The sequence below is a fragment of the Dama dama genome, chromosome 14, assembly GCF_033118175.1.
Source record: "Dama dama isolate Ldn47 chromosome 14, ASM3311817v1, whole genome shotgun sequence".
NCBI classification, from domain to species: domain Eukaryota; kingdom Metazoa; phylum Chordata; class Mammalia; order Artiodactyla; family Cervidae; genus Dama; species Dama dama.
The window spans coordinates 28,048,634-28,254,996 of record NC_083694.1 but is presented as its reverse complement, the minus strand read 5'-3'; the positions used below and the strand labels follow the sequence as shown (position 1 = coordinate 28,254,996).

Below are 206,363 nucleotides of genomic sequence, written 5' to 3'. Positions count from 1 at the left end.
GCCTGCAATGCAGGAAATGTAAGAGACATGGGTTCAATCCCTGCGTTGGGAAGATCCCCTGGAGGAGGGCATGGCAACCCACTCCAGTATTCTTGCCTGGAGAATCCCATGGACGGAGAAGCCTGGCAGGCTACAGCACATTGATTGCAAAGGGTCGGACATGACTGAAGTGACTGAGCATGCATCACACGTTAACAAGTCTATAAATTTATGTTCAGTTTCTGACTTTGTTTTTTTCTCTAAAGAATATTAAATATTAAAACTTATCTGCATATTTGATGTCAATAAACTTATACTGGCTTAGATATGACAAAGTGACTCACAAACTTCTTTGGAACTAATTGTATTGTCATCTTGTTACCCAAGCTGCTATGAACAATGTATTTTCAAAGAAGACAAAATACACATAGATATTATTATAGCTGAAAAAAATGAGAATCATTCTTGCATTGTATTTAGTAGATAATTCTAAATTATACTCTCCACTATGGACTAAAATTACAATTAAACCTGAATTTGTGATGATTTCAGCACTGACCAAAAATGATTAGCTCATTAAGGTCACAATGGGTTGTGTTTTGGTCAGGATACATGTGTGTGACTATAAAGAAGCAATGTCTGGGTATGGGTTATAATAATTAACATGGAAACATTGTTTGAAGGGTTCTGTTGGCTTGTTTGGTCTCTGATCTAATGCCTTTTTGCTAAAGGCGTATGTGTGTTGACAGAGTAAAAGTAATAACCCTGTTGATAACTGTTTCTATCATTGATGTTTGGCAACTTATTAAGCATTTTTCCACTTCTCAGTGGGCATTGGGACTGAGCAACCTGTTTTGTTGGGCACTTGATGTTCATCAATTATACAAAATGCCTTGTTTTTCCTCTCTCATGGTGTGTCCTACTGCACTCTGTCCTGTGAATCCCACAATCCTAAGCGTTTTCAATGCTGACACTCATGTCCTCATGACTCAATCTTACCTTCTTTCCTGAAGGAATATGTTGGGGAGGCAGGGGAGCACTTAGCCCCCAGAGTTTCCTCTTGCTGTCTCTTGACTCCTTATAAACACTGTAACAAATATCAAAAATAGTATTTGCTATTGTATAATGAATCTTGCCAAGTAATAGGAAATATTAAACTTTGGAGGAAAACATAAGCAAAATATCTCCTTAGTTTACCATAGAAATATTTTACATATCTTGGTAGTCTCATTCAGAATTTTTTTAAAAATTGAAATATAATTCTCATATCATGAAGTTCACCATTTTAAAGTGTACAGGTCAGTGGTTTTTACAGTATTCGTTAAGTCCGATGTAAAAAACAATTTATTTTTCTGCTTCATTTTCATTTTGCCTAATTTTATCTTCATATTTCTGTGCTTTCATGTAGTTTTCACATTTATCATTTTAAATTGGTGTTGCCATATCTTCAGTTACATAGTCATTCTCTATTCATTGGACATGTGGGCATTCTACTTCTAAAATTATTATAATTATTAATCTCATTAATTTACAATAGTTATAACATTAATTTTGTCAATATATTACTGAAACATTCATTTTAAAATATAATATGTTGTATAATTATTAATAATGATAATCTTAATAGGTATGATAATGATAATCTTAAACAGGTAAATCTTTATTTTGAATCATTTCTTTAAGAATATACTTGGAGGTATTAATTACTGAATAAAGGAATGTGATTATTTTAAAATTCTTTAAATTTTTTTCCTTAACTCTTGCAGTAAACTGAAGATGCTAGCAATGTTGCATATATCCATATTCAATACCTGACCAGTACTAGGTTTCATTACCTCATTTGTTTTTGCCAAATAAAGTGGTATAAAATGGTAAAAGAATTAATTTTAAATTTAATTGCTTTAATTACGAGAGAGGAAGCAAACTTTTCTGTACAATGATTGTAGGTATCTAAGAATTGTCCACATGTGATAGAACTGTTCCCATCATATCACACTACTGCTCAACAATCTACAATGCCTAATCTCTATTTGAGTCAAATCTAAACACAGCACATAAAAGGCGTTAAACACTGACTGGCTGCTTTATTGCTTCTAAATCCAAATCTAAGTAAATACTTCCCCGGCACAAAGTCATTATTTTAGGTATTGTGTCACTTACGGATTGAGTGATTCTCAGTTCCACATTATTCATGGTTTGGGACTAGCCTGTGAAAATGGATTCTGGTCTAATTTTTCCTGCGGCGCTGGCGCTGAAGTTTTGTCAATAGAGGGCGCCAGAGAGACAATACAGAAGAAAAAGGACTTCCCTGGTGGCTCAGACGGTAAAGCACCTGCCTGCGTGCAGGAGACGCGGGTTCGATCCCTGGTTGGGAAGATCCCCTAGAGACGGAAATGGCTACCCACTCCAGTACTCTTGCCTGGAAAATCCTATGGACAGAGGAATCTGGTAGTCCATGGGGTCGCAAAGAGTCGGACACGACTGAGCGACTTCACTTTCACTTTCTTTAGGGTGCTTCCGCAGCGGTTTTCCTGCACCTGCGGGGACATCGTGCACCAGGTTCCTCCAGCGCTCAGAGGTGCCCTGGTGCCCAGCCTCCGCCCTGTCCTGCCCTGCAGCCAGCAGCACCCACAGACCCCACCTCCCCGACCCCATTCTAGGTGTCTCCACACTCCCATGCAGTTTTATAGTGGAGTGCCTCTAGTGATCAAGACCACTGCCCATGAACACTTTTCCTTCACACTTCAGAGGGTAGCTTTCTAGAAACTTCCACCGTCGGGCACCAACAATAACTTCTCTACCATTGGGCGAGTCACAGCTGCACAGATCTGGACCTCAGCCTAAAGCTGGGGTGGGGGAGGGGAAACTCTTCCTTGGATGCTGCTTCTCTTCCTATGGGTACTGGATGGTCTTTACATCTGCTATTTCTATACTGGTTAAGGTTCTCTTTATTTGTTACTAGTCAGTCCCTCATTGGCCGCCTGATGCGAACTGACTCATGGAAAAAGACCCTGATGCTGGGAAAGATTGAGGGCAGGAGGAGAAAGGGAAGACAGAGGATGAGATGGTTGGATGGCATCACTGACTGGGTGGACATGAGTTTGGGTAGACTCCGGGAGTTGGTGATGGACAGGGAGGCCTGGCATGCTGCAGTGCATGGGGTCGCAAAGAGTTGGATACAACTGAGCAACTGAACTGGCTGACTGTGATGTAGAATTCTTTACCTTGAACTTTTCATGTTAGGATTACACAGTGATTTCTCTCTCCTAATTGGACCCTGGTGGATACAAATACTGACATGTGCAGGCAGTAGCTGAGAACACCAGTGAGAGCTGCCTGACAGCAAGGTGTGGGTGTGTAGACTGGGAACAATGCATGAGGAAATAAGTATATGTATTATTACATGTAACATAATAATCCTCCTTACTCATCCTGGGGTTTTAATTTTCATAACTTTTATCCAGAGAGAAGAAGTAATTATTCTACCTGGTGGGGGCGGGGGGCAAAGAACTTTTAACTTGTGATGCCAATATATTTTCTGCATTATTTTGAAGCCAACCTAGAAACTGTATCATTGTATCAGTAAAAAAATTCACTTGGAATCTCTGCAAAAAAATATTTTTAAAATATTTAACTACAGTACCATTGTCACATCTAAGAAAAATAACATCAGCACTTCAATACCATCAAATATTCAGTGTTCAAATCTTTCCAATTGGCTCATACATTTTTTCAGATGTTTTGTTTTTAATAAATTTAAACATTTGTTTCAGTAAGTGTTGACAGAATCATTGGATATCTGTATAAAAATGAATATTGACACCCTGTCTGACACACACACTCAATTAAGGTGGATCACAGACCTGAATGTGTAAAGGAAAACAAAGTTTTTGATGAACACATAGATTTGGAGTAGGCGAGGTTGTCTTAAATAGAACACAAAAGGCACTAACCTTAAAAGAAAAATGATAAACTGAGCTTCCTGAAAATTAAGAAATTCTGTTCAGGAAAAATACTATTAAGACAGTTAAAATGAAAGCCACAGACTGGGAGACACTTTGCTTTCTTATCTCTGATAAAGCACCTCTGTTAAGAAAGAAAGAACTGCAAGTCACTAAGAGACACACAACTAAATTTAAAAACTGGCAAAACTATTAGGATCACTTGGAGTCCCTTCAAAAATACAGTTGATCTAAACAACATGCTACTAAAAAACTAATAGGTCAATGGTGAAATCAAAGAGCAAACTTAAAAATACCTCGAGACAAATGACAATGAAACCACAGCCATACAAAATCTATGGGATGGAGCAACACCAGCCCTAAGAGGGAAGTTCAGAGCAATACAGGCCTTCTTCAAAAACAAGAAAAATCTCAAATAAGCAACCTAAGCTACTACCTAAAAGAATTAGAAAAAGAATAGACAAAGCATAGTCAGCAGAAGAAAGGAAATAACGAAAAGGAAATAAATAGAGAAAAAAAAAATAGAAAATAGTCAATAAAACCAACTGTTTTTTTGAAAAGATAAACAAAACAAGCCTCTGGCCAGGCTCACCAAGAAGAAAAGAGAGAAGACCCAAATAAACCAACTAAGAAACCAAAAAATACGAGTGCCCATTGTACTATCACTGTTATAGCTTATCAAGGCAAACATTATCAATAGATGGTAACACCACTGAACCAAATATTCATACAGTCTCCAAGTCTCTCCCCACAGATCACTTACTGATGACAAAGGAGAAAAAGGAATCTTTCAAGTTGAGAATTAAGGCAGATATCACCTAATCAAGTAATCAAACTTAACATCATCGATAAGACCAAAAAGTTGGGGAAAGGGAATACTTTCAACACATTCTTCACAAGTGAGAAAATAACTGCTATAAGCAAATGATCAATAAAAATACAAAAAGGTGATCTATATCAATAATTACCATGTAAAGACAAAATTTAAAACACAATGAAATGCCACTATATGCCAACCAGAATGACTTAAAAATTTAAAAGAACAACAATACCAAGTGCTGGTAAGGATATGGAGCAACTGGAACATTCTCTTAAATGATTGGAATGTTAACTGAAATAGCCACTTTTGAAAACTGTTAAGCAGTATCTACTATAGCTAAACATATACCAATCTTGTAACTCAGCACTTCACTCCTAGATATATATCCAGGACACGAGGACACACAAGAAATTAGAAATATGTACAAGAATGTTCATCACAACTATTGAGTGAAAGGACAAAGGTTGTTGGGGCACAAGATAGCATAGCATATTACATAACATATTATCAGGGCTTCCTAGGTAGTGCAGAGGTAAAGAACTCCCCTGCCAATGCAAGAGGTGCAGGTTCGACCCCTGGATTGGGAAGATCCCCTGGAGGTGAACATGGCAGCACGCTCCAGTCTTCTTGCCCGGGAAGTCCCATGGACAGAGGGGGTCTGGAGGGCTACAGACATACGGTCACAAAAAGTTGGACATGATTGAGCATAGTAGCATTTGGCTCAGGGAACAAGTGTCTTCTTTGAGACACACTTTTTCAGTTGGCTTCCAAGATGCCACACTCTCCTGATTTTATCTGTACCATTCTAGTCCTTTCTCATTCTCCTTTGCTGATTTCTTTTCACCTTCCTCCCCTCTAAATCCAGACTGGCCAGTGGGACTTCCTGAAATTACAGAAACGTCCTCTATGTGAACTGGAAAATATAGTAGACACATGTGGCTATTAACCACACAAAAAGTGGCTAGTCAGGGTTCCCTGGTGGCCTAGTGGTTAAGATGTGGAACTTTCACTGTGAAGCCCAGGTTTGATCCTTGGTCAGGGAACCATCCCACATTCTGCATGCTGCTTGGCCAAAAAAAAAAAAAAAAAGTGACTAACTTTTAGAACATAATTTTAGATTTAATTTAATTAAAAATTTAATTGTAATAGCCACATGTGGTAGAGACTATTGTATTGAACAGGGTTACTCTAGAGAATGGCATATCCCAGGGCTCAGTTCTTAGTCCTCTTCCTTTTTCTGCCTATACTCATGATCTTGATAAGATTATCCAGTCACATTACATGGCTTTACATAACAACATACACCAATAACTCCAAACATATAACTCCAGGCAGATCTCAGCCCTGAGCTGCAATTCGCTGTTGCTGTTGTTTAGTCATTAAGTTGTGTCTGACTCTTTGCAACCCAATGGACTGTAGCCCACCAGGAACTCAGCTGCAATAGAGAATCTCTAATTGCTTACTTGACAGTCCTCACCTGGATGTTACATAGACATCCCAAACTTAACACGACCAAAACTGATGCCTTAATAGCTACCACCATCCCATGCCAACACAAATCTTGAGCCCCCACCCCTACTTTTTTTTTTGCTCAAAAATCAGAAACACTGGTTCTGTCTTTATTTTAAATTTTCATATTTTGTTCATCATGGATTTTTGCAGTAACTTTCATTTTAAAAAATAAAATAAAAAATGGAATAAAGACCTAAAGGTAAGACCAGATACTCTAAAACTCTTAAGGGAAAACACACAGAACCGTCTTTGACATAAATTGCAGCAATATTTTAAAATATTTTCTTGATTGGTCTTTCAACAAAAAGTAAAGCAAAAATAAACAAACAGGACCTACTTAAACTTAAAGGTTTTTTCATGGCGAAGAAAACCATTAACAAAACCAAAAGACTCCCTCCCCCCACAGAATGGGAGAAAATATTTGCAAGCAATGCGGGCAACAAGGGATTAATTTCCAAAATATACAAAAAGCTCATGCAACTTAACAACAAAAAACAATCCTATTCAAAAAGTAAGCAGAAGCCCTAAAAAAGACAGTTCTCCAGAGAAGACATACAGATGACCAATAGGCACATGAAAAGATGCTGAACATCACTACTTATTAGAGAAATGAAAATCAAAACTATAATGAGGTATCACTGTCCCTCTTTTCTTCTTTGTTGAAAAAAGGCTTTAGTCTCCTAGACCTTCTCTAACTTTCAAAGAGCAGTTACTAATTAAGGAAGTGAGGAAACAGGGAAAAAAAGGAAAAGCAGTCCAGCAAGAAAATTAATGACAGCTTAAACAATTCTTCAGGGATAAAACAAAGTTGTAGTTCTTCCTCAAGGGATATATATAACAATCTGATGAATATTTTGGGTTATTCTGCAAAAACTAAGCCCCTCACCCAGGTGGAGGATGGTGCCTACATGCTGACCACATTATGTAGACCCCAGACTGAGGGGAACCAGAAAGCTGATGATTAAGATTCCCAAAACAGCATCTTGTTACCTCAACACCAACCAATCAAAATTAAGCCCATGAATTGCAACACTCATCCCAAATATTGCCTTTCAAAAGCCTGCCTTGAAAACCATCAGGGAGTGTGGGTCTTCTGAGCATTAGCTGCCCATTCTTACTTGATCCTCTACATTGTGACTACATTGGCTTTGTTGCACATGGGCAAGCCAACCCAAGTTCAGTTTGGTAACAATATGAAAATTACATGTGTAACTTGCAGAGCTGTAAATATTTGTAAAGTGTTTGGCATGTACTTGGTACATAATAGGTAGCTATTATTACTGTGAGTCCTCTGGAAATACAGACCAAATAATCTAACTGCCCATCTTACCAGTAAACTGGCAGTGTGGTATGCAGAGTTTCCTAATAGATCAATGTTTCAAAATTTGATCTTTGTAATACAAGGCTCAAAGGTTGACGGGAGAACTTCTGTTCACTACAGCTTAATAAAAGTCTCTACTTGCTGGCAGCAACAGCAGTGTCTAAAAGGGACGTGCATGGTTCCTATAACATAGTAGGTTCTCAGTTTCACATAATGTTAATCTTAGGCTTTTTTTTTTTTCAAGTATCACATGCACCAAAAATGACAGATAGCAGTACAAAAATATCAACTCAGTACTCTTTATAGATGGCATGGTGGTCTCCTGTGGGCCTCAGCGGGAATGTCATACCATTTGCTGAATACAGAAGCACCTGTGAGATTTCTGTGCTGGCCTCTGATCTCTCTGAAGGCTCTTTGTTTTCACTGTTGAAGGGTAGAAAGCTGTTTGGTTTTTGTCAGTTGGCAGGTAGATATGAGTAAAATGTTTCTGAAGGATGAAGTTTTTGAGCATATGGGAAGATTAAGATATTATGTATTGCTTCATGGGACATTGTCTTTGCAATCTTTGGTTTTTTAGTTTAGAAATAGGCAAATTGAAAAAGACTGCTCAGGATACCTCAGGTCATTATTTGAGGATGACACTGCCTGACAAAATTGTATCACTTATAAGATCAGGTACATTCACTTCAAAATAGAAAATTATCACTGCTTAAATACATATATGCTTTCAGTTCGGATCAGTTCAGTTGCTCAGTCGTGTCCGACTCTTTGCGACCCCATGAACCGCAGCACGGCTTTATCATATTTTTATTAAATAAGGGCTTGTCATCAGGTCCTATTATCTTTCTACCCAAAGGAAACTCAGAAACCAGAGGTTGAATAATTAGCCTATAACAAACTGATTCATTGACAGGGTCAGGAAAATTAGATTCCTCTCTTTTAAACTGATCTTTAATTTTATCATCAAAGAGCTTTTTTCAGACTTCTCTTGCTTTCTACAATATTCTTGATTCTTTACTTTTTTTTTTTTTTTTACAATGTTTCTGGTGATATGCTGGTGAATATTAACAGTCTCTTAAGGGAAAAGTCCAGATTTCTAGTGCTTTCCAGTTTTCATAATGTAAATACTCCCACCATGGCTGATTTCAAATGACCAATACGGCTTCAACTGGCTCACAAAATCTCTGAAAATTTAATAACTGGTCTTATTGCACCACTGGCTACTTCATTTGTTAAAAATAATAAAGCACAGATTTCTGAGGATTTGTACAAAGGACTTTTCATTAACAGACATATCTTTAGATTAACTGTAGAAAAAAGGAAGAAATCATACATAATAAAGGGAAGAAAAAAAAGAAATAGCTACTTTAGTTGGTAAAAAAAAAAAAAAAAAACCTTAATTTCTTTTGATTTGTTATAAGATCAACCCAAACTAATTCCTTTTCATTGAGTCATTCCAGCAGGATGGGCAGAGGTTGGTTGAAAGACTGGACCTGTGCTGCACCATTCTGCAGCTTTCGGTATGCTAACAGCACAATGTGTTCTAAATGCCCATGAGGGAATTTCTGACTTGGATTTGTTGCTTTCCTTGCTTTCTGCTTATGTTTAGAGGCATAATTTACTCGCTGGAGCTCAGCAGGTAATTCTGGCAATCAAAAAACCTTCTAACCAACTCCCCATCCTTCTGCCCCTTCACATTTACCCATAACAGCCACACCATGTCCTCATATGGGTCGTGTCCATGTCTGCTTTCTGCCTGCTGGGCCCTAGAATGCTGCAGCCCCACCTGCATAGTGCAAGTTGGTTTTTCTCTTTTTTCAGCTGCAAATGGACCCTTAGGATGACCTCAATGTTCCTATATTTATCTCTTTCTGGTTTACTACATCAAAGATGAACAAAGCCAGATACTAGTTACTGTGTAAGGACAGATTTTAATCAGCAATACATTATTACAGTTGGGAAAAGAGTCCAGTGTAAACTGAACTCAACAGAGGTGTCTGGAAAATTAAAGGGATCAGGAGGGACTACGGAGGGAGATGAACTCAGTAGAGTCAGGGAAAAATCACAAAACGTGGTAAGCAGTTGGTCTGTGTGCTACCAATCTGGGCTTGCTAATCAGCGTTTACTGAAGTCAGGCTCCTACCCTTCAACTGAGGCTGGGAGACAGGAGCCCTGTCTTCAGGCATTGGTTGCAACACACAGTAGATTATTTTTGCAGCCCTGATCTTTCTCCTGCAGGCACTTTAAGGGAGTGTAGTGTCATCCTAGGGCTGTATCTTTGAGCTGTTATAAACTACATCAGTGTTTGCCCAGGTCTTTGTAGGCCAAGGTTGAAGCCTGGTTGTGAAGAGGGCTCAGAGGAGCCTGGCTAGAATTTGGTCAAGGAGAAAAGCTTTGTTACCTAGCAACCACTCCCAGCTGATGGTCAAGGAGAAAAGCTGTTACCTAGCAACCACTCACAGTTTAATTCTCCCTTCTCACTCCCCTTCTCTGCTACTTCCTACCCTTCACCCCTGAGCCTCAGAGGAACAGGGTCTCCATCTCTGTGAAGGTCAGCAGCCTTGTCCACAAGTCAACGCATCTTCTGTTGTAGGGGGAGGCATCTTCCCTTCTTGGTGCTATGTTGGGGTTGAAATGAACCTCTATGCTGGTCCCTGGAGAGAAGGAATTCCTTGGAAATCCATCAGATAGAGGATTACTTTAAGAACAGCCTGAAACTTCCTACACTGTTGGTGGGAATGTACAGTGGTGTAACCACTATAGAAAACAGTAAGGAGGTTCCTTAAAAAACTAAAGAGTTGCTGTATGATCCAGCAATCCCACTCCTGGGCATATATCTGGACAAAACTATAATTTGAAATGATACATGCACCCCTATGTTCATAGCAGCACTATTTACCATAGCCAAGACATGGAAACAAATGCCCATCAACAGATGAATGGATAAAGAAGATGTGGTACATACATACAATGGAATACGACTCAACCATAAAAATTAATGAAATAATGCCATTTGCAGCAACATGGATGGACCTAGAGATTATCGTACTAAGTGTAATAAGCCAGAAAGAGAAATACAAATACCATGATGTTATTTATACATGGGATCTAAAGTATGACACAAATGAACTTATTTATAACATAGAAGCAGACAATTATAGGCAACAGACTTTGTGTTTGCCAAGGGGAAGGGGAAATGAGAGAGGGATGAACTGGGAGTTTAGGATTAGCAGATGCAAACTATTACATATAGAATAGATAAAGAAACAAGATCCTACTATATATCACAGGGAACTACATTCAATATCGTATAATAAACTATAATGGAAAGAATATGAAAAATAACATTTATATACGTACAATGAATTACCATGCTGTACATGAGAAACTAATACAACATTGCAAATCAACTCTAGTTCAATAAAGTAAATTAAAAAAAAAAAAAGAAAAGAGCCTGACCTGGGACTGCTCAACACAAGAGCAAATCCTTCCAAGACTCCTGTCACCATAGATGGGTTTTGCTTCATTCTGAAATTCAAATAAACGGAATCATACAGATGTATTCTTTCTTTACCCAACTTTCTTTATTCAAATTAGTGTTTATGAGATTCATTCATATTATTGTGTGTGACAGTGGACCAAAAATCCTGTCCAGGTGGCAACAGGAACCGGCCTCAGCAGCAGGACTGCAAATGATCAGGATGAGCCCCACAGCTGCTCCCTACCCCCTTCTCAAAGCCAGCTCCTGTTCCTTTTTTAAAAATTCTGATTATAAAAGTAATATACTTGCTGTTTTAAAAAAAAAAGTTTAGGGACTTCCCTGGTGGTCCAGTGGCTAAGACTCCGCACTCCCAACGTAGGAGGCCCAGGTTTGATCCTTGGTCAGGGAACTAGATCCCACATATTGCAACTAAGACCGGCACAGTCAAATAGATAGAAACAAAAGTTATTGCAATATAAATAGGTTAAAAAGTGAAAAGTACAAGTCCCTTTCCTCCTCCCTAATTCATACAAACCCATTCCTCAATAATTATTGCTATTACTATTAACAATAGCTAATGTGTATTGACTAAGATGTGTAAGGTGTTTTTAAGCATTTTACAGCTCTTTAAAAAAAGAATTATTTATTTTTGGCTGTCCTGGGTCTTCGTTGCTGTATGGGCTTTTCTCTAGTTGCTCAGAGCAGGGGCTACTCTCTAGTTGAGGTGCCAGGGCTTCTCATTACACTGTCTTCTCTAGCTGCAGGGCACAGACTCTAGGGTATGTGGGCTCAGTAGTTTCCGCTTCTGGGCTCTAGAGCACAGGCTCAATAGTTGTGATGCATGGGTTTAGTTGCTCTGCAACATGTGGGATCTTCCCAGATCAGGAACGGAATCCTGTCTCCTGCACTGGCAGGTGATTTCTTTACCACTGAGCCACCAGGGAAGCTCCCACAGCTCTTTTTAAAAATAAAGATTTGCCATATATTCTAACATTTCATATGCATACAGTCAACTAAAAGTTGTCACTCGCCATCTGGTTCTACAAGAATGGAATCACTAGCCTCTGCAATCACTGACCTTCAACACCCCCCCCCCCCCCCCCGCAAAAAACACTCTGTGTTCTGGGAAACGTTGGCAGAACAGATCTTCAGATAGTCAGCTATTTGGAAGAGATTTTATGAGCCCAATCTCTTACATTTTCTCATACCTAGAAAAGCACTAAAATCATTAACGGAGACATCTCTGCCTCCTAAGTAGCAGCAACCTTCTGCCAAAATGTGTGCTTGCTTCCCCTTCACTAAAGTCCCATATATACTGACCTCTCCCCATCTCTTCAGAATAGCTCCTCAGAGGCATCTGAGAGGCTGTGTCCTGGACTATAGTCCTTATTAAGTGGAGCTTCACCATTAACTGTGTTTCGCTTCACCATTAACTGTCTGCCGCATCACCAAGGAGGGTCCCTGAGGTGACCGGAGGGCACTCAGACGGTGGAGGCGGAGCCTGCGGCAGAGGGCGCTGCAGAGTCGGCCCTGGGCCCTGGGAGGGGGACCCAGATACCGTGTCCACCCTCCACTTCCACCTGGCTTGGCAGACACTCTGGGTAACGTGCTTCGTAAGCAAACAAAAATATAAGGGTTTTCGGCGTGGGCAGAGTTCCCATCCATCAGGTTTTCGCGAACTCTCGCTTTGAGCAGCCTCCTCTTACCAAGAAAACCAACCAACCAACCAACCCAGGAATAACGGGCTGCAGCCGCCGCCCCCGCTACCCTACGGAAGAGCGAAAAGATGCGACACCTAAGGGGGTCAGAGCTGTGCCAGACCATCGACGGGTCGGAGGATGGCCACCGTCTGCTTCCGCCAACCTGGGAAGCGGGCCAGGGCCCCCAGCAGCCCCTCGGGCGAACACCCGTGAGGAGTGGGCGCGCCAGCCCCCGGGCACCCGACGGCGTGGGCGGGGCCTCGGGCCTGGCTGTGGCGAGGCGCGCGCGCGCGCGGGACTTCGGGAGCGCGGCGCGCCAGCGGCTGAGACCGCAGCGGCCGCGGCGGAGGCGGTTGCTGCGCCCGGTACTGCGGTCGCTGCCTGAGGCGCAGGCGCCGTGGGCTCAGCCCGCCCGGGCCTTGCAACGCTGTGGGTTCGTCATGGCGACCCAGCAGAGGCCTTTCCACCTGGTGGTGTTCGGCGCTTCTGGCTTTACCGGCCAGTTCGTGACCGAGGAGGTGGCGCGGGAGCAGGTGTCCCCAGAGCGGACCTCCCATCTGCCCTGGGCCGTGGCGGGCCGTTGCCGGGAGAAGCTGCTGCGAGTGCTGGAGCGGGCTGCCATGAAGCTGGGTAAAGGGGGTGGGCTGGGACGCCCCGGGACCTCGGGCTCGGCCCCGCCGCCGCGGCTCTCACCCCCCAGCCCTCTTCTCCCGGCTGAGGGGTTCCCGTCGCCTGAAATAAGCGCTTCTCTCCCTTGGGTGCCCCTTGAGGTCCCCAAACCTGCTAGAGGCCAGGAAGAAGAGAGCGATGCTTCAGATGATGTCAGAGAGCTTTTCCCCATTTCCTAAAACAAAGAGAGAAATCCCCCCTTCAGTTTCTCCCTTAGGGCATGCCCTCTGGCGAAACAGGAACTTTAGTTTTTCCTTTCTGCTCCCTCGCCGTCTAGAGCAGGGGTACCTTGTACCCTACTTCCAGGGTTCAGGGGCTGGAAATTCTAGATACTTGATCGGATACAACAGTAGAGCACTGGCTTCTTCAGCATTGTTTGTACTCTCTCTTTGCCGTGTTTTGGAAATGGGAGAGAAAGCTTAGGACTTTTAATGATAACATTGTTGTGGCTTTAATTTTTTTTTTTTTTTTTGGTGGCTTTAATTTTTAATTTCATTTTTGCTTGTAAGAATTCTCCAGTAGTCCCACTATTAATCCTTCCCCAAGTTTTTTGGTGTGGTTTTGTTTTGGGCGTTTCCTTACTCCTTCCGCATTCATTGGAACGTATTTTTATTGAGTGGCCTTTTAAATGTCAGGTCCTATTCTAAATGCTGGTGGTTCAGATGAGGAGGAGGAGTCACATATACACAGACACTCTAACCTCTTGGCCCTGGGGTTGCAGGGAGACCTTTAGGTTAGGAGTCGGTTGCTTTTAACTGTAATTTTCCACCCTACTGCCCCTTCATACAGACAAATAGCACCTGTTAGAGTTCTGGATATTCTTCATTCTTCTGTTTAAGCTTCATCTCACTTCCTTCTAATTCTACACAGAGCCCTGTTATGGTGGGAATTTGGAACCTATTTTGTTTGTGGTCTGTACAGCAGATCCCATGTAGGCTGTCTCTTCTGCAGCTCTCCTGCTGCCGCTACCAAGTACAGAATCTTTCCCAAAGAGCTTTTTGGTCTTTCTTTACTTTTCCAGAAGAAATACTTTCATTATTAAAATTTCCTTTTAAAAATTCCTCCTTTTTTTTTTTCTTGTTCAAGAAGATGGTACGGATACAGCCTAGTTAACTGCCATTTACAGTACACACATCAAGTTACTGCAGGGAATACATCTTGACCCATGAAACCTTTGTACTCTACTGATTCAGTTTATTCCAATTATTTCCTTATTATGAACCTGAATGTTCTCCCCTAGACTGTGTTTTACACTTCAGTCCTGTTTTGTTTCATTATGTTAATGTTAACTCCCCTCCACCTCATAATTTTATCATATGTAGTTATTTAATAGTTGATAAGAAACTGCATTTATAACTCTTCCTGGCGAGGAAGTTAGGAAAATCCTCTTCTGAAAACTTGTAAAATTGGCATTTTACATAGAGTTGTCATTTACATTTTTCTTTTTTTTTAAATTATTTATTTGTTTTACTTTACAATATTGTATTGGTTTTGCCATACATTGACTTGAATCCGCCATGGGTGTACATGTGTTCTGCATCCTGAACACCCCTCCCAACTCCCTCCCCACCCCATCCCTCTGGGTCATCCCAGTGCACCAGCCCCGAGCATCCTGTATCATGCATCAAACCTGGACTGGTGATTCGTTTCACATAGGATAATTTACATGTTTCAATGCCATTCTCCCATATCATCCTGCCCTCGCCCTCTCCCACAGAGCCCAAAAGACTGTTCAATACATCTGTGTCTCTCTTGCTGTCTCGCATACAGGGTTATCGTTACCATCTTTCTAAATTCCATATATATGCGTTAGTATGCTGTATTGGTGTTTTTCTTTCTGGCTTACTTCACTCTGTATAATAGTCTCCAGTTTCACCCACCTCATTAGAATTGATTCAGATGTATTCTTTTTAATGGCTGAGTAATATTCCATTCAGTATATGTACCACAGCTTTCTTATCCATCCGTCTGCTGATGGGCATCTAGGTTGCTTCCATGTCCTGGCTATTATAAACAGTGCTGCGATGAACATTGGGGTGCACGTGTCTCTTTCAGATCTGGTTTCCTCAGTGCATTTACACATTTCTTATGTTAGATTTTCTTTTAAACATTAATAAGTTATTTTACTAGGGAGCTTCCCCAGTGGCTTAGTGGTAAAGAATCCCCTCAGTGCAGCAGACAGGGGTTCGATCCCTGAGTCTGGAATATCCCCCGGAGAAGGAACTGGCAACCCACTCCAGTATTCTTGCCTGGGAAATCCCATGGACAGAGGAGCCTGGCGGACTACAGTCCCTGGGGCAGCAAAGAGTCAGACACAACTTAGCAACTAAACAACAACAACAATAATGTTTTATTAACCCTTAGCATTAACTCCATTTTCCTCATAGTCTTCTCCCTTTTTTAAATTACCTTGTTAAAAACAGTTTTATCTTTTGTTTGAGAGGAAGAGTTATCTCTTAGTACATTTGCCATCACTGGTTATTATGAAAGGAAGATCTGGGAGATCTAATACTGTATTGGGATTTGCCTAAAACAATTTATTCTTTATTTCAGGAAGACCAACACTGTCATCTGAAGTTGGAATAATAATTTGTGATATCACTAATCCAGCCTCACTTGATGAAATGGCTAAACAGGCAACAGTTGTCCTCAACTGTGTAGGCCCAGTAAGTAATCTGCCCTTCTTTGTGTCAGAACAAAAAATCTATTCATTTCTAGCAGAGTCTGGTATTTTGTATTCCAGAGAAACATAAGGGCAAGGGACAGAAGAATTGATTCAGAACCTTAACCCCTTATAAGGAGTTTTTACTTCTCACGAGAAGCAAATGAATACGGCCAAAGTCTCCTGAAAGAGAGAGTGACGCTAGACTCTAGGACTGTTGCTGTTTTATTCAGTGGCTACAGTTATAATTGCTTTTTTGTGTGCTATATACCCGTTAACTAAAAAAGTGAGCAGGTACCCACAGTCTTCTTTTTATTTATTTTTAAAATTGCATTGTGTTGTTAATGCATGTGCAAGGAAAGATATTTTAAAAGGACTCATTCATTTATTCAATAAATATTTATTGAAATATATATATAGAAAATACACAGAAAATCTCTCATGGAGCTGATAGTCCAGTGGGGAGACAGAAAAATAATGTTGTAATAGTGAGTAAGTGACCGGTGCTTTGAAGAAAAATACAACAGGGAAGAGAGAAAAAGATTGACACACCAGTCTCTATTGGGTGGATGGTCAGGGAAGGTCTCTATAAGGAACTTTGCAGAGAGACCTGAATGCAGTGAGGGAATGAACCGTGTGTGTATTACTTTGCAGAGAGACCTAAATGCAGTGAGGGAATAAACTGTGTGTATATTGGAGGGTATTGAGTTGCAGGGAAGAGCAAATACAAAGGTCCTGAGATGAGCATGTTCTTGGAGAGACGGAGGAATGTGAGAGAGGCCAGTGTAGTTGGGCGTGAGCAGGGCAGAGAGGTGGGGAGTTAGATTGGAGAGATATCCAGGAGCTAGGTGGTTAAGTCTGAAAGGTCAAGGTTGGGGTTTGGATTTTTCTTCTGAATATGACAGAGTTATTGAATGGTTGAAAGCAGGTTGACATAATTTGATTTACGGTTTTGAAATTCTTTGGCTTCTGAGAGGAAAAATAGATGGTAGAGAACCAAGAGTAGACTGATGCAAGCAAGCCACAGACAGGGTAGGAGTGTTAGAGGGGGAGAGACGTGGTTGAGTCCAGATATTTTGACAAGAGAACCTCTGGCTGCTGCTGTTGGCCTGGATGAGAAAGAGATACTTGTGTGGTCTGTGTAACACTGTGAATGTTGGTGACATTTACTGATCTGAGGAAGCAGTCCTAATTGTCAAAGCATTTAGGAAATTGTGGATAATTTTGTGAAATGAAACCAGAAAATTTTTGATTGTCATAAAATATATTTCTATTGTTTATTTCAATTTATTTTGTTCTTAACTAGCTTAGAATGTGGCTCTGTGGTTTGTTGGCTTGAATCACTGTCTTATACACATCCTCAACCTACTTGTCCCTCCCTACCCATATTCTGTAAAGACCAGAGCCCTGATTGTTCCAGCTCGTTGCTTACTGTTTATCTGAACATGTGTAACCCAGTGTGGCCGAAGAAAAAATGCATGATGATGCTGATTGGTCCCACTTAAAATATGTGATTACAAACCGCATGTGCAGTCTCAGTACTTCGAGCAGTTCTATCTCCCTAGGCTATTTTCTCTTCTATTCTCTGAAGCAACAGTTTTATAACTTCTTTTTTGTCATACTTTTGACATCCCATTCCTTTTTTCCTTTTTTCTCACTCTTACCTGGTAACTTTCTTCCTTTCTTTGTCTTTCTTTCTTTCTCCTTCCCTTTCTCCCTCCTTCTCTCCCTGCCTGTCGGGAGAATTTATACTACCTACTTACCTGCATTATGCCTTGACTTTGCCTTACCTCCTTTTGTAAGGAAAAAGTGCCCCTGCTTCTGTTGGGCACCATATTCAAAGACTTTATAGTTACAGGTTGATAGTTACATGTTTTCTTGTTATCAAATTTTCCGTCTTGATGGATTATTCCTCTCAACATACAAATATGGGATTATATCTCTCATTTAAAGAAAAACGTCCCTTAGTTCTACATACCCTTCTAACTACTCACATTTTTCTGTGCCTCTTTTGTAGCAAAACTCCTTGAAAGAGTTCTCTTTACTTATTGTCTCCTCTTCCTCACCTTCTCCTCTCTCTAGTCTTGTCAGGCTTTTATACTTAGGCCTTCAATGAAACTACTATGCCAACATCCCTGTCCTGTCAAATCCAGTTGTCAGTTCTCATTGCTCACCTTAGTCAAACCACTCAGCATTTGTTCCAATTGATCACTTTTTCCTTTCTTCATTTAGTTTCTAAATTCTTGCCCTTTCCTAGTTCCGCCCAACCCGCCCCCCCCCCCCCCCGCCACCTTTTTATCCTCCTGTGAATGCCGGAGGCCTCAGAGCTTAAGCCTTAGAAACTCTTTTCTGTTTACATTTGCTGGACCATTTTTAAATGTGATTATGATTGTGGTAAAATACATATAACATTGAATTTAGCATTTTAACCATTTTTAAGTATACACTTTAGTAACATTAAGTACATTCAGTCTTATAGAACTATCAGGACTTTATTCCTAGAACATTTTCATTACCCCAAACAGAAATTGTAACTGGGCCAGTATTTTTTAAACCTTGTGAAATCAATTCAGTGGGTTAAGACCAGGCAGTAAAAAGAAAATAATCTGACAGACTCAAGTAGAAAATAGGATGAATTGCACATAATAAAGGTAAGTATTGGTTCATGAAGCTTTCATGTCAGGTAACATTTGTGTATGGAGTCACTATGTGAAATGAATTTCTTAGGGTCATAGTCAGAAAGATTAGAAATCCATGGCTTTCAATACCATCTGTATGCTGATGGTGCCTACATTAACTTATTTCCACTGAAAACCTACCCCTTAAACTCCAGACTGGTGGATCTAATTACCTTCTGGATGTTTCCAGTTGGATGGTTTACAATCTTCTCTAGCTTTTTGCCTCCAAAACATTCTGCTCCTTAACCTCCACTCTGAAGGTTGTTTTTACATTGTAATATGGATTATTCTCCCAGGGTAAATGCAAGTTTGCTAGTTTGGGTGTCATAATTTGTTTCTTTGAAGGTATTTTTTAAAACCCGTTGCTCTACTTTGTGAGGGTCTCTTTCGTGCAAACTAAATGATACGTGTAGTACTAATCAGGCATTTATAAACAAGCAGTATGTCAAAATATACAGAAAATGACTGAATGAATACTTTTAAGCATTATTCTTTATGGTCTTCTGCGCTCGGAAGTGGAGAGGGGAAAACTGCTTTTGAGAGATAGATGATGAATCTGATTTTGGATATATTGAAACTGAGGTGTATGCTAGATATTTTTAAGTTAAGACAGGAAATACGTAATGGAATTATAATGGAATTATTTTCTGTAAATAAGTGACGAAATCAAGATGAAGAGGAAATAGAGGAAGGAAAATGAAGCCTAAGAGACATTAGTTTTGCCACATGTTCTGTGCTTTTGTGGATCCTGAATTTTATGACAGAAGCTGCAGATGAGGCAGCCTCATCAGTGAGCAGCTCTGAAGATAGGAGTTGAAAGTCGTCAGCGTACATACTTTAATCGAAATCCAGAAAGTAGGTGAGATTTTCTGGGGAGAATGTCTAGGGAGGCAATTCTCTACCTCTGATGTACATTGGAGTCATCAGTGAGGCTTATTTATAATGATGGTTCCTGGAGTCTACCCCAGAAAACTTATTACTGGAGGATATTGGGGTGGGACTGAATAATCAGCAGGCTTAATGAGGGCCCGGGTGATTCAGACACAAGTAGACTACTGGTAACTTGAGATATTTGGGGGTAAAATAATCAGGAGGCCAAGGAAGTCACTAAATGAGTTTCAGATGGATGTGTGTAAATATTGCCTAAGGTGATCCATTGAGTCCAGGAAGAAAATAGAACTTTGACTTTTATGTATGTTTAAAAATGTATATTAGTATAGTAATCCATGCCCGTGGTTTGTAAATAAATTCATACAATTTAGTAGATGATGGATTTAAAATGTGAACTTAGGTCTTGGTGCCTGGAAAGCCCTTGTTTGTTCCACTGTGCCGTGTTGCCTCAGAAGTGAAGTGCTTCAGTAATTTTAGTGTTGGCTAGTGGCAGAGGATGAACTAGAACTTAAACACACTTTCCCAGTCCTGTCATTCCAGTGTCATTTGCTGTTTTTAAGAAGGGGGAGAGAAGGCTGTGGAGTTAGGTAGAGAGGAACCTGTAACCTGCTTGAAAAGGTCAGTCCCTGCAGTGCCCTCTTTTAAGTGTCCCTTTACCTGTTTCTTAAAGTCTAGAAGAAGCAGACCATCTCCATTCTCCATCTTTTGCTGTGAGGAATGAGAGAAGCAGAGGAGCTTATTTTTCTCCTACCCTCCCCTCAAAAGGAAAAATTCATCATGCTTCTTTTGAAATGGGACTGACTCTGATGTATTAACTATTATATACAGTTTTTAAATGTTTAATTCCTTGAGTTTAAGCAACAAATAGTTTGGGAGATAAAATCACTCAGATTATCTACTGTGTTCCGATATTAAACTTATCCCTTCCAAATCTCTTCATCCTATTTTTATTTTGTCTAATACAGCCACTGGTGTTTGGCCTCCATGTCCTACTAATCAGGAAGTCAAATCTTTTCTCTTAAGTATATCTCACCCTTAGTAAATCCTTCCCCTTCCTTAGTTTTGTCCTTCATTTCTTACCTGCCATAAGTTTTGTTTTCTAATGCCACAGGCAGAGTGATATGTCTGTGCTATAAATTTTTCATCACTGTCCTATTTCAAATCCTCCAGGAGGGCTCAGCAATGCAGAAAAGATAAAGTTCAGTCTTGATAGCATGGCACTTAGAGTCATTCCTGATCTGGCTCAAGTATTTCTTTCCAGACTCAGCTCTTACACTTCCCTCTCAAATATTCTGTGCTTCAGATATCTTGAGCATCACTCTTCTTTACACTTTTACATATAATTTTTCTTTTGTTTGGATTTTCTTTTTCCTGGCAAATCCTTACTGTTCTTCAGAATTCAACTCAAATGAGTCATTGATTCTATGAAACTTCTGAGTTTATCTTCAGTTAGAGATAATTCCAGCAGTCCTTTATTTACATTGTGAGTGTCAGTATATTGCAGTTATATTACTTTCTCATTTTCTATTAGACTATTAATATTTGATTTCTTGATAACCAAGACTGTACCTCCAAAACTCAATGGTATTCCTTCATTTAAGCTTGCCAAATAAGAATAAACTGTTGGTTTTCTTTATTCCCCCAGTACCGATTTTATGGAGAACCTGTAATAAAAGCATGTATTGAAAATGGAACTAGCTGTATTGACATCTCTGGAGAACCTCAGGTATGTAAAATGAAAAGAGAACAGAATTAATAATACAACTTCTGTTCACATGAAAAATGATGCAATTTTGCAGACATATTTTAGAAGGTAATGATTCCTCCCTAGCATTTAAAGATGGTATTTCATTAAAAGCTTGAAAGGAGAGCATGGTGATAAGGTATTCGCTTCATTTTTTTCTGAATTTGTCCCCAACAACCTGATTTCTTTCAAAGCCTTTGTGTATAGTGTGTGTTGATTTATATCACTACTGCATGCTGTAAACAGAATTAATTAAAACTTGCTCATACAACCATTAAGTTGAAAAGCTAGGACTTGAATTGAGGTTTGCCTGACTGCAGGGAGCGGAGTTTGTAAGAACAAAGCTACACTGATTGCTTTATAACTATAACCTGCTATGTCCCTATAATCTCAGTCCTGTCATCGTGTGCCAATATAGTGTATACATGCTTAGAGCGTATCAGTTGGTGATACTGAAAAGTGCTGAGAAAGTGTAACTTACCAAGACTGATGCAAGAAGTCAGAAACATGAATGTAAGAAAAACTGACTCTTATTTAAAATATTCTAGAACAAAGAAAATGGTGAGAAGCTTCCAAGTTACCTTGTAAAGTACTATGAATGCGGTATCAAAACCTAATAGTGATCCAGAAAGAGTGTACACCGAAAATGCAAATTTAAGTAACTCAGTTTGAAAAAAGGGCAAGGGAGGAAAAGAGGCAAATCTCCTGTGCAAAAGAATTCTGTGCATTTCAGGTAGCTTCTCTTCCCTCAGAGGTGGAACCTAACGCCTGCCTTCTTATGTGTGGGCTGCACACAGTCGCTTCCTTCCAGGGAGTATAGTAGGGAACGGAGAAGGAAAAAGAAAAGCTCTACAGTGGGGAAGCTGGAGAATACTAGCTCAGCCCGGTGCTCAGGGTCAACATCATCAGTGATAAGTTATGTTGATAGTATGTACTCTTTTCTTTTAATTGAAGTACAGTTAATTTACAATATGGTGTTAGTTTCAGATGTATAGCAAAATGTTTCAGCTATGTGTATTTTCAGATCCTTTTCCATTATAGGATATAGTTCCTGTGCTGTAGAGTAAATCCTTATTGTTTATCTATTATATATTGGTGGTGTATCTTTTAATCCCATGCTCCTAATTTATCTCTCTCTCCCACCCTCCCCCCCGCTTTGGTAACCATATATTTGTGAGACAGTATGTACTGTTGATAATGACATCATGAAGTGGCACTTTACCCCTGTGATCTTCCTCCCCAAAACCTATAACTTCACTATAGTAATGAGAAAATCATGAAATAAATTCCAATAGAGGGGCATTCTACCAAGTACCTGGACAGTACTGTAAAGGTCATAAAAAGCTAGAAAAGTCTGAGAAACCATCACAGCCAGAGGGGCCTAAGAAGACATGACGACTAAATGTAGAACAGTATCTTGAATGGGATCCTGGATGGAAGAAGGACATTAGGTAAAAGCAAAGGAAACCTGACCAAAGTATAGACTTCAGTTAGTTATAATGTATCAACATTGGTTCATTAATTATAACACATTAATGTGCAAGATGAAATGATAGGGTTAGCTGAGTGCAGAGTGCCTAGGAACACTCTACTACTCAATTTTTTCCCCTATAAATCTAAAATTGTTTTTAAAAAGTAATTATTAAAAAACAGGCAAAGAATTTGAACAGATGTTATTACCTTCTTGCATCCCCTCCTTTCTGACCATTCTTATCTTTCTATTTATATATGCGCATAGATACGTGTTTGTAATGATGTTCATCAGGAAGATGTGATTTGGGGTAGCTTTGTTTGGCTTTCTTTGTATATTTTTATGTTAATTTTTCATAATAGCAATTACTTTTACATTTAAAAATAGTTCTAAAAAGTGAATTAATTCAGATCAACATATCTCTCACCTGGAACAGAGTAGGTATGTTTGCTGAATAAGTGCCAACTGTTTTCACAGTTAATGTTTTGCTGCAGAGGCATCTTAGTTAGCATTTTCACAGTTTAATTGCTTTGTTTTTTAAATTGTTTAAATTTAAATTTGCTTTTTAATTGCTTTGTTTTTTAATATTGATCTAGATGTTTCTATGTAGCTCTGATTTAGATCTTTTGTCTTGAATCTTTAGTTTCTGGAACTAATGTATTGGAAGTATCATGAGAAAGCTGCAGAAAAGGGGGTTTATATCATTGGAAGCAGTGGCTTTGACTCCATTCCAGCAGATCTGGGAGTAATATATACCAGAAATAAAATGAATGGTAATTATTGATCAATAAGCAATAATGGAATTTAAAATAGAGTGGTTTCATGTTGGTAATTGTGATGAACTCAAATCTGCTTGGGAAAAGAAACATAATTATTAATGGGTAATATTAAAACACATACTTTGTTTTAATGTAACTCTGCATGTTAGAAAATGCTACTGACACTATTGGTTTTTGAGGTATGGATAGTACTATAAGTGTTCTAAAGGAAGGAAGTCTCCATTTTTTGAATCTAGTTGTGGTTATAGTTGTGGAAATCTAGTTGTGGAAAAATTTTTTAGCAAGCATTATAAATTCAAACTTGCTTTGTTTAGGAATTACTACATCTTAAAGTATCATACTAAATTGAAAATTTTTAATTTTTTAATGAACAAAGCTGGGAAGTATTGAACAAAGTTTTTGATATCTTTTTTTTTTTTAGTTCATGTATAAAAATGGAGACAATAAGAATGGTAAAAAATTACTAATGTAGTAAAACAATGGAAGTTACTAATGTCATACATATACAAAAAAATGTCCCTTTAGGAAATGATCTGAAGCCTGTAAGTCCAGTTCTGTATAAACCATTCCAGAGCTTAAAAAGATGGAATGTGTTCCAGTTTATGTTAGAAAGGTAGCTTTGATAACGAAGCTCCACAAATGTAATGCACATGCATACTATTTACTGATTTTAGATTTTTAGAAATTGAGGAATAGAATACTTTGTTAACATAATGAATGTCAGAAAGCAGTAGCTAACATCATACTTAATAATGAAACACTAGAACCATTCCTAATAAAGAAAAGGGCATGAATTGAACATCTTTAAAATACTTATTTAGTCTTCCAACCCATGGATCTAGTATATTTACATTTATTAAAAAACTTACTAGAAATCTTCATTTACTAAAAAAGCTTGGACTGTTTTTCATGATGTTCCTACACGTTTCTCATTGAGATTATTCTTAAATATTTAGTAGTTGTTATTTTGGATAAGTCCTTCTTTTTTACTTTTAAAGGAGAAATACTACTTTGAGATTTAAAACTTTTTTTCAGATACTGAAAGCTAGGAATCAGCATTTTAGCAAATACCCCAACTAATTGTTGATTCACGTGGTTCACATTTTATTACATACATACATACTAGGTGGTGCATGTTCTTCCTGTGCTTAGGGTTAGATCACAGAGCCATATATTCAGGCCACATTCTCCTTTTTTTTTTTTTTTTTTTTTGGGCCACATTCTCAACAACTCTCAGAATCCTCTCCAATGACCTAGACTTTAATGATCTATTTTTGGTTTTGACAGATATTTTAAAGTTATTCAATTCCTGCCCTTCTCTTTATTAGGAATGATTCTAGTGTTTCATTATTAAGTATGATGTCGGCTACTGCTTTGTGACATTCATTGTGTTAAGAAAGATGTTCGTGTGGCTTTAGTTCTTCTCTGGTGTTAACATCTTTGTAGATGACATAGTTATTCATCACCTTACTCATTGTCAGCTTTCTAAGGCTTCATGCTTTAATTTTTTTCTTGGGATTAAAACTGGGAATACTGTCTCTTAAGAAATGGATGTATTTCGTTTTATCACATTTTAAGAATTAGCTAGCCCATTATGTTTTTCTTTTGTCTTACTGCTCTCAATAAGCTCAAAGACTAATTAAATTCTTAACCACTCTACATATATATTAGTTCTCATGGTTAATATAATTGATTTCTCCCCTTTTTTTCTGGCCTTGGTTTTCTACTTTTATTTTTACTCTCTACATTTTTATTTCAATTAAACAGCCTTACTTTAAGTATTTAATAAGCCATCACAAAGGCCCACTTTGGTAGGGTTTCTGTACATTTATTATAAGTCACTACTAATGAGTCTTCTTGAAAGCTTTCATATTGGAAAATAGAATAATTCCCATAGGTGTAGTTTTGAGAACTGATGGGCTTCCAGAATGAATGAGCTAAATTGTTGCCTTATTGGAAAAGATTTTTTGCAGTGGCAGTTTGACTGCTAGAAAACATTTTGCCAGTACCAGCAGTTAGTTTATGTTAAAGTACTTAGTTTTGATAATTTATCTGGCTTTAGCTGCTCCTTAAATCTGTTTACAGTAACCTAATAATACTGTTATAGCACAGATTTCCCTGATTATGTCAGGTACAAGCTTAATAAAGATGTTTCCTAAGTGAATAGGAATAGCTTATTATTATTTGTCGTGGGTTGGTGGATTTTTCCTTGATTTTTGCTTTTACCATCCCCCTCTTCTAGGTACACTCACTGCTGTGGAAAGTTTCCTGACCATACGGTCAGGGCCTGAGGTTAGTTTTTGTTTGTCACATGTTTTCTAAGTTAACATGAAAAAACATTTTGGAAATGATACTTGCCTGTTAAAAAGGTTTAGGTTAATTAAATTGTATGTACAGTTGTAATTTTTAGGGCATGAAAGTCACTGTGTTTAATTTTAAAAATTAAAGATTGCTGAGAATTATTCTGACTTAAAATAGAATTTATTTAAAACAGTTGCACAATTCATTATATTAGAATGAGCTACCTTCATCCTAACACTAAGCATTTGTCATTGTTATGTGGTGAAGTGTTGTCACCCTAGAAAATTATCACCTTACTGCAGATCAGTGCGTTTGTATTATGTGCCTAACTTGGAGTTGGATGCTCTTGTGGCCATACAGGAAATATATGATGTAAATGTAATCTTACTGAATTTATGGTCTATTTGGGAACAAAAGATAATTGCATTTTAGGAATAGGACCATGTTTTGTGGTAGTACTTTTATTGCCATTAGTGTCTAACCCAATTCTGTGTCTATACTTGAGGCTTCATAAGTATTTGTTCTCTTTTAAAAAAAGTACTCAGTATTTCAGGTATTGTGTAATGCAAGTATATGTAATAGTGCAAGATAGTGTGACATATCAATGAACAACATGCAAACCCTTAAAGAGGAAATAACTTAGACTAGCAGGAGACGAGAATTGTTACTAAAGAGGTCAGGTGAAGTACTGTAGGATTCTGCGACTGGGGACTGCATCTTCCTGGGAGGCCAGAAATCATGGAGTTTTTGGAGAAGCTGGGATATGGAACTGAATTTTAAAGGTTGGTGCTGAAATGTAGATAAGGGAGAGGAAATACTTTAATCAAGATGTAACTGTGGGATGGTGTGGAGCACATTTTAAGTAATGGGTCTGTTCCTTTGAATTATGGGTTCAGATTGGTGAACACAAAGAACTCTGTAAAACATGCTAAAATTTGTGTTACAAATAATATCCACTAGAGTATCAGAGGGAAGGGAAGTGATAGTAGGACTGAATAATTTGAGAGTGCCTCATGAAGGCCTTATTAAGTTGAACCTTAAAAAGTGAATAGCATTTGGAAGGTGAGAGGCAGCAACCTAAAACAGAAGCACAGAAATGAGAACGAAAGATGTGCTTGGAACTCTGGGGAACATGAGTTTAGAAAGCCAACTCAGCCTGGTTTAAACAAAACAGAAAGGTGTTTACTGACTCTTGTAACTGAATGTCTGCAGGTAAACAGTATGGCTGGATCTGGATGTTCTGATGTTATCAGAGCTCATTTTTTCCCCTTGTCGTCTTGGCGTCTCTTCAGTGATTCTGTGTTCCTCAGTGGAGGCTCTCTCAATGGTGGGGAAGTGCTGGCGGCCGCAGATACACATTGTACTTAAGGTTCATGATCTCCCAGGAACAGCTGGCAGAGTTTGAATATGCAAAATTAGGGAAGATTACTCAAGTATTGGTTTATTTGGTCATTCTTGAGCCAAACAGTGAGACTTGGGGTATAATGGAGTACTCAGATAGCCCAGGCCTGCCTGGGTCATGGGCCTCTGGAGGGGGGATCATAGGAACAAGCCCTTCTGAACACCATGGAACAAATTCCAAATAGGAAACAGAGTTTTGTAAGTAGAAGACAGGGTAGCAGAATTAAAAATTTCCTGCAGGAGACCAGTGTAGAACTGACAAAAACAGATGTCCACTACAGGGAGATAATGAGAAAATAAGTATAGCTTAAAAAAAGAGACTTCTTTTGAAAGAGCAGCAGGAGATGATCTGTAATACAAAATGATATACTGTCTCCTTCATATAACTGTTTTGAGGATTAAATTGGTCAATGAATATAAATCAGAACAGTGGTTGGCATTTAGTAATCACTCAATAAATATTGTTAAGTCCTGTTATTATAAGGACTCAAAGTTGGGGCTTAATCCAGACCAAAGATTTGAAAACATCAAAGTCAATGCAGCGTCTTCTCATTCCCCTTAAAGCAAAATATGGAGCCTTAATTTTCCAAGGTTGGACAAAGATAACTCCCTTGATTCTATGCATCCCTTGACCCAGGATTGGTCTCCTCCTGCTCTTTCTCCTACTTTTCCCCTTAAGCTTTATTACTTTACATAAAAATTGAATCATAGACAATGTATTGGACCATAAAGCAAGATTCAAAGAATTTCAGAGGTTTCAAATCATATTCTTAAGACAGTGCTGTCCAGTACATCTTCCCACGATGATGCCAGTTTTCCATATGTGCTGTATAATGACTTCCATACTGGATAGTGCAGCTCCAGTGCAGGTGTCAGCCCACAGCCTGCTCTTATGTGGCTGCAAGCTAAGAATAATTCTAATATATTTAAACAGCTGTAATGGAAAACAAAGAAGAATGTATAACAGAGACCATATGTGGCCTACACAGCCCAAAATACTGAGTTTGACCTTTTACAGAAATAGTGTGCCAGTCGTCGTTTTAGTGTATGTTTCAGTCTATAATACGATTATAGTCTAGAAATTATATACTAGAAATCAGTGAAGAGATAACAAGAATTCAGTCTCTTCACTTCTTACAGGTTTTTAGGATTTTCTATATACTCCTAAGTCAGTTTTGGTAGTTTGTGTCTGGTTTAGTTTCCTAGGACTGCCATAATAAAGTACCACAAGCTGGATTAAACAAGGGAAACAGTGTTTAAGGCCAGATCTAGCTAGCAGTCTGGATCTAGATAGAAGGCTGGAAGTCCATGATCAAGATGTTGGCAGGGTTGGTTTCTTTTGAGGACTGTGAGGGAGCTCCATGCTTTCTCCTAGCTTTGGGTGTTTGCTGGTGCTCTTTGGTGTTCCTTTGTTTGTAGATGCATCACTCAGACCTCTTTTTCATTGTCACATGGTGTGTGTGTGTGTCCAGATTTCTCCTTTGTATAAGGACATCAGTAATTTTGGGTTGGGGGTCCACTTCCTCCAGTATGACCTCAACTTAACTAGTTAAACCTGCAACAACCTATTTCCAAATAAGGTACATTCTGAGGTGCTCGGGGTTAGGCCTTCAACATACAAATTTGGGGCAAGGACACAACTTGATCCATAACTGTGTCTTTCTGAGAATTTGTTCATTTCATCTAGGTTATCTAATTTGTTTGGCATACAACTGTTCATAGTATTTCCTTATACTCCTTTTTCTTTCTGTAAGATTGGTAATGCCACTTCTTTCATTCCTGATTTTAGCAATTTGAGCCCTCTCCCTCTCTCTGTCTGTCTCTCTGTCAGTCCTGCTAAAGGTTCTTCAACTTGATGGATTTCTTTAAAGAACCAGCTTTGGTTTCATTGACTTTAAATTGTTTTTCTTTGTTTTGTTTATTTCCACTCTAGTCTTTATTATTGCTAGAAGACTAGAATGGAAAACAGAAATATAAAAATCAGTTGCATTTCTATATACCAGCCACAGTTAGAAAATGAATTGTTTTGAAAAAGAGACCATTTATAGTAGCATTAAAAAATCAAGTACTTTAGGGGACTTCCCTGATGGTCCAGTGGTTAAGAAACTGTCTCCCAATGCAGGGGACGCAGGTTCAATCCCTGATCCGGGAACTGAGATCCCACATGACACAGGGCAACCGAGCCCATGCATAGCAACTACTGAGGCTGTGTGCTCTAGAGCTCGGCCCCCACAACAAGAGAAGCCCACACACCACAGCTTGAGAAGCCTGTGTGCTGCAACAAAGAACTGTTGCAGCCAAAACTTTAAAAAATTAAAATAATCAAATACTTAAGAATAAGTGATACAAAATGTGTAAGAGTTCTATGAAGAAAACTATAAAGTGTTATTGAGTGAGCTTAAAGAAGGCAAGTAAATATAAGAATCCACCATATTCATGGATTGGAATACTCGATTTTGCTAATATGTCAGTTTTCCTTAAATTGATTTATAGTCCCATATAATTCCAATCAAAATCCCAAACAGGTCTTTTTTTTTTTTTTTTTTTGCTTGTTTTCTTTTAGTGTGCAGCTTGACAAACTAGTTCTAAAATGTGTATGAAAATGCAGAGGGCTGAAAATAGGCAACACTTTCTTAAAGGAGAATAAGGTAGAACAATGCTCTTGAATATCAAGTCAGTGTAATATTGGCAGGGAGATAGCAATAGGTCAACAGAACAGGATAAAGAGCTCAAAGTAGTTTGTGCATATATGAGCACTTGATTTATGGTAAAGAGTTTTCAGGAGATGATGGGTATGGAGAAACAATGAAATTGGACTCATACTTTGCACCATGTACAAAATCAAGTTTAGGTGGGTTATAAGACCTTAATGAATAAGGCAAAACACTAAGCTTTTAGAAGGTGACATTTCATGGCCTCAAGGTCAGGAATGGCTTCTTTTTGCCCAGAAATATATTTTATTAATTTATTTTTATTGAGGTGTAATTGATATATAACATACTATTCAGATGTACAACATAATTCAGTATTTGTATGTATTACAAAATGATCACCACTAGTTAATATCTATCACCATACTTAGTTATAATTTTTTTTCTTGTGATGAGAACTTATAAAATCATCTCTCAGCAAATTTTTAATATGCTATATAGTATTTTTTATACATTTAAAAATTTTAAATTGAGTATTTTTTTAATCAAAGAAAATGTTATGGTCAGCTGCAGAGTAAAGAGGTATTTCTAACACATGATGAATCCTGACATCACAATTTTGAACAAAAGAAGCAAAACTCAAGAAATATACACTATATATTTCCATTTCTATAAAATTTAGAAACAGGCAAAATTTACTACACTGTCTAGAAATGAATTCTTAGGTGGTAAAACTGAAAAAAAAAACAAAACAAGAATTTTTCTTGATTATCACAAAGGCAGGAAAGAAGGAGGGCTTTAAAGGGCTTAAATAGATGTTAGCCTCATAATCACATTAAATTATGCTTTTATGTTCTGTGCACTTTTCTATTTTTTAGCAAAATAAAGGAAAAGGTTTTTTAAAAGAGATGTAGTTTTTGTCTTTTTAATGGCTTATTTGTATAAGAAGATACTCAGGTTTTTAAAAAATCTGTTTTCCCCTGATTTTAAGATATCTTTGCAAATAGGTCAAATTGGCTAGGCGCAGATTGAGAATAGTTTCACAAATTAAACTCGGAAGACTTTTAGCTCTGTTTTAGTTTTAGCAAAACAGAAGTGATTAATCTGTAACAAAATGGAAGTTAGATTGGTATCTCTCTACCTTTCAGTTTCATCAAAGCTGTTATGTGAAAACATGAATCTTCTGATGGTTTTATTATTTCTTTTTTCCTGCTTAAAGCAATCAGTGATAGTTAAGTGAAAATGATGAAGTGAAACTCACTGGCTTGTTTATAGAGTATAAATAATGGTAGGAGGAAAGAAGAAAGGGCACATGTTGTAAATATGTAGTATGTAAAAAGGGTGTAAACAGTGAATATGATTGTACTAATGAATGTTACTGCTGCCTGCTGCTGCTGCCGCTGCTAAGTCACTTCAGTCGTGTCCGACTCTGTGCAACCCCATAGACGGCAGCCCTCCAGGCTCCCCCGTCCCTGGGATTCTCCAGGCAAGAACACTGGAGTGGGTTGCCATTTCCTTCTCCAGGTACTGCTGCCTAGCCAGTGATAAAAATTCATCTCAAGATTATTGAATTAGAGATTATGCCTTGCTCAAATAAGATGAAATGTTCTTTGTATCAATTATAAATGACTTGGTTTTACATTTTAGTAATTATCCCTTAAGACATGTTTCTTTTTAATATTTTAATTTTTTTTTGAGTGCAGTTGATTTACAGTGTTGTATGAGTTTACATGTTTCTTTAACTCTTGAATTATTTTGTTAGGGGTTGTGCATTCATGATGGTACCTGGAAGTCAGCAGTTTATGGTTTTGGAGATAAGAGTAATTTGAAAAAACTACGAAATGAGTCAGATATGAAGCCTGTCCCAATTGTTGGACCAAAATTGAAAAGAAGGTATATTATCTCAAAATCTGTTCCTCAGTTTATCTAAGCCTGTTGTTGTTTACCTGACTGTTAATACCATATGCTATTTAAAAAGCCTGGAGACTTTCGTAGTGAGTTCACTGTTGTTTTCAAAGATAAATAAAATATAATTAATATGTTACACTAAGTTTAACTACTTCATATATAATAATACATTTGGATTCTGGGGAAAATTAGTTTTATGACTCTTCACCATCAGTATCAAAATTAAACATCAATTAAATTTTATACAATAAAAATCTGATGATCTTATGTATATTAATCAATATATTAATAGTATTTATATGTGAGAACTCTGAACTCAAGAGTTTGGCTATTGAAATGAGTGTTCTTTTTATCATTATCTGGGGAAATTGTTGGGGTACAAAACATGGTTAAATTATGTATGTGTTAAGTGCCCATGGTATGAAGAATACTAGTGTTCTAACTTGTCACTTATTTGGGTGCAAGTGTAGAGAACAAAGGATGAATACTAAAGTAAATTTTAATGAAGAGCAGATCTGCCATCATTATTGTTATCATTAATTGCCTCAGCAAGAGTTAAGGTTTTTATTCAGAAATTTACCAGTTAAAGTTGTGGTCACTGTAAATGGAAAAGATGCAACATGGGTCTGTCTTGCAGGTGGCCAATTTCTTACTGCAGAGAACTCAACAGTTATTCCATTCCTTTCTTGGGAGCAGATGTGTCTGTTGTAAAGCGAACTCAGCGTTACTTGCATGAAAATTTAGAGCAGTCACCTGTAAGTGTATATGATTTATTTTTTAATAAAGAGTATTCTAGTTTGTTTCAGTTCCTCTATCAGTTTAATGTAGGATTTTTATGTTTATAAATCCAAGAGAGAAAGAGTTGAATAGTGCATGATTCAGTTTCTGGGAGCATAAAGAATTAGTAGTGTAGAGCATTTTGCATTTTATGTGGGTGGTAATAGCCTCCTCCCACAATTCAGATCTGACCTTCTGAATATATTTTTTACATGAGACAGTAGAAGCAAGTTCAGTGCAGGAAATCCTGGTGTTGTAATCACCCAGCAGTCCTGTTGAGAGTTTCAGCTGCTAGAATACTCTCTCTGTTGCTTATGGAGATGACTGGGTTCTTCTCTCTTCTCTCCTTGCTACCTCTGGAGTCCCATCCTATCACCCCTCCTCAATTGGTGAGGGAAGTCATTATTCCCACTGCCAAGACTTGAAGAGGAAACTATTTAAGTTAAAAAAAAAAAAAATTTCTTAAAGAGGTTGTAAGTGGAGTATACATTCTATAATGTATAATTGTTAAACTCAGGTATATGGTTATGAACTTTTCATATTTGTATTCAAGCAGGAGGAGCTAATTATTGTTTGCAACAATTCCTTTTAAAAAATGTCCCTGTAGTGTCTGTTTTCTGAACAAGCTTTTAGAACATAACACATTCATAAAGTGAAAATTGCTTTCATTTGATATTTCTGACTATAGAGTAAGTTATTAGTAGTAACATTTTTGTATTACTTGGTCTAAGAAAGGCATAACATCCTGATTTTATATTCTTCATCTAGGTTCAGTATGCTGCTTATGTAACTGTGGGAGGCATCACTTCTGTTATTAAGCTGATGTTTGCTGGACTCTTCTTTTTATTCTTTGTGAGGTTTGGCATTGGAAGGCAACTTCTCATAAAAGTAAGTAAGTTTTTATGAAATTAAACCTATAGAAGTATTTTCTATGAATTTTAAAAAATACAACTAAAGGTATTTTTTTCCCCCCTTTAGTTCCCATGGCTCTTCTCCTTTGGTTATTTTTCAAAACAAGGTCCAACACAAAAACAGGTAACTCTTTCCTTTGTATCTAGGTCTCTAAAATAATATTTTTCTTAATTTTGTTTTTACTTTTCCTCAGTGCAGTGATAATAATAGCTAAGACTTGATGAAGCACTTACTGTGTTTCAGACATTCTTATGTTCTTTATATACATTAGATTACTGAATCTTTTCAAACACTCCTTAAGGGAGGTGTTATATCCATTTTATAAGTGAGGAAAATAAGTAACAGAGAAATTTGCCAAAGTCCTGTAGTGAGTAGATGGCCAGGCTACAATGAGAACTGAGCTGTTTGGCTCCAGAAATTGTGCTCTCTTTACATCATAGAAATTTCAGATTTTTTACTCTTCAGTTTTACTCCTTCATTATCTCGTCCTTTTTACCTCCTCTGTCCCTCTCCCAAACTTACTTCCTTTTTCCACTTTCACACACCCTGGATTCCCATGGTAGGTAAATTGAGTTGTCACCTGTCCAGTATCTTCAATACGACTGCTTTGGGCACTTCAAATATAACGTGTAAAATCTGAACTTCTTTCCATCAGACCCTCTTCTTCCTTCTATGTTTCCCATGTCAGTTGGTGGCACTATCATCTGCCCAATCAAGAACGTAGGCATCACTCTAGATTTTTCTCCAAATCCATCACAGCTACCTTAGTTCCCTCTCTCTTCTCTCCTGTCTCCCTTCTCCACCACTTCCTTCTAATTGTAGTAAAATTAAAATATGCATGACATAAAATTTCCCATCTTAACCATTTTAGTTCATCGGGGATACAAAGGGCTGATTGTATATACCCTATTTTGCTTATCCACTCATCTGTGCATTGACATTTGGGTTACTTCTATCTTTTGTCTATTTTGAATAATGCTTTTATGAAATTGAGTGTGCATTAACATCACTGAAGAGCCTTCAAAAAGTCCAGTGCCCAAGCCACATTCTACACCTGTCAAACCTGCATCTCTGGTCATCCGTTTTGGGCTCTCTCCCAAAGCTGAGATCTCTGCTGTGAGCTCCCACGTCACACCTCCTGAATCAGAATGTCCAGATGCCAGGGTCACAACGTGTATTTGAAAAAAGCTCCCTGAGTGATTCTGATATATAAAGTCCCAGGTCTAAGAGTCATTGCCAAAGCAGTAAGTCAGGGAAGTATTTTAAAGAAGGTGATAACAGGGTCAGATTTAATTGTTTATTGAAGTGTAGTTGATTTACAATATTGTGTTAGTTTCAGGTATATGGCAAAGTAACTTATTTATATATATATTTCACATTATTTTCCATTATAGGTATTAAATATAGTTCCTTCTGTTATACAGTAAATCCACGTTGCTAATCTATTCTGTGTGTAGTAGTTTGTAGTTGTTAATACCCTACTCTTAATTTATCTGCCCCCGCTTTGCTCTTTGGTAACAATAAATTTGTTTTCTACATCTGAGTTTGTTTATATTTTGTATCAGTTTTTAAATTCTACATATAAATGATATATATTTGTCTTTCTCTGTTTGACTTACTTCACTTAGTATGGTATTCTCTAGGTCCATCCGTGTTGCTTCAAACAGCAATATTTCATTCTTTTTTTATAACAGTAATATTTCATTGTATATATACATATCACGGGCTTCCCTCATAGCTCAGTTGGTAAAGAATCTGCCTGCAATGCAGGAGACCCAGGTTCATTTCCTGGGTCTGCAAAATCCCCTGGAGAAGGAAATGGCAATCCAATCCAGTATTCTTGCCTGGAAAATCCTATGGACAGAGGAGCCTGGCGGGCTACAGTTCATGGGGTCGTAAGAGTCGGACACGACTTAGCGACTAAACCACCACCACCACCATACGTATCACATCTCCTTAAGCCAGTTGTCTGTTGATGAACACTTGGATTGTTTCTATGTCTTGGCTATTATAAATAGTGTTGCTATGAACATTGGCATGCATTTATTTTTTGAATTAAAGTTTTCCTTTATTCTGGATATATGACCAGGAGTGGGATTGCTGGATCATATGGTAGCTGTTTTTAGTTTTTTTTAAGGAACCTCCATACTGTTTTCTATGGTGGCTGTACCGATTTACGTTCTCACCAATGAGAGAACATACAGTGTTTATCTGTCTTACTTTACTTGAAGTCCATCCATGTCATCACAGATGGCAGGATTTTGTTCTTTTTTATGGCTGAATAAGATTCCTCTATGTGTGTGTGTACCTGTACACACACAGACACACAGACACACACACACACACACACACTACATTTTCTTTACACATCAGCAGACATTTAAGTTGTTTCCGTATCTCAGCTATTGTAAATAACGCTGCAGTGAACATGGGGGTGCATATATTTTTTCAAATTGGTGTTTTTGTTTGCTTCAAATAAATATCTGGAAGTAGACTTGCTGGATCATATGATTTGCATTTCCCTGATGATTACTGATATTGAGCATGTTTTGTTAGTCACCTGTATGTATTTTTGGAAAAATGTCTATTCAGGCCCATTTTTAATCAGATTGTTTGGTTGAATTGTATGTATTTTTATATATTTTAGGTATTAACTCCTTATTGGATACATTTTTTGCAAATATCTTCTTCCATTCAGTAGGCAGTCTTTTTGTTTTGTTGATAGTTTCACTGTGAAAAATTCAGTTTAATGTAGTTCCACGTGTTTATTTTTGCTTTTGTTTCTCTTGACTAAGGAGACATCCAGTAAGACCAGGGAGGGGGGATCGGGATGGGGAACACATGTAAATCCATGGCTGATTCATGTCAATGTATGGCAGAAACCACTACAATATTGTAAAGTAATTAGCCTCCAACTAATAAAAATAAATGAAAAAAAAATACTGAGACCAGTGTCAAAGAGCATACTACCTATGTTTTCCTCTCAGGAGTTTTGTGGTTTCAAGTCTTATATTTAAGTTCGTAATCAATTTTGAGTTTGTTTTTCTATATGTTGTGAAACAGTAGTCCAGTTTGATTTTTTGATTTTTTGCATGTAGCTGTCCAATTTTCCCAACACAGTTTATTAAAGAGACTGTCTTTTCTATTGTATGTTCTTGCCTCCTCTGTTGTAGATTAATTGAACGTGTAAGTGTGGGATTATCTCTGAGCTCTCTATCTGCTCCATTGATCTATGTGTCTGTTTTTTTTGTGCCAATACCATACTGGTTTTGGGGGTTTTTTGGCCATGCTGCACAGCTTACAGGGTCTTAGTTCCCCAACCAGAGGTTGAACCCATGCTCCCTGCAGTGGACCATGGGGTTCTAACCCCTGCACCGCCAGGGGGTTCTCAATACCGTACTGTTTTGATTACTGTACTTTTGTACTATAATCTGAAATTAGAGAAGATGATACTTCCAGCTTTGTTATTCTTTCTCAGGATTACTTTGACTCTTTGAGGTCTTTTGACTTCAAATTTAAGAATTATTTGGTCTGATTCTGTGAAAAATGCCATTGGTATTTTGATAGGTATTACATTGACTATGTAGATTTTCTTTGGTAGTATTATCATTTTAACAATATTAGTTCTTACAATCCAAGAACATGGTATATATCTCTATGTGTCATCTTCAGTTTCTTTCATTAGTGTCATAGTTTCTTGAGCACAAGTATTTTACATCCTTGATTAGATTTATTTCTTGGTATTATTCCTTTTGATGGGATTGTAAATAAGATTGTTTTCTTAATTTCTCTTTCCGATTGTTGTTAGTAATAAATAGTAATAATGCAATAAATTTCTGTATGTTAACTTTGTATTTATATCCTGCAACTTTACTGAGTTCATTTACTAGTTTTAATAGTTTTTTGGTGGTACCTTTAGTATATTCTATATGTAATATCATGACCTCTGCATACAGTGACAATTTTACTTCTTATTTTCCAATTTAGATTCCTTGTATTCTGTTTCTTGTCTGATGGTTGTGACTAGGACTTCCAAATACTATGTTGAGTAGAACTGGCAAGAGTGGGTGCTCTTGTCTTGTTTCTGATCTTAGAAGAAAAGCTTTCAGAAAAGCTCTCAGCTTTTCACCATTGAGTATGCTGTTAGCTATGGGTTTGTTATATATGGTCTTTATTATGTTGAAATATGTCCCCTCTATATACACACTTTGTTGAGACTTTTTTTTAAAATGGATGTTGAATTTTATCAAGTGCTTTTCCTGTGTTTGGGATGACTATATGATTTTCATCCTTTATTTTGTTAATGTGGAATATCACATTGACTTATTTGTGGATGTTGAACATGTTTGTATCCCTGAACTAAATCCCACTTAAGTATAATATGTGCTGTGTTGTGCTGTGCGAAGTCACTTCAGTTGTGTCCAACTCTTTGTGGCCCTATGGACGGTAGCCCACCAGGCTCCTCTGTCCATGGGATTCTCCAGGCAAGAATACTGGAGTGGGTTGTCATGCCCTCCTCCAGGGGATCTTCCTGACCCAGGGATTGAACCCATGTCTTTTATGCCTCCTGCATTGTCAGGCGGGTTCTTTATCACTAGCTTGATGGCCAGATCCTAATTATAGCTTATGGTCCATTCAATGTATTGTTGAATTTAGTTTGTTAATATTTTGCTGAGGACTTTGCACAGGAAGCTGAGGCTTCCCTGGTGTCTCAGTTGGCAAAGAATCCCCCTTCAATGCAGGAGACCTGGGTTCAATTCCTGGGTTGGGAAGATCTCCTGGAGAAGGGAATGGCTACCCACTTCAGTATTCTGGCCTGGAGAATTCCATGGACAGAGGAACCTGGCGGGCTACAGTCCGTGGGATCGCAAAGAGTCGGATACAACTGACTGACTTTCACTTTCATTTTGCACTCATATTCATCAGAGATATGGGCTATAATTTTCATTTCTTGTAGCCACCTTGTCTGGTTTTGCCTTTAAATAATGATTTCTCCTTTCTGGTACCTACCTTACTTTTCTTTGTAATAAACTTCTGTATTAGAATGTATGTGTGCTGTGAGGACACACACAATTCAAAACCCTGGCCTCCTGCTCAGTAAGTTTAATAATGCTGTCCACTGAACTAGCCCTGTACTTCTAATTCATGTTTCATATTGTTACTAGATCTCGTGTGTGTGTGTACACACACACACACACACACACACACACACACACAGTCTTCCCCCTTCCTCTAAACTAAGCTCTAGAAGTGCCATATATTTTATTTTATAAATACTTTATGTCTCAGGGCCTAATATAATGTCTGACCTTTGGTTTATACTTAATAAAAATTTGTTCACCATGGCTTTGTTACCTTATTTCTAAGTTTAGTGATTATGACAGATGCTTGGATAAATCTTTTATAATTTAATTTTGAATCAAATTTTTATACTTCTAAATGGAGCAGTTTTGTGTCTATATCCTAGGCCCATATTACCATTACTTGCTATTTTTGTCTTCTCATCTCAAACATATCTAAAGCCAGAGTAACATATTCTGTCCGAAAATAAAAACTGCCTCCAGCTTTTCCTCTGAAACTCCCTGTTTTAGTGATGCTGTTCTTTCAGCCACAGCCTAAGATTCATCTTTATTCTTCATTAAGACTCAGCTTTATTCCTCACTACCTCTGTCCCCAGAACATTACACCAGTCAACAAAACTTACGGTTCTTCAAAGAATTATTTGTTGTTCCATGCTTAGTTAAGGATGACAGGATATTCTAATAGAATATTGATTGTTGTTATCTATTAAAAATGTCTTATATGAAGTATAATGTTGATAGAATGTTTTATTGTGTTCAAGGAGGAAATGACATATTTATTTAATAAACTCTTTGCTTTCTCTTCCTCAGATTGATGCCTCATCATTTACGATGACATTTTTTGGTCAAGGATTCAGCCAAGACATTTCTCCTGTTAAGAACAAACCAAATATCAGAATTTGTACTCAGGTGAAAGGACCAGGTATTTCACATGTGACTTAAGAACGTTTGGGAGTTTTATATTGTCTTGAGCTATAAAGTGGTGTGTTAGTCATAATTTCTTTCTAAAAGTTGTTTTAGAAATAAATTTGCACAATTATTTAAGTTAATAATGATAAATAATTCTGTCAAAAGAAGGATTGGAATTATTGGTATCATTCAGTTTTATTGTTGTATCCCTCTCTGATTTTTTTTCTTTCAGCATGATTCAGTAATTCTGAATGGAATTTTTAATATAAGAAGACAGGGGCTGATTGATATTTATCTGTTCTATGCTCATACTCAAGGGTCACTTTAAAGCCTTTTACTTATAACAGTAGTATAATTATATTCAAGGCTGTGGTCCAAGCTTTCTTTGGAGTCTGTGATCACCCTGACATTGCTTGTAAAATTTGTGCACGTGTGTGTTTTTCCAGGGAGGGTAAAAATTTTCATAGGTTGTTAAAAAAACTGTCACCCCAAAACATTCAGTAACTAGTACTGTAAATTTTAGAGAACTATACAGAGACAGTCCCACTGTGAGTTACATTTCATTACCGTCCTTCCTAATAGATCACAGCCATCTGTTGTACAGGTTTAATCAAGCCCAATAGCAAAGATATCTTTGCATCTTGCATTTTTTTCAAATTTCCACTTGGGTTTTTAGGATAAGCTATGTTCTTATTTGACATGAATATAAACACCAATGTTCTACTGGTTTGTAGACTTCTTTTAAAGTTACTTCTTAAAGTTAGACTTCTTTGAGAGTTACTCAGTTGTCCTTTAAGAAACTGAGTCTGTTTTTCAAAGTGAAGTTTAGTGTATTTGATTGATAAAGGTCAGTTTAGTGTATGAGTTGGGCTTCCCTGGTGGCTCAGATGGTAAAGAATCTGCCTGCAGTGCAGGAGACCAGGGTTTGATCCCTGGGTCGGGAAGATCCCCTGGAGAAGGAAATGACAACCCGCTCCAGTATTCTTTCTGGAGAATCCCATGGACAGAGGAGCTGAATGGGTTGCAGTCTAAGGGGTCGCAAAGATCGCACAGTGTATGAATAAATCTAGGATCGTTGGTAAGAGTGTTGGCTTGAGCTAGCTGCCCGCATGTGATTCTGGTTCAACCACTGTCTAACTCTGTGAATGTGAATGAGGCACTTAACCTCTCTATGCCTCAGTTTCCTCATCTGTAAAGTGGATATAAAATAGTACTAACCATGTATGATTGTTAAGAGGATTAAATGAGTTTAATAGATTTAAAGCACTTAATACAGTTCCTAACACTTAGTAAGGACTATATAAATGTTAATTGTTATTTCTGTTATTTCATGAACAGAGTATTAAGGAAATTCTGTACACTAAGATATAAAATCTACCATTTGATTTTTGGGTGCTGTTGAATGTCTAGTTTATGGATACTTTCTTTTTCTTGATCACTGGTTTTCTGCAGAAGCTGGCTATGTAACTACCCCCATAGCCATGGTCCAGGCAGCCATGACTCTTCTAAATGATGTCTCTGATCTTCCTAAAGTGTAAGTCTGATTTTCTTCAAATTTAAAGATATCTTTTTCATTTATATTTTAGCTTATTTTAGTTCAGTTTTCAGGCATTGGGTTTACAGTATGTTTGATCTGAAGAGAGAGGTGAACTTAAAATCGCGAGGACAGTTCCTTACTGACTTTTGGAACAGTGCAGAAATAAATGAGAGGAGACAGAAGTTGAGAGCCATGTAAGTTGGCTTCAGTTCCTTCGAAAAATAACTTAGATTCAAAGTTAGCTACTCAAAAAAGGTCCCCGTAGTTCAGTGTTATTGGCAGGAGCCCTTAATCCATGCTGAATGATACCCAGCTGGCAGTGAATGCCTTGATTCATGGCATCCTGGCTAGATAATTATTAAGTGCACTATCTTACTGGAGGATTTAGCTGTTAGCCTAAAAGTAGGCCAGCTTTACAAATAAGCATAGGCTTGCAGGCTTAGAAACAAATCAGGTATGACCTGAAACTAGTAAGTAATAAACATAAAAATTATATGAAGTGAAACTTAATTACATTTTCTTCAAATATTTGTATACCCTTTGAAAATATTTAGCATTTTCTGAATGGTAGCCATTACATGTAAAAAAACACTTCTTTTTCATCCTGTTTGTCCTGTTTATGCTCTATCGGGAATTGATCACCTACATTTATTTTGTCCACGTGTGTATTTAGAGGCCTCCCAGGTGGCTCTGGTAGTAAAGAACCCGCCTGCCGGTGCAGGAGACAGAGAAACGGGTTCAATCCCTAGGCAGAGACAATCCCCTGAAGAAGGACATGGCAACCCACTTCAGTATTCTATCTGGAGAATCCCAGAGGAGCCTGGCAGGCTACAGTACATGGGGTTGCAAAGAGTTGGACACAAGTGAAGCGACTTAGCACACACGCATGTGTGTATTTAATCTTCCCGAGTCTTAGGGCTGACTTTATAAACAGCAGCTGTTACTTGGGTTGATAACCCTCCATGTGCCCCTCCCAACACACACACCAGCATTGTGGAAACAGTCTCCTTATCACTGAACCAGTCTAGACAGGTTTGCTAGGTACTGGTTTCCTCTTGAATAATAGCTACTGTTCACTTGGCTGGTTTTAGAAATGGAACCGAAAACAGTCCATAAGAAAATCAAGAATCAGGTTTTTATAAGTCTTGCATTGATTTGAGAGCTAGCTGTCCAGCAGATCATACTAGCAGAGGAAGGGGCTGGAGCTGGGCATTGTGCACTGTTTTCATCCTGATGTCTTTCAGGGGTGGAGTCTTCACACCCGGAGCAGCTTTCTCGAGAACAAAGTTGATTGACAGACTCAACGAACGTGGCATTGAATTTAGTGTCATTAGCAGCACTGAAGTCTAAACATTTTAATAATTAATTGAAGTCATAAGATGTATTAATTAACATCTTTTTAATTTGATATGTTGAAATGCTTCTTTAAACCTATCTGACTATATGTGGAAAAGATTGTCAAATCTAAAATATGTATACATTAAAAAGCAGGAAATTGTACTAGCTTACCCTAAATTTCAAATCTTAGCTGATTTTTGTGATTTTATTGCTTTTGAGAGAAAACTTAATATTTGACTGACTTTTTCATTGAAGAATTCATGGTCATTTTTTATAAGTGAGCTGGCAGATCAGAGGATGGGATGGGTGGCTCTGTCTGTGTTGCTGACGCATCCAGGCTGGTGGTCATGTGAGATAGTGGCTGCTGTTTTCCGTCATAGTATCAAATGGGATCTTACTTTCCCATGAATTTCTCTGTATAGTGTAGGCCTTTGCCAAATGAAGCTGCAGTTTTTGCTGTTTTAGCCTAGTTTTTCACCCATCTACACTGACTGATTTTGGACTCCTACCTAAGTTTAATAATAAAGGATTGTCAATTGAACAGTGGATTTGTGTTTGAACATGTCTGTATAATTGAGTAGTGGTAGAAATATGCTTCCCAAGTGGTCTCTGTCCTTCTAATAACTGGGTTTATCATTCATTTTCCCTGGTTCTATACCTGTGGTTAGTTTGAAGGATGTAGCTGGTAAGTTTCTACTGATTTTCACTACCTAAGCAAAAGTTTTGCCTAATTTACTTTTTATATTTAACTACATTTTCCACTGAAGCCCAAAAATAAGGCAAAGACTTTTCCTTTTGTAATCATACCATAAACACAAATAAGTGTTCTGTTACATTCATCATGTAAAGAGGACAACCATTTCCTTTATGGAATTTCTGCAATACAGTGAGAGGCATGAAACTGATAAGAATCTTACTCATGTTAGGAGACAACTCTGTCACTTTTCACTTTCATGCATTGAAGAAGGAAATGGCAACCCACTCCAGTGTTCTTGCCTGGAGAATCCCAGGGACAGGGGAGCCTGGTGGGCTGCTGTCTGTGGGGTCGCACAGAGTCAGACACGACTGAAGTGACTTAGCAGCAGCAGCAGCTGCACAAACTGTATAGAAGAAAGAGGGTCTTTAACTTAAAGAACAGATAAGGAAAGAGGCTTAGAGAAGGGACATCGCTTGCTCCAAACCACAGAACTGATTAGTCATGGATTCAGCTCCAGGCTGTTGATCCTCTTGCTCAGAGTGCTAACCATTCTCTGCTCATATTTTCCACCTCACCTTCAGCCTGAATTCATTTTTACATGATTTTAAATAAAAAGGAATTTTGCTTGAAAGCAGTGTAATAAGTTGTGTGAGTGAGAAATGGGTTGACTAGGTTGAGTCCACAGTTCAGCTCCGATAGCCAAGTTAATTAAATAATCTTGACAACTCAAAGCTCAAATGTTTTCAGTTGGTGTATCCTCTGGGAAAGATTGAAGGCATGAGGAGAAGGGACGACAGAGGATGAGAGGATTGGATGGTATCACTGACTCGATGGACATGAGTTTGAGCAAGCTCCAAGAGTTGGTGATTGACAGGGAAGCCTGGCGTGCTGCAGTCTATGGGGTCACGAAGAGTCGGACAGGCCTGAGCAACTGAACTGAACACTATTCCATATGCAGTAAACATTCTTTCTTCTGTTTCACTATAAGAGCAACATCATTTTTCAGTTTCCACAAGCTGGATTCAAGTAGGTCCCCAAAGTCCTTTAGCATTTGTGACTGTTGGTGTACAAATGGCCGAAGCATTTGATCATCTTCCTAAAAATAAATGAAAGAAAAAAATGATATTGTCAAACCCCAAATTCATATGCCTGATGCACAGTGAAGCCAAACAAGCTGAAATAGTGGAGTCTGGAGCAGAGAAGCTTATATTAGTTAAGAAGGCGCCAGCTCTGAAGATGAGAGACCTAGACTCATCTCAGATCCATCCTGCTGGCTGGCCAGGGTGCAGGGGTTTTAAAAGCAAAAGTAAAGGGGGTAGGGTGGGGGTAGTATGTGATTTCAGCTCCCCTATAAGACCTCAGTTGCAGACCTCCGAGCATCATCTTGTAACTTGCATCTGTCATTGAGTGTGATTGATCTGTGTGTCCTAGCAAACTAGTATATCATGGTCTCGTGATCCCCTAACTTCTTTTGGAGAGAGAGCAAAAGCAATGATGGTTATTTACCTCATGATGGCTGAGGAATTCAGTTCTTAATTGACCCAGGTTACTAATTTTAAGACTGCTTGTGTTGCAGGAAGGGGAACCCCTTCTCAGGCCAGAAAGTGGACTCTGGTCTAATACTCGGAAATGAATTGTCAGAGGAGACACATGTGTTGCCAAAGCAAGAGATTTTATTGGGAAGGGATGCCGGGGCAGAGAGCAGTAGGGTAAAGGGAACCCAGGAGAACTACTCTGCCACATGGCTCGCAGTGGATTTTATGGTGATGGGATTAGTTTCCGGGTTGTCTTTGTCTTCTGGTTCAGAGTCCTTCCTGGTGGTGCGCACATTGCTCAGCCAAGATGGACGGCAGTGAGGATTCTGGGAGGTGGTTGGACACGTGGTGTCACCTTTTGACCTTTCCTGAACTCTTCCAGTTGGTAGTGGCGTATTAGTTCCCTGTTCCTTACCAGGACCTCCTGTCGTAAAATAACTCATGCAAATGGTAACTATGGTGCCTGACCAGGGTGAGTGGTTTCAGTCAGTGTGATTCCCCTCACACTTGGGGCCATTTGATAGAGCATTATCTCCACAGTTTGGGGTCATAAGTCAACACATTCTTTTAAGCTGACCATCATGGAAAAGATGATGCTGGGCTTGTTTTTCCTTTGTGTCTGTGTTCCCTCACTCCCCTAGTTACTAATTGCTTGAATCTGCTCTTTGGAACTCAGGGAACGTCTAGGAGAGGAAAGTCTTTTTCTCCAAACAAGAAATGAGGAACATGGAAGGGATTTGTACTCAGAAGGGCCTGAAGTGTCCCGCTCAATTTCAATCTTAGTGGACTCACTTCATTACAGTAAAAGGATGATGTGTGTACATGAAGGGGTGCCCAGTAAGGTCTCCCTTTGAGCTGGAAAGCTGCATTTGAAAGCTGCTACCAGAGGCAACAATTCACCTAGGAACAGGTCTGGTCTGGTTACTTATTGTCAACAGGGAAAATTGGTGAGAGAATCCAAATATTGGGGACTGGTATAATACTGTAGACGTTCTGAAGTTTGCAAAGGACCGTGTGGGTGGGGATTCTCCCATCGATAGGGTTGACTGGTATACCCCTGCCCTATAGGAGAAGGGACTACTGCAGGTACCCCTGTGGGCCAGGGAGCCTGTGAGCAAGGTAAGAGGAGGTGACGGTGCTCACAGAGATGGGGAGTGGGCAGGGGGCAGGTAGTGTGTCAGGGCATCTCCTTTTAGTTTCTTTTCCCTGATGATTAGTGAAATGCCTGCTCAAATACTTTGGCCATTTTTTCCAATGTGTTTTGCCACGTGTTGTCTTTCTTATTTTAATAAAATAAATATGTAGTTGTTTGTTTATTCTGGATATTAACATCACTGACTCAGCGGACACGAGTTTGAGCAAACTCTGGGAGATGGTGAAGGACAGGGAGGCCTGGTGTGCTGCAGTCCATGGAGTCACAAAGAGCTGGACACGACTGAGCACCTGAACAACAACAACAATACAAATAGACTCTCCCAGGTTGTGGCTTATTTTTTACTTTAGTGTCTTTCACCACACTAGTTTTTCCTTCTTTCTTTATTGTGAACTGAGCACTGAAGAACTGATGCTTTATAACTGTGGTGTTGGAGAAGACTCTTGAGAGTCCCTTTAGACTGCAAGGAGATCCAACCAGTCAATCCTAAAGGAAATCAGTCCTGACTGTTCATTGGAAGGACTGATGTTGAAGCTGAAGCTTCAATCCTTTGGCCACCTGATGGGAAGAACTGACTCACTGGGAAAGACCCTGATGCTGGGAGGGGTTGGGGGCAGGAGGAGAAGGGGATGACAGAGGATGAGATGGCTAGATGGCATCACCGACTCGATGGGCATGAATTTGAGCAAGGTCCAAGAGTTGGTGATGGACAGGGAAGCCTGGTATGCTGCAGTCCATGGGGTTGCAAAGAGTCAGACATGACTGAGCAACTGAACTGAACTGATATATCCGAAAGAGTGCCCAAAATGTATGCATAGGTACAAATTAAACATGTCTGCTCAAGAAAACACTCTATCTCTTGATTGATTTCCTCCTGGTCACACCCATTTCCCCACCCCCAGAAGCAACCACTAACCTAAGTTGATCATCGTTTTCTTGCCACCTAGAATGCAGCTCTAAACAGCCCTATATTTTGCCTGTTTTCTGGCACTTGTGCCATAATTGACTTATCTTCTGTGGATGTGCATTAGGATATTTCCATTTGGGGGCTATGATGGAAAATGGTTAAAATACCATCTTATGCATACATGTGTGGGTTTCTACAGGATTTTTCACCTGGACCACCATCTGAACCACAGAACAGAAAATGACTTGAATGACTATCTTCCCAGTTCTCTCAGGAATGGTATATAACAAGGGCCATTCTAGGTAGGTAGGAGAAAAATTAATTCATTACATACATAGCATGCCAAGAGAGGTGGTTCAAACTTGAGTCGAAGGCAGAATCACCTAGAGGGCTTGTTAAAGCACAGTTGACTGGGCCTCACATCCAGAGATTCTGACTCAGTAGGTCTGGGAGGGGACCCTGGAATTTGCATTTCTGACAAGATTCCAGGTAATGCTGCAGCTGCTGACTGGGAGGACCACACTCCAAGACCCTCTGCCTCAGGGGTTCTCTGCAGAACCAGTTAACTCTGTGGAGAAGAGGAGTTGAATTGCAGGCTTATAGGGGAGGTGCATCTTTGACTTTTATTAGATAAATGGCAACAATTTTTTAAGTTTTTATACTGATTTATGGGCTTCCCTGGTGGCTCAGTGCTAAAGAATCTGCCTGCCAATGCAGGAGACCCGGGTTCAATCCCTGTGTCGGGAAGGTCCCCTGGAGAAGGGATTGGCAGCCCACTCCAGTATTCTTGCCTGGAGAATTTCATGGACAGAGGAACCTGGTGGGCTACAGTCCATGGGATCGCAAAGAGTTGGACATAACTGAGCGACTAACACATACACACACCCGTCTGGTTGTTGTGAGAACTCAGTAAATATAAAAACACTTAGTAAGTATTATGTTGTTGTTTTTAGTTGTCAAGTGGTGTCCAACTCTGCAACCCCATGGACTATAGTCCACAAGTTTCCTCTGTCCATGGGATTTCCCAGGCAAGATACTGGCGTGGGTAGCCGTTCCCTTCTCCAGGGTATCTTCCTGCCCCAGGATTGAACCCATGTCTCTTACCTCTAACCTGCATTGGTAGGCGGGTTCTCTACCACTAGTGCCACCTGGGAAGCCCCCAAGTGTTCTATAAATGTTTGCTATTATGATTATTACTTTTTATCCCCCTTTCCAATCTTTATACCTTTTATTTCTGGCCTTGCTACACTGGCTAGACCCTAAAGTACAATGTCAAAAAAAAGTGAAGATAGCTGACATCTATGATTTACCATTAAGATTATGCTTCCTGTGTGTTTAAGACTGCCTTTGTCAGTAAGAAATGCCCATTTTGTTCCTAGTTTGCTAAGGGTTTTTATTGTGGGAGGATGCTGAATTTATCACATGCTTTTTCAGTATCTATTGAAGTAACCATGATTTTTCTCCTATAATATCTTAGTGTGATGAATTATATTTCTTTGGTTTTATAACAATAAAGCAAATGTGTACTTCCGGGATATTCTATATGTCACAAAGTGCAGGAATCTCAATCCTGCAGGGGCCACAGCCTCCTTGAACCAACCAGATGTACACTAAAGTGAAAAATGGGAGCAGAGGTGGGTGGAAGCCTGAAAACAGCAGACTCACAGTGTTCCCGGCCTTGACCTGCTCTTCTTAAACACACACCCACCCCACCCTCGGGAAATGCCATTCTATCCAAGAGTTATATTTAAGGTAAAGATAATCCTTTGGCTCCCAGGATGCTGGATACTTACAGGAGGTTTATAATGTCTCAGTTTGAGAAACTGCCCTCTGGCCACATTCATGCTTTGGTAGAACACTTTAAGAGCTCTGGCAAATTCTCTGTCGTAGCTGGCTTGCTGGGTGGTGCACATTTGATTAATCTCTCTGGCTGCTGGCCCTTGTGCTGTCATCCAAGTGATCTTTCGGGTACTAGAAGGCTGATGTGCTGAAGGTGGAAGATAAGAGAACGTTTATTTGTTCATCTCAAACCAGTTAATCCTAAAGGAAATCAACCCTGACTATTCATTGGGAGGGCTAATGCTGAAGCTGAAGCCCCAATACTTTGTCTATCTGATGTGAAGAGCTGACTCATTGGAAAAGACTGATCCTGGGAAAGACTGAGGGCAGGAAGAGAAGTGGGTGGCAGAGGAGGAGATGGTTGAATGGCATCACCAACTCAATGGACATGAATTTGAGCAAACTCTGGGAGTTGTGAAGGACAGGGAAGCCTTGCTGCAGTCCATTGGGTCTCAAAGAGTCGGACACGACTAAGTGACTGACCCACAACTATTTATCCACATATTTATATATTTAATTATCTTGGTGGCATTGTACTACATCATCATTTATCAGGTACCAGTTGGGACCCATCCAAAGAAATCTTACAAGGAAAAAATGTTCTGCTTTTTTAAAAAAACTGAAACAAGATATGAACTCATTTAATAGCTCGTTTCTTAGAAAGAAAATACACATCACAAATGTAGGAGTTTAAACACCAAGATTTGAGCGGCCTCTCACCTTGTTGACTAGAACTGGTTCTCTCAACAGATTCTTTAAGAAGCACATTTTCCTCTCTGAGGACTCTGTTTATGTTTCTGAGCAGTTCCGTCTCCTGTTCTAACTTGAGCAGCTTCAGATAAAGCTCTGGTATCTGGTTTGATGTACTCTACAGAAACAAGTTGGGTTAGTCTTGTGTGCATTATTTGCATATCCTTTGAGACTGGCCCTTGTTCCTATCTTATGAAAACTGGATGGGTGCAGTGAGGGGTGGGTGGTAACCAAGATTTAAGACCCTCAAGATACACAGGAGTAAATCAAGAAAGAGGCTTTTTAATGGGAGGGAACATTGATGATCCCCAAGCAACTATTATCTGAGTTTTTTTTTTTTCAGTCATCTGTGACATCTATTTTTAATGTGACTTAAATAAACACACCTGACCTGTGTCCATAAGAGGGGGAGTTTTCTTCGTGTCCACCAGGATGTGGCCTTCACCTGTGATCATGAGGTTCAGCTGAGAGCAGCTCAGCTCAGCACAGCCTTCTGTAGTGTGAGGGAGAGACCCATCAGGAAAGAAATGTCTCATCCTCCACTCTCAGTGTTGTGTGAGGAGGTTTAAACCATGTAATCAACTATGGACCAAAACCCAGAGGCTCAGGAGAAGACACCTCTTGGCCTCTGCTGTCAAGACCCTGACAACCTCCCTCTGCAGCCCTAAGATACACAACATGACATCTGATGGAGGAATGCATCATGCAAAAGGGGAGGTAAGCATGGTACCTTGAAGACCCCATAAATCAACAATGAGAGCGTTTGTCTGTAAATAATTCAGAAATTCCTGAGATGCATTTAAGGTTGTAAATTGGACAGTCTCATCAATTTGGGGATTCACAATTTTCCATACAGCCTTGGTATATAAAGTGCTTGGAAGATCATAAATTCTGTACCTGAGAAAAGAACAGAAACCATAATTCGAAACCATAAGGGATACATTTCTAAAGGAAAGTGTCAGATAAGCCAAAGAATTGTAGGCTGCTTTGTTTAGTTGATAAGGTGTGCATGCTCAGTCGTGTCCAGTTCTGTGACCCCATGGATTGTAGCCTGCCAGGCTCTGCTGTCCACGGGATTTTGCAGGCAAAAATACTGGAGTGGGTTGCCATTTAGTTGATAAAAGATGACCTACAATTGATTCTCCTGATTGCCACCTCCAACATCTCAGCTATTCAACACAGATATCATCATTACATAGATAATACTTACTAAAAGTCTAAAAAAAAGAGAAAAGGATTTTGATACTTTCTACTTAGATAATCTAAAGTTATTAATTTTCCATAAGAGGTTGTGGTTTGTTTTTTGTCCTTCAAAATCTCTCGTTCTTTATTGCTTCATCTTTTAGTATCCTTTTAGCCTAATTAGTTTAAGCATATCTTAAACTAATGTGTGGTGCCTCTATCACATCGTCACACACAGTCCTTTTGTTTCCAACTAAAAAAAGAAAATAAACCCAATCTTCCTACTTTGATAACACAGGTTCACTAGATGCTCTTTCTGATAATTAAAATGCCTGACTCTTGGCTTCGACTACTTAGCAGAATCAGTACATGTTGACCTGTACACAGTGACCTGGAGGGACATGTAACTTCTCCCTCTGTTAAGCAGAAGGAGGAAATAGTCATTTGGGAGTTGAACAAGCAGAAAAACTTAAGCAAATTTCATGGTCAACTCATTCTTAAAACTTGAGGAAAGGCCCCCTCCCATCAGGGCACACAGGCTGGGTGGTTCACGTTCAGCAGCTCAGCAGGGCAGGCTGGTACCCCATCTGAACACCCCTCTCTGCATCTTCCTTCAGCCACTTGGTGCCAAGGCACTGCACAAGGCGAATCTGGAAATCCATCCTCTTGCCCAGCAGGTCCACTGGGTCAGTAACCACATCTTCCTCACCACGTGCTCTGTAAACAGAAGAGGTAAACATTGATCACAGGTTTCCCTGGGCCCAAGCAAGTGAGACTGATGTCAGTGAAGATTACGTAGACGCCTTGTGTGTGTCAGTCACTCAGTTGTGGTGGACTCTTTGTGACCCCATGGACTGCAGTCAGGCAGGCTCCTCTGTCCATGGAATTCTCCAGGTAAGAATACTGGAGTGAGTAACCATTCCCTTCTCCAGTCAAAGCTGGGTCTCCTGCATCATTGCAGGTGGATTCTTTGCAATCTGAGCCACCAGGGAAGCCCTAAGAGACGGCCAAATTCTCTGAAGGAAGGATGGGTAATATTACCAGCTGTAGAATTCACTCATTCAAGAGACATATCACAAGAGCCCACTTTGTTCTTGTACTTCAAGATATGGACTATCTCAAGGAGGAGACAGGAATATAATAGCTTCTTGCAATAAATGCGCCCAGGTGTGGATGCCAAACTGCCATTGAAGATTTAGGTAGGTTCCCCAGTGGGCAGAGGGTCTGCCACCTAGAGAAAGCCAGCTGGCTGGCCACAGGCAGCCTCTCCAGAGGTCATTCTCCTTGTGAACCCTTCACGGTCCAGAGTCAATTCCAGGCCTACAAGGCTCAGAAAACAGTTTGGACAGCTTTCCAACAGGGTACCCCTCTCACATCAACTGAGCTCACAGAGATTGAAACCTGTAAACTATAATGCCACTTTACTAATTCAGAGTGAGAAATATAACCATCAGGCAGCCTAGGAGCCTGGGGTAGCAAAATGCCCAGGAAGTTACTTAGAATTCCAATAAAGACAGCGAGGCACTGGTCATCTTAGTCTTTTAGTCACAAGACTTGGCAGTTTTGTTGCTCACTTGTTGACTGTTTCTTCTTCAGAAAGACAAAAAGTTTGCATTGGCTAGCCACTGAGGACACTGGCACCCAGACCAGGCCTGCCGGCCTCTTTACTTAGAATTGCTAAGAGGTGTTAGCTTTTGTAAAAACTCTCTCAACTGCCTTTGGCCCAAAGAGAGGAAACAGGGAGACATCCTCTGTGTGTGTAAGTCTCTCAGTCGTGCCCGACTCTATGTGACCCCGTGGACTGTAGCCCACCAGGCTCCTCTGTCCATGGAATTCTCCAGGCAAGAATACTGGAGTGGATTGCCATTTCCTTCTCCAGGGGACCTTCTTGACCCAGGAATCAACCTCATGTCTCCTGCATTGCAGGTGGATTCTTTACTATCTGAGCCACCAGGGAAGCCCCAGAGACAACCTGAAGGGACAGTAAAGGTTATACAGTGGAGTTAGCACAAAGATCAGATAACCCCTCAGAATGGGGCCACATAAGGAAACAAAGATACCACAGCTCCTTCCTTGAGAAAAGGAACAAAGAAATTAACAGAGTCTGTCCAGGGAGGCAGGGTGAGCTACAAAATCAGCTTCCTGCTTCTGGCTCTTGGGCCTGGTCAGCAAGGCTGAGGACTAATGCTGGAAAGAACAAATGTGTGTGGTGGGTCCCAGACCTCACAGGCGCCAGGAAGGGCGGGGGAGGGTGGAAGGTTCTATGGCACCCTTGGCTTCTCTACCAACCCAGCTCTCTGGGCTCATGTCCATGTTTCCTTCTACTACAGTCCTGCCCCTGCAGGGTATTCTCCTCATTCCTTTGGGCCTCTAGGGCAGTGTGAGCTGCTCAAAGACCGCTGGATGTGGGGTTTTAAATATTCCAGGGCAGCTGATTTGGCTGCCTTGGCAAAATCAGATATGATGAGGCCAAATTATGAATGAACGAGCTCATTTGTTTGTCTCAGGAGTGACCTCTTCAGGGTACCAAGTTCTCCCCTTCCAGGAGAACTCAGGCTTGCTGTGAGTTTTCTGTATGACCCAGAACTAGACAAGGGGGTGGGGGAGATACCCACTGTCCTGTCGGGGAGCAGGGGTTTATGTGAATATGCAACACTGCCTCTTCCAGCCCGTCACAGTTCAGAAATTCCACTTGTTCCTCAAACTTCATGCAGTAGGCAAGGGACTGGAGCCAGATGTGAGCAGAGCCCAGGTGAACAACTTCGACAGGATCCCAGAAAGGGTCATCTTCCTGGGCTACCTGACTGTCTTCTCCATCAAGAAAACGCTGGTAAAGTTCTTCCATTAGGAATTTCCTATTGATAAATTTGGCTTTTGACCAAATCCACACCTGGAAACACAAAGGTACATCATCAATATTTGATTCCATCTGCTGCTCTAACAATTCATTTCTATGGTTTTCCCAGCATGCTGTCTCTGATGGGTTGGGTTTTGGGTACCCAAGACCAATGACAGTGTCATCAAACTCAGCTTTGGTGAGGATCTTCAAGAGCACTACATTCATTGCTGACCTATCTACTTCAGCTTTGCTGGATCCCAGGAAATGACTTAGAGGAAATGATGGACTTAGAAAAGACTTTCCTAGGAGAGATGAAAGTTTGAGCTTGTGGTATACAGAAGAAAGACCTTCAGAGATATCCTTGTCCCAGTCTCTGGAACCTGTGAATATGTTATCTTACATGGCAAAGAGGAATTAAGTTTGTTTATCAACCAACCTTAAAATAGGGAGATTAGCTTGCATTATCCAGATGGGCCCAGTGTAATCACATGGGCCTTAAAGGTAGAAGAGGGAGGCAGAAGAGAGGGTCAGAGAAAGATAGATGGCAACAAAAGCAGGGTCAGGGATGCTATATGGATAACTTTGAAGATGGCCATGAGCCAAGGAATGTAAGTGGCTCTAGAAGTTTGAAAAAGCAACAAAATGTACTCTCCCCTCAAGCCTCCAGAGAGCAAAACGTCCCTTCTGACACATTGCTTTTAACCCAGCGACATCTGCATTGCGCTTTTTACAAATTCATTTATTAATTTTATTTAATTTTGGTTGTGCTGGGCTTTCTTTGTGTGGACTTTCTCTCATTGTGCTGAGTGGGGGCTACTCTTCGTTGTGATGCATGGGCTTCTCACAGCAGTGACTTCTCTTGTTGAGGAGCACAGACTCCAGGGCGTGTGGGCTTCAGAAGTTGTGGCACATGGGCTTAGTTGCCCTGAGGCACTTGGGATCTTCCTGGACGAGGGATCAAACCCATGTCCCCTGCATTTGGTCTACATGGAGAACAAACCAGTCAATCCTAAAGGAAATAAATGCTGAATATCCATTGAAAGAACTGATGCTGAAGCTGAAGCTCTAATACTTGGCCACCTGATGCGAAGAGCCGACTCATTGGAAAAGACCCTGATGCTGGGAAAGATTGAGGGCAGGAGGAGAAGGGGACAAGAGAGGATGAGATGGTTGGATGGCATCACCGACTCAGTGGATATGAGTTTGAGCAAGCTTTAAGAGATGGTGAAGGACAAGGAAGCCTGGTGTGCTGCAGTCCATGGGGTCGCAAAGAGTTGGACACGACTGAGCGACTGAACAGCAGCAATGACACTTGCATTGGCACGTGGATTCTTTACCACTGGACCACCAGGAAAGCCCACCTTCTGGAGTCTTAACGAAACTGTGCATTTTCTCATTGCTCAGAATGGTAGCCTTCTCTCTTGGGCACTCACACAAACACCATTTTCAGCTGGACAAATTTTCAGGCTCCCTTCGGATACTAAAACTTCGGAGTCATGATAAAAATAAACAGAAAGTGTTCACTGCCTGTGGGTGGGAAAGATCCCAGGTCTCGGTGTTGTGTGGGATAGAGGAACCAGAAGGGGAAACTCGGAGGGTCCTCCTCTCCCCAGAGTTGGTCCCCCAGAATCCCACTCATACTTGGACCCTATCTTGCCCCTTCACTGGGGCTCCACAGGCTGTAGCAGGTAAAACTAACCTGTATCCCTAGGAAACCTCCTCAGAAACCCCTCATGGAGTTGCACACCAGCCCCCAGGGGCAGCCTCACCTGATGAGTCCTTTGATGGGTCACCTTCACCGTGACCTCTTTTTGTAGGTCACAGCCCCTGGAATCTGATGAAGCTAAATTTTTCACTTTCAGTTCCATATTAAGTCCCTGGTAAGAAAAACACTTCTCACTAAATAATCCTACATTTCTCAGCATGTACCATCTTTGCAATTTATTTTTCATCCTCTCCACACTCAGACTTTCTGAAAGAAGATGATCCCACCTCTTGCTCCTTGGAATTCCCATCAAGGGAAATGACGAAGCACCCAGAATTTCTCAGCAGCATCCTGGAACTATTTCATGTGTAAGCCTCACCAAAGTGATTGAGTCTTATGCAAGTTTCCTGATGATTGGGATCCTGTGTCACCAGGGAGTGCATCTGAACCCAGGCCTTCTCTGGGGCAGAGAAGCCACCAAGGTGCGTGCACCCAGAGAAGGACTCTGGAGGACAATCTGGGGTGGGGTGACCATGGGGTGGGCAAGCACTGGTCTGGTGTCTTGGTGGTCCTGGAGCCATGGGGGCCAGAGGTAGAAGGAACGGACTTGAGGCTGGGACTGGGGAGGCCTGGGGTGTTGACTGAGGCCCTGCCACTAGCTCACTGTGGGGTCTCAGGCAAAGCACCTGCCCTCTCCAGGCCAGAGTATCTGGCATGTCTACACTATGAAGCCAGTTCGGGACAGTGGGGGAGAGGGGCTCATTGAATCTGTCCTCTGAGGTCCTTTCTAGATCTCAGATTTTACCATTTTCTGCCCTTACCTTCTTCAGCTCTTCGCTCATTTGATTTGCTTCTGCAACCAGTGGCATCAGTTTGACGTAGTCCTGGAATACAGCCAGGACACTGGGGTCCGCCTTCCCATCCCCACTGTTCATAGCACCTAGGAAAGATCGGAGAGGGAGGGGAGGTCACTGACTGGTTCTGGGACACCTTTCAGCCATGAATAAACTTGCATGCTCTTTGCTTCTTTCATTCAGTCAGTCATTCAACTGTTCATCAAATATTTATATTTTAAATTTATAGATGTGTAATCTTTTAAAAAACAAGAAAGAAAACTAAGCGGGGAAGAAAAGTTACTGCCTCCCTTGCCCATCCCAACCCATGAATCTTGGCAACATTGTGACAGGAGGTTCCCTGCCTCTGATTTTCAGTCTTGGTCTTGTGTTCTTGACCCAAGGTAGCTCCAGACTGTCCAGTGAGGAGCCTGGGGCAAGAATAATGCAGCTGGCTAAAGGAAGGTCTGGGGGCTTCTCCTGAAACCACAGCTGGCACAGAAGTAACTTGTCCTTACTTCTGTTTGGGGTGGCTTAGAGGAGGGGATTGTGGACATGATGGGTGAGCCAATCCCCCTGCCAGACCCTGGCTGGTGCTGCCTCCTGTCAAGAACTCTCAGTCATTTAGGGATTTCCTGTGCTGAGGTCTGAATCCTCAGAGCTGCCCAACAGCCACCTTGCTGAGGACTCAGTCTTTGCTGGTGCTAAACACTTTTGACCAGGGTCAGGGGCTTATTCAACATCACTATGCAGCTGGGAAATTCAACTCTGTAAATAAGTAAATGAATATATAGGGTGTGCAGGTTTGGTATTAGAGTCTTATTGACTTGTTTTGTTCAGTAACTTGCAGACAATGAACAAAGAGGTCACTTTCAAATCCATTTATTTTGCTAAAATTCTGAAGCGAAACGTTTGGTGCAGGAAAAAGGGAGGATCTATTCTGCACATATGTAGCTGCACCCACAACACTCTGCTCGTGAGTTTATAAGACAAGTTTGCACAGGCACGACGTGAGACGTTCCACCTTTGGGAGTTCAACATAGCCAGAGACCTCGGCAGAGCCCACACTCGCCTGACTGGGCGGGGTTGGGGGTGCGGGTGGGCAGCAGGTGGGCCTTGCTACCACAGCCTCCCCTGAGGGGAGTGACCTGGGGTCTGGGGATGAGAGGGGAGGCAAGGTGGTCAAGAACCTCCATCTGAGGCAAGGGAAGAGATGAACAAAGAGAAATGACAAAGCTCCTGAATGTTCCTGCGGACAAGGACTCCCAGGTTGTTGTGGGGGAGTTGAAATACAGCAGTAGCTAGAGGGAGATGTATCTAGATGGAGCTAGAGTAGCTAGAGGTCTTTTCTCATTGGAAAAGGCCGTGAGGCTGGGAAAGATTAAATGCAGGAGAAGGGAACGACAGGGAATGAGGTGCTTGGATGGCATCACCAACTCGATGGACATGAGTTTGAGTAAGCTCTGGAAGTTGGTGGTGGACGGGGAAGCCTGGCTTGTTGCAGTCTATGGGGTCACAAAGAGTCAGACAAGACTGAGCAACCGAACTGAATTGAGGAGGAGAAGGGGACGACAGAGGGCGAGATGGTTGGATGGCATCACGGACTCAATGGACATGAGTTTGAGTAAACTCTGGGAGATGGTGATGGACAGGGAAACCTGGTGTGCTGCAGTCCATGGGGTCTCAAAGAGTCAGACACGACTGAGCAACTGAACAACAAAAGGAGATTGTTGGGAGCCACCAGGACGAGAGAGGAACCTGCAAGGCAGCTCTTCCCCTCGAGGTTGTCCCAGGGGCCCGGTATGTCCCTTTCTTCCTTCTGTCTTACTGTTGTTGGGCTTTCTATTAATTTTTGGAAATTATAATATATAGTAATAAGGCCTCACTGGAAAAGTCCAAGCCTTTTTAGAAATGCTTAAGATTGCTCTGGCTCAGGACATGACCATAAACATCAAGTCATAAAAGAAAAGGCCACAGGTATAGTTTGGCTGCTTGCTTAAAAGATTATAATGTTCTAGAATAGAAAAGAGTAGAGGTGTTTAGATTTAGAAGTAGATATACTGCTTTAGTTTACTTTTTCCTTGGTTGAAAGGGTTTTCACTATTGCTATTTCCTTGCTGCTACTTATTCATTGTTTCCCTTTCTTTAAACAACATGGGATATTATGGGTATTTTTGTAAAGTTAGAAAATGGGGTATATAAGATTTTAATAGAAGATTTATATTAACCAGCTTTACTGCCATTATTTTACTATTAATAGAGGTGTTTTGCTGCTTTAGAGGTGTTTTTGCTGTTTAATAGTTAATCGTTGTAAATTGAGATTTTGTGGTTTCAGGTAAAAAAAAATATCAGGTTTTTCTCATGGTACTATTTTCAGAAGTGTCAAACATGTTACTGTAACCCTTCCCATGTATTGTTTTATTGTCCAAAGAGTTTACACTATACCTGAGATTTATGAAACATTGTTTTTGTTAGAGTGAGAATGTTAGGCCATTGAGGCAAGAAGATTATGTACGGGATATTTAAGTATAAACCCTGTAATCGGAAACGTTCTAGATGAATGCTTAGGGGAAAAACATGGGGAAAAAAAACATTGACGGAAGCACAAACCAATATCTGATGTAATATGTGGTGACTTAAGGGGGAGGTAACATTCATTCTATAAAAACTGAGCTATCCTAAAAATAAAAAAAAGCTACCTCTGCTACTCAGCGTCTGTGTGTGTGTGTCTGTCTGTCTTTTCTCGCCGACGCCGTTCATCCTGAGGGTTCCCCTGGATCCTCCTGGGGCTGGACCCCGGCAGGAGATGTGGGTCCAGGTAGGGCTTTCTAGGTTTGTTTTTATGGCAGAAAATAGTGGAACATATTTGCATGTGATGGAATGATCCATGGAGAGCCTTTAGTGACGCAAAAGAGAAGGCCCTTCTCAGAGACAAATGCTTGAGATAGTGAGAGGGGAGAGAATCCAGAGAACAGATGGAGGAAAATTGACAGACATATTATGTTTGCCCATTCAGGGAAAACTAAAATAAACTCTGCGTTATTGAACTGGAATTGGCCGTATGAGTATGAACTTACTGTTTTACAGAATAGGTAAAGCTTTAATATGTGTGGGGGAATACATGTATTAAGGTAGAAGTTTGCACACATAGCCCCAGATCTTGATTTATAAATGTAATTCTTTACTAAAAGTAACCAGGATCCTTGGGGAAATGATTGACACCTGAGGTGGGTGATTAGTATGGTGATTTCAGTCCCTAAGCTGGGACTGAAAGCCCACAAGATGCACCTGAAACATTTTTGATGTCAGAAAGGAAGCTAGTGCCTGATGAAGAATGTCAGGAAGACACAGAATCCAGCTTGAAGGGGTGCCCAATGACCAAAACGAGGATAGACTGCACATCAAAATGAATTATGAAAGCAACAGATAACTTAGTGAGTAAAACAGGACTCTGAGTCCACACTGACATAAATAAATGAATAAACAAATCAACAGATAAAACATTTCTTATACTAACTTTTGTTTTTTCAAATAAAGGTAGAGGAAATTGTGGAGCTAGAAATTCACCATTTGACAAAAATCCATACTAATCATCCAACAATCAAAGGATGATAAAACTAGTGGATGAAATTGTAATGAGGTATAGGATACCTACATATCAAAGTCTCTCCCCATAAAATATTAATTGAAAAGATAGGATTGCTCTCAGGTGGCCTCAGCCTGCAGCGGCTGGAAGCGGGGCTTCAGTTCCGCCACCAGAGACTGAAGTGGGGTTCTGGGGTTTTGGCAGTGAGAGCACCAAATCCTCACCGCTAGACCAGTGGACAGTGACCAGGCCCGTGGCCCTTCGGCTTTGCAGAAGAGAATTCCCACAAAGACAGAAAGTAGGGAAGCAAGTAAAGTATTTATCAGGAAAGAAAAAGAGTACAGGATGTGTGGATAGTGCTGGGAAAGACTAAGGGCAAAAGGTCACTCCCCTTTGAACCTCTAAGGAGTCTTTCTGCGCATGTGTGGTCAGGGAAGTCTTCTCACTGTGAGAATGAGAAATATGTGGTCTGGGCAGGGTCCCGCCTGCTCTCTTAATTGTCCTGCTATTCTCTCTTGGAGTTTTGGTCCACAGGGAGTGAATTTCCAGTCACTTAACCCTGGGGTGTGCTTGGGGGGCGGTGTAGGGGGGGGAGGCGGCATTTACCTCTTGCCTCAGGATAACTCATTTTACAATGGAGAAACCTGGTAAACACCTCCTTAACCAAGTGATCACAATTAACGCCATCAGAAATGGACAAACTGACACCAGGTGCCTTCTGATGCGAGGCACAGAGGATACATCATCACTTTGCTGGTGTTCCTGCCAAAAAACCTATCACCTCAATCCAAACATGAGGAAACATCTTAAAAACCTAAAAAAAAATGACTGATGTTTACTCTTCAAAAATGTTGAGGCCATGAAAGATAAAAACAGACCTGGTGAATTGTTCCAGATTTAAGGACATCAAAGAGATGTGACAACTAAATGTGGTCCTGGATTGGACCCTGTACCCCAATTTTTTAAAAGGGAGATTTTTGAAACAATTAAGTAAATATGCATGAAATTCATAGAGTAAATATCAATGTTAATTTTCTGGTATTGAGAATTGTACTGTAGTTATTAAGAGAAATTTCTTTTCCTTAGGAATAACAATGAAGTGTTTAAGGATGCTCAGTCATGTCTGACTCTTTGCGACTGTAGCCCACCAGGTTCCTCTGTCTATGGGATTCTCCAGGCAAGAATACTGGAGTATCCTTCAATTCTTCAATTGCCATGCCCTCCTCCAGGGGATCTTCCCAACCCAAGGATTGAACCTACATTAGCATCTTTACCCTCATAATTAATTTTATGAATTAAATACATCTTCCACATGTGCTTACTCTATATGAAAATCATACCTTAATTTTCTAAACATTGTATTTTGACACAGTCAAAGATTATTTTCTTAAGGAAAGCAGGATTGCACACAGTGAAAGCAGAGCTTTCACATCCACCCATGGGAAATGCCAGAAGCCTGGCCTGGGCTGCTCACCGAGCTTATCAGCACTCACTCCCTCAGCAGCCGCTCTCTCCAGCTGGAAAAAGTCATAATCAAATCTGCTCAAGTCCTCACTGCCTCGCTCGGAAGGAAACCCGATATAGAGGTAGGCACTGTTGGATCCCAAAATAATCCGGTCCTAGGAAGGAGACAGTGCACTCAGAGGGAGGCGGGCAGAGCGGGTGAGGTCAGCCGACTCCTCTGCGAGCATCACGAGACCTCGTGAATCCCCAAGCAGAGAAGAGACCTGTAGATGAGGGAAGTGGGGCCTCTTGCTTTTTCGTGCTTTCATTGACTAATCCTTTATTCCGCACTCTGTCAGCCACTGGGGGAGTCAGTGGGGACTAGACAGACCCATCCCTCCCCTCCAGGACTTGATAAACTGATTGTGATCACAGCCTGTGCGGGATGGGGAGGAAAAGGGCAGGGCTTCCACAGAGTGTACCGGGCTAATTCACACTGGGGATTACAGAGGACCTCTGGGAAGGTGCACTATTTAAGGTGACACTTCAAGAGTGCTAAGTTTTGGTGAGGCCAAGAAGAGTACTGTTGACCAGAGCCTGGAAGATCTGAGCATCAAAGGGTCCTGTGACTAAGGGAAGCCCAGGCAGAGCAGTGAGGCCAGAAAGGCAGGTGATGGGCTCGCTGTGGTCTCGTAAAAGGAGGGGGGGGGTCACTGAAGGATTTCCAAGAAAGGAGTAGCTTGCTCCAGTGTGCTAGTCTAAAAGGATCTCTGTGTAGAGGATTGGAATGGGTGGGGCGTGGGGGAAGGCTCAAGATTGAGGGGTTTTATATATATAATTATGACTGATTTGATGGACAGCAGACCACCACAACATTGTAAAGCAATTATCCTCAAATTAAAAAAAATAAAATAAAATAGAAGACTTTCTGTGGCTTCAGCATGGAGAAGGGACAGGAGAGGTGTCTGGAGCCCCTGTGCTGCTGGCAGGGTGGTGAGGAGATGTGGACAGCCCACTGTTGGCAAGGTGCTGGCAGTCCCTCTCCATGGCAGGTTTTTTTTCTTCTTAATATTTATTCAGGGATGGGGAATACGTGTATAACTCTATGGCTGATTCATATCAATGTATGACAAAACCCACTGAAATGTTGTGAAGTAATTAGCCTCCAACTAATAAAAAAAAATATTTATTCATTTATTTGGCTGTGTCAGGTCTTAGTTGCAGCATGTGGGATCTAGTTCCCTGACCAGGGATCGAACCAGGGCCCCCTGCATTGGGAGCTCAGAATCTTAGCCACTGGACCATCAGGGAAGTCCCTCCATGGCAGGTTGTTAAAATCTAAAATATCATACAGCGTTAGAGCTGGAAGGATCTTGGTGAGCACCTAGTTCACCCCTCTGTTTTGTAAGCAAGGTCCAGGGAGGTGAAATGACTTCCCCCAGACACTTGATGAGTTAACTTCAGGTCTCCCAAGTCCACAGCTGTGACCTCATCATCACTGGGACACGGTGGCAGAGGGACAGGAGAGATTTAGCGCCCAGCCCTGCCGGCCTCACTCCAGCTCTCCTGGTTGGACATAGAAAATCCTGTGGCTCTGCAGGGGAGTTTACCAAATGTTGCAGCTTCGTCTTGGTCGTGATGGGCACCCCATTAACGATGACCTTGCATTTGCCGTATGGAGTCACCGTCACTTTACCACCTGAATTCGTGAAGGAAGCATGTTTATCTGAAATTCTAAAAGGACAAGAATGTGTCTAAGTGACCAAATAAATCATAGCTTTGGTGAAGAGTGTAGGCAATTCTTTCTTATTTGCACAATTAGGTAAGGCCTACAGCTGCTATGGACATCCAATGGGGCTCCTGTGTGCTCAGTGGGTGGAGGTGGAGAGGTGGGTGCAAGGGACCCTGCCTTGAGCAAGAGGGGAGACAACAAAGCAATTGTTTATTTGTAGAACCAACCCCCACTCCCAACCCCTCCCCACCCCCCTGGGGCCAGGAGACACAGTCAAGCTGGACCCCGCAGGGACTCACAAGTCGGTGGGACGGAGTGGAGGGAAATGGAAAGAAAGGTGTTTCAGAGGAGACTCTTGGGAAGGAGATTTAATGACAAGCCTACATATCACCAAGAAGTTTAGGTCTGTTTCTTGGTCTTTATTTATACAAATCCAGACTTGAGATGTTACAAGATTTGGGGCCAGTGTCAGAGGCATCAGTTTGGCTCCCAACAGATGTTATCTGTGTGGCCTAACTGTTCTAGAATGTCCCTGGGCTCCTCAGCTGTTGTGAATGTTTGAGAAGCTGAGACAGACTCAGGCTCAGGGGTCCTCAGGAGCAAGGTTTTAACCTCAGCTCAGCTGCAGTTCAGCCAATTCCAGACCTGTGGGTTTTTGGACCAGGGTCCCCACAGGGAGTGGTCTGGAAAGAGGGATGAGGGGATCCCCAGGAAGAACTGGGGGAAAAGGGGCTAGAGGCCATAGGTCAGGGTGAGTTAGTACCAACAGGCCCCTCCCTACCGCCCCCCCACCCACCCACCCTCTGCTGCCAACTCACACATACAGCCACACACAAGGGCTGGGGTGGGCTATGCAGGGCTGAGGTCTGTCACGGGGGACTGGTCAGTAACGCCCCGAGTCTACTGGCTGGAAATCTGTGGTCAGTCATGACACAGCGGGGCTGGAGTTCGGGGCGGAACCCTGGAGCAGCAGCCTCCCCAGGAGAGAGGCCACAGAAGTGTGGCCCCCCACTCTGAGTTTATAAACCTGCCTTGGGTCCCTCAGGGAGGGATCAGCTCCAAGTCTGGGCTTTGTGTTAGTCCAGTTGGCAAGGGCTCTGAGCACAGAGATGCCTTTGCTCTTGGTGGTGAGACCGTGAAAGGCCCGCGCCACCGTACTGGGCCTGTCCTCTTAACTCTATTTCCTGCCCCCATCTACTCAGGTCCATTTGTGAGAATAAGTCCCTTTCTCCCAAGACCAGATCCAAGAAAACACACTGAGCCCAGCAAGAGGGATTTCGGTGAGAGGAGAAAACCCTCCCATGCGATCTTCCATAAGTATTAGAGTGGGTCCCGAGATACGTCTGGTCAGTTCTCATCCTTGGCTGTCTGGCAGGGCTTGTGGCCTGCCCTGACAATGACTAGATGAATTCTGAGAGTGTCCTCTGGATGCAGGGGTCTCAATTCTGTAATGCTGGACAAAGGTGCTGAGTCTGTCCACTTACCCCAAACCTTGAAGAGTAATGGCATTTGAAGCTGCCTGACCAGCATCACACGAACCTGAAAAGAATTAAAATAACTTTTGTTTTCAAATATTTTCAGGATTTGATCTTAGTAACACATCTGATGTTTGGGAAGTGCCATTTCCTCTCCAATTGGATCACTTGAAGGCATTTTCTCACTGTGATTTTCAATCATGATGCTACATGGACATCACCTTGCCTGGGGGATAATTGCTTTAATTTCTGCGTTTTTTGTGATATTCCTAACTTTCTGTTTGTTTGCTTAGGAAAATATTTTTAATTTAAGAGTGTGTCATTTATGTTAACATTTAATGGATTTATTGTTGTTACTTTAAATACATTTTCATTAATTTTTATTGGAGCATAGTTGGCTTACAATATTGTGCTAGTTTCTTCTGTGTAGCAAAGTGAATCAGTTATACATATACATATATCCACTCTATTTTAGGTTCTTTCCCCAGGTAGGTCATTACAGAGTATTGAGTAGAGTTCCCTGTGCTATACAGTAGGTTCTTATTAATTATCTATTTTACATATAGTAGAGAGTATAAGTCAGTTTCTATCTCCAGCCCCAACTACTGCCCTGCAAGAGCCTCTCCTGTCCTGAGTGTGCATAGGGCTAGAGTGCAGAAGCCAGATGTGACGAAATACTGGTGCCATTTTCCAGAGGATGAATGGATAAATAAATGTGGTAAACATGTAAAATGGTGTATTGTTCAGTCTTAAAAAGGGAGAAAATCCTGATACATGCTTCAGTATGGATGAACCTGGAAGACATTATGCTAAGTGAAGTAAGCCAGACACAAAAGGACAAATACTGTATAACTCCACTTATAAAAGCACCTGGAATGGTTAATTTCATAGAGACAGGAAGTAGAATGGTGGTTGCCAAGGACTAGGGGAGGGGATAACAGGGAGTTATTGCATAATGGGGACAGAGTTTCAGTTTGGGAAGACAAAAAAAATCTGGAGGTGGGTGCAGGTAATGGTTGCACAGGGCCTCCCAGGTGGCTCAGTGGTAAAGACTCTGTCTGCCAATGCAGGAGATGCAGGACACGTGGGTTCAATCCCTGGGTCGGGAAGATCCCCTGGAGGAGGAAAAGGCAACCCACTCCAGTATTCTTGCATGGCTAATCCCAGGGACAGAGGAGCCTAGTGGGCTACAGTCCATGGGGTCACAAAATGTCGGGCACAACTGAGCAACTGAGTGCGCGTGAGCATGTGAATGCACACACACACACACAAAATAGTTGCACAACAATGTGAAGGCACTTAATGCCATTGCACTGTACACTTAAAAATGATTAACACGGTGAGTTTTCTGTAATGTGTATTTTACCATAAAAAAAAATTAAAAAAAAAAAAGAAACATACCCAGAGCAATAGGCATGAACAGAACCAGAATCAACTTCTGAGGAAGTACCAGGTCAGTTAACATCACTCTGCAAATTAGAAGGTCCGGGCCCAGACAGTTTGGCCAGAGACCTTACGAACCAAAGCCAGCAGGCAAGTTCCTCTCGACTGTCTTCCCTCTGCCTTCCCACTGTGCGAGTTGAGAGGGGTAAGTACCAGCCTGAATGAAGTGCTTGAGAACCCCTGTGAGCTGCGGGTCTTCATTGACGTTGAGAAGGTGGGGGAAGGTTTTCATCATCTGCTGCTCCTGGAGGAGAAACAGGGAGGGTATCCTCACCAGACAGGGCAGCACAGCACAGAGGGCAGAGTTCCTTCCCATCCACTGCTCCCAGTCCAGTGACCTCATCACCCCAAAGGTGCTGATGGCAAAATGGGGCCTGTGGCATCGCCCTCTCTTGGTTATGGGAATGGATTTCATTCTTTAATACAGGTAGTGATTGGTATTGTGGTTATAGAGGATTGACAGTCAAACAGAACTGGAATAAACTATATGGGCACAAGGAAAGCTTTGAATCCGGAAGTTCTGATAAAGAGGATGAAAGTCCTTCTGGTTGTAACTATCCACACAAAACAAGAGTCCTAGGTTCTTCACTCTGGATCCCTCTTGACTCTTGCACTCCAGATTACACAGGAGGTTATTTTCTTGGCATTTCTCGCTGCTGTGTGCAGCCACATTATGCCCATACCTCTAGTGTCCTTGGACCCTAACTCATCCTGACCCCCTGCAGCCACAGACCTCCACCCCACTCCACTCCCAACACTCCCATCTATTTTGGCTCCAGGAACCTTCTGGAATCTGCACTGGATCCCTCCCACCACTGCTAAAGTCCTCCAGGGCTAGCCCATGACTCTGGAGCTTGTCCCCATAGCTTTGGGCAATAAGGTTATAGGAGGTGTAGTGTTGACAGAAGGTAGAGAAAGCATCTCCCTGGCCCAGGAACAAAGTTCACATCACAGCCCATTTAAGATCCGGAGCTGGTGGTGAATGCCAGATCCATGGTTCAGGATCACAACACAGTCCCCAGAAGACAATCACATTCCTCAAATTTTCTCCAAATTCTAATTTTCAACAGCTTTGAATTCTATCCTCAGCCTGATGCATCAGATGCACCAAGGCCTCTCTGCTTCCTTCCTTTTCATGCCCTGCTATTCTATCCCCAGCTCTGCCAATAATTTAAAGTCATATGTCATGTATCACTTGTCACAATCACACATTACACATAATAGATATATCGTCCGATTACCCGATTATCCACCTGTCAGCCGCCCAGGCATCACCAAGTGTCTGGTTAAGGTGTGAGGCTGCCCCATCCCCCTCCCAAGTAGTCGGCCTCAGCAGGTAGAGGTGGTGAGCTCACCTGGGCGATGGCCACATAGTGCTGCTGCCATTCCCGCCGGGCCTGCTCCAGCTGCTTCGCCCAGCTCATTTGGTCAGTGGGAGGCCCAAGTAAACAGGCTGGCAGCTCTGGAAGGAGGGAGGTATTTTAAGAAACTGAAGGCCAGCTTTAAGGTTTGCAGTGTCACAGGTGAGGCACAGAATGTTGCCATTCTGTTCTGAGTGAAAACAAGGGACTCTCAGCAGGAGTGGGACACGGAACTGCACTAACTGAGCCTGGAAAGTACTGTGAAGGCCAGGATCTTCATAGCACCACTAGACACAGTAGTCATGACATGGAAGCAATCTAAAGGCCCATCAACAGAGGAATGAATAAAGAAGATGTGGTACATATATACAAGGGAATATTATTCAGCCATAAAAAGTAACACCATTTGCAGCAATATGTATGGACCTAGGGATTATCATAAAGACAAATATTAATATCATATAGTATCACTTATATGTGGAATCTTTTAAAAATGATACAAATGAACTTATTTACAAAACAGAAACAGACTCACAGAATTCGAAAATAAACTTATAGTCATTCTTCCAGAAAATTGCAGAGGAAGGTAAACTTTCAAACTCATTCTATTTTTTTTCCTTCTTAATCTGATTTATTTAAACCCCATCCTGAACCCTCCTCCCACCTTCCTCCCCATTCCATCCCTCAGGGTCATCCCAGTGCACCAGCCCTGAGCACCCTGTCTCATACATTGAACCTGGACTGATGATCTGTTTCACATATGATAATATACATGTTTCAATGGTATTCTCTCAAATCATCCCACCCTTGCCTTCTCCCACAGAGTCACCACCACCCTAATACCAAAACCAAACAAAGATGCCACACAAAAAAAGAAAACTACAGGCCAATATCACTGATGAACATAGATGCAAAAATCCTTAACAAAATTCTAGCAAACAGAACATATTCCAACAGATTGCTTTGGCTATTCAAGGTTTTTTGTATTTCCATACAAATTGTGAAATTATTTGTTCTAGTTCTCTGAAAAATACAGTTGGTATTTTTATAACAGAATATATTCCAACACCATATTAAAAAGATCAGCCAAATGAAAAAGAACAATAAAAAAATAAAAAATAAAAAGATCATCCATCATGACCAAGTGGGCTTTATCCCAGGGATGCAAGGAGTCTTCAATATTTGCAAATCAATCAATGTGATACACCACCTTAACAAATTGAAAGATAAAAACCATATGATTATCTCAATAGATGCAGAGAAAGTCTTTGACAAAATTCAACATCCATTTATGATAAAAATCCTCCAGAAAGCAGGCATAGAAGGAACATACCTCAACATAATAAAAGCCATATATGATAAACCCACAACAAACATTATCCTCAATGGTAAAAAGCTGAAAACATTTCCCCTAAAGTCAGGAACAAGAAAAGGGTGCCCACTCTCACCACTACTATTCAACATAGTTTTGGAAGTTTTAGCCACAGCAATTAGAGAAGAAAAAGAAATAAAAGGAATCCAGATTGGGAAAGAAGAAGTAAAACTCTCACTGTTTGCAGATGACATGATCCTCTACATAGAAAACCCTAAAGACTCCACCGGAAAATTACTAGAGCTAATCAATGAATATAGTAAAGTTGCAGGATATAAAATTAACACACATAAATCCCTTGCATTCCTATACACTAACAATGAGAAAACAGAAAGAGAAATTAAGGAAACAATTCCATTCACAATTGCAACAAAAAGAATAAAATACTTAGGAATAAAGTTACCTAAAGAAACAAAAGACCTATATATAGAAAACTATAAAACACTGATGAAAGAAATCAAAGATGACACAAATAGATGGAGAAATACACCATGTTCATGGATTGGAAGAATCAATATAATGAAAATGAGTATACTACCCAGAGAAATCTATAGATTCAAGCTACCAACGGTATTTTTCAGAGAACTAGAACAAATAATTTCACAATTTGTATGGAAATATAAAAAAACCTCGAATAGCCAAAGCAATCTTGAGAAAGAAGAATGGAACTGAAGGAATCAACCTGCCTGACTTCAGGCTATACTACAAAGCTCCAGTCATCAAGACAGTATGGTACTGGCACAAAGACAGAAATATAGATCAATGGAACAAAACAGAAAGCTCAGAGATAAATCCACACACCTATGGACACCTTATCTTTGACAAAGGAGGCAAGAATATACAATGGAGAAAAGACAATCTCTTTAACAAGTGATGCTGGGAAAACTGGTCAATCACTTGTAAAAGAATGAAACTAGAACAATTTCTAACACCATATACAAAAATAAACTCAAAACAGATTAAAGATCTAAATGTAAGACCAGAAACTATAAAACTACTAGAGGAAAACATAGGCAAAAACACTCTCTGATGTAAATCATAGCAGGATCCTCTATGACCCACCTCCCAGAGTAACGGAAATAAAAGCAAAAATAAACAAATGGGACCTAATTAAAATTAAAATCTTCTGCACAACAAAGGAAACTACAAGCAAGGTGAAAAGACAGCCTTCAGAATGGGAGAAAATAATAGCAAATGAAGCAACTGACAAAGAATTAATCTCAGAAACAAACAAGCAACTCCTGCAACTCAATTCCAGAAAAATAAGCGACCCAATCAAAAAATGGGCTAAAGAACTAAACAGACATTTCTCCAAGAAGACATGCAGATGGCTGACAAACACATTGAAAAGATGCTCAACATCACTCATTATCAGAGAAATGCAAATCAAAACCATAGTGAGGTACCATCTCACACCGGTCAGAATGGCTGCTATCAAAAAGTCTACAAACAATAAATGCTGGAGAGGGTGTGGAGAAAATGGAACCCTCTTACACTGTTGGTGGGAATGCAAACTAGTACAGCCACTATGGAGAACAGTGTGGAGATTCCTTTAAAAACTGGAAATAAAACTGCCATACAACCCAGCAATCCCACTGCTGGGCATACACACCGAGGAAACCAGATCTGAAAGAGACACGTGTACCCCAATGTTCATTGCAGCACTGTTTACAATAGCCAAGACATGGAAGCAACCTAGATGTCCATCAGCAGATGAATTGATAAGAAAGCTGTGGTACATATACACAATGGAATATTATCAGCTATAAAAAAGAATGCATTTGAAACAGTTCTAATGAGGTGGATGAAACTGGAGCCTATTATACAGAGTGAAGTAAGTCAGAAAGAAAAACACCAATACAGTATACTATTGCATATATATGGAATTTAGAAAGATGGTAACGATGACCCTATATGCGAGACAGCAAAAGAGACACAGATGTAAATAACAGACTTTTGGACTCTGTAGGAGAAGGTGAGGGTGGGATGATTTGAGAGAATAGCATTGAAACATGTATATTACCATATGTGAAGTAGATTGCCAGTTCAGGTTTGATGCATGAGACAGGGTGCTCAGGGCTGGTGCACTGGGATGACCCTGAGGGATGGGATGGGGAGGAAGGTGGGAGGGGGGTTCAAGATGGGGAACACATGTACACCCATGGCTGATTCATGTGAATGTATGGCAAAAACCACCACAATATTGTAAAGCAATTAGCCTCCAATTAAAATACATTTAAAAAATTAAAAAAAAAATAAAAAACTTATAATCATTAAAAGGGATAGCTGGGGGTGGAGGTGGGAGGTAAACTAGGAGTTTGGGATTAACAGATACATATTATTATATATAAAGTAGATAAGCAACAAGGGCATATTATATAGCACAAGTAACTATACTCACTATCTCATAAAAACCTATAATGGAAAAGAATCTGAAAAAGAATTTTATATAATGGAAAGGAATCTGAAAAAAAATTATATATATTTATATGTATACATTTATCTATCTATCTATATACAACTGAATCCCTTTGTATACACTTGAAACTAACACATTATAAATTAACTATACTTCAATAAAAAAATCTTCTTAAAAAACTAAAAAAAAGACTAGGTTCACCTTTTAATTCATAGGAAACTAGAGCAAAGAGATCCTTTATCGGAAGAGCAGGAAGCTCAACATTATGTTTTTCAACTGTGTGGGCATGCGAGACGGTTTCAGGGAATTCCTGTCAAGTCAGGGGATTTAGGAAGAATCAAAGATTTATCTTCGCTTGTTTTTCATGAGTTCTGTGTCTATGCTTATGAACAATGGGAATCAGATGCAACATTTAGGTCAACATCTGGCTTGTCCAGATGCAGAGATTTGTGACCCATCAGTGTCACCCTGGACCAGACATGGGTACAGACTCTAATTTAGGAAGTTCCTTGTTGAGGCTGAAGCTTTATTGAGCAAGGATGTGGGAACCCAGAGATATGCCAGGTGGCAACAACCTGCCCTCAAGGGGAACATCCATGAAGTTGTGTGTGTTAGGGTCAGAAGAGCCGCTACCACCAGAGAAAGGGCCCATGTGGCTTGAGGGAGCCCAACTTGGGGAGGGGGAACAGGTACCAAGGGCAGGACAATGTGTCATGCTCTGCTAAGAGCACTGCGCACAGGGCTTCCCCACCTTCTGCTCTGGCTCTTTTGATGCTGAATGCCTTTACCAATTCTACTTCAACAGTTTTATATTTTGCCCTTTTCACAAATCCTATGCTAAATTGTTAATGCACATAAAATTACACACAACTCAAGCTGCCACACGAAAAACTAAGACCTTCACTCAAAGCAATGGTTCTCAATAACTGCCCAGTGGAGCCACCTAAGGTGAGCTGCTGCCCTGGGGATGGGTAATTGGTCCAAGTGGTGCCCAGTCACCAGGTGACTCTAACATGCAGCCAGGGCTGAGTAGAGTCTTAGAAGAGGGTTCGGGGGCTAGTGCTTCTTGGATCCCAAAACATCACTTAACTATAGGAGGCCATCAGCAGAACAAATGTCAAATGGCCACTGTCCAAATCTGGTTAAGGAGAAAGTAGTCCCGGGGGAAAGAACAGCCTCAAAATAAAAATGGCAATTAAAAAATGAGACTAAAATGACCATTTCAAAAGGCCAGGGCCAGTATTTCTTACAATCGCATGAGAATTACATTCAGGCCAAAATGTCCTGGACAAAGGTCAAGGGATGTCTTGGCCTGCCCTACCTAGGGCTCCCCTCAGACTAAATGCAAGGGCTCCTGGCCCCTGCCCTTCCAGGGCAACACCCCCCACTCGCCTATCTCCCCACAGCCCCGACCCTGCAACTGGGCTTGGCCGTGCCCCTCTCTCCCTCCCTCCCGATTCCAGCCTCGTGACTGCTGCCTTGGACCTGCACTGACTCCTGACTCAGTTTACCTGCCATTGTGCTGTTTCCACACCCGAGCAGCAGTCTGTCGTTCTCTGCCCTGGACTCCCTCATCAGGGTGGAAGTGTTGACAACAGCTTTGTTCCGGATCTTCTTAGCCCTGTGCAAAGGTGGACACACACTCAGGCCCTGGGTCTTTTGCAGCTGGAGCAGTACTACCAGAGCACTGGCGGGAAACTGGTCTCAAATGGTCAAAATGGGAGCTTTTTACCTCCTAGTAACTTGAGATTCCACTGTGTAAGTTTCCAGTAAACCACTAAGACCAGAAGGGACTCAGTGGCATCCAGGGCTCAAACATGAGCCCCTCGGCCCAAGCCTGGAGCCCACCCCCCAGTGTGTTCTGGGCCCCAAACACATTCCCCCAGTTGGGCTGACTTGGTTAATGAAAACAATCTCTTCAATCTCTACTGTTTCTGTAACAACACAAACCCTTGAGGCTGCCAGCAACTGCTCTGCCAAGAGTGCCAAGCCAGGAGTGGTCTTGGACTTTGCCTAGTTCAGGATCTCCAACCTCCAGGATCTAAGGCCTGATGATCTGAGGTGGAGCTGATATAATAACAACAGAAACAAAGGGCACAATAAATGTAATGTGCTTGAATCACCCTAAACCACCCCTACTCCCCACCCCCACCTCTCCCGACCCCCGGTCCCTGGAAAAATTGTCTTGCATGAAACTAGTCCCTGGTGCCAAAAGGTTGGGGACTGCTGTCCTCGTTCACTCCTGGCTAGTGCTGCATGGGACATAGTTATGCTAAAACATGACTTGTTCTTTACCTGAAATTCAAATGTAATTGGGCATCCTATATTTTCATTTGCTACATCTGGCAGCCTTACTCCTTTCCCTGAGGAATAGGGTTTGCAAGGCTTGCCCCCAGTCACAGGGGCCACAACAGATCCAGGCCTGGAGCCCAGGACCCCTGGGGATCATTTTCTTCTTCCTCGGCATCACACAGTCTCTCACGTAAAAAGTGCTAGCAACAGTTTAGATCTGACAAGTGGAAAGAAAATGAACATTCTACATACTAAGGGCTTCCCTGGTGGCTCAGACTGTAAAGAAGCTGCCTGCAGTGCAGGAGTCCTAGGTTCGATCCCTGGGTTGGGAAGATCCCCTGAGGCGGGCATAGCAACCCACTCCAGAATTCATGCGTGAAGAATCCCATGGACAGAGGAGCCTGGTGGGCTACGGTCCATGGGATCGCAGAGTCAGACATTATTGAGTGACTAAGCACAGCACAGCACATAATACTAAAGGCAAAATTCAACCTTAAGTTCTGAGTTTGTAGCATAGATGCTGGAAGAAAACAGAGAAAAACAAATGAAGCAAAATGATACTGAGGCCTGGCAGTGAGGAATGAGAATGCAAGGGTTTGTCCCTAAAACGCAAAGGCCTTTCCCTAGAGAAGAGGCCAGGGAACATCCGAGAGAACTACTTGGAGATATCATAACAACTGTCATTTTGAGCTTCAGCCCCGTGCCAGGCAGAACTTAGCCAGGAATGGTTCATGAACCGTCTCACGGAGTCTTCACCCAGCCCAGAGAGGGAGGTGTCACCTCCTTCAGCATGTGAGCTCACCAAGGGGCAGGGAGGTTCAGGTCTTGGAGGGAGTAGGGCCAGATTCTGTCTAACACACTGGCCCGTAGACCTGACAAGTGATGTATTAGAATAGGAACCAGGTTCGTTTCACACGCCAGCTCCAGTCACCTGGAACGCTGGCCGAGAATTCCAAGCTCCTGAACAAAGCTGATGGGAAAGCTGCAGAGGGGGACTCTCCACATCGGCCATGCTGAATGGGATGCAGGGGTGGTGACACCATGGGGTTCCAACTCCTGGTTAGAGCCTCCCTCTCCCCAGACCCTCACTTTCCCAAAAGGGTCAGGGGAAGTAGACTTCTGCCTGCCTTGAAAAGCAGAAGCTTGGCTCAGCCACAGCCTCCTGCTAGGACTAACCTGCCAGGAGTAGGCTTGCTTCCTGGGCCAAGTGGGAAGGCAGGAATGTGTGTGGACAGCCCCTCCCTGGGAGGAGTCACCTCTGACCTGCTTTGTGGGGCCTGGAGATTTGAGAAACTACAGCGGGAAAGGGGCAGGGCCCAGGGCTGGTTCCCAAATTTGGGAGCCTCTTACATGCTCATCTTTATTATTAGCACAAAAATTCCCTGCCTACCACTATTCTCTACCTGTGACCCATAGGACAAAAGAAGAATCTATGAATGGCCATGCTATTTGACAGAAAAATGCAGGGAGACAGAGCACTTCAGGGGTGGGATCAATGCTCCTCCCATGAATTAGAGCCTGTGGCTCCTCCCCCATCCAGGACTGCAGTGACAGAATGACAGGCTAGGAGGGACCTGAGCCCCTATTTCTGTCTCCTCTTACTTATTTTCTTTTCTCTCCCTCTTCTCTCACAAATCATTTTGTTCTTCTTTTTTCTGGACCCTTTCCCAAGACACCAGCTCATCAAGTTTAAGAGTACTAGAAGAATTTGCCAGATTTAGAACTTAGAACCACTACAGATAATAAGTATTCATAATCGTACCTTTCAGCATATCTTAGTGTTGATAAAGTTTCCTCATAGCAGATGTCAGCTGGACTTATTGCTGCTATCTGTAAACAAACGTCCTTTTCAGATTTTGTTTTTTAAATAGCATATATAGCTATTGTTGGGCTTCCCTGGTCACTCAGTTGGTAAACAATCCACCTACAATGCAGGAGATCCCGGTTTGATTCCTGGGTCAGGATGATCCCCTGGAGAAGGGATAGGCTACCCACTGTAGTATTCTTGGGCTTCCCTGGTGGCTCAGATGGTAAAGAATCCCTCTGCAATGCGCGAGACCTGCGTTTGATCCTTGGGTTGGGAAGATCCCCTGAAGCAGGGCAAGGCAATCCACTCCAGTACTCTTGCCTGGAGAATCTCCATGGACAGAGGAGCCTGGTGGGCTACAGTGCATGGGGTCACAGAGAGTCAGACACGACTGAGCGACTTAACACACAGCACATTGCTATCGTTGATTTTACACAGCTAACATTCATGGAATATCTTGGAACTTGTGGTTTGTTTAAACTTTACAACTCAGAAAACTGAGGCTTAGATAAGAGTAATGTGCCAAGGTCACCCATAAGTGGTGGAGCTGGGACCTGAACCTGCCCTGACTTGAACAACTGTGCTGCTAACCTCTGTACTACACAACCCTCAGCACTGAGTCCCCAACAGATTTCCTCAGGAATTTAAATGACAGTTGAATGGTAGCACTTGCAGAGACTAATAAATAAATCATTACTGAGTACCCAGTTAAATGGTTTCAAATCTGGTATTGACTTCAGCTTAACTGTTCTAGAATTCAAATGAGAAAATAAACTTTTTGATGAGCTGGAGGTGGGCAGAATCACTGAGCGTGAACAGGAGGGAATGTGACTGCCCATGTGGCAACTCCTAATCTATGGACCTGGAGGCCATGATTCAGAGCATAAGGGCCTGATGAATAATCATTTATCTTTGTCCAGCTTTGCAACTTTTAAAGCTTGTTCATTATATTTCATTTAATCATCATAACCACAGTTTCAAGGCGATATCGTTATCTTCACTTTAGGAAGGAAGGAAATGAGGCTCCACAGTAAGTGCGCTGAAACTGAGAATCTTGTCAAGAACTGACAAGATTCTTGTGAAGAATAACTTTAATGATAATAACAACAGGAATCATGACATCTGCATGACTCTAAACAGTCTAAAATGTGGTAGGAAAGTCACTTTACCAGAGTAGTTCTGCTGTTCCCACCCAGAGCTGACTGGAGCAGTTTGGTCAGTACAGAGTCTCTGTAGGGAACATGGAGGACTTTCTTCCCCATGGCTGCATCAGCCAGAGCACTAAATGAAAAGAAAATATAAAACAATAAAAAGTTTTAAATATATCAAAAAGAAATCTGCCTCTTTGTGTGTGAGTCAGAAACACCCCTCAAATATCCTTGTCAACCCTGTATACCAGACATGACACTAAGGAACATCCAATAGCTGAGATACCTTCTGTACAAGGACACTGGAGTATTGAAGATAGGAGCAGCTGGCTCCCTCTCCAAGGTCAACCCCGGGGAAACCATAACAGAGAGGGAGGCCCAGATCTGGGGTACTAACACAGTAAACCTTGGGAGGAAAACCCAGAGCCTGCAGAGAAGGGTCTTTTTGTGTGTGTACAGAAAAGGGTTTTGACCTGAGGCAGAGGGTGGTAGGCTAGCAATGTAGAGACAGGTATGGGGAGCACATTTAAATCCTTTCTGGTCTTTCTCTCATATTGCCTTAGGAAGATCCCATAGAGTTAGGACCCGAGAGGCTACAGAATCAAGCAAGAGTGAATGAGAAGTAAATGTCGCTCAGGGTACTTCAGAGGGAGCAGTGTAGGCACTGAAGAATGGGGAGGAGGGAGGAAATCCCATCTCTGATAAATTATAATCACAAACAAAGAAAAGAAATCAAAAAAATTAAGCTACCAGGTTCAGAAAAGAAACAAAATGATCGATCATCTAGAAAGGATTAGATACAGCAATTGAAATTAAAAACCATATGGATAAGTTCAACAGTAGACACTGTGATAATTGAATTAGTGAACTAGAGAGTTCAGAAGAAATTGCAGCCTGGAGACATAGACAGGAAAAATCAGAAAGATAGGTTAGGAGACATGGAGGACGGGAAATGAAGATTCAAACAGGGTAATTGAAGTTTCAGAAGAGAAAGAAGAAAAAAAAAAATGTGCAGAAGCAATATGTGAAAGATAATGACTGAGAATTTTCAAGTGTTGATGAAAATCACTGTCAGAGCTATGGAGACTAAGAAATTCCAAGCAGGATAAATCAAATGCAACAGAATTAAATTAGAGAACACCAAAAAAGAAGAGCTTAAAAGCAATTAGGGAAAAAGATTGTCTTCAGTGGAACAGCAATTAGGTGAACAACAGAAAACAGTAGAATGGTATCATTAATAAGCTGAAAGAAAATACTACTTATCTAGAATTATATCAGAGAAGGCACTGGCAACCCACTCCAGTACTTTTGCCTGGAAACTGCCATGGATGGAGGAGCCTGGTAGGCTGCAGTCCATGGGGTCGCTAAGAGTTGGACACGACTGAGCGACTTCACTTTCACTTTTCACTTTCATGCACTGGAGAAGGAAATGGCAGCCCACTCCAGTGTTCTTGCCTGGAGAATCCCAGGGACAGAGGAGCCTGGTGGGCTGCCGTCTATGGGGTCGCACAGAGTCGGACGTAACTTAGCAGCAGCAGAATTATATACCCAGAAAAATTATCTTTCAAAAATGAGTTGAAATAAGAAATTTCAACCAAACAAAAACTGAATTTGCTGTCAGCAAATGGTCATTAAGGGGGATCTAGAGAGTATTCCGATCAGAAAGAAACTGCTTTATATAGCAGCTCTGAAGTTTAAGAAGGAATGAATAAAAATAATTTTAAAAATAGACAAATGTGAATGAACACTAACTGTATGAAACAGTAATAATAATATTTGGGGGTTAAAGAATAGAATTAGAATACATGTCAACAATGACATATGTAAGATGGAGATCTTCATATTATCCAAGGATGTGTGTGCTCAGTTGCTCAGTCGTGTCCAACTCTTTACAACCCCATGGACTGTAGCCCACCAGGCTTCACTGTCCATTGGGTTCTCCAGGCAAGAATACTGGAGTGGATTGCCATTTCCTTCTCCAGGGGATCTTCCTGACCAGGGATGGAACCTGTGTCTCTGGCATCTTCTGCACTGGCAGGTGGATTCTTTACCACTGCACCACCTTAGAAGCCCATTATCCAGGATTAGGTTGAAGTATTTATTATTTTTAGACTTCGACCACTGAAAAGATGAAAAAGCCAGGAAATAGTTTTTTTTAAAAAATGTTGAATTTTGACATATGACAGAGGTAGCATAGAAGATCACTAGGGAGAGGACAGACTACTCAACAAATGAGACAAAAAAAAAAAATTGGTAATCTGTAAGGGAAAAGTAATGAAAAGTGCCGGGAGCCATTATGGGAGATCCTGCCCATGACGAGGTCATGAAGAAAATACCGGACAGGCAAGGCCGTCTGGGACCCCATCCATGACGAGGTCATGAGGAAAAAACCTGACAGGCAAGGCCGTCTAGGATAAGGGACCCTCCAGGTTGGACTCGGCCTCTACCCCACCCTGTATCCTCCCCCCTTTTCTGCTGTTGTTCTTGTTTGCCCTGCTGCGGATTCTTGTGTTGCCTGCCGAGAGCTCTCCTGCTCCTCTTTCACTGAATGAGGACCAACTTAAAACCCTAATTAATAAATCTCCTAGATGCTGGTACCCTATGAAGGGGCCAGGGATAAAAGAAATGCTTCAGTTCAAACCCTTTTGCTGGCATTCTGGCTTGTTTGATAAATGTGTGCTCTCATTACAAAAAATGCTCATGATTGTTCTAAACATCCTAAGCACTGTACGCTAACAAAAGAAACTATTAAGCATAGGCCCCTTCGCAGGGTGAGAAAAGCCCCACAAATATTATAGCCACATATACGCCTAATAGAAAATAGTTTAGATAGAGATTAGCTGGTGACTTCTTGCAGGTAATTAACTCTTAGACTAAGAGCCTGTTTTGTGCTATATCTGCTGTTTTTTGCAATCCTTTGCATTTCTGTTCTGTAAAAATGTAATCCTATCTAGTTCCCATAGAGATGACGCCTATTAGAAAGAAAATAGATTAATCATAAGAAAAACAGGGTCGGCTACTGAAGTTGCTTAAGTCACACCAGGTGCAAGCAATAAAATGTTAGCAGGCCTGAAGGCCAAATGATAAGAAAGACTCTTGTGAACGAAACATATGTGGGTGACATCCTGTTTCTGTTGAAGGTCAAGTTGCTGTAATGTTTTGAGATGACCCGTGTGTAAGCAATATGCACTTCCCCCAAAAAGATGTTGTTAAGGGTATAAAGGGGCCATGCAAAAATAAACTCCAGACTCAGCCCCTGAACTTTGTCTCACTGTCTCTCTCTCATTCGCCAATGCCGTTCATCCTGAGGGTTCCCCTGGATCCTGCTGGGGCTAGACCCCGGCAGAAAAGGATGCCTACTTTACACTATACACAGAAATCAACTCCAGATAGATAGGGTTTAAGTACAAATTTTCTTAAACAAGACACAGAAAATGAAAAAATGCAAAACATACACCATAACTTCTGCTCATCAACAGACATCTTTTAACAAGTGAAAACACAATCTACTAACTGGGAGAAGATACTTATGATACATATACCTGAGAGAAGAGTAATAAAAATATGCTTAAAACATCTACAGATCAATGAAAAAGACAATAAATAGAATAAAGGGGAAAACATAAGCACAGGTATTTTTGAGAGAAAATATATTGCTAAAAAAGAAATCAAATGTTGCTCAAGCTTGCTAGTAACCAGGACTCTCAAGACCATAGTAAAGTATGTTTGAAAGTGAAAGTTGCTCAGTCGTCTCTTACTCTTTACAACCCCATGGACTGTACACGGAATTCTCCAGGCGTTTCCCTTCCTCAGGGGATCTTCCCAACCCAGGGATTGAACCCAGGTCTCCCGCATTGCAAGCCGATTCTTTACCAGCTGAGCCACCAGGGAAGCCCAAGAATACTGGAGTGGGTAGCCTATCTCTTCTCCAGGGGATTTTCCCAACCCAGGAATCGAACCAGGGTCTCCTGCATTGCAGGCAGATTCTTTACCAACTGAGCTATCCCAGAAGCCCAAAGTATGTTTATGCCCATTTAATTGGTAAATGTCAAGAAATCTGACAACATCAAGCCTTGGAAAAGATGTGGATTAATGGGATATGTTATACATTGCCACTGGGAGTGTTAACTGAACCAACAACTTTGGAGAACAATTTATCACCATCTTGAAAAATTAGGTATTCACACACCTTATATATAAAGCGCAATAATTTCAGTTCTGTCTATATCAGAAAATCCTTTAGTATACTGATACTCAGTGACTTTATGAGAATGTTCATAGTAGCACTATTTGTAAAAGCAAAAAAAAAAAAAAAAAACTTGGAAACAACCAAATCATCAATTAACATGAGAATGAAGGAATAAATTGTGGCATATTCCCACAATGGATGACTACATAATAATGAAAAAGAAGTAATAACATGGATGCTGTAACAACTGCTACTATAACAATATGGATGAATCTCATAGACACAATGTTTAGTAAAAGAACAGAAAATAAATTAACTAGAGCCACACGTAAGATAGATGGATATTGTTAATAATGTTGAATCTAAAAACAAACTATACTCCTGGGTATGTACTTAAGAGAAATGAGTAATTATTTTCCCCAAATTATATGTGCAAGAATGTTTGTAACAACTTTATTCATAATGGTTAGAACCTGGAAACAAACTAAATGCCCATCAATAGAAGAATGGACAAATAATGGTATATTCCTACAATAAAATAATCCATAACAATGAAAAAGAACTGATAATTGCTAAAGCAAAACGTCATGGATAAGTCCCATAGAAACAATCCTTAGTGAATGAAGCCAGATATAAAAGACAATGATCTGATATAAATGATTGCATTTATATGAAAATCAATACAGCTAGGCAAAAATAAATCTTTGATAACAGAGGTTAATTTCTTTCATTGGGATTAAAAGCCAAGGAGAAGGCATGAGGGGGTTTTCTGGGTTTTGGAAATGTCTGTATCTCAGTCTAGTTATTAATTACATAGATATATACATATATAAAAATCCATTGAGCTGAACATTTAAGATTTGTGCACTTTACTATAATGTAATTTATACCTAAATAACTTTAAAAATACAAGATCCAGAAAATAATATAATATTTTACCTTTTTATAAAATTCAAAAATCAGTGCTACTGAATATAATATTCACGTGTGATAAAATAAGAAAAGAAAGAAAGAGGGAAGAAAGGAAGGGGAGAAAAGGAAGAAAGTGGGAGGGAGGGACATACATAAAACATAGAATTCAAGATGATGGTCACCTCCAAGGGGAGCAAAATGATGATTACTTCCAACTGTTTTTTGGATTTGGTGGTAGTTTTATTAGTGTTTGTTATTTCATCTAAAAGCAATTAATTAGTTTAAAATAAAATCTAGGAGAGGACCAGGAATAAACCAATGATGCTAGTTGGTCATGAACCAAGGGTTATGATTAATCTAAATTTTGATATTTGAGGTCATTTTTATGGCACAAATAAGTACCTGCCCACTGATTATTTACCTGATGACATTTCCTAAATTGGTTAAACTTAAGTTAACTCGTGATCCTTCCCTCAGTCTGTCTCCTTCCGATCCTGAAGATTTCTGTCTTTCACTTCCAGCTAAATCTACCAAGTTAATACTGGACTGTTTGGTGAGGTCTCTGTCTAGGAAAACCTGCAGGAAAGCACCACAAGTAATGCTATTAGAGGCGTAGCAGGCTAAACGAGAAGTCAATCTATTTTACATTTACATTCTGAAATATTTTTTGAATTGTATTTCACACTCAAAAAAGATATAATAAAATTTGCAAGTTAAAATGTCATTCTCTTTACAATGACATTTTACAATAACATTATTAGGTCCAAACATCTCAGTTGCCCCTTCCCTTCTGTAACGTTATTTCCAGTTATGTATTAGATACCAACTATTGTCCTAATATTTCTGTAATCATTAAGTGCTTTTTCTTCTGGCCACATCAGGTGGCACATGGAATCTTAGTTCTCTGACAGGGATTGAACACGTGCCCCCTTCAGTGGAAGGGCAGAGTCCTAACCACTTCCCAATCAAAAAATATTTTAAAGATACTGTGAAATTTGCAAAATAAGTAACTGTTCAGGATGGTGTAGTCATGTAGTGGAAAGAATGCTACAGGTTGTCTTGCTGTCTTGTAATTGTGAGCAAATGATTTAACTTTTCTGAGCTATGATTTAAACTTTTCTCAGTTGTAAAATCAGGATGATAGCATATTATTGGGATGTTACGAGGATAAAGTATAATAGATGTAATGGTTCTAATCATGCCTGGCATACACTCAGTTCAGTTCAGTTGCTCAGTCGTGTCTGACTCTTTGCGACCCCATGAACCGCAGCACGCCAGGCCTTCCTGTCCATCACCAACTCCCAGAGTCCACCCAAACCCATGTCCGTCGAGTTGGTGATGCCATCCAGCATCCATCTCATCCTCTGTCATCCCCTTCTCCTCCTGCCCTCAATCTTTCCCAGCATCAGGGTCTTTTCAAATGAGTCAGCTCTTCGCATCAGGTGGCCAAAATATTGGAATTTCAGCTTCAACATCAGTCCTTCCAATGAACACCCAGGACTGATCTCCTTTAGGATGGACTGGTTGGATCTCCTTGTAGTCTAAGGGACTCTCAAGAGTCTTCTCCAGCTTCACAGTTCAAAAGCATCAATTCTTCTGTGCTCAGCTTTCTTTATAGTCCAACTCTCACATCCATACATGACCACTGGAAAAACCATAGCCTTGACTAGATGGACCTTTGTTGGCAAAGTAATGTCTATGCTTTTTAATATGCTGTCCAGGTTGGTCATAACTTTCTTTCCAAGGAGTAAGCATCTTTTAATTTCATGGCTGCAGTCACCATCCACAGTGATTTTGGAGCCCAGGAAAATAAAGTCAGCTACCGTTTCCACTGTTTCCCCATCTATTTGCCATGAAGTGATGGGACTGGATGCCATGATCTTAGTTTTCTGAATGTTGAGCTTTAAGTCAACTTTTTCACTCTCCTCTTTCACTTTCATCAAGAGGCTCTTTATGTGCTAATATTGCTACTGACACCAATAAACAGAGTATGCTTGTTTTTATCCAGTTAATTTTGTCTCCTACCTCTAAAATTCCAAATTAAAAAATAGCACAGAGAAAAAAAAAATAGCACAGAAAACCATCTATAAAGTCTATGAATGTAACATTTTATATTCATTGTAAATATAGTACATACAAAGTCTATGAATATGGAGTGAATGCTATATTCATATAAAGTCTATCAATGTAACATCTTACCCACATTGTAAAATCAAGTGAATAATAATTAAAAGTTTACTTGTGTTCTTAGTTGCTCAGTTCTGTCCAACTCTTTGTGACCCCATGAACTGTAGTCTGCCAGGCTCCTCTGTCCATGGGATTCTCCAGGCAAGAATACTAGAGTTGGGTAGCCATTCCCTTTTCCTGGGGATCTTCCTGACCCAGGGATAGAACCCAGATCTCCTGCATGGTAGGTGGATTCTTTACCGTCTGAGTCACCAGGGAAGTTTACAGAGTTCTTTAAAATGTAGTATCTTGGTCTTCCCTGGTGGTTCAGTGGTAAACAGTCTACATGTCAATGCAGGAGACATGGGTTTAAACCCTGGTGCTGGAAGATCCTACATGCCATGGGGCAACTAAGCCCATGTGCCTCAACTATTGAGCCTGTCCTCTAGAGCCCGTGGTCCACAGCAAGAGAAGCCATCTCAATGAGAACAACTAGAGAGTAGACCCTGCTCACTGCAACTAGAGAAAAGCCTGCATAGCAATGAAGATCCAGCCCAGCCAAAAACAAGATAAATAAAAATTTTTAAATGTAATATTTAAACTTCCCAACATTTCTATGAGGATAACTATTTGTCTCATTTTACAGAACAAGAAGCTGTGACCCAGGAAAGGTAAATTATTTCCCACAATTTCAGAGCTGGTAAACGGAGTCATACATGGTCTAGTGTTCTTCTAGCAATCCTGGTTAGAACAGGACAATCTTCATTTATTACTATTTTATCTATTACTAGTGCTGTGGCTTAGGAGAAGGGGGTGGTAAAATTGCTTATCCAGGCTTTATGATAACCATTTCTGAATCAAATTGTCCATAACTGTAGCTATCATTCCCTACATCGTTCCCAACCAAGGAGAATGGAGGAGAAAAGTGTGCTTTAGCTTATCAAATATTCTAGCTAGTGGAGCATTACATGGATGATATGGTTTCAAAGGCTTTATCTTGGACTTTCAAATTTCAGAAAGACACTTCAGTATCTGGTTGTCCTCTAGGCTCATGGATCTGAAAGCTGACCATCATTATATTGGTGATGCATGGAAAGACTGTTAATAGGAATTCTCCATGACAAACCAGAGACTCATTCTCCTATTTCCACAATTTCATCAAACTGGGGGTCAAAACCTGTGTCTCAAAGTATGTAATTTACTTGAGGGAAAACAGCCTTTAGCCCTATGGGCATTTCTGGCACCTTACTAGTGACCCTCTATCGGTAATGGGATCACTTAGGCCAGAGTGGGGCATGGATGTGGCGGGAGGGAGGCAGGAAAAGACAAGTGTCTTACTTTCCCCTGCTTCTGACCCTATAGTCTATGTTTGGAAATAGCTATCTTAATCCATATATCAAATCTAAAAAAACTCCATAATACTCAGCAACCCATAATGCTACTGGGAACACATCCCCATACCCCATTGGTGAGAGGTGGGGACACTGGCATCCAGTTGAATCTCACCTGCTTGAACTGAATGGTGATGACCATGTGAGACCGGCTGCTGCTGGCATTCATGCTGGTCGGAGCTGTGGTCCTTATTTTTGCTCCTTGTTCCATCAGTCTTTCAATCTGGGCATAGTTCTCACAAGGCACTGACTTCAGACCATCCACATAAAAGCCCAGCTGTTGGTCCTCCCTTACTTTTAGCCCTCCGGGTTTCTTGGTCCTGGATAGCAAATCTCTTACCTGTGGCAAAACAAGTAATGCAAACTTCAGGAAGGCACGGAGTTTTGTTTACTTCACTGCTATAGCTCCTTGAATATATTACATGCTCAGTAAGTATATATTGGATGAATAAATAAAGGTTAAAGTTCTGTAGGTACCAGACAGCCTCATAGCTTAGATAAGTAAGAAACAGAGAAATGACAAGTAAGAAAATAGAGAAACCTGTTGTAGCTAGTGAAATCAGAAGCTTTTTTTTTTTTTTAAAGGAATTCAGTTTTATTATTTTCAAGTACCTAGAGCACTTCAGGGCTTCCCGGGTGACTCAGATGGTAAAGAATCTGCCTGCCAATGCAGGAGACACAGGTTTAGTCCCTGGGTGTGGAAGATCCCCTGGAAATGGCAACCGACTCCAGTATTCATAGTTTGGAGGCAGAACCAGAAGTAAGAAACCCATGGACAGAGGAGCCTGGTGGGCTACAGTCCATGGGGCAGCACAGAATTGGACATGACTGAATGACTAAACAACAACAAGAGCAGATCAACCAGACTGCAAACTCCCTGAGGGTGGGAGTTGACTAGTAAATCCTAACATAGCTCCTGACACATAGTAGGCACCCAGTGAAATGCTTCTGGAGAGAAGAGTGTAATTGGAGCTAAGTTAACAAGAAATGTTTAATACATTGCATGTAGGATATTGGGGGAACTGCTTCTATAGCTTGAAAAAAATTTTAGTTGGCATCTACAGTTGTCTGACTTTAAATGAAAGTGAAACTGTTAGTTGCTCAGTCATGTCTGAGTCTTTGTGACTACATGGAGCCTGCCAGACTCCTCTGCTCATAGAATTCTCCAGGCAAGAATATTGGAGTGGGTAGCCATCCCCTTATCCAGGGGATCTTTCTGACCCAGGGATCAAATCTTGTCTTCTGTGTTGCAGGCAGATTCTTTACCATCTAAGCCACTGGGGAAGCCCCAGTGGTGATTTTAAAGCATTTGTGGTTGAAAATATTGTTTTCTTATTAACCTAAATATGCTCCTAGTAACCTTGTTAACTCTTGCAGTTGATTAGCAACTCCTTTGCGGATAACATAAAAATAAATTATCTCTTTCTGAATTGTCACAAATTTTGTATCACTAAATAATGAAGTCTTACTTTTCTAAAAACAGTGATAAATGAAACTTAATTAAAAGTTCATAACATTCAAAGTACCTAATGTTCTGCCTAGGTTAAATCATGCTGCCACCACTCTGAATCTCTACTTCCAAGAAATTTATCTAACCCAAACAGGATTTGCTATAGGCAAACCTAACACAAGAATACAGGTAATTTTTTGGATCTCATTATTATTATTATTATTATTATTGGAGATTTGTGTGATGTCACACTTAGACCATGGCCTCAGGTGAAAGCCCATGTTGCATTTCCCCGCAGAGAGCCACTTCTGCCCGGTCACAGCAGGTCGAGCTATGGGAGCCTGCTTAGAGCCTGAGCCCCTGCAGAGGAGAGTTGGTGTTTCATGATGCAGTGAAGTCTGGGCTGGGACTCTAACCTGGGTTCTTACTTCTGGTTCTGCCTCCTAACTGTGAGAGCCTTGGAGAGTCTCCTACACTGCCAGTGTTTTCCTCATAAGAGGATGGGAATGGACTAAATTATTTCTAAGATCTCCCCCAGCTCAAATATTCTGTAGCTTTAAGTCCTAGAGTCAAGTTGCTCGGGAACCACTGACAGAAACCACCACCCTGGGCCAGGCACAATGATAACCACTTGCAGGAGCTGTCTCACACCAGGAGGTCCCTCCTGATAAGGAACTTGGTGCTGGCGCAGAAAACTAACTGAGAGAATTCAGGAGGGGCCAAAAGGAGAGAGCAGGCTCCACCCCATAATATGTCTTACTAACCTCCCAGAATCCTTCATGCTGGAGTCCATCTCAGCTGAGAGTTGCTCACGCCCCAAGGAAGTGTTAGGGGAAGCACACTGATTGAAACCGCCCACCCTGGTCAGGTACCATAGTAACCATTTGCATGAGTTGTTTTATGGCAGGAGATCCTGATAAGGAATACGGAACTAATAGGCCACCACCAGCCGGAAGAGTTCGGGAAAGATCGAGAGGAGACACTACCTGTCCGTCCACTTCCCAGAATCCCTCCTGCTAGCATCCATCTTGGCTGAGCGATGCGTGCGCCACCAGGAAAGACTCTGAATTAGAATGATTGGCCAAAGACCACCCGGAAACGAATCCCATCACCATAAAACCCAAGACTGCGAGCCACGCGGCAGAGCAGTTCTCCTGGGTTCCCTTACCTACTGCTCTCCACCCGGGTGCCCTTTCCCAATAAAATCTCTTGCTTTGTCAGCACGTGTCTCCTCGGACAATTCTTTTCCGAGTGTTAGACAAGAGCCCAACTTTGGGCCCTGGAAGGGGGTCCCCCTTCCTACAACAGAAGGACCCTGATCTGTGGGCCAAGCAAGATGACTGGCCAGAGACAACCTAGAAACTAACCCCATCACCACAACACCCCAGACTGCCAGCCACGTGGCAGAGCAGTTCTCCTGGATCCCCTTACCCCGCTGCCCTCCTCCCAGGCGCTCCCTTCCCAATAAGGTCTTTTGCTTTGTCCTATGTATCTCTCAGATAATTCTTTTCTGAGGGCTAGATAAGAACCCGCTCTTGGCCCAGGAAAGGGTTCCCCTTCCTGCAACAGAGGCAAGATCACACACAGATTGAATTCAGGCAAGAAAAATTAGGACAGTGGACAGAAGAGCTAGAGATAGGAAGACATTGAAATGGTGACAACTTCTGCCTTAGCTGGGAAGCCTTTTCTATAACTTCCACTGAGCGATATAAATTGTTAACAAGTGGCATCTAAGGCTGAAGATATGTCTGAATAGGGCTCATTAGAAAAAAAGCTAAGTAGGTTTAACCGGATAGAATGCAAGTGTGAGGGCCCAGAGATGAGGGCAGTTCCTGGCACTGGACTCTCCAGGTAGTACCTGGAGACTGAGTCAGTGATTATCATGAGACCTTCCTCACTCACTTCAGCCCCGATGGGACTCTCCTATCTCTGCCTCTATCTGGCACTCCTTCAAATACAACTTCGCTCTGCTGCTAGAGAAATCTTCTAAAACCAAGGCTGATTCTCTTATTTCCCTGTTTAGAATCTTTCGCTGATGCTCCATTATGTACCAAAGGGCCTTTGCCTTCTGGCAACTGATGTTTAGCTTCATCTCCTGATGCTTCCCCATTCTCACCTCCCTGCATGCTTCTAACTCTGGCTACCTAGAGCCCTCACTGTTCCCTTAAACGCCGTGTGCTTTCACATGTTCCTGGACTTGCTGGTACTAACCATGCCACCTAAAATGCCCCCAACCCTCCTCCTCCCGGCTCACCAAACTCATAGCATCTTTCAAGATCCAGTCTAACTCCTCTGTTTACAAACAGCACCAACAATCACAGGTAGTATTAGTTGCTCTCTCTTCTTTTTACCATTCATGCAGCATACATGATATATTTTATTACTGTCTGGAGAGGATGTAAAATCTCCCACCAAGCTTCTCCATGGCAGAAATCATGTCTTAGGTTTTATTCACCCTCAGAGTCTAGTGTGATGTCTCAAACATTAAAAGTATCTAATAAACTTCACTTTGATTATTGAAGTACTACTGGAAAAATACCAGACTCCTAGCTGGTGAGACATGAAGAGGTTATAAGCATGTCCATGTTCTTATTTTAGAGATGAGAAAACAAAATTCCAGAGAGATTATCTTCATTGATAGGTATCAGTAGGGGGTCCACAATGTGATGCCATTTCCCTGTTCCTTCCATCTGAACTTGCTAACGAAGTGAAGCTGCCTATTTGGCATGAAATAAAGGAGTCATACTGTCTTCCAGGCCCATCACTTTGAAAGAAATAGAAACTTAATCAGTGACTTTAGTATAACAACCCATTTGAATTTGCTATCAACCTTCAACAATAGTAAATGACTCATGGAAGCATATGAGAAACAAAATGGGTATTTTCTCTCCTTAATATAAAGAGAAAAACATGGACAGATTTATTCCATCAATGTTTATTTAGCAATGATTAAGTGCAAGACTTGGATAGTGCTTGGAGTTATATAAGAAATCTTAGGATATGAAACTGCCCTTAAGAAACTTACAATTAAAGATACCTTTGTGAATTTATCCATGCAGCAAAACTTAGGGGCATCCATTTTAAACCAAACTATACTAAACTAAACTAAACCAAACTAAACCAAATTATGCTAAGTATTATAAATAGAAAGGTGTAATCCTTTGTTCTGGAAATATAAATATGGAAATAAAATTTTCTAGTGTAAGGGCAAAGGGAAAGGGTAGAATGAAAAAGGACTTTCTGAACACCTAGTGTTTGCTTAGCACTACGTCTCAATGTGTAGTCTAGTTTATTGTATTTATTTTAAACAATATTTCTTTATCTAGCTGTGCTGGGTCTTAGTTGCAGCATGGGGAATCTTTGATCTTCACTGCAGCATGCAGGATTTTTAGTTGCGGCATGTTGGCTCTAGTTCCCTGATCAGAGATCAAACCCTGGCCTCCTGCATTGGGAGTGTGGAGTCTTAGCCACTAGATCACCAGGGAGGTCCCCGGTTGTGTCTTATTTTAAATTCTCTGCTTTATAAATAAGCAATCTAAGCTCTGAGATAAAGTAATTGTCCAAAGTCACAAAGCCAATAACTGAGAGAGCTGGGATCTGAAACCATATTCCAACTATGATCAGATTTGCTAAATGGCTGAAAAAAAAATCAAAAGAAAAATATTTTGTGACACATGAAAATTATGTGAAATTCAAGCCTCAGTGTCTATAAACAAAGTTGTATTGGTACACAGCTCACCTACACTTATACTTCACTTACACTTCAGCTGTGGCCATTTTTGCTCTCTGAGGGCAGAGTACAGTAGTTGTGATAGACACTTTAAGGCCCTCAAAGTCTAAAATACTTTATGTCTGTACTTTGAAGATAAAGTTTGCCAACCCCCATACTGAAGCCAACTGCTTTAGGATGTACAGATAAGCTGACATTTGAACTGGACTTGAAGTTCAGTGGTTTCTCTAAGACCAGAGAAACCAAGAAGGGTATTCCAGGCAGAGGAAGGATAGATGTAGGAGGGAAGGACATACTGTGGAAAGGGAGAAAGGTCCTTTGTGGCTGATTCAAAGAGTGTGTAGAGATAGAAGGACATAAGATGAAGTGGAACCTAGCTAAAATGAGGTAGGTTAGGGCTGGACAGCCGACGCCAGGCTAAAGGGTGTTGACTTTATCTGTAGGATGGATGGGGGGGAGCCCCTGCCATTTTTTAAGCTGTAGAGAATCACTCAGAATTGTCTGTCAGAAAATATAATCACTGTTACCTGTTCGTTGTAAATTTCCAGCATGCTGAATGTAACCTGTATAGGGAAGAGCATAAAGTAAATTAGGATTCTCTTGAAACAGTCACCTTTGGGAGAAAGAAAAAAAAAAAAGGACTATGGAAACAACATAAATGTACAACAAAGGAAAAAGCTAAATATTAAAATAGTGAAACTCAATTTCACATGCAATATGAGATTCTGAAATAATTTTAATAATGTGGAGGAAGTTCTTAATATAAACCAAAAACAGATTCAAAAGTGTGTGTCTGTTTTGTTCTCGATTGTGAACAGAAAAAAAAGCTTTTTCTTTATTGTTCACTCTCCAATCTGAACAGATGCAGAGAAAAAAATTGGTCTTTACCTTACCATGCATTTGGAGCAACGTTAGCCAATCTCCTACCTCCTAAACAGAAGACTGGAGGAAACTGAGTGACTAGTCTAGAGAAAAGGCTCTGAGATACTGACACTTTGCCGCCACTATACCCTTCTTGGGAAAAGCTGGCTTGTCTGTTAGCCACCCTTCGGTGAGTCTGGCCAGTCAAACCCCGCCTCCCAAGAACTTCCAGCTAGCTTCAGAGAGCATCACAGGTTTAAAATGAACAAATGGGAGCGAAGGTCAAAATGGTAGAATAGGAGGACATGAAGCTTACTTCCCTCCACTCACACATCAGTAATATATCTACATGTGGAGCAATTCTCACCAAAATTTAGTTGGAAACTGGCTGAAAGAGTTACACAACCAAGGCGGGGGAAGAGATCCACACAGAATTAGGTAGGAAAGGAAGAGAAGGAATCAGTTTGGGGTCTGCTCCCCTGGGAGGGACACAGAAGAGGAGAGAGATCACTGGCTTGAAGGGGGTGAGAGGTATGAAAACAAAATGGACAACCAGCCCAGGATCTGTCACCAGTAGGATGAGTCCCCGCCTTAGCGGGGCCGGAAACCAGTGGGACCGACAGAGGGCTGCAAGCAACCGAGACTCCCCTCATGAGAACGTGCCCACACCTGCTCACTCCAGAAACACAGAAGACAGATTAAAACTGCGCGGACTCTGGTCCGTTTCCTGCAACTGCCCTGCGGAGCCCCACACCCAGCCAGAGTAAGCACTCCACCCCTCCTGTCTCAGCACCGCTGCCCTCTGGGGGTAAGGGTGCTGGTGCCGGGAGGGGAAGAACAGACACAGAGCGCAGGAGCCGTCTGGGACCCAGCCCTCTAGGCCTCTGCTCTGGCACCCTGGGACTCGACGCCGCTCCCCACTGGGCAGTGACAGCCGCTCAGAGAGGAGGAGCCTCAGCTCACACCTGGCTCTGACCCTAGCCCCTCCATTTCCAGAACTTCCCAGACAAGCAAAAACTAAGAGTTTATCAATACTAAGTCAACCCTAAAAGCAATGTTAATAGGTCTTCTCTAAGTGGAAAATGAAAAGGCTACAAAAAGTAAGAATCTATAGGAAACGAAAAACCCCACTAGTAAAGGTAAATATATAATAACAGCTGTGGATCAACCAATTAAACAAACTAGTATGAAGATAAATGGGCTTCCCTCATAGCTCAGTTGGTAAAGAATCGCCTGCAATGTGGGAGACCTGGGTTTGATCCCTGGGTTGGGAAGATCCCCTGGAGAAGGGAAGGGCTACCCCCTGCAGTATTATGGTCTGGAGAATTCCAAGGACTGTATAGTCCATGGGGTCGCAAAGAGTCAGACACGACTAAGTGACTTTCACTTCACTTCACTTCATGAAAATAAAAGACAAAAAAAAAAATTGTGCAGTCATCTATATTGGCTTTTGAGCAGCGAGCAGTTACCCCACTTTTGGTAACAATATCTCATTGTGGTTTTGAGCTTCATTTCCCTAATAATTAGTGATGTTGAACATCTTTTCACGTCCCTGTCGGTCATCTGTATATATTCTTTGGATAAGTGCTTATTCAGGTCCTCTGCCCATTTTTAAATTGGGTTGTTTGTTTTTTTGCTGTTGAGTTGTATGTGTTCATTATATATTTTGAAAATTGACCTCTTATTGGATGTATGATTTGCAAATATCTTCTCCCATTCAATTGGCTGCCTTTTCATTTTAATGATGGTTTCCTTCTCTGTGCAAAAGGTTTTTCATTTTATCGATCCCATTTGTTTATGTTTGCTTCTCTTTCCCTTACTTTTGAGTCAGAGCCACAAAAACATTGCTAAGACTGATTTCAGTGCAGTTACTGCCTATGCTTTCTTCTAGAAATTGAATGATTTCAAGTCTTACATTCAAGTATTTAATACATATTAAGTTGATTTTGTGTATGGTATAAGATGAAGTGAAGTTTTAGTCACTCAGTCACGTCTGACTCTTTGCAACCCAATGGACTGTAGCCTGCCAGGCTCTTCTGTCCATGGAATTTTCCAGGCAGGAATACTGGAGTGGGTTGCCATTTCCTTCTCCAGGGGATCTTCCTGACCCAGGGACTGAACCTGGGTCTCTGGCATTACAGGCAAACTCTTTACCATCTGAGCCGCCAGGGAAGCCCTATGACATAAGATAGTGGTCTAGTTTCATTCTTTTGCACGTGACTAGCCAGTTTTCCTAACACTGTTTATTGAACAGATTCTCCTTTTCTCACTGCATGTTCTTCACTCCTTTGTCATAAATTGATAATCATCCATATATGTATGAGTTGATTTCTGGGCTCTCAGTTCTGTTCTATTGATCTCTGTGTTTGTTTTTGTACCAGTACCATACTTTTTTCAATTTAAAAATTTAATGCATTCCTAAATATTTGAAAATATAATTCCAGAGAAATTATTTAAAAGCCTACCACTGAAAGAAAAAGATAAAATCAGAAAACTTCATAAAAAACACTTTTTGAAAAAGTGAGTATCTGACACTAAAGAATACTGTAATTATTTTTCACTTTTTAAAAACCTTTTTATTTTGTACTGGGGTATAGCTGATTAATAATGTGGTGACAGATTCAGGTGAACAGTGAGGGACTCAGTTGTACATACACATGTATCCATTCTCCCCAAACTCCCCTCCCATCTCCCATCCAGGATGCCACATGACATTGAGCAGAGTTCCATGTGCTTTACAGTAGGTCCTTCTTGGTTATCCATTTTAAATATAGCAGTGTAGTATCATATTTTTTTGATCACTATAGTTTTGTAGTATAGTTTTAAACAAGGGAGTATGATGCTTTCAGCTTTGTTCTTCTTTCTCTAGATTGTTTTGACTATTTGGGATCTTTTGCAGTTCTATACAAATTCTAGAATTATTCTACTTCTGTGAAATTTGCCATGAGACTTTTGATAGGGATTGTATTGAATCAGTAGATAAATTTGAGTAGTATGGGCATTCAAATAATATTAATTCTTCCAACTCATGAACATGGGATGCAATTCCATTTATTTGTGTCTTCATCAGTTTCTTTCATCAGTGTACTATAGTTTTCTGTGTACAGCTGTTTCACCTTCTAGGGAAAGTAAGAAACTATGTTAGGACAATTAAGAAACAAGATAATATTCTTAATTTAGAAATAAAAATAAATTAAGATGAGAACACACCTTAAGATGTCTGCTTCTATGACACTCAAAGTGCCTTTAAAAAATCTTTTCCTGGGTTTGCCTCCATAGAACCAGAAAAATTCAACATTTTATTTGATTTTGTAATGATATAAGGATTTTGGTATGGAAAATTAACATTATCCTAAAATAGACATGCTGATAACTTCCACTGGAGGCAAGGAACTTCCAAAATGAAAACAAATTTTTTTTCCTTAAAGAAGAGATTCTAGAATAATGCATACCTGGTATTCTTGATTTTTGTCTCGGTTCTCAATTGCTTGAAATAGCTCTCCGCACACATTTGGAATGATACCCTTGTTTGCACCAAACCCAATCATGGAATAGCTTTTTCCAGAGCCAGTCTGCCCATAGGCCAAGAGAGTAGTATTATAGCCTTGCCAAGCACTGTCCAGAATTCCTCTGCCAAGATCATGAAAAACCTCTTTCTGGAAAGAAAATTGCAGGTATTATGTTCAGCACAGATTTTTCACAGTACTTTTAAAATCTAACATTCTGGTTTTGAAGAATTCCACCTTAATTAGTATCATTCAACTTACTTGAAATGCAACTCAGATGCTATCTTAGAACCAATGGAATAAAGCTGGGAACCAAAAAAAGATTTGTCAGTTTGGAAGATACTGATCACCATGGGATCACCACAGATCTTCAGCTAGCTAGTACCCATCAGTAACGGACTTGTGTATTTTACAAAACATGGGATAGGTCTTTAAATTTCAGCAATTAGACAAAAATTTCAAGGCTCCGAGGGACACAGACCAGCCAAAGTGCTTTCTATTGGGTTGGCCAAAGCTTCATTTGTTTTTTTCTGAAAGATGGTTGCAGTAGCCCTTAATAGTGTTTAACTTCATTTGAAACAATTTTGTTACATTGCCTTGTGACAGCTGTCATCTCAACGTGCATTTATAAAAACTTATCAGAAATTGGTGAATTTTTGTATAACCATTTTAATATTGAAGATGGAAAAACAAAAGCAACATTTTGGCATACTGTGCATATTATTTCAAGAAAAGTAAAAAAAATTATGCAGTGTACGGAGAAGGTGCTGCGGCTGATCGAATGTGTTAAAAGTGGTTTGTGGTTTCCCTGGATATGTTCCATGGTCGAGTAGATTGCTTGAAGTTCAAGGTCAACTACCACAATTCTTGCAGTCTTTTAAAACTGTCTTTTAAAAACTGAGATAGAATTGACATATAACATTAAATAGTTTCAAATGTATAGCATAATGATTTGATATATGTATTTGTTGAGAAATCATTACCAGAATAATTTATTGAGAAATGATGACCAGAAGTTCACACCCATTACTTCACAGAGTTAAACAATTTTTTTCTTCAATGAGAACACTTAAAATCTAGCAACCTTCGAATATACAATGTTGGATTGTTAACTCCAGGCATACCTCAGAGATACTGTGGGTTCAGTTCCAAACCATCACAATAAAGAAAGTAATGCAGTAACATGAGTCACACAACTTTTTTGGTTTTCCAGTGCACATAAAAGTTGTGTTTCCACTATACTGTAATTTATTAAGTGTGCAATAGCATGACATCTAAAAATATATATAGATCAATTAAAAAATATCTTACTGCTCATCTGAGTCTTCAAGGAGTCATAATCTTTTTGCAATAGTATCATCAAAGATCACTGATCACAGATTAGTATGAGAAATAGAAAGAAAAAGTCTTAAATATTTGGGAAAGTTACTAAAATGTGACACAGAGACATGAAGTGAGCAGTGTTGGGAAAATGGCACCAACTGACTTAGGCTTGCTTGATTCAGGACTGCCAGAAATCTTCAATTTGTGAAAACAAAAACAAAATGCCCAAATACTGTATCTGAAAATTGCAATAAAGCAAAGCACCTGTATAATCACCATGCTATACATTACATCTCTAGGACTTGTTTATCTTACTGGAAGTTTGTAACTTTTGATGACCTTCACCATTTTCACCCAAATACCTGTCTCACCCCACTCAACTCCAGCCCCGAACACTAAGCCCCTGCCTCTGGAAACCACTAATTTGTTCTCTGTTATCACGTTCATTTTAAAAAATATTCCACATTTAGTATTTATTTTTCTGTCCAACTTATTTTACTTAGCATAATGTCCCCAAGGCCTATCCATGTTGTTGCAAATGGTGGCATTTCCTTCTTTTTAATGGCTGAATTATTATTCTATTGTCTCTCTATATATAGACATATATATATATTGTATATATACATTGTATATATACATATATATTTCTTGGTGGCTCATGGTAAAGAATCTGCTTGCAATGCGGGAGACCCAGGTTTGATCCCTGGGTTGGGAAGATCCCCTGGAGGAGGGCATGACAACCCACTCCAGGATTCTTGCCTGAAGAATCCCATGGACAGAGGAGCCCGGTGGGTTCATGGTGTTGCAAAGAGTCAGACACGACTGAGTGACTAAGCACAGAACTGCATATATATATATATACATCTTCTTTATCAATTGTCTTGATTACTGTAGATCTATCTACAGTGGGTTTCAGTTCTTCAAATTAATGTTGGCTACTGTAAGTCCTTTACAATTCCATGTAAATTATTGAAATAGTCTAGTTTCTGTAAAAAGTTACCGTTGGCATTTTGATTGAGATTTTTTTTAATCTGTTGATCAATATGACTTCTTAATAATGTTGAGTCTTCTGATTTGTCTTCCTCTTCTTAATGTTTTATAGTGCACAGATTTTGCATAGATTTTGTAAATTTAACCATTTCATGGTTTTGATGTTGCTGTAAATATTTTACAATCTTAATTACAATTGTATTATTGTAATTATGTGATTATAAGTATATGTAATTACATAAATAAATTACAATCTTAATTTCCAGTTGCTCACTGCTGGCATAGAGAGATGGCTTCTCAGGTGGCTCAGTGGTAAAGAATCCTCTTGCCAATACAGGAGACACAGGAGATGGCGGGTTCAATCCCTGGGTAGGGAAGATCCACTGGAAGAGGAACTGGCAACCCATTCCAATACTCTTGCCTGGAGAATCCCATGGACAGAGGAGCCTGGTGAGCTGGAGTCCATTGGGTCACAGAGTTGGATACAAATAAGCATGCATGTAGCATAGGGAAATTCTATCAATTCTTGTATATTGACCTTGGTTAACAAACTTATTCACTGTGGTAGCTTTTCACCCTCTTTTTCAGCAGATTCCTTAGGGCTGTTTTCATAGATAATTATGTTATCTGCAAGTAGTTATACTTCTTCATTTTCAGTCTGCATATCATTCATTTCCTATTAATTGCCTTATTGCCCTGGCTGGGGCCTGCAGTGGATGTTATATAGAAATAATGAGATTGGACCTCCTTGCCTTGTCCCCATTCTGAGGGGCAACACATTCAGTGTTTCACCATCAAATGTGATGTTACTTATGTATTTGAGGGAAGTTCTATTTCTAAGAGGCTCCCTCCTATTTCAAATTTGCTGAGAGTTTTTATCATGACTGGGTATTGAATTTCATCAATTGCTTTTTCTGCATCTGATCATATATATTTTCCCCCTCCTGATTCTGTTCATATGATTAATTACATCAATATTCATATGTTAAACTGATATAAAGTCTCACTTTATAATGATGTATTTTAAAAAATATACTGTTGGATTCTATTTGCTAAAATTTTGTTAATAATGTTTGTGTCTATGTTCATGAAGAAGGGTATTGATCTATAGTGTTTTTTTGTAGTATTTGGCTGGGTTTTGGTGTAATATTGGCTTCAAAAATGAATGGTCCTTCTATCATCTACAAGATTTTTTTTTTTTTTCTGAATTATCACTACTTCTTCCTTTAGTAGAATTCATAGAAAAGTCATCTGGGCTTAGGTTTTGGGAGCAGAAGTTAAACTATAAATTTCTTTAATAGATACAGGGATACTTGAGTTGTCTATTTTTGTGTGGACTTCAGTAGATTGTATCCATTTCATCTATGTTGTTAAATTTATTGGCATTAAGTTGTTCATAATATTCTCTTATTTTTTTTTAATGTCTGTAAGATACATAGCAATATCTGTTTCATTTCTCATCTTTGTATTTTGTATCTTTTCTCCTTTCTCCCAGGTTTTGGTTTCATTGATTTTTTTCTATTATTTTACTGTCTTATATTAGTTTTCTTTAATCCCTTTCTTGCTTTTTCTATACTTTTCTTTTTCTGAATTCTTAGGTGGAGGAAGCCTAGGCTGTTGATTTGAGATTGTTCTCTAATATAATCACTTAATGCTCTAAGCCCTGATTTGGCTGCATCCCACAAGTTTTGATAAATGTTTTGATTTTCATTCAGTTCAAAATATTTACTAATTTCTTGTATTCTTTATTCCCTGACCTATGGATTATTTAGAAGACATTTTCTAAATACTAGTGGAGTTTCCTAATAACTTTCAGTCATTCCTTTCTAGTTTGATTCCACTGTGGTCAGAGAAGATACTTTGTATGATTTCAGTTATCTTACATCTATTGGGACTAGTTTTATGATCCAGAATATAATTTACCATAAAGTCCATGCTCACTTGAAAAAAAGTGTGAAGTGCTGTGGCTGAACGGATGGTAACAAAATTGTTCTATAGTTGTCAATTAGGTTGATAATATTGTTCTGGTCATCTGTAATATTGATTTGGGGTTTTTTGCTCTATTACTCAGAGAGGAGTGATGAAGTCACCAATCAATGGTAGATTTGAATATTTCTCTTTCAGTGTCCATCAGCTTCTGCTTTGTGTACTTTGAAGTTCTGTTAGTAAGTACATACCCACTTAGGATGGTATGTATGAAATACTTATTGTACTGAAGTCTACTTTGTGTGATATAAGTATAGCATCTGCAGTTTTCTTCTTTTTAGTGTTAACACGAGTATCTATTTATTTATATTTAAATTGTGTTTGTGTAGACAAATATGAGGCTTCCCAGGTGGCTCAGTGATAAAGAACCTGCCCGCCAATGCAGGAGATACAGGAGATTCAGGTTGCGTCCCTGGGTCAGGAAGATTCCCCTAGAGTAGGAACTGGCAGCCGCTCTGGTATTCTTGCCTGGAGAACCCCTTAGACAGAGGAGCCTGGTGGCCTCCGTCCCATGGGGTTGCAAAGAGTGGGAGGCAACTGAGCGCTCACGCACTTAAGATGACATAGTTGGATCCAGCTTTTCCTATCCAATCTGATTATCTGTACCATCTAATTAGTGTATTTACACCTGATAAAATAACCAGTGGTTGGCATTGAATCTACTATCTTGCTAATTGCATTCTGCTTATTTCATCTCCTCTTTGTTTCTCCCTCCCACTCTTTTCCTGCCATGCTCCAAGTTTCTTTCATAATTTCATTTTCCCACAGTTGACTCATTAGTTATACTTCTGTTGATTGATTTTTTTATAGATTGCTCTAGGACAGTGGTTCCCAAAGTGCATTCCGAGGAGACCTATGAAATTCTTTCAGTCCGTTTGTGAAGTCAGAACAATTTGACAGAGTATTTTTAGGTGTCATTTAATAAAGGCTATAATCTTTGAGTTGAGTTTTAAGATGAGTAGGTAGACAAGAAGAACAGAGAGAAAAGGTTGGGAAGAAATGAACACAGCCTCAGTAACCTGTGGGGAAATCTCAAGCATACATGTAACTGGACTCATAGAAGGAATAAGGGGAGACAAAAAATACTTGGAGAAATTATGGTTGAAATTTTTTCAAAATGGAAATTACGAACACATGGATTTATGCAAGTTAATGAGCTCTATCCACATTGAAATGACCACTTTTCATTTGTACTCCATTGTATCCACATATATTATTATAGAACCTGGAACATTTGAATGCACTTTTTTGCCTGTCTCCCTACACCAAATTCTGAGCAACTTTCAGGTAGAATAGTGTATGGCACATGGTAAATACTCAATAAACCAAAATTCTCAAATGCCGAGTGCCACACAAGTTTGGCTTATTTTGCTTATATCAGAGAGGAAAATATAACTGACTTGACCAATATTCCCTTTTCAAAACAAGTAAATACATAAAAAAATAACAGACTTGTCTAAAAAATTACTTAGGCAACAGCTACACTTTTGGACTTCATAAAAAATCAAGGTACTAAAAAAAAAATCAAGGTACTAATATATTGTTAACACTCAAAAAAAAAAAAACTTCCATTGATGCTATTTTAAAGTAATTTACCTGGCCTGCAAATTTACTGCCAGGATCAGCTGAAATAAACACACCATCTTTATCCTTTTGAAATCCACTGTGAGACCAATACGCCAGGTCAAAAGTAAACGTCTTCGTATGTCCTGGGTTCTTAGGGTCTTGTATAATGGTGGTGGTCCTGGAATGCATGGAAATCACACATTTGCTCCCAGAATTCTTCTCTCTCTATAGTCAAAATCACAAATTCAAGTCAATCATTACAGTTTTCCTATCATCCAATTTTTTTGCAGGTCTTTACATCTAGTAAGAAATTAAGCCAATAACTTACCGTTCATTCATTTTGTTCTCTGATTATTCTTAGCAGCTGTTAGGACAACAGTTGCTGTTATGGGTCCTCAGAATTTTTGAAAGGCTTGTCTCTAGTCATATTAACTTTCTGAGAATAGCATATCTAACCCTCAACTATGCTAATAGCATAAACTACAGCATCAGAGATCCATTCCCAACATGACAACGTAAGACGCTCCACTGTCCCACTCTCCAACAAAACTGGTGAAAAGTATTAATTAAAAAAATGGAAAAAAAAAAAAAGGAAATGGAAATGGTTCTAAGAGCAACAGCCAATGAAAAAAGATCTATTCCAGATATCTATCAAAATTTGGTAAGAAAGGAGAGTCCATGGTGTTTAAGCAAGACTATTCCTTCTCTCTCCACTGTCAGCTCAGCCAAGGAGAGACAACTCCAGACCGCTGGAGCTGACAGCACAGGGCTCCTTCTTCCTGGGTCCCCGGAGGAGGGATTTCTTCCTGAGAGGAGAGTGTCGGCATTTCTCACCCTGCCGCCTTCTACCTGTGACTGAGGCTTCATGTGGGAAAGTATGGGTGAGAGGTGGGAGCTCCTTCTTTTACCCACTTTTCACACATGGAACAGAGACTCTACCTTGGTTGCAGCGTGCTGAGAATACTGGGGTGCTGATCACACCTGCCCTGGCTCCCGGGGTGGTGGTGCTTTGCCAGGAGAGACAAGCTGAGAAGACTGCAGGTAGTTGTTCCACACTGACCAAACACTGGGCTCTAGGGCAGGGCCATCATACAGAGTAGCTTCCTTGTGTCCCCACCCACAAATCCAGAGCCCTGGTTTAGAGATCTTGCCTGGGCACTTCACCTCTTCCCAAAGGAACTGACTTCCTTTGCCCCCTTAGAGAAGTTCCACACGAAGAGCACTCTTAAGAACAGAGGTGGCTGTGATGAAGGGCAATTCAGAGATTCAAGATAACAGGTTAAAGTACAGGTTTCTCTGGTTTGGCTTCCCTGGTGGCTCAGATAGTTGAGAATCGACCTGCAATGCAGGAGAGCCGGGTTCAGTCCCTGGGTAGAAAGATCCCCTGGAGAAGGAAATGGCAACCCACTCCAGCCAGCATTCTTGCCTCGGGAAATTCCATGGACAGAGGAGCCTGGCGAGTTACATGGGGTCGCAAAGAGGCAGACACAACTGAGTGACTTTCACTTTTTTTTGTCTGGTTTGCTGGGGAGGAACCCACCTGGACTCAGAAAAAATACCAATCACTGATCTCACTGATCTTTAAAAGGAATCAGAATTTGATTGAAATAGTTCATAGAGCAATTTATGCCCCTGGACATTGTTGAAAACAGAGCAACCAGTGGACTTCACAGTTTGGTGTGGTCAAGAGAGAAAGGGGGCCCTACAAAAACTGTTACCATCCCACAGTGACCAGGTAGGCGGTAAGACTTCACTAAAATAATCCAGCCAATCACTAAACAAATGTTGGGGAAGTTCATACAAGTAGTCTTGTCCAGGCTTCAGAAACAGCAATAGGACTTTGACTGATCAGAGACCCTGAAAGGAATTACATGCCAAACTGCTGACTGGCAGGAACGCTGCAAGTAGACCTTGAGAACCAAGTTAAGGGAATAAATAACATGGATGGGAATGAGTCACAAAACTTCCTGGGTCTTGGGAATCTGGCCAGTTCCCAGGGATCAGTGAACATTCTGAGACTTACAACTAGAAATATGAACATTTAACACAATAGCCAAAGCTGCATATTTGCATGTAAGCCGATGACTACCAGCCAGCCTGCGGCTTAGCGATAAAAGCAGGACTCCTTTGGATGGCACTCTCAAGTCTCACCCATGGAATGGATGCACTGCCTGAGAACTTCAAACTGGGGACTCCAGATTGCTGTTCCAGGGACTTCCCAGTGTTCTTTAACTCTGGATGTAGGTGTTCCCCCAATTTGGTGATGTATATGGATATGTATTTCCTGCTATACTGCTTGTGGATCTTCCAACTGGGGCTGTGGCTTGAATCTGGATGTAGTGTTTCCCCAATTTGGTGATGTATATATATTTATCTCTTGCTATATTGCTTGTCCTCATACTGTAACTTACTATAAGAAACTTCCTTAATTCTTGCCTACTTAAAGACAAAGCAGTTATTTTGCCAGTGAATCCTCTGAACCTGAACGTTCTTCAGCAGAAGGCAAATCTTTCAGCAAAACAACAAATAAACAAGCAAATAACAATAACAAGCTACAGAGGGGTGGGAAGACCAGCACTCAGATTTGCTACAATATATTATCTAAAATGTCCAGTCTGTCCAATAAAAAACTGTGACTGCAAAGAAATAGGCAAGTAAGATCCATACACTGGAAGGGAAGCAACAGAACTGGGAACAAACTGGCAACTCTGTTTCTGGAAACAGAAACTGAATGATCTGATGCAGGAGTTACCAGAAAAGTAAAAACTATAAATATATTCACAGCACTGAAGGAAACCAGATTAAAGAAATAAAGGAAAGATTATAAAGGAATAATATAAACACTGATTACATTAGATAATTTAGATGAAATCGACAAATTCCTAGACACCAAGTATGAAAAACTCAAGAAATAGACAATTTGAATAGACCCATAACAAATGAAGAGATTGTAGTAAAAACAAAACTACTCATGAACAAATGGCTAGGCTGCTTGATTCTATCAAACATTAAACTCTTCCAAGACATAGCAGAGGGAATACTCCCTAACTTATTTTTATGAAGTCAGTATTATTACCCTGATACTAAATAGAGACAAAGATATCTCAAGAATATAAAGCTACAAACCAGTATCTCTTGTAAGATACTGCAAGAATCCTCAACAAATCATTACTACTGTGAATCCTGCAACATATAAACAGAATTATACACCATAACCAAATGAGATTTATCCTAGGGATGCAAGATTGGGTTTACCATCTGAAAACGTTTCTACTGTTTCAATTTTATGACCTTTGACATCCATGAATTCATAGAGATAGTGAACAACTTAACCTTTCGTGCATATCAACCAATCTGAAGGCCACATCCCAAGCACCTCCTTTATCTAATTCACACCCCAAGCCAGTGTTTCTCCCAACTCACATTACCCCAGAACCAGGAACCTAACAACTAGGCTGCACCTGACCAACTGAAGTCTAGATTTTATGGAAACTATACTAACTATCCAATCCTAAAACTGCTCAAACTTGCCTACTGTGCCTTGCCCATTCCTTCCTGTGGAAACCACAAGGGTGTGGGCCAGGCATCCTTTTCTCCCTTTGATACTTCCCTGTATGGCTACATGAAATGCTCCTTTCTCTTGAAAATTATAAGGCAGTGATCACTAAATCTGTCACATTAGATCTGATTAAAACAAATCTTGGGTACACTTTAAAATAATGATCAATGTAATATGTATCAATAGAATAAAAAAATCACATATTATCTCAACATGTAGAAAATGCATATGACAAAATTCAACACCTTTTCATGATAAACACACTCAAAACACATCAGCAACAGAATGGGACTTCCTCAATCTCATAAAGGAGCATCTACAAAAAACTCATGACTATTATCATACTGAATAGTCAAGGCTGACTATTACTCTCTAAGAACAGGAAGAAGACAAGGATTTCTACTCTTGATGTTTCTATTCAACATTGCAAGGGAGGGTCTAGCCAGGGAAATTAAGCAAGAAAAGGGAACAAAAGCATCCAGATAGAAAAGGAAGAAGTAAAATGATGGCTATTTGCAGATGATATGATCTTAGAAAATCCTGAGGAATCCACTAGAAACTATTACAACTAGTAAATGAGTTCAGTAAGGTTGCAGGATATAAAATCAATATACAATAATAGACTGTTTTTATACAGTTTAAACAATCTGAAGATGAAATTAAGAAAATTTCATTTCTATTACTACCACAAAGAATAAAATACTTAAGAATAAGGTTAACAAAAGAAGTACAAAACATACCTTGAATACCTCAAAACATTGTTGGAAGAAACTAAAGATCTAAAATTTAGAAAAACACCCAATTTCATAGATTGAAGGAACTGGCATTATTGCAGGCAGATTCTTTACCATCTGAGCCACCAGGGAAGCCTATTATTAGGAGAAAAATCCCCAAACGGATGTACATTCAATCCAACTCTATCAAAAGCCCACTTTCTTTGTAGAAATTAACAAGCTGATTGTAAAATTCATATGGACCTGACAGGCATCCAGAATAGCCAAATTCTTCAATCTTAAAAAAGAAAAAAGTAGGATTAACACAATCTCACAATTTAGTACAACCAACAGTGATCAAGAGAGTGTGGCACTGGCATAATGACAGACATACAGATTAATGTAATGGAGTGAAGAGTCCAGATACAAATCCAAACGTCTATGATCAACTGATTTTCAAGGCTGCCAAAATGAAGAATGGCCTTTACAAGGAATGGCACTGGGAAAACTCAATGGTCACACACAGAATGAACTTGGATCATTACTTCACATTACTTCATATGATATATAAAAAGCAACTCAAAATGGACCAAAGACCTAAATGTAAGAGCTAAAACTAAAATAGAAAATATAAATCTTCATGACATTGGAGTGGGCAAAGACAGATAAAACACCAAAAGCACAATTTTTAAAAATGGACTTCATCAAAATTAAAAATGTTTGTGCTTCAAAGGATGAAAAGATAACCCTTTGAATGGGAGAAAATTTTCAAGTTGTATATCTAATAAGAAATTGTAACTAGAAAATGTAAAGAACAGCTCAATATAAAAAGATAAAATAGTCCAATTTAAAAATGAACAAAGGATCAGAATGGACATTTCCCCAAGGAAGATACACTAATGGGCAATAGTACATGAAAAGATTCATGGCATCATTAGTTATCAGGAAAATGCAAATCAAAAAACCATGATATACCACTTCACACCAACTAGAATGGCTATAATGAAGATAAGTGTTGGCCTGGATTGGAGAAACTGGAACCCTCATCCACTGCTAGTAGGAATATAAAATTTTCCAAGTAGGTGCAGCTGCTTGGAAAAGTCTTGACAATTTCTTGAACGATAACACAGAGTTAGTAGATGACTCAGCAATTCCATGCCTAGGTATATAACCAAAAGAAATGAAAACTTGGGTCCACACAAAAATCTGTAAACAAATATTTATAGCAGCATGATTCATAAAAGCTAACAGCGAACAGGTGGAAACCACCCACATTCACTGAGGAATGGATGAACACAATGTGGTATATGCATACAATGGAATATTATCCAGCCATAAAGAAATGAACTTTTGATACAACATAGATGACACAACATAAAAATATCATGTCTTATCATATGATACGACATAGATAAACCTTGAAAACATTATGCTGAAAGCCAGCCAGCCACAAAAGACTATATAATTCTATTGATATGAATTGTACACAACAGGGAAATATGCAGAAACAGAGATTAGTTTAATGGTTGTTTAGGACTAGGGCAATGAGGTGATTCAAAACGTTATAAATCTGATCATGGTGATGGTTGCATCTGTGAATACATTAAAAGTCACTGAATAATACACCATAAGCGAGCTAAATGTGTCCTATGTAATTTATCTCAATAAAACCATTTAAAAAGTGGCTGAGATGGTAAAGAATCTGCCTGCGATGTGGGAGACCCAGGCTCAATCCCTGGGTTGGAAAGATACCCTGGAGAAGGGAATAGTAACCCACTCCTGTATTCTTACCTGGAGAATCCCATGGACAGAGGAGTCTATAGTCTACGGGGTTGCAAGCAGTCAGATACTGAGTGACTAACACAATGGTGAAAAAAACTATAGCAGCTAATATTGAAAGTACTTACTTGTCAAACATCGTGCTTAGTAATTTACAGATTACTTCAACTAGTGTTTCTAACGGCAATCCTGTGAGGTACCAACATCTCTATTTTAGACTTTAGGAAATCAAGGCTCAGAGCTTAAAACCTTGCTCAAAGCCACACAGGAGGTAAGGGATAAAGTCAGGTTTTGAACTCAAGTTCATCTGACTTCAAAGGCTCCTGAGAGTCGGGACTTCCTTGGTAGTCTAGTGGTTAAGAATCCACCCTGGGGGACATGGGTTTCATCCTTGACCAATCCTGGAAGATCTCACGTTCTGCCAGCAACTAGGCTTGTGTGCTAAAACTACTGAGGCAGTGTTCTAAAGCCTGCAAGTTGCAACTTCTGAAGCCCACAGTTTCAGAGCCATGCTCCGCAACAAGAAGCCACTGCAATGAGAAGTCCACACGCCGCACCTAGAATAGCGCCAACTTGCTGCAACTAGAGAAAGCCCACATTTCAACAAAAAGCACAGAAATGAAGAACCCATGCACCGCAACAAAGACCCAGCATGCCCCCGGACCCCCAGGGCTCCTGAGAGCCACTGTCTTACAACAAAGGAAGTCTCATCAAGTTGGATCTCTGATTCCACAGTGAAAGCAAGACTAGATATGAAGTTAGAAAACGAGGCAGGGTCTAGGTCACCAAGGCAGTTTAACAGTTGTCTGGATGTGATCCGTAACTACCCCCAAAACATTTTCTGAATTCATTTTCTTTCCTCCTACTATTCCAGCCTAAGATAATCAACTTTGGTGGTAGATATGAATCAAAGAGGACCTAATTATATAACTGTTTTACTGCCCATTTCTATTTCATAATTAACTGTCCTTCAATGTGGTCATTTAATTTACTGATCACAAGTTAACTCTGACATGTTTTGAATCTGTTCCCTGAGAAACTAGGTCACTTTAGAAGCCTTAACTAGTGGCTACACTTAAGTGAGACATAACCACACTCATGTCTAGTTATAAAGTTATCTAATCACGTCTGCCTGATTCCTAAAGTATTTTCCGCAATATAGAGGAATGTTAAGGGATAGGACAGAATTGATATCAACTGAATATGTGCAAAGCAATATTTTGTATTAATGGACGAGAGTAAAAGCAGCAAACTATACAAGTGGGAAAGTAGATGTAATATGAGGTCATCACTACACTGTATCCCATTCAGAATTATTATCAAATAAGGCTTTGCATGTTGTTTCAGCATACTCTTACTTATCTCCTTTATGGCCATCTCAAATTCTTCTAGCTCTAGGAAGTCTTCAAGTTCTGTGCAGGCAGAATGAACTGTACCCAGTCTTTCTCTGGGGCCCAAGATGATTCACATTACCATGGTACATATGGCTATAAATCAATAACATACATAAGACTATACGCTGCTAGAGAACAAGGACTTTCCTTTGTATCCTCAGTTTCTAGTTCATGTTTGATCCACAACAAATAAGCAAAAGTCCACTGACTGGATCAACTGTTCACAATTATCTTGAAATTCAACTACTCCATTGATAATCAAAGACAAACAACTGCTAAAGGTCCCAGAATAAGTGTAACTCATACTTTATCCTAAAATGTTGTAGCAACAGTTTAATGACTGATATTTTTGTAAAAAGTTATACAAATACAATTATACATAAAAGCATATAAAATACATAGAGTTCATTCAGAACTGCAAATTTGTTTGCTTATGATCTGTTGTTTTTTTTTGGGGGGGGGGGGGGGAGAAGTACATTATTAAAAATACACAGCACATGTCTATATTCACCAAACTGCATTGGTTTAAAAAATTATTGACAAAACATTTTTCTTGTCAATTTTTTTTATTGTGCTACTTGTGCAAAGGAATGAAATTATTTTCTGAATTATGTTTAATTTAGATCTTTAAATTACTCATTTAACAAGTTCATTTAAATAAATTTAATATTCGGTAAAGGACAAGCAGCTTCAATACAAGTCTGATAATTATTATTTAAAAAATTAATAAAATGAAAGTCATAGTCAAACTTTCAACAAGGCAACGTAACATTTATCACTAACCTGACTAAAAGGCCGCACTCGTACTGCTACTTTCACGCTGTCAATACTTGGCATAGGTGTTTTCATCATTTTCCCATTATTCGTATTGTTATTTGGTAGAAAAATAATGTAGAAGGTACACCGCTTATGCTTCACACTGAAACACTGAAAGCTTAGCCAACAACAGCAGTCTGTTTCTAGACAATCAATTATTAATGGTCCACTCATTACACACTATCAATTACCTGTTATAATTTTACAATACTTATTTATTGATGAATTTTATAGCCCACATCAAGTATCACCACTTAATTGCACACAGTCACATTGCTGAAAACAGAGTGGTTTTTCTTTTCCTTTTTCCACATCTACTCACACTCTTTACCCATCCTCAATACTCTGTGCCTGAGGTCTTATGAGAATGTGTCATTTTAAAACCTGAATGTTAAGGGATTTCTGTGATTCAGTAGCAAGCTCCTTCACAGCAAGAATGTTTATAAAATTTGTTCAAACTTTTCATTCTATTAATATTAGGCACATACAAAGTGCACTGAATAGCCACGAAACAGCTTTCTTTTTAAACATTTCCTTTCTTACTACTCAAACCCCTTTAAGAAGTTGCTAGTGAGCAGTGAACCGGTCAGTCTAACCTGGATAATTAGTCTCTGAATAATTAAGAGACTTTAAAGGTAATAGCCTTTAAGCTTGCTGAACAAGAAATGCCAACATTATATTTAATCAATGCATTACTTGGAAAATTACTAATTTGAGGTAGAATACACAAAATATGTTAAACTACAAAAAAGTGGCAAAATTACATGCCCATAATTCAATTTCAACATAGTAACAGCCTCCCTCAATTTAAGATTAGAAGTCTTAATCACAGAAGCAAAGTGCATAAATTATAAAATAGCAACTTAAAAAAAAAAACAGTTCAGTCATCTTCAAACTGGTCTAATACTTTTAACTATAGACAAAGAAAATGGAACCAATATCTACTAGCATATAAAATCACTATTAAAACAGAAATCCCCTCTCAAAAATCTAACAGACACAGACTACTGTAAAGTATACTTTATTTAACATTCCAATAAGCCATATTTACATATTATATAAATGTATGAAGTCTTAATATAAAATAGAAAAAACTGCCTGGACTAAAAGAATCACACTCCATATGGAGTTACTTTACTTATTGAAGACATTGTTTACAAAAATTTACAATAATTTATATAAATTATTTTCTTCCAAATTAATGATTTTAATAATCCACACAATTCTGATGACTTTACAAATAGGTGTACATTAAAAAACTTGAAAAAATTACAGCATTTTTCTGCGTAGAACTTGCTTTGGAAAAGAAGACAACTTCTTCCTGCTCCTTCCAACAGTTTTTCCTGTTACTTCTGCAGTCTTTCTTGGTTTGCTCTTGACTCCATCAACTGGGCTTGCCAAGGGAGAAATCAGTTTAATTTCTACTGGAGGAGGTGACCAACTTTCTCTTTCTGTGTTTCTGAAATAAAGATATAACTCAAGTAAGAACAAACATGTTATAGTATAAAATGTAGTCCACTTCCCAATATATGAAGAAATCTTAGATACTACCTTTTTCTAGTGCTTTCATTTTATAAAGGAGAAGTAAAATAAAACTTTAGTCAAATAAACTAATTTGAAGCAGAGTTAAAAATTCACATGATAGAAATTATCCTTTATGTTTGGGATCCTCAAAACAATTACCGTTTGAATTTTCATTTAAATATTTCATATGTATTAATAAATACTACTGCTTTACAAGGAAGGGCCAAATATCAGTAGTCGGTCCATAGGAGAGCCCAAGAGGCTCATAAAATATATGAGAAATGGGAATTCTCAAATACCAGCAATTAGAAACTATGTATGTATTTCATAATATGAAGTAGTTTTCTACATATACACAAAGACAATTTATATGTAGTGTATTAATTATAGTCAAAAGCTCTCATTAAATCAGTTTTTAAAGTAAGATAAAATGAATTACTTTGTACTTTTACGAAATTCTACCATATCTAAGCAAAATACATCTGAAATGGGAGTAATTTTGCCATGGATGAAGTTTTAATTGCTAACAGTGACATAATCACAGGACTTTTATGTTTTCAATGACTTTTACTGATAGTTTTATCCCTCTTCACTAAAGAAAAGGTGAAACATTGCACTCCCCCCCGCCCAAATTCATTGTAAAAAAACAAAGCTTTGTTGAGTTCAACTACCCCCACCCTACTGTGGTTAGTCGCACAGTCGTGTCTGACTCTTTGTGACCCCATGGACTGTAGCCCCCCAGGCTCCTCTGTCCATGGGATTCTCCAGGCAAGAATCCTGGAGTGGGCTGCATGCCCTCCTCCAGGGATTCTTCCCAACCCAGGAATCGAACCCAGGTCTCCCGCATTGCAGGCAGATTTTTTACCGTCTGAGTCACCAGGGAAGCCCTTCGCTCATCCTTTTTAAAGAAGGGCTTTTCAGGCTATGTTAGAAAGCATATTAAAAAGCAGAGACATTACTTTACTGACAAAGGTCTGTCTAGTCAAAGCTATGGTTTTTCCAGTAGTCTTGTATGGATGTGAGAGTTGGACTATAAAGAAAGCTGAGCACTAAAGAATTGATGCTTTTGAACTGTGGTGTTGGAGAAGACTCTTCAGAGTCCCTTGGACTGCAAGGAGATCCAACCAGTCCATCCTAAAGGAAATCAGTCCTGAAGATTCACTGGAAGGACTGATGCTGAAACTGAAGCTCCAATACTTTGGCCACCTGGTGCGAAGAAATGATTCTTTTGAAAAGACCCTGATGTTGGGAAAGATTGAAGGCGGGAGAAAGGGACGACAGAGGATGAGATGGCTGGATGGCATCACCGACTCAATGGATATGAGTTTGGGTAAACTCCGGGAGTTGATGATGGACAGGGAGGCCTGGCATGCTGCAGTCCATGGGGTGGCAAATGGTCAGACACGACTGAGCGACTGAACTGACTGACTGACTTTCATGCTATGTAAGAAAGTCACCTTCTGCAGTGAAATCTAACAATTACACAGAGCTAGTGCATATAAATGCCCCAAAGAATGACCTTTTTCTGATGAGCTTCATTTCTCTCTTTTGAGTCTTCACCAATATAATTTTAAGAAACAAAACTGAAAATAAAAATTACAGCCTGGAAAAAGTCTTACCTGCTTGCTTGTTTTGTTTTTGCAGTCCTGATTCTTTTCACTTGTTGCTTTCCCTCAGTTTCAGTTGATTGGCCATCATCTTCCTATGGGTTAAAATTTTTGAAGGATCAATATTAGCTAATTAAATATTCAAAATTTAAACTGAAAAAGTTCTATCCTGAGTCAAGGACTATAGCCAGACAGTGCTAACTGAATTTAACCACAATAAATAATCAAATGGACTCTGTGTATTTTTTTGGTGGAAACCTTGGTCATCTAGGACAGCTCATTATCCTGCATCCCCACACATTCAATTCATCTCCAAATCTTATCAATCTTATTCTGGAATGTTTCCATTGTCCACTGCTGTGTTCCACTGCCTCTGTCCAAATCAAGGCTCTCATTGCTGCGTAAGGATTAGACCACCATCAAATATTTTTTCCTCCCTAGAGTTCACTTTTCACTGAAATTACTTAAAACACGCACATGGTTGTTCGCCAGCTTGTAAAAAGCCCCACCCCCACCCTCGTGCACTGCCAGGCCGCTGTGCTTCTGCATCGGCTGTCCTCTCTTCCAGCAGTGCCTGTCTCCTTCACCTTCTGTCTGCAGCGTTATCTGAGTATAAATGATTCTTATCGCGCTGTGGAATAATTATTCGTATTTTTGCCTCTTCATTTAAACTGAACTCCTGAAAAACAAGGAATCTGCCTGAATTATTTTTGTGTCTTTGTCACTGCATAGTAATGGCTCAGAGCAGATAACTCAAGAAATGCTCATGAGTTAAGATTGGTAAATATAAAGGTCTCAAGCTTATACTTAATCCATAAACTATTTTTAATTTAGTTACATAAAACTAGTCAACTCTGACACACTCTAAGTGTGGTCTGTGGATGACACTCCAGGGGGTCTGGGACCTGCATTTTAAATAAATACATTCAAATAATTCTTATGGGACACTACAGTCTTAAAACCTTTCCCCTAATAGGCAATTTCAACTGCAGCTGCCAATAATACACCAAGAGTAACATACCAATCTATCTTAAAGCTGGGATCCCCAAAAGATAATTTTGGTCTTAGAGTATAAACACCTGCTGTTTTTAAAGAAGTTTACCTAGGAAGCACTGCTTAAAAAATAAAAAGCATGCATACAAATAAAACCATGCATTTCTTACCAGTCGTCCATCTGTACGTTTGGGTGTATTCAATGGGTTTTTCCGCCTGGTCCTTAAAGCAGGAGGTGAGGAGACAAATTGAGAAGGTAAGTCTGAAACTAATTCTTGCAGCTGTGCAGGAGCCTCTATTTTTTTAGCTAAAGGTGGAAACAAAGAACAAAACACCATATATATATATTCATTATATATATATACATACACATATAAATTCAACTTGCAAAAAAAGTTAACACCTGTGAAGTGCGATTAAGGGAAATAAAGCAAGGCACAACAAAAGAGGTGAGGTACAGCATATTTGAAGGTCTAAAATAAGGTGAAATGAAAGTTTGTGGCAAGTTTACTATCGGTGCCATTTTCCCAAGAGCATTTGCTAACTTCATGTCTGTCTGGCACATTGTAGTAATTCTCGCAATATTTCAAACTTTTCCACTATTAACTGTATTTGCTATGGTAATCAGTGATCTCTGACTGTTGCAAAAAGATTAGACTCACTTAAAACTCAGATGATGATCAGCATTATTTTTCCAATGAGTTATTTTTAATACTACCATACACTTAAAAGACTGTAGTATTGTGTAAACATGGTTTTTATATGCACTGGGAAACCAAAAAAATGTGCTTGATCTGCTTTACTGTGATATTTGCTTTATTATGATAGTAAGAAAACTAATCTGCAAATATTTCCATGGTATAACCTGTCGGTGTAACCTGAACTACTTTGTTCCTTAATTCCTACTTCTCTAGCTGCAAGATTTTTATTTTAAAAAGCAATTTTGTTTACAAAGTAGACACTCAAACTCTCTTTCCTTTCAGCTCATTCTGAGCCAGTTGTTCCAGGAAAGAGGAACAGAAAAGTCCACAGCATAAAAGGAAGAAAGCAAGCAGAAAAGTAATAATATAGAAAAACAGACTGAACAGTTTACGAATTAGTTGAAAATATGTAATTAAAAATATTTATCACATTCTTGTCTCCGTATTAATGGTGGTTAGCAATGCAATCATTGTGGCAGGGTACAGCTGAACCAGTTTGCAAGTTAAATCCTAGCTTCTGGATTTACAAGCTGTGGTATCAAAAGCAAGTCACCTAAACCTCTCTGTGCCTCAGTTTCTATAATATTCATAATAGTGCTTTAACATTACTGTGAAGATTAAAGATTAGAATAATGTTAGTATATGGGAAGTGTTTTATAGATGCTTGCATGTTATATTATTATTTAAAGAATATAAAGAATGTAATTTACCAATCTCTGAAAGAAAATTTCCAAATTATAGAGTTCAATATTATTTCATCTACTGGGACAATCAAGAGTTCTATAAAATGCCAAATTCTGCTCTTAAAGCATGTGATTCTTAATACAAGAAAAAGGAGGAGTGAGGTCAGAAATAAAAGTCCTCTCTGCTCCCAGCTGACAAGTGGCATAAATGGCACTGGTAGTAATTCTTCTCTTGTGTGGGTAAAAAAAAAACAGACAGACAAACCTATACTCTTTCTATAAAAATGATACATTCTATTTTTCTCCTTCCAGGCTACCTGGAGCAATAGCTTCTTTGGCTTTTCAAAGACAAACTCATATTCCTCACCGAGTTTCCCTCTGCACCCAAAGGAACAAAAATGTCTTATATCACATGCAAAAATATTTAGCTTCACATTCCTTCCATATGCTTCTATCAGCCAGACAAGAGTAGATTACATTTCTTTGTATGTCAATTTCTTGCCCACTTCTGTACGCTTCCTGGGATAAAGTTCTGATGGCCAGACTTAAGGCCTAGGAAGTTCAAAAGTCCTATAGATTCAGTCCTGTAGTAATGTACTGGTAAACAGCTTTCTGGGAAGGAAAACAACAACAACAAAAACACAGCTCTGACTTACAGCATTTGCCTATTTCAGTGCTATAAATGTTCCGTGGTTGACTCAAAAAAAATCCCTGAGTATTCAGCAATTGGCTCTCATCAGCCAGTGGGAATAGGCTCCAAGACACCACCACTTACTCATTACTGGGTGTCATGGGTGCTCAGTTTCACTGAACTTCAATTTCTTCACTGCGGAAAAAAAGGATAATGTACCTATACCACACTTGGTTATACTGAGAATCAAACGAACTGATAAATGTATACCCTAGTATAGACTCAGGCATATAAGCAAACCCTTCTTAAATATCTGCTGCTGAGTAATGGGATTCCAGAAAATCTATTGAAATGTCCAACTTTACATTCTTTTTAGCTAGTGATTCTAAGACATGTATTTCTTTGACATGTTTCAATTAAAAAGAAGATGGCCTCCAGCTTTCTAATCATGTATTTCTGTATCCACTGTTCTCTGTACCTCCTATCCCTCCCTAAAAAAGTTAGTAGGCACAAGGGACAAGAAGGAATTGTAAGAGTGTAGAACCTACGATCTAAGCGCAAAGTAAGAAAGCAAACTAATCTTGGCAGCAGTTGCTTTGTTAAAGTAGCGAATACACACAAGAACCCTACAGAGTTGGCATTATTACCTTCACTATAAAGGTGAGAAAACAAGACTCAGAAAGCTAGTTAAGTGGCAGAAATGAGAGATGTAAGTCCCAAACTTCTTTTTAACTCATACTAGAAGGTGCTTATTTTTAATACTAGAAAATCTGAAAATGATTCAAACACCTACCAGGAGAATGTCTGAGCAATCTGTGGCACATAAGTGAGTTGAAATGCTACACACGTAAACTTTTACACATTATCAATTGTAAAACACAAAACATGAAACCATGAACACGCAGGGTTTTGAGGATATTTTCCAGAATCTGAAAAATGCTCATGAAATAAGTAGCAGACGGGAGGAGTAATATGTATACATGCACACAAACTATTACACATTGGGTTTTATAAAAAAAACAAACTATATATTCAGCTAGAAAGATATACAAGCAGATGTAAACAGTGGTAACTGGTCCTTTAGATGGCTAAATTAAATATTTTTAATTTCTAATTTTTTGTGGCAGGCATGTATTATTTTTATTACAGAAAAAAGTTACAGTTAATATGTATATGGATGAAGAACATAAAGATAACAAAGATCAGAATTATTGAGGTGTTTGGCTATGATAGTCATGAGAAAAGTATGAAAGAATTGTTAATGACATTCTTCTACGATTCAGTGCCCTTTTTCATGTTAACTTTTATCTAAAATAGTAGCTTAGTAAAGTTAGCTAAAATCTCACATATTTGGTCATTTCGTTTTCCTCCATGGAAAGACAGGCATAACCACACTTTCCTAACAGCATGAATAAACCAAAATAAAAATCAAAATGTACTCAGAAATGCGGGATGGGATGCGAAAAAGGAATTCCTAATAACTACAGATTCATTTTTAGAACAAGTGATCAAATCTATGGCAAAGCATCCCTTCCTAGGCTCTTATGTAAATATAACAACTTGCACGAATACAATATATTTAAAGAGGTTTTGCACAGAGAATGCTGAAGACAGAAAATTTTAATTTGTGGATTTTTAAATGACTCATCTTTTGGCCTTCCTCAAGTCAGGAGGCCAACTATACAGGATGTTCACCAATGCACTAAAAAATACATGCAAGAGTTTAGTACAACAGTCACCCACTTTACTTACAAGTCCCTAATCTGCTTTATCAGCACCTTTTTAGATCTTTTTTTCTTAACCATCTCCCTCACTGAATTCTGCCCAACAAGAAATCTTAAAAGCACGAATATACTGTACATCTGTTTCTGTACTTTAGGTAGATCTCCGCTTTATACATGGGCTTCCCTGGCGGCTCAGACAGGAGACCTGGGTTCAGTCCCTGGGTTGGGAAGACCCCCTGAAGGAGGGCATGGCTACCCACTCTAGTATTCTTGCCTGGAGAATTCCACGTACAGAGGAGCTTGGTGGGCTAGAGTCCACGGGACAGCAAAGCCTAGGACATGCCTGAGTGACCACACATAAAGACTACACTATACATAAAGAGTAAGAGACTTCACTCCTGTTGAGATGACATGAACTATACCTATCAAACAATACAATTAAAAGTTCACATCATCAGTGAGGGAGGTTGGGCATGTAGCCTTGCCAGTTCATGGACAACAAGAAATAAGGATTTAAATAATTTCTGCATCATAATCAAGATAATTCTACTGCTGCTTCCCTTCAAAACAATTTGAAGTTGTGGACTTCAAATCATCTGGAATATGAGACTAAAATGAAGGTTCTATCTGGGGGAAAAACCAAAAGCAAGTCACTTATAAGGACAGAATGAAGAGAAATGATCCTATTCTAAAAAAAAATTAAACCTATGTCAAAGTTAATTATAAGATTTAAAAAGTTACAGTGAAGCAGAAAATTCTTGAATCTAAAAATAAACTTTAAAATTAAAACATTAATATTTTACTATTAAAAGATCAAAAAAGTCTTTTTCGGAAGGGAGAGGAATTCCCTGTAACCAAAAATCATTCTTAGGAGATATGATCCAATAGTGCCTTAACACAATCTAACCATGTTTGAACTGATTTAAGTTTAAGCTGAAGACTTTAAATGAGATGGAAATTATTCTTCAAACAGAAATAAAAGTACCTTTCTCTTTCCTTGGAATCTTTGACACAGCAGGAGAAAATAAAAAAGACTCATTTTTTGGTTCAGAAAGGTCCGGCAACAAGATGGCCTTGCTAGATCTAGTCCGTGTGCTACGGGAAGACTGAGTCAAAGCAACTGTAGCAAGCAATTTTTCTTCTTGGTCATCTGGCTCTCTGTGTGCCGTTTCTTCACCTATATACTTTTCTGGTATTGAATGTAATGGACGTTTTTGGCTTTGGTTTTCAGTCCTTTTTGTAAGTTTCTTCTTAGAGCTCATCACTGCAGCAAGTTCCTCATTTGGCATGAAAACTGACTCTTCTAAAGTTGGTTTTCCGACATCAGTATTTTCACTTTTAGCTGGGGTGTTTCTTGTGGATCTCCTTTGGATGCCGAGACCTTCTCTCTTCTTGAGACTTCTTGCTTCCGTAAAAGCCTTAGATTGTACATCTTCAGATGGATTGATTTTCCTTGGTCTACCACGTTTCCTAGGTGTAGCAGGCGTACCAAAATCTGCTTGAATAGTCAACTGGGAGGAATCAAGTTTGGAATCTTCTATAACATCCAATGCACTAACTTCTTTCTTTTTAACCCTCTTACTACGTTGAATAGGCAGTTGTTGTTCAGCGGACTCCCCCTCTTGTTTATATCCTACACCTTCAGAAGCTTCCAAATTAGTACTTCTCAATTTTCTGGTACTTCTGCTAGGACCTGCTACTTTGCTGACTTTCATATCATTTATAACTTCAACACTTTCCTGATTTTCTACAGATTTAGTTCTTCTAGGAGTCCTCTTTGTAGCAGACAAAAGCTTAACTTCTTTTCTAAAAGAACTTTCTTCAGTTGCTGCTTCCAACAGCTGAGATGATTTTAACCCTCTTAATTCCCTACCTGGAGTAACTTGTAATTCTTGTTCCACAGAATTAGCATTTTCTAATATGTCTTGATTAACGTCTTTTTTTCTCCTTCCTCTCCTAGGAGTAACAGAATTTTGAGGTATTTGCTGGTTATGAGATACTCCCTTGTCATCAGAACAGGCACTTTCCAAAGCCCCTGCAATTTCTTTTGTTTTCCTAGTTTTCTTTGTAACTGAAAGCCCCAGCATCTCAGGAGTAGCAACAGCTGCTGGCTCTTCCTGTTGTGCTGATTTGACATTCAGGTTTTGGACACGTACTCTCTTGCGAGTTCGGGAGGAAATCATGTCATTAACCTCGCTGACATTTATAGTCACTGCACTTGTTTCCTGAACAGTCTTAGTTGTAGAGTTGGCCAACCTGGTGGAACACATTACCTTTTGGCTTATTAAAGGTATGTTTTCTTGAATGGACTGTTCCACTGTATCTGAAGTAACTTCTTTACTTCTTGTGTCTTTAATTACATCTAATAAATTTTCTGCAATTGCTACTTTAATTGGTTCAGGCACATATGGTAATGTCTCTACCCTCTGGGACTCCTGATCACTAGTTACAACAGATGGCAAATTTGCAACATGTCTGTGATTCTCACTTTCCTCACTGCATACATGTTTTTCCTCAGCGGCTGCATTAGCTGCTTTAGCTAACACGTCAGATGCTGCACAATCATCCGTCTCTACTTCTCCTTCTTCACCTTCCAAAACCAAGGTAAAGTTGCTCTGTGCCACAAAATGCTCTCCATCTACCTCAGCAACGTCACACTCAGCAGAGTCTTTATTATCAGGTAAGTCACAAAACTGTTGCTCAATGGCATCAAAATTGTATTGAAGCTTAAGAGTTCCTGAGGGATACAACTCATTAAATGAAAGATTCCTAGCCTCTTGTCCTGAATCTTGACCTTCAAGCTTTTCATGTTCAATTACCTAAAATAAATTAAAGATAAGAAACTGTTAATATATGTATTTTAACCTAAAGCATACATTTTTTAAGACCATCTCACCCTTGGTGTATGAATTGTTAAATATAAACTACATCGATATGGCATATACTTATGGGTTTACTTTATTAAAATAGCCATTTAAGCAATCAGACTTTCTCACTCAGTCAAAATAACTAGATAGAAAAAGATCGAAATTCTGAATGGAATTAAAGTAGAAGTCTACATTTCCCTGGCTAAAAAAGACAGTCTTAACAAAAATGTTAAAAATTATAATGATGCTAACAGTTGCAATAATTAAGGACTTATTCTATTCTCACCCAAGGAAAAAAAAATGAACCGGAGAAAAAGAAACAACCCCCAAACTATGTTCTAATGATAATCCCCAAATTACCTAACTAACCACACTTTTCCTAAACAGCATGATCCCCATAAGGTTGAAGAAGAGTTCACCTACATAAGCTCCCTTGGGCTAGACTCAATCCTCTTCCCTTTGCTGGGGCTGCATAAACCATGAAATTCCTAAGGCTTTCAAGTTCAGTACCTCTCTTGCAAGGGTTTGGTGGAAGAAGGAATGGTCCTTGCATTTACCTTTTGGTAAGGGAAGGGGAGAAAAAGGAGGAGGCAGAAAGTAACAGAGAGATCTCCTGACCAAGAAGGTAGAACATTACCACCCACCTAAACAATGACATTTTCCCACTCCCCACACATTCACTGAAAGACTGGAAATACCCAGAAATGAGGATTCCCATTTACACTATGCCCACAAATTTTATTAGCTTCCTGACTGAAGGAGAAGGGACTTTATCCATCTAATTCACAGTGAGAATACTCATGAAATTGAATATGGATAACCAAGACATTTTTATGAGTTAAACTTCCCAACTACTATACAATCATAAATAATTAGAAGAGATTATTTTTCTTCACCTTAAAGTCACTTATCATGCAAAACTTACTTGTTGATAATAAAATAGATTTGGTGGGATTTTTAGGAAATGTTAAGTCATTTTAAACAGCAGAAAAATCCCACCTTTCTGGAGTATATAAGAAGTTAAACCCCAGGCAGCAGAATATCATTTTCCCACAAGTATGAAGGGAGGGGAAATGGAAGAGAATTCTATTTAACTGTACTCAACTATTTTCAGATATATGCTCTGGATAGTTTTGATGTCACGCATGTTTCAAGAGTAGCTAATATCTGTTTTCTTATGGCTAAAAGACCTTTCATTTGAACTGGATACTGAGTGAAAATTACTAAAACTGTCACTTCTTTAACATAGTCTTTTGGTTTTCATGAAACCAATTTCTTAAAGGATGATGTATTTTATATACTTTCTCAAACACAGATTTTTATAAAGGGATTTCTATATAGTAGTGAAATACATGAATACATTATATTAGAGCTATGGTTTGAAACCTAACTAAACCAACACTGAAAGACTAAAAAAGAAATAAAAAATTATTTTTTTTACATGAATTTCTTGAGTATCAGGAGGATCATCAGAAATTGGAGGCTTGTCTTCTGGTAAGTCAACACTTGCTTTTAGTACATCAACTTCTATTTCATGATCTTCTTTTAAGTTCAACTCTACTTCCTGGTCAAGTCTATGTTCAGAAACCATAGGGCTTTCAGAGGTAACAGGTCGAGATCTTTCACTATCACCAGGGACTTCGGCCACGGCTGAAAAAAAAAATGAGAGTTAATCTTCCACGGTTTAAGCTAAACAAAAAAGAGATATATACACAATTGGGGAAGCAAACAGAAGGGGAAAGGCTGCATTGCACTTAATGTTTCCTTGAACAACTGTCAAGAGCGTCAAAACATTTCTAACATCTTCGAAGAGGAAAAGCCTACGGGGATCTATACAATACTCCTCCTTCATCAGAATCCACTCACTCAGGTTAGACAATACATATTTGCTTTTCAAAAAGATAAAATATAAACAATAAAATATTAAAAACCTGTGCACACCTGTTGACCTAGCAAGGCCATGCTTGGGAATCTATGTTGAAGAAACACTGACACAGAACGTGCAAAGATGTAAAAACAGTAACATTCACTGCAGAAATGAATTAGCAAAACAAACTCATCTCTGAAAAGCCAGTGTCTAACTGAGAGGAGACACTCAAAAAAAAACGGAAGGAAGGAAAATTCACTGGGGGAAAAAAAAGTCAAATGAATTCCATACATCTGTTAATCTTCCCTGGAGCAAATTCAGACGTTTGTGATTATTTTCTAATAACAATAAGCCAATCTTGGCTGTAAGTTATCACAAACACAGAATAAATATGGAAGTAACCCTGTGTAGATACCTGAAACCCAGAAGGTCAAAAAACAGGTATACAGTCTTGGGTGGGGACTGGTAATTTACTTTTTTCCTCTTTAAACATGTCCACAAAAACCATTCTAAGACTTCTACCGTTAGAACTACAGAGTGTTTTATAAGCAACCAACTGCTCTGATAGCTGACACGCTTCCTCAGAATTCTATTTTTAGCTAGGGAAACAACTGGAGAGGCATAACAGGTAACAGTCTGGACTGTTATCCAGATTCTTTTGCCCTAAGAATAGAACACTCTTTAGACAAAACACTAAAATGAAATGATTCTGAAGTCAAAATAATACATACATTTATTGTTACCTGCTCTAATTGCAGAGGTACAGGTTTCAACAGAGACCAGTCCTTCGTCTAAAACAGGTTCTGTGGACTTCCCGGTGAGTTCCCTTCAGGAACAGAAACATATATACTTCAGTGTTTAAGAAGATCCCATCTGCTCTGACCTGCTTTAACCCTGCCCCAACTCTTACTTTTCCCTCTACTGATGAAAACCAAGGTTCAGAGAATATACAATGCAAGTTCATTCTGAATAATATTATGTAATTTACAAGTGAATTCAGAAACAAGTAATATTGTATTTGTTTTTCTTATTTTCTAATATTTTACTTTGTTGAAAACAATGGCATAACCTTAAACTACAAATAAAATGATTTTAAAATGATGGTCAGTATAAATTACACAGATGTTAATTTTTAATTATCAGTGGCCACGTTCTTCAAATAAATTCATCAAATATTATGGACATTTTCCCTATATACTCAGTAGATTCAATATCTTAAGGCCAACTGGAAAAAGTATGATAAATGACTCAGAATGGGAGACCAATGTGACCTCTATTAATCTACTTGACAAAAGTTCTAGGAAGATGTTGACAGTGGTCCCTTTGCATTCTGAGGTGGCCTTCCCCTGAAGACAACTAAAGCATGCTGATTTTTTAAATGGGACAATTAAATTATAAAGTTCAAGAAAAAGTATGCATTTGGAATATGTACACATTTATTTATAGGTATATTTGTAAGACTTATCTCAATCACAATGTTTACAGTAAGGATAACCAAGAACCAACAACAAAATAAGTTTACATTTAAAAACGAACCAGCTCACCAAAATGTTGAATATTTGTCTAGATTGTCACTGATGAATGCCAAGTTTCTGATCAAGTGACTGCTTTTTGATTTGTTGTTGCTGTAATCCACTGAAACCATTATAATTTATACTAATTTTCATTAAAAAATTTAAAACCTTAGATTAAACAACAATCTTGATGATCCTTTCATACTATTTTCTCCCTCCTTTTCCATGAAGGACTGGCAAAGACTGCAGTTACCACGATTTCACTCTCAGAAGTGAAGAATATGACTGAGTTCAATGTATGAGAGGTGATGATTATAATACTGATTTTTTTATGGGTGGTCTGTGAAATCACTCTCAGAACTTACAGTGAAGCATTTACAGTATCTTAAATTGTCATGTTTTATGTGGGTTAATTTTAGTAAATTATATCCTTACAACTTCTTGACAATTGAAGCTGCAACTTTTCATTGTATTCTCTACAACAGCATTCATTTCTCCAAAGTGCTGATACACAATGTGTCCAGTCTTGCAATGAGATAAGGAGTTTATGCCAGAAGGTCAATCAATCACCTCAATGATTAGTTCAGCTAACTTCCAAAAAGGCGACTGATAAGTATTTTAATAGAAGCTGCTATCTTGTTGCAGACCGAAAAGTCTTCAGTAACTGGCATCAACTTTACTAGTACACACTTTAAGTAGCATTGTCCTACATCACCTAGTATACTGGCTGAATGTGTAAGTGCTAAATGAAACTGAAGAACTGGGAGCATAATAGTTCAAGCTATCACTGAAAAACAATAACTTCTAACTTGAGTCTTGTAGCAACCAAATGGCAAGGATCAATACTGCCTCTGAACCATCTCCCTTATGATCTGCCTTGGTGCTACAGGATACATACCGGATTGCTCTGAGACCACCAAAAGCAGGAGAGCATGGAAGAATGTGTGGCTGTAAGCGAAACCTTTGTTTTTCAACAAAAATCATATTCTTTGGTGATCTAAAGAGTTCTGCCTCAATTTATCAAGTCTCTATATGTTTAGGAAACATCTGGTATCATTTCATAATAACTACTAAATAACACTGAACTGTACAAATGAATTTCTTATAAGACAGATACAGTACCAAAATGGAAATAACAAAGACAAAGATCTAAATAAGAGCTACTCTATGCATGGAACAAATACCAATATTTACTACTGTTTCACAGCTTCATTAAACTTTATCAATATTTGAAATTTTCTCTATAAACTTACTCTTCACAGACTGAAGGTACACAAAGAGAAGCTTCAACTCCTTGAATGGGGCTTAAGTGATTTAATTCCGAAAGTACACCCTCCACAACTAAGCCATTCTTTGTTTCTGCATCTTCTAAGGTGCCTGTAAATAATACAGTTAAGAACATATATATTTACTAAATGTTTAGCAATTACTGCCAGTCTTGGTTTATTACTTTTTAATAAGTTGTTGGGTCTGCTTTTTTGCATACTTTTAGTTTATTCCTTTGGCAACAGACTACCAGTCCCTTCTAATTCTCTGAGCCTAGGCCAAACCCCACCCCAACCCCCTCTTTCATCTGTAACTAATACTTTTGGCTTAACGGGTTAGTAACTAGCTGAGCTAGTAAGATTCAAATCTAGCTGATTTCACTCTAAAGTCTGTGCTATATAATACCCCCCACAAAACAATAAAAATGGTCTATTTGAGACTGCCTCATCATTTTAGGACTAATCAATGAAAATACTATATTCACTGGAAGGACTGATGCTGAAGCTGAAGCTCCAATACTGTGGCCATCTGATGTGAAGAACTGACTCATCTGAAAAGACCTAGAAGCTGGGAAAGATTGAAAGTAGGAGAAGGGGATGATAGAGGATGAGACGGATGGATGGCATTACTGACTCAATGAGTTTGAGTATGGAGTAGCCTCCATGCTACTCAATACTGGCGTGCTGGAGGTCCATGGGGTTGCAAAGAGTCAGACATGACTGAACAACTGAACTGAGTGAAAATACTGCCAATAACATCCTCATCAAACAATTACCATTCAAATATTTTAGTGGAACACAGCACATTAAAAGCGTATGTGAACTTCTAAAGATATGTTATTTATAAAGACAGTCCTAAATTCTTAAGATTACAATTATACAGTGGAAGTGACAAATAGATTCAAGGAATTAGATCTGATAGGGTGCCTGAAGAACTATGGACGGAATTTCATGACACTGTACAGGAGGCAGGGATCAAGACCATCACCAAGGAAAAGAAATGCAAAAAGGCAAAATGGTTGTCTGAGGAGGCCTTACAAATAGCTGTGAATAGAAGAGAAACAAAAGGCAAAGGAGAAAAGGAAAGGTATACCTATTTGAATGCAGAGTTCCAAAGAATAGCAAGGAGAGATAAGAAAGACTTCCTCAGTGATCAATGCAAAGAAATAGAGGAAAACAACAGAATGGGAAACACTAGAGAACTCTAAAATTAGAGATACCAAGGAAACATTTCATGCAAAGATGGGCTAAATAAAGGACAGAAATGGTATGGCTAACAGAAGTAGAAGATATCAAGAAGAGGTGGCAAGAATACACAGAAGAACTATACAAAAATCACCTTCAAGACCCAGATAATCATGATGGTGGGATCACCAACCTAGAGCCAGACATCCTGGATGCAAAGTCAAGTGGGCCTTAGGAAGCATCACTATGAACAAAGCTAGTGAAGGTGATGGAATTCCAGTTGAGCTATTTCAAATCCTAAAAGATGATGCTGTGAAAGTGCTTCACTCAATATACCAGCAAATTTGGAAAACTCAGCAGTGGCCACAGGACTGGAAAAGGTCAGTTCTCATTCCGATCCCAAAAAAAGGCAATGTCAAAGAATGCTCAAACTACCACACAACTGCACTCATCTCACACACTAGTAAAGTGATGCTCAAAATTCTCCAAGCCAAGCTTCAATAGTATGTGAACTGTGAATTTGCAGATGTTCCAAGTTGGATTTAGAAAAGGGAGAGGACCCAGAGATCAAATTGCCAACATCCACTGGATCATTGAAAAAGCAAGAGAGTTCCAGAAAAACATCTATTGCTGCTTTATTAACTGTGCCAAAGCCTTTGACTGTGTGGACCACAACAAACTCTGGAAAATGAGATGGGAATACCAGACCACCTGATCTGCCTCTTAAGAAATCTGTATGCAGGTCAGGAAGCATCAGTTAGAAGTGGACATGGAACAACAGACTGGTTCCAAATAGGAAAAGGAGTATGTCGAGGCTGTATGTTGTCACCCTGCTTATTTAACTTACATGCAGAATACATCATGAGAAATGCTGGGCTGGATGAAGCATAAGCTGGACTCAAGACTGCCGGGAGAAATATAAATAACCTCAGATATGCAGATGACACCACGCTTATGGCAGAAAGTGAAGAAGAACTAAAGAGCCTCTTGATGAAAGTGAAAGAGGAGACAGAAGAAATTGGCTTAAAGCTCAACATTCAGAAAACTAAGATCATGGCATCTGGTCCCATCACTTCATGGGAAATAGATGGGGAAACAGTGGAAACAGTGAGAAACTTTATTTTTGGGGGCTCCAAAATGACTGCAGATGGTGACTGCAGCCATGAAATTAAAAGACGCTTGCTCCTTGGAAGAAAAGTTATGACCAACCTAGATAGCATATTAAAAAACAGAGACATGCCTTTGCCAACAAAGATCCGTCTAGGTCAAAGCTATGGTTTTTCCAGTTGTCATGTATGGATATAAGAGTTGGACTATAAAGAAAGCTAGGCGCTGAAGAATTGATGCTTTTGAACTATGCTGTTGGCGAAGACTCTTGAGAGTCCCTTGGAGTGCAAGGAGATCCAACCAGTCAATCCTGAAGGAAATCAGTCCTTAATATTCATTGGAAGGACTGATGCTGAAGCTGAAACTCTAATACTCTGGCCACCTGATGTGAAGAATTGACTCATTTGAAAAGACCCTGATGCTAGGAAATACTGAAGGCAGGAGGAGAAGGGGATAACAGAGGATGAAATGGCTGGATGGCATCACTGACTCAATGGACATGAGTTTGAGTAGCCTCTGGGAGTTGGTGATGGACAGGGAGGCCTGGTGTGCCACAGTCCATGTGGTCACAAACAGTAGGACACAACTGAGCAACTGAACTGAACTGAACTGTAATTCTTAGAGCAATTAATAATGTGTATGTTTACTAAATGAAAACAACATTAACCCCAACTTCACTGGATTCACATTTTAAGAAACCCTAGTTCAGCCTAGGCAGAAAATATTTTCCCAAAGAAATCACTATGACACACATTTTTACACTGGTTTTACAGATTTAAAGATAGGAATTATCTTTAAATAAGCTTGTTAAACCTGTGCAGGAGTAAGAAAGATAAAAATAGACTAAGTTTTCTGATCCACCAATTCTAAGCAAAGTCTCTCCCCTTTCTTGTGTTCCACTCGTTCCTACTGTATCTCCCAGCATAGCATTTATCAAACTGCATTGCACACACTTGTTTGATATAATCCACAATCCACTCCAGTAATCTTACCTGGATAATTCCATGGACAGAGGAGCCTGGCAGGCTACAGTCCATGGGGTAACAAAGAGTCAGGCATGACTGAGCAACTATCACTCACTCACTAGACTTTACATTACATGCAGGCAAGTGCCACCTCTACTTAAGTTTATCCTTAGCATCTAGCGCATTTTTATTCTTTATCTTCTACTTTATTTATCCTTAATACCTAACACACACAAAGCAGGACCCTGTCCATTGCACAAGATTAGGGGCTCAAACATTTTTTGATAAATGAATATACAGACAATAAATTCATGGGTCTTTGGACATTTATTTTCACTTTCTAGTGATTATTTTGGAGGTAGGGATGGAGAGTAGAATGAACTTCCTGTTTTCTGAGCAGCTTTCTAGAAAGTTGAGGCTGCTGGATGGGTAAGTTAATCTAGTCTCTAAAGGTAGTAGTATTATTTCTCATAACTATAGGAAGACCTTAAGTCACACTGATATTTGACACTGCTTCCTTAATCATTACTGTTCTTTTCTAAATTTCATTTCCAAATGAAAACAGAACACACATTAAGTTCCCCTCTCCTCAAACCTCATACATACTTAGAATGAAAGTTTGTAAAAGTAGAAAGAATAAGATATGTGTACTATGGCTAGAACCTACTGTGCTATGATCATGTAATTATTTAACCCTGTTGCTTTTCTTATGGTAGAAAAACTTCTATTACAAATTTTACTGAAGGATATCAATGGCCATTTTGAATATCTGGGATGAGTCCTTACCCATTTGTTTCTCTGGCTCTGGAGGAGTTACTCCTGGTTCAAATGTATCTTTATCACTGTTCTTCTCAGTCTGTTCAGTTAAATTAGTAACAAGTTCAGTGGAAGAGCTCACTGACTTAGAGGCTATCAAAATATCTTCAAAGTCTTCTGGTAATGGAGCATCCTGATACTCTAAGGTAGTCTGGTCTGATCTGGTGGAAGTATTGCTATTTTCTACGCTCACATCCAGTTTCTCCAAACTTTGTGAAGTTGTATCCTGTGGCCTGACATCCATTTCTTGATGGTCCTTTTCAGGGCTATCCAGGGGGAAAGATGTTGTCTTATCTTTGTTCTTCAGCCATTCAGTTTCTGCTGGAGCTCCACATTTATGTAAAGATGCAGTAATAAATGTTTTTGTTTTGCTGTCATCTATAGTCTATTAAGTAAAGAGTTTGGAGAAAAAAAATTTTACTAGTAAAAATCAGTTAAGTCTAACTTATCCATCCCAATCATACCCACCCTTTCCATGTTCTGTTTATCTCCAAATTCTTTTCTCCATCAAAATTTACTTACTCTAAATCCATTCTCCTCAGACTGATGATTAAAAGTTAATGACTGTTAATGATTCTCTAATTGGTAATAGATCAGTACTTCCAAAAGACTAAAATACAGAATAGGCAAGATGCCCAATAACCACCAATGGGTTCCTATTAACCTACAGTGAAGCTCTAAAGACATACCCTCCCAAACAGACAACAAACTAGGAACTTACCAAGAGAAGCAGTACAATACAGGTTAAAAAACAAAGATATTAAAAACAAACAAACAAAACCAACCATGGATCTGAATTCCAGTCCCATTTCTTCCATCAAATAACTATGTGGTTATAGACAATTTAACTTGGTGCTTCTAGCCCTATTTTCTTCACCTGTAAATGATAGGTTTGGCTTAGCCAAGGACCTAAAGTTTCTCTCTGAACTAACGTTTTCTGATTTTATGACTATCTGCAAGACTGTATATAAAAATCTATAGTGATATCATTTACATTGATAGGAGCTTAATATATTCTTATTAAGAAGTCCTTTTGTTCCAACTATTATCTAACTTACTCCAGCAGTCCATTTCGTGGTTATGCCTTCTTCCATGAATGAAATTCTAGTTTCCTTGAGTCGTAAAGGAGGAGTAAGAGATCTTCCAGGCGACAGAGAGGGAGATGCTAAAGGTGTTGTTCGAAGACCAGACCTCAGGATGGATTGAGGAGTGAACTCGGCAAATCCAGAGGAAGTAACTGACATAGCCAAAGTCTTAGCTTTCTATGACACAGAGCAAATGGAATTCACCATTAGCGCTTGTAAAAGACACTTACGTAAGGACAGACAAAGCCAAATGAGTGGCAATGGTGACTAAATTCTCATCTCCAATAAAAACATCAATAATAAAAAGTATTATAGATTACTGGAAAGAAAACATAAAATTCTACTCGGAGCTTTCTATTTATAATGTAAATTTGCATAAAACATAAAATTGCATCTATAATCATTCTAAACCTTGATTATTCCCAGGTTTAAGTTCAACTTAAAAAATAAAGTGCTGATATAAGATAAATTATTTAACTATTGCTTAGAAAACTTTAGTAGGTGAAAGAGATGATACTGTGTGAACAGAACCTAGTTTAATTACAGCAAGCTAATCTAAATTAATGACTGACTTTAAGAATGTTTTAGAAAAAATATAATTTCATTACATGAACCCAATAGTAACTGAATTACTTATGAGAACTCTGATGGTTTACTACAATGATTACAAATAATTAGCAGATGAACTCGTTAGCAAAAACAATCTCCTCACTTAACCTCTCCTCTAAAGGACTCGTAAATAAATTACTGGATCCTATTAAATTATTAAATTCCATTAGATCCATCATAAGAATATATTGATTTTTTTCCAGATTCTTTTTGGTAGCAAGTACAAAATTACTCCCTCATTTAATTTCATTTGAACTTAATGGCAGAGAATATAAAATGTGAATTTTTTTTAATAGAAGAAAAAAAGTTAGAAATACTATACTGGATATTAAATATTAGGAACTTAATCTTAGCAACCACCATTTCAATTTCTTTTAATAATTATTTTAGGAAGAGCATTTATTGAAGTATTTTTTATCCAATTTGAAAAATAAGAATTCCTTGGCTTCACTTTAAATGCTGGATATCCAGAAACAATTAAGGAAAAAGTAAGTAAAAAGTTCCGGGACTCAATCCAGAATACTGGACAAGGAACTTGCAGACAACATATGTGAAAATGGCTTTCCAACAGGAAGGTAAAGTCCACTGTCACCTGTCATCACAAGTTTAGCTGTGGTTTCTCTGCTAGTAATTTATCAGAAAGGGTGAAGGAAAAAGCAATTTCCTACTGATAGTAGGAAAGAGTAACACTTTATAATTTTACTGAAGGAGCTAGAATTTTAAAATAAAACTTTAAAAAATGTTAAGAATGAGAAAGCATTTGATGAAAGAATAGCAAAATGGTATCAGGAAAAAAAAAAACACATGAACATGAAAGCATTTTTCAAAGAAAAAAGGCTTATATATAATACAGTAAACATTTTGGAAACATCCACAGAAAAAGGGAAAATAAAGGCTTAAAATCCCTATTACCCAGAGATGTCAATTATCAATAGTTTTATTTCTCTCTGCTATTTGTAAAGAACTTCCTAGCTTCACTATGAACACTGGATGCTAGATATGTAACATAATATTTACCTTAACAACAAGAGGAGTTTCAAGTAAATGTAATTCTGAAGCCCTGGAGGCATTCTGACGTGATCCTTTTAATTGTGAACTTATTGGCAATGAACTAGATGCCAGGGACCAAGGAGACCTTGTGGGGCTTTGCTGAATAAACTCCAAACACTCAGAAGGCTGGGGGACAGGATGAACAACCAAATCCAGCAGCCTGTAATCACAATATACATATAAATAGAAAAATCCTGGTAACATATTTGAGTTATACTGAAGAAACAAAAAGAATTAGTATCCCATTTAATTATGCAAACTTCTATATTCACTGGTAAATATGATAGCCATATGAAAATATAAATCCAGACAAGTATATTACTGTAACGCCACCCTTAGTTTCAAAAATCAGAATTAATTCAGTAGTGAAAAAAGAGAATTCAAAAATCAGAACTAATTCATTCAGTAGTGAAAAAACAGAATTATGAAACCTAAATAGCAATTTGATCATGCTCCTGCTGCTGCTGCTGCTAAGTCGCTTCAGTCGTGTCTGACTCTGTGCGACCCCATAGACGGCAGCCCACCAGGCTCCTCTGTCCCTGGGATTCTCCAGGCAAGAACACTGGAGTGGGTTGCCATTTCCTTCTCCAATGCAGGAAAGTGAAAAGTGAAAGTAAAGTCGCTCAGTCGTGTCCGGACTCTCCGCGATCCCATGGACTGCAGCCTACCAGGCTCCTCCATCCATGGGATTTTCCAGGCAAGCGTACTGGAGTGGGGTGCCATTTCCTTCTCCAATCATGCTCCCCACCCCCCAAAAGGAAGCCTTCCTCCCTCCCTTAACCAATATTTACTGAGCCCCTCTAGGTACCAAGCATTTATTTTCAAATGAAGACAAACTGTTAATGATTCAGGCACTCAAGAAAACAAAGTAACACTTCCCTAGCAAGCCACTGAAATTCACTTTCATCAACATAGAAATTCCTTTCACCTACATGTAATGTATATAATGAATACTGGTTTATTTACCTTTAAGGTTCTGATCACTACATTTAGCAGCCAAAGGAAATGTTAATTTTCTCAAATTAATGAGGTTAGTAGCAAAAGAGAATCCCAGGACTATACTCAAAGTTTTTTTTTCCTACAGTGTCCTGGACATTATCAAATGATAAAAATGATCTCACTGATGACTTGTATTAAGTATGCATAGTCGAAACAGCTTAAAAACCTAATTTACAAACAAATAAACTTGAAGGTGAAATTTTCAGATTACAATTTTTGTGGACCATTTATAAACATATGGTCACTCCTGTCCCAATTTCCTAATAGTTTATTTTATGGCTACATTCCTAGCAACAAAAACACTACCCCAAGATGCCTATGTGTTTCAACTGAGAATAACCAGAAAAATACATCTGGTGCCCAGAAATAATAATTTCTTGCTGCTATGTCTTCTTTGCCATTCTATCCTTTAAGTTCAAGATTTTTGCTATAAGAGATGGCAGACCAACCAAAATCATAGGTGCTTCGAGACAACTTATTATACGGTGGGGAAATATTTACAGGAAGTATTTTCTTCCTCTAAATACAGCATCTTTGCATTTGTTATTCTGTACTAAGCACAGTTCTGAGATTTCTAGCAAACCAAGAATATTCAATCTGGTTGCTAGACATTTCTTTCTCTATTGTCTTCTGATTCTTCCTTCCTTCTCTACTTCATTTGCATTCAAATTATATATTTGTAATCTTTTGCTCACTTTTTTATTGAGCTATCCGAAATAGGTATTTTGTTAAATGCCTTGCATTGGGCTGAAATTTTATGTTTAAGGTGCCTATTTAGGAAAGATTATTTCTCAAAAGCAAGGTCTGTGCAACAAGTGGTATGCGTACTGAGTAAAAGCAAAATTCTTATACTAACAAGACTTGATGTGTTTAAGTTATACTTACAATATCAAGAAAAAATTTTCTGAATGTTTTCTAAAGTGTTAAATATCACATTAGGTCTTTTATTTCCTCAACAACTCTTTGACCATGATCCAAGTAAGTAATGCATTTTAGATTATACACATATACAAAACATGAATTACATAAAAACGGCATTTAGCCTTATTATATTCAGTGCCCATTGATATTATCCATGCTAAACCACAATCCATTAAATTTTACTTACACTAACGCACACCCAATTTGACAAATATAGAAGCAAGAAGTGGAATGATTTTTATAAAAGGTAAATATTCACACCTCAATCAGCTCTATTCCATATGCGTTAACACTGGCTTTAAAGGATTCTCATAATAGTCCTTAGGCCATTAGTAGGCCTGAACACTTATTATCTCTCCCTTCTTGAATTGCAGACCTATGCAAGTACAAAGGAACTGAGAAAAAGTGACTGGTGGGGAAAATATCAAAACTATTGGTAAAAAAAACCATGTCAGAAGCAACCTTCTCACCATCTCCTTATGGTAATAAAGGAAAAGAACCTCAATTTAACAAAATCTAACCCAAAAAAGGGAAAATCCTTTCATGATTTGAAAAGATGTCCATTATGTACACTACAAATGGGTTGAGCCCAATTGTTTTTAAGTTATTAACTTATTCTCAGTAACTTTATTCTTAGTATCATAACTATTTCCACAAAATTAGGTCATTTTGTCACAGATAAATTGTAAGAAGTCAAAAATTTTCAACAATTATGGTCATATTATTAAAGAGAAAGAATCACTACATTAAGAGATACTTTTTGTACTCCGCTATTGATGATTATGAACACTTCTCCACTCTCCAATGCTCTTAAGTAAACAACCACAGTTCCAACTTGGATGCAAAATTTCAATTTAACTATTTACTTTTCTAATAACCATAGGTTTAAAAAATAAAAGTATTACTGTACTAAAGCCACTTAAAACATTTTAGTCGGCTCAGTTAAACAGGAGTAAGTTTTAAGAAGCCAACCAAGATTAGCTGGGATTTACAAAAAACAGCCTTCATTCATGGGTCTGAATCAGAGAGATTAAAGAAAACAAGTTAATAATTTATTTTGCTTATGATTTTAATATAACAAAGTTTGCTTTTCTTTAAGCAGTCTGAAATCATTAAGCAAAAATTCTAAGTAGATTATCAGCTGATGTAAAATTCCTTAAAATTACTATAAAACTGCCTAAATTATTTTTTTTAAAGGAAGCATTAAAAACTCCTTCAAGAATTTAAAACAGTATTTATGGAGACTTTAAAGATAATTTTAAAATTATAGTGTAATTATTAAGTATCATCTCACACTTGTCAGACTATCATCAAGAAGTCTTCAAATAATAAAAGCTAAAGAGTGTATGGAGAACAGGGAACCCTCTTACACTGCTAGTGGGAATGTAAATTGGTATAGTCACCATGGAAAACAGAATGGAGCTTCCTTAAAAAATATATAATGTACATACATATAATATACATACATATATATATAAAATGGAATTAGTCAAAAAAAGGAATGAAATATTGCCATTTGTAAGCAACATGGATGAACCTAGAGAATACCATTACTAAGTGAAGTAAGTGAAATTAAGACAAATATCTTATCAGTGTAATTCTTGTCTAACACTGCCTTTTAAAAGTGATTAAATAAATTCTTACCTAGAAATTCTTTGTGATGCCTTTGTAACTGGTGTTCCAACAAATGCCTCAGGCAGCTCTGGATCTGGGAGAGAATATGCTACAGGAGATGGTTCCTCTACTTTAGGACTAAAGAGAAAATAAAAATTTAACTTTTGATTATGTATCACAAAGAAGACTAAATTATCAATACAAACACTTTAAGAAGATGAGGTTAGATGGGAAGGGGGCTTTCTTTTTTTTACCTTGTATATTTCTGCTTATTTACAATAACAATGAACATAACTGATTTCAAATTTAAGAATAAAGAATGTTCTTCTTGCAAGAAAAGCAGACAACACAAAACATTTTTCCCATATACACTAATAAGCGCTCAGGCTGGATTGTGTATGAATGCAGCTGACAACCCAGGGAAGATTAGCAAGTAGCATGGTTGTAAAAGGTGTAAGAAAAACATACCTATTGTAGACAGAGATGCTACTTTCAGGTTCATTACTTGCCCAGATCTCTCCAATTTTAGATAACACATTATTGATGAAAGTAGATCTTGTTAACACAGTCCCGGTTACAGCCTGTTTTGGAACTGCTGATAATGGTTTTGGTCTAGAAACTGTGAAACAAAAAAGGTAGTATTTAATTTCATCTCTAACACCAGGATTTCAAAGTAGACTAATACGGCAAAGTAATTGGAGAAAACAAAACATGAGTAGTTAAAATTACATTTGGTTTAGCAATATCTATGCAGAAATTTAACAGTTTTGGCTTTTAGGAGATGGTGAAATAATTATTCTACATGTTTTCTAAAAGTTAGTAGTCTTCCATTTCTCCAAAGAAGAAATACAGATGGCTAACAAACACATGAAAAGATGCTCAACATCACTCATTATCAGAGAAATGCAAGTCAAAACCACAATGAGGTACCACTACACGCCAGTCGGAAATGGCTGCTATCCAAAAGTCTACAAGCAATAAATGCTGGAGAGGGTGTGGAGAAAAGGGAACCCTCTTACACTGTTGGTGGGAATGCAAACTAGTACAGCCACTATGGAGAACAGTGTGGAGATTCCTTAAAAAACTGGAAATAGAACTGCCATATGACCCAGCAATCCCACTCCTGGGCACACACACCGAGGAAACCAGAACTGAAAGAGACACGTGCCCCACAATGTTCATCGCAGCACTGCTTATAATAGCCAGGACATGGAAGCAACCTAGATGCCCATCAGCAGACGAATGGATAAGGAAGCTATGGTACATATACACAATGGAATATTACTCAGCCGTTAAAAAGAATTCATTTGAATCAGTTCTAATGAGATGGATGAAACTGGAGCCCATTATACAGAGTGAAGTAAGCCAGAAAGATAAAACACCAATACAGTATACTAACGCATATATATGCAATTTTAAAAGATGGTAACAATAACCCTATATGCAGGACAGAAAAAGAGACACAGATGTACAGAACAGACTTTTGGACTCTGTGGGAGAAGGCGAGGGTGGGATGATCTGAGAGAATAGCATTGAAACATGTATATTATCAAGTGTGAAACAGATCGCCAGCCCTGGTTGGATACATGAGACAAGTGCTCAGGGCTGGTGCACTGGGAAGACCCAGAGGGATGGGGTGGGGGAGGGAGGGAGGTGGGAGGGGGAATCAGGATGGGGAACACATGTAAATCCATGGCTGATTCATGTCAATGTATGACAAAAACCATTACAATATTGTAAAGTAATTAGCCTCCAATAAAAATAAATGAAATAAATAAATAAAAGTTAGTAGTCTTCAAATGAAATCAAGAGTTCTGTCACTCTGTACTAAATAAACTAGAAAGTTTAAAAGTTCCAAGGAAGCTTTTGATTTCTTGGGGTAGAATCACCAGTAAAACAAACAAACAAACAAACCCACAAAGCATCACTGTGATGAATCAAAGCAAAATTGAGCTAAACAGAAGATAACAAAGGTTTCAGAAGATAATCATTCAGTATCTTTTCTAGTGCAATATTTTAGGACATTTTTCAATGAAATCTTACCTTCTCGAAAAACTGATGATGCTGACAGATGGTAAGGCTTTGCTCGCTCAATGGCTAATTTTCGCTGGACTCTAGGAAGAATTTTCCCATATTGGTCTATTATAGAATTTCGAGTCACTGATCTCTCTCGCAAACGAGGATCACGATCATTCTATAGAACATAACATAACTGGTAAAAATTTAATCTTCAAAAATGTCAGGCGCTATGTCTATTATTTACTATTTAAAATATAATTATGAATACACAAGAATACCTTCCTCCTTTCTACATACCCATTCTTGCAAACCAAAGACATCATACACACAACCTAACTGCTTCATCAATTCTTATCCATCAATAAATTCCAAGTCTCTCCTTCCCAGCCTTGATTATTCACAACTAATAAAAGCAATGATTTTCATTTACTAAGCAACATGTTCCATCACACACACCTCTGTGCATCCTCACAAAAGATACTGTCATTTTACAATTAAGGAAACCAAGGTTCAGAGTGTGTTCCAAGCACGCAGAGCCAATGAACAATTAGTCCAACCCCTGAAGTCCATACTTTTTGCACTATTTATTTCCTACTGTTGTCCTCTACCAATTGCTATTTTCCCTGAGTGCGTAAAGTAGTTAGTCTGGCAAGACTGTGGGCAGATACCTAAACAGAAATAGCACATATAAAAAGAACTGGATAAGTAACAACACCCTGTTTGTCAATTCTGCTACATAAAGTGAGGATTTTCTAAATTCAAGATTATACAAAGCTCTTATATAATGAAGTCATCTGTTTTCCCTATTTTCTTGTCCCCCCATAATAAAACAAGTTCAACTGTACCATAAGATTAATCTTCAGAGTCTGGTTCAGCTTCAAGGCAGGAATATAATTGGCACGCTGCAAATGGTGAACTAAAAGGAATTCATGATTCTGAACACTTGCGCTGGACTGTAAAAATCTCACCAAACACTCCTAGAAAAAACAAAATAGATTTGTAAGCTACTAACTTATCCTGAGTTTCCAGATGTAAGTTTACACTGACAAATCATTACCTGCTCAGTGTCTGTGAATGGTAGCTTCAGTAAATCCTCCATTAAGCCCATCTCCTGACAGACTTCATATGTGTGCTTGAGCAGCTCCTCTATATTCAACCTATTAGAATGCTGTCGCAGTAAAGTCCAGGCCTCCACCATGCACCTGAAATCAATATTTATCAAAGTTTAGTTTTAGAAAAGCTATTTAAAATGTTCAAAACAAGACATCCACCTGAAGAATCCCAAAGATACTTTGTGCGTGCATCTTAGTCGTGTCCGACTCTTTGCAACCAACATGGACTGTAGCCTGCAAGGCTCCTCCGTCCGTGGGATTTCCCAGGCAAGAACATTGGAGTGAGCTGCCATTTTCTCCTCCAGGGGATCTTTCTGACCCAAGGATCAAACTCGTGTCTCCTGCACTGGCAGGTGAATTCTTTAGCAGTGAGCCATCTGGGAAGCCCCAAAAGATACTATGTACATATTATTTAAAAGTACTTTAAAATTTTATTGAATACTAATCACTGTGAAGTAGTAAAGAAAATAAGGCATCTTTAAATACTTTATCATAAAATGTTGACTATTCCATGTAATTTATCGACTATTCCACCGAAAATAAAGAAACAGAATTTTGTTTGGCTAGAGAATGGTTTTCAGTGTATGAGTTGTCTACTCTTGTGATCATGTGGGTGAATGGGAGCTGCAGCTCACTGTTGATGCCCAGCATTAGAGAATCACACTGCATATACTTAGCTTAGGAAAAGATCAAAATTCAAAGTATGGTTACTACTTCATTTATGCATACTGTTTTGTACCATTTTAAAGTTGAAAAATATTTATAAGTTCAGGCATCGGAAGGCAGGAATCATCTGAAAAGAGTTCAAGAAGACAAAAATCTAATGCGATCTGGACAGAACTGAAATATTCAAGTGAGGTTCTTAAGAAAGTGACAGTGAGCATAAGACGAGTAGAAAAGAAAATGAGCAAAGACGCAGAGACAAACAGCGTGCTGTGTTTACGGGAAAGTGGAGGACCTAGCTCAGTGAATCTTAGTAAGAAGATTCTGGCTTATCTACAGCAAGATCTGATTGGAGAACTTAGGTCAAATCAGACAGTTTTAGAAACAAGTGGGGCTGCTGAAACAACCTTCTGTGGGCAATAATAGGTCATTAAAAGAAGCAATGATATCTCATGATACACTGATAAGTAAAAATAAGCTTAAAACAACATGAATAATAAGAATTTCTTAAAGTTAACCAATAAACAAAGCCTATAAATCTTTATGTATTTATATAAACAACAAAATGTCTTGAAAGACACACACTAAGATTAACAATGATTAGTTTCACATGTAGAATTTTTGGAAGGGCTGATAAGTGTCAAGGCAGAAGCAGGAGTAGAATAAAAAATGGCAAGTAGATAGGAATGATTTTCTAAAAAAAGTCATCATTCCTAACTTTAAGTGAATAGGCAATTGTGATTTTAACAGTCCCGTGGCTAGGACTCTGCATTTCCTGTGCAGGAGGCCCAGGTTCCATGCCTGGCCAGGGAAGCAGATCCCACAAGTCACAACAAGACCAGGCACAGCACCCCTACCAAAAGGTTAACTATAGTTTTTATTGAAATGATCACAAAAATCGAAACAACTACTTGTAAATAAATAACTGACATGCATAAAAAACATAGAATACATGAACGAAGTTACATCAATTACTATTCATAATGAAGATGCATCTGAGGAAATTTTAGCAGCACTGTCCCAAACTTTCTGTAGATACAAAGTTTCTTGGGGAAGCAAATCCCACTGTTGGCAGTTCAGGACCCTAAAATTTTTATTGTTTGACTAGAATATTTTACATATTCTACAAAACTCATAAAAAACAATAGTGCAAATAAGTAAAACATTTAGGGGTATTACATAAAAATCTACATCTGAAATTGCCTTGCACTCCTTTTTCTACCAGGACAGGCATGACAGTGTGGTTGTTATAACCTGAGTATCTAAGAGAGAGAGAGTTTTTTCCCCTAAATCAAAAATCTGGGAGTGTTAAAAATGAGCACACCATTTCTACAGAAAGAAAAATAGATAATAAAGATGAATGAACATCTAATCATTAATTTTAATATAAAGAAATAGATGAAGTGGGTATAATAAAATCTTGTATCTGTTAAATCTGATGTAGGATGGGTGTATAGAATTTTCATAGTACTATAAGTACTATTTTACTTTTTCATATTCTGGAATCTTCTTACAAAATGCTTGAACCAAAATAAATTTCAGCTGCATCAAAAACTTAAATGATAAAACAAAAATCACAAAGTAGTAACAGAAACAGTGAGAGGATTAAATAATATTGAAATAGAAGAGACAAAAAGTCATAAAACATTGGCAAATCTAACTTCATAAAATAACTCTTCATGAAAAAAAGAAGTCTCACTATTATTATAGTAAGACTAATCACATTACCATTTTCACCAACCAACTGGATAAATGTCTGTCTAAAGGGTATAACACAAAGTTAGACATACATGGAAGGCAATATGCCATATCAAAATTAAAACTGCAAATATCCTTTCACCCAGTTGGAGAAAGAAATGGCAACCCACTCCAGTATTCTTGCCTGGAGAATTCCCTGGACGGAGGAAACCTGGTGGGCTAGAGTCCATGGGGTCATAAGGAGTTGGACACAACTGAGTGACTAACGCTTACACTTTTCACCCAGTAATTCCACTCCCAGGATTTTACAAAATAAATTTGCACTTGTGTAAAATGGGTGGTTACTCATATATAGCAGTGTTTGAAATGGCATAAGACTAAAACCACCCAAATGTTCTCTAAGCGAAGGGAGTTAAACAAATACTGGTACATCCACATAATGAAATATCATGAATTAAAATAAGGAAGCTCTTTATGTACTATCAGGAAATGAATTCCAAACTAAATTACTTTTAAAAATATACTGCAGATGGATGATAGCATGTATTTTTTAAAGCAGGGGAGGGGTGGCAACGACATACATGTGCATTTGTTCAGTATGTCCCAGAATGTCTTAGGGAAGATACACTAGAGATTATTAACACTGTTTGGGTACTGTGAGGAAGCTTAGGAGGCTGGGAATTTATTGTGTATCCTTTTGTAATTTTAGAAAAAAGCATGTAAATATCTTACTATTCAAAAAACAAAAAGAACCATATTCTTGCCCCTCTTCTCCCAGACTACATACATATAGGCTTCCCTGGTGACTCAGATGGTAGATAATCTGCCTAGAATGCGGGAGACCTGGGTTCAATCCCCGGATTGGGAAGATTACCTGGAGAAGCAGACAGACACCCACTCCTGTATTCTGGCCTGGAGAATTCCATGGACAGAGGAGCCTGACAGGCTACAGTCCATGCGGTCGCACATATATAAAATATTTTATATATGCTATATATAATGTGTGTGTATATATATATAAACCACACACACACACATATATATACTTATTTGGCTGCATTAGGTCTTAGTTACAGCACACAGGAGCTTCCCTGTGTCATGTGAGATCTTCACAGCTCACAGATTCTCTAGTTGCCGCCCAAGGGGTTAGTTGCTCTGATGCATGTGGGATCTTTACTCCCCTATCAAGGATCAAACCCATGTCCCCTGCACTACAAGGCAGATTTTTTAACCACTGGACCATCAGAGAAGTCCCTGGATATGTTTCAAGTTTTCCACTTTAAAGTATGATATCCACTCCCAGTGAGCAGATATATTAATAAGATTAATTTATTTATGACTTATCAAAAACTAATCTAATAACAGTAAGCATACCTGAAAGCAAAAGACAAATGATAGTGTATTTTTCTCAGTTTCTCCCACAGCAGGAGAAGGCATAGTTACCTCCAACTTCAAGAAACTGATGCTCTATTTTGGGCCAACACTTAAACATAAATTTTAAAACAAGTAACTCGCATATGCCCACTACTCTCCTGCTCCCCATGGCAGGAAGGCATGATGCCAACAAAAGCAGTAAGAAAATCACTTCAATTGATAAAAGGCTAAAACTAGCATGCTAACAGTAAAGTTAAGAAATGTATGGGGGTTCTTGGCAAGACAGCAAGAAGACAGCCTTAGCAACACTCCTGTGACAGGCTCTAAAAATGATAAATCAAATATAAAGTCTTTTGAAATGGATCATGGAGATCACAATGAAAAAAAAAAAATTCAGAAATGTAAACAAGCAACTACTAATTTCCAGTCATTAGTGTACAAGTTAAAATATTAGGAAAAGATGAATCATAAATAACAGAAAGTTGTTGTAGCTATATTAACAATTACTCGTTATTCTACAATAAGAAGTTAAAGTCATTAAAAAATACCAATTTTAAACTCTTATGTACCTAATACTGTATTCAAAATACAAAAAGTTAGCAGTATTACAAGGAATAGACGTATATGTACTACAGGAGGCAACATGCAAACGTTTGTTTCATTTGTTTTCGTTTATTTTTTGGGTGCGCTGCAAGGCATGCAGGATCTTAGTTTCCCAACTAGGGATTGAAGCTAACTCCCTGTCGTAGAAGTGAGGAGTCTTAACCACTAAACCACCAAGAAGTCCAGCAAACCTTCCTTCAGTCACTTGAGTTCAGTCACTCAGTCATGTCCGACTCTTTGCGACCCCATGGACAGCAGCACGCCAGGCTTCCCTATCCATCACCAATTCCCAGAGCTTGCTCAAACTCATGTCTATTGAGTCAGTAATGCCATCTAACCATCTAGTCCTCTGTTGTCCACTTCTTCTCCTGCCTTCAATCTTTCCCAGCATCAAGGTCTCTTCCAATGAGTCAGTTCTTTGCATCAGGTGGCCAAAGTATTGGAGTTTGAGTTTCAGCATCAGTCCTTTCAATGGGTATTCTGGACTGATTTCCTTTTAGGATTGACTGGTTGGATCTCCCTGCAGTCCAAGGGACCCTCAAATCTTCTCTAATACCATAGTTCAAAAGCATCAATTCCTTGGTGCTCAGATTTCTTTATAGTCTAATGCTCACATTCATACATGACTACTGGAAAAACCATAGCTTTGACTAGATGGACCTTTGTTGGCAAAGTAATGCCTTTGCTTTTTAATATGCTGTCTAGGTTGGTCATAACTTTTCTTCCAAAGAGCAAGCATCTTTTTCCTTCATGGCTGCAGTCACCATCTGCAGTGACTTTGGAGCCCCCCAAAATAAAGTCTACCACTATTTCCATTGTTTCCTCATCTATTTGCCATGAAGTGATGCGACCGGATGCCATGATCTTAGTTTTCTCAATGTTGAGTTTTAAGCCACCTTTCCCACTCTCCTCTTTCACCTTCATCAAGAGGCTCTTTAGTTCTTCACTTTCTGCCATAAGGGTGGTGTCATCTGCATATCTGAGGTTATTGATATTTCTCCAGGCAATCTTGATTCCAGTTTGTGCCTCATCCAGCCCAGCATTTCTCATGATGTACTCTGCATATAAGTTAAACAAGCAGGGTGACAATATATAGCCTTGACGTACTCCTTTTCCTATTTGGAACCAGCCTGTTGTTCCATGTCCAGGTCTAACTGTTGCTTCCTGACGGGCATAAAATTTCTCAAGAGGCAGGTCAGGTGGTTTGGTATTCCCATCTCTTTCAGAATTTTCCACAGTTTATTGTGATCCACACAGTCAAAGGCTTTGGCATAGTCAATAAAGCAGAAATTGATGTTTTTCTGGAACTCTCTCACTTTTTCGATGATCCAGAGGATGTTGGCAATTTGATCTCTGATTCCTCTGCCTTTTCTAAAACCAGCTTGAACATCTGGAAGTTCACAGTTCACGTATTGCTGAAGCCTGTCTTGGAGAATTTTGAGCATTACTTTGCTAGCATGTGAAATGAGTGCAATTTTGCAGTTGTTTGAGCATTCTTTGGCATTTCCATGAAAACTGACCTTTTCCAGTCCTGTCGCCACTGCCAAGTGTTCCAAATTTGCTGGCATATTGAGTGAAGCACTTTCATAGCATTATCTTTTAGGATTTGAAATAGCTCAACTGGAATTCCATCACCTCCACTAGCTTTGTTTGTAGTGATGCTTCGTAAGGCCCACTTGACTTCACATTCCAGGATATCTGGCTCTAGGTGAGTGATCACACCATCGTGATTAACTGGGTCATGAAGATCTTTTTTGTACAGTTCTTCTGTGTATTCTTGCCACCTCTTCTTAATATCTTCTGCTTCTGTTAGGTCCATACTGTTTCTGTCCTTTATTGGAGCCCATCTTTGCATGAAGTGCTCCCTTGGTATCTCTAGTTTTCTTGACGAGATCTCTAGTCTTTCCCATTCCATTGTTTTTCTCTATTTCTTTGCACTGATCGCTGAGGAAGGCTTTCTTATCTCTCCTTGCTATTCTTTGGAACTCTGCATTCAAATGAGCATATCTTTCCTTTTCTCCTTTGCTTTTGGCTTCTCTTCCTTTCACAGTTATTTGTAAGGCCTCCTCAGACAGCCATTTTGCTTTTTTGCATTTCTTTTTCTTGGGGATGGTCTTGCTCTCTATCTCCTGTACAATGTCACGAACCTCCATCCATAGTTCATCAGGCACTCTATCAGATCTAGTCCCTTAAATCTATTTGTCACTTCCACTGTATAATAATAAGGGGATTTGATTTAGGTCATACCTGAATGATCTAGTGGTCTCCCCCCCCTTTGTTCAATTTAAGTCTGAATTTGGCAATGAATAAGGAGTTCATGATCTGAGCCACAGTCGGCTCCCGGTCTTGGTTTTGCTGACTGTATAGAGCTTCTCCATCTTTGGCTGCAAAGAATATAATCAATCTGATTTTGGTGTTGGCATCTGATGTCCATGTGTAGATCATATTATGCAGTCACAATGCAATTAAGAGAGAAAAGAATTTTTTAAACCCGTATTTGTATATTAAAGGTTCTAAGTAATTAATAAGGAAATTAAAAAATCACAATGAAAATTAAAAATACTTAGAAAAAAATAATAAAAATTATGGGATGATGCCAAAGTAATACGCAGAACATTCAGATTTATATTTTTATGTTAGTAAAGATCAAAGGTTGAAAATGAGAAACCAACTTGAGTTAAAAAGTACGGCAGAATGAAACCCACAGAAAGTGGAAAGAATAAAGATAATGATTACGCCTAAACAAAAAGGTTTTCCAGTTCTATTGTACTTCTATTTTACTAAGACCGAATATGTGATGTTAAGAGCTGAAAATCAAAACTGTTACTTTGAGGCTATCGTGTACTGTGCATTACGATTACTTTTAGGTAAACCTATTTGCCCTAACTGTGATGGTATGTCCATAAAGGAAGCTCATATAACTGAAAAGCTACCAGCAGAAAGATTTCACAGAAAGAGAAATATGGTCTTAATAAAGAAGAGGTGGTAGAGGATATAGGCAGGAGTTAGGCCAGAAAGTTAAACAAATGATGCAATGATGGTTAATTCAAGAAGGCTCCATCTACCAGCCTTTACTGGGCCTTCCCTGGCGGCTCAGACCATAAAGAATCCACCTGCAATGCGGGAGACCGAAGTTCGATCCGTGGGTTAGGAAGATCCCCTAGAGAAGGGAAAGGCTACCCACTCCAGTATTCTTGCCTGGAGAGTCCTTCAGGCTCCTTCCATGGACAGAGGAGCCTGCCGGGCTACAGTCCATGAGGTTGCAAAGAGTCAGACACAACTGAGCAACCTTCACTTTCACCACCATTTACTAATGATTTACTACTTGCAACTGTAATAGTGCTCATGCCATTTAACTAAACCTCAAAATGTTGCAAAGCGGTCATTATTAACCCAGGAGGAAACCTGGGTTCAGAAAGGACAATTTAACTGCTTCTGATCATATTTCAGAATGTAGCAGAGTTCAGGTATAAATTCAGATCTATCTGAGTCTAAAGACCGTCAACTGTTACAATCAGTAATTATTCCAATATTCTCATTTTAAAATGTAGATTAATTAATAAGCAGTATCATTATTAATATAAATTCACACAACAGCTAGAAAACCAAACACCTCAGTAATTATTTTAAACATTTATTGAATTTGAAAACATGCTATCTCACAAATGGCATTCTGAGTGGTCCTGTTTTAACTTTTGCACTTACTGTAAAGGACACTTAATGATGCTATTTTTCTGGAGACTAGATAACCGAGACTTTACTGTACTTGAGAAATACAATTTTGAAACTACATTATATAAAGGCTGCATTATTGTAAACATTATCAAGTACTAGAACTCTTTAACCCATTTATCAAATATTTATGTTCTTTAGCTTCTTTAACTTTTTGTTCTTATATTCATTCTTGATTTATTCAGCTGAGCCAAATACTTTTGCTAACCAAAATTATTTCAACAAATATTTTAGCAGTTCATTACTTTTGAGGACAATGTAAGTTTCAATGTCTAACAAGTCTATTATTAAATTGCAGATCTGTCTGAAATGTAAAGATTCAATCCTCTCTCCTCAGAGCTGTAATTCATAAATGACAATCTGGGGTGAATAAAGTGGCCAATTTTTAAATATATAAAGAAAATATAAAATGACTCAACCAATAAGATTCAACAAAAAACCAGTATGAATTAAATAAATATAGTTACAATCTAAGAAATTCCAGTCCCAAACAAGTTTCCCAACTACTTAGGTATTAAGAAAACCCAATAACCAGACCACTGTATTTCCAATCATGCCATTTAATCATCAGTTAGTATATACATGACAAATATAACTATTATAGCAACTGGGTACTGCTATAATGCAACAACAAAATTAAAGAACTGCAACACCCAAGCAAGACTAACAAAAATATCAAGAGTACCATCACTGGAATATACCGTCAAAGAATATAATTTATCAACTTAGCATAAACTTCATTCTTTCTCTATTTCTGGCTGCTCCTCAGCATAATCAAACCTCAACTGTCCACGTAGAAAACTGTCAATACTGCCAGGTAGAAACCGACATAATTTTTAAACCTCAGTCTAATTCCCCTTTTACTCATTTCTTCTTTTATTCATCTTATTCTAGGTAAACGGTGCTTTACATTCTTCTCAATGATGAAAGATGAAGAATACTGTGCAATGCAACCAAATCAAAATATATATTACTCTATTTCATCAGTTCCACTTTATTAATACATGGCCAAGAGTTCGACTGTACTGTCAAAATAGGTACTTACCTATTAAAAAGCAAAACAGTGAGGTGAAGGATAACATCTCTACCACTGGACACTGTTGGCTTCATTGTCTGAATATATCTGAGGGCTTGTCTGTGCTCACCCTGACTCATGAAGGCTTCAATAATCTTTGAATGTTGCCATGACACAGGTTTTGCGGTAGCTGGGTGAAACAGAAGATCCAAACCACTCTGCAAAAATGACAATAAAAATTGGTAAATTAAATATAATGCTTTGCACTTTGAAAAAAAAAAAAGGCAATATACTAAACCCACGCAAATTAAAGTAAAACCAGTTTAAATATATTTGAAAATATCTACTTTAATCTACTGTATATTTTAAGTAAAAGCCTTATCAAAAGCCTCATACTTTTGAGATCTTGTCAAGTGAGTATATAAAATCTTTCCATCACCAATTTCATAAATCAATGTCAAATTCTGGCTTCTCTGGTTCACCCAACACACCAAATATATCTGTAACATAAAAATCACTATGTTTGCACTACTGGTAATTGTTTGTATGTTTCCTTCTTTAGACAATAAGGCTCTTGGGGTTCCAAACTATTTTATCTTTGTATATTCTTATTGCTTGAAATGGTGCTTGGTAAAGGTACTGATTAAACTCAATCCTTAAAATACCTCTGGAGGTAGACTGTGTCATATCTTTAATATTAAATGTATTTTTCCTAAAATTCTAATAGTTTACAAAAGCTTAACATTCTAAATGAACTATACAGACTTACCTCATAGTCATTATGATCTATTAGCCAAAACCCTTGAATAAGTTTAACCTGGCCCCAAGAAATGGCAAAGGCAGTTGGAAATGATTCAATGGAAGTATCCGTTTTGTTTGGAAAGGAATACATAATATCAAGTAGCAAATAAATAGTCTTTAAAAAAAAAAGAGGATTAAGGACAATAAACAAAAAGGAAAACTCCTACATATATATCTGCAATAGGTAACAACAGAAGATATCAGAAAAAAAGGCTTAAGACAGTTTTATTAAATGTGGGTACAGCCAGCCCCACAACCAACTTCATTCATTCTCTATTAAGTACCACCACAAAGGTACTTTGTCCCCTGGAGGAAGAAATGGCAGCCCTCTCCACTATTCTTGCCTAGAGAATCCCCATGGACAGAGGAGCCTGGTGGGCTGCAGTTCATAGGGTCACACACGACTGAAGCAACTTAGCACACAGGCACCAGGAGATGAACTAAAGCATACTTTCTTCATGAAGTTAGCAGATTAACAAATTTAAGAAACAAAGCCAAAGATGAAATTCCAGTTATCCAGCAAACCCTGGCAGTTTAACCAAACACATTATTTATTTTATAAATTATGAATAAAACTATGCATTTTGACTAAGAAATAGACATTAGTACAAAAATCTTATTTAAGAGACCACAAGGCCTAGGTAATTTAAGCTAATACATTAATTAATGCATTCCCATCCAGCACATAAAATCTCATAGAGAATGACCACTTGCTAGCAATGTTCTAGAGCTGTCTTTAACTTCAGGAATGTCTTGGACACATCTGAGTCTGATGAAAGCCAAGAACTGTATCTCTAGAAAAATAAACATAAAAATTTTGCATAGTTTCAAGGTTAACAACAGACCATCTGAATCCAACCAACAGGTCCTGGATTAAGAATCTTTTCTTTAAAACAAATTCAAATGTGAAACTGAGATTGGATTAGATGCATAAGGGTCCTACTACTCTGACACTGTATGATTTTGGTAATATGTGAATTACTTGATAAAATTTTAAAGGATACAACAGAATGCTTGCTTGCTTCAGTAATGTTGTCTAGTAGGTATATGTCAAGTAATGCCTATTAAAAAAAAATTTAGTGCATTTTACATATTCATTCATTTATGCTCCCTGTTTTTCCCAAGCCCATGCCAGGTATGAAAAATCCAATTAAGCATTCCTCCCTCTCCCAGCCCAACTTTTGAGACTAAATGATATCATGTTATTGCAAACCTACATGTAGACTAGTAGGAGGATATTTTCCTGTGCCTCCTTCATCCCGTTTCCACAACTTCTCTACTCGATCTCCTAACTGAGAAATCATTCCATCAATCATCAAGCAATCAGGGTTCCACTTCCCTCTGCAATAAGGGCAACATTAAGGATATTGAGCATTAGTGCTAATTAATTATTATCAGAACAACCAGCACCAAACTCTTAAAAGTAACAATCTCAACTATCAAAGGCAGAAGAACTTTGAGGACAGGATCCCATCATGAGAAATCCAGACATCAAGTAAAGGTAGTCAGATAAACCCTGAAGAAGCCTCAAGTTTGGTTATTAGCCAAGTTGGTTAGTGAAGGTCAGGTTCCAGGGGAGAAAGTGGTCTAGTCAGCAAAATGATGTTTACTTTTTACTATTTTGAGCAAATTACCAAAGGGCATGACATCTCAGTATAGAGAAAGTAATACTGCAGTTCAAAGTCAAAAAGTTTCACTTTCAGTTTTATCACCTGGACTAGTTTTTAAACCTCATTAATTCCCTCCTAATACATATTATTATATATTATTGAACACACATGGGTGGTAAGCAGATACTGACCTTGTCTGTTTGCTCATCTAATATTAATAACAACAGTAGCACTTACTACTTATTGGATGAAATTTTCTTGAATAAGGCATTGAAAGAAGTGCCTTGCATATATTTTATTTCATCTTTTTATTTACTTTATATCGACTTTATAATTTGTGACAAATAGGATTAGAAAGTTTATCCAACCTGCTCAAGGTCATACACTTAGGAAATAACAGATCTAGAAATTTTAAATACACCTTATACATTTCCCAAGTCCATGCTCACTATCCTAGATTAGTTATTAGTTATTCTAATCTAATCCTAGATTAGATTCTGGATCCTCTAACTATGCATAACTTTGTACAGGTTTCCAAGTGATTCTGACAACAAACCTGAAATCAAGGTTTGTGAATAATTGCTCTAAATGTTATAAGCCACTCTACAATTCTGTCATTCCAACTTGAGGAAGAAGGCTATTTATAACTCCAAGGTAGAATCAAGGCTGTAAAACATTACTCTTTTTTCTTTTATTACTTTTATATCTTTATTTCAAAGGACCCAACTACATATGTATTTAAGGGGAAGGGGGAGTTTATACTTAAAGAAAAGAGAGATAAAGGCAATAAAGAAAAAAATGAAGTGCTGAAATACAAATGTTAATGGAAAGAACGTAAAATAACTAACATGATATATTTTCGGCTTTAATAACAGTTGCTTCAAGTTTTCTTCTGAATAAGAATTCTCAGGAAAAAATGTATACTTATAGAATCTCCTCCAATAAATCAATCATGTGGTTAACAGATTTAGAAATAATAAATAGCTATATTCAAATTCCAAAATAAAGATGTAAACAGTAGGTCATGCTGGTGACAAATTCATATACTTTACTGAGAATGCCACCCCTTTAATCTTTTTTTTTTTATAACATAATGAATTCTATTCTGAGAAAGCTTTGATTTCTTATACAGGTAACTTCTAAAATGGTTTTTGAAGGCTCTGGATGTACTATACCTTGATGAACGCTCACACTTCTGTCGACGACTGGTGTAGTAATTCTGAATTACGGGGTAGTTGTAGCATAACCTTGACAACTGCACAGCATCATCTAGATGTTTTATAAGAGTTGGAAGAAAAGCTAGTAATATTTCCAAAACACTCCCCATAAACTTAAGGTTACATAATTGATATTTTACTACAATTTTATAATGTTCTTTAAATTGCAGGCTTCTTAAAGTAATAAAAGAACACTGCACACCCCTTTATTAACAGATGCATAAATGAGAAAACTGAGTGTCTCAAGAAAGTCTTGTAACAACAGGATGCCAGCTAAAGACCCTGGAAAAACTATTCTAGAAAATTATTTTACTCCCTTAGGCACAAATTATAATCTAAAAGTAAGCAAATTCACTATCTGTTCAAATAAAAAATCTAAGAGAATTATGAAAGAATAAGATCAACAGTAATTATGCACAGTGGCAGAAACACTTGTAAGTCTGTGAATCCTGGAAATACAAGAAGTTGGAGGCTTTTGTTCTACACAAATGTAGTAAAAGTCAAATTCTCTAATTCCTGGTATTAGCATGAATTTTTAGACAAAACGGGGTAAGTAACTGATGGCAAAAAGTATTGGTTAATAACCATATTAAAAGAACCTTGAAGAGAAAAAGATGGAAAAATTAGACTTTAAACTCATACTTCTATGGATCTAAATTATAGCTGGTGATATCACTGAACCCATCTTCAGAAGCCATGTTTTGCCAAATATTCTTTTTTTCAACCCAATAAACATGCACGCAACATCTGTATATCAGGCATGGGGTGAAGCACTGAAGGTACAAAGAGAAAACAAGAAAAGAAGGTAAGAATAAAAGAAAACACAAGAGAGGTGGTAGAAGAAAGGAAACCCCAACAATAGAACAACAAAATTATAAAGATTTAAGAATGTTTCCATTAATATATACAGATTAAGGAAATATTTTACCTAAGCCCTCTGGTAAAAGCCCAGAATGAGAGAACCAAAGAACCACTTGTGCATATTGACAGATGAGCTGGGTAACCATATACTTATTGCTTAAATCTGTAAGACCTGTAAAGAATTGAAATCAGTTGTTTAGTTTTCAATTTATCAACCACAAATGAAAAATCAAGGCACTCTACAGTTTTCAAAAACAGTAACTACTTGGTGATTTTAAACAATATGCATGTATTTTTAAACAAATTTAGCTTGAACAAATAATCTCCAAAATGCTAAACTAACTCACTGACTAAAATAGACATTTTAAGTAAATATGCTTCCATATTAGCTATGCTCCCATTTAGCTAATTTCAATAATCAGATTTATACATTAAAACAAGCTAGTACAGTATCATTAACACAGGCTGTTCAAATCAGGCCTTTATATGAAACTAGCTGTTTTGTTTCAATGGAAAACCAGAAGAGAAAAATGATGAAGACCAACTCTATGCATAAAAACTTAAATATAATTAAAAAATCTGAAGTTCTACCACTAATAACAATCCTTAAATGCCTTAACAATCCTTAAATCCCCAATTTCCCAACCTTATTTAATCATGGTTCATCTTATAACATTTGTAGCTTTTCATTTGGAAAAAAAAAGGGCAAGCATTTGAGAAATAATGGCCTCTTTGCCCAATAATCCATCTAATGCATAGGAAATATATTCTGTCCCAAAGTCAAGAAGCAAAAGTCAATGAAATATTCATTTACATAAGACAAGGAGCACACCTCTCTCAGTGATGTCGTGGGCCTCAGCTGCAAAACAGCTTAAGACTGTACTAAGATTGCTAAGAAGTAAATGGCACTGCTGGAGAGACTGTATAGTCTGTGGATCAATGAAACGACATGAACCATCAAATAACGGTGTACCTTTCAAGAATAAAAGACAAGGTTAGTTTTGACACACTAAATCTTGACTTAATTAAAATAATAAATGCTAAATCTCTCAAATTTCTTTAATCATAGAATTACTCTACGTTATGAGATTTAAAAAGACAAGCTTCAAATGACAAATATCCTCAAGGAATATAGAAAGGACAGCTACAAATTCTACTTTTAAAAAATGCAGAATGAGGTGAGCACAGACAAAAGTGATATAGATTCAACTTCAGATTCACTAGAAATCAGTGCTATGTTGCTGTGTGATCATTATTTTATAAGAACTCTTTCTTCCACCTCCAGTCTTTGGAAAAGTGAGACACTGAAATTAATATAATTGCATGCTTGCTATAATATATTGTAGACTTGGCTGTCCTCTTATTTCAAGCTTAAGGTTGAGTTCACAAATGCATTTTTGTGCATTTTATATCAAAAGATATAATTCTGAAACTTGTTAATGTGAATATGCCTAACATGTTGCCAATTTAAACAATCTGTTGCAAAATCTTGATCAAAAAAATAATTTTGTCACTCTAATATAAAATGAAATAGTTTCTTTCTGGGGCTTCTTCAGAGTTTGCAACTTCAAAATAATTAAAAATTTATTGTTATGTACTCAAAACATAAACCAAAATTAGTTTTTTATATAATACTTACATAGTCTGTCAAATTCCTCTTTTGTGAGAACCACTTTATTCCATGTCCATTCAAGAACAAAGCGTAAATTAGCAGCAGAATTTGGTTGTTCTTATTTGTAAATATGGAAGGGAAAAATGAAGAATGGTTACTAATTACAAAAAAAAAAATCTAGAAACTTTTCAGTGAAGAAACCTGACAAAAACCACCCTAACCAAGTGAGCAGCGTTAACATCAATATTGGTGGAGACAAACTGGCTGCATCTGTGCTCAGGGCATCACATTAGGGAGCGCGTCAATTGACATGATGCTGCTATGAAAAATGTAAAATCTAAATCTAATCATGAGGAAATATCAACAAATACAACCTGAGAGGCAGGCCACAAAATAATAGGCCCATATTCTTTAAAAATGTCAATTTCTTCAAAGACAAATGCTTAAGAAGAATTACACAATATTATGAGCGAGTAAAACAACATGAAAACTAAATACAAAATATATTCTGGATGGGATTCTGAACTCCCTCTCCCTAAAAATGTTACAAAGGACATTAGTGGGGCAATTAATGATATTCCAATAGAATCTGTAGATTAGATAATGGCATGTATCAATATTAATTTTCCTGATTTTTATAACTCCAAAGTGTTTTGTTAATTGAATATCCTTGTTCTTAGAAGGAAACATATTGAAATACTTTGAATAAAGAAGCACGATGCCTTCAACTTTATTCTGATCAAATGGTCAAAAGAAAAACAATGCGTGTGTGTGAAGTGTTTATTTGTAAATAGAGTAATACACACAACTTGAATCCCCAGAGAATTTTTGAGTAATAAAGAGTCAACCCTAAAAGGTTACATACTGTCAGATTCCATTTACGAACACTTTTGAAATGACAAAATTATAGAAATAGACAATTGCATGTGAACCACAATCATCTCAAAATAAAGTTAACTTAACCGCCCCCCAACAGTAGATTGACAATTTTAAAACTACAATGTATTTTTTAATTGTTAAAAATCATAATCTTACCTTCTGTTATCCATCTTTTGATACACCCTGTCAAAAGTCCCAGAGAACTTGTCTGGATTGCTGCTGACAATATAGCTTCTAACTGTTCTTCCTAAACCATGTTTTTTTAAAAAAAAAAAAAATAAAGGATATGTGATCAGAGACAGAGGTATCAAGTTCCAGTTCACAACACAAAATTTTAAAGGATTAAAAATCATTTTGATTCCCCAGGAGGGCTATACACAAATAAACAACAAGCACTGGTGATGGTGTAGAAAATCCTCATACACTGCTAATGGGAATGTTAAAATGAGACAGCCACTTTGGAAAACAGTCTGGTAGTTTCTCAAAATCTTAAATATAAAGTTATATGACCCAGCAGTTTCACACTTAGGTATACACCCAAGAGAACTGAAAAACAAACATCCACACAAAAACTGTATACGAAGCATTATTTCTAACAGCCAAAAAATGAAAACAATCAAAATGCCCTGAAACTGAAGAATGGATAAATAAAATGTGGTATATCATACAGTGGAATATTACACAGCCATAAAATGAGATGAAGTTCTGATATGTGCTGTAACATGGATAAATCTTGAAAACATTGTTCTAAGTCAAAGAAGTGAGTCACAAAAGGCCATATATTATTTGATTCTATTTATATAAAACGTCAGTGGCAACCCATTCCAATATTCTTGCCTGGAGAATCCCACGGACAGAAGAGCCTGGCAGGCTACAGTCCATGGGGTTGCAAAGAGTCGGACACAACTGGAGTGACTAACATGCACACACAAACAACTGAAGTGACTGACACACACACAATATGTCTAGAGCAAATAAATCCACAAAGACAGAGTAGATTAGTGGTCACCAAAGACTGGAAGAAAGGAGAAAAAGGAATTGACTGGTATGGGGTTTGGAGAGAGGTGATAAAAATATTCTGAAATTGAATGTTGTGACACTTGCACAACTCTATCCACTGAACTGAATTATAGGAATTAAATCTCAACAAAGTTGTTTTATTACACTTTATTTACAATTTATTTTACACTTTAAGAATCTATGAATTTCATTCATTACAACAAATATTTTTTTAAAAAGGAATCACAGGAATAAATAGATGAGTTAAATAGATAAGGAATAAAGAGAGCTAAAATATGATAAAGATACACCAAAACTACAGCATGATTCTAAATGGAGATTCAATAGAACAATTTACATTAAAATCAAGGACAAAACAAGGATGTCTGGTAGTATCATTATTTTTCTATAATTTGTAGAGGTTCCACCAAATGGCATGAGCAAATAAAGTAATAAACTGGCGGGAGGGGTGCAGAAAGCCTATATTTGCTGATGACTGCATGCTTTGAAAATCTAAGAGATTTTAATCTAGCCAAGTATTAATAGCATCAAATGAATATACAAAAATCAACTCCATTTCTGAATGAATATGGGGAAAATGGTCTACTCATAAAAAATACTATAAAATATTTAGGGATAAAAATAGAAACTCACTAGAAAATAACCATTAACTCTTATGACAGATGTAAAAATAAACCCTAAATAAATGGAAAGATACAAATGCCAACTCTCCCCCGAATTAACATGTGAATATAATAAAATTCTCAAAAGAATTCCAACAGGAATACTGGATAAAACCATCTTATAATTAATAAAAAGAGTAAGTGCCTATGAATTTCCAAAAATTACAGATTAAAAAACCAGGCTGCATTTCCAAGTATCAAAGCAACATATTAAAATGGTATAGAAATAGATAACTAGATTTATGAGACAAGATAAAAGCCCAGAAATAGAACCCAGTTGATATGGACATATAATATCAGATAAAGGCAATATTTCAGTAGCATGAGAAAAAAATATTTTGGGTCCTGTTTCACAAATGATAAAACAGAGCTAGACTAATAATCTGGGGGAAAAACAACTGAACCTTTATTTTATTTGACACATAGAAAATGAGTTAGAGCCTTAAAGAAACATTAAGGTGTTAAATGTTAAATTTTAAGCCAGAGTCAGAGCTATAAAATGCATTTGACTATAAAAATATTACTTTGAATGTGGTAAGAGATATCATGAAACAGTGAAGAGTAAACAAAAGGGGTACTATCTGTAAGATTTATGACAGGATAAATATCTACATATTTGATAAAGAATTGCCATAAACAACCCCATTAGAGAAAAAGTAAAGCCTATCAATATGTAATTGACAGAACAAACCCTGATAACAAATATATGTATACATGCTATCATTTTTTTATTGTATATGGCAGGATAAAGAGATACAGGAAAGTACACATATCAGAAGGTCCACATACCATACGTACAACTAACAACTAATTACCAACTAGACACTGCAGAAACTGGTCCAAGTCTAGACTGACAGTATTTCCCAGAAGCCCTGTCTCCTGCTACAATCAAAAGAAACTTCCACTCACTCCTCCCATCCTCCATGGTAACCACTCTAACATTTTGAAGGAATCTCTTCCTCGCCTCTTTTGTTTCACCTCTACGTAGCCATTACTAAACAATTCAGCTCAATTTGGTCTATTTTAGGGATAGGTTTTAAAAAGATACATGAAAAAAGTCAACAAAATGCCAATATTTGCATGCTTCCACATACTTCAATTTTCTAAATTGAAATATTCATGTTTTATCTATGCAAGTGGAAAGAAACCAAGGATTGGATCACCAGATTCAAAATAATCACAAAAAGATATTAAATGCTATTTGGCTAACATGGCTGAATGGTTGAATTACAGCTAACTTTTTCTTATTTAAAAAAACTTATTTATTTATATTTGGCTACGGGGTTCTTCGTTGCTGCGTGGGTTTTTCTCTAATTGCCACGAGTGGGAGCTACTCTAGTTGCGGGACTTGGGCTTCTCATTGCAGTGGCTTCTCTTGTTGCAGAGCATGGGCTCTGGGTGCGCAGACCTAGATGTCCAGTCAGTTCCTCATCAACTACAGACAGGAAACATTTGGGGGTGGGCAGAAATTACAGAAAGTTCTAAAAAACCAAAACTTGAATTTGATGTGTGCCAGCAACTACTGACATGCATGTATGTTGTATTAAGTACTTTAAGGATGATTTAAAGTACACAGGTAGGTGTGAACAGGTTATATGCAAATACCACGCCTTATTATGTAAGTTAATTGCGCATCCTTCAATTTTGGTATCTATGGGCATGCAGGAACCAAACCCTCATGGGTCCTGAGGGTTGACTGAACATGACGACATGGTCAATATTTGCTCAGTACAGTAGTACAAAAGGGAGGAGGGGAGAAAGGAAAAAAAAAATCCTGATAATAGATTGACTATTTCTCTTATTTTCATGACATTAGGTATTAAATTCCAACTGCAGGTGTAAATCGTCAGCAGCAATATTCACAATTCATCTGATATTTAAAAGGTTCCTTCCCTAACAATTCATTACGCTACATTCTGCAATTATTTAAATAACTTAATTCAAACATTATTTGAGGGGAAAGAGTTATTAAAACATTTTCTCTTTCTCAAGGAAAAACGACCTGGGGTTTGTTTACTTCCAGCAAATACCAAGTTAAAATGTGAATTATAAGTTGTCATCAGACAACACTGTTTAAAAATGTCCCCTGACTGGTAAAATGTATTGTGACTCTAAAAACTGTGTGGATTTTATAATATTTTTATTTATGCATCTATTGGGAAATTAAGCCTGGCTTCCGGTGACTAAGTCTGACTCCTGTAACTGTCTTGTGTTTTGCAGAAACCTGGAATCTTCACTAACAGGCTTTCATAAGAGCAGTTTTTATAAAGCAGTGGTTCTCAAACCATCAAAAATCACATCAAGGACTTATTAAAACAACTATGACCTCTACTCATGACATGCCTGGTGCATCCATGATGTGTCCTAGCCTATAGTTCAGTTCAGTCTCGCTCAATCGTGTCCAGCTCTTTGTGACCCCATGGACTCAGCACACCAGGCTTCCCTGTCCATCACCACCTCCCGGTGTTTACGCAAACTCATGTCCGTTGAGTCGGTGATGCCATCCAACCATCTTATCCTCTGCCGCCCCCTTCTCCTGCCACCTTCAACCCTTCCCAGCATCAGGGTCTTTTCAAATGACTCAGTTCTTCCCATCAGGTGGCCAAAGTATTGGAGTCTCAGCTTCAGCATCAGTTCTTCTAATGAATATTCAGGACTGATTTCCTTTAGGATTGACTGGTTGGATCTCCTTGCAGTTCAAGGGACTCTCAAGAGTCTTTTTCAGTACTACAGTTCAAAAGCATCAATTCTTCGGTGCTCAGCTTTCTTTATAGTCCAACTCTCACATCCATACATGACTACTGGAAAAACCATAGCTTTGACTAGATGGACCTTTGTCAGTAAAATAACGTCTTTGCTTTTTAATATGCTGTCTAGGCTGGTCATAGGTTTTCTTCCAAGGAGCAAGAGTCTTTTAAATTCATGGCTGCAGTCACCATCTGCAGTGATTTTGGAGCTCAAGGAAATAAAGGCTCACTGTTTTCATTGTTTCCCTATCTATTTGCTACACAGTGATGGGACCAGATGCCATGATCTTTGTTTTTTGAATGCTGAGTTTTAAGTCAGCTTTTTTTCACTAGTCTACAGACCTGGTGTCAAGTTATACCTATGGGATCCTGGAGGTATGAATTTTAAGCCAAATCCAAGAACCACAGCTACTGACACGCAAAGGTGGAATTACATTACTTAACTTACTTTTTAAGAAATTATGTAATAGATTTTTGTTGTGATAGAAAGCTAATGACATGATCCAAAAGAAACAAGAGTTAAAAATCTCTCACCTGACTTAAACTGGAAGGTTGAATATCAATAAGTCTTGGTGAGAGAAGGCCAGCCACAAGACATCGATTATAACCATCAGGAATGACTTCATTGAGAGATGGTCCTGATTTCTTTAAAAAAGTCAAAGTCTATAACAGATTGATTAATAAGATATCAGTCAATAATTAATTCAAGCAATCAAATTTAAGGATAACTAATAAGCCCATTACCCTACTTTACACTTAACAACATGAAGAAAACTAAAAGGCAGTGACTGAAAACTGTGGAAGACCGCATTTCTGCACTTCTTGCAAGGAAGAGAGGTAACCAGCGTCTGTCAGTCACAGATGCTACTCCTGATAATGGTATTTTAAATTGCTTATATAGAAGGTAACCCTGTTATCTTATATAAAGCTGACAGACTTGGTAACAGATCTTAACAAACTTAATACACACAAAAGAAAAAACTTGCAGTTTATTCTTCTTGGTCTAATGCAAAAGAGATCTGATATGAAGTATAAATATGACATTCACCCGTATCTAGCTGATTACCACTTTAAGGATATGCCACTTCATGTTTTCCTGGAAAAGTATTTTCAACATGGAGTCTTCATCCACCCTGAGCCGGTCACTGTGCCACTGTGCTAGGTAACTTTTTTGCATTACTTCATTTACCCATAAGCTTTTTAAGAAGGAAGAGAATTAAGAGGGTGGATTAAAGTAAGGTACTGACTGACTTTTGCTTGGGGTTCAGGAGCTAACATCCATATAAAGCTGCTATAAACATCCTAATACCTCTTCCTAGAAGGTTGCCGTCAGTAACCGATGCTACTAGCTGTTATCTCATATACCCAGCAGAAGCTAACTTTTAAGATCAAAGAGTAGTTTATATAAGTAACACTAAAGTTTAAATCCATGATCTGACTTCAGCTCAAGAAGAAATACTCTGTCCAAATTGTTATTTCTTACTCACCTCCTTCTGAAAGCCAGTACATGTTATATGAACAACTCCTGAGTTTAACAAACAAGTGGCATCTAGAAAAAAAAAGAAAAAAAGATTTTAGAAATCCACTTACATGTTATATTTGGGATGGTATTAGTACAACAAAATTTATCCTAAGAACAGATTACTAGGCAAGGCATGGTATTACTACATACAATAAATTTTAAAATAATTTGTCCATGTATTTCAATCCTAACAAGACACCAAACCTTATCACAACTTCACTTAATACGAAACAGTTAATGTTTTACAGCAAATTCAAATGCTGATAACTTTTCTATAAAACATATAATCATTAAATTTCTTGTGCACATATATCAAGTTAATGTTGTAACTTATCCATACATGTTAACTAATAATAATGAGAAATGAACGATAATACACTACACACAGCACAAATATACATACTCTTACATATTATTTTTCTCAAAAAGTAATGTTAAATAAATACGTACCAAAATTATAAGTACTTGGGTTAAAAAACTGCTCAGGAGGTGGATATGAGGGAGGAACTCCTCGACTTAAACTTCTCTCATGTACTAATATATCCAAGATGTAATGTGGAGAAGTCCTACTTACAACAGCATCCAGTGACCACAATGCGAAATAAGAGCAATTATGCAGATATTCTCCTGATCTAAAAGAAATTTTATACAATGATTAAGTTAATAAACTACTACACATAAAAATTCCTATAAATATACATACATACATATATAGACAGAGATAGAGAAATCATACCTTAATGAATCTGGCATTTGTGCATGGTACCAACGATTTATGTCGAAAAGCCCCAAATATACAGAAGGCTTTCCCTGTCCATATATATTCACCTGCCAGGTAAAGACTGAAACACTGGTGTCAGGAGACAGAGCTAAAAGAAGAGATAATTTTTAAAAACAGAATAAATAATATCAAAATAAATACAACAAATAAAATTGGGAAGATTTTCCCATAAATTAAGAGGTTTAACTCATATCTGATTTGTTAAAACACATTTCTATCATTTATTCTGTAACAAGAGATTCATTCACTTCTGTCTTGACTATTTTTCTATTTCAAGACCTTATTAAAATGTATTCATCAGAAAAAGAGTAACTTTGGCTTGGCTTCAGTTAACAGTTTGGCAACTTCAAGATGCTGTAAGGAGAAATCATAGAAAATGATTTGAATGAAAGTTCTCCCACAAATAAATCATTGCTAGTACGAGAGACTATGTGTGTGTGTGTGTGCACACACACGTGTGCAAGCTCAGTCATGTCTGACTCTTCCAACCACGTGGACTGTAGCCGGCCAGGCTCCTCTGTCCATGGGATTTCCCAGGCAAGAATACTGGAGTGAGTTGCCATTTCCTCCTCCAGGGGATCGTCCCGACCCAGGAATTGAACCCACATCTCCTGTTTTGGCAGGAGGATTCTTTACCTCTGAGTCACCTGGGAAGCCCAGAGAATATTAATACTTAAAATGGATGCCTTTGCACTTAATTCTGTAGAAGAATTATAGCTGAGAAGGATTGATCCAGCTATATGCTAAGGCAGGTGGTGGTAGGGGAGAGAGACAGGTACCCAAATGGTATGTGGAATGGAAAGATAGGAACAAAGATGAGAGACCAATAGAAGGAGAAAGGAAAGTAAAAATCCAAGACATAACTAGTAGGAAATATAAAAAAGATATGAGTGGGGAGGTAAGAGACTGAGTTCCATAAATTCTGTTTTGATATGTTTAGTTGGATATGAAAAATGGGGACCAGGACAAAGGAAATCTCTGGGATGAATAAGCTATACATGAGAATAAATCCCAATACGAACAAGCTAAACCAGGGCCCCCACTAAGCACTCCCAGAACTGAATAAATCTATCATGTTATCCCACTCAATTCTTAACAACCACCCTTTGCAGAAGGTATAAATATATTATTCCACTCACAGATAAGGAAACAAAGGCTTAGTCACAAATGTTAAATAATTTGTGAAAGGTTACAACAAGTGACAGAGCTAGGATTTGAATCCATTTTGCATTCTAAAATCTATGCCATTTTCATTCTGTCACGATATTTACCAGGAAGAAGGGATGACACTAGAGGAAACAAAAAATCCAAGACAACAAAAGCATGTTTGCTGTATATGTCTCAAAAAATACAGAAGTAAACATTATTCAGAGACTACTCATACCAGTCACAACTAGAGACCTTTTTGTGTGTGTGTGTTTTGAGAGCCGGGTCAAAATAAAGAGGTTGCTCATTTCCTTAATCTATTCAATTCTTGAATTCTACACAACACAATCTGGAGAACAGGAAATATCTCGGATCTCACACAGTCCTAAATAAATCCCACAATTAGTATTCCAACTTCTTAACTGCCAGGAGTACAAACTCTAGAAACCAATACCTGTCATATATCTTAAATCAAGACAAATCTTAAATCAAGCATTCACATAATATATAATAAAAGTGCTTTAAACCAACCTTCATTCATGCTTTCCTCCCTGTCACCATGAGATCGAAATTTCTCTATACTCTGGCATCCCAGCAGTTTGGTATTACCAGTCTGTCCCCTCAAAGGAAACATGCCACCTGTGAGGTCCAGTGTGTATCTTTCTTCACAGTACTCCAACCCCTGAAATATAAAATGTACACCAATCTGTATCTTAATAGGATTCTAAGAAAAAGTTATTCTAAAATTAAATGTTCAAGAATTTCCACACAATACAAAGAAAACAAAAAAGTTAAAAGACTGAAGAGAACAAATTATTGAAGAAGGCTCTAAAATTTGCACATGGGATAAAACACAAATAAAAAGGCTAATTTTTTTTCTCAAAAATAATTACCAATAAATCTTCTAAAGTTGTTATCAAACACAGGAACCTTCATGCATTACTGGTTGGCGTATACACTGGACCTAAGCAATGAAATTACAAATACATATATTCTCTAAACCAGCAAACCTACTTCTATGTTTTCACTGAAGTTCTTGCTCTAGTTCTTAAATTTTTATTCATTGATCCCTGCAAGAATTTAACAAGAGCTATGAAATTTTCTCTAGAAGAATGCAAAATTCTCCCTTGATCTCCACGAAGAACTGGTTCCAGGACCTTCTTCCAATATCAAGATCTGTGGATGCTCAAGTCTCTTACATAAAATGGTGTAATACTTGCATATAACCTATGCACATCCTACTATATACTTTTATACCTAATACAATGTGAATGCCATATAAATAGTTGCTGTGGCACAGCAAATTCAAGTTTTGTGTTCTGGAACCTTCTGGAATTCCTCCCCCCCCCCCCCCCCCAATATTTCTGATCCAAGATTGACTGAATCCACAGATGTGGAACTGGAGAGTTGGAAGAGGGGGGTTCTGGGACGACATGGACACCGTGATCATAAAAATACCACACAAAATTGAAGGGCTTCATGAATTCCCTAAAACCCAACCACACACCCTCAAATAGGAGGTTAAAACGCCTGTTCTAGAGAAAGTATTGTGACAGCTAACCAAATATGGTTATTTGGTTATTAGCAGCACTTCACTACTTCCTCAAGAATTCAACCAGAAACAGTCATTTAAAATGCTGGATGCATTATCCCCTCTTACCACTGTAAGCGTCCGGACTATAAGGCCTACCCGTGGCTCACTGCTTGTTGTGTGAGAGCAACGAAGCGGGGTTCTTTCTCCTGGCTACCAACTAGGCCGTAAGCTTGAGTCCTGTCTAATCTCCTCATTCTGGAGAAAAATTACACCTGAAGATTTTAAGCTTGCCACCTTGGTAAAATACCAGTGTCCTGATCCCTAAATCTAATACTTTTTACATTATATTATGAATACAGTATTAACTTGAATAGAAGAAAACATTATAATATCTCAGTATATTAAAACAAAGACTTAAAATAGGCAAATAAACAAAACTGATACTATCAACCCATATCACCATTTACCTCATATAAGATTTGTCCTGACGCCAAACACTTCCTGTCACCAAAGGCCAGCTGAAGCAGATGTAAACTCAAAACATCCCCTTCACTGAAAGAAACAGAAATTAGCTGAGGAGAAATACTAAATACCATATTAATGCATTAAGCACCTCTTATTGCGCAAATAAGTTTAATTTGCATAAAATATTGAGTGCATGTGACAAAACTGAGGTTACTATAAAGAATTTAGTTTTATTTGGTTGTTTTCACAAAATGTAATCCTTTGAAATAATAGCTGATTTAATTTTTATTGATTCTAATTAACTTAGGCTTATGTTGCTTGCGTACTGTAGGTGACACCTTACATGACTGAGACTATAACTCTACTCAAAATTCATTCTTTCTCCCTTTCTTCAATAGGTGTGTTTTAGTTAGACAGTATTGGAAGAAAAAATAAATGGGATACAAAAATTGTTGAGATAAATGTCCTTTCTTATTCACCATATGGAGTCTTCACAAGGCACATTATTCAAGCTGCTGCCAGCCCATATCACACTTGGATGGAAATATGGACCTAATGAGGACTATTCCAATAGCTGTCTCTATATTTTTATTTCAATTTTCCTCCAGGATTGACAGAAGTGACAAATCAATTAATTCTTCCTTCACTGATGTGCTAAAGCTTAAGACAAAACCTCAAAGTGAGGGAAGCTAACACAAAAACCTAAGTTGACCACAATTCAGGTATCTAGAATTTAAAGTAGAACAGCCTTGGGAAGAGAACGTATTGATAACACCAAACAAAGCACTAAACATCAAAGAAAAATAAGAGAAAATCAATACTTACACTGTTCCAGCACTGGAAATGAATGAGCTTAACCAGCTGGAAATTAAACTGAAAGGAAAGATTTCTCAAAAGCTACACTGAGATAAAATTAAAGTTTATGAAAGAGAAGGAAAAACTAACCAAATTAACCTTAGGAATATACTGCAAACGACAAGTACAATAGAAGAACTAGAGAACAAAGTAGGGATACATAAAAATGAGAGGCATATACAATAAAGAAAAAAAAGGAATGAGATTATAAAAGAGGAAAAATGTTCTTATGAGAGAACACAGAAGGCCATAACAACTGTCTGAGGAATGAGAAGTTGCCTACTCATGTGTTACCAGCTTACTCTCTGAAATATATATTACATCCAAACAAGTCAGGCAAGTGCAATTTCTTCTTACTGATACCTCAGACTTACTCAAACATATAGGAACAATTATTTACCTTTTAAAGTCATTTTAACTGCCACTTACTAATTCACTGAATTATGTGGCTCTCATTAAAAAGAGGCAATATAGCATAAAGTTTTGCAAAAGAAATTAACTGCCATGCCATTCTTGACAAATATTATTAAAACCACATATATCACATTTACCTATCTTGTGTAGACTGAACAGCCCAGAGGTAACAGCAATTACGAGGATCATTTTCAGGTTCTTGAAAAGTGACAGCATATACAGGAACTCTTCCACCTTCCAACTGTGTGTAGTATCTATAACAGGCACAAAAATCAGTACACTTCATACTTCTAAGTTACAATTTCATGAAAAAGGAAGAAGATGCCTCATGTGTAAGAATTTGGGTTAGAACAACTACTGCTCTTACGATCATCTTATCTTCAAAAACACACAGGGTACAAGACATCAAGAAAATGAGCATGGCACCCCATTTCCCAGGTAGAACTGGGAAGGGTTAGAATCACTAAACCACGAACTATTCCTCCCAGTCATATAAATGTATGCCACTACATACTGTTCCCCAATAAGCAGGTACTCTAGAAAGAGATGAAATACCGCCACAACACTCCACTTCAGCTGCTTCAGTGTCCCATTACTACAACAGAATGAGTTAGAATCTGAAGAGTTCTCACAAATCCCTCGAAAAAGCATAATTAGTGAAGAGAAGACAGTGCTCAAGAAAATCCTCTAGAAGACAGGTTCTCCAGGCATTCCTCTGTGAACAATTCAAAGACAAGAGCTGATAAAATGGTATAAACAAAGACAGTGAAGATGGAATTCCCATAGGGAGCTACTAGGCAACAACACTGTCACTTCATCACTGGCGCTGTGCAGAAAAATTGAGCGTGAGGAAGTGCAAGGACAGTCAATGTTTACTTTAAAAAAAAAAAAATAGACCTAGTATATATACATTGTTATTTTCCATCTCTCTCTTTCTCCTTCACTTCAAACTTGGCAAACATTGCCAAGTAGGCACCAATCTGCTGGTGAGACAAACTGAGCAGAAAGTTTGGAAAGGTGACTATTTTGTTGACTCATTTGAAAGACAAGTTACTCAAGAAAATATTCCGATATTACTTGGAAGAAAAAAGAAGAAATATTAAATTGACAACTTAAAGGACAAATAGGTATCTATTTAATTCAATAGAGATATGATTTAAAACCTATAGTGCCTTACCTCCCTCAATAAACGGAGGTAATTCAATAAATTAAGATAAATTAATAAAATGGATTCCTCAGCAATTTTAATAAAGATTTAATTAAAAAGTATCAATACAATTATATTTGGGGCAAGTTTTTGACAGCATAAAAATTTTAAACACAGTATTTTGCCATTTTCTTGAAAAGTCTTTCTGTCAACTGAGAACTACTATTATTATGGTTATGCAGAAAAGTACTTCTGAAAGAATTTATACCCGATATCTTAGTAGAGTCATAGTTTACTAGCAAACTGAACTCCACAATGACTAAAATGCCAGATTTTGAGTTTTTTTTTTTTTGCTGTGCCGTGCGGCTTGCAGGATCTTGGTTCCCTGACCAGGGATTTGAATCCGTGCTACGGCAGTTAAAGTGTAGAGTCCAAACCACTGGACTAGTAGAAAATTCATCAAAATTCCTTTTAAATACATTGACTCAACTTAAATTGATGTGCTAAGTCACTCCTTTTTATACTAAGTCATTATTTCAGGCAATGGAAACTTATGCAGTCATTCAATCCTTAGTCTACCCTATCTTTTCCTGTTTATGCCAATCTTTAAATATTAGTAATTGAGTATATTCAGAAAGAAATTACTAATAAATCAAATAATTAAAAAGTTGTCCTTACTCTCTTTTCATGCTTTTCATGTTCCAAAGTGCTAGATAGCCATCAGAAAAACCTACAGCAAGCTGATTTGTCCGGCTTATGTAACTAAGGGTTGAAACGGCTGTTCCTGATGGGCTGACTAACTGAAAACACAGATGGCGTCCTTCTCGCATCACATTTTCTCTGATGTGCGGTACTTCAGCTGGGATGCCAGTTACAACTTCAAGGTCTAAAAAATAAATAGGACAAGTAAGATTAACAAATTATAAACAGCATAAAACCAAGTATGTCACCCATTATTCAATCAGCAGCTGAAAACTACTGGGGTCAATTAAAATAAGATTAGTGATAACAAAGCATACTGACTATATATGAACTAGCCACTTTTATTTTAAATGTTATAATTTTCAAAACACATTTAATTGTGTAGTATCTTTAAAATCTCACAGTACATATCAAATGTTACCCATTTTAACAGAATTAATTTTCTTGGGGTTTCCCTGGTGGCTCAGTGGTCAAGAATCCGCGTTCCAATGCAGGAGAGAGAAACGGGTTCAATCCCTGATCTGGGAAGACTCCCTCACGCTGTGGGGTAACTAACTAAGCCCATGCGCCACAACTACTGAGCCTGTGCTCTAGAGCCTGGGGACCAGTTACTGAAGCCTGAGAGCCCTAGCGTCAGTCCGTGCTCAGCAGCAAGAGAAGCCGCTGCTGAGAAGCCTGTGCACCGCAACTAGAGAACAGCCCCCGCCTCACCGCAACCAGAGAAAGCCTGTGCCCAGCAACAAAGACCCAGCACAGCCAAAAACAAATAAGTGATAAGAATTAATTTCCTTAACAATCATCAATAAAGCTGATGGTTTCTTTACTCAAATTTAGGAGTAACAACCTAAATATTCCCCTCAGAGAATGGCTGGTTCCAAGTCAGAAACAGAAAGTATATGAGATGAGCCTGGTATATCTTGTGCCAGAAATCTAGGAAGCTATCAAACTCTGAGGTGATGTGTCAGATTCCATGAAGGTGACTTCATTAGCAAAAACAGGACACTTTTAAGAACAATAAAAAAATAATGAAAATAAACGAATAAAGCATATTAAGTATTATGTAAAACCCCATGAGTTTCTACCTTCTTTACTTTTAAGAGACCTTACTGAACCACTGAAAGTAGCTGAGTACCAGCTTCTCACTCGGAAAATCAGTACTTAAATAAACAGTAGCATATGCCTTTATTCTGCCTTTTCTGTACAAATTGTATTTCAAGATAAACAAATATGCCTAATAAAAAAAATTCTTCTTTTAGATTAACAGAACTTTAAAATCATTTTTGCAGCCCTATTAAAATAAGAGATCTAGACAACAATGTCAATGGAGAAACAACTAATTTCAAGAATGATTTTTCAACCTTGGCCCTATTAACATTTTGGGTCAGATAATTCCCTGTTGCGCTTTATAGGATGTTAACAGCATCTCTGGCCTCTGTCTACTAGACACCACTAGCACCTTCTCTCTCCAGTATTAACAGCCAAAATTATCTTTAAATATGACCAAAAATCTAGAGGGCAAAAAAATCACCCCCAGTTGAGAACCACTGGTACAAAGGTTGATGGATCACGCTGTCATCACCTAAACCCACTGATCACTAAATATAAAACAAGACACCATGTGCCTCCTGATGTGAAACATTATGAAATAGCCGGCACTTTTGAAAGATACCTGTCAAATGTTAAATCGGAATCTAATCTGAGCTAACTTACATTTACAGAAAATATAAAATGTAAATGACACCATGTGAAGATACATAGATCATTCCAAAATATTATCTTCAGCAACACAGTGGAACTAAAAATAAATAAATGAATAAGGAGAGGATAGAGGGAGAACTGCTCTACATTTAAACAGACATGAGATGCAAACTGTCAAATGTAATGTGTTTGGATACTGGTTCAAACAATTCAAATACAAAAAGATGCTTCAGAGAAAATCATAGCAATTTCATTATGGACTAGTAATTAACACTATACCAAGTAATCATTAATGCTTTTAACAGTGGTAAATGGCATCATGATTAGTAGTAAAATAATCATTATTCACTTTAAATTAATAGACTAAAACAAAGAAGGGAGGAAAGGGAAATAGAACAGATGCACATATGGTAAATTTTGAATTTACCATACGAACTAACTTGAATTTAGGTAACAGGTTTGTGGGAATTCTTTTATTATTCTACTTGAGAATGTCCCAAATGTTTACATAAAAAAAATTCAGGCTCATTTATTGCTATAACTGTTGTGCAAGGGTATATTCCCTTAATGCTGTTAATGAAGAGGAAAAAATCCTATCACATTATAGTTGTATGAGTACCCCCCCAATCCATTCTGCTTCTGATTTTTCTCCTCAGAAAATAGCAAGTGATTAAACTTTGCCAAAATAACTAATCCATTCAATGGAATACTGTAAAGTTATTCAAGAAAATAAAGCAGACTCTTTATGTAGTGATGTGTGTAAAGAATGTATAAGAAACACTGTTAAGTTTGGAATGTATAAGAAACACTGTTAACAGTACTTATAGTTTGATAAATGTTAGGAACTTCATTTTCTATGTTGTGTGTGTTTTAGTGAAGTCTAAATAATTGTAATCATAAATTATTTATGTAAACAAAAATATACATTTTGCTTAAACCCCAAAACTCAACTTTTTGTATGCTATAAAATTCACCAGCTTCCTAATTCTCATAATTGAGAAAAAATTCACTATAAAATTAAAATTATAAAATTTCACTATAAAATTATTCTTGTGTGGAAAGGAACTACTGACTACTGAAATAAAACGTGTTTTCAACTCTACTATTTCGATCTGATGAGTCTTAATTATGAATACAGGTATTTTAATTAGCCTTACAACTATAATGACATCATGCACCAAACACACTCTGGAGCAAAACTCCATTAAGACTATTTAATTCTTTCATCAATTTTTTACAAAGAGTAGCTAAATCATTTCTAATAGTCCACAAATTCATTTTTAGTTACTGCCATTCTTACTAATTGATTCTTTTCATTTAAACTGTACCTAAAATTTTATTAAGATCAATCAGACCTCAATACATATCAAATCTCAAGGTGTAGTTTCCATCACTATGACAACTTTTTTCCCTTAAGTGCCTTTTTGGGGCCATTATTTCTACCAAATCAAACTCTTCCACATAATTTTTTTTTTTTCCTATTTATTTAATTATTTTTTTATTAGTTGGAGGCTAATTACTTCACAACATTTCAGTGGGTTTTGTCACACATTGATAGGAATCAGCCATAGATTTACACGTATTCCCCATCCCGATCCCCCCTCCCACCTCCCTCTCCACCCGATTCCTCTGGGTCTTCCCAGTGCACCAGGCCCGAGCGCTTGTCTCATGCACCCCACCTGGGCTGGTGATCTGTTTCACCATAGATAGTATACATGCTGTTCTTTTGAAACATCCCACCCTCACCTTCTCCCACAGAGTTCAAAAGTCTGTTCTGTATTTCTGTGTCTCTTTTTCTGTTTTGCATATAGGGTTACCATCTTTCTAAATTCCATATATATGTGTTAGTATGCTGTAATGTTCTTTATCTTTCTGGCTTACTTCACTCTGTATAATGGGCTCCAGTTTCATCCATCTCATTAGGACGATTCAAATGAATTCTTTTTAACGGCCGAGTAATATTCCATGGTGTATATGTACCACAGCTTCCTTATCCATTCATCTGCTGATGGGCATCTAGGTTGCTTCCATGTCCTGGCTATTATAAACAGTGCTGCGATGCCACATAATATTTTGCAGATCTAAATTTTGATCAGATAATCTGGTTCTTCAATTTCTTGTCAAACATAATTTTTACCAAAATATTGTAGTTTTAATCAGTTTTATTACATACCAACAGTTCTTAATAGTTATACTCATTCTTATATATTGGGACAAAATATTATTTGTATCTGTTTCTTAGCTGATCCAAAAATAAAAAGATCTGCATTAATATTACAGGACTATTTTAAAAATCAAGAAGGTCCTCAAGGTTAAATAGTCCTTTCCTAAAACTTTATAGATAATACACACATTTTTAAAAGTTTTTAGGTTAGCTCTTCTCCCTACATAAACTAATCAAGAGTAACATAAATCACAAAAACAAACTACTACTGAAGAGTAGATTTATAAATACACCCATAGTACTGGAAAAAAAAAAAAAGGGCTTCCCTCTAGCTCAATCAGTTAAGAGTCTGCCTGCAATGCAGAAGATCTGGGTTCGATTCCTGGGTTGGAAAGATTCCCCTGGAGTAGGAAATAGCAACCCACTCCAGTCTTCTTGCCTGGAGAATTCCAAGGACAGAGGAGCCTGGCAGGCTATAGTCCAGGGGGTTCCAAGAGTCGGACATGACTGAGCAACGAAGCACAACAGTACTAAAAGGGGAAACGGTCTCTCTATATTCTAAAAAAATTTTATTTATTTATTCAGTTTTGGCTGTGCTGCATCTTCACTGCTGGGTGGGCTTTTTCCTAGTGGTGAGCACTGGCCACTCTGGTTGGGTGTGCTGGCTTCTCGGTGTGGGCAGCTCCTCTTGCCTCGGAGCACTGGCTCCGGGCCCAGAGGGCTTCAGCAGCCGCGGCTCCCCGGCTCTAGAGGCACGTGAGCTCAGCTGCTCCTCAGCAGGCGGGGTCCTGTGGGGTCAGAGATAGAAGCCCGGTCTCCAGCACTGGCAGGCGGGAGTCGACGCCCTCTCTTTACTTATTAATTCATTAAGCTCTAGTTCTATCTCAAGATGCTATTTTGTGTGGGAAGACTTTTAAATTGCTGTTGTTTTCTATCAAATTACTTTATTTCTATCTTAGGCTCACCACAGGAACATAAACAGTATGCTAGATCCTACATAGTTGGATAATTTTATATTGTCTGATAAGGATCAAGATTTTATACCTTTCTGCCCTTCTTCTGGTATTTACTTAATAATTTGAATGATGTTCTTCAGTTGTATATCTGGGAACATGTCCCTCTCTCTTTCAAGAACTACTTTAGCCTATAAACACTTAATCAATAAAACATAGTAACTCATGCAAAAAAAATCCCCGGCGCCCAAAACAATAAAACAATACAAGCAAACAATTTTCAAAAAGACACATAAATAAGTTTTTGACTCTTTTTTTTTTTTGATTATTTAAAAAAAAAAAAAAAAAAAAACCAACCCAATGCATCAGAATATTCAGGTGCTCAATTTTGGGTTTTAAGCCAAGAATGACTAATTAATTACCTGATGCCTCTACTTCATTCTGACTGCATGACAAGTCATCCAAACATAGATCAATAAGAAGGATCTGTCCAACATCAGTTACCACAGCTGCCACACCAAAAAGCCATCGCAGACTTGGGTGTAAATGCTGAGTGCTTGCACTGGCTCCTCCATGGTTAATTATAGGTTCAATAGCTGTTACCTACAAAGCAGAATGCATCATTTGTTTTCCTCAAACAAAGTGAGAAAACACAATTAAATACACAAGAAACAAATTCTGAAGTTAAAGCAGGTTACCAGTTATACAGATATTAACATTTTCAATAGAGAAGCACAAATCTGCATTTGATACTTGTGAATCTGAGTAACATTATGAAATCTTTAGATGTAAGAATTATAACATGCAGTTGGAACAACAATTGATGTTTACCTAGAGTTTACCATATTCCAGACATTATGCTAATTAATGCACAATAACCCTTTGATACTGGACTATATATAGTTACACCCGTTCAAAGATGAAACACTCTGAGGCTTAGAAAATTTAGCTGAGTTATTCAAGTCACACAGTCATTAAGCCATTAAAATTCAAACCTAGATGCTTCTTACTTTAAAACTCTAAACCAGCTACTGTAAAAGTATATACAGCCTCTTCTCCAAAGAAGACTAAAAAATAAATCATTCCATAAAAATTTACTGTTTATGTTTTTCTTTTTATGTCCTTTTTATGCCATAAAACCTGAAGAGGTCTAACCTTTAAAAGGACTACATTATAATGGATTTCACACAAAGCTTTCACACTAATTGGATGGATGAATTTAACAAGGACTGAAATTACTTAAAGAAAATCATACTGTAGTTACACTATGGAGTTCTATTTTCCCTTTTCATCTCATGAGTCAAATTTTCAATGTCTGTACCTAATAGTCTGTATTTTAGTTTACACTTAGCTTTCCTTCTGTTTCCTATTGATTCACAGAAATTAATTTGGTACGATACTTGATAATTAAGTATTTGGTGATTTCTACTATAATACTGATGAACATCCTAGAAAGAAAAGAGAAAATTTGCTATCAGTGGTTTACGTGTTAATGTCAGGTTAAAGTTTGTTTCAGGCTGTAACCTAATATTACAGACAAAACACTGGCTTTCTCAGTATTGCATTAGTACACAAAACATTCTTTAGTGTTTCTAATTCTGAAAACTATAATTTCATGGATTATCTTCCTTTTCTAAATTATGGTAATAATAATAATGTCTATAATACTGAAGTATGTTTTCTGTAATTCCTTCAGTGAAGGATAAGTAATCTGCATTCCACATATAAATAATACATATGAAGCTATTGATAATGCTACCTTAAGTAATTTTAAAGGCAGTTAAAAGCAAATTTAAGAGGGGGTACTGTGCCCTTGTTTTTTTTAAAAAAAAAAAAAGTCAGTTGACTGAACTCCTTTTGAAGATATCTATCGCTCCCCTCCCAATCTTTTCCTTCCCCTATATTTCATCTGGTATCAGCCACTCATCCAATTAAAACTCAACAAGTTCTGTCCATGTCACTTCTGGAATATACCTTTGCAATCTGTTCCACAGTCTTCATTTCTTATGTCATTTCCTCAGTTCAGTTCATCATCCTTATTTACCTGAACTACCCAACCAAAGGGCTTTTTACACTACAATTCTGCTTTAAATTAAAAATTTCACCTACAGACTTTAGAAGGAGGCCTCTACCTGCACAACAGGCCATTCACAATCTCAATCCTCACCATTTCTGGCTCCCACTTCCTCCTTCTACTCTTCCCTGCCATTCTAAATAAGTCTAGTTTCCCAAATGTTCCATATACTGTGACTTTTTACATGCTGGGTCTCTTAGCCTGAAATGTCCAATCTTTTTGAGTAGAAGTCATCCAGGTGTTCTTCATGTTCCGAGTGCTAAAATGTTATCAAAGTACTTATTCATACTATAATCCTATAATCTGTCTTCTCCTACTAGACTACAAGCCTTTTCGGACAGCACGGACCAAGTTCAATTCATCTACTTATTTGTAAAATCTAGCACATAGCTTGATTTACAGTAAGCACTCAATAAACTGCCAAATAATTCTGGCTTTAAAATCATTATCACTGGTAAGTACATTTAAGATATCAGGCTATAAATTATTTCAGACTTTACATTAGCCCACTGGGTCTGTTTCTTCACTATAAAAACATTATCTTTTGTCATTAAGCTCCCTTTTAAGTTTAAAAATTCTGTCTAAGACTATATACATTACATATATATATATATGCACATACAAACCTACATATACTTTTGTATGTATCTAAGTGCATACTTCTTTCACACAGGCATCTACTCTTCCATGATTTTTGACTGTGTGTATTTGTGAGTGTATACATTTTCTCACCATGGAAAAAGAGGAGTAATGAATCTGAAGAAACAACTCGATTTCTATAACTACTACAAGATATCTGGCATATAGAAGGCATACATATGTTAGAATTAATAAGTGTGAATATAAAGAAACCCACTATTTAAATGTATTAATCAAATCATAAATGGTAATAAAGACATACTTCCCATATTACTCTAAGGCTGTAGACTCAAATTAAAAGAGAAAAAATAAAAAAGGCAAGGAAAACATGTCATAGTAATGAATACAGTATTTTTATAAATTTTCAGTGTCCTCATAAAACTGGAAGTAAACAATAAGACTTAGATGATACCTGTCACATAAAACATGAGAACACTACATGTTATTATTTTTACTTTGTAATTTTCTAACCAAAAATAAGCTATAATTTAAATTTTACTTAAGTATAGTTGATCGACAATGGTGTGTCAATTTCTTCTGTACAGCAAAGTGACTCAGTTATACACATATATATTCCTTCTATATATTCTTTTCTATTACAGTTTGTCACAGAATATTGAATATAGTTTCTTGTTCCACACAGCAGTACCTCGTTGTTTATCCATCCTATAAATAACAGTTTGCCTGTGCTAATCCCGACCTCCCAACCCTTCCCTCCTCTGCTCTCCCCTCAGCCCCTCTGGCAACCACAGATCTGTTCTCTACATCTGTCAGTCTGTTTTTGTCTCATAGACACGTTGATTTGTATATTTTAGATTTCACATACAGTATTTATCTCTCTCTTTCTGACAATCTGCTTAGTATTAAAATCTCAAGGTCCACCCATGTTGCTGCAAATGGCGCTATTTCATTCTTTTTGATGGCTGAGAAATATTCCGCTATGTATGTATATATACATATATCTTCTTTATCCAATTAAAGTTTTACTTTAAACGTTATGTTGCTTTGATAATATTTTTAACCTCTTTAAACATTTTAATGAAAAATAACAAACTTCCCAAAAGTAACCTAAAAATAAATGTATACAGTTCAATGAATTTTTACAAAGTGAACACACCCATGTAACCAGCAGGGGTTTAGTTTTGAAAACAGAATGCCATATATCTTAAGCAGTACCTACCCGTCCAGGAAGAACAACGGCTTTAACCACTCTTGATAAACCAAGGTCATAAAGACAGAGAATACTCCCTTCTGCTTCTTCCAATCCAATTAACAATCCAGTTCTCTTCTGCCAAGAGAATTCTTTCACAGCTAGGACTATAGGAGGCTGTTCATTTACTCCACTGAATCTATATGCAGACAACCGCTCTCCTGTTAGAGAATTCACTACCTCAAGTTGTGGACCACAGGCCAAGCAAGCAAGTCCATTTTTCCCTAAAAGAAAAAAGAAATTAAAAACTTTGCTTATTTTAATACTGTATACAACAAAACTAAATAGCAGTAAGCTCTGTTACATATATAATCTATAACTCATTATCTTCAGATTGAAATCTAAGCATTTATAGAACACAGTGGTCCTCAAAACAGTAAAATAAATTGAACTACTACTGCAATAAGAATAAAATAACCAGTAAAGGTACCGTGCTATATGCTTAAATACATTATCTCATTACTCCTTGTTACACTTCAATACAGAAATAAAGCAACTAAACTTTCATACAATTGTATGAATGAATAACTTGCCCAAAACCCATGGAGCTATGAATACCAGAGCCAAAAGTGGATCCCAAGTCTCCTTAACTCCCAAACTCATATTTTTACTACATTATACATTAAGAGTTAAATTACGTGTTACAGGAGTTAGAAAAATATAACACATGATTCTGTTGCTGAAAAGTTCAAAATCTAGGAGACAAGACATAACAGTACAATAGTAGGAAATACCAGAATCCCTTTGTGGCCCCTGACTAGTCTTATCTGGATTTTATTCTGCATGCAATATGAAGTAACTGGATTTTAAGCAGGGCAGTGACAATCTGATTTATGTTTTTAAATGTCGGTCCAGTTTTAAATGTCCAGAAAATGGACAAAAAGCTGGGGCCAAAGCAGCAGTAGGGAGATGATAACCTATGCTTGGTTGGTGGCCCTGAATAAACAAAAGTGAATTGACTAGAGATTCATCTCAGAGGCAAAACTAAAAGGATTTGCTTGCTGATGAATAATATACAGGAAGTGAGTAACACAGAAGAATCAAGAACTAGACCCTGGAATTTCTCCTTCAACAGTTAGATGAACAATGTAACTTTTACTACTAAATTGAGGCCTAACGTGCTAAAGTCCATGGGGTCTCAAAGAGTCGGACACAACTGAGCCACTGAAATGAACTGAACCACGTATCTAAACAAGTAGCTGTATATACTAGACTAGAGCTGATAGAAGTTAAGAGTTTTAAAAAATAGCATGGCACAGTGGGGCCCAGAAAACATGGGTTCAAAGCTCATTTTTACAACTTGCTTTCTGTGTACTGGGACCAAATTCTTAAACTATTTGATTTTCAGTTACAAAGAAAAGTGCCTAATTAGAAAAACCTAGTACTCCCCCAATTCAAAGTTGTTATGGTGCCTAGTATGTCACGGAAGTAGTGTTACTACCTTTAATAGTCAAGAGAAAGTGAAAGTGAAGTCGCTCAGTCATGTCTGACTCTTTGCGACCCCATGGACTGTAGCCTACCAGGTTCCTCTATCCATGGGATTTTCCAGGCAAGAATATTGGAGTGGGTTGCCATTTCCTTCTCCAGGAGATCTTCCTAACCCAGGGATTGAACCCAGATCTCCCGCACTGTAGGCAGACGCTTTACCGTCTGAGCCACCAGGGAACAGAAGTAGTGTTGTTACCTTTAATAGTCAAGAGAACAGCTCCATAAATAGCTAAATTACTAATCTATATGTCTATATTGTCTTTCTGTTAGGAAGGGTGGCTATCAAATTCATTTTTAGAGAAATCTTCTGCAATATATTTCACTAGACTGAAATCCCTAATTTAATGGTTTTTTTGGTATAATTTTCTGCTATGTTACATAGTTTAAAACATGATCATGATTAAGATATTGTTCAGATTAATGGAATTAAGCAATAAGACTTCCTGAATATATTTTATCACCTAGGGCACTACAGGCCTCCAGGCGACTCAGTGGTAAAGAACCCATCTATCAGTGCAGGAGATGCAGGTTCATCTCTGGGTGAGAAAATACCCTGGGGAAGGGCATGGAAAATCCACGGACAGAGGACAGAGGAGCGTGGTGGGCTACAGCACACACAGGGCACCACAGTCAGGTTTCTCTACCCATACGATTACTCGGTACTAATCTAAACTCATCACCACTGCCTAATTATAAAGAAAAACCAGCCACGTATTATTTCTACTTTTTAAATGCAGATACTCAATACGAAAAGGTATAAAATATATGGTATTGTAATAAAGAAAAATGAACTATAATATCCCAGGATATTCAATGAAAATGTGCTCAAGTAGGTAGAAATTATTACATATGCAGTTGTAGATGTAATATACTTACATATAAGACCACTCTAAGTGGGTTCTGCTTTTTTTTCTTCCACATTAAAGGAATCACAGTATATGTTTATTATTATTAATCTTACAAATCAAATAAGTACATTTTCAGCAACATTATTTTACCTGCAGCAAACTTTCCACGAAGCACAGATTCTAATGTTATTTCGTCTTCTCCAAGGGCTTGGATAGTCACTTCTGGGAACTGCAGAAGACCACTAGTCACCTGCGCCGTTAGGTCTCGCATACTTCCACTGCAAATAATTTTTAAAGTAAGGTTATTAAGATATATTTGTACCATAAGACATTTCATTATCTCTAACCAGAAGGAGAAAAGAAAAAGATAACCATACAAAAGTAAATAAACTGAAACTAAAATCTGATTATGAAATACATATTATGTGCTTCTAGGTCTGGGATATTCTCTAAGAAAGTATTTCCCAAACAGCCTGAGGAGAGTAAAGATTCATTAAACCAGATGTCCTAAGGATATACATGAATCCTACACAGATTCTTTGAAGACTGGGTTCAATGCAATTAATTGCACTGCTACATTCACTCTCAAAAAGCACTTCACACACAAAACAGGAAAAAAATTATACTGTTTTAGAAAAGTTACCACCACAGTAAAAGAGGAGAAAGTCCAGGAAAAATGCCAAACTCACCTCAGGAACTGAGTGTGGTATATGTCTTTAACTGGATAGAAAAAAAAAAATTCTTTCCTTTCCAGTATATAGAAGACTAGAAAGTCCTAAATGACTTTCCCACTGTAAACAAGAAAAAATGATGGCTGAACTATAAAAATATCTTTCTGAATGATTACTGGCAAATCCAAATGTAGAAACAGTATGAATTTTGCAAGATATAAAAGCTGGCTTGGATCTTGAAGGTTAGCTACTCAATACAGTCCTGGTGACCCTAATCTTGTTTTGAGCATCCTGAGGTCCAAAGGAAAAAAACCCTAGGGCTAACAAAGCCAATGGAAGCTAAGGGCCTCCCCCCACCCCACCCCAACCCCATTAAACTCCATAGCGCTGTATCAGCAAATAGGTGAGTGACAGAAACACTCTCTGTGCAGGAAAAGGAGCAGTTCATTTTGACCACAACCTAAAGTTTCTACACACGAAAAAGAAAAATTCCCTTCATACAAATTAGTACCCAGAATTCAAGGCATGGTACCAGAAAATACTCAGGTTAAAAGTATCATATAAAGTAGTCTCAGGTTGGTAATGCTCCAAGCAACCCATAGAAACTACCAAATATTTTCTAGAATCTCAAGAGTTCTCAAAGATGAAGTTTCAAAGAAAATGAACTTACAGTCAAAATAACAAAACAAGTATATCATGATCAGTAACAAGCAGAATTATCCTATCAAAGACTTCATTCAGATACTGAAATAAGAGAATAAAAAATAGGTATGTTTAATAGGTTTAAAGAAACCAAGGATTTATTAGCTTGCTAATGAGGAATAAACTAAAAATTACAATGAAAATTGGTCAAATAGATTTGGGGAATGGGGGAAGAACTGCTGGAATGAAAAATGAAATAAGTAAAATTTAGAACTCGGGGGGGGGGGGGCGGGGGGGAAACCTCAATGGAGCAGTGAGAATGTAGCAGCTACAATGCAACAATATGGACCAACATCAAAGTATATTAAAAGTAGAGAAAATACATGCAGAATTACACTTACAACTGAGCTATTAGGGAAGCCCTACATAAAGTTTAAAAGACTGCAAAACTAAACAAAACATTGCCTAAGAATACAAACTCATGTAGCAAAACTGAATAAAACAAAGGATACCATAAACACAAAGTAAGAGGAGAGAGGGGCCTGGATGGAGAGGAACAGTGACGGACACCAAGTAATTAACTTTCTTTTTCTAAACAGTGGTGGTGAGCACACAGGTATTCTTTGTATCATGCTTCTTTGTTATTTACAAATATTCTTTTGTGCCCACTCAACAAATATTTTTTTTAACAATTAATCATTTTGTACCTACTTAATAGTCAACAAAAACACACTCAAAAGATAAGAAAAGCTGTAGAGAGAAAAAAATGCAGCACAAGAGACAGAGATGAGTATTTAAAAGTTATAGACAATACAGGGGGAAAAAATCTAACATATGTTTATTCAGAATCCCCCAAAATATAATACTAACAGCAAGGAAGAGACAATATTCTAAAAGATGTTTCCCAGATTTGTAAAGACAAATTTTCTGAAGTCAGGAAGAGCAGTAAATTCTAGATCAAATAAAAAGAAGTGACTTTTCAACAACAGCAGAAATCAGAAGTCTTCAATATCTTTAAAATTCTAAGCAAAAAATGGTTGTCAACATATAATTTATATATCACTGAAATGATCCCCCCAAACAAATATGAAAACACATTTTTGACAAAAACTTAAGTTTTGCACAAACAGATCCTCCTTAAAGGGAATTCTAAAGCAAGGCTTCAGATAGAATAATGATCAAACACAACTTCTAAGATACAAAAAGAATGGTTTGTCAAAGTCCTGGTAAATAGATGAACTGTAATAACTGTAATATGCTAGTGATGCACAAATAGGTCGCTGAAACAAGTAATTTAGACACAGAACCACAAAAATTTAGACGATATGTGGATATTTCAAACCAGAGCAGAAGTATGGATTATTCAGTTAAAGTTACTGGGACAATCTGCTACTCATTTCCAGCAAAGAAGCTACACATTGGTAGAGCAAAACAAGTCATCCACACACATACTACTAAACACTCCTCTAATAGCTACAAAATGAATAAAAGTACATGTGTATGTGTACAGAATGAAATAATACAGAAAAAAATCCATAGAATTTGAATACTCTTCAGTTTGGAAAGAAGTAAATTAAAAGGGTGAATATAGATAACCCGAGGAAAACACCAGATTAAAAAGCCTCTCATTACATACTATGTAACACTGGACCTCCTATCTCCTCTCCAGCAGATCTTCCCAACCCAGGAATCGAACGGGGGTCTCCTGCATTGCGGGCAAATTCCCTACCAACGAACAATCAGGAAAGCCCTGGACCTTGTTAGAGTGCCATTTTCCAGGGCACTGTGCTACTTTCGTGGGAGAAAGGCATTAATGTCCAAAGGAGAGTCCCTACCAGGAGAATGATATCAACCAGGTACAAGTCATTTTACGAGGTACAAGGTTCCCCAGCAGGGACTACACACAACTCTAACCCTCAGCCCAGGCCATTCTCAGAAAATAAAATAAATACTACCTGACTGAACCTATGTCAAAACAATAGTTAACAAACATCGTTAAAAGATACGGATTCCCAGGTGGCTCAGTGGTAAAGAATCCATCCGCTAATGCAGGAGATGCAGGTTCAATCCCTCACTGGAAAGATCTCCTGGAAGAAATGGTGACCCACTCCAGGATTCTTGCTTGGATAATCCCATGGACAGAGGAGCCTGGAAGGCTAGAGTCCATGAGGTCACAAAGAGTCACAACTCAGAGACACACAAAGAGACTGAGAGGTTGCAGAGACACACAGCTGAGAAACTGAGCATGCTTAAAAGATGTTTCTTAAAAATCAAACCAAACCAAAAACTAGCACCTTTAGAAAGAAATGACTGATGCGTTACAAGAAATTATCATAAATTACTAAACACAGGAATTACTAAATTCCTGTCCTTTCAGTTTTTCTTATAAAATTAATTTTCTAAAAAATAACATTAATTTTATTCATTTCATAAAACTATTCTGTATGTGAAATCTTTCTAAAAAGTGACATTTACAGTCTATTTCATTTCATAAAACTAATCTCTATGAAATCTTCTATTGGTATTGGCTATAGCGATGTCTGAAATACAACATATTAGCACTACTTACTTAGAGGTGATATGTTCCTCTCTTTATGTTTTGATATGGCTTCAATTTTTTTAATGTCTTTCATTTTTATAAAATCAATAATTAAAGAATTAAAAAAAACAAATCTAAAATAAAAATAAAGCTCTGAAAATACAGGAGATATTTATATAACCTAAGATGGGAAGAAGGTGCCAATCAAACTAATATTCACTTAACAATCAAGAAAATGCCATGTTGGGACTTCCCTGGTGGTCCAATGGCAGAGAGACCCCGAGCTCCCAGTGCAGAGGGCCCAGGTTAAAGATTCCTGGTTTGGGAACTATATCCCTCATGCCACAACCAAAGATCCCGAGTGCCATCCTAAGACCGAGCAGAGACAAATAAAAATTAATAAAATGTTTAAAATGGAAATTTTCTTAAATTAGATATTATTTCTAGACACTAGAAATGATATCACCCTTCTTAAAAAAAGAAAAAGAAAATGCCATGCTATATCCTCTATCTCATCATCAGATCATCAGAAGAAAGAAACCCAGGCTTCAAATATTCTAAGACAGCAACACCACATTCCTTCCAAAGTGACAAACATGACTAACCATTCCCTATGTGGCTGCTACCATGACACCTCAAAGTCAACATTTCCAAAATGAAACAATCTTTCTCCCTCCTCTCTACAGATTTGTTTCTATTCTTCTGTTTCTTCTCTGGGTTAATGATTCCATCACTACCAGAAACTTTGAGGACTTAGTTAAAACAATGATTCTTCAAAAAAAACAGAAAACTTTCCTTGTCCGGGTTAAGTTACAATTCTGTTTGTTCCCGATGAACCTGGTACGTTCCCTATCACGGATGGCACTTATATCGCACTCTGTAACTGACTCTTTGTATCCCCAACTAGAAAGTTCTTTAGGGGACAGATCCGATCTTACTTACTTTAACCCTACTAGTTTCACTAAAGGGGGCAAAGAATATTGACTACATAATAAGTGGTTTATTTTTCCACCCTTTACCATGCAGTACAAACTGTTAATAAAACCCACTCATTTTACAAATAAATAAATTTCTGAATTCCAGTGATTCAGTCTTTGTCAAAGACTAGACTATTTATTTATTGGTCTTTTGATCTCCAGTTTCCTGTTCTTTCTGGTCATTCTATAATTGGCAAGTACTTAGTCCCACTACCAATTTATGTGAAAAGAAAAAACAGATTTGAAAAGGTTACTCAGAAAGTTAATAAAACATTAGCTACAATTTTCTATTCAGGCTATAAATCTTCTAGACAAAACTCTAATCAACTACCTCAAAAAACATATTTGTTAGCATTAACTCAAAAAACTAAAAAAAAGTTATGTTTGAGATTTCCCAGTCATTAAACGTGGAATTTTTTTTTATCCAAAACAGATCCAAAGTATAACCAAACTAAATTAAACTATTATTACTATAACATATAGTCAGTGAAAAGTACTGTCCATTCATCAGCCTCTTATATTAACATCTTATATTTACATGACAACCTACGCTCAAGTTTTAGATGCTGAAAGCATTATGTTTTCAGAAATGATTGTATCCCTCTTCTAAACATTTTAGCACCAAAGGAAATTTTACACAAATTTAGGCAGGAAAGAGGATTTCACCTCTGATGACCTTTTAATGCCTTGATTTAAAAGAATATAATGGTAAACTGAAGTGAATACATTTTTCCTATTAAACTTGAAACCAAAATCATTTCTCTAGAGCTAAAACCTTCAAAATTCCAAACACTTTGGGTAGCTTTACCCAAAGTATAATCAGTGGAGTGTTCATGGCCATTAAGCAAAAAAGTTCCAGGATCACTGCAATTTCATCAACATTACCCTAACAGAATTCTTAGAAGACTTTCACAAAGTGATTCTAAAACTCATCTGACAGGTGCACAATAATCAAATTTTTGAAAATGAAATATAATAAGTGTTCATTTCTCAGGCTGGATGTATTTTCTGTTACACTCTTTTTAATTAAAAACAAGTATTATGATGTAGAAGAAATGGCTCAGTCACAATAATATTCAAGAACAGAATTGTCATTTCCATTCCCAATATACTCTCCCACCTTAAAAAAAAAAGAAAGAAAATATATGAAAACAAGTTGTTCAGAAACAGGACAATAGGTAGCACAGAGAAGAAAAACAAGGTGACCTCTAGGACTGAACAATGTTACTATGTATAGAGAGAATCCAGGACACAGAGCTGACTCAAATTCACAGGGTAGAGTAACTGTAGTGCAAAGGGCCACACAAAGAACTCCAGGGATCTGCAGTGGGTTCCCCTGAATCTTCATCTGATTAGCATAAGCATATAAGGAAAGTACCAGAGACCAAGGAATGAGTCACTGGAAATGATCCACAAAACGCTCACAGGCCCAGGTGTAACTCCAGAGTCGGGGCGGGGAGGGGGGAAGAACACCTAACACATGGGCAATGAGCAGAGTACTCAGAAAGGTCCTGACTGCTTCAGTGGTGGGGAGAAAAATCAGGCCCTGTTTAAAGGCTGTTTTGGTCTAAAACAAGCAAGCCTCAAAAGAATAAAACTGTTTCTGAGAAACTCAGCTGCATCCCCAAACAAAGCTCAAGAATATCTAAGTATCTGCAAAAATATCCAGTACTCAGGAAAATAAAATTCACAGTGTCTGGCATCCAACTGAAAAATGGCAGACATCCGAAGAAACAGCAAAATACGACCCTTTAGTGGAAAAAAAACAAACCGAAACAGACCTAGAAATCACACAGAAGTTAGAATTACTGGATAAGAAACGTAAATCAATTAGTTATTCTAACTAGAGTCCCTACATCCGACAAGATAGAGGAAAGCATGAACACGTTAAGGAAAGATATGGAAGATATCCAAAGTCTAAATCAAATTTCTAGCAATAAGAAAATATACTGGATGGGATTAACAGATTAGACACAGAAAGTATTAGTTAACTTAAACACCCATAGTAGACACTAAACTGAAGCACAGTAAGAAAAAAAGACTGGGGTGAGGAAAGAAAGGAGAAAGCATCAGTGACCTATGAGACAAGCTGAGTGACCTAATACATGTACTCAGTTCAGTTCAGTCGCTAAGTCGTGTCCAACTCTTTGCGACCCCATGAATCACAGGCCTCCCTGTCCATCATCAACTCCCGGAGTTTACTCAAACTCAAGTTCATAGAGTCGGGGATGCCATCCAGCCATCTCATCCTCTGTTGCCCCCTTCTCCTCCTGCCCCCAATCCCTCCCGGCATCAGGGTCTTTTCAATCTCCAAAAGGAGAAGACAGAAATACCTGGAAAACTAACGGCCAAATTCTCCCTCAATTTGATGAAAACTATGACCTACAAAACCATCTAGAACTAACAAGAAGAAAAGATGTCCTTTATATCACAGGGGACTGGAATGCAAAAGCAGGAAATCAAGAGATACCTGGACTAACAGGCAAGTTTGGCCTTGGAATACAAAATGAAGCAGGGCAAAGGCTAACAGAGTTTTGCCAAGAGAAAGCACTGGTCATAGCAAACACCCTCTTCGAACAACACAAGAGACAACTCTATACACAGACATCACCAGATGGTCAATACTGAAATCAGACTGATCATGTTATTTGCAGCTGAAGATGGAGAAGCTATATAGTGTCAGCAAAAACAAGACGGGGAGCTAGCTAACTGTGGCTCAGATCATAAACTCCTTACTGCAAAATTCAGACTTAAATTGAAGAAAGTAGGGAAAACCTCTAGAACATTCAGGTATGACCTAAATCAAATCTCTTACGATTATACAGTGGAAGTGATAAATAGATTCAAGGGACTACATCTGATAAACAGAGTGCCTGAAGAACTATGGACGGAGGTTCATGACATCGTATAGGGGGCGGTGATCAAGACCATCCCCAAGAAAAATAATGCAAAAAGGCAAAATGTTTGTCTGAGGAGGCTTTACAGATAGCCAAGAAAAGAAGAGATGCAAAAGGCAAAAGAGAAAAGGAAAGCTATACCCATCTGCATACAGAGTTCCAAAGAATAGCAAGGAGAGATAAGAAAGCCTTCTTTGGTGATCAATGCAAAGAAATAGAGGAAAACAAAAGAATGGGGAAGACTAGAGCTTTCTTCAAGAAAACCAGAGATACCAACAGAATATTTCATGCAAAGTGGGCAAAATAAAGGGCAGAAACAGTATGGACCTAACACAAGCAGAATATATTAAGAAGTGGCAAGAATACACAGAAGAGCTATACAAAAAAGATCTTAATGACCAAGATAACCACGATGGTATGATCACTCACCTAGAGCCAGTCATCTGGGAATGCGAAGTCAAGTGGGCCTTAGGAAGCATCACTACAAACAAAGCTAGTGGAGGTGATGGAATTCCAGTTGAGCTATTTCAAATCCTGAAAGATGATGCTGTGAAAGTGCTGCACTCAATATGCCAGCAAATTTGGAAAACTCAGCAGTGGCCACAGGACTGGAAAAGGTCAGTTTTCATTCCAATCCCAAAGAAAGGCCATGCCAAAGAATGTTCAAACTACCGCACAATCGCGCTAATCTCACACACTAGCCAAGTGATGTTCAAAATTCTCCAAGTCAGGCTTTAACAGTATGTGAACCATGAACTCCCAGATGTTCAAGCTGGATTTAGAAAAGCCAGAGGACCCAGAGATCAAATTGCCAACATCCACCGGATCATGGAAAAAGCAAGAGAGTTTCAGAAAAACATCTACTTCTGCTTTATTGACTACGCCACAGCCTTTGACTGTGTGGATCACAATAAACTGTGGATAATTCTTAAAGAGATGAGAATACCAAACCACCTTACCTGCCTCCTGAGAAATCTGTATGCAGGTCAAGATGCAACAACACACATGGAACAATGGACTGGTTCCAAATTGGGAAAGGAGTACGTCAAGGTTGTATACTGTCACCCTGCTTATTTAACTCATATGCAGAGGACATCATGTTAACTGCCAGGCTGGATGAAGCACAAGCTGGAAACAAGATTGCCGGGAGAAATATCAACAAACTCAGATATGCAAATGACACCACTCTTCCAGCAGAAAGCAAAAAGGAACTAAAGAACCTACTGATGAAAGTAAGAGGACACTGAAAAAGTTGGCTTAAAACTCAACATTCAGAAAACTAAGATTATGGTATCCGGTCCCATCACTTCATGGCAAGCAGATAGGGAAACAATGGAAACAGTGAGAGGCTTTATTTTCTTGGGCTCCAAAATCACTGCAGAAGGAATGCTTTCTCCTTGGAAGAAAAGCTATGACAAACCTAGACAGAATATTAAAAAGCAAAGACATTACTTTGCCAACAAAGTCCATCTAGTTAAAGCTATGTTTTTTTCCAGTAGTCATGTATGGATGTGAGAGTTGGACCATAAAGAAAGCTGAGCGCCAAAGAATTGATGCTTTTGAACTGTGGTGTTGGAAAAGACTCTTGAGAGTCCTGTGGACTGCAAGGAGATCAAACCAGTTCATCCTAAAGGCAATCAGTCCTGAATATTCATTGGAAGGCTGATGCTGAAGCTGAAGCTTGCAATACTCTGGCCACCTGATGCGAAGAACTGACTCATTAGAAAAGACCCTGATGCTGGGAAAGATTGAAGGCAGGAGGAGAAGGGGACGACAGAGGACTAGATGTTTGGATGGAATCACTGACTCAATGGACATTAGTTTGAGCAAACTCTGGGAGTTGGTGATGGACAGGGAAGCCCGGCATGCTGCAGTCCATGGGGTTCACAAAGAGTGGGACATGACTGAGAAACTGAACTGAACTGAACAAAGCAACAAATCAAAAAGGTCAGTAAACTTCCAGCATGTGAAACATGAAGAAACTCCACCAAGATACATCCTAATCAGGGGACAAAGAAAAAAATCTTAAAAGTAGCACACTGCAGAGCAACAAAGATAATTCAAAGAAGTCTCACTGGAAACGTCACAAGCAAGGGACAGTGGAGTAATGGATCTTAAGTTGTGAAAAAAAGCAAGTTGTGAACCTAGAATTCTATATCCAGTGAAACTATCTTTTAAAAATGAAGGTAAAATAAAGACTTTTCAGACAAAGGAGCATTGAAGAGATCATCACCAGATCTACACCACAAGGAATGTTAAAAGAATTCTTTCAGGCAGAAGCAAAATGCTACCAAACAGAAACCTGGATCTATGTAAAAAAATACAGACCACCAAAAACAGTCAAAACACTTTTTTTCCTTATTTTTAAATTTCTTTAAAAGACAATCATCAAAAAAGAAAACAAAAGATAATCATCTAAAAGACAATTGTCAAGGAAAAAAAAAAGGCAATCATCTATTTAAAGCAGGAGGAGTTCATAACATATTTATAATACAAGGGAAACAAACCACAAAACAGCAGAAAGGCCTAGAGAGGAACATATTGCTACCAGGTTCTTACGCTATAGATAAAAAGCCTAGATAGGTTAAAAGTAAATAACAGAAGATGTATCATGCTAACATTAATGGGAAAAAAAAAAAAAACCAGAAGCAACTTATTAACACCAAAGTAGAATTCAGAGCAAAAAATATTATCAGGAATAAAGAAGGTCATTTCCTGACAACAAAGTGGTCAATTTTGACACAAAAGGAGTTCAAAAAAATGTTCACTGAAAGAAAAAGTTTTCCAGATTTAGAAGTGAGCTTTTGCATCTGTGATGGGCTTCTATGACGGCTCAGTGGTAAAGAATCAACCTGTAACACAGGAGAGACAGGAGATGGGTTCAATCCCTGGGTTGGGAAGATTCCCTGGAAAAGTAAATGACAACCCACTCCAGCATTCTTGCCTGGAAAATTCCATGGACAGAGGAGCCTGGCAGGCTACAGTCTGTGGGGTTGAAAGAGTCGGACACGACTGAGCACACAAACATTTTGAAAATACAGGGCAAAAACTGTTTTCTGGCTTAGAACCTTTCATATGCTGAGTTTACAGTGTGACCTGTTAACATTTTAAGCACGCTAAAGAGAACTTCTAAAAAGTATATTAGAAAGAACATCTTATATAAAGACATCTATATGTATATCTACATCTATCTATCTATATCTATATCTCTCTCTTCACAAAAACACATCAAGCAGCTATGTTCGGTACTGTACAAAATTAGGTAGAGTCCTAGCCTTGATGACATAATATTGCCAACCTCTAAAAAGTACTTTACAAACTTCCAACTCCTTCCAGTTCTAGGTAAGCAGAGCAGGAACACTGTGCCTAATGTCAATGAAAATTTTTTTTATTTTCTTGATAAAGCACAGATGGACTGTCATTCCCTTCTCAAAAACCTCCAATGACTCCTCTACTGCATATAAAGACAGACATCTTCAGTCACAGGTAATCAAAGACCTCCACAATCTGTCAGGGTCAGCCTATCTTCACAGATTTGTCTCCCCAAGGCCGTTCCTTCATCAGCTTTCTATTACCTGGCATATTCATTCTTCTGTTTATGTTGTTCCTTCCTCCATCTCCATCTGCCAAAGCCCCACACATCATTTAAGGACTAGATTCCCAGTGTGGTCTGGGTAAATCAATTCTTTCCGATTTAATCTCATTTCTGAGCTCATTCCTTTCCACATTTATGTTAGCAATCCTAAAAATGATTTTTGAAATCCACTATTTATATTTGTCAGTCTTCCCCAGAACACTATGAATTCCCAAAAAGCAAAAATCGTATCTTATTCTTATAAGTTCCAGAGGGTCACAATACCGTACAACAGGTCCTAAACATGTCATAAATTAGGATGGTAAGATACTAGCAAGGCAAGAATTGACATGTTGAATAACAAAATCAATTTTTAAAAACTCAATATTCTTGAAACCCAACGAGAAAACAACCCAATTAAAAAATGGGCAAAGATATTAATAGACACTTCATTAACAAAGATATACAGATGGCAAATAGGCACATGAAAAGATGTCCCACATCTTATGTCATCAGGAAAATGCATATTCAAACAATGATGTACCACTACATACTTAGTAGAATGACCAAAATCCAGTCACTGACAACAACCAAACACTGGTGGGAATGTGGAATAACGGGAATTCTCATTCACTGATGCTAGGAATGCAAATTGGTACAATGCCACTTTGGAAGACAACTGGGCAATTTCTTACAAAACTAAACATATTCTTACCATAAGATCCAGCAATCATGCTCCCTGGTATTTACCCAACAGAGTTAGGTAAAACTTATATAAAACACAAAAACCTGCACATGGATATTTTTAAGTTTTATTAATAATTGTCAAAACCTGGAAATAATCAAAATGTACTTCAGAAGGTGAATGGATAAAATAGTGGTACATCCAAACAATGGAATATTATGCAGTGCTGAAAAGAAATGGGTTATCAAGCAAAGAAAAGACTTAGAAAAAGCTTAAATTTGAATTATAAAGTGAAGAAAGTCAATCTGAAAAGGCTACACAGTGCCTGATTCCAATTATAGGACAATTCTGAAAAAGGTAAAACTATGGTGACAAAAAGATCAGTGGTTGCCAGGGGTTAACAGAGGGAAGGAAAGACGGGGAGCACAGAGTATTTCTAGGGTGGTGAAAACTACTCTGAATGATACTATAATGGTAGATACATTCCATTATACATTTATCCAAACCCAGACAATTTACACCAACAAGGGTGAAGAATAAGGTAAACTAGGAACTTTGGGTGATGATGTGTTAATACAGGTTCATCAATTGTAACAAATGTTCCAGTCTACTAAGGGATGCTGATAAGGGGGAAATTTATGCATGAATTAGAGCAGGGAAAGCAAATACTGGAAATCTCTGTGCCTTCCACTTAAAACTGCTTTAAAAAATAAAGTGTATTAAAAAGAAGAAACTCAATATTGGATCTAACTTATTTTTAAGTAAATATACATTGTTTCAATATTAAGAAGCAAAGCAAACTCTGCAAAGGTACTGGGAAAGATATTGACACAGTACCAAAAATCAGCTGTGTGAAATACACTCATCCTAGAAAGCTGCTCAACTCCACCACAGAAAATAAAACTCTAAACTAGTTGTTCAATAACTGTCCTGCAGCATTTACTGAGCAAACATTTCTACAAAACATTCTGTATGCATTTTAACTTTTAAAAAGAGACTAAAAATTATGATACAAAATGTAAATTATCCAGGGACCCAGAAACTTCCAGTCTTTTAGTAGTTGTTCTTTCAAACTTCAACAATTATCAAACACCAACTACTTTTAAAACATAGCGTTGGGGAGGCAATACAAAGGCACAAAGATAACCTACTTCCTGACCTCAAGGAGTTTACATTCTAGGAGATACATAATAAACCATGAGAATAAATGCTGCAATTAAGGTATATACTCTGTGAGATCCCAGGAAAGAAGTGGGATACAGATAAATGAAAGTATATAGAAAAGATGGCATTTAAGCTAAGGAGGATTTGAAAGCTGAAAATGGCGCTAGTGCCAATGCACAAGACATAAGATGCGAGGGTTCGATCCCCGGGTTAGGAAGAGCCCCTGGAGAAGGAGATGGTAATCCACTCCAGTATTCTTGCCTAGAGAATCCCATGGACAGAGGAACCTGGCAGGTCCCAGTCTATGGGGTCGCAAAGAGTCGGACACAGGCTGAAGTGACTGAGCACGCATGCAACTTTGAAAAGGCAGAGATGGCACTCCAGGCTGAAGGACAGGAGCAAAGGAATATCAAAGCACATCTTCAAGAAAACGGGCCCAGGACTGGGGATGATTCTGGAATAGCTGAAGCATACATCTGTGAAGAGTTGAGGGTGGACAGTAGACAAGATTTATTGTTGAGACCGATGACCTAAGCGAGGGAAATGAAATTCTATTCTGAAGAAAACAGTGAAAAATCTCCGGGAATTTTTTTAAGTTAGGAAAGAAACAAGTCTTTATTCCTTAAAATTAAAAATAAATATATGCCCATCCCCAAACTGCTGTATAACAATCTTTGAAATTTAAAAAATAATAATTATTGCTGTTTGCGAATTGGTGACATTTTGGAACTAGGTTATTGAAAAATCAGAATCAAAAATTACAGTACGGGGAGAATGCAGGCTTCCCATTGAGCTTTAACACACGAGCATCCCTCAAGACATTAACTTGAGCTGGGCTTGTCATCCATAGTCAAATCCTCCAAAATCAATAAATCTATCCTAATTTCTCTCCTCCCAGACTCAATCAATGAAAGAGCACTAAAGAAATTTCTTAAAATCTACTGTCTCTTTAAGGATAAACTGAAGTTAAGATTTCCAAGAGACCTGTATTTTATTTTAAAGGACCCAGGTTCTTATCAATTACGTTATCAAACTGCCTATCTGAAAAAACATAATGACGGCTAGTTTGAACCTCGCTGGCTTATGAGAACAAACTAACCTCCCCACGTCCCCCCAAAACAGTCAACGAGTAACAAAAGTCATCGTCCTAAAGTTTCCAGGCAGCACAAGGCAAGGCAAATTAATACCCACTCCAAGATGTACAGTTATTTTAAATCCCCTTTATCGGACCAATTCACAGCACTTTTCAAATCACTGGTCAAACTTCTCCGCCCGAGACTCATCACAGCCACGTCCGGCAGCATGCGGAGCACCCATCAACGTAACAGAGACTCAAAGTACCAGCAGGCTGCCCAGGGGGAAAGCTCGCCAAGGTCTCAACCGCATGGGAAGACCGTGGGGAAGAGGCGCCGCGGTCCAGGCCCACCCGGACAGAGTGAGGACCCGGCTGCCGGCGCGTTAGGCGCAGGGGTTGGACCCCGAGGCGCCTCTCCGCCGCCATGTGCCGCCGCTCGGCAGAGAAGGAGGTTATATAACAAACTCCCGGAGCCGTGGAGCGTGCCGCACCCGCCAACGCCCGCCTTCCTTCCCTCGCGCCGGCTCCGCGAGCCCGGCCGCCGCTGCGCGCTGAACGGCCATAAGCATGGCCTAGGCCCGGCGCGAGGAGGGCCCGGCGGGCCAGGCGCGGCGGGAGAAGCCGGGCCGCGGCTCCGGGCCCAGGCCGCGCCGACCCACCCTCCGCCGCCCCGGCCCAACCCCCTGCTTCCCTTCCCCCTACCAGAGAAGGGCGGGTGACCGAGCCGCCGCGGCCGCAGAATCCAGTGGGCGCGCGAGGCGAGGCGCGAGCTCCTCCCGCGCGAGTCCGTCACAGCATCTCCCGGGAGACACGGCCGCCACCGGCAGGGCGCGCTCACCTCCGCCCCGCGGAAGCCGCTTGCCTCTTCGCGGGCCTCCGCCTGCGACCGCCCCAGCCAGATCAGATCCACACCCCCCCCACTTCGCGAGCGCCTTCGCCGGCTGCAGACCGGCCGACCGCTCAGCGCGTAAAACACAGCCGGTGCCTGCGCCGCGGTTCCGGGTCCTCCCCCACGCGACTCTGCCTCTGCCTCCTCCGCTTCGGCAGCGCAGGCCCGGCTTTGCGCATTACCCCCGGCAGGCACACGGAGTCCCACTCACCGGGGAGGGGAGGGGAGGGGCGGGGAAGGGCGGGGAGGTGGGCGACAGAGAGGAGATCGCGGCGCGGAGACCTGAGTTCTCGCGAGGGTTCGGGCCTCTGGCGCCTGCTCTGCGGGAATTTCAAACTCTCCGCGAAAGAACGTAGGGGGAGGGAAAGGGAGGATAGGAAGCAGGGTCTGGAAGGGCCGGGTATTTACATAAAATAGGAGCTCCCCGCCTCCAAAGAGCTGAAGGGAACAAAGACTACGAGTCCCATAATGCTTTGCGCGTTAAGCCTCTTTGGCCGCCCAGCCCTTGAGCCCAGGGCGGACTTGGTAGTCTGCACCCGAGGTAGGGCCCGCCTCCCTATCCCTCCCGGAATCTTCCGTGGCGGGAGAGTTGTCACATTATCTACTGGCTCCGCTTGCTGGCGGCCGAGTGATAATCTTTGCCCTCGGTGTTTTTCGTTCTCCCTGCTCCGACTTTCTCTGCCGGGGCGCCTGACTTTGGGGGAAAGCTTCTTTCCCCCTCTCCTATATGTTTAAATATGCCATCGTGCTTTCGTGGCCAAGGTGCTCACGAGATCTAGTGTAATCTTCTAAATCAAAATTTTACCCCAAATCAGTGTTGCATATTTGGTCACCCTCGGGTTTCATTGTGGAATTTCTTTTATTTGTGGTTAATATCTTTGAAGTTGGTGGGCTTCCCTGGTATCTCAGTGGCAAAGAATCCGCCTGCAGTGCAGGAGAGGCGGGTTGGATCCGAGTTGGGAAAATCCCCTGGAGATTCCAGGATCTTCCCCTGGAAGATCCCCAAGGAAATGACAACCCCCTCCAGTATTCTTGCCTGGGAAATCCTATGGACAGGAGCTACATGATGGGCTACAGTCTATAGGGGTCGCAGAAGAGTTGGATGATGAAGCACACAGGATCTTTGACGTCAATCCCAGCACCACACACTTCTCAAACAGATGTGGAATATAACCATAATGAAAGTGAAAATAATAATAAATAAGAAAAATAATAAAACGGGAGATAGGGGTAGGATTCTAGCAAGCCACTTTTGTTTTAACCAGGAAAGTTTATCCTTTTCTGTTATCCTTTCCCATATGATTTTTGTCAAAGTTTGTCTTTTAGAAATGTGATATTCTTTTTTCCCTATGTTTTTTGTCTCTTTATTGACAGAGATCTCTAAAAGTAACGGGCGTGTGTGCTAAGTAAGTCACTTCAGTCGTGTCCGACTCTCTGCGACCCTAGGAACTGCAGCCCGCCAGGCAGGAGTGGGTTGCGGTGCCCTCCTCCAGGGGATCTTCCCCACCCAGGAATGGAACACAGGTCTCCAGCATTACAGGCGGATTCTTTATCCACTGGGCCATCAGAAACACAGTGATTTACGAAAGGTACTGGCTAAGTTGTGGCAGAGAAAAAGTTAAAGAGGTTTTTGATTGTCTTAACTATTTTAAATAGACTTCTCCAAACAGAAACTGCTCTGCAGTCAGATGTGCGAATTCATGTCCTTGTCTTGCTCTCCATTTTATACTTCCTTTCCTTGGCACCATTTTATCCTCAATTCATAGGTGCTGTACTTCTCTGTAATCTGAAGAAGTAGATTCTCAACTCCAGAATGCTGGTAGAGCAAGGATAACTTAGCGGTTCAACGGATTCCTTAGACAAGCATTTGTTACCAGTTGTAAAATTCAAAATCATCGTACTTATCCAAACTGAGTCTCTAAAACTATCCTTCAGATTTTAGTCTTTCTTTCCATAATTACTGACAGAATGCTGGTGTGGTTTCTGTACGGTTGTCCATAATCTGGGCCAATCCTACCTGTCCTGTTTTATTTCTCTGCGTAGTTCCTGGGAATCTTTTCTTCACTTCCCTGCAAACATGTTTCTGCTTCTCATCATCTTCCACTGAAAATGGTCCAACTAAGACTCTTTTCTCTCAAAACCTTCTCAACTTCAGTCCATATTAATCACTAAAAACTTGTACTGAAAATATGCTGTGTGTATTATTTTATGTCTGCCTCCCCTTTTGACTCTGACTCCATCCATCCACCCAATGCCCCATCTCTCAGCTACACTGAAAACAGACTGGATCTTATACTTTTTTCAAATGCTTCCCTCATAACTACTAGCTTTTTTGTTTCAATTGCTTTGTAAACTGAATTTCTACTTTAAAGCTCTCATTCATTCATCTTTTCTCTTTTCAGTCATTTAATCATATGCCAAGGACTTCCCTGGAGGCCCAGTGGTTAAGACTCCACACTTTCGATGCAGGGGGCAGGGGTTCAATCCCTGGTCAGGGAACTAAGACCCCACACGTCCTGAGCCTCAACCAAAAAGTTGAAGGAAAAAGCACATGCCAAATTGTTTTCGTTTCAAGAGATGCTAATAAGTATTGAAATGTAAACAAAAATCTGGGTTTGGTAGTCAGATGAGTTTGAGGAAAAGATAAAATAAAATTAAACATTTCTTTTATGTAATACCTCACTACCTTTAATATGTTCAGCATTTCCCAAAGTTGACCGTGGCATGAGTCCATCTATGCTTGTGGAACATTTTGTCTCATCAGTGTTCCACAGAATGGACTGGTAAACAAGGCTTCCAAGCTTCCTCTCACTGGAGGAAGCACTGTGTAGTGGAAAGAACATGGTTATTTGAAACCAGACAAACTCAAGTTTTAATCCATTTCACTACTTTCTTGAAACATAACTTTAATGGAATTGCTTTACTCTGTTGGCCTGTTTTCTCGCCTGAAAAGAAAGGCTGTTACTTATTTTCCTTTTAGAACTGTTGCAAAGAGTAGAGGGAAGTATGTGCCCCACTCAAAACTTCATTCTCTTTCTACCTATATGATCAGTTGTTAGTTATTTTGGTAAAAGGCTTAGAAAATGGTAATAACTAGTATGGACGCTTCCATTTGGAATGTTTTATTCAAGAGCTATTTCACTACCAATCCAGCACCCTGGTAGGAATAGACAGCCGTCTGATCTCAGAGAACTTAGAACCTCATTGAAGTGCTCTGAATTAGAACTCGTTTGTTTTGCAAAGTAATAGGAAAAAAAAAAAAAACATGATATTTTAGCAGCAACAACAAAACGGAGCTTGTCTGTCTCAGACAGTGGCAATGCCTCTGTCCTTATAGCTCTGTTTTCATCATTTTTGTGGAGATTGTTGGTTATAGCAAGCAGTACCCCAACCTTGATTTTTTCCAATTGACAATAAGATTGGTGGTGAAGAGTCACATTTTTCCTGTTTATTTCCAGTGATGGAATAGTGACCAGCATCTAAATAAATGCAAAAATAATTATTTCGTGAATGACTATATACCTATTGATTTCATCATTCAAAAAGCAAAATATATACAATATTTTGATCAAAAAGGACCCTACACATTTTCTAGGTTAAACATCTTGTTCTAAGGAAGGGGGAAACAGATTTGTCAAATGATTTTGGGATGAATTTTGTTTTGTTTAAAAAAATAGACATCGAATCAAATATATAGTTGTAAAGAAAAGCAATGTAAATATTTTCTTTCTTTAAAATATAGTCTTTGTGCACTTGAAAAAAAATTGTTTTTCATTAATGGTACCCCCCCAAAAGTCATAGATTTTCTTCCAATGAACACTAGTAATATTTGCATAAACATGGTACTAAAAGTTAATTTCTTTTTAAAAATTATTTCCCTTTCTACCTCTCCCTTTCTTTCACATCTTCCTCTTTTAAAGCTACTTTAAATTCTGTTTATGTTTTAATTAAATGTTTTAATTAAAACTATCATGGTTATGATTTCTCTGTTTCTTAACCCCAAACACCACTGTTAGTGATGGATCCTGAAATTCTGCTAGGTGAGCTACAGGTTATGTACTTACATATCACTGCATTTTTCATTTTCAATCTTTAATTCCTCAAGACTCATGCTTGCCTTAGAGCATTGTTATACCAAATTATAGAGGGCACATAGTAGTTTTTATGCTTCTTTTAGTCAACGGTGTTGTAAGTATTGCTCACAAGTCACAAATCTTCCACTTGCCTGAAGCTTCCTGCCTCTAAGGAAGCCGTGTTAAAAGTTGACTCTGTGGTGTTGGAAAGCGATGGACATGAGAACAGTCGGGTCTGATACTCTACTGAGGGAATAGGTCACCCATTTTAACAAATGCTGTGTGCCTCTTTTGTAGGTGGATTCTCAGCCTTATTTTTTCTTGTAAGTTTATTTTAATCCCATTGAATTTGCATGTGCTGTGTTAACTGTGATGTTTACATGGTGCTGGGTAAGTTTTCAAGGCATGTTAAATTTTTAGTTGTAACAATATCTCTACATGGTTTAAATGATAAACTATGGGGATTTCCCCCCCCCCCCCCCGCCTTTTTCCTTTTCTATCTTTACTCCTTCTTGGGTCCTCTGTATGGCATTTTAATAAATTTTAGTAGACTTGTTGCATTTGATTGAAGAAAAGCATAGGTGACATGATATTAATTTTTCACCATGAAATGCCTGAAAACTAAAACAAGATGTCAACTAGGATGCCCTAAGTGGAAAATCAGCAGTGGAATGCCTGGAATAAAGTTCAGAATCCCTGAGAACATTCTTCTCCAAATAAGTTTGCAAATAAGTTTAGCAAATAAGTTTGACTGTCAAAGATTTTTAGGGTTTAGGAGTGAATTATTTATTAGCAGACCTCATAATTCTTACTTAGTGAAGAAAACAATATAGAACTTCAATGAAACCAAAGTTGCATCTTTAAGAATCCAAATCGTATTTCTCAAGTGATATTTTTCAGAATAGTTTTATTTTGTTTCAGTTCCCTATCATTTCTTCATGTATTTATTTGTTCATCTGTCAAATACTTATCGAATGCTTTTGATGGGCTAGTCTTTACTTAAGGCACTGGGAATACAGATCTTGGTAAGACCATTATCTGTGTCTCAGCAATGAAATCAGGACAGCATATTTAAATGGCAAATTACTTTTAATTTGAAGTATTTTTTATTAAAAATCCTTTAAAATCAAAGAGAACCACAACCCTTTCCCTTTTTTGGCCCACCAGGCAGTGCAGCATGCAGGATCTTAGTTCCCCAAGCTGGAATCTAACCCTCACCCTCCACAGTGGAAGCAGAGATTCTTAACATTGGATCCTCAAGGAAGTCCCTAACTCTTTTTGATGCATCTTATTGATAATTATGATGAACGCTCAGTTCAGCATACTAGTCTGTCATTGGAATATTCTAGTTTCATATTCTGGTTTTGGTCAAGCAGATATTCACTGGAGTTGGTTGGGTCACAGGCTTATTTCCTGGAGTTGGATGAAAGACACTTTGAAAGAAGGCCTGGTTTTAAAAAAAAAAAATTCTCCTGTCAATGCAGGAAATGCGGGTTCAACCCACATTTCTTCTGGGTCCAGAAGATCCCCTGGAGGAGGAAATGGCAACCCACTCCAGTATTCTTGCCTGGAAAATTCCATGGACAGAGAAGCCTGGCGAGCTACAGTCCTTGGGGTCTCAAAGAGTTGGACTTGACTAAGCGGCCTGCATGACATGGGTTACATTTGGAGTGTTTTTGAGTGACCCCTCTATAATCTCTCAGATTTCTTTTGTTCTTCTGATTCTGCATTCTCTTAAAGAGTCTAAATTTAAAGTTAGGTAACTACTCTTCATTACCTTTGTCACAGATTATGGACATGAAAGTTTAGTACAGTGGGTAAATTTCAGATATTAATTATAATACAGTGAGTGCTTTGGTTAAGAGTGAATGATGAGGCACAACCTCATTACCTATGTTCCCCCAGCACTTATGCTTCTGTGTTGTAAGGAGGTTCTTAGAGTCTTCTCAGTGATTAATGCAGCAATCAATTATGTAATCTTTTAATTCTATCTCAGACACACATCACCTCATCAATGGAGCAGCTTTTGGAAAAATAGACACTTGGTAAATCTTTAGTAAATAAGTCTGAGGAGCTTTCCCTTCAGCAGGGTAGACTGTGGAAATCAGGTAGGGATGGACACGCCAGAACTACTGTGTAAGAATTCTTGTCTTATTGAATTACTGTGTTCAGAGATTAGAAAAGAAGACCAAGTGTCTTTCAGTTTGAAGGTCATGAAGATTTTATGAAGCAAAACTCAGTCCTACTAATACTATAAGACTTAGATAGAGTCACGTTGCAGGAACATTAAAGGACAAAGTGATGTGTTAAAAACAACTTTCGCCGACTTGGGTATAATTCCAGCTGATTTGGAAACCATTTGTTATGTAGATGAAATCTCAGTAAGTCTTTTGATGACAGTTGGAGTTCCTTAAAAATCCAATGCCTTTGTTCATTTTATTTCATTAAAATCATTTCCTTCCTTTGCACATTCGAAACCTGCATAATATTAACCTCCTAGAGAAGAGGAGATCTGAGACAGTAGCTCCCAACTTCATGTCAGCCCTCAATTCCCTCCAGACCTCAGGGGCTCACAGGCCAGTAACACCCTGAATGAGCTGCATTCCATTCTAGACTGGCCTCAACACAAATGCAGTGGGGTCAGTCCCTCGAATATGTGGTTTAAGGCAGCATTATCCTGAGAATTTCTTTGAATATGTGAAGTACTTTGGGAAGCAGCGTGTTAAAAAGTACTGAATTCAGGGGAAGGAGATGTAAATGAAGCCTGATTTCTAAAGTGACCCTTTGCTGTCTGTGCATCCATGACAAAGACCTTAAACTATCCAAGCTTCTATTTCTCACCTGTTGTAAAGATTATGTGTAAAAATATGTAGTAAACCTTTAACTTCTACCAAATATTTGCTATTGCTAACACTTTGCTGGCCATCAGATGATTGATTGAAGCTGTGTAAATAAGAACAATATGTGACAGTATAGAACAGATTTCTTCATGGTTTTGGATGAGCTGTTCTGCACAAATATCAGGCTACATTCTATCATTGTATTAAGATTTTTTTAAGTAGCTGGTCCGTGATTTTTTTTTTAATGTTAATCTGCCTAGTCTGTAATTTCATATGCGTGTGTACGTGCTGCATTGTTTCAGTCATCCCAACTCTGGAGAATCCATAGGGATTCTCTAGGCAAGAATACTGAATTGGGTTGCCATTTTCTCCTGCAGGGAATCTTCCCAACCCAGTGGTTGAACTCTCGCCTCCAGCAGCTCCTGCATTGCAGGCAGATTCTTTATTGCTGAGCCACAGGTGAAGCCCAATAGACAACCATCAGGGCCTAAGTGCCTGTTTCTCATTTTTTACAACTGGAAGAAAATAAATTATCCTTTATGACACAACTGCAAGCCATGTAAATAAAATCTATTCTCCAGCCCACTTTAAAATGTTAACATGGATAATTAGATGGCAAACAAAACATAACTGAGATCTGAAAGAGAAACAAAACATTTCCAGCTTAATGAACCAGAAGAAAAAAATTTTTACAACATAATTGCTGCTATTATCTGAAATGTTGGCAGCAAGTTAATAGAAAGGGCACTCCAGACAAAAGAGGTTAATGAACGATGTTACTGTTTGCACATAGTTGAGAAGCCCGCCGCCTTGAAATAGGAAAGGGTTCAAGGATCCATTACAGCATCTATTACCCTGTATTCTGATTACTCTTTATAAGTTATCTTCCTGACTACACTGTGAGCTTTATTAAGGCAGAGAAAAAGTCTGTTATTTTTTTTTCCCCACAGAACTTGGCAAGGTACCTAGCATCCAGTAAGTATTCACTTTTTTTGAATGGATGAATTAATGAGTGAGTGAATATACTTTTTCTTCTGCCCATGGAGTTAGGAAAACAAGACAAAAAAGGGTAAAGAGATATCTATTAGTAAAAACAAACATGGGAATCTTCCATTAATAACAATTAGATTCTGTGAGAGATGGGTTTTATTAATAATTTACAACTCATATTGATGCAGCTGGATCAGACCTGGAGGAGATCCATCTCCTGACGGACAGTGCGGATGCTATCAGAGGAGAGGCAGGCCCTCTGCAGGACGCTCTTCAAAGAACTCACAGTTCTCCCTGAGGAACTCCTTGGGTGTGGTTTGTGCTGAGGAACTTGACAATTTCTAACCAAAGACTTGGTTCAATTAGAGAAGTCTTCCTATCTATTGCCATTTTAAATCTTCAGTGCCCTGAGAAGTTGTAGACAACAAAAAGATGACAGAAATCTAAAGCTTGCAATAATTCCATAAACATGGGTATTTTAGCCTTTTTTTGTCGGGGGTGAGGGATGGAGGCAGCTGATTGTCTTTCCTAAGAGAGTGAGCAATGAAAATGCTAAACCCTTCCCACCTATTGACAGTCAGGTTATCACCCTCATGTCATTGCCTTTTGACTCTCCTGATCCCCTATTCTTTAACCTAGGCTTGTTTTTTTTGTTTTTTTTTTTGTTTTGTTTTTTCACATGGACCACCCTGATCACTTTCTGAGTTTTTCTGGACCCACCTTAACATGATAGAGTCCTCCATCCAAGCTGCAAAATTTTCCTCTGGTCTCCCTACAACATGGTTTTACTTTCACTCTCTTCCCAAGCTTGTTCTTGCCTGTTGTCACTTTTTTAAATTATGCAGTTCTTTTTTTTTTTTCCTTAACATGGTTCCTATCATTTTCTCAATTTTTATCCCACCTGATTCATTACTGACTTTTAGTCTTCTGAGAAGTTTCCTTATCCTCTTGGACAATTATAAATTTCCTGGCATTTACACAGCCAACTATTGAGCTTGTTTTTGAAGTTGAAAAGAAGGGTGATGAGAGAGATGGCATCTGGCTGACAACCCCTGCACACCCTCCCAGGGTAATATCACCATGAGCCTGGCTCTATTCTTGCCCTTGGAAATTCAGAAACATGGCCATGCCAATTCTTCTAGAACTCCTCTGTCTCAAGGAAACTGACTTGTAGAAACCACACTCATAAGAAATTCATGTTGTTGTTGTTCAGTCAGCTAGTCATATCAAACTCTTTGTGACCCTATGGACTGAAGCACGCCAGGCCTCCCTGTCCCTCACCATCTCCTGAAGTTTGCCCAAGTTTGCACTGGTGATGCCTTTCATCTATCTCCTCCTCCGACGCCCTCTTCTCCTTCTGCCCTCAGTCTTTCCCACCATCAGGGACTTTTCCAAGAGTCGGCTGTTCGCATCAGATGACCAGAATACTGGAGCTTCAGCTTCAGCATCGGTCCTTCTAAGGAGTATTCAGGGTTGATTTCCCTTAAGATTGACTGGTTTGATCTCCTGGCTGTCCAAGGGACTCTCAAGAGTGTTCGAAAGCATCAATTCTTCAGCATTCAGCCTTCTTTGTGATCCAACTCTTGCATTCATGCATGACTACTGGAAAAACCATAGCTTTGACTCTGCAAACCTTTGTAAGCAGAGTGATATCTCTGCTTTTCAACACACTGTCTAGGTTTATCATAGCTTTCCTACCAAGAAGCAATCATCTTCTGATTTCATTGCTACAGTCACCATACACAGTGATTTTAGAGCCAAGAAGAGGAAATCTGCCACCACTTCCACATTTTCCCCTTCTATTTGCCATGGAGTAATGGGGCCGGATGCCTTGATCTTAGTTTTTTTTTAATATTTAGTTGATCTTAGTTTTTTTAATATTTAGTTTTAAGCTGGCTCTTTCACTCTCCCCCTTCATTCTCATCAAGAGGCTTGTTAGTTCCTATTCACTTTCTGCCATTAGAGTAGTATCATCCGCAACAACCTCAGGGTTGTTGATGTTTCTCCTACCTATCTTGATTCCAGCTTGTAACTCATTCAGCCCAGCATCTCATGGTGTGCTCAGCATATAGCTTAAACAAACAGGGTGACAGCAGACGTTTATAAACCCAAATTCTTATGTCTTCACTTACAATACATTGTAGTAGTGGATACATTCTTGGATCCCTATAACTCATATCCAGAGCACCATCTTTTCTGATAGTGAGGTACCTGGGAGATAGAATAATCAAAAGATTACCTGGTGAATGTGAAATAAAAGTTTAGAAAGGGGTATTGTTTTGGGAGAGATCTCATCCAGGCCTGGGAAGCATGATGACTCATAATTGCCTCACAACAGAAGAGTTGTGTTCGATAAACATGCCCAACTCAAGAAGGTCCTTGACTTCCTTTCCCACCCTGGGTTCACCATCACCAGTCTGAGTACAAGGTCAATCCAGACAAAGCCCAGTAGAACAGCTCAGGATTTAGCTGATGAAACCATCAGGCTGGTCTCCTTGAGATTGTTTCCAGGTCACTGTGAGTAGTGTATTAGGTGTTTCTGCACCTCTCAACCAAACATTTATTCACATAATCTCTTAATTCATTTCCACTGATGGTCATGTCTATCCATGATACATGTGAATTTCATTTGTTTGATTTTTTGGAGGGCAATCTTTTTTCCGTTATTTATATTTTTTAATTGAAACATAGTTAATTTATAATATTATTTTAGTTTCAGGTATTTGGATAATGATTCAATACTTTTATAGGTTATACTCCCTTTAAAGATATTATAAAATAGTGACTATACTTCCCTGTGCTATGTAATATATCCTTGTTTCTTATCTATTTTATACGTAGTAGTTTGTATCTCTTAATCCCACACCCCTATCTTGCCCCTCCCCCCTTCTCTCATCCCACTGGTATCCATTAGTTTGTTTTCTGCATTTGTGAGTCTGTTTTTGTTTTGTTATATATATTTATTTGTTTTAAATTTTTATATTCCATGTATAAATGATATGTATAAAATAACATAATATTTATCTCTCTCTGTCTAACTTATTTCATAAGGATAATACTCTCTAGGTCCATACATGTTGCTGCAAATGGCAGAACTGCATTCCTTGTTAGGATTGAGTAGTATTCCACTGTGCATGTGTGTGTGTGTATATCACATCTCCTTTATCCATTCATCTGTTCTGTTGATGGACACCTGGGTTGCTGCCATATACTGGATATTATAAATAATACTGGTATAAACTTCCATATATGGACTGTTGTAAATAATACTGCTACTGGGGTGCATACATATTTTCAGGTTGATTTTTTTTGTCTTCTTCAGATATATATCCAGCAGTGGAATTGCTGGATCATCTAGTAGTTCTATTTTTAGTTTTTTTGAGGAAATCCCATGCTGTTTTCCACAGTGGAAAATTCAAACCCAGGTCTCCTGCATTACAGACAAATTCTTTACCATCTGAGCCACCAGGGAAGCCCCCCTTTCCACAGTGACTGTGCCAAATTACATTCCCACCAACAGTGTACAAGGGTTCCCATTTCTCCACATCCTCCCCAACATTTGCTAATCATAGACTTTTTGATGTTAGCCATTCTGGCAGATGTGAGGTATTACATCATTGTGATTTTGATTTCCTTTTCTCTAATAATTAGTGATGCTGAGCATCTTTCCAAGTGCCTGTTGGCTATCTGTATGTCTTCTTTGGAAAAATGTTTACTCAGGTCTTCTGTCCATTTTTAAATGGGATTGCTTATTTATTATTTCCCTTATTTTAATTTCTTGGACAATATCTTCTTCTCACCTCCATGAATTACTATGTACCAATTTCACTCTTCTATAATTCTAACAGAACATTTATAATAGCCACTGTTTTCCTCATATAACATATGCATTGTGAAATGATGGCAAGGAATGGGAGAGGGAAAGCACAGCAAAGAGAGAACATTCTAAAGAGCTGTTTGTTGAGGCCATCAGCTCATTCCTTGAACGTTGGGGGGATAGTGTGGTATTGGGGAAGAGCAGGGTGACCTGGGTTGGAATCCTGTCTCTAACACTCATGACCTATGAGACTGTGAGTGATTTACTTGATCTTTCTAAACCTGTGCTACTCTAAGTGTGACCTCAAGGAGATAAGGAGCTAGTGCCAGAAGATAAAATCATCTCTGTCACTAAGCACAATGACTTTTTCTTTCAAAGGGAAACTTTCTCAGTGGAGGAAGCTGTGCATTAATTTACATTCTGGTCCGGGCCCCTTATCAATGAAAATGGAAAATAGCACCAATTTTATGGGAATAAAATTAATGATGATACATGTTACATGCCTGGAATGCTAGGTATACAGTAAATAATGGTTTGTTATTTTGTTATTATTGTCACATAATTTAGCACTAACAACAAACTTTTCCAGCAAGTATAACCCAGCAACAGCCTCACAAACAAAAGAGAAGCAAGAGCCGAGGATTTTATATCCTGCCATTCATTTCATCATTTCAAGCCTTACCTCTCTAGGAATCTATTTTCTCATCTGTGGAGTAATAGTAGTGCCTACTTCTTAGAGTTGTTATAAGAACTAAATTACACGTGCTATGTAAAACACTGAGAACTGTGCCAAACACATGGTAGGTATTCAATAAACATTAGTTTCCTTTCCTTCCTTTATTTTCACCAGCTTTGAGGATACTTTTAAGAATATTGGAATAATATTTAGAGGAAACTGTAACCATACACAAAAACTTCCTAAAGGTAACAATAACTCCAGAACTCTAGAAAATAATTAGAGATAGGTGTAATCACACAGAAGGACCCCACTGGTGATTGCAGCCATGAAATTAAAAGACGCTTACTCCTTGGAAGGAAAGTTATGACCAACCTAGACAGCATATTAAAAAACAGAGACATTACTTTGCCAACAAAGGTTTGTCTAGTCAAGGCTATGGTTTTTCCAGTAGTCATGTATGGATGTGAGAGTTGGACTATGAAGAAAGCTGAGCGCAAAATTAATGCTTTTGAACTGTGGTGTTAGAGAAGACTCTTGAGAGTCCCTTCGACTGCAAGGAGATCCAACCAGTCCATCCTAAAGGAGATCAGTCCTGGGTGTTCATTGGAAGGAACGATGTTGAAACTGAAACTCCAATACTTTGGCCACCTCATGCGAAGAGTTGATTCATTGGAAAAGACCCTGATGCTGGGAGGGATTGGGGACAGGAGGAGAAGGGGACAACAGAGGATGAGATGGTTGGATGGCATCACCAACTCAATGGACATGAGTTTGGGTGGACTCTGGGAGTTGGTGATGGACAGGGAGGCCTGGCGTGCTGCAATTCATGGGGTCGCAGTCGGACATGACTGAGCGACTGAAGTGAACTGAACTGGTATAAATAAGAATACTATATTACAATATTTTCTTTAAATTAATTCTGTGAAAAGCAGAAAAATTCAAACTCTGGCTCAAACCAGCCACCAGTCATATTGGAAGCAGTGAGACTAAGTGTGCTTTGTCGCTCAGTCGTGTCCAACTCTTTGTCACCCCGTAGCCCACCAGGCTCCTCCATCCATGGGGACTCTCCAGGCAATAATACTGGCGTGGTTGCCATGCCCTCCTCCAGGGGATCTTCCCAACCCAGGGATCGAACCCAGGTCTCCCACATTGCAGGCGGATTCTTTACCATCTGAGCCACCAGGGAAGCCCAATGTCTCCTAAAGAGCTCTCTTCTGAATCACGGGCTTGGACTTCCCTGGCAGTCCAGTGGTTAAGACTCCACTGGACAATGCAGAGGACACAGGTTCAATCCCTGGTCTGGGAACTAAGATCCACATGCCATCAGGAGCGGCTGAAAAACAAAATTCAATTTTGAATTATATTTTTGAACCACAGGCTTTCCTTCCTGACAGAGCTGCTCTTTTCTCTGCATGATCCCCAAAGTGACAGATCCTTCCCAACTCCTCAAAGATCTCTCACATCCCCTATGCTTTCTTGCTATTGAGTATGGGGTCATTGAAAAAAGTCAAATTACTACTCTATTA

At 38.6% G+C, this 206,363-nt stretch overlaps 3 protein-coding genes across 5 annotated transcripts; 1 reads left to right on the top strand and 2 right to left on the bottom strand.

Moving 5' to 3' along the window:
* The first annotated feature begins 13,094 nt into the window (after window positions 1-13,094).
* On the top strand, window positions 13,095-43,030 carry SCCPDH (saccharopine dehydrogenase (putative)). Of its 2 annotated transcripts, XM_061160203.1 has the most exons (12): window positions 13,095-13,405; window positions 15,998-16,110; window positions 21,321-21,401; window positions 23,534-23,663; window positions 25,912-25,961; window positions 31,785-31,915; window positions 32,568-32,685; window positions 33,476-33,595; window positions 33,686-33,742; window positions 39,511-39,622; window positions 41,062-41,143; window positions 42,391-43,030. In XM_061160203.1, exons 1-12 carry the CDS (start codon window positions 13,216-13,218, stop codon window positions 42,494-42,496), a joined length of 1,290 nt encoding a protein of 429 aa, XP_061016186.1. In that variant the 5' UTR covers window positions 13,095-13,215; the 3' UTR covers window positions 42,497-43,030. The 2 variants fall into 2 exon arrangements, with proteins under 2 accessions (XP_061016186.1, XP_061016187.1); XM_061160204.1 differs by lacking the exons at window positions 23,534-23,663; window positions 25,912-25,961.
* Window positions 43,031-43,134: 104 nt separating this feature from the next.
* On the bottom strand, window positions 43,135-108,512 carry LOC133069084 (kinesin-like protein KIF28P). The gene is made up of 23 exons (XM_061160202.1): window positions 108,301-108,512; window positions 100,103-100,297; window positions 94,154-94,357; window positions 90,368-90,403; window positions 84,776-85,000; window positions 81,525-81,679; window positions 76,024-76,135; window positions 74,810-74,877; window positions 72,296-72,376; window positions 72,177-72,180; window positions 65,737-65,838; window positions 63,520-63,534; window positions 62,564-62,707; window positions 60,985-61,129; window positions 55,913-56,031; window positions 55,156-55,263; window positions 53,163-53,437; window positions 51,130-51,264; window positions 50,096-50,262; window positions 49,752-49,858; window positions 49,336-49,483; window positions 48,570-48,763; window positions 43,135-44,277 (listed from the first exon to the last, which is right to left on the bottom strand). Exons 1-23 carry the CDS (start codon window positions 108,505-108,507, stop codon window positions 44,125-44,127), a joined length of 3,099 nt encoding a protein of 1,032 aa, XP_061016185.1. The 5' UTR covers window positions 108,508-108,512; the 3' UTR covers window positions 43,135-44,124.
* Window positions 108,513-109,338: 826 nt separating this feature from the next.
* Window positions 109,339-192,588, bottom strand: AHCTF1 (AT-hook containing transcription factor 1). 2 transcript variants are annotated; one of them, XM_061160201.1, is made up of 36 exons: window positions 192,252-192,588; window positions 177,476-177,603; window positions 174,960-175,213; window positions 171,489-171,669; window positions 166,228-166,435; window positions 164,540-164,656; window positions 163,136-163,220; window positions 161,666-161,816; window positions 159,944-160,076; window positions 159,658-159,839; window positions 159,173-159,234; window positions 158,220-158,348; window positions 153,413-153,503; window positions 152,405-152,494; window positions 151,598-151,738; window positions 150,833-150,937; window positions 149,863-149,956; window positions 148,295-148,418; window positions 148,082-148,138; window positions 147,046-147,192; window positions 146,307-146,494; window positions 137,137-137,281; window positions 136,925-137,056; window positions 136,104-136,254; window positions 134,529-134,679; window positions 134,091-134,198; window positions 130,494-130,686; window positions 128,841-129,044; window positions 127,753-128,167; window positions 123,698-123,821; window positions 121,662-121,756; window positions 120,505-120,713; window positions 117,182-119,015; window positions 112,628-112,764; window positions 111,477-111,559; window positions 109,339-109,792 (listed from the first exon to the last, which is right to left on the bottom strand). In XM_061160201.1, the coding sequence occupies exons 2-36, from the start codon at window positions 177,594-177,596 to the stop codon at window positions 109,603-109,605; spliced, it is 6,831 nt and encodes a 2,276-aa protein (XP_061016184.1). In that variant the 5' UTR covers window positions 177,597-177,603; window positions 192,252-192,588; the 3' UTR covers window positions 109,339-109,602. The 2 variants fall into 2 exon arrangements, with proteins under 2 accessions (XP_061016184.1, XP_061016183.1); XM_061160200.1 differs by having other exon boundaries at window positions 121,674-121,756; window positions 192,252-192,383.
* Between the last annotated feature and the right edge of the window lie 13,775 nt (window positions 192,589-206,363).

What these genes read in the sequence shown, in the direction of transcription:
- LOC133069084 (XM_061160202.1), bottom strand. Translation starts at nt 108,507, where the DNA reads ATGAGTGGACCATTAATAATTGATTGTCTAGAAACAGACTGCTGTTGT. An exon ending in AACCAGTTCTAGTCAACAAG is followed by an intron (nt 48,764 to 49,335) that starts GTGAGAGGCCGC and finishes TTCCACCTTCAG; the next exon opens with CACATCAGCCTTCTAGTACC. An exon ending in TGAGACATTATAAACCTCCT is followed by an intron (nt 44,278 to 48,569) that starts GTAAGTATCCAG and finishes ATTTATTTTTAG; the next exon opens with GAAGATGATCAAATGCTTCG.
- AHCTF1 (XM_061160201.1), bottom strand. Translation starts at nt 177,596, where the DNA reads ATGCGAGACCTAACGGCGCAGGTGACTAGTGGTCTTCTGCAGTTCCCA. An exon ending in CAAATGCCAGATTCATTAAG is followed by an intron (nt 159,840 to 159,943) that starts GTATGATTTCTC and finishes AATTTCTTTTAG; the next exon opens with ATCAGGAGAATATCTGCATA. An exon ending in AACGTACAGATGGACGACTG is followed by an intron (nt 111,560 to 112,627) that starts GTAAGAAATGCA and finishes TTTAACCCATAG; the next exon opens with GAAGATGATGGCCAATCAAC.
- SCCPDH (XM_061160203.1), top strand. Translation starts at nt 13,216, where the DNA reads ATGGCGACCCAGCAGAGGCCTTTCCACCTGGTGGTGTTCGGCGCTTCT. An exon ending in CCATACGGTCAGGGCCTGAG is followed by an intron (nt 25,962 to 31,784) that starts GTTAGTTTTTGT and finishes TTATTTTGTTAG; the next exon opens with GGGTTGTGCATTCATGATGG. An exon ending in AAGGTCCAACACAAAAACAG is followed by an intron (nt 33,743 to 39,510) that starts GTAACTCTTTCC and finishes TCTCTTCCTCAG; the next exon opens with ATTGATGCCTCATCATTTAC.